Raw genomic sequence first — 252,036 nt, forward strand, 5'->3', positions numbered from 1 at the left:
TTTTCTAACTATTCCTTCTCATGATCTTTGAACTTTTATGGGATATTCATTTAAGTTTTTAAAATAATATTATCAGAGATAAAAATGGTGGTTCTGGTTCACTAATCAAATACATAAGTATACAAATGTGTCTATAATGGTGCCAAATAAATCCCATGCCGCAGAACAGACATAGTTTGTGACTTTGTAGGTCTGCTGCCATTCATGTAGTCTTTTTATGTCAGTGTGACACAAAGAGAAATCAAACAAAGTGAACAATACAGAATTGGCAAACTCTAATTAGTCCTTACAGGAGAGCAGGATCATTGTGTTATAAATGGCATCATAAGCATTGAAAACTTACATGGTTATGACGATGTATATACCATAAAGGCAGACTATGTGACTGCTCTGAGGCTCTTGGAGAGAGGGGGCATGGTCCTGGTTGATCCCATCCCCTTTGCATTTAGATATTCACAATCTATGCAGGACTATGCTCTCCATCGGAACTGCATTGTTGTCAGGCAAAGGGTCATAGGAAACACACACCAAGCCCTTCTGTCCTAGGTTTAAATGGTAACTAAAGTTTCCAAAAACTTTTAACATGTCATAGTGACATGTCTGAAGTTTTGATCAGTGTTTCTCAGAAAGTCTATGAGCCCGTACACCACTTGCTCGGCTTGCCTAGGAAAGTCGATCAGAAACTAAGCGGCACATCGCTCACCCGAGCACTTCTGCCACTTCGTTTTAGCAATCGGTGGGGGTCTCAGTGCTCGGACCCCCACCGATCAAAACTTTTGATATGTCACTATGACATGTCAAAAGTGTTTTGAAAGTTTAGTTACCATTTAATGCAGTTTTAAGGAGCCAGATTTACAAGGTCTTCATGAAATATTTAAAAAAAAATATTAAATTGAGTAAATTTCAAAAGTATTATCTAGTAACTAACTTGGTCCAATGCGAACTATGAATACAGAACACAACATTCTGTATTAGGTTGAAAATTTATTTGACCTCCAACATCCCAAATATTTTTTTCCTGAGGTCCACTTTGGTCAAGATAAAAAGCTGTCTTTTACCAAATGTACATGTCCACCGAAATTTAATTTTTGCATCTTGCTTTGGAATTTACATGAACAGTTGAGCTTATGGGCAGAATACCATAAAAAATGGCACTAACTTTTCAACAAACTTTGCATGAATCAATAGTACAAACAAATATGAGAAACTTTGTAACATACCTTATTAGAAAAAAAATAATTTTTCCACTTGCCTGGCTTCTGTGGCCCCTTCCCCCTCTAACTTTACTGCTAAATCCATCTCCTCAAGCCAGACTCAGCTCACTGAGGGATCAGGTTACAGCTGCCCATAGAAGTCTATGGAAAGGGGATGCGGAGGAGGGAGTAGGAGCAGAGTGAGAGAGGCAGAGAGACACATCAATACGCTGCTGCAGCTTCTAGTATCTCATCCCTAGTATGGATTCACAGCTACACAGCTCATTACTGCTGTATAATCTAATCCATGTTGCTGCTGTTTCTATACATGTGATAGATAGAGAAAGGAGAGCAAAATTCTTCAAAGCACCTCTTTCCCAAAATAATAAGCTCTGCATTTGCTCATGAATACTTCTCTCATTTTAGTTTGCATGGTGTTTCACTTCTCAGCACAGCATTTTATACCTCGGAGCTTCTCTTCCTAATGGAACCAGGAACAAAATTCTGGAACATCACTAGTCATTTTTGAGTTGTAGAACTAACTTTCTGGTCACCTGGTCAGCCAAGTACTTCAAGAGAACCTTTCACCTGCCCATACAATTCTTCTTCTTCGGTTCCATGGTGGCGGGAGTATCTTTGGCAGCGGTGCCGGAGCTGTTTGCGCGCATCGCTCACTCTTCAGCTCTCAGCAGACAAGGACAAGACTGTGTGATCTCTCGCGAGAGATCACACAGTCTTGTTCACCTTGTCTGCCGAGAGCTGAAGAGTGAGAGCGTGCGCGCGCATGCTCGCACAGTTCCGATGTGTAAAGTGCCCCAGGATTTGTGCAGCCCTGCCTATTACATGGTGCACTCAGCTGCACATGTATGGGCAGGTGAAAGGTTCTCTTTAAACATATGCTCAAACACTCTACTACCTCACTCCATATCTGTTATTCTTGAGTATGGTCCTTACAGAGTCACTCCACTGTTTTGTCTATTTGGATGAGTACATAACTACTAAGCTATGTTAGGAATATCCAGGTGTCAGATATTCCCTATGAGCTAGGACTGCAAAGTTTTCAAAGTTCAGTCTGGCAGAAATAACTAATAAAACATAATTTCTACATACAAAATATTGCATTTCAGTATTTTACTGTGTTGAACATCTCTACAGGTTGTATAACTAGAGCCAAAGTCACAGGTCTAATTTTACTTAACATATTTTAATTATTTTTAACAATCTAAAACAACAGACATTTTATATATGAATGTGGTAACTAAGAAAAAGTGACAGGTTTTTCTGCATTCCCTAAACCTCCTTCCAGAAAAGTGGCTTACTGGATAACATCTACGTCTCAAGCTTACAGCAAGGGCATGTGATTAATGTTCCCCCTAAGTCTTGGCAGCTCCTGAGCGGGGCAGTTAGGGAACAGGGCAAGTCTCCATCAATGGTGGGTGATCTAATGACCAAAAGTAATAACCCCAGTAAACGCTAATATAGCGTACTAAATAAGAAAATTTATTTTAAATTCGTTTTAATTACTTCTTTAAATACTATAATATTACAAGTAATCCAGTAAAATAGACAGTTATAAACACCAATTCTAGGCATCAATGATAGAATCCCTCATTACACCACTGTCCTTATAAATAGCGCCACACAAACCCCCTATAGATAGCGCCACACAGACCCCTGTAGATAGCATCACACACACTCCTACATATAAATAGCGCCACACAGCTCCCCTGTAGATAGCGCCACACACAGCCTCCCTATGGATAGCATCACACACAGCCCCCCTATATACCGCCACACACATCCCCATGTAGACAGCATCACACACGGCCCTACTTATAGATAGCACCACACAGCCCCCTGTAGATAGCGCCACACAGCCCCCCATAGATAGCACCACACAGCCCCCCTGTAGATAGTGCCACACACACAGCCCCTATAGGTAGCACCACACACAGCTCTCCTGTAGATAGCTCCACACAGAGCTCCCTATAGGTAGCATCACACACAGCCCCCTGTAGACAGCACCCCACAGATCACCTGTAGATAGCGCCACACACAGACCCTGTAGATAGCGCCACACACAGACCCCTGTAGCTAGCGCCACACACAGCCCTCCCCTCTTGTAAATACACAGCCCCCCTTGTATATAGTGCCACACAGCCCCCCTTGTATATAGCGCCACACATCCCCCCGTGTATATAGTGCCACACAGCTCCCCCCATGTATATAGTGCTACACAGCCCCCCTAGTATATAGTGCCACACAGCTCCCCGTGTAAATATTGCTACACAGCCCCCATTTGAATATAGTGCCACGCAGCCCCCCTTGTATATAGTGCCACACAGCGCCCCTTGCTTATAGTGCCTCACAGACCCCCTTGTATATAGTGCCACAAAGCTCCCCTCTCTTGTATATAGTGCCACACAGCCCCCTTCTCTTGTATATAGTTTCACACAGCTCCCCCAGTGTATATAGTGCTACACAACAATCCCCCAGTGTATATAGTGCCACACAGCCCCCATTGTATATAGTTCCACACAACTCCCCTCCCGTGTATATAGTGCCACGCAGCCCCCCTCTCTTTTATATAGTGCCATACAGCCCCTCCTGATACAAATGAATGTGGCTGTTGCTAGCAGCGGGGTATATGTAGTGCCAAACAGCTCCCCCCGTGTATATAGTGCCACACAGCTCCCCCCATGTAAATAGTGCCACACAGCCCCCCTAGTATATAGTGCCACACAGCCCCCCTTGAATATAGTGCCACACAGCCCCCTTGTATATTGTGCCACACAGCCCCCCCTTGTATATAGTGCCACACAGCCCCCCTTGTATATAGTGCCACATAGCTCCCCCTGTATATAGTGCTACACAGCAATCCCCCAGTGTATATAGAGCCACACAGCCCCCTTGTATATAGTGCCACACAGCTCCACTCCCGTGTATATAGTGCCACACAGCTCCCTCTCTTGTATATAGTGCCATACAGCTCCCCCCCCCCCCCGATACAAGTGACTGTGGCTGTCGCTAGCACCGGGGTCCCCTCCGGTGCTAGCCGCCCACCTTATAGGGAACATTGCATGTTACCCTGGCGCTTAGTATTTTGCGTACTTTCTATTATAGTGAATAGCTGCCAGAGAGCAATGCTGTGTGAGAATAGGCTATACTCACAGACTGATTCACAGCTAAAAAAAAAAATTGTTTGTTTTTCTGGAAATTGCAATCCTTAGTAAAATAACTTTTATAAGTATTCATGTGGAACCAGTACATTGACAATGTTTTTTTGATTATTTTGGCTAGAAGTAAAAACCTGATTCATTGTGCACCAGAGGAAACAAGAGACTTTATTTAAATATATTACTTTCCGCTTGTTTTTGCTGCCAACTTTCTACAAAATGTTACTATTTAATAGTTAACTGCTATCAAGTGCAGCTATTACAAGGTGAACACAAAGCAACCTCTCGGAGATTATATTTCATTAGTAGGTGATTTCCTTCCGAAATATAAAATTCTGTTCTGTTTACCACACGCCAGTGATAAGAAGGAGAGTGATCAGTATCAGAGTAATAAAGCATCGTATTATAACAAGAAAAGCACTTCCTTTATTGCTCTAGGAAACCTTTGGCAGCATGGTACAAAGGCTAGAGACATAGACTGATTTTCCATATTGATTGAAAGGAACTTAAATCAGTAGAGGGGATCTTAAGTCTAGAAGGAGGATGTCGGGTCTCCTCTGGCTCTTCTGCACATTGGCCCTTATTGGCCTCTCAACCCAAGATGTAACCAGTGATGCTCAGGCATTTTTACAGGAGTTTCAAGGAGCAGCAGAGCCGCTGTATCATCAAAGTGCTCTAGCACAATGGGAATACAATACCAATATCACTGATGAGAATGCCCAGAAAATGGTACGTAAATGTCTGTATAGTTGGCTGTGTTGTGGATAAGCAGCGATGAATTTCGTTATTGTACTTTATGTATACCTATGTTTATTTCCTTATTCATACATATGTGATACATGTATCTCGATATATACAGATCTTTTTATATATATCGTGGAATTATCTTCAGTTTAAGGCAAGCGCTCCTAGACACTAGGCAACTATATGATGCCTGATACATAGAGTAGCAGCAACACATTTAGTAATATTTTTCCTTTACAAGATTATTCTTACTGGTGATTCTTTAATCCTAATAATATTAATTACCAAAATAAAAAAAAAATGTAAAAAGACTGCCTACTGCAATGTGTGCAACATTATTATATCAAAGCATAAAATACAAGTTTGTAAATGTTTGCCTTTAATTAGATACAATCTACCACTACAGAGGTTGTATAATTGTCGCAATCCGTTGTCCAACGTCTACTTCCTGGCAGCCACTCTGCTCCAGCATGGCGTCGCTCTGGCCGTGGGTCGAGCGCATGCACTGGCTTCAGGTCTCTTAAAGGGCTTGTGCACAGTAATCGACCCTGACCCAGCCTATGCCCAAGTGCCCCAGGCTTCTTAAGCACCCATCCCTCATCGCTTTCTGTGCCTGTTCAATAAAATCCTTTTGGTTCTTGTGTCGGCAAAGGTGTGTTGATTCCGCTATATTTTATTACGATTCGGTTGTTGACCATATCTTCTTGTCTGCTGCCTGCCCTGACCTCTGCCTGTCTACTACTTAAGACCAAACTCTGTCTGCCTCAACTTATGCACCGCCTGACCACCATTCCTGCTCCTTGCCTTGCTCTTACCGCAACTTGTTGACTCCGGCCTAAGTTAACCCTTGGTTAAGAGTGAAGAATGCACAATCTCTTAGACTCTGCTCCCTCGTTTAGCCAGTCAAGGTAAATTCGTTAGTGTCCCAGTGGGTCCACATCTCCAGTAGACCTTGTTGCAATAAGATTAAAAATAAATGGCTTAGTACTTCAAGAAACAGTTCTATGGACTGTGTCAGGAATTACAGCTCTGCTCCTTTCACTTGGATAGGTCTGAACTGTAATACCTGGTACAGCCTATGGACAAAAGTGGTGCTGTTTCTGGAAAAAAGCAGCCATGTTTTTCTAATCCCATACAACCTCTTCAAAGAAAACCTCTCAGTAGGTTTTGAGTCACTAAACCACCAGCATGCCGTTATGCAGCTAGGACTTAGTGTTCAAAACCTGCCTACCTCCAAACCTGGACATTTAGGGAATAGTTATCAAAGTAAATTACAATTTACAGAGATGAGATTGAGAGTAGAAGTGAGTAGACATTCCTTCCAGCCAGGAAGGGATGTCTATTCACAATCCCGACACTTAACGTTTCTGTGGGACTTACAGCAGAGCAAGCGCAATCTCGCGAGATCACGCTGTAAATGACAGGTTACAGGGAGATTACGCTTTGCTCTGCTGTAAGAACCACAAAAACTATACCGAAGTGTCGGGTTTGTGAATAGACATCCCGTCCTGGCTGGAAGGAATGTCTATTCACTGTCTAAACACTTCAGTAACGTTAATATGTCAGTATAAGACTGCACATAGCGAACAACGCAGTGTCGCTATGCGCTGACTAAATGAATGGAGAGAAGTGCATGATGCTGATTGGTCAGCGTCATAAACTCCTCTGAACAACGCCCACTTGGTCTAAAAGTAGAAACACGCCCACTTGGGCATTAAGAAACTCATTAGCATAAAGCTAAAATCGCTACTAATGTGGTAAAAATAGATCGTTTTTCTAAAATAAAAAGCACTGCTGTCACCTACATTATAGCGCCGATCTCCTTATGTAGGAGATAGGCCACTTATAATGTGGTGACAGAGCCTCTTTAAACTGTGATCTAAGATGCTATTCTGCAAATTGGGGGGATGACCCTGATCCTTCAGAAATTGGAGAAGGAACGTGGTGGCCGGAGAATATTATTACATAACATAACATAATATTAAAAAACAGGAGGGTCCATTTTTACAGCCTTAGCCCTATAGTGAAGAGACAACCATGTTTCTTTAATGAAACGTCTGTGGAAACAGGATCAACCAAAGCAGATCCCCATGTAATTACCCCGGTAGAAGAGGTCAATCAAGAGATCTTAGCTTCCTCTGTACTTGTTATCATGATTTGGAATGCGAGATTGACTCTTCACACCTGAATGTTTAAGTTTGTCTACAATTGTACTTCAATGGAAAGGAAAAAGTAAAATACTTGTATACCTGAGACAATAATCAATGGCTGTAACCAATAACTAGGGGTCATGTAACAAAAGTGGTGTTCATTTGACTTACTTTAATTGTCATGGAAATAAGACTTCAACATATACACGTCAGAAACTATTCTTAAATTTACTGCATTGTGGACCAGAGGAAAGTCTACATCTCTAATAATTTCTATTTTTGCACCTTTTTGTTGGTAAAACATGTCAAAAATATGGTCATATACTTACATATAGCAGGTTCGACAAGGATTACAGGTGGGGGACACTCTGTGATCAGGTTATTTTCAGGGGACACTTCTAACAAAAAGGGATTCTGCAAAGTGGACAAGCCCTTTAAATCATCTCCATTATTCTATCATAGAAATGACAACTATGAGAAATGCAACAACAATATGTAATATATATATAAAACTCTATACTTTATAATCATCTGAGTAAATCATTGCTACAAATCTCCAAATAATGATATCATCATCTTATCAAAGACATAAAAGTACTTTGCCCTGAAGCCCAGCCAAGTCCATTACATGTTGTCTTAAAGGGCTAGCTCAAAATGTAAAAAAACAGCAACCCTTAATTATTCTAAATAATTATGCCCCAGATTGAATATTTACCTAGGTATGAATGCTATATAAACTCAAACAGATGTATATATGATGCCCAAATGGGCCAAACATGCATACTGTGTGTTCCTAAGGAAGTAGTTGAGTGGTGGCCGTACACCTCCAGTTGTGCTTACCTCAGGGGGAAACCAGAGGGTTGGACTGGAAAAAACAAAAATCTTTTTGTTTTTTTCACACAATGGTAACTGACACTCAAGGGTAGGGGAGGGCGTGCATACTGTAGATATTCGATATTTGGTAGATCCCTCCAAAAGTAGTTGACTTATATGTTAAACTAATGAGTGTAATAGGTGACATTGAGATTACATTGAGATTTTGGGCTTCTAAGCACTGTATTTAGTATTGAACCTAATTTATGTTTTGTAATGTGCTTTCAGAAATCCATACAGTCACCCAGGTGAAAATGTACCACTTTGCAACCACCTATACCTATGTTATAAGCAAGGAAAATACACGTCATTCTGTACATAAATGTGCAATATAGATCAATGGAGTTGTGTACCTAGAATATGTGGTATATTACTGGGGCACATACTCCACATAGAGGTACCCAAAAGTGGAAATTTCCTTTAATTAAATAGACATAATAAGGGATAATGTATCCCTTACTATGAAGACACCAAGGATTTCAGTGACCATATACAGTAAAATTATGGCATTTACACAGGTCATGGATCCTCGGGGTGACTTCTAATATTCTTTAGAATTTATGGTGGGGGATCCATTTTTCCTCACAACACACACCTCTGCAAAACCTTTTGAAGAGTTAGGGGAACTTCCTGTCCATGGATTGATTGGTTGATTGATTGATTGATTGATTGATTGATTGATTGATTGATTGATTGATATGAAACATTCACATCCTTTTCATATTTTTGCATAAAACTCACTGCAGCTGCTGTAGAACCTCTTTTTTAAATTTAAAAAAAAATTGAATATGAGTAAATCATATAAACACAATATGAACTCAACAAGAATAAGAGGCTCCAGAGAATAGCTTGGTTTGTTCCCTGCATAGATGTACCAATTCTTAGCATTTACTACACATTCGTGAATATTACTGTGTGCTACTATGGTTGGTGTCGATGAAGCGCATGCAATATTGCTAGGTTACCATGGATATATTTGTATTCCTTATTTCAAAGCCCTTAGTAACACTTTCGGACTATTTTGCACACTTGGGTGGAAGGACGGGTTGTGCGCTGTATGGTACATTTATATTGAGAAGTGTTTTAGTGCATGTTAACCATTTAGCTGCCTCAGATATAATTTTAGTTATAATCATGTCCAAGTTCATGTAGAAAATGGCCATAACGTTCAAGGAATAGTTGCTGCTTATATATACCTTCTATAAGAACAGAGCTACAATCCCTCTATAAAAAGACGGATTCCCAATTTCCCTTTTAAATTCAAGTTAACAATTCCATTCTCCCTTAAAAACGGTTTAATTTGGCCTCATATGTAGATTAAATTAATTAGGAGCAGGGGGTGGTATGAGGGTAAGTGGGCAACTGTTTAGGGCACCATGGGGGCACAATTTATGAGTTTACAAAAAAAAAATAATGTGCCTTAAAATTTTGTTCTACAACCAACTAAACACAGTAACCAAGCAGATAATAATACTGTAGGTGCCATTGTCTGTTTGGTTGCCTTGAGTACATTGGTTAGGAAGTGGCACTGTGACACATCTGTGGTAGGTTGGCCACCTGATCCACCATTGCAAAAATGCACATAGTGTATGCAAAGTATGGTGAAAAATGGGGGGTATGTATTGTGAATAAGAACAGTAGGTATTGGTGAAGAAGAATGGTGGCAATTTAAATGGATGATTTTGCATCCTACAACTAAAGAAACCCTAGGGGAAAACACACATTTAGAAAATACTCTGGGTTGGGTACCAAGGGAGCTTGTCCCACCCCTAATTAGGAGAGTAAATTCCTGGGTCATTTATGGCAAACAATACAATACATTACAGAGAAACACTCCCAGATGCCAGTCCCCACTCCTTTATTTCCTCATCATTTTAAATTTTTAATTATGAAAAAAACGCTTTTCTTTTGTAATTCACCTTAGTGCTTACTTAGGGATGTGGCTCCTTTAAGAAAACGTCTAAAGATTTTAAAGTGTGATATTAACCTGGTTGAATACTGAGACACTGAGACACACTGGCAATAACAACGTGAATTAGTTGTACCTGTAGTGCACTATACTAAAGATGACCTTTACAGTATAAACAAAATTTTCACCAAGTAAAGAGACTTTTTTTTAGAGAAGTTTATTTATAAGAAAAAAAATCTGACTAATAAAGCACCCTGAGATGGAGAATCACTTGACTACAGAGTTGCTATGTGAAACAGTTGGTTGCTAGGATACTTTGAATAATATCTGTAGCCCTCTAAATGGGGTTGTCAGGCAGAGATACCCTAATAACAAGTATGTCCCAGGTAAGAGTTTTAGCTCAAGGCTGAATTGGTAGGAAGTAGAGGGCAGATAAAGGACTGGGATCTTGGCAGTACTTAAACCCTGATTTTCTTAATCTCTACATGACATTGTAATTTGATTTTTGTACAAATAAATTTAGGCAAATTTTTTTTGGAAAGGTGGAGACATAAGTGTATACATCAACTCACGAGTCTGCCTGAGACTCCAGATTGACCATAATGTAGCTAGTGTTCTACAGCAATATATGGTCTCATTTGTGTGTGATTTTTAGATAAACTTTGTTTAAATGCAAATTGTAAGATAATAAAAAGTATTGAATGTAATTATAGATTGTGGTAGTTTTTGTTTGATTGTAAATGTTTTTTTTAATAACATACAATTAGAGCTGTTGTGATCATAAATCCCTTTAATAAAACCTCATTCATTATTTGAAAATGACAGAAAACCAACCCAAGAAAATATGATCGACTACAGCACAAATGTAGAGAAAAATACAAATGATTCTTTATTGGAATAAAAACATGAGACAGATAAAAATAGAACTAGGGGATGAGTCACACAGTAAAAAAGGACGTCTGATCAGTCAAACATGCCAGGTATGGATATTGTGTCCACGTATTGTGTAATAGCAAAATAGGAGTAAATGCATGTAGTCACATAAAGAGCCGTGTCTAATGGAAAACAGCACGGATATAATCAAGGTACATCAGATGACAACAGCACAAATCACAGAGAGGTAAAAAAGCAGATGCCGATAGCTGTGGTAATTACAAAATACGTATATACCATCAATAATAATTACAACTAGTTACCAATGTAATGTGCACCAAGTAGTGCCAGAAAGTGCTTGAGATCAGAAGATGACCATAAATGATGAACATAATGGAGCTATGCTTGCTACACAGGACAGAAAAGATAACACTACATACCAGTGGACATGATGGAAACAGGGATGAAACGTCCTGACCCAACGCGCGTTTCGGCGATTGCCTTCGTCCGGGGCAATCGCATTTACTCCTATTTTGCTATTACACAATACGTGGACACAATATCCATACCTGGCATGTTTGACTGATCAGACGTCCTTTTTTACTGTGTGACTCATCCCCTAGTTCCATTTTTATCTGTCTCATGTTTTTATTCCAATAAAGAATCATTTGTATTTTTCTCTACATTTGTGCTGTAGTCGATCATATTTTCTTGGGTTGGTTTTCTGTCAATTTCTGATCGACGCACCAAGTATATCTTGGTTACTTCGTAGGATTCAATATATAGTGCATCTATTATGGCCAGTAATGTTGTCTCATAGTTCATTTTGTTGATACTTTCTAGCACTATTTTCCATTGCATCCTATGTGTTGGTATTTTATCGGTCTTGTAATTATTTGAAAATGTTAAAGTCTGACAAATAATTAACTCCGTTGGCATCTTAGGTGTGTCTTGTCAAAGGGATGCAAATTAGCGCTCCGAGGGAAGGAAAATCATCTTTCTAGTGCCACCTATTGGATGTAGCTTCCCTGGCAATGTCCGACCCATAGAAAAGCCTTGAAACACGACTAGGACTTTTAGCCAAGCCAAAGTCTTCTTCAGAAGGAAGAGAAACCCATCTGTAGAGAGCTGTTTTGTTTTTGTTTTTTTGCCCGTCAGTTCAGAGCAGGGTGCTGACCGGCTGCTTGAGAGGCATTTGACATAGAGCTCCCAAGAGGAAGCTGTAATACTGTGCTCCGCCGCTACGAATGTGTCAGCATTGCACAGTATAGAGCTGTGTAAGAAATGAAGGGGAAGCCGGAGTAACGCAGCCTTTTCAAATAGCTGATTGGTGGGGGTGCCGAGAGTTGGACTCCCACGGATCAGATATTGATGGGTTTTTCTGAGGATAGGCCATCAATTTTATTTTACCGGACAACCCCTTTAACTGGTTAAGGTTTGCCTGCTGCATTTATAGGGTAGGCTTTCCAGGTGCTTACAAGGAATGTATCTCCTATATATTGATTTCATTAATGAAACCCGGATAATTAAACATAATCCTTTTTTTTAAATTCTGTTTAAAAAATAAAAAATAATTATTTTTTCTGTATGAGATTATGGGGGCAGCCAGGGGTGAACCTAGCCCCTCTGCTGCCTGAGGCGAACTATAAAAATGCGCCCCCCCCCCCCAATGTATCAGAGTTTTCTCATTACTACCTTTACACATCAAACACGCAATATATAAAAAAATAAATAAATAGGAAAACATTTGTTGTTTATTTGTAAAGTGCTGTTTAATGTATAGAGAAGATTTAAAGAACTCTTTTTACTGTATTACTTTAGTATTATAGATCAGCAACGCAGCATTAACGCTGAAAATGGTTTAACATCTTCTATGCCCCCTTTTTATTACCTAATTGACTTATGATTTTTAACCGAGTTCAGTGGCCCGGCGTGGTCGGCATGATGCAGTGACGTCATCGTGCCGGGCAGTTGACGTCATCAGCGTGCTCCCGATCTCTTGTAGGCCTCAGGCCTAAACCAGGCTGTGGCCTACAAGAGCAAACGGCGGAGCAGGGGTTTCTATTGTGGCAAATGATTTTTTTTTTTACATTTTATACTGCTAACTTTTTTTTGGTAGGTTCCGCTGGACCGTTTGCACTACGTCGTAGATTCATTGGACTACTTCAATGATCTACTTTAAAAAAAAAAAATTGTGAAAGAGGGTTGCATGGGGGAGTTTTGATTTCAATAAAAAAAAATTCTTATGTCTGTTTTTTTTAAATACTTTATTATGGCCTTAGTAATGGCAGCTGTCTGATTGACAGCGTTCAATTACTAAGGCTGGGGCTTAGCATTAGCCAGTAAAAAGGCTATCACTAACCCCTATTATTACCCCGGTTCCCACTGCCGCCAGGGATACCGGGAAGAGTCGAGTACGATTCAGTACCTGGCCATCTGAAACGACTGTTAGGCCCCAGGCTGGTATTATCAGGCTGGGAAGGGCCAAAAAAGTGGCCCTTCCCACCCTGGGGATGCTAGGCTGCAGCTGCTTTATTGTATCTGGCTGGTTATGAAAAATTGGGGAAACCCCTCGTCATTTTTTTAAAAAAAATTGAAAAAAAAATTACGTGAGATCCCCTCCATTTTTCATGGCCAGCCAGATACAATAAAGCAGCAGCAGCCTAGCATCACCAGGGTGGGAAGGGCCATGGTTTTTGGCCCTTCCTAGCCTGATAGTACCAGCCTGCGGCCACCCAAGTACCCTTCACTTCAGATGGTCGGGTGCTGGATCGTACCCAGCTCTTCCCGGTACTCCTGGTGGCGGTGGGTACCGGGGTAATAATAGGGGTTAGTGACGGCCTTATTACTGGCTAACACTAAGCCCCTTCTTAGTAATGGACGCTCTCGATCAGACAGCAGCCATTACTAAGGCGGTAATGAAGTATTAAAAAACAGACATAAAGTAATTTATTTTATTGAAATGACAACTCTTCCACACAATCCACTTTAACCATTTTATTATAAAAAAAAATGAAAAAAAGCTTACATCAGCGAAGTAGTCCAACGAATCTACGACGTAGTCCAAATGGTCCAGCGGAACCTGCAAAACAAAAATTAGCAGTATGAAAAATAAAAATAAAGTTGGCTGCCCCCACAGACATATGAATAAATAGCTACCTTCGGGAACATATTAAAATAATTAGAAAAATTAGGCCCATAAAATAAAACATATCAAATAAAAAAAAAAAAATTATAACACCTTTCTTTTAAAGAGAACCTTTCACCTCCCCATACATGTGCAGCTGAGTGCAGCATGTAATGGGGAGGGCTGCACAAACTCTGGGGCACTTTACATATTTTTCCTAGCCTCCTTCGTTATTTAGATATCGGTGCTGTAATATTTGGTGCCCGATATTTAAAAAACCCCCTGAACTGTCAATGGGGAGGTAATTGGCAAGGGGGCGTGTAACATCGCTGTGACACTGTCCAATCAGCTACAGACAGTTTCAGAGCAAGAGCTGGACAGACAGCGCGTGCGCGCGAGCGCGCAGCTCCGCCACCACTAAGGAACAGAAGAAGAGTGTGAATTCTTCTTCTTCTGTTTCATGGCATCGGAGCTGTGCGCGCACGCACGCTCTCACTCTTTAGCCCTCGGCAGACAAGGACGATAAGACTGATCTCTCACCTGAGATCACAGTCTTGTACTTGCCTGCCGAGAGCTGAAGAGTGAGAGCGTGCGTGCGCACATGCTCTCCTCTCTCCAGCTCTTGCTGTTGACATTGTCCGTAGCTGATTGGACAGTGTCACCGCGATGTTACACGCCCCCTTGCCAATTACCGCCCCATTGGCAGTTCATGGGGTTATTTAAATATTGGCGCCAAACATTACGGCACCGATATCTAAGTAAGGAAAGAGGGTAGGAAAAAAAAATGTAAAATGCTGCACTCAAATGCAAATCTGTGGGCAGGTGAAAGATTCTCTTTAAAGTGTAACAACTTTTTTAAAAACTTTTGACATGTCAGAAGTTTTGATCAGTGGGGTCCGAACACTGAGACCCCCACTAGTCGCTAAAACGAAGCAACAGAAGTGCTCGGGTGAGCGGTGTGCCGCTTCAATTCTGTTTGGCTTTCCTTGGAGCAGTGTACGGGCTCAATAGAAAGTCTAGGAGTCCGTACACCGCTCACTCGGCTGAAAGTCGATCATAAATGAAGCGGCATAGCGCTCACCCGAGCACTTCTGCTGCTTCGTTTTAGCGATCGGTGGGGGCCTCAGTGCTCGGTCCCCCACCGATGAAAACTTCGGACATGTCACTATGATATATAAAGATATCTATTAATGCGATTGGTGCAAGTTTTAATTACTTTTTATTGAAAATGATTTGTACTTTTTGAGATACAGCTGCTTTGTATCCTGTATACAGAGCAGCTGTATATAGAGCTGAGACCTGAATCCATTAGGTCGCCTATTACCGATCACATCTAAGTTATGAACTTAGATGTGATTGGTAACAGCTCGATCCTGCAGGACCCGCTGACCTGACGGATACAGGATACAGCGCTATATACATTATATAATATATTTATTTTAATTAGCGGGGGCAGGTTTATGGGGAAGGATTAGGGCCTGTTCACATCAGCGTTGGCTTTCCGTTCCGGGGTTCCGTGGGAGGTTTCCGTCGGGTGAACCCCGCAACGGAAAGTCAAACTGAAACCACAGCTTCCGTTTCAGTCACCATTGAAATCAATGGTGACGGAAACATTGCTAATGGTTTCCGTTCGTCACCATTCCGGCAGGTTTCCGTTTTTGTGATGGAATCAATAGCGCAGTCGACTGCGCTAATGGTGACGGAAACGGAAGCTGTGGTTTCAGTTTGACTTTCCGTTGCGGGGTTACCTCCGACGGAACCCCAGAACGGAAAGCCAACGCTGATGTGAACAGGCCCTAAGGCTTCTTTCACACTAGCATTAATATACGTTTACCTCTCTTCCGTCAGAGGAAGAGAGGATCGATACGTTAAACGGAAAGCAACGGTTCCATTAGAATTACCCCTTGAAAAAGCAATCTACGCGAAACGCGCGTTGGGGTTTTTCTCCATACTTGGGAGCTGTTACAACTGAGGAGCCACATGGGTTAGTACTTGCTGGTCTTTTCCACTAAAAACTACTACTTTTTTGTCATGCTGTTACCGGGTTACCTGTATACTTAGACAATGTCCTAAATAGGTTATCCTTACTATTGGTTCTTTTTTGAATTAGTTACTAAACTGGTACTGAGTGGACTAAATTTACTTACTATTATTAATAAATCACTACCTCGGTATCCCCTATTACTGTTCACAGAGACGTACTATACTGGGAATTTTCAGAAAATATTTTGGACACAAGTGTTCCGTTAGCCTTATTACATTGTTCTAGGGACTTGTTTTAGAGCATACTTTTTGGTAACCTGTTTTGGGAAACTTTCCCGATGAATGTGACATATACAAACTGTATTAATTAAAGTAGCTTTGTGGCTCCACATTGTCTCCTACTTTGGAGATATGCAGTTATTGGGTTTGTAGTCTGTTTTTTAACCATGTATTTTTGTATTGTCCAATAAAATTTGTAATTTTCTATATTTTGTGCTTCTTACTTAAATAGTTCTGACTCCTTTTCTCGTGTATTTAGTATATGATGTTTGGAGTTTCTATTTTTCATTATTGGGGAGCTGGGAATTGTTGCACTTGCTGGTAGCTCAACCCATATGACATTATAGTCCCATGAGACATTTGTTTATAATAATGAAATGTATATAGTAGGTGTGTTTTTAAAATCTATATATATATTATCATTTTATATTATTATCATAAAACCAGCAATGAATATAGTGAAGACCAATATTCTACAGTATACAGTACACATTCACATTAAACAGACAGACAAATAAATGACAAAAAAAATAAGAATGAAAAAGAAATGCATAAAAGAAAAAACAACAATATACTGTAGCTTGATCCAGCCAATTCTTATTTAATCACCATGTCACTATTCCACTTGTATGGGTTGAGTTCCCACCTATAGGAATAACGGTGCTTGTTTCCAATCTATGGTGTGATCACTGAGGGTATGTTCACACGCTAGACTAAAAACGTCTGAAAATACGGAGCTGTTTTCAGGCAAAAACAGCTCCTGATTTTCAGACGTTTTTGTAGCAACTCACATTTTTCGCGCCATATTTTACCTCCGTTTTTGGAGCTGTTTTTCAATGGAGTCAATGAAAAACGCCTCCAAAAAGGTCCCAAGAAAGGCCCTGCACTTCTTTTGACGCGCCGTCATTTTACGCGCCATATTTTGACAACGACGCATAAAATTACGCCTCGTGAGAACAGAACACCGTAAAACCCATTGCAAGCAATGGGCAGATATTTGTAGGCGTAATGGAGCCGTTTTTTCAGGCGTAATTCGAGGCGTAAAACACCCAAATTACGTCTGAAATCACTGTGTCTGAACATACCCTAAGGGTATGTTCACACGTAGTCAACAAAAACGTCTGAAAATCCAGAGCTGTTTTCAAGGGAAAACTGACCCTGCTTTTCAGACGTTTTTTGACCAACTCGCATTTTTCGCGGCGTTTTCACGCCGTTTTCGCAGCGTTTTTTACGTCCGTTTTTGGAGCTGTTTTCATTGGAGTCTATGAGAAAACAGCTCCAAAAACGTCCAAAGAAGTGTCCTGCACTTCTTTTGACGAGGCTGTATTTTTACGCATCGTCGTTTGACAGCTGTCAAACGACGACGCGTAAATAACAGGTCGTCTGCACAGTACGTCGGCAAACCCATTCAAATGAATGGGCAGATGTTTGCCGACGTATTGTAGCCCTATTTTCAGACGTAAAACGAGGCATAATACGCCTCGTATACGTCTGAAATTTGGCCGTGTGAACATACCCTAATAGTCAATGACTGGCTGCAATAAGAGTCCATTTTAAGCACCAGGGACCCGTGGTTAAGAAGCTTTTTTTAATATTCCTCTGCTTTTTTTCCTGGTTTTACGATAATAATAAATAAGGATAATAAATATTTTTGAGTAAGATGCCTATGGAGCTGGTTATTTCTATAGAAACCATTTTTGCTTTGATCTCTGTGCATTGGGTGATATACCAGTGCACTTGTCATCTTTGCATTGTTAAGATCTGAAGGTGAGCTGCCCATCCTTTTTTTAAGTGTATATTCTGGTGTAATTGATGTAGGAATTGCTATTTGTATCGAGTTGAATGTAAAAGTGGTAATTCCATATTGTATTTGGTAGAAATACTAGAATGTTTGGAGTTGCTTTTGCCAAATCAAGTTGCCTTGACTGAAAAAAATCCAGAGTCCAGCACCTATTCTTACCTCACTATTGTCACTTTTCAGACCAGGCAATATTGTTGAGAAGTACAGTACATGAGACTTGCCGCATAAAATGTTAAATATATCCAGACAAAGGCATAGTCCTTACTGCACAGCCAATGTATAACTGTTGCAGTCCTTACCCGTCTGCTAGACTCAACAAACCAATTTCTTGATGATGTCTCTACTTGGCTTACACACTTCCTATTCTGTGAAATACTTTACCAACACTCATCCACATTGAAAAACCATTGCCGCCTCAGTTTTAAAGCTACTGTCCTTAAAGGGGGGTTTCTAGTTGTTCACCGCCGCCGGATTTATGCATCCCCCCACCCCTCCTGCTGTTCCTCTACTGCTAAATTTAATCACTGTCGCCTGAATTTGTAGGAGCAGCAGGGGATGCACAATTCTCAATTTTTCTTCTTGGATCACCATTTATTTTCTTTCACAATATTATTCGAACTGACTCCACAGCTGTTTCTATAACTCCCATAGGAATCAATGGAAAAAGTCTCCATTCCGAGCCTGGATGTGCGACCAGTTCCTGCCTCCCCAGGTGGAGCGGGAATTGGGTGCAATTCCGAGTCTTGAGATAGATGTGAGCCCCAGAACTGGTACTCACATCTATCAGATGTTTATGCTGTCTAAGGTCAGAATATCTCTTTAACGTCTCAATTTCTAGGAGTAACACTGGCAAATAATTCCTCTCCACTTGCAAGATCCCATTTCTCTCACTGTGCCTAATTTTACCCTTAAAGCCGGTGTACGGTGCATCCTAGGCTGAGTTCACACTACCGTCAGTGGCTCCAGTTCCAATATATTTTTCCCGTCAAAATGACACGCCATAACGGTACCATTGATGTTCATCGTGTGACAGATCCAGCAATGCGGTCATGGTTTCAATTGTAAAGAAAACCATATCAGCAGTGGCAACAGAGCCTTAGTTTGGATTTTCTGGCGTTAAGACTTTTTCTGACTTTTGCTATGAAGCCTTTTAATTTCCATGTACATATGATCAAAATGAAACATTTTATTATCAACCTAAAATGAATGCTTTTGCCAATGCACTCGCTTGTCTCTTCTTTCTTAAATACGGTCCTGAAGAGAAAAAAACAGACAACATCGGCACTCTAGTAGAGCAGTCCGCCCTTTCCCTTTTTCATGTTCTAGAAGACATCAGAGGTTAGACACGAGTTCTCATGGCAATCGAAGCACTTGTGATTCACAGTGAATTTATCCGGACCCAAAATAAACGGACCCAAGACGAATTTTGTAAAATTTGCTCATCTCTATTCATGAAATCTATGGCGCGCTTTTTAGCAGGGGAGGAGCCCTGGCCACCACACAGATTGCACACCCCTAATGACTGCGCAGGATGCAAAACAAATTGATTTTATCAATATGATTATTATTCTTAATTTGCTGCCTAGATTTGATACCTTGGTAAAGAGAAGGGAATTGAGCTATACATAGCCCGGATACGTCGCCCTGTAACATGAGTAACAATAACAATTTAATATATATTACATTGCTTATTTTATACAGTACCGTTGTCTTATAATATTGTATTGCTCTTTGACGCATTACAGTCCATGATGTCTACTGTGTCATAGCCACATTCTGTATAGTACTACAGTTAATTACAATATACTATACCATACTATGCCATGTGTTGGCTAACATCAGTGTATTCAAAATAATGTTACAGAATTTATTCTGTTTTCTAGAATGAAGCTGCAGCAAAGTGGTCTGCATTTTACAAGAATGCCAGTGACTTCTCAGCAAGATATCCCATAGACCAAGTCACCGACAATTTGGTGAAATTACAGCTCATTTATCTTGGAAATAAAGGATCAGCTATTCTACCAACTGACAAATATGCAAGAGTAAGTACAGATTTAATTGATGTGGGTCTTTTAGAGGAAATGGCTCTGAGGGCTCAGCCTCCATCTATACAGAACATGTGCGCATCAACTTCTAATTGCATCATAAACTTTGTAGTTATCACTGTACTCACAGGACATATCACCAATAGGGTGTGATTCAATTTTCGCAAAGTCATGGCAATAACCGCCATATGACTCCAACTTGTGAATAGACCCTTATTGTGGCCCTACTGGACAATCTACTGGTACTCTGGTAAACCCTTCCAACCCTGTGTACACACAAACACATACATTTTACATTATTTGATTATTTGGTTTTTATTATTTCTATAACAGTTTGACCAAAAATGAATCATTATCTAAATTATTTCTCAGATATTATAAAAATTATTTATCTGCAGCTGAATACAATTTTAAATGAGATGAGCACAATTTACAGTACAGAAACTGTATGCAGACCAGATGGATCAAGCTGTCTGCCTTTTGAACCAGGTGTGTTATTTCATAGCAACTTTATTTTCTTTTCAGTAGATTACTTGGATATTAATAGAATGTGACAATAAAAAAAATACATGGCTCACAGCCAATTTAACCCCTTAAAGCGGTGGTTCCAGAATTGACAATTATCACCTACCCACAGGAAGATAATTGTCTGAACGCTGGTGGACTCAGCATTGGACCCCTACCGATCGCAAGAACAGGGGTCCCGATGGTGGGGCCCCCAGCGATCAGACAATTATCGCCTATTATGTGGATAGGCAATAATTGCTAATTCTGGAAATACCCCTTTAAGAACCAGGCCTGTTTTCGGTTTTTGGGGTTTTCCTCCCTGCCTTCCAAGAGCCATAACTTTTTTATTTTTCAGTCGACATAGTCTTATGAGGACTTGTTTTTGCAGGACGAGTTGTATTTTTTAATAGTACCATTTAATGTACCATATAATGTACTTCGTGTTTCTAGAATTCACCATTTGGTAAAAATGATATGTTACCTTTATTCTGTGGGTCAATACGATTACGGAGATACCAAAATGATATAGTTAATGTTTTACTACTTTTACGGAATAAAAAAACTATTTGTGAATTTTTTTGTATCGCCATATTCTAGTCCTTTTTGGGGTATATACGCCTTTTTATCACTTTTAATTCAATTTGTTTGTGAAGTTAGGTGACCAATAAACATGAATTCTGGTGGGATTTTTTTATGGCGTTTACAGCGCAGGATAAATAAAATTATATTTTAATAGTTCGGCATTTTACAAAAGCGGCGTTATCAAACGTGTTTATTTTTTTATTGTTTGCATCATTTTAGATAAAAATTGGGAAAAGGGGATTTTTTTAAACTTTTTTTGTATATTATATTTTTTGTATTTTGTATATTTATTTTCCTTTATTTTGTCCCACTAGGGTCTTGAACAATCAATTGTATGATTGCTGGTACAATAGGGGAGGGAGATACATTTAAACGCTATGTACACCTTTGAAAAAGTTGTTTTTTTTTAAAGAAAAATGTGTAACAGTAAGGGCAGATACAGACGGACGTTGCGTTTTTGCGCGCGCAAACAACGCTGCGTTTTGCGCGCGCAAAAAACATTTGACAGCTGCGTGTGTCATCCGTGTCTGATGCGCGGCTGCGTGATTTTCGCGCAGCCGCCATCATAGAGATGAGGCTAGTCGACGCCCGTCACTGTCCAAGGTGCTGAAAGAGCTAACTCTTTCAGCACCCTCGACAGTGAATACCAAACACAATATCGAAAAACCTGTTGAAAAAAAAGAAAAAGTTCGTACTTACCGAGAACTTCCCGGCCGTTGCCTTGGTGACGCGTCCTTGGTGACGCGTCCTTGGTGACGCGCCTCTCGACATCGGGCCCCACCTCCCTGGATGACGCGCCAGTCCATGTGACCGCTGCAGCCTGTGCTTGGCCTGTGATTGGCTGGAGCTGTCACTTGGACTGAATTGTCATCCCGGGAGGTCAGACTGGAGGAAGACGCCGGGAGTTATCGGTAAGTCAGAACTTCGGTTTTTTTTCGGTTCATGTATATTGGGATCGGAAGTCACTGTGCATGGTGCTGAAACAGTTTAACTCTTTCAGCACCATGGACAGTGACTATCTCCTGACGTCGCGTACCGATAATTTTTTTTGCCGGGTTCGGCCAAAACGAGTTCGGCCGAACCCGGTGAAGTTCGGTTCGCTTGTCCGGCTTCGCTCATCGCAAAGACACTCCGTTTGGATGTTCGGAAACAGAAAAGCACGTGGTGCTTTTCTGTTTACATTCATCCTTTTGACAGCTGGTGCGCTGTTTCAGTCGGTTCGCACGGAAGTGCTTCCGTGCAACCTGCGTGGTTTTCACGCACCCATTGACTTCAATGGGTGCGTGATGCGCGAAATACGCAGAGTTATTGAACCTGTCGCGCTTTTTGCGCAGCAGACACACGCTGCGCAAAAAGCACGGACTGTCTGTACTGCCCCATAGACTTGTATTGGTCCATGCGTGCCGCGTGAAAACCACGCGGCCCGCACGGACCGAATACACGCTCGTGTGAATCCCCCCTGAGATGGGTGCATCTTTGTAATGACTTTTTTTTTTCAATTATTTAAACTTTTTAAGATACAGTTGCTTTGTATCCTGTATACAGAGCAGCTGTATCTAGCGCTGAAACTTGAATCAGCAGTCCTTTGTGATTGAGCTGTTACCGATCACATCTAAGTTCATAACTTAGATGTGATCAATAACAGTTGGATCCTGCGTGTCAGAGACCATTCACCTTTAAGAATGCAGCATTCCAAAATGCAACATTTTGCGCTAGTCATGAAAGTCCAAAATACCCCCTTCTGAAAGGGCACGTTCAGACGTGGCGGAATATTTCCGCTGCAATTGTTGGTGCAGATTTGGGGCAATTACGCAACGAATCTGCACCAACATTTGCATATTTGACAGGTAATTCAGACGTTGCAGATATCACAGCGGACTTGCCACAGATTTTAGTTTTTGCATTGCAAAGGCTGAAATACGCTGTGAAATTCTGCTTCTTCTCCGCAATGGAAAGTGCATGCTGTGGAGGGAAAATTCTGCACCGCAGCCTAATTTCTGCAAAGTAATTTTCTGCAACCGTCTGAACTAACTTTCCTAAAAATGTATAGAAAGAAATAAAAAAAACGGCCGCAGTAGAACACCACTGTGGACTGTCCGCAGCGGAATTCCACAGCAATTCCGCCACGTCTGAATGTGCCCAAAGGGTTAACATGCCGCATGCTACTTTCAACCTCTTCTTGCAGTTTGCATGTTCTTATTAGTACATTTATGGATCTAACAATAATAATTCCGATGCTAAACATTTTTTTAGAAATAATTATATATGCAATATCCTAACATATTGTAAAAGGTGCCTTCAAAGGAGCAGATTAATTTCAACATCATACAAATGCAGTGAATGCAGGCCAATACTACTAAATTGTAATAACTTTCTTACAATGACAAACATAGGCTTGGACCGTATCATGTTAGAAAGCACAGACTATCACGAGAGGCTCTGGGCCTGGGAAGGATGGAGAGCAGAAGCTGGAAAAAAGATGAGAAAACTTTATGAAGAATATGTTGATCTGGAAAACGAGGCTGCTAAACTGAATAGTGAGTAATATTCCAGTACAGTAATACATGGTGAACTGTAGGATATATAGAAAGAGGTTAATATAAACTGTATAGAATTTTATGTTATCAGTTGTTCCTTTGTGGAACCTTAAAAGTGAATCTCTGCCTTTTATCATCATGTCATTTTTAGGTCCGAAATTCTGTGCTGATTAATTTATTAATATAACTTTATATAGCTGACTTATTCTGATACAAAAGTAAAAACTTCCTGGCTAATTTCCTGGCTACCTACAGCCACCACTAGAGGGAGCTTAGTAGCTTACTGCATACGGTCTTATTATTGAGTTCAATCTATAACGGTTTGCAGAAAGCTCCCTCTAGTGGCAGGTGCAGGCAGCCAAGCCAGCATGTTATCTTTTAAATCTATATCTGTGCTCTGACCACTATAAAGATATATTAAGAAATTAATCAGCACAAATTTATTTTAACCTATTTAGATTAAATATACCAACATGGTAGACAATAGGATATTTTTTTTCCAGCTGATTGCTGTGGTTCCGGCTCCTGACACCGCCCTGCTTTTGACACCCCCAACCACAGCTAGCCAGTCATTTTAACTGCAGTGGCCACAATATAGTATTTCATGGTGGCCATTCAGATTCTTCGACAACCGATTAGATTCTAAAGTCCTGCAATATAATCAGTTTTCAGTTTTCTTATATAACTCGCAGAAAACCAAAAAGGTGGGACCATTCGTTTTCCAAGCTTTTTTAAGGCCTCATGCACACAACATTTTCCTGAATTAAAAAAAAAAACTAGACACCTACTTTATACCAGGTTTAGGGTAACCATCACTTTACCAAAACCTTACTCACCGAGGGTTCTAAGATGTGGAGGTCCATTAGATCTTTTTTGCAGGGTACCTCGGAGTCTATAATCAGTGGTGTCATGGTCTCTGTATAAATAAATAATTCCTGATAGATTTTACAGGTTTCCAGCATGGATTATTATTTATTCTTGAGATGGATTATGACACCCCTCCATGCAGGCGAAGAGTGTCTTCTGTTTTCCTATGGAAGAAGCGGGCAGGGAGAGAAGACCCAAGATCTCAAACTTGCTAAAGCCGCAATCTGGCCCAAAAAAAAATAATTGTAATTTTCTGACTGAAATTATAATTTAATATTAAGGCTATGTTCACACGGAGTATTTTGGGGGAGGAATATCTGCCTCAAAATTCCGTTTGGAACTTTGAGGCAGATATTCCTCTCCCTGCACGCCGATTTTCGCGGCAATTATCGTGCCGTTTTTCGCCCGCGGCCATTGAGTGCCGCGGGCATAAAACAGCGAGAAATACGCTTTCTCCTTCCTCCCATTGAAGTCAATGGGAGGTCGGAGGCGGAAGCGCCCGAAGATAGGGCATGTCGCTTCTTTTTCCCGCGAGGCAGTTTTATCAATGGGAGGCGTTCTCGGGCCGTTTCTGCCGAGTTTTGCGACGCGGTTTCCGCGTCAAAAAACTCGGCAAAATACCCCGTGTGAACATAGCCTAAAGGAGTATTCCATTCCCATTCCCATGGGATATGCCATAAATGCCTAATAGGTACAGGTCCCACTTCTACGAACCTTACCTATCGGGGGAACAGGGATATATTCCCCTGCTCTCACAATAGGTAAGGGTCTCAGAAGTAGGACCGGCACTAATAAGGAATTTATGGCAAATCCTGTGGATGGAATTAAGATGGGAATATCCCTTTAAAAATGATGCCTGCCCTACAAACAGTTGAACATTTCCTATGTTGAGAAGCACCTTAAAGATTCAAGACAGGAATAAAGTTACAACTATCTACACAATGTGAACCATTCTGTACAATTCTTTGTTAATGATGTGAATTGAAATCCCTGTTTTCTATTCTGTGTGTGTGTGTGTTTTGTTTTTTTTTCATTATGCCCTCACTAGAATATGAAGATTATGGAGATTACTGGAGAGGAAACTATGAAACCGTGACTGACAATGCCAAATATAAATACGATGGAGTTGACTTGATGAGCGATGTGGAAATTACATTTAAACAGGTATCTTTCTATTATTCTGATTCTGTACAGGGCTACTTGATACCTGGTCAGGGGTTCCCCAGAAGACAGCAGCGGCTGATAGAGTTGTCATTTTGACAGCAGGGATGGAAAACTCATCCTGATCATAGATGTTTGTCATGCGTTCAAGCAAAGCAGTCAGCCAATATCTGTGCCCAAATATAAAATTATCGAATGCTTTACCCTCCCCTTCACCAAGTTTTTTTGAAATAGGAATAGGATTAGGGGTTCCAGGTGAGTGAAAACATTTTTTGCCTTGGTAATAAGGTTAGGCATCACTGTACTAGGCAATACATACTGGCAAAAATTAATATAGCACAAGTATAATTTTTATCGACCTGATTTGGCAAGATTAAAAAATTAGATTTGGAATGAGATTATTAATACTTGTTACAGAGGCTCTGTCACCAGATTCTGAAATCCCTATCTCCTATTGCATGTGATCGGCGCTGCAATGTAGATAACAGTAACGTTTTTTTTGTTTTTTTTAAAACGTTCATTTTTGGCCAAGTTATGAGCTATTTTATATATATGCAAATGAGGTTTGAAATGTACAACTGGGCGTTTTTTTTCCGTTATGTCCAACTGGGCGTGTATTGTGTTTTTAACTGGGCGTGTATACGTTTATGACGCTGACCAATCAGTGACCAGTCAGCATCATACACTCCTCTCCATTCATTTACACAGCAGCGATGTGTAGCCACATAAACAGAGATTAACGTTAATCTAGTGTCCTGTTAATGAATACACATGATCATCCAGCCTGGACGTCATGTGTATTCAGAATCCTGACACTTCTGACTCTTTTCTTTGAGATTTCTAGCACGGGAAACGAAATCTCGCGAGATTACGGAGGTAAACGAGATTTAGTTTCCCTTGCTGCAAATCTCACAGAAAAGATTCAGAAGTGTCAGGATTCTGAATACACATGACGTCCAGGCTGGATTTCATGTGTATTCATTATCAGGACACTGCAGTAACGTTAATCTCTGTTTATGTGGCTGCACATCGCACTGGTTGACTGGTCACTGATTGGTCAGCGTCATACAAGTAAACACGCCCAGTTAAAAACACAATACACGCTCAGTTGGACATAACGAAAAAAAAACGCCCAGTTGTCCATTTCAAAGCTCATTTGCATATATATAAAATAGCTCATAACTTGGCCAAAAATTAACGTTTTTTTAAAAAAAAAAACGTTACTGTTATCTACATTGCAGCGCCGATCACATGCAATAGGAGATAGGGATTTCAGAATCTGGTGACAGAGCCTCTTTAATCTGTTGGTAAACTGTGTCTGTGATTTGCGATATAGTATATAAGAAATGTTTATGTTATTTTTGATGATGTACCATAAAGTATATTGATCACCTGGCTTGACATTGCCTTGTGAGCCTGGGATGTAGACCAAAAAGGTTGTAAAATGAGCTAAAGGGATTATGGATTATGTAAAGTGACGCATGAGAGGTTTCAAGACTAAAGTGCAAAATTAAAGATTATAATACGGTTTGGGCACAAATTACTTTTGCATCAGTTTTAAGGTTCTGTTCACATTAGAGTTTTTATGTCTTTGTTGGGGGCTCCAGTATTTTTTATGGCAAGAATAGTGTACTCTTCAAAGTTATAGGACCTTTTTTATCTGTCAATAGGGATTTTTCGGAAAATGGATCCAGCAGTTAGTTTCTCCTCCCTATATTCCTTGTGTAAAGAAATATTGTACTCTCCTTAGTTTGAGCTGTAAAAGAAGAAAAATAGCTTTAAAGGCTATGTACACCTTTGAAATTCTTGTTTTTTTTTAATAAAAATGTTTATCAGTGTGATTGGTGCAACTTCCTAAATACTTTTTATTAAAAATTATTTTTACTTTTTGAGATACAGCTGCTTTGTATCCTGTATACAGAGAAGCTGTATCTAGTGCTAAAACCTGAATCCTTTAGGTTAGCGGGATTGATGGGTTCAGTAAGGGTATGTTCACACGCTTACTAAAAAACTTCTGAAAATACAGAGCTGTTTTCAGAGAAAACGGACTCTGATTTTCAGGCGTTTTTGAAGCTGAAAATGAAGCTTCTTTTAATTTGGAGCTTCTTTTGTTTGAGGCTTCTTTTCAGGCGTTTTTTAAGGCGTTTTTCATAGTGTTGAATGTAAAATCAGCTCCAAAAAATGCCTCAAGAAGTGACATGCTACTTCTTTTTACGGAGCGTCTTTCTACGCTCCGTGTTTTAAAACAGAGGCGTAAAAAGACGCCCCATATGAACTAAATGCTGTTTTTCCCATTGATTTCAATGGGCAGATGTTTGTAGGCGTTCAGCTTCCGTTTTTTCAGGCGTTTTTCGAGGCGTAAATGGCCCAAAATACGCCTGAAAACACTGTGTGTGAACATACCCTAACAGCGGGTTCTGCATGTCTCTGACACGCGGGATCCACCAGTTATCAATCACATCTAAATTATGAATTTATACGTGATCGGTAAGGGTATGGTCACACGCAGTGACCAAAATCGGCTGAAAACAGCTCCTGGTTTTCAGACGTTTTTGTAGCAACTCGTGTTTTTCGCGGCGTTTTTTACGGCCGTTTTTTGAGCTGTTTTTCAATGGAGTCAATGAAAAACGCCTCCAAAAACGTCCCAAGAAGTGACATGCACTTCTTTTGAGGAGCCGTCATTTTACGCGCCGTATTTTGACAGCGATGCGTAATATAAAGGCTCGTGGGAACAGAACATCGTAATTCCATTTGAAAGCAATGGGCTGATGTTTGTAGGCGTATTAGGGGTGTTTTTTCAGACGTAATACGCCCGGATTACATCTGAAAACACTGCGTGTGAACATACCCTAAGGCTGGGTTCACACGACCATGTTACGTCCGTAATGTACGGAACGTATTTCGGCCGGAAGACCTGGACCGAACACACTGCAGGGGGCCGGGCTCCTAGCATCATAGTGATGTACGAAGCTAGGAGTCCCTGCCTTTACGTGGAACTACTGTCCCGTACTGTAACCATGATTACAGTACGGGACAGTTGTCCTGCAGCAAGGCCGGGACTCCTAGCATCGTACATCACTATGATGCTAAGAGCCCGGCTCCCTGCACTGTGTTCGGTCCGGGTCTTCCGGCCGAAATACGTTCCGTACTTTACGGACGTAACATGGTCGTGTGAACCCAGCCTAACAGCTCGAACACACGCAGGATCCGCTGACACTAAGGGCATGCCCAGACGTGGCGGAATTCTTCCGCAACTGTCCGCATCAATGCCGCACATAATCCGCGTTGCGGATTACGCTGCGGATCTGCCCAAAATGTGCAGTAAATTGATGCGGACTAGCTGCTGCGGACTGCGGTAAAAGTGCTTCCCTTCTCCCTTATCAGTGCAGGATAGAGAGAAGGGACAGCACTTTCCCGAGCGAAAGTAAAAGAATTTCATACTTACCGGCCGTTGTCTTGGTGACGCGTTCCTCTTTCTGCATCCAGCCTGACCTCCCTGGATGACGCGGCAGTCCATGTGACCGCTGCAGCCTGTTATTGGCCTGTGATTGGCTGCAGCCGTCACTTAGACTGAAACGTCATCCTGGGAGGCCGGACTGGAGACAGAAGCAGGGAGTTCTCGGTAAGTATGAACTTCTATTTTTTTACAGGTTGCTGTATATTGGGATCGGTAGTCACTGTCCCGGGTGCAGAAACAGTTACTGCCGATCGCTTAACTCTTTCAGCACCCTGGACAGTGACTATTTACTGACGTCTCCTAGCAACGCTCCCGTCATTACGGGAGCCCCATTGACTTCGTCAGTCTGGCTGTAGACCTAGAAATACATAGGTCCAGCCAGAATGAAGAAATGTCAAGTGAAAAAAGCAAGACGCATCCGCACCACACATAACATGTGCATGACAGCTGCGGACTTCATTGCGGAATTTAGAATCTCCATTGAAGTCAATGGAGAAATTCCGCCATGAGTCCGCAACTTGTCCGCCACTGGTCCGCAACAGACAGAGCATGCTGCGGACACCAAATTCCGCTCCGCAGCCTATGCTCCGCAGCGGAATTTTCAGCATCGTCTAAACGAACACTTCTAAATAGAAGTGGAAGTCAATGGAGAAACGGCTCCGCTGCGGATTAACGCTGCGGAGTGTCCGCAGCGGAGTTCAAGTGAAATTCCGCCACGTGTGATCCCAGCCTAAACCTGTCAGTGCAGCTGACCTGACGGGTACAGGTTTCAACAAACGATACAGCTGCTCTGTATACAGGATACAAAGCAGCTGTATCTCAAAAAGTAAAAATCATTTTTAATAAAAACTATTTTTTGCACCAATCACACTAATACATTTTTATATATTAAAAAAGCACAATTTCATTTTTGAAGTTTCTTACCATAGTACAGGGTTTCCGAAACATGGTTCCATGGCCACACTGCCACTCTTTCACACCAATAGTGGTGTTTGCTGGTAATTCCCGGCTGCAGATCGCTAGCCACTTTAACAAAATTGTCTCCATGACGCATGGCGCGTGACATCACATTCAACTCCAGGCTCGCTTCTTTGGGCTGGGTTCACACGAGCACATTAACGTCCGTAATGGACGGACGTATTTCGGCCGGAAGTCCCGGACCGAACTCAGTGCAGGGAGCCGGGCTCCTAGCATTGTAGTTATGTACGACGCTAGGAGTCCCTGCCTCTCCGTGGAACTACTGTCCCGTACTGAAAACATGATTACAGTACGGGACAGTTGTCCTGCAGAGAGGCAGGGACTCCTAGCATCGTACATAACTATGATGCTAGGAGCCCGGCTCCCTGCACTGAGATCGGTCCGGGACTTCCGGCCGAAATACGTCCGTCCATTACGGACGTTAATGTGCTCGTGTGAACCCAGCCTTGCTGTGCTAGAGCCACTATAAATAGCAGGTGTGCAGCGTGCTGTTCTAAAAGACGCTGCAGCTGTTCACTGATATCTTTGCATTCACTAGAACCCCCTTTGAAGGCCATGTTATTTGCCCCTACTGTGTGAACATATCACTCCACCCCCCCCCCCCATTCCTAAAGATGTTTTTAATTTGACTTTTTCTGCATCAACTAATTTTGTGTACTCCTACCTAATTGCATTGTACATTAGGGGCTTGACCGTATTTAACCTCATCAGGGGTAGGGGTCCTCCTAAATGGGTCACATTTTGCCAGGGATGGCATCATAAAAAAGTTAGGAACCATTGCATTAGTAACAAGTTATAGTAATACAGGAAGATATACATATCAAATAATTCAAAGAGCATGTCTGATACACTAGATACGGCTGGATTCACACACACAGTTTTGCAGGGTTTTTAAAATGCAGTTTTTGAAGCATTTTTATCTTTTTAGCCGAACAGGAGTGGATCCAAAAGATAGAAAAAAAGTATAACGGAAAGTCTACAGTTGTATCCATTCCTGCGTTAGGTTACAAAAAACTGCAACAAAAACTGCAACAAAAACTGCATGCGTGAGTGCAGCCTATTAAGAGCTGATCTCTGGGAACATGACTAGGTGGGTGTCAGGGACCAGTGCTTAATTAAAAGCACAAAAACAATGGTATTTCAAACAGATTTTTGGGTGAAATAGTGGTGCAGCCTCCTCAGAATGGCTACTTTTAAGTTCCTCAGCCAAGTTTTTCATCTTATTTTCTTTTTTATGGAATTTGCCTGACAGTGGTATGCTGCTACTTTTATTAAAGTAATTAAAAAGTAATTAAACCCATCTTACCTTTAGATCCTACCACTCTACAAGGAACTGCATGCATATGTGAGAAGCAACTTGCAGAAAAAATATGGTTCAGATTATATTGATTCCAATGGATGTCTTCCTGCTCATTTACTTGGTAAACTTTTACAAAAACTAGAATATATTATAATCTTCATATAATACAATGTATTTTATATATGATTATGTTTATATTTATATTTAGCTAGTTGTGCTTTTTTTCCCCCTAGGTGACATGTGGGGCAGATTTTGGACAAATTTATACCCTCTTGTAGTCCCCTATCCAGATAGAGAAAGCATTGATGTTACACCGACAATGGTTATTCAGGTAAGACTTCAGATGATTTGATGCAAAAAGAAAAACAGAAAAAAAAATCTACATTATGGTAGGGGCAAGTTTTTGAATATTTGATATATTCATCATAATTCACATCAAATACATGTACCATCCTTAAAACCACATGTGGCTTCAAATATATTGTAAATGGTTACAAGCAAATCACAATAACTAAAATAAACATTTCCTATGATTTTAAATTTGTAGCAGGGGAAACGATTATCATTCAATAAAAATAATAATAATGATAATACGATTTTACCCATTAAAATAAGTAATGCTGCCAGCCTGGTCTGAGCCCCTTTATCCAGCAGCCTGGTAGTACATACCCACCTTCAGAGTAAGGCCTCATGAACATGGCCGTATTAAGGCACCATAATAGGGAATCATAAAGGTGCATATGCTCTAACTACCTTTGTATGCCTCCAATTTCAGTAATATCACAGTAAAGGGATAATTCACTTAATGACGTTAAAGCACTTAGTGACGTCACAGTATAGGGATAATGCACACAGTGATGTCACAGTGCAAGGATTAGCTACTAGTGAAGTGACAGCACAAGAATGATCAAAACAGTGATGTCACAATGCAGGAATAATATCACAGTACTTGGATAATGTACAAATAATGTCATGCACATAGTGACATCAGAGCATAAGAAATAAATAAACATAATGATGTCAACGTGTAAATATGATGTAGACAATGATGTCACTGTACAGAAATAATGCATAAAGTCATGCTACGGAGGGATAATGAACATAACGGGAATGCAACAATTAACCATAGGGCTTCATAGCAAAACCTTGAATTCAACCCCATTTAATTTCCCTCACTTTTTCTCCCTTTAATCATCTTTAGTAATCACTAACTGCACTGTACCTCTGTATGGAGATGGGCCCGATAGCAGCGGCTATGCCTGCTACCCTGGAAGTTATGCCTATAATTCTATGCCAGCCATAAGGTGGCATAAGTTAGAGAAATAGATCTAACATGGTCATGACATGTCCACCATCTTGGCAAATTTGGTGCAATATGCGCCATTTGCTAGTTTTTAGAAGGATGTCTGTCACATTTCCTGTTCTCAGAGCTGGTCCGAGAGGTAGGTGAGGGTTAAAATCAGTGGCTTGCCTAGCTGTCATTCTCAATCATTCAATTAAGCCTCCTATAACACACCCTGATTCTAGACCTCTTTGCCAGAGATTAACTTCCTGTGGCTCATTTGTGCCTTAGCTGCTGTGAGATCTGTTTGTTGTTACCTCCTTGTTGACCCCTGCTCCCCTGACCATTCTCTTGTATTCCGATTTTGTACCTCAATTGATTATAGTGTTTTGATGTCGGACTGCCTGACTTATCTTGTGCTTCACTTCATTGTAATACGTTACCTCTCTATTATTACCTCTGCTTGTATGATTACTCTACCTGTCCACTCCACCTACCAGCAGCTGCCAGACGAAAGCAAGTTTCCCTTTCCTGCAGGATTACTCAGTAACTTTACTTGTCCCTAGATTTCCCACTGCCAAAATTGCCACGTCTCATTTCGATTTTCCCCTGGTAGGCAGTGTGAGTTTGCCACTACTTTCTTAGTCTGACAGCTAGCGCTGTCTGGCTGTGGGTGCACTTTTGCTAGACTGGTATTCTGTCAGTATCATTACAATGTCTAAGAGTCAAAAAATAGGGTCTACATTTTTCCAGCTACAGCGCCACTTTTGTCCATGGGGGGGGGGGGGTGGTGTGTGTGTGTGTGTGTGTGTGTGTTACTGCAGCTCAACTCCATTCACTTCAATGGGGATGATCTGCAATACCAGACACACCACATGGACAAGAGTGGCGCAGATCCTGGAAAGGAAGCAAACTCTTCTTTTTTTGATCCTGGACAAGTCCTTTAATAAAAATCATGATTTTTTAACAAAATTCATGGCTTATATACTGTTTTCTAAATTACAGGGATGGACCGTGGAGAGATTATTCAAAGAAGCTGAGAAATTTTTTGTGTCTGTTAACCTATTTCCTCTGAATAAAAACTTTTGGAATAATTCTATGCTTGAGGAACCCAATGATGGGAGGAAAGCTGTCTGCCACCCCACAGCCTGGGATTTGGGAATGAATGATTTTAGGTAGTAAAACATTAAGACTTATTAATGGAAACAGCTAAAAAAAAAATTCAGTGACTGCTTAATCTCCATACAAATGGTAGGAAGGATCCATGTACCTGATCCGCAAAACTCAGGGCTGCTTGTGTCAGTTTTTGCAGATCTGTCTCGCCCATGCTAGTAAATGGTCCGTTAAAAAAAAATGGACCACACGCGGAAGCCATCAGTATGCGTTACGTGGTTTGCGGATCCGTTTTTTGTGGCCATATAAAAGGACAAGGATGTATTGATGAGCCCTAAGTTGATTAATGATGTATAGTCAGGGCAGGACAAGATCTCTTGGTGTCCAAGGCAGAGGTTACAGAATGCACCCTCCAACCCTTGGTCCCTGAAGTTCAGCATGATAGCCATTGGATTGACAATCATTAATTGCCCACTGTCCCCACCAATCCCAGGATAGATTTTTGCCCCCTAGAAGTAACCATAGAAGGTTCTCATTAAATGACTGCAATCAGTGATCTTGAAAACCGTGAGGAATTCATATAGAAAGTGTATTTAAAAATTTTATTACTTTTTATGGTACAATGAATACGCTTTATTTGCTAATACCATAATGCCACTTTAAAGCCTTTGTCCACTTTTGGACTCCATTTTACAGTTAACATATACATAATATTTATGCTCTACTTATAGGTAATCTACATAACAATTTGAATAATTTTGTAAATTGCTTATAGTGTATTGTATTGATCCTGAGTTACACCCTGTATTAATGTTCAACGGTGCGTTCACAATTCTGCAGGCTTCAGAGCGGAACTCTTATCTTTTCTTGCTAATTGAAAATCTACACAGAGCTAGGAAGCGTCATCTTTACACCACACACTGTACAGCAATCTGGTGTAGGAAAAACAATCTGCATTATAGAAACTCAGCTAAAATATAAGAGATCTGTCTGAAAACAAGATTATTGACGGATTCTAATGACAACCTACAGAATTGTGATTGTAGATCTAAACCATTCCTATGGCTGTAGCTAAAGATGTCGACAAACCCATTTAATATTAGTTTGGCTATATTGGTGAGAACATGAGGGGTCCTAGATGAGTTTTGATACATCTGTATGAATTTCGTAAGTTTACTTGATTTTTGGGTACATTTTCTATTAAATTGATACTTGATGCACATGTAGGACTGACAAGGGAGTTCCCTGTGAGCGGTGCTGTGGCCAGGAACTGATTTACTGATTTTGATGTCTTACACTATGGAACGTAACAGCATTATATATATATATATATATATATATATATATATATATATATATGTATATATATATATGTATATATATATATTGTAAACAGTCAGTAGAAAGACTGGTAGGGGGTAGGGGGAAGGAGAGTGGTTTTCCTCCAGGGAGACTCTGCTATCAACGAACACCTAACAAAGGGCACTCGCGCGGTCAGGTGGTGGCTGCTACAGGGTGAGGACTTTGAACATTGTTTTTCCAAAAGTTATTTTTGTTTCATTTGTTGCTTTACCCGGTGGAGACAAGCTCTGTGCAGGAGGATCTGTTTTACGAGCTCTTCCATAACAGTCTCTTTTTGCAATCCTGTTGCTGCTTTTGCCTAGGACATATGGGAAGTCCAATCAGATTAAGGAACTGTGCATTTGCCCTTAGTGCAATGCCCGCGTTCTCCACCATATGTGAGCCGGCATCCCACTTGGGCTGCTGTATTGGGCAGTCACGCACACGGAAACAGGTTAAACCTAAGCAGCGAGTACTTTTTATTTGCACTAAACAAACAGATCCTTCTGCACAGAGCTTGTCTCCACCGGGTAAAGCAACAAATGAAACAATATAACTTTTGGAAAAACAATGTTCAAAGTCCTCACCCTGTAGCAGCCACCACCTGACCGTGCGAGTGCCCTTTGTTAGGTGTTCGTTGATAGCAGAGTCTCCCTGGAGGAAAACCACTCTCCTTCCTCCTTAGGGTATGTTCACACGGCCTATTTTAGTAATAATTCTAGTAATAATCATACTGTTTTTTCCCTTAGAATAAAGATGTGCACCAAAATCAACATGGAAGACTTTCTCACAGTCCACCATGAGCTGGGACACATTCAGTATGACATGGCATACCACCATCTTCCCATGTTGTTAAGGGATGGCGCTAATGAAGGTTTCCATGAAGCGGTGGGGGAAATCATGTCTCTATCTGCAGCAACACCTAAACATCTAAAATCTCTCCAACTGCTGCCTGCTTCATTTGTAGAAGATGACCAAGGTGAACTACTACAGGAATTTATAAAACCGCATTAAATTAAACGCCATGTTAATGATTTGAACCAGTTTATTATATTAGATAATTGCATGAGTAACGATTCCTTCAAATATTCTTATTATATGAATCACTTCCTTTACAAGCAGTACACCCTTGGGGAATTCATGCTCATTGTAGCTATGTTGTCAGCTCAGTGTCTGCTGCAGGGCAGGATCAAGCTTTGTGGAGGCCCCTGGGAAAAAATATCTGGTCATGATCCCTTCCCGAATAAAGTTAAGCCAGCCATACATATGCAGGGCTGGCCTATGGGGTGTGTGACCTGTGCCATTGCACAGGGCGCATCACTTAAGCAGATGGAATGGGGGCGCTGCGCTGGCTCCTTTCCCCTGCTTGCGACGAACGGAGATGCCCGGGTGGAGAGGCAGCTGCAAAGTCACCGGGTCCGTGCGCTCCTTATCTGCTCAGTGCTATAACTACCACTGTAGCAGCCATAGCAGTTGCTGGCGGCGCCACTGTGCCGCCCGCCGGGACAAGCTCCCTCATGCCCGGGGGGGACGCTAGCAGCCGCTATGTCTGCTACAGTGGTAGCGATGCTACATTCAATAGTATCTGCTTCCTTAGGATGCAGATACTATTGAATCCTATGACAGACCAGGGAGGTATCTCCCTGCTCTGCCATAGGCTACAGGCCTGAGCCTATCAGGCACAGGGACAGGATTCCAGCACAGGCCAGCGTGATGATGCCACTTGATCACGCCGGCCTATGCAAGGATCCTGTCGGTGTTGAGGAGCATCTCCGATCGTCGCATAAATGGGGCCTAGGTGAGTAAAAAAATTTTGTTTTATTTGTCTACAAGGGGGAGGTGGGGGGCTGGATGGCACTATCTACAAAGGGGAGGTGGGGGGCTGTACCGCACTATCTATAAAGGGGAGGTGGGGGCTGTACGGCACTATCTACAAATTGGAGGTGGGGGGATGTATGGCAGAATCTACAGGGGTGCTGTATGGCACAATCTACAGTGGGTCACTATCTACAAGGGGGGCTGTGTGTGGCACCCAGGGAAGGGGAGGAGGGACATTGTAAAGTGGGGGGGGGGGGCACTAATGGGGCATTATACTGTGTAGGGACACTACAGGGGGCAATATACTGTGTGTGGCACTTAAAGAGGCTCTGTCACCACATTATAAGTGTCCTATCTCCTACATAAGGAGATTGGCGCTATAATGTAGGTGATAGTAATTCTTTTTATTTTAAAAAACGATCTATTTTCACCACGTTAGGAGCGATTTTGGTTTATGCTAATGAGTTGCTTAATGCCCAAGTGGGCGTATTTTTACTTTCGACCAAGTGGGCGTTGTACAGAGGAGTGTATGACGCTGACCAATCGGCATCATGCACTCCTCTCCATTCATTTAGACAGCAGAATCGCGTTCTTACTAGAACATGATCTGCAGCCACATACACAGCGATTCTGCTTGATTAACGTTAATCCAGTGTCCTGATAATTAATACACATGACCATCCAGCCTGGACGTCATGTGTATTCAGAATCCTGACACTTTTGAATCTTTTCTGTGAGATTTGCAGCAAGGGAAACGAAATCTCGTTTACCTCCGTAATCTCGCGAGATTTCGTTTCCCTTGCTAGAAATCTCAAAGAAAAGAGTCCGAAGTGTCAGGATTCTGAATACACATGACGTCCAGGCTGGATGATCATGTGTATTCATTATCAGGACACTTGATTAACGTTCATCTCTGTGTATGTGGCTACACATCGCTGCTGTGTAAATGAATGTAGAGGAGTGTATGATGCTGACTGGTCACTGATTGGTTTGCGTCATACACGTAAACACGCCCAGTTAAAAACACAATACACACCCAGTTGGACATAACGGAAAAAAAACGCCCAGTTGTCCATTTCAAACCTCATTTGCATATATATAAAATAGCTCATAACTTGGGCAAAAATGAACGTTTTAAAAACAAAAACAAAACGTTACTGTTATCTACATTGCAGCGCCGATCACATGCAATAGGAGTGTAAAGGATTTGCCAGACACAGGTTCTGTGTCGACGCCCGTGGGCAATCAGTCTGCACCTGCTCCTATGTCTGTGAGACTGACTCCATCTTCCACCACTCAGGATGGTAGGCTTAGGAGTGGGAGAGCCTTTCACAGCCTGGCCAGACGGAGCTAGTTCCCACCCACTGTCTATTTATACCTGCCTTTCCTGTTCCTCCTTTGCCTGTGATTCTTCTATGTTTGTTTCCTGGCTTGCTGCTGCTGCTGCTGCTTGTACTACTGATCCTCTGCTTGTTATTGACCTTGGCTTTCTGACCACTCTCCTGCTCAGCGTTTTGTACCTCGCTCTCTCCTGGTTTGACTCGGCTCGTTCACCACTCTTGTTGCTCACGGTGCTCCGTGGGCAGCTGCCCCGTTTCCCTAGCTTCTGTGTACCCCTGTCTGTTTTGTCTGTCTTGCACTACTGAGCATATGGACCGTCGCCCAGTTGTACCCCGTCGCTTAGGACGGGTCGTTGCAAGTAGGCAGGGACTGAGTGGCGGGTAGATTAGGGCTCACCTGTCTGTCTCGCTACCCTGTCATTACAAGGAGATAGGGATTTGAGAATCTGGTGACAGAGCCTCTTTAAAACAAGCCATTGACACAACATGGGAACTGAAATAGCGACATCTGCAGGCCAGTTATATCTACAGCAAAGTTACTGCACTATAAAATACAAAAATGGTATAATCCACACTGCGGAAGAACAAAATAAATTCCATCACAACTTTTAATAACAGAATTTCTACACAGGGAGATTTACTAAGCAAAATATGCATAATTCTACACTCGGCATGCAGCAGATTTATTATCTTGACCTTGACAGTTTTGAAAGTGTCAATAGAAAATAGAAAGTGTCATGGATAATATAATTAATTTATTCAAGATTTGAATCATTTTTTTGTGCAATTTATTGGTGTAAATGCACACCAGCCATGAAGAAGAGAAATGTTTTTTACATGCTTAACGTGTTCCCCTAGTTGTAAAAGTATTCTGATAATAACCTGTGAGTTACCTTTCCCTAACCTATTCATTATATGTAGTGGTTCCAAGATATTCCTGTTTACAGCTGGTCGAATGTTCATTCAGAGTCAAGATAAAGTTTTCTTAAAGAATGATCCATTTTCAATAACATTTTCAATAACATTTGCAGAGACGAAGATAAACTTCTTGCTCAGACAAGCACTGACTATTATCGGCACAATGCCTTTCACTTACATGTTGGAGCAATGGAGATGGAAGGTCTTCAAAGGTGTCATCCCAAGGGACCAGTGGATGAAGACTTGGTGGGAGATGAAGTAAGCAGTAATAAGTCATCCCTCTTAACCGGTTGTTCTGTTTTTACAATAATCCAAATATAGGACGTGACTTCATATCCAAACTTAGCCAAGATTGTCATGTTCCCCTCAGTTATAATGTTCAAGAAAAAATATTCAAAAGGTATTGCCAACCAAAAATCATCATTTACTATTGCTTTATTAGTTTAGCTTTTATCTCCCTATATACTGTAGAAGATCCAGGTTGATCGTTTTCTAGAGTAGGTTAGATCGACCTCCGATTCTGTACTAGATTGGTGGGGCCTTGACACCGGATAAGGAATCTTGCACTACATGTTTGGGAAATCTGCTCTCACATACTGTATGTCTTTTTAGATTAAAAGGAGGAGTGGATCTCAGGACAAAGGAAACGAGAAACTTTATTTAATGTTTCTCCTCTCCCCTATGTCAAGATCCAATGCTATTCATGATCTAAAAAGACATACAGTATGGGAGTGCGGCTCTCCCGAATAGGATATACAAGGAGGGAAGGAGCCCTATGTGATGGCAGGGTGTTGCGGGCAAAGACAGCAGAAGTATGTGCACAGCTCTGGCTGATAATAAAATATATAATTTATGTAATAGAATTCTCTTTGTAGTCAAACACAATGCAGGCAGACAAGATTAACTCCTTCCCGACATTTGATGTATGGCTACGTCATAGCCGGGTAGGGGAAGTAAGGAACGGGTTCATGGTCGATACTTCACAGTAACGAGCGGGATCTCGCTCGAGCGTGATACCGCTCGTTTAACCCGTTAACTGCCGCGGTCAGTAGCAACCGCGGCATTTAAATCGTTAGAAAGAGGGGGTGACCCTCTCTAGCAGCTCATCGCACCCCCCGCAATTAAATTGTGGGGTGGCGATTGTTGCTATGGCAGCCTGGGGGCCTAATGAAAAATATTTTAAAAAAAAAATATTAAAAGTTTAAAAAAAAAAAAACCTTTTCCCATTATCCCCCTAAGCATTGTAAAAAATGTAATAACTAAACATAATTGGTATCGCCGCATCCGTAAAAGTCTGAACTATTACAATATATCATTATTTAACCCACACGGTGTACGCTGTAAAAAAAAAAAAATGTAAATGCCAGAATCGCTATTTTTTGATCACCTCATCTCCCACATAAAATTAAAAATTACAGCTTATCCTGCAAAAAATAAGCCCTCATACCACTTAATTGACGGAAAAATAAAAAAGTTATGGCTCTCAGAATTTGGCGACACAAAATAAATGTTATTTTTTTACACTTATTTTTTTTCCTTGTAAAAGTAGTAAAACATAGAAAAAACTATATATATTTGGTATCGCCGTAATCGTTTTGACCCACAAAATAAAGTTAACATGTTGTTTTAATTGCACATTGAATGCCTTAAAAACTAAGCACAAAAAACAATGGAGGTTGCCTTACAGATATAGGATTGTGATCAAGAGCCGGGGAGAATGACTGATCTCCCGGGACACATGTAAAATAATTCTTTATGTATTTCTTACAGGTTTGAATGTAAGAGGTGGACATTAAGGGAGGAATTCTTTTGTTTTTTTTAGTATTTCTTTAAGGCCTGATTCACACGAATGTGTCCGGTTTGTGTCTGCAAAAAAAGCAGCGTTTTTTCTGCGTTGCAGCTCCGTGTGCCATCAGTGTGTGTTCCGTGTGCCATCAGTGTGTGTTCCGTGTGCCATCAGTGTGTGTTCCGTGTGCCATCAGTGTGTGTTCCGTGTGGCATCAGTGTGTGTTCCGTGTGGCATCAGTTTTTTATGTCAGTGTTGGTGCACATTTTCTTTTTTTATCTGCATTTCTTTAGCAACTGAAGACGTCCATGTGCTGTCCATGATTTTCACGCACCCATTGACTTCAATGGGTGCATGATCTGCAAAAACGCACCAAAATAGGACATGCAGTGAGTTTCACGCAACGGACACTCGCTGCGTAAAAACTCACGCATGTCTGAATAGCCCCATTTAGTTGCATAGGTCTGTGTGCTGTCCGTTGTTTTCACGCACACCGCACGGACGTATACAACGTTCGTGTGAATCAGGCCTAAGACCGTAGAAATATTAATTATGTAAAGGAGGTATCCAGACAAAATTATTTAATCATTTAAGTCAGCTAGGTTGATGAGTTATAGGGTGCAAATCTGGTACGAATAATGTACTTTATTGGAAGACCTTTTAAACCTATACAGTATATGGCCAAAAGTATGTGGACACCTGATAATCACAGCTACAGTGAAGGAAATAAGTATTTGATCCCTTGCTGATTTTGTAAGTTTGCCCACTGTCTAGAATTTTTAGGCTAGGTTAATTTTAGCCTAAAAATTATAGACTGTTCATGTCTTTGACAGTGGGCAAACTTACAAAATCAGCAAGGGATGAAATACTTATTTCCTTCACTGTATATGAGCGTATTGGACATTCCATCCCAAAACCATGGGTGTAAGTATGGAGTTGGGGTCCGCTTTCGCCAGCTTTTCACAATATTTTGTTGTATGCTGGTGGGAATTTGTGGCCATTCAGCCACAAAATGCTTTTTTGAAGTCGAGAAGGACGATGTTGTTGAACGAGAAGATCTGAACCGCAACTGATGTTCCAGTTTATCCAAAAGGCGTTCGGTGGGGATGATGTCATGGCTCTGTGCAGGCCACTCCAGTTCCTCCACACCAAACTTTTCACACCACATCTTTATGGACCTCGCTTTGTGTAGATGGGCACTGTCCTGTCAGAAGAGGAACGCGCCATTCCCAAACTTTTCCACAAAGTTGGAAGTATACAATTATCTAAATGTACTTGTATGCTGTAGCATTTACATTAACCTTTACTGAAAATAAGAGTCCTAACCCTGAAAAACAGCACCGGACCATGTCTCCTCCACCAAATGTTACCAAATGTACAATGAATTTAGGTAGATAGAATTCTCCTGGCATTGGCTAAACCCAGATTCTTCCATCAGACTGCCAGATAGTGAAATGTGATTCATCACTCCGGAGAACACGCTTCCAGTGCTCCAGTTGCGGGGTGTTTTATACCACTCCAGCCGATGCTTAGCATTGTACATTATTGACCATGGAAACTCAATTCTTCTATTTCACAATAACAGAACTTAAAATTGACTTGGAAAGATCTGTCAGATCAGAAATTTCACTAAGTAGCGTAAACTGGACAATCTGTAATAGAAAGTCTTGGCTTCTTGGTGATCCTATTGCTATAAGTTACAAACTATAAAGTGGAAGACTGAGGGAATATGAGCAGAGTCGTTACTTGAAACTCCTGGGACCCAAAGTAAAATCTGTAACAGGCCACCACCTACCATGTGCCATTATAATACTCATGTCTTTTTACGTGGCAGTGGGGCCTGTAGTCCCCCTTAGGCACCATGGCCCAGGAACAACTGCTTCCTCTACATTCCTTATAGCTATGGTCCTAAATCTGACTGAGTGACAGACTGGGAAAGCAGCAACAGTCTTTAACCTGTTAAAATGCAATGTGAATGCAAGTATTTTTTTATATTTACCTGAACTCTTTGTTTCCTCTAGACGAGAACTTGTTGGCGTAGTAGAGCCTGTTCCTCATGATGAATCATACTGTGACCCTGCAGCCCTTTTCCATGTAGCAAATGATTATTCTTTCATCAGGTACATAATCCATGGAATTACTATATGGATTTACACAGGTGCTCTTGAACACTGGGTCTGTCTTTGCAGACCAGAAAATATATATTGTGAAGATGCAACCTTAAAGGGTAAGTAAACGTTCAACAAACTTCTGACATGTCATAGTGACATGTCAGAAGTTTTGATTGGTGGGGTCCGAGCACTGAGACCCTCACCAATCACTAAAATGAACCGGCAGAAACGCTCGTGTGAGCGCTGGGCCACTTAGTTTCTATTTGGCTTTTTACGGAAATCGAAGTAGCGGTGTACGGACTCAATAGAAGTTTATGCACCGCTACACCGGTTTTCCGGAAAAAGCTGAACAGAAACGAATCAGCTCAGCTCTCACACTAGCGCTTCTGCTGTTTCGTTTTAGCTATTGGTGGGGGTCTCAGTGATCGAACCCCCACCAATCAAAATGTCTGACATGTCACTATAACACATCAGAAGTTTGTTGAACGTTTAGTTACCCTTTAAATATGAAGAGTATTTCACCATGAAATATATAATATATTAAATATAATCCACACTTCAGTTTTATTTGCAATACAGGATGGAATTGCCCTTCATTAGATAAATAATAAAGCAATGGTTACAATAGCATTAAAGTAAAAAATGATATAGCCACTGCATATCTGACTTTCCTGGGATAAAAGTGATTCTCCGGGCATAAGCTGAAAATACAACTATTGCTCAGAGAGGAGGCACCCAGCCCCAAAGTCTCTCCTATATGGTTACTGTCGATCAGGGGATCCATTAGGATCTCTAGCAGGACACTCCTGCAGCCTTTCTGTACACCTGAATCCCAGGCAGTGCTTGTCATGACCCACCCGGGAACCTGTATACGAACAACCGAACAAAATTAGGGGAGGCTCACTTTCTTCTGGCAATATTATAGGGCAACTTGACTTTTCATCCAATATGATACACTTACTTTCTATGAGTAATAGTCCTCCACCACTCATTAAGGCATTTCTCAGCTCATCTGATATGATCCCAGCCAGAACCAACTTAACTTTTTACGCCATATATACAATTTGAAAGTACAAAGAGTGTTTTAAACCAGTATAAGGGTATGTTCACACGGCCTATTTACGGACGTAATTCGGGCGTTTTTGCCCCGAATTACGTCTGAAAATAGCGCCTCAATAGCGCTGACAAACATCTGCCCATTGAAAGCAATGGGCAGACGTTTGTCTGTTCACACGAGGCGTATATTTACGCGCCGCTGTCAAATGACGGCGCGTAAATAGACGCCCGCGTAGAAGAAGTGACCTGTCACTTCTTTGGCCGTAATTGGAGCCGCTATTCATTGACTCCAATGAATAGCAGCGCTAATTACGGCCGTAATTGACGCGGCGTTCAAGCGCCTGCACATGCCGGTACGGCTGAAATTACGGGGATGTTTTCAGGCTGAAACATCCACGTAATTTCAGCCGTTACGGACCCCCGCCGTGTGAACATACCCATAGGCCTGATTTACACGAGCGTGTGCGTTTTGCGCGCGCAAAAAACGCTGCGTTTTGCGTGCGCAAAAGGCACTTGACAGCTCCGTGTGTCATCCGTGTATGATGCGCGGCTGCGTGATTTTCGCGCAGCCGCCATCATAGAGATGAGGCTAGTCGACGCCCGTCACTGTCCAAGGTGCTGAAAGAGCTAACTGATCGGCAGTAACTCTTTCAGCACCCTCGACAGTGAATGCCGATCACATTATACACCAACCTGTGAATAAAGAAAGACGTTCAAACTTACCATGAACTGCATGCTTCCTCCAGTCCGGTCTCCCGGCCGTTGCCTTGGTGACGCGTCCCTCTCTTGTCATCCGGCCCCACCTCCCAGGATGACGCGGCAGGCCATGAGACCGCTGCAGCCTGTGATTGGCTGCAGCCTGTGCTTGGCCTGTGATTGGCTGGAGCTGTCACTTGGACTGAACTGTCATCCCGGGAGGTCGGACTGGAGGAAGGAGCCGGGACTTATCTGTAAGTCCGAACTTCTGTTTTTTTTTACACGTATATGTATATTGTGATCGAAAGTCACTGTCCATGGTGCTGAAACAGTTTAAGTCTTTCAGCACCGTGGGCAGTGACTGTCTCCTGACGTCGCGTACCCGAACATTTTTTGACGGGTTCGGTCAAAACGAGTTCGGCCGAACCCGGTGAAGTTCGGTGCGCTCATCTCTAATTTGACACTCCGTTTGGATGTTTGTAAACAGAAAAGCACGTGGTGCTTTTCTGTTTACATTCATCCTTTTGACAGCTCTTGCGCGAATCACGCAGTTCGCATGGAAGTGCTTCCGTGCGGCATGCGTGGTTTTCACGCACCCATTGACTTCAATGGGTGCGTGGATGCGCGAAAAACGCACGATTATAGAACATGTCGTGAGTTTTACGCAACGCACTCACGCTGCGCAAAATTCACGCATCGTCTAAACTGCCCCACAGAGTAATATAGGTGCGTACGACACGCGTGAAAAGCACGCGCGTATATTACGCTCGTGTAAATGAGGCCTTAGGGTATGTTCACAGGCGGAGTCAGAAACATCTGAAAATACAGCGCTGTTTTCAAGGGTAAACAGCTCCTGATTTTCAGATGTTTTTTGAGCCACTCGCGATTTTCGCTGCGTTTTTCGCAGCGTTTTTCACGGCCATTTTTGGAGCTTTTTTCAATAGAGTCAATGAAAAACGGCTCCAAAAACGTCCCAAGAAGTGACCTGCACTTCTTTTTCGCTGCCGTTTTTTTATGCAGCCGTTTTTTTAAACGACCGCGTAAAAAAACGGCCCATCGGAATAGAATGACATTTTTCCCATTGAAATCAATGGGCAGATGTTTGGAGGCGTTCTGGTTCCGATTTTTTTGGCCGTTTTTGACATCTTTGAACCATCAAATCACACCGAGATCTTTTACTCACTTATGAGCTCTCCTCACATCCAGGAGCATTTTTTCAGTCAATTCACATCCGCCTTTAAAAGCTATGTACGCCTTTGAATGGTGTTTTCCTTTTATTAAAACAATGTATTTTGTGATTTTAAGCACTTTTAAAAAAAAATGTACCTACAGTTTGTATGTCTTTTTTATACATAGAAGCTGTATTGTTCTCTCAAAGCCGATTCCGTCAGTCCAGCTGCACTGACTGCTCGGCTGAGAGTGGGTCCCGTGTGTCTCTGACATACAGGATCCCCCTAATATTGGTCACATCTCAGATGTACCAACACACACATACACCACACACTTTATGGAAAGCCACTCCTTATACAGGTTCTTAAACAGGTTATGACAACTGCTGCTCGGTACCTGTACGTGCAGGCAGGCATCAGTAGCAGCCTCATCGAAGACACTCGTGGATCTGAGACTCAACAGCTCAATGCTCAAAGTTTGATAATGTCATATATATTGATGTGCAGTTTCTCTGTGCTTGTCCTGTAGATATTACACGCGGACTATTTATCAGTTCCAGTTCCAGGATGCGCTCTGTAAAGCTGCTAACCATGTTGGTCCTCTGTACTCTTGTGACATCACTAACTCTACAAATGCAGGGAATAAACTACGGTACATGAAATATGCGCCTTTTTACAAACATAATTAAAAGTTATGGCCTAAACTTGTCTTCCTATATTCACCGAGATAAATATTTCGCAGGTCCATGTTGGAACTGGGAAACTCAAAGCCTTGGACTGAAGCTCTGGAGAGCATAACAGGGGAAACCAAGATGAATGCCCAGCCCCTGCTAAGCTATTTCCAACCGTTGTATGAATGGTTACAACAAAATAATACAGACCGTAATAGGACAGTTGGCTGGAATACTGCGTGGAAGCCATGTAAATCCATTTTTATTTTTTAATTATTGTCCGATAAATCTTGTACATTGAGTTTGGGGCTATACACAGACTGTTTGCAGTGATACAGCCGTGAAAGCAATAGTCATGTTTCATTTCAAATGAAGCAATGTCTTCCATAGCAACTCGGGCACAACTTTTTTCACACACCATGGCAGATTTTTTAAATAAAGTTAGACACGATAAGACTAGACGAGACAGGCCGGAAGTGGCACCAAATTTATCAAAATGGCATGCGCATAATGAAAAATTTGCCACAACTCAATAGACATGTTAGACATTTTTCTCTTCTTTATGCTACCTCATCATTGGTACACCATTCATGCCACCAAACGTGATGGAAACCACGACGAAGGCCAACAATGGCCTTGTAAACACAACCTCAGAAAATGTTTTTTAGTTCTGCCTATAGCAACCAATCAGATCACTACTTTCAGTGTCAAGCCTAATTTGGGAAAACTTAAAGCTGGAATCTGATTGTCTGTAATAGGTAACGCCGACAGTTTATATACTTGAGGTCCAAGTTATGCAAGTCATACATGTATATTACATTTTCATGTCACTATCAAATATATCAATAAAAAAGACATGGTATGAGAAAAGTTTTGCCACAATTCGCACGACAGATTCTATTCAAGCCTTTCGAGTTTGTTAGGATAACTGAATGCAAAGTTACTAAAATAATCTTTTTTTACGTCTACATTTTTAGACTCCAACAATGCAATCAAAGTCAGAATCAGTATCAAAGCTGCTCTAGGAGGGAATGCGGTAAGATGAGAACATTATTTGGAACAATGTTCAACTGTAAGAACATTACAGATCTGGGACTTTTTGTGTTATAATGTATAAAGTATTTTAATGGTAATCTCTATAGGGTATATATGTCACTTAGGAAATTATATTGGCTTTTTATCTTGCAGTATTTCACTACCATTGCTGTACAATAGAGATGTGGGTTTTTACAGCATTATTTGATACCCAATTATAGTTGTCATAAACTTGTGCAAAAAAAAAAAGAACATAATACATATTTGGGTGTAATTAGAAGTGAATAATATAGATGATAACATTGCACAAATAACAGTGATTTATAATCAATATACGAATATATTTTCTGACCAAAGCGATCCTGGTCTCCAATGGAAACTCTGTAACAAGGCTCCTCCATCTACCAGGTGCTATTTTTAATACTGGTGCCTTTGTGGCAGAGGGTTCTTTGGTCTTCTTCATGCACCAGGGACCACATGCGGCTGCTCCCTCTGGAACCCCTATAGCTACATCCCGTAAAGCTTTGTCCAAACAAATCAGTGTTTCCTATTGTAACTTGTTTTTTTTTTCACTTGACAGTACACGTGGGACAGCAGTGAGATGAATTTGTTTAGGTCAACAATTGCTTACGCCATGTCAAAATACTTTAAAACTGTGAAGAATCAGGTGATAGAGTTTACGTAAGTATTAACTTATTTTTCATTTTTTGGTTAACCTCTAGCAAGTTGCATCCTATACATACTGGTAGTGCAGTGCCAAAAGTAAACAAATCAATAGTCCAAGGTCAATTTATGAATGCCACTTTCAGATGGCTGTAATGCAGCCGCATTTTAATGTCTGTAATAAGGCTGCAACACAACAGCTCGACTGAACAAAACACCATCTAAATATTTAACATAAACTAAATAAGATCCCCACAGTCCTCTGATGATCCTAGTTCTGTTTAGCTGGACCACAAGTGGTCCAGGTGTTGCGGCCGTGATATAGCCTTAACCCCATCGCGCACCTGGACGTGCCATCACGTCCCGGTGCGGGGGGTGATGTTTGGAGTGCGCTTACACATTGAGCGAGCTCCAAATGCAGCGGGTGTCAGCGCTGCTCCTGGCCATTTAATAACTCAAATGCTGCGGTCATTTGCGACCGCAGCATCTGAGATGCTAAAAAGAGTGGGACGTCCCCCTCCGACAGCTCATTGTCGCCCCCACAACGTGATCAGGGGTTCCGATGGTTGTCATGGCAGCCCAGGGGTCTGATGAAGGCCCCCAGGACACCTCTGCCTTTGTTAAGCCCTGCCTGTGGCCAGAATTATTACAATATAGGGTTATTTAACGCGCAGAGTGAACGCCGTAAAAAAGAAACATTTTAAAATGCCAAAATGATTGTTTTTTGGTCAACTTAGCTCTAAAATAAACAGTGATCAAAAAGTTGTATGTACCAAAAAATGGTACCGATAAAAACTACTGCTTGTCCCGCAAAAAATAAGCTCTCACACCGCTCAATCGACCAAAAAATAAAAAATGTATACATTTATTTTTTTTCATTTTAAAGTAGTAAAATAGAAAAAAAAAATAGAAATTTGGGTTCTCAATTTTACCGCACAGTGAAAGCCGTAAAAACGTATACCAAAAAACAATGGAGGAATCACACTTTTTTCCAATTTTCCAAAAATAAGCCCTCACACCACTGCATTGACGGAAAAATAAAAAAGTTGTGGCTCTTGGAATGCGGGGAGTGAGAAATGAAAATGAAAGATCCAAAAATTAACATTACCCGGGCCAATGATCGGGAAATGAGCCTTCATATGAATACTGGTTCCCGATCAGCCGAAGAACAAGCAAATGCTCGTTCATCAGCTGATCTGCTCGTTTATGCAGAAATAAAAATTATCATTGTCGGCAGCTCATCTACCTGTGTAATCTGGGAGATGCGCTGCCGACATGATGAAAAAGTATGTAGACAAGCGATCAGAGTAACGATCGCTTGTCCCTATACACAAGTAAACATTGCTCCGCGTGAAAGAGCAAACGAGCGCCGATCAACGAGCGGTCTCATTAATCGGCACTCATTTACACGGCCCACGTTGGGTAGTGTAATAGGACCCTTACTATTTTTCCATGAACATTGTACAGGATACTGCTATAATTATATGGGACCTACTGTATATCATATAATTTTAGCTGTATTACCTATTTAGAATAATGTTGGAGGTGGACATTATAATTTGAACTAAGTTCTTATCTTCCTTTGTTATCTACATAAAAATAATTATATAAGGGAAAGGAATCTAGTTTGGGACATATGAAATTTTTTTTAATGTGAGACAACATATCACCAGATAATCGCTTGTATGATCTAATCTTTAATTTGTTTATTTCCTATATAGAGCTAAGGATGTCCAAATTTACGATGAAACTGAAAGAGTATCCTTCTATTTCTATGTTACCATGCCTAAGGAAATTGGAAACATAATACTGAAATCTGATGTGGAAGCAGCTGTTCGGTAAAGGATATTTTTGTTAGCTTGTTTAATAGAATACTGTAACAATATCTTGGTGTCTGGATAATATATAAATCTGGGGAATAACTTTTTGAATGTGCCAAAAATAAAAAAATAAGCATTTGTCAAACCATTTATTCAAATGCAAAGTGTCAATGTAGTGGTAATGAATTTACAACCTTAGTACTGTATAGGGTGGACATATAGAACTAGACTGAGGCATTCCAGGCACACAAGTAAATTGAAGTCAATAGCTAGTCAAAAATGTAAAAATCAGTTTTGGATAGACACTAGACCTCCCAACTAAACTCTCTACCCTCCAGCTATCCTGCCGGGCTATTACACACACAGCTGATCATACATAATTGTTTAGCTCCATTGACCACAATTCATGCAGACAGAAACCTTTCGACCTTATCCAATTGTATTGGCAATTCATGGCCACCCCTGAGAAAAAATAAAAAGTAAAAATACTGTAGTGTTTATAATGTTTTACATCGAATAACTACGTTTTATATATATAATCTTATGTACCCTAATCTACTTTATGAACAGGTTGTCAAAAGAACGAATCAATAGTGCTTTCCTACTCAATGAAGACTCCTTGGAATTTTTGGGTATTCCACCAACATTATCGGCCCCTGCTGAACAGTCTGTCACAGTGTGGCTAGTAGTTTTCGGTGTATTGGCTGGGCTACTAGTTATTGCTCTGGTTGTTCTACTTGTGCTTGGCCAAAGAGACAGGAAAATGTAAGTTGTAGAAACGATATAAACAAAGTGTTCATATTGAAAGATCTATGGAGATGCACTATTCTGAACTCTTCGTCTTTGAACTAGAGGGATTCTGACATTTTCTGTCCCAACATTTCATGTAAGGAACCGTCTATTTAAAGATTTCAATTTAAAGATAAATTCCTGTTTAAATAGAGCAGTGTATATAGCTTGATGATCAACATTACACGTGCATTTCATGAATCTTTTGGATTGTATTTAAATCCCTGCTTACTGTGGGCTAAAGGGTCCAGTTGGCCGTTTCAACCATTGATTGACAGCCTTCCCTGCATAAGTGTGCATACAGAAATAGCTGCTAATCACTGAATAGAACCGCCACAGTGGGCAGGTATTTAATTAAATAAATTGAAGGCTATTCTGATCCTTTTTCTCACAAAACTATACATCAATCTGATCAGCTCCCCCTGCTCTATAATATGCTGTGATCAGATGGGACAACATGTTTGACATCACAGGTTCCCTTTAATGTGAGCTAGCAGGCTTGTAGAAACAGTGACCGTGACCGGGCCGCAGCTCCACTGTTTCTGTATTATGGCAGACAAAAATAATAAAGGCCTGTTAGCGGAAAGGTCGGTAGCACAAACGTATGAACTTTGAAGGGAAAGGGGTCACAAAGTTGCTGCACATTAGGACCCTTGAGCACTTTGAATTTTTTATTTTTTACTGGGAGTACACTTTAAAATAAATGTTTTAAAATAAAAAATATCAGTGCTATTACTACTGCTGCTACTACTACTACTACTACTACTACTACTACTACTACTACTAGTATTACCACAAATACCTCCAATAATTATACACACATGCTTATTTCTATCTCTTATTTGTACAAAGCCATAATATAGCACCTGTAGCCATCTATGAGGTCATACTTTACCTTAATATTCCTCTTATTTCATACGGAGACATACCGAGAATTTTTCTGCTGGATTATTGTGTACCAACAGATAAAACAAAATGGCATGACCTCTTGTGGAGCTATTCTTTGTCATGCAAAGGTACCATAGTATGGCACATGGAGTACTTAAAGCTCCGTAATTTGAAGGTGTAGGGAATCCGTGTGCCTCCAAACAAGTTCCATGAACACGACTCGGCCCATTGTGACTAATTTATGAGCTAATACCCCCCACAATGTGTGTGTGGCCAAATGTTTGACGTTAGACTTGCTGCAGTTGACTTCAACTGGCCTATGATGTAACTGGTGGAACAACCCAAATCAACAGGCTGGTTGTCCCACTACTTGTCTGTTACTGTGTAGCTTAATCTATGGTTTTAGTCAAACATATAATCTGCATTCGATGCATGTATTACAATACTGACATGTCTTTGTATTTCCTGAAAGGAAAAGAAAAGCTGATAGAGAGAAAGAGATCCAGTCTAAAGATGACAACGTTTCTGAGATTTTGGTTGGAACCATGGCTGAAACTGATAGAAGTTTACCAGTTGCAACATATGAAAGTGCGGGACTACAGAATAACGCCTATGAAGATCTAGATGACCCCCAAACAGCATTCTAAGCCATTTAGTTATTTGGAGACATTAAACCTTTCTATAGGAAGTTGTTTAGAGATTATGAAACAAACACCTGCTCATCTTTACCTGTATGTAACCAACTATGGTGGAGCATCTTAAGGTGACAAATTCTGAGATAGAGGAACCACTGGCAGAACATTGTCAGAAGATGCTTATCAGAAACGTGTGCATTGTCTTACCATGCTGCCAGGGTTGTTTGAGAACTTAAATCACATAATTATAACCCATCTCAGCTGATACACTGTGAAGAACACAATTTAATGGTGGCTTTCATGTAACGGCACTTTCCCTGTTCTATAATAACCCAACTTATCGAAGATTCAATGCTTACTTGTACATATAAAGATGCAATCTTAAACACAATGTTATTTAATTACAAATGTAACATTTTGTTACATTACTTGTATTCATGAATTATAATAAAACCTGTAATTCACTTATTCATTCTTTTTTTTTTAAGTTTTCATATAGTGGTCAAACTTTATATGCTACGAAAAACAAAGATAAATCAAATCCAGTAATGTACACAGTAGAGCAAAAATCTGCAGTCCTGACACAAAAAAGTCTGAATGGATAGCGCCCATTTTAGGGATCGCCAGAGTATCCTATATTAGGCAAGCAGTGGCTATAAACCCAAGAACTATGAGGCTTATTAGAGGGGTTCTCCGCTTTGATAACCCCTACTTGTTAAAAGGGTCTCCTGACAATAAACTGATCACTAAGTGTCCCCCTGCTGAGAGCCCCATATCTGCTGTAATTGGTGGGGAAACCTTGCAGTAAGTGTCCAAATTCCCTGCAGCGCCACCACAGGAGAAGGGCAAATTGTGCATTGTAAAAAAGAAACAAAACCTTGTCTGATGAATGATTCCCTTTACTTCAATTTAATGATTTTACGTTTGTCAGCTTTAATGCTGAACTTCAGTGACCAATGGTGGGGGACATATTCTGCAAACCCTGTCTTGGGCACTGGGGAAACTTTTCAAACCAATAATGATATTCTGATAAAAAAAATGTACACAAATTACCGCGACTCGGAAATTCTGTGAATATTATGCAATATGCAATAAATGGGGGTTTCCAGGTACTAGGAAATTGTACCTCTGCCTGTGGTGCAATAGTCTCAACTTGCCCATTCTGAAGGATCACTTCACTGCATGCTGCAATACTGACTGGAACTGTGACACAAAAGTATCTTTAGAATTTAATAATCTGCCGATGGACAATGCCTACATATCCTGTAGTACCATCTCTGTTTAGCCCTGTGCTTCCTGCTGTTTGTGTCTTCACCAATATGAGATCTACAAAAATCTCAGAGAAGCAGTGTGGTCTTAATGAGATACAGCAAACTGGTGAACTATTATAGCCAGCCAGCACGGCCAGTTTTATAGAAAATTATACTCTGGGCAACAAGCAAAGTAAGCCCTCCAGATTGCCATTTTAAACATAAATTTAAAAGCTGCATATATAAAATAATAACAATTTACAATGCCTAAATAACAAAATACTGTCATTCAATGCCCAAATAGGACTGCCATTCATTGTTCAAATAATACTGCCATACAATGCCTAAATAACACTGCCATACAATGCCTAAATAATACTGCCATACAATGCCTAAATAATACTGCCATACAATGCCTAAATAATACTGCCATACAATGCCTAAATAATACTGCCATACAATGCCTAAATAATACTGCCATACAATGTCCACATAATGCTGCCATACAATGTCCACATAATGCTGCATATACAGCCTGAAATATATATCACCATGTAGGTCAGTGCAGATCAGCAGACAGAGATAATTCAATTCTCTCTATTGTTGGACACCCTACTCGACCACTGGTACTCAGAGGTGTAGCTAAAGGCTCATGGGCTCTCAATGAACTTGCCCCTCCAGCCATCACCCATTACGACAAATACTGTGTGTGTGTGTGAGTGTGTGTGTGTGTGTGTGTGTGTGTGTGTGTGTGTGTGTGTATATATATATGTATATATATGACATAGATTTATATATATATATATATATATATATATATACACTACTGTTCAAAAGTTTGGGGTCACCCAGACAATTTTGTGTTTTCCAAGAAAACTCACACTTATATTTATCAAATGAGTTGCAAAATGACTAGAAAATATAGTCAAGACATTGACAAGGTTAGAAATAATGATTTTTATTTAAAATAATAATTTTCTCCTTCAAACTTTGCTTTCGTCAAAGAATGCTCCATTTGCAGCAATTACAGTATTGCAGACCTTTGGCATTCTAGCTGTTAATTTGCTGAGGTAATCGGGAGAAATTTCACCCCATGCTTCCAGAAGCCCCTCCCACAAGTTGGATTGGCTTGATAGGCACTTCTTGCGTACCATACGGTCAAGCTGCTCCCACAACAGCTCTATGGGGTTGAGATCTGGTGACTGCGCTGGCCACTCCATTACAGAGAGAATACCAGCTGCCTGCTTCTTCCCTAAATAGTTCTTGCATAATTTGGAGGTGTGCTTTGGGTCATTGTCCTGTCGTAGGATGAAATTGGCTCCAATCAAGCGCTGTCCACAGGGTATGGCATGGCGTTGCAAAATGGAGTGATAGCCTTCCTTATTCAAAATCCCTTTTACCTTGTACAAATCTCCCACTTTACCAGCACCAAAGCAACCCCAGACCATCACATTACCTCCACCATGCTTGACAGATGGCGTCAGGCACTCTTCCAGCATCTGTTCAGCTGTTCTGCGTCTCACAAATGTTCTTCTGTGTGATCCAAACACCTCAAATTTCGATTCGTCTGTCCATAACACTTTTTTCCAATCTTCCTCTGTCCAATGTCTGTGTGCTTTTGCCCATATTAATCTTTTCCTTTTATTAGCCAGTCTCAGATATGGCTTTTTCTTTGCCACTCTGCCCTGAAGGCCAGCATCCCGGAGTCGCCTCTTCACTGTAGACGTTGACAATGGCGTTTTGCGGGTACTTTTTAATGAAGCTGCCAGTTGAGGACCTGTGAGGCGTCTATTTCTCAAACTAGAGACTCTAATGTACTTGTCTTGTTGCTCAGTTGTGCAGCGGGGCCTCCCACTTCTCTTTCTACTCTGGTTAGATCCTGTTTGTGCTGTCCTCTGAAGGGAGTAGTACACACCGTTGTAGCAAATCTTCAGTTTCTTGGCAATTTCTCGCATGGAATAGCCTTCATTTCTAAGAACAAGAATAGACTGTCGAGTTTCACATGAAAGCTCTCTTTTTCTAGCCATTTTGGGAGTTTATTCGAACCCACAAATGTAATGCTCCAGATTCTCAACAAGCTCAAAGGAAGGTCAGTTTTATTGCTCCTCTAAACAGCAAAACTGTTTACAGCGGTGCTAACATAATTGCACAAGGATTTTAAAGTGTTTTCTAATCATCCATTAGCCTTCTAACACAGTTAGCAAACATAATGTACCATTAGAACACTGGAGTGATGGTTGCTGGAAATGGGCCTCTATACACCTATGTAGATATTGCATTAAAAACCAGACGTTTGCAGCTAGAATAGTCATTTAGCACATTAACAATGTATAGAGTGTATTTCTGATTAATTTAATGTTATCTTCATTGAAAAAAACTGTGCTTTTCTTTCAAAAATAAGGAAATTTCTAAGTCACCCTAAACTTTTGAACGGTAGTGTATATATATACTTATTATCTGTCGTGCTGAGCAGTTATTTATAAGTTTACTTATTTTTATGTATCTATTTTTTATTTATTTATGGTTTGTCATGCTAAGACCCTGTTCACACTGTTTTTTGGCACTGTTTTTGACATGGAAACCGCGCCAAAAAACGTCTGAAAACGCCTGCCATTGATTTCTTGGGAAAACGAAGTGTCATGCTCTTTCTTCAAGCGTTTCCATCTCTGAACCCCCCCCACCATTGACATTAATAATGTGCTCAATAGCCGTGGCCGAAAACGCGGCAAAAAATGTGGTAAAGAGAGTAAAGGCAGGTCAAAATCTGCCTCAAAATTCCTGAAGGAATTTTGAGGCAGATTTTTCCGCCTGCAAAACATTCTGTGTGAGCAGGGCCTGAGGGTCTATTTACACTGCGTTTGAAGGCTAACAAAGCGAGAGGTCAGGGCAGTTGGCAGACGATTGTTATGGTTAACAGGAAAAAGGTCAGGGCAGGCGGCAGACAGGGATGGTCAAGTTGTATCAGAATCAGTAACAGTAAATCCCTCCTAAATATTCCACAATCAACTATGAGTAGTATCATTGCAAAGTTCAAGTGTTTAGGAACCACAGCAACTCAGACATGAAGTGGCAGACCTCGTAAACTTATCGAGCGGGGTCAACGTGTGTTGAGGTGCATAGTGCATAAAAATCGCCAATGCTCTGCTGACTCAATAACTGCAGATTTCCAAACCTCCTCTGGAATTAACATCCACACAAAAACTTTGCTCCGGGAGTGTCTTGGCATGGGTTTCTATGGCCAAGCAGCTGCATGCAATCCTTACATCACCAAGCACGATGCCGATGGGGTGGTGTAAGGCACGCCACTACTGGTCTCTGGAGCATTGGAAATACATTTGTGCCAATGCCAATTTTCTACTTTAAGGCTGGCCATACACACAAGATACTTTAAGCAGAGGCGTAGCTAGGTTCTCCAGCATCCGGGGCAAAGATTCAGTTTGGCGCCCCCCCCCCAACCTCTTTTCCGACATCTCCTTCCCCCTCGCCGTGTTTGTTTTCTCTACCAATCGACGTGTCATTTCTTTTTATGTAACGCGAGCATAAAAATATTTGTACATTTCACAAGCAATATGGTTCTATACACAACACCAGAACCAAGCTCAGTACATATATACAACACCAGCACAAATACAGCTCAATTTAGTGCAACCCCTGCCGTATAGGTGTGTACGGCGTAAAACTACAGCTCCCAGCATGGCCCGAACAATGGTAAGGAGTTGCTGTTTCACAAAAAATAAATCCTATCATAATCATCTCGCTGCAGATCATACAGTGACTACATTACTGATTAGAGGCAGAATAAACATTTACATTAAGTGACTCACCGGTGATGTCTCAGATTCTAGTTCTTTTCTTCTCCCTCCGGTCCAGACATCTATGATGAATTATCCCGGTCACAGCCCATTTCTGCAGTTTGCCGCTCAGATGTCTTCAGCTTCTCACTTTTCCAACATTTCTGCACCTATAAATAAATATAAAGTTATCATTATACCACACACTACGCCCCTAAATATAATAGCGCCATACACTGCACCTCTAATTATGATAGCACCATACACCGTGTCCTACACACACTTTGCCCCCTGTAGATAGTGCCTGCCATAGAGCCCCTGTAGATAGTGCCCCCATATAGACCACCCCTGTATATAGTGTCCCACAAATAACTCCCCCTATAGTGCTCTACAGATAGCCCACCCCTGTATATAGCCCCCTGTAGATATAGCCCACCCCTGTATATAGAGCTCTACAGATAGCCCAACAATGTATGTAGCCCCCTGTAGATATAGTCCACCCCTGTATATAGTGCTCCACAGATAGCCCACCCCTGTATATACTATATACAAGGGTGGGCTATCTGTGGAGCACTATATACAGGGGTGGACTATATGTACAAGGGGGCTATATACAGGGGTGGGCTTTCTGTGGAGCACTATAGGGGGAGCTATTTGTGGGATACTATATACAGGGGTGGGCTATATCTACAGGGGGACTATATACAGGGGTGGGCTATATCTACAGGGGGGCTATATCTACAGGGGGGCCATATCTACAGGGGGACCATATCTACAGGGGGACCATATCTACAGGGCTGGGCTATACACAGGGCTGCTATATCTACAGGGTTGGGCTATACACAGGGGGGCTATATCTACAGGGGTGGGCTATACAAAGGGGGGCTATATCTACAGAGGGGGGCTATATACAGGGGGAATATATCTACAGGGCTGGGCTATATACAGGGCGACTATATCTACAGGGGGGCTATTTCTACAGGGGGGGCTATATCTACAGGGGGGGCTATACACAGGGCTGCTATATCTACAGGGCTGGGCTATACACAGGGCTGCTATATCTACAGGGGTGGGCTATACACGGGGGCTATATCTACAGGAGTGGGCTATATCTACAGAGGGGGGGCTATATACAGGGGGAATATATCTACAGGGGGGCTATATCTACAGGGCTGGGCTATATACAGGGCGACTATATCTACAGGGGGGCTATATCTACAGGGGGGCTATATCTACAGGGGGGCTATATACTGGAGTGTGCTGTCTATGGAGCACCATATACAGGGGTGGGCTATATCTACAGGGGTGGGCTATATACTATATAGCCCCCCTGTAGCTATAGCCCACCCCTGTATATGGTGCTCTATAGACAGCCCACTCCAGTATATAGCCCCCCTGTAGATATAGTTGCCCAGTATATAGCCCAGCCCTGAAAATATAGCCCCCCTGTAGATATATTCCCCCTGTATATAGCCCACCCCTGTATATAGCCCCCCCTCTTTAGATATAGCCCCCCCCTGTAGATATAGCCCCCCTCTGTAGATATAGCCCCCCTGTAGATATATTCCCATTCTGTAGATATAGCCCACCTGTAGATATATTCCCCCTGTATATAGCCCAGCCCTGTAGATATAGTTCCCCTGTAGATAGACACCCCCGTAGACAAAGTCCCCCCTCCCCCGCAGATACAGCCGCACAGTTCTATTACATTTAAAAAATAAAAATATTCAAACTCACCTTATTCCCGCTCCCACGCCGTCCGGCAGCCATGGAGACCTGCTCTCTTCTGAGCAGGTCTCCAGGGGGTTGAACACAGCGTCTATGAAAGGCGCTGATTGGCTGGGCAGGATGAATTTCCCTGCCAGTCAGTCAGCGCCTTTCATCGACGGAAGTGTCACTGGTACAAAAGGTACCAGTCGCTTCATTCGTGGAGATGCGCTGAATGGCCGGGCACGGAACGTGCCCGGTCATTAATTGCTTCTAATTGTACCTGTGTCCTTGCAACACAGGTACAATTATAGTGCAGGAGGAGGTGGCGCTGGCGCCCCCCTCTGAACTGCCCCCGGGGCACGTGCCCCGCTTGCCCCCCCCCTAGCTACGCCCCTGCTTTAAGGCTGGCCATACACACAAGATACTTTAAGGCTGGCCATACAAACAGATGTCAGTGCATGCTGGGAGTTTTAGTCTTGCAATAGCTGGCAAATGGCAGGTTGTAGATCCACATATATCTGTCAACAAGTTGCAACAAAGCAATTTATCCCATTTGAGCATTAAAGGGGTTTTCTCAGTAAGCACATTTATCACCTATCCACAGAATAGGTGATAAATGTGTGATCGCCAGGGGCCCCACCACTGGAACCCCCACGATCACTAGAAAGGAAGTCCTGAATAGCTGTTTCTGTTGTCCCCATAGAGATTGAATGGAGCAACAGTGCATATGCATGACAACTGGTCCATTCAAAATCCTCCTCAATGAGATCGTGCAGTGAGAACCCCCATTGTAGTGATCGTTGGGGGTCCTAGTGGTTTGGCCCCCAGCGATCACACATTTATCACCTATCCACAGGATAGGTGATAAATGTGCTTAGTAGGAAATGTACAACAGGTTAAGGCATTTGGACATCAAGGCTACCATGGACGCATTAGCAGAGCCCGCGGGAGCATTTAGACATTCCAGAGTCATAGGAACTCCATCGGCTTATATATAGCGCCTCCTTATGGCGCTTCATTACACATATACTCTTCTCTTGAAGCAATAATTATAGAGAATACATCAGTAACATGACATGTAACGAAGCAGGAGGCCATTTTTTTCTGTTAGAATCACAAAAAATTGTACAAAAGAAACTCCAAAATAAATCAGAGGTATAGAAAGGTACAGCACGGGTACCGGGTTATCATGGCTTCATACAACCTCTGAGTTATACACAACATGGCATCTATGGGCTGTATGAAGCCATAATATGTCATATACATGAGGCCTTACACACACACACACACACACACACACACACACACACACACACACACACACACACACACACACACACACACAGAGCAGTAGAGGAAAGGGGAAAAGGCGGCATGGGATATAACCCTGCATAACAATGTACCATGTACCATGCCTCCTAACTTCTTGGATGGTCAAAGAAGGAAACTTATTGTGTGATCCTTCTTTCTTGAATATTTATTTGCTTCAATAGCTTTTTATTTACACATTACCATAACAATCATCTGAATATAAACATTTGTATGGTCCAAATTGCATCAATGAAATAATCTGCACATTGTGCTCTAACGTGCTGCTAAGAAGCAGATATATGCTTTCTGCAGCAATATAGTCATTTTATTAATGCAAATGTATTCATCAGGTGGAAAAGTGGGACATTTAAATGTTTTGTCTCAAAAAAATAACCTCTGTGCATAAGTTTTATTATGACATATGTACAGATGTAGCAATCATTATCTTTATAACTGGCCCACCACGCTATAAGGTATTCTGTGAATAAGGCCTTCGGTGCAGACTATACTTTATTTTTCCCTCCTGACGAAGGGTGCAAAACGCGCGTTGAGGTGTTTTCTCCTAGGACTCTGTCAGCAGCCATTATGCCAGCCACAGGTAATTGAACCATTGGGTACAATGTTTTTTTAATGTGACCTTGTATTTACATTATTGACCCATCATATATGTATGTTTTGGGTTTTGCAAGGGGATTGGGACTGTGACGTTTTCCCTAAACATTTGTGAGCCTTTTACATATTGTACAATAGACTAACTTTAATTGCATTTTTGGTATACAGCTAATGGCCTCAGAGGATTCTATTTTAATTATGTCTTAATCTTTGTATATATATTTGTTTTCTTGGCGGTATCCATGTCTATGGACTGATAAAATATGGTTTTGGACATCATGTGGTCATATTGATGTGTATTACTACTTTTGAAGTGGAGACATATATTGGTTTATATATACTTTTTTTCCACTTTATCACAACATAAAACACAAGCTGCACATTTCATGTCAATAGTTTATTATGTAATAAAACATAATAATATGTATTTTTTTTTTTTACTGTAATTTCCTGTCACTACTAATGTCAATGTATAGAATTTTTGTTTATGGACCATCTGCAGTTTTTTAAATTGTTATTGCTTTATTGTTCCTCTCAACCAGAAGTCATTGATAGATGTTGTACAACATTCACAAGATAAGAGATTGCTTAAACCCTGGGGTATTGCCATAATCGGGAGAAATTGGTTTTAAAATGTTGGGTTGCTTTTACCCCTTTATTCCTTGTAAAAATGTAAAATGTCTTATGTTTTATCTGAAAAAAATGTAGCTTTTCAATTTCATGGCCTAATTCCACTAAATTCAGCAAAAAACCTGTGGGGTCAAAATGCTCACTATACCCATCGATAAATTACTTCACGGGTGTAGTTTCCCAAACGGGGTCAATTTTGGGGGGTTTCCACTGATTTAGTCCCGCAGGGGCTTTGCAAATGTGACATGACGCAAAAAACCATTCCAGCAAAATTATGAGCTCCAAACGCCAAATAGCGTTCTTTCCCTTCTAAGCCCTGCCGTGGGTCCAAACAGCAGTTTATTACCACATATGGGCTATTGCTGTGCTCAGAAGAGGTTGCTTTACAAATGTTGGGGTGCTTTTTCTCCTTTATTTATGGTGAAAATGGAAAAATGAGCTAAAACTACGTTTTATTAGAAAAAATTTAGATTTTCATTTTCATGGCCTCATTCCACAAAAGTCAGCAAAAAACCTGTGGCGTCAAAATGCTCACTATACCCCTCGATAAAATTCTTTGAGGGGTGTAGTTTCCAAAATGGTGTCACTTTTGGAAGGTTTCACTGATTTGGTCCCTCAGGGGTTTTGCAAATGCGACATGGCACCCGAAAACCATTGCAGCAAAACTTGAAATTAAAAAAGCCAAATGGTGCTCCTTCCCTTCTGAGACCTTTGGTGTGTCCAAACAGCAGTTTATTACCACATATGGGGTATTGCCATAATCTAGATAAATTGCTTTTCAAATGTTGGGGTGTTTTTTCTCCTTTATGCCTTGTAAAAATTGAAAACATCTGCGTTTTATTGGAAACAAATTTAGATTTTCATTTTCACGGCTTCATTCCACTAAATTCAGAAAAAAAACTGCGGGGTCAAAATACTCACTATACCCCTCGATAAATTCCTTGAGGGGTGTAGTTTACCAAATGGTGTCTTTTTGGGTGTCTTTTTGGGGTGTTTTCACTGTTTTGGAATCAAAAGGCCTCTTCAAATCGGACATGGTGCCTAAAATATATTCAAATAAAAAGAAGGCCCCAAAATCCTCTAGGTGCTCCTTTGCTTCTGAGGCCTGTGTTTCAGTCCATTAGCACACTAGGACCACATGTGGGATATTTAAAAAAAAAAAAAAGCATAATCTGGGCAACAAATATTGAGTTGCATTTCTCTTGTAAAACCGTCTGTGTTACAGAAAAAAAAAGGTTAAAAAATGAATTTCTGCAACAAAAAAAAATAATTTGTCAATTTCATCTCTGCTTTGCTGTAATTCTTGTATTCTTGTGAAACGCTTAAAGGGTTAATAAACTTTATAAATGCTCTTTTGAATACTTTGAGGGGTTTTGTTTTTAAAATGAGGCAATCTATGGGGGTTGGCATTGTACGGGCCCCTAAAAACCACTTCACAACTGAACTGGCCCCTGTAAAAATATTCTTTTGAAATTTTCTTGAAAATGTGAGAAATTTCTGCTAAAGTTCTAAGCCTTGTAACGTCCTAGAAAAATAAAAGAATGTTCTAAAAACGATGCCAATCTAAAGTAGACATATGGGTGATGTTAATTAGCATTTATTTTGTGTGGTAGAACTATCTGTCTAAGGGCTTATATACGTCCATGCTATGCGCGTCGCACGGACCTATGTAAGTGAATGGGGCCGTTCACACAGCGTATGTGCGCTGCGTAAAACTCACGACATGTCCTATATTTGCCCATGTTTCGCGCAGCACGCACCCATTGAAGTCAATGGGTGCGTGCAAATCGCGCTCGGCACTCGGAAGCACTTCCGCGTGATGCGCGCTACAGAAGTAAAGACTATGAATGAAAACAGAAATCCCCTCGTGTGTTTCTGTTTGCAAACATAAAAACAGTGTCATCATGATGCCGGCTGCGTGAAAAACACGCAGCCACACACCATATGCTGATGCCACATGGACATTTTGCGTGCAAATCTCAGCGTTTTTTGCGCGCGCAAAACGCACACGCTCGTGTGAATTTACATTTAGAAAAATGCTAATTTTTGCAATTTTTCTCTACATTTTGGTGCTTTTCACAATAAAATACTGAATGTATCGACCAAATTTTATCACTGTTTTGCAGGTGAATTGTGGCCACAAAAACACATTCGTGTGCATGGGGCCTCAGTGGGTCTTTTCCCAGGTTTGGGCAAGGTGGTTATAGTAGCAGCTATATTATTAGGAGAAATTTGATTATTGGAAATTTAAATATCATAAGACACGTAGGACGCACTGACACAGAACCCGGCAGTGCCACTGAACTGACGGATTCAGGTCTCAGCACTCGATACAGCGGCTCTGGATACTGGATGCCATGCAAATGTATCTCAAAAAGTAAAAATAATTACTAATAAAAAGTAAATGAAAAAGTTGCACAAAACACAATAATAGACATATATATATATACACACACATACATAAAGATTTCAAAGGTGTAGAAAGCCTTTATAGAATTGAATGTCTGCATTATAATACTGACTTCCCTATGACATTATACGGTTCTCTATTCCAATCTGAACGCCGTCTAGCAAGTAAATAGTTACAACACTTAGGGTATGTTCACACGGCCTATTTACGGACGTAATTCGGGCGTTTTTGCCCCGAATTACGCCCGAAAATAGCGCCTCAATAGCGCTGACAAACATCTGCCCATTGAAAGCAATGGGCAGACGTTTGTCTGTTCACACGAGGCGTATATTTACGCGCCGCTGTCAAATGACGGCGCGTAAATAGACGCCCGCGTCAAAGAAGTGACCTGTCACTTCTTTGGCCGTAATTGGAGCCGCTATTCATTGACTCCAATGAATAGCAGCGCTAATTACGGGCGTAATTGACGTGGCGTTCAAGCGCCTGCACCTGCCGGTACGGCTGAAATTACGGGGATGTTTTCAGGCTGAAACATCCCCGTAATTTCAGCCGTTACGGACCCCCGCCGTGTGAACATACCCTCAGGGTATGTGCACACACACTAATTACGTCCGTAATTGACGGACGTATTTCGGCCGCAAGTCCCGGACCGAACACAGTGCAGGGAGCCGGGCTCCTAGCATCATAGTTATATACGATGCTAGGAGTCCCTGCCTCGCTGCAGGACAACTGTCCCGTACTGTAATCATGTTTTCAGTACGTGACAGTTGTCCTGCAGCGAGGCAGGGACTCCTAGCATCGTATATAACTATGATGCTAGGAGCCCGGCTCCCTGCACTGTGTTCGGTCCGGGATTTGCGGTCGAAATACGTCCGTCAACTACGGACGTAATTAGTGTGTGTGCACATACCCTTATGTTTCAGTTCTGTGCTGGATACTTGGTTACCATAGCAACTTAGCCTCTCTCTGATTGGTTCCTTTGACCGGCAGTCAGCGAGAGGAGGGATTTCCTGTGTTCTGGGAGGGGGCTTCAGCTTCAGCTCATTGTGTATACTCTACCAGGTGTCAGGCTGATGACGTCACAGGTACTGCGTCCTTCTGATAATCGTGTGAATGGCAGCATGTCTGTTTTTTTATTTTTACGTCTCATATATAACAATGACATCATATATATGGGTCAGTCTTACCTACATATCTGTGCATATGAGCAATTTGGAAAGGCTAGTGTTAAAATCTTAGAATCCTGCAGAGTCACAGAATAGAATGTTCTTTTAACTCCTTCCATACCAGAACTCCTTGTAGAATCTAACAGTAATGAAACAGACGGAAACATTGTATCTGTTCTCCTACATTTTGTAGTGGGAGTTTCTCCTTTTAACTATTGAGTGACAGCTGCAGATCACAGGGGTGTACTGACTTGCATGCAACTCAATGTATTCCTCTGGACTGCAGCAGTAGCTCGATATAATGGGAACATCTCGCTTTAAAAAGTTTAGGTGTAGCCCTAGCCTTAGGGGCGGCGCTGTTTTATCCTGATATGACCCCCCTGACTACTTCCTGATGGTTTATACTATTTCATAGACCAATCACTTTAACCCCAACTATCCCACGCTCCTCCAGTAAACAGACACTCCTGAATTGTGCTGCCCAGAGACTGTCAGTAACAATATTCTTTGCGTTACTTGCTGTCACCCTCACTACTGTGCACAGTTTCTGCTGAATCATGGTGAGTAGGTTCCCACAGCCTTTATAGGGAGCTGCTGCACCCACTGCACAGTCACAAGCCTTCCCTGGGAAAGAGGAGAGCAGGTAGGATGGAGATTATACTTCTCGATTTATATTTTGTGTAAGGATCAGTTCATACGTTGTGTAAATACTGTGGATTTCGTTGCAGAAGATCCGCAGCTTGATACAGTAGCCGCAAAGTGGATGAGAGAACAAATCTCATCCACACGCTGCATAAATGCTGCGCGGAAAAAAACGCTAAGAAATTGATGTGCGTTTTTTTTTTAAACCGCAACGTGTCTATTGTATTTTCGTAAACACTGCTTATTTGTTGCTGGATTTCCCCATTGAATTTGATGGGGAGTTAAATCTTGCAAAAAATAGCAGATGTTGCGTTTTTTTGCGTAAGAATCGTAGAAAAAAAAAAAAAAGTTATACTTACCCAGAAGTCTGTGTTTCTTCCTCCAGGCCGGCCTCCTGAGATGTTTCATCCCATGTGACCACTGCAGCGGTCACATGTGATAAAACGCCATCCCTGGAGGACGGGCTGCAGGACGTTGGGGAGACGCGTCGCCATGGATAGGTAAGTATGATGTTTTTTTGGGGGGGGTTTCTTCAGGTGCAGTTTTCCGCAGCGGACATAATGGTCAAAAACTGCACCACAATTTGGACAGCCAGAATTCCCTGCGGCTCACATGGCGGATATGTTGCGTGCTTTTACACAGCGTATCCGCCCTGTGTGGACATACCTTTAATCTTAATGTTTCTTTAAATTTATTTTGTTTCTACAGATTTCATTTTGCACACGTAAACTTTCTTAGGTTAAAGGGGTTAGTCTGCATTTTGTAGTTGTTCTCCTATTAGTGAAAATACATAGGAGTCTCAATCTTTCAGTAACATCTCTGGGGTGATCAACAGTCCGTTGATTTGAACGATGGCTGCGATATGACTGATGATCTTTACATACTTGTACACCAGTCATGTTGTCACCTGTCATACAAAAACTTCTCTTCCATAACATAAACTTTACAAACATCAAGCCACGCCCCTGAATCCTTGACACACACCGTTTGTAAGACAAAATGCAAGGGTGTCTTTGGTGCAAGACGTCTCTACGGATGTAAAATGTTAGCTATATCAATAGAAAAACATTATCCCCCGCCCCCCACCTACATGGACGCACTGCTCCCATGCAGAAACTCAGTGTATGTGAAATGCTTAGTGATTTCCACCGTTCAGCCATAACATTAAAACCGCTAACATGTAAAGTCAATAACATTGATATCTCATTACAATAGCGTCTGGGATTTATTAGGCAGCAAGTGAACAGTCCGTTCTTGAAGTCCATATATTGAAAGCAGAAAAAGTGTAAAGATCTGGGCGACTTTAAAAAGGGCCAAATTGTGATGGCTAGACGACTCGGTCAGAGCATCTCCAAAACAGCAGGACTCCTGGGGTGTTCCCGGTATATAGTAGTTGGTACCTACCAAATGTGGTCCAAATGAGGACAGCCAGTGAATCCACAACAGGGTCATGGGTGCCCAAGGCTTATTGATGTTTGTGTGGAGTGAAGGTTACCCCACCTGGTCCGCTTCCACAGAAGAGCTACTATAACACAAATTGCTGAAAAAGTTACTGCTGGCTTTGATAGATAGGTGTCAGAAAACGCAGAGCATCGCAGTTTGCTGTGTTTGGGGCTGACCGGTCAGAATGCCCATACTGACCCTGTCCACCATGGTCTGATGAATCGCATTTTCTTTTACATCATGAGGACGGATGGGTGTATGTGTTCATCACTCACCTGGGGAAGAGAGTGCATCCTGGTGTCATATCGGAAGAAGGCAAGCCGACGGAGGCAGTGTGATGCTCTGGGCAATGTTTCATACCTCTCAACTTTCAAGAATCGCTGAGAGGGACAACTGATACGGCGCAGCAATATTTTTTCCATTTTAAACCACGCCTTTAACCCCACTCGTACACATCCAGTTCAGCCCACAAAGTATCATGCTCCCACGGTTACTTCCCACAGTATAATGCCGCCATACAGTATAATTCCCCAATAGCTGCCCCTATACAGCATAATGCCCACACAGATGCTCCCATACAGATGCCCTCATACAGTATAATGCCCACACAAATTTGCCCATATAATATCCCCACAGCTGCCCCATATAGTATAATGCCCCTATAGCTCCCCCGATACAGTATAATACCGCCTTAGCTACCCCATACTGTATGCCACCTTAGCTGCCCCTAGTGCCAGTACCCCCACACAGTGTCAGTGTCCATGTAGCTAGCGCCACAGTGTCCCCTGTAGATAGTGACACCGTGACTATGTAGATAGTGTCACGCCCCCTTGAAGATAGCTCCACCCCATGTAAATAGCGGTACACTCCCCTGTAGATGGAACCATTGGAGCTCCCTCTAGGAGTGGAATCGCCAGCCACAGAGTCAGCTACGCTGTGGCCGGGGATTCCGCTCGAGGAGGAGCCCCTGACATCACTGTTCATATATGGATAGTGATGCCAGGGGCTCTCCCAGGAGCTGAATCCCCGGCCAGAGCGTCAGCAACGCTGTGGCTGGGGATTCCGCTCCTGGAGTATCCCCTGACGTCACTGTCCATATATGGACAGTGATGTCAGGGACTCTATACAGGAGTGGAATCCCTGGACAGAGCGTCGGCAGCGCTCTGGCCAGGGATTCTGCTTCAGGAATAGCAGTGCGTCGGCAACACTACTGGAGGATCCACTGACGTCCCTGTCCATATAAGGGCTTTTCCAAGACAGAAGTCCCTGGCCAGAGAGCTTGCGTTGCTCTGGCCAGGAGTCCCTTTGTTGAAAGCCTGACATCACTGTCCTTATAAGCACAGCAACTTCAAGGTCGTCCCCGGGCTCAGCGCTTAAAGTAGCGCTCTACCCGGGGAGTCCTTGTCGAGTGGACAGTGAATGCTGAAGCAGGGAGCTGATTGTTCCTTGCTTCATTGGGATCAACTGTATCTGCGTCCTGGGAATATAGTTGACAGCGGGACATACCACCGGCCGCCCGGGACAGTGGGACTGCACCGCTGAATCCGGGACGGTTGGGAGGTATTTATGTGCTGCTGGGAAACCTTGGGTCTTGGCATTCGTACGGATGTTACTTTGACACATACCACCTACTTAAATGTTGCAGACCAAGTACATCCCTTCATGAAATCGGTATTTCCTAACGACAGAGCCCTCTTTCCGCAGGCCCCATACAATATAATGGCTCCAGTGCCAGTGCCCCCACACAAAGTGCCAGTGCCTACTTAGTGCCCATGTAGATAGTGCCACACATTTCATGACATCGGTATTCCCTAATGGAGGATAATGACCCGCAGCTCAGCAAGCTATGCTGTTTTCTTCTTCATGGTTGGGAATCACACAAGTTAGCTAGAGCATAGGGTGGTAGAACGGGGTTTAGGGGGCCCCGTTCTAGTGATAGGTGCGGGTCCCAGAAGTGGGACCCGCATCTATCTGACATTTATGGCATATCCTGTGGATATGTCATAAATGTCCCTGATGGTAAAACCCCTTTAATCATTGATTTCTCGGTCATGCAACTTGCGAGACTGAGACAAAATGTATCGTTACGGTGCCCTCCCCCACCCATATATAACACTGTCAGTAGTTTTGATGCATCTAAACTGCTGACAGATTCCCTTTAAACCATTGGGGGGGGCCTTTCTTTCTAACGTGTTTTTTTTTTTTTTGGTTGTTTTTTCCCATTTAGTTGAGAAAAAAGTGGATGACTGAATATCCTGCCTTATACTCTCATGTATGTTACAACGCTGTGCTTTCTGGTATTGTGTGTGCTGTTTGGAGACCATAAACTGAATCCTTCAGCTGAAAATTTTGGTGCATGTTACAGATCGCAGCATCCGGGACAAGATTCTGACTCGTGTATGCTGCCTCAAGTTGCAAGAATGGCCAGCAGAAAAGTGACGAAGGTTGTCCTCAGTATTGAGCAGTCAGAGGGAGTTGGTGCACGTGTCCGCAGGAGCATTGGCAGATCAGAGGTAGGCATATTATGTCTTTAAAATAACTCACCCAAACCAATGTGTCCTAACCAGGATTCCACAGAACCCTCTTGTTCCTTGTAACCTAGTCAGAGGTTTCATGGAAGATAGCAATGCAAACGTTTTTACTTTTAGGATGGCAAATTGATCTCAAAGAAGTCAACAAATCTGTCAGGGGTTCAATTGGAAATATTTTTCAGAGGTTCCCCATAGAGCATTGTAATAATTTCTTACCCGCCAGAGCAAAATATACTCTGTAAACTTATATGTTAAAAGAATAGACACCATAGTGCTACATCTTCGGTAGTTGGCACGGTTGCCTTGCAGCGCTGGGATCCTGGGTTCAAACCCGACCAAGGGCAACATCTGCATGGAGTAGGTATGGTCTACCTGTGTTTGCTTGGGTTTCCTCCAGGTTCTCCGGTTTCCCCCCCCCCCCGCACTCCAAAAAATCTACTGAGATTAATTTGGAATTTTGTTTGTGAACCCCAATGGGATCCGGGATCAGTGTGAGTGATGACAGTCTCAGCACAGAGCTGCGGAATATGTTGGTGCTATATGAATAAAATAAGTAATAAATAACTAAACTTTCACGTGTAACATTTCAACCTGTCTACAGACTACGGTTTTAGTGTCTTTTTAACAGCACATTTTATTTTAAATATTTTACAACTTCTCTATACATAAAGTGCTCAAAGTACTAACATTTAAATAGGTCACTGAATTTTCTTGAGCGAGACAACACCCATCTTTCAGGTTATTCAGGCAAGGTGAGGGGGAGGGTAACGTGTGTGTGTGTGTGTGTGTGTGTGTGTGTGTGTGTGTGTGTGTTATCCATGACCACTTATCAATACAATATATTGTATTTTACCCTTATTATCGGCAAAGTAAGTTGTTTTTCTGACATTCGACAATTCTTTTCTTTGTTATAACTATAAAGTAATTTCAGTTAAAAGGCAACTAAGGACAAGGACCGGCCTCTTGAATTTGTTAGTTGCTGTAATGACATATAGGTGTGGGTACATATTCACCCACTAAACATTCTCTAAAAGGTCTGATACACCTACTGTAATGATCCCAGCACGTGTGTCCATCACATGACCATGGACAGAGTTTTATTCAATGGAAGTAAATAATGAATGTTGCTACTGAATAACAACAAGCAGAGATCTTGAAAACCATGAGGAATTAATACAGAAAGTTTATTGGAAAATGATATAACTTTTCATTATAGAAAAAATAACATTATTTTGCTGAAAATGGACAGCCCCTTTAAGCTTAATCTTCTCTCCGACATCACACAGCAGACTGCAGTGACTGAAAAGAACTGTCTCATAAGCCGTGTAGAGATGGGGTGACCTGGGAGACACTACAGACCAGAAAAGGGATCGGTAGAAGTGGCTGGTAGGAGAGAACGATCTCACACAGCAGGAGGATAGTGAAGAGGTTGTAGTATTTGCCACAATGCAGTTTGCTGTGATGAGACGTGATTGGCTGACAGCAGGGGGAGGGGAGTGTTTGTGACTCATATCACTGAAAGTGAATGCCCACCAGACTCTAATTTTAGAATTTTTCTGAGGAGCCGTCCTGTAAATGGGCCTGTTCTAATCATACAACTTTGCTTTATGCCAGACTACACACATATACACCTTGGAATAGTTGGAATTCACTGTACTGTGATTTATTTATTTTGATTTATATGCTTGTATCCTATATTGATTTTATGGCAGGTTAGAGTAGATCTGTTGTCAGTACTACAATGAATGTTTAGTGGGGTGTACACAATGAATAAAAACGAGCGGCTTTTATAAGTAAACTTCTGATTCATGTGTTTGGAACGTTCCCCATGTTCACAATTAGATACAACAAGGACGAATGTTACGGGTAATTGTGTTTGAATTATTGGACATCCTGCCAAATTCGCCTACAATAGTTTGTTGATTCTAGAGCGAGATCAAGCCGGGGCACGGCAACTGGCAAATGAAATAAATCAACAACAGAAGAACAGAAATTGGAGATCAGAAGCCAACATTAGAAAAAAAAAATAAGACTATAAAGGGCAGTCACATGGGGCGTACTGGCCTTATATCTCCATAGCGTAAACATACGCTGTGGAAAACTTTATAATGTATGCCTATGACAAAAAAAATTCCGCATCACAAGAACTAGAGTTGCGGAATATATATATTTTTTTTCTATAGGCATTCATTCTAGACAAATAGGCGTTGTGTGAGAGCACCCTTACTATCCTTGTGTGGCTTACCTAATATGTGATTTAAAGGGCTGCAGCCAGGGGTGCAAGTAAAATTCATGGGGCCCCATAGTAAAGTCAGGAAAGGGCCCCACACACACTGTTGACCGTAAACTGAACTGCAGTAATCATAACAGCAGTATATGTACTTTAACTTGCGACTTGCAATCTCGAGGACACAGACACAGTGGGGCGAGAGGGCTTTTTTTGAGTTCCGTGTTGCGTACTGTTTGCAGGGCCGCCATCAGGAATTTCTGGGCCCCATACAGCCATGATGTCTGGGCCCCCCCCCCTCCATTACCGGGGGTGGGCAACGGAAAGTGTGGCGCTCACGTTTGTATGTTATTCGCATTAAATGATTTTGGTGCTGATGTCAATTACAGTGAAGGAAACCATGGAGCCGGCAGTGACCGGTTCATGCTCCGGATTTTGATCTATTTAGCTAAAAAGTATCCGACTGTATAGCATATAGTGGGATACGTCGCCTGGGGAATGGCCCAGGGGAAACTACTGAAGTCACTGTCCATGAACAGGGCTGGAGCCTTCTACTAGCGCTCTGCCCAGGGACTATGGCGCTGCTCCTGATGTCCATATACATAAAGTGACGTCCGAAGCTGCACAAAGCCTGAGTACACGGCCGGAGCGTCGGCAACATTCTGGCCAGGGATTCTGGCCCTGGAGAATCCCCTGACGTTACTCTACATATATGGACAGTGATGTCAGGAGCTCCCAGGGACAAAGTCCACAGGTAGAGCACTTGTGATGCTGCCTGGGGACTCCGGAATAACAAAGTTTACTACGCCATTTCATCCTTCAAAAAGAAGCTAAACCGACATCCTCCAGCCCGACGGAGGCTAAAAGGACATAATGGAGCCCTGTGAATTATCGTCTACGTTGTTTATATTGTAAGGTAGGAGATTTCCTGACTACACGATAAACTTAGGGCAACAATACGATGTGAAGGGGCCTTAAAGAGGCTCTGTCACCAGATTTTCAAACCCCTATCTCGTATTGCAGCAGATCGGCGCTGCAATGTAGATAACAGTAAGGTGTTTTTTTTTCAAAAACAAGCATTTTTGGCCAAGGTATGAGCATTTTTATATTTATGCAAATGAGCCTTTCTTAAGTACAACTGGACGTGTTTAAAGTTATGTCCAAGTGGGCGTGTATTGTGTGTGTACATCTGGGCGTTTTTACTTGTTTTACTAGCTGGGCGTGTATTATGTGTGTACATCTGGGCGTGTTTACTTCTTTTACTAGCTGGGCGTTGTGAATGGAAGTGTATGATGCTGACGAATCAGCATCATCCACTTCTCTTCGTTACCACCCAGCTTCTGGCAGTGCACAGACACACAGCGTGTCCTCGCTTATCCGACGCGATGAAGTTCCTGTGGGAGGAAGTGAGTGACGTCACAGCGTGATCTCGCGAGGACACGCTGTGTGTCTGTGCACTGCCAGAAGCTGGGTGGTAACGAAGAGAAGTGGATGAGCAAACACGAGTTTGCTTAAAAAACTTCTGAAAATCAGGAGCTGTATTTTCAGACTGTTTTTGCTAATTGTGTGAACATACCCTAAGGCCTTATTCACACGACAGGGTCCCGCCGTTTTTCCCGGCCGGTTTGCATCCGTTCCGGGCCAGGCATATCTGGACAGTGACATCAGGGGCAACTCCTGAAGGGGAATCCCCATGTGGCCGGTGATTCCACTTCAGGAAAAGCCCCTGTCGTTTGTGTCCATTTATGGACACTGAACGTTACTGGCTTCTCCTGGTGGGGAATCCCCGGTCACAGAGTGTTCGGGGATTCCGCTTCAGGAGTTTCCCCTGATGTCACTGCCCAGATATGGACAGAGACATCAAGCGCTCTGTCCAGGAGCGGAATCCCCGAACACACAGGGATTCCGCTCCTTCAGGGAGCTAAAGTGGGGCTAGCACATAGCAGAGCAGGGACGAAGCTACAGCAGTAGCAGCCGCAGCAGCTGCTAGCAGCGCCATCGGCCATGGTAGGCGTCGCCGCTAGCAGCCGCTATGGCTGCTATAGCTGCAGCGATGCCTGAAGAAGCGCCAGGGCGGAAAGGAGGCTGATTCGCCGGGCCAGGGCGATTTGGGAAGGGAGCCAGCGCCTCGCCCCCTTCCACCTGCTGTACACCCCAGCCCTGCCACACAGTACCCCTGCACATAGCAGAGCAGGGACGTCGCTACAGCAGTACCCCCACAGTGTTACCTCCAGCATAGAGCGCTTCTTCTGAATGAGATACACTCCTCCTCCTCACATGCACTCTGCGCTGTGAGGAGGAGAGAGCGAGCGACGGTAGACACGGCCATCACTCAGGACACATTCCGGTGATGGCCGTGTATTACCCGGCCCCATAGACTTCTATGGGAGCCGGGCGGCCGGGTAAACGGACGAAAATAGGGCATGTCCCATTTTTTGACGGCCGGTTTTCCCGGCCTATCAAAAAATTTGTCGTGTGAATAGCCCTTTAGGGGTCTATTGTTCCTACTGCAGCCGGGTGACGGCCGATTTATGAACGGCCGTCACCCGGCCGGGAAACCCTGTCGTGTGAATAAGGGCTAATAGGCATGCAGCTTATTTAACCCCTTCCCTCCTCAGCCATTTTTGGGATTTTAACTTTTGTTTTTTCCTCTCCACCTTCCAAAAGCTATAATTTTTTTTACTTGAGGGCTTGTTTTTTGCGGTACAAGTTGTAGTTTTCCATGGCACCATTTATTGTACCGCATAATGTACTGGGAAGCTGAAAAAAAAATATTTGTGGGGTGAAATGCTGGACGTGCATGACGTTCTGACAAATCCCATTCACATGAGTTGGGGCTTATTCAGACTAACGTGTTAATCGTCCGTGTGAAGGACGTTTTTTTAATGGCCGTCACAAGGCTGCATGTATTTCTATGGGGCTATTCACACGGTTGTTGTTCTAACGGATCGTGTGAAGGGCCTGTAAAAAAATAGGACATGTCCTATTTTTGTGCGTTTTCACGGATCCCTCAATAGACTCAAGTCTATGAGGGATGTGTGAAAACGGGTCCCGCACGGCTGCAAATCGGCCACAAAAAACGGCCGTTCTTCACGTCTGATTTCACACACGTTGGTCTGAATATCGCCTTAGGCTTTATTCACACGAACATGTCCGTTTTGCACGCGCAAAAAACGCTGCATTTTGCCCGAGCAAAAGTTCAGTGTGGCGTCAGCATATGGTGCCCGGATGCATGATTTTCGCGCAGCCGGCATCATTAGGACACTCTGTTTTGATGTTACAACACAGTAAAGAAGGGGGGGCTTTTATGTTTCCCTTCACTTCTTTACCTACTGTAGCGCGAATCACGCGCGTCACCTGGAAGTGCTGCCGTGTGCCGTGCACGATTTGCACGCACCCAATGACTTCAATGGGTGTGTGCTGCGCGAAACACGGGCAAGTATAGGACATGTCGCGAGTTTTACACAGCGCACACACGCTGCGTGAAATTCACTGACAGTCTGAATGGCCCCATTCACTAACATAAGTCCGTGCGACCTAATAAGTATCACGGACGTATAACACGTTCGTGTGAATAAGGCCTTATATTGTAATTTGTAGTGAATTTTCAGTGCGCAATCCGCACCAAAAATAGGAGGCAAGTAAGTGGCTTATTCAGACGTCCATGTTCGGTCTGTGATATAAGGACCGTGTATCGGCCATATTTCCCGGACCGACCACAGTTCAGGGAGCCGGGTTTCTAGCATCACAGTTATCTATGATCATAGTCCCTCGGTTCCCGTGGGAATACTGTCCCCGGTCCCGTACTGAAAGCATCATTACAGTATGGGACAGTATTCCCGCAGAGAGGCAGGGACTCCCAGCAACACTGATAACTATGATGCTAGGAGTCCGGTTCCATGAATTGTGGTCAGCCTGTGAGATACAGCCGATACACGCTCCGTATGTCACGGACCGAATGCGGCCGTCTGAATAAGGCCTTAGTCTAGTTACACAGTGCGGTGAAATCCCATTTTTTTGCCACAATTTGACCGCACTGTGAGAATATAGCCTAACAGCACTTTTCATGTTTTGTATCTTTTTTTAATGCAATTTTCGTAATTGCGGCACAAATCACGCGGTTTTGCCGCGATTTTTATATAATCGCGGCAAAACTGCGCCATTTTTGCCGCGATTACGAAAATCGCGGCAAAAAAACGCTAGGAAAACGAAAAAATACCAACAAACTTTTTAACCAGCTTTATACAATCTACAAATGGGGTCAGGGGGATGGGAAGCAGGATGGATAGGGGAACATACTCACCAGCCTGCAGGTCCGGTCGGCAGTGTAGAGGAGCTGGGGGGCGGGATCTCCACACGCAGCTTCAGCACATGCTGCATCTTCCCCTCCAGTGAAGCTACAACAGGTATGCAGGGGCTGCCGCGAGTGTCGCTAGGGGAGTGTCGCTAGGGGGGGGGTCGCTAGGGGGGTGCCGCGGGCGTTGCGAGGGGGGGCCCGTGAGCGTTGCGAGGGGGGGCCCGTGAGCGTTGCGAGGAGGGGGCAACAGTCCGAGGGGGGGGGGGGGCGACGGCAGCCCGGCGGGCCCCTTTTCTTCATCCATGTGGCCGGGCCCCTGACGGGAGTACCAGTAATACCCCCCTGATGGCGGCCCTGACTGTTTGTAAGAAAAAAAGGTGCAAAAGCGTTGCCTGATTGTAACCGTTCTTATAAATCAGGCTAATTGTAAAATGCAGGGCGATTCAAAAAAGATGGTGCAAAATTATAGCCTCGGTATTCATAACCAAGAGAACATTACACAAATGTATTGAAAAGACACATTATCTATCCAAGTTTTATCTATTCACTACAAATGTTCAAAGTGATTTCCATTGGTGACACTGAAGATGTCTAGGCGGTAATCCAGTTCTGTCCAGACGCGTACCAGCATATCCTCGTATATGGACTCCACTGTTTCAGTGATGCGTTGTCTCAGGTTGTTCAGATCCTGTGGCTGGGGAGCAGATACACTGAGTCCTTGATGTAGCCGCCCAGAAATAAATCGCAAGGTGTTGGATCTGGTGATCGTGGAGGCCAGCGCAACATTGGTGAATCTTTATTTACGGCACAGCCGATCCAACGTTCCGTTAGAGTTTCATTCCGGTATCAGTGAACACTCAAATAGACATGTGGTGGTGCACCATCCTGCTGGTTAGGGGAAGATCTGCCAAACGTAATCTGCCATTCCTTTAACGTGTCCAGGTAGAAGTGACCAGTGACGGTATCCTTGGCAAAAAAGAAGGGACGGTTGACTTGGCGCCTGCTCATTGCGCAGAACACGTTTGTGCTCGATAAGGGCACATGGTTTTTCGGAGTCCAAATTGTAATGTTGTGGCGATTGACCTTCCCACTGAGGTGAAAGGTCGCCTCATCGCTGAACACCAGCCTGTCGGCGAATTCATCCTCTTCTATTCAGCCCTATAAGCCAGGCCTTTACTTTTGCACCATCCTTTTTGAATCACCCAGTATATATTCGAAGTCACCAAGAAGTTCTTTGACCACATGAAAGCACAATCTTTTGTACAGGGCAGGACTTCCAAAGTCACAAGTCCTTAAAGGGATACTAGGCAATATGTTCACTGTTTCTACCTGTGCCTGAGATCAGCACTGGTACAGGAACTATAAGTCTCTGCTCACACAAAGTGGATTCTCTGTGGTTATTCTTTTCGAGATGTGAACGAATCTTACCCACATGCTATGGAAAATTTCCAAGCATCAGTTGACCTGCGGTGTGGATTTTTATATCCACAGAATGTCAATTTATGCAGCAGGAAGTGCACAGGTTGTTTGCAGATGTTGAAGAAATCCTTAAGAAAATCCTAGTGTTGTGAACTGTGCTGCGGCTCCACAGCAATATCCGCAAGTCCAGGTAGTTAAAATAAAAACACTATAATACCCTCCCCATGCGCTCTCTTGGCAGCGCTTTCCTGGTCCTACGCCAGTCTCTGTACTCTCCGGCCTCCAGAGATATCGACACACAACACACAACTACTGCAGCCAGTCACATGGAGGCCGGGTGTCCAGATACCAGAGGGGGGACCAGGGAAGCGCTGCAAGGGGAAGGGTTGTATAGTATTTGTTTTATTTTTTTTCGGTTTTTTTCTACACTAGCTGCAAGGAAAGCCACACCAAAACTCTTGACTGTCAGCAGATTTGGTGTTAACATTTTCTGCAGCAAATCTGCCACGTGTGAATGTAGCCTCTCAGATTGCTGCTGCCAGGAGACTAATCAGCAGAGTCTATGTCGCTCATGTCTGTACAATTGGTGTATTCCCAAGTCAGAACATTCTTATTATACAATAATCAATGTGAATGTGTATTATTCATTTATAAGGAGAGAAGTCCAAATCAGAATCCCATATTTAGAAATAAATCACAAAGTATTCAACAAATCCTTAATACTGAAGGGAACATTTTCTTCCTTCTGGAGGAGACCTTTTTTGCAGAGATATACCAGGGAGCATTTTCTTATTTCTCATTGGATCTCTGCAATACTGAACTATTAGGTATGACATCACTTAGATAGGCCCCTGCACACGGCCATAGCCGTAATCCCGGTTCGTGATTGCAGCTACGGCCGGCCGCGGACAGTCATCTGCATTTGCGGGCCGTGCTCCCATAATAAATTATGGGAACACTGTCTGTAAAATGCAAAAAATAGGACATGTCCTATCTTTTGCGGAGCCTTTCTACGGCACGGACACCTTCCCGTAAATATACGGGAAGGTGTCCGTGGGCAATAGAAATGAATGGGTCCGTAATTACGGATTAATTCTACGGTCGTGTGCATGAGGCCTTACTATGGAGTCTGCCTGGAGACAAACCGATTCAGTGCATTACAGACACTAATCGGTCCCTTCCTCAGGGAAACATTGCATAGTCTGTAGTTCCACCGCTTTTTTGAATAGTTTTGTTAAAGCGATATTTCTAAAAAATATTTTAACATGTTAAACTTGGTGAATTGTATTATATTAACATTACACTAATGGGTCTAATCTTTATTTTAGCTAAAAAATTTGGATCCATTCCTGATGCTGGATGAATTTAAAGGGGGCAGGCCAGCAGGCTTCCCAGACCACCCACATAGAGGATTTGAAACGGTAAGAAATACAGGGAGAAATAAAAATACTCGTTAAAGCTGACACCCTGAATATTTGTCATTACACTAAGCATTATGTCAGCAGCACTTCACCAGCCGTCTTCATGCCCATCTTTACTACTGACTGATGGAGAGAGAGAGGAGGGCAGAGGGCATGTCTGGTACAGATAGGTGTGTTTAACCCCTTAGTGACCAGCCCATTTTAGGCCCTAATGACCAAGCTATTTTATTTGTTTTTCTATAGTCGCATTCAAAGAGCTATAACTTTTTTTTATTTTTTCGTCTACATAGCTGTATAAGGACTTTGTTTTTTTGTGGGATTAGTTGTACTTTTTAATAGCACCATTTTTGGGTACATATAATTTTTTTATTAACTTTTATTAACTTTTTTTTGGGGGGATTATAAAAAAAAACCTGAAATTCCGCCATTGTTCTATGCGTTTTTAAATTGACGCCGTTCACTGTGCGACGTAAATAACATGTTACCTTTTATTCTATGGGTCGGTACGATTACGGCGATACCACATATGTAGAGGTTTTTTATGTTTTACGACTTTTGCACAATAAAAACACCTTTTGAACTAAAATAATTTGTTTTTGCATCGTCGCTTTCCAAGAGCCATAACTTTTTTATTTTTCCATCAATGTAGTGATGTTTTGGGCTTGTTTTCTGCGAGACAAGACGTAGTTTTGAATGGTACTGTTTTGGGGTGCATGGGATTCGTTTTTATTATGACTTTTTTGGGGGGCAATGGAAAAAAATAGCAATTTCGCCATTGTTTTTTGCGTTTTTTTTACGGTGTTCACCTTGCGGTTTAAATGTCATATTAACTTTATTAATGGAGTCATTACGGTCGCGGCGATACCATATATGTGGACTTTTATTTATTTTTTTACACCTTTACTAAATAAAACCACTTTTTATGGAAAAAAATGTTTTGTTTTTTTTACTGTAACTTTTATTATTAATCTTTATTTCACATTTATTATTTATTTCATTAGTCCCACTAGGGGACTTTACTGTGCGATCCTCAGATCCCTGCTATAATGCTCTGGTATACTTCGTATACCAGAGCATTATTGCCTGTCAGTGTAAATCTGACAGGCAATCTGTTAGGACGTGCCTCCGGCGCGTCCTAACAGGCATATGTCCAGGGCAGACCTGGGGGCTTTTATCAAGCCCCTGGCTGCCATGACACCCCATCGGAGACCCGCGATTGCATTCGCGGGCCGCCGATGGGTGACAGAGGGAGCTCACTCCCTTTGTAAACAAAGTTAAATGCCGCGGTCGCTATTGACGGCGGCATTTAACGGGTTAAACGGCCGCGATCGAAGTAAACTTTGATCGCGGGCGTTGGAGCAGGAGCTCAGCTGTCATCGGCTCCTACCTGCATGGGAGACCCGTGCAGGACTTCGACTAGGCGAAAGTTAAAAGGCGAAAGTTAAAAGGCGTCAGCCTAGCCTAATGCCCCTTAGTGACCGACATGAAAAGGCGTATTGGTGGTCACTAAGGGGTTAATGGACACCACCAAATGATTACGTTTATCTTAAGGGTCGATCGGAATATGTGGATTTAAAAGGGTTGTCTGCTTTGGATGAGCTCTTTTTGTTAGAAATCTTCCCCCAACGGCCATCTGATCACATGGTGTGCCCAACAATTTGTAGTGCCACCGCAGGAGATCCACCATAAATGTCTGATAGAGGCAGATCCCAACTCTGGCACCCAGGGGCAAACGCAGGATATTTAAAGGGAGTTTCCAAACACATACTTTTCAAACAAAGGTTTTTTTTTTTTTCCACGTTCCCGCTACCCACTGGTTTTTACGTTACGAGTATTGGTCTACACTTAGCCATCAGCTTAGCCCTTTAGATTACAAGCTCTAATTAAAAAACAAAAACAAAGGGCAAGAGTAGTGGATATGTACTGCCCACTGACTGCTAGTGTAAAAACCAGTGTAGATAGTGCCACACTCAGTTCCCCTTGCCCCACACAGCCCATGTAGATGCCACATGTAGATAGTGCCCTCCTGAACAAAAAAATTATACTCACCCAGCCCTGTCGTCCGTCCGTCCGTCCGTCCCCCCCCATAAACGGAGCTCTACAGCCTCCTCAGTCCTGCAGCCTGTGAGACGCTAAGACGGGATCCTTGCGTAGACCGGGGTGATCCAGTGACTTCGTCGAGCTGGCTGTGCAGGGACCCTGTCCCAGCGTCTTATAGGCTGCAGACCTAATGTGGCTGTAGCCTAGTAAAGGCAGAGCAGGGTGGTGATAGCTTCCTGCTCCGCCATGGTATTCAATTGTATTTGCGTCCTGAGGACACAGATACAGTTGAATGTGGCAGTCGCCAGGGGCACTGCGCCAATGCCCGGTGATAGCAACGCCACTAGTATGTAAGGGCCTTCCAGCCCTGGTCACGGAGGAGTTTCCAGGCAACTGGAAACCCCCCCTCCCTGTGTGCGCTCCTTGGACCCGCACCTGCAGTATCTCCAAAACAGGAGTCAACCGGCCGCCTCATCCAGGTGGGGAATCAATGGACAGATGGCCATGCCATTGATTCCTAGGGAAATTAGGGAATCAGCTGAGCAGGCATACTTGTCTGTTTCCGTAGCTACCATAGGCGTCAATGGAGAGAGTCTAGCTCTCTATTTATTCTCACCTGGATATGGCGACTGCCTCACCTGACGGATGGGTGTTGAGTGACCACCGTTCTGGAGATACAGTATGTGCGGATCCCAGAGATGGGACTCACATCTATCAGATATTTATGGAATATCCCGTGTTTTTTTTTTATGGGAATACTCCTTTAAACATAGGTTTGACAAACAAAATATATATATATATATATATTACACACACTAGTCCTTCTCAATGAATTAGAATATCATCAAAAAGTTAATTTGTCAGTAATTCAATTCAAAACGTCATATATTCTATAGATTCATTACACACAGACTGATCTATTTCCAGCATTTTTTCTTTTAATGTTGATGATTATGGTAACAGGTAATGAAAACCCAAAATGTAGTGTCTCAGAAAATTAGATTATATAAGCCCAATTTCAAAAATGATTTTTAATACCGAAATGTTGGCCTACTGAAAAGTATGTACATTATATGCCCTCAATACTTGGACGGGGCTCCTGTTGCATGAATTACTGCATCAATGCGGTGTGGCATGGGAGCGATCAGCCTGTGGCACTGCTGAGGTGTTATCAATGCGGCGTGGCATGGAGGTGATCAGCCTGTGGCACTGCCAAGGTGATATCACTGCGGCGTGGCATGGAGGTGATCAGCCTGTGGCACTGCTGAGGTGTTATCAATGCGGCGTGGCATGGAGGTGATCAGCCTGTGGCACTGCTGAGGTGTTATGGAACCCCAGGTTGCTTTGATAGCGGCCTTCAGCTCGTCTGCATTGTTGGGTCTGGTGTCTCATCTTCCTCTTGACAATACCCTATAGATTCTATATGGGGTTTAGGTCAGGCGAGTTTGCATGCCAATCAAGCGCAGTGTTACTGTGGTTATTACACCAGGTATTGGTACTTGTGGCAGTGTGGGCAGGTGCCAAGTCCTGCTGGAAAATGAAATCAGCATCTCCATAAAGCTTGTCAGCGGAGGGAAGCATGAAGAGCTGGAAAATGTCCTGGTAGACGCTGCGCTGACTCTGGACTTGATATAAAACGGCCCGTCAGAACAGAACACTGTTTTTTCCCATTGAAATCAATGGGCAGATGTTTGGAGGCATTCTGCTTTCGTTTTTTCGTCCGTTTACGACCCGAAAAAAGGCAGAGAATAAGACGTGTGAAAATACCATGAGCCATAATCTTCAACATTAAAAGAAAAAAATGCTGGAAATAGATCAGTCTGTGTGTAATGAATCTATAGAATGAGTTTCACTTTTTGAATTAAATTACTGAAAAAAAATTAACTTTTTCATGATATTCTAATTCATTGAGAAGGTTGCATGTGTGTGTGTGTATATATATATATATATACAGTGTGTGTGTGTGTGTGTGTGTGTATATATATATATATACACGGAATAATAAATATTGAAGTTGCAACTTGCATTTAATGGAAATTCAAGCAGTTACCTGTAAAACAGGAAGCTGAGAGTCTAAAATCTACCAGTGTTGGGGTATGTTCCCTTGAAAACCGCTCCGTATTTTCTGAAGTTTTCGGTTAAGCGTGTGAACATACCCTTAATAAGCACTTCAGAAATTTTGATGCAGTCAGCTTTTGGAGATGAAAGTGCAACAGTGCCACCTAGAAGGAACAATTCTACTACTTGCAAAAACGAACCTAAACCCTATTTTTTATAAGGGAAATAAGCGAACATATGCCGTCAATGTCTAAAGCTGGAAAATCGGTTTTAGTAAATAAGTTATTAATTTTTCCAATTAACTTTCCTTATCAAGTCCTCATGGCTTTCAAGATCTCTGCTTGCAGTCATTCATTAGAAACCTTTATTGTGTACATCGAGGGGATTCAAATCTGTCTTGGTCTTGTGATGGACACACAGGTGCACGGCTCATTGCAAGACACCGCTCTGATACACATACTGCAATTGTAACGAGCAGTGCTGCTGTGTGATCACAATATGACTAAGAAAGCTTGTAAACAATGGAGCTTCCTATTGAATGACAGCAAGCAGAGATCTTGCAAACTGAGGAAATTATACGAAAGTGTATTAGAAAATGTTATTACTTTTAATTATACGAAGAATTAAATCTATTTGCTGAAACCAGACAACCCCTTTAAACCATACGTATTTTACTGACATGTTTATCAGATTCTTGTCATATTAAATTAACACGGAGGACTTCTAATATTTTACCTTTTCATGAGTATCTTTAAAATAGTAAAAAAAAAAAAAAAGAAATTAAACCCACACAAATGTGACTTTAAAATCAGGCACACCACTACTAAAGAAGAAAATGGATAAATTACTAATTCAACTTATGTTCACACGATAGCAAGCATGCATTTACGGCTGAAATGACAGGCTGTTTTCAGAAGAAAACAGCTGCGTCGTTTCAGCCGTAAGGGTATGTTCACACGGCCAAATTTCAGACGTAAACGAGGCGTATTATGCCTAGTTTTACGTCTGAAAATAGGGCTACAATACGTCGGCAAACATCTGCCCATTCATTTGAATGGGTTTGCCGACGTACTGTGCAGACGACCTGTTATTTACGCATCGTCGTTTGACAGCTGTCAAACGACGACGCGTAAAAATACAGCCTCGGCAAAAGAAGTGCAGGACACTTCTTTGGACGTTTTTGGAGCTGTTTTCTCATAGACTCCAATGAAAAACAGCTCCAAAAACGGACGTAAAAAACGCTGCGAAAACGGCGTGAAAACGCCGCGAAAAATGAGTTGGTAAAAAAACTTCTGAAAAGCAGGGTCTGTTTTCCCTTGAAAACAGCTCTGGATTTTCAGACGTTTTTGTTGACTACGTGTGAACATACCCTTAGGGTATGTTCACACGGCCTATTTACGGACGTAATTCGGGCGTTTTTGCCCCGAATTACGTCTGAAAATAGCGCCTCAATAGCGCTGACAAACATCTGCCCATTGAAAGCAATGGGCAGACGTTTGTCTGTTCACACGAGGCGTATATTTACGCGCCGCTGTCAAATGACGGCGCGTAAATAGACGCCCGCGTAGAAGAAGTGACCTGTCACTTCTTTGGCCGTAATTGGAGCCGCTATTCATTGACTCCAATGAATAGCAGCGCTAATTACGGCCGTAATTGACGCGGCGTTCAAGCGCCTGCACTTGCCGGTACGGCTGAAATTACGGGGATGTTTTCAGGCTGAAACATCCCCGTAATTTCAGCCGTTACGGACCCCCGCCGTGTGAACATACCCTTAATGCTCCTCCTCGTAATATATGAGGCGTCTGTGACGCTCGTATATCTTGATCTGCTCTTCATTGAGTTCAATGAAGAACGGTTCAAATTACGTTGCAAAGAAGTGCCCTGCACTTCTTTGCCGAGGCAGTCAATTTACGCGTCGTCGTTTGACAGCTGTCAAACGACGACGCGTAAATTACAGGTCGTCTGCACAGTACGTCGGCAAACCCATTCAAATGAATGGGCAGATGTTTGCCGACGTATTGTAGCCGTATTTTCAGACGTAAAACGAGGCATAATACGCCTCGTTTACGTCTGAAAATAGGTCGTGTGAACCCAGCCTTTTACACCTATTCAGGAGTGCTTTGTATTTTACGTGCGTTTTGACATTGCAATCCCCACATTGACCACTAGAGGGCACTGTGCTACTACATACCTTTGTTTTTTGGATAAGGAATGAGCTGTGCTAATACCTTTTATTTCAAGAAGTCTTTGAGGTATTTTGCCGTGCCAGTGTTAAAGGGCTTTTTAGTTTTACTTAAAGATTTGTCCCCTAAGGGCTGATTCAGACGTGTGGTGTTTTTGCGCACGCAAAACACGTGGCGTTTTGCCTGAGCAAAAGCCACTTGCCTGCTCCGTGAGGCAGCATCATATGATGCGCGGCTGCGTGCTTTTCGCAGCCGCCATCATTATGACACGCCATTCGGATGTTTGTAAACAGAAAAGCACGTGGTGCTTTTCTGTTTACATTCATCCTTTTGACAGCTGGTGCGCGAAACAGGCAGTTCGCACGGAAGTGCTTCCGTGCGAACTGCGTGGTTTTCACGCACCCATTGACTTCAATGGGTGCGTGATGCGCAAAATACGCCGAGATATTGACCATGTCGCGCTTTTTGCGCAGCGGACGAACCTTGCGCAAAAAGCACGGACTGTCTGTACTGCCCCATAGACTTGTATTGGTCTGTGCGTGGCGCGTGAAAACCACGCGGCCCGCACGGACGTAATACACGTTCGTGTGAATCCAGCCTAACAACGAGATGAGGGTTCTTCTACTACCTTGACCCCTGGCAGGCCTCTTACTGATCATTGCCCCAGCTTCAATACTAAGAGGGGGAATTAGGGATTACACAGCACTCAATGGTGTTCAAATGCAAAATGTGAATGCAAATTTTGCAAATCTAATTCATGCTCATTTAACATCTGGTTGCTGAGTTTTTCCACAGCAGAAAACCTTCAGCGAATTGCCAACCTAAGGGTATGTTCACACGCAAACTCAAAAACGTCTGGAAATACGGAGCTGTTTTCATGGGAAAACCGCTCCTGATTTTCAGATTTTTTTTTTAAATCACTCGCGTTTTATGCAGCATTTTTTTACTGTCATTTTTGGAGCTGTTTTCTATAGGGTCTATGAAAAACGGCTCAAAAAAACGGCCCAAGAAGTAATCTGCAAAACGGCAGAGTAAAAGAACGGTCCGTCGGAACAGAACGTCGTTTTTCCCATTGAAATCTATGGGCAGATGTTTGGAGGCGTTCTGCTTCCAATTATTCGGTCATTTTTTGGCCGATTACGGCCTGAAAAACGGCCGAAAATAGGCCGTGTGAACATACCCTTAGAGATCATTGCGTGAACAATAGGGTATGACATAAGATTTTACCAAATAAATGTAGCCGTTTTATACAACTGAAAGGGTTTTGTTCTTATTATAATATTCATCATATACAAATCTAATTATTTATAAAGTACAACAAATAAAAAAAAATAAAATATATATATTATATACATACATCCATCTCTATTTTCTGGTCTGAACGGTAGTTACACAGTCTATGATACTAAGCAATGGCAACTATTTGGCGCACACAATTGGAACCACATGATATTCATCTGGAGACAGGCTGGTAAAGTTTAACATGATATACAGCGTTGTCTGACATTACATCATGTAAAGACTTTTCACTGGAATTGACCATCACACAGGGCTCTGACATGTAAAGAATGTCTGCTGGAATTCTCAGTCTACACAAGAAATTATGTTTTTAGTCATGGTATTGGTACAGTGAATTTTAAAATATACTCCGTTCTTCATAAGCGTCCATATGCATGAAGTCTGTACGTGGAGTCCATACACGTCTGTATATGTAACCTGTGCTGCTGTACAAGGGCCCGGTAGGTAAGGGGTGTCTAACAGCGCTGTCCTGTATATCCGTACCCAGAGAATTTCTGATATGATCCAGGTGATGGCTCGTAGACAAAGGCTTGAACAAACCAATGTATTCTTGGAGAAATGTGTTTATTTTAAAATTGCAGTATAGCTATAGCTAGGTGTTTTAAACAGCCTGAGGAAGAGGTCAGTCCGATCTTGAAACGCGTAGCTATACTGCAATTTTTATACATCCACAGATTTTTCCATTTGTGCAATATTTACCTACGGAGCCAGCGATGGCCCTGGAACGGATCAACAGCGGGAGTCCCGCAATTTACTGACACGCATCACAGGGTGTTGTGTTCCGAACAAAACACCGCCAGGTTAGCATAGCTACTTACCTTGTATTTTTCTGTCATTTGTTTCACATTCGATGCACTATGTGCGCCGGCCGTTTCCTTTTTTCTTTCCATTTTGTTTTCTTGCCAGTAGGTAAGGGGGGCACTGTCCCCTTTAAAAGCAGCTAGCCGCTTCCTACTGTCTATTTAATTGCATGTAAGAGACTGAGCTAACCCATAGCTCATAATTACTGGTCGGTTGTGAGAGGGACATAAGGGGGATACTTTTTAATAAGCTATTGAAGAGCCAGTGGCCCATATACTCTTCTTGCACAGGGGCCCTCTGCTGTCTGTGGCTGCCCCTGGTCTGTATTATGGACCTGTAAGCACTTTGTCGCCACGTTGTCTTTTCCATGAGACCCGTATTCTATTTTAGAAGCAATTCTTGATACAACGTGATTAGAAAAAAAACTTATTTTGTGCTACAGTATGTACGTCACATCCTACTACAATCACACATCTCTGGCTTCCTCAGGTCCCCTCTTTATTATACAAATGATTTGCCACATGAAGGCATCAAGAATCATATAAGACATGATGCAGCTCAGGACACTTAAAGGGGTTAACTGCTTTGGACAATCCCTTTTTGCTAAATGGGCCCTCCGACAATAAGCTGATCACAAGTTGTCCAACTGCTGGTCCCCTAGAGACCGGCTGTAGTTTGTCAGGGCACCCATCACAAAGTGCTCAATTCTACTGAAGAGCCACCACAGGTGGAGCATTACACAGTGTCCATTAAAATCAATGGGCTGTCCTTGTAATGCAGACTTTCCCAACCTTTTTAGGCTCGAGGCACCCAAGGGAAAAAAAAAAAATTCTCAGGGCACCCCTACCAAAAATTGTTTACAAAACGACAAACAATTGCTAAAAACAAGCACTACACTCTTAGGCCTCATTTACACGAGCGTAATATACGCGCGTGCTTTTCACGCGTGTCGTACGCACCTATATTACTCTATGGGGGCATGCAGACAGTCCGTGAGTTTTGCTCAGCGTGTGTGCGCTGAAAAAAACTCACGACATGTTTTAAAAATCTGCGTTTTTCGAGCATCACGAGCAAGCCCTTCCGTGCGAACTGCGTGATTCGCGCAAGAGCTGTCAAACTGAATGTAAACAGAAAAGCACCACGTGCTTTTCTGTTTACAAACATCCGAACGGAGTGTCTTAGAGATGACCGAACCGAACTTCACCGGGTTCGGCCGAACTCGTTTTGACCGAACCCGGCAGGAGACAGTCACTGTCCAGGGTGCTGAAATAGTTAAACTGGTTCAGCACCCTGCACAGTGACTTCCGATCCCAATATACGTGAACGTGTAAAAAAAAACTGACTTACCGATAAAACTCCCAGCTTCTTCCTCCAGTCTGACCTCCCGGGATGACAATTCAGTCCAAGTGACAGCTGCAGCCAAGCACAGGCTGCAGCGGTCACATGGACTGCCGCGTCATCCAGGGAGGTGGGGCCAGATGTCAAGAGAGGCGCGTCACCAAGGACGCGTCACCAAGGCAACGGCCGGGAAGTTCTCGGTAAGTACGAACCTCCTTTTTTTTTTTTTTTTTTTTTTTTTTTTTAAACCGGTTACTCGATATGGTGATCGGAATGGCTGTCCGTGAAATAAACGGATAAAAATAGGTGCTGGTGTAAATGCAAGATATAAAACAATTATAAACAGTATAAGAATATAATAAAATATGTAAAATATATAAATGGTCAGCATATTGGCACAATAATCAGGAATGTCAGAGAGACAAATAAAAATTTATCCTTATACACTCTAAAGAACGGAGTCGGCAAAAGCCGGTAAAACATAAATAACGGCTCAACGAATTTAGAAGAAAGAGATGTCATATGTATAAATTTAGAATGCAAAAACATAAATGTGAGCATTACTGAGAGAATAAGAGTAACAATAATGTATATGAATAATGTATATGAAATTGGTGAACAAATGAATCTGGTATGGTATAATGATACGCTATAAAGCCGATATTCAAGTCGGCAGCCGGTAAATGGTAATAAGTAAAGAACGAAATAATAAAGATGAAAAGTTCTTCCTTTTTAGACACTACTACTTCTTTTTTAGGACTTCCTTCCCAACTCACAATGCCACCTGTCACGCCGACCATCAACAGCAACGACCACCTCATCACTTACCTCATAAGTCCAAAAATTCAAACAATCACACATTTTTTTCCCTTAGTTCAAAAAATATCGACAAAAAGAAAATTAGATATAGAGGAAGAAGAGGAGGCCGTAAACGAAATGCAAACAAAGAGAACCTCACCAACCAATCTGAAGAAACATCGAACCAATTATTAAAAATCAAACTTTTCAATTTATCCTCTTATGAATTTAATACACATGAGATTAGTCTTCTTAGCAAAGGTTTCTCTTTTTGCCCTGTCTCCCCACCTAATACTTTTGATCTCTTTATGGACCTTAATCGTTTCATCCGTAAACTTACCCTTACTAGGCATTTCTCTATGTCAAAAATGACCCCTACCGTTCCATTACCGACTGCGATTTCTGAACCATCCACTTCAGCTAGTCCCCAAGTAATTATTGCCACCAATTTGAACCCTAAATCAAACTTTTACCCTTTGCACCACCAAGGTTCCTTTATAGAAACCTTTTCTGCTCTAGTTGGTAATGAACTCAGATCCCTTGATAAACCCATCAATACTCCTCACAATCTCACTTACCAGGAGAGAATTGCCCTGAAATCATTAGCCAAAAATAATACTATTGTGATCCGTTCTGCTGACAAAGGCGGTGGGATTGTTATCATGGACAAGGACAAATATTTGGATGAATCTTATAGAATTTTGGACGATAGCAGTTTCTATGTTAAATTAGCTATAAACCCGTTACCCATTCATATACCTAAATACGCCCTTCTTATAGATACAGCTTTCCATGAAGGGGTCATCACCAAAAAGGAAAGAGGCTTTCTCAATATGCCCTTCCCAAGCATACCCTTTTTATACCATCTCCCCAAGGTGCACAAATCCATAACTAACCCCCCAGGTCGTCCGATCATATCGGGGATTGGGTCCCTTACTAGTAACCTTTCACATTTCATTGATACTCACCTTCAACCTTTAGTAGTTAGCCTTCCATCATACCTTAGGGACTCTACCCAAGTAATCAGAGAACTTCACTCACTTAACATCACCAATTCTATGTACCCCATCAATTTCCTCACAGCTGATGTAACTGCCCTTTATAGTAATATTCCCCACTCCAAAGGTCTAAAGGTCATTAGTTCTGCATTATCTACCAAAACCTGTATGCCAGAGAATCAAATTGCATTTTTAAACAAATGTGTTGACTTTATTTTAAATCACAATTCTTTTACTTTTGATAATAAATTCTATAACCAAATCAAAGGATGCGCCATGGGCTCAAGGTTCGCACCGTCCTATGCTAATTTATATATGGGACAATTTGAAGATCAATATATATACCATGATCACCCCTTCAAAAGTAAAATTCTATTTTATAAACGTTACATCGACGACCTCCTCTTCGTTTGGTTGGGCAATGAGACCGAAGCTTCATCCTTCATTGAGCATCTAAATTTGAATAACTTAGGACTGTCTTTCACTTACACTTTTTCCACTCTGTCTATCGACTTTTTAGACCTGACCATTTCATTTGATACCAGAATTAATAAATTTATAACAAAGACACATTTCAAATCTGTTGATGTAAATAGCTACTTAAATTTCAACAGTGCCCACTACCCCCCATGGATTAAAAATGTTCCCTTTGGACAGTTTAGAAGAGTGAGAAAAAATTGCACAACTGACTCTGATTTTACAGAGGAATGTAACCTATTGGAAAAAAGGTTCAGGGAAAAGCATTTTCCTTTAAGTCTGATCAAAGGGGCACGTCAGAAAGCTTCTCTATTATCACAAGTTTCGTGCATTAAGCAAGATAGAGCAATTAAAAATAAACAGAAATTTAGCAATAATTTTATTACAACTTTTAATAGTGGAAACAAAAAAATCCGAGAGGTCCTTGATAAACATTGGTACATTTTGAGAAATGATCCTTTTTTAAAAACTGAATTACCGGATAGACCCACCATTACCTATAGACGATCAAAATCTCTTAAAAATATTTTAGCACCTAGCAAACTGAAAAATCCCATGGTACCTGTTTCCATTTTGCTTCCTAGAATTTTAGGCTCTTACAAATGTGGCCGACAGCGATGTATGTGCTGCACCAATATCACTCACAAGGCCTCCACTTACACATCCACAACGACTAAAGAATCCTTTAAGATCAATAGCTTTCTGAACTGTGGAAGCTCTTTCGTTATATATTTGTTGGAATGTCCGTGTCATCTCCAATACATTGGCCGTACTACGCAATGTTTGCGGACCAGGATTAACAACCATAGATTCAACATAAATACTGGTTTTTTAAAACATAGTGTCTCTCGACACTTCTCCACTACACACAATAGTCAGTTTAGTAGTTTGCTCATTACACCTATAGAGCATATTCCGCTCAATATCACTAATCGATTCAGCAAACTTAAACAACGTGAAAATTACTGGATTTTTAAAATGAAAACTCTCCAACCTGATGGCCTCAATGATGTCTCTGAGTCCACTCTGGATTAGTAAATGTCTCAATTACTAATACAGTATATTCTTATTCTTTTCATTTATTGATTTATGTTTCAGTTCATTATATGACATTACATTATATTATATCATGGCTATACTGTTTTCTGACCCGTATTGTTGGTTCAATATATTTGTGCAATTTTGTGTTATGTATCATTAGTGTTTCATCTTCATATCTTTGCTTATTTTAAGTTTCTCTCGCATCATTAGTGGTTTTTCCGTTATAGGCACATTCATGTTTTCTTTGGAATATATTCATGACATATGTCCTTGGCCATCATTAGTATTAATAGTACATACTGTTAATTACTACTTACCGTCCTTTACAATTGTACATTTCATCATTTAGCCTCTTGTCTCTTCATCATTTTTCATCTTTATTATTTAGTTCTTTACTTATTACCATTTACCGGCTGCCGACTTGAATATCTGCTTTATAGCGTATCATTATACCATACCAGATTCATTTGTTCACCAATTTCATATACATTATTCATATACATTATTGTTACTCTTATTCTCTCAGTAATGCTCACATTTATGTTTTTGCATTCTAAATTTATACATATGACATCTCTTTCTTCTAAATTCGTTGAGCCGTTATTTATGTTTTACCGGCTTTTGCCGACTCCGTTCTTTAGAGTGTATAAGGATACATTTTTATTTGTCTCTCTGACATTCCTGATTATTGTGCCAATATGCTGACCATTTATATATTTTACATATTTTATTATATTCTTATACTGTTTATAATTGTTTTATATCTTGCATTTACACCAGCACCTATTTTTATCCGTTTATTTCACGGACAGCCCCTCATTTTAGTTCTGCATTCCTTGCGATTCATTCTGTGCCACTAGTTTCATTGTTCTTATATCGTTTCCTAGTATATGGATTTTATCTTTCCTTTTTTATCATTTTGATTATGTTTATTATGTGTTGTTCATTGTTATCTGTCATGTTTTAACCTTTGAACTCTGACGTCACTAGAACGCCCTGCCCTCGTTCACATTGGCGGGTTTTTTCCAACTTTAAGATTCTATTTAAACAGTGATTTTTGTGCTCTCTTTCATGACCTGATGAAGATGCCGGTACGGCATTGAAACGCGTAGTCATAATACCAATAAATTTTATTCAATTATCATCATTTTATCATTGATTTATCATCATCATTCCGAAGTTGTCACTTCGGTCTCATCCGTGTGCAGCAGCGCCCTTGCAGACTCTTTTTTTCCAGCTCACCCAGCATAGCATTTGCGGTCGTTCATCTTGAATCACCGGCCTCGAGTCCCGGCAGCAGCAGCACCTTTCTCTCCATCGCTTATTTTTCATTGCTTCAAGGTAAGCATCACTCTTCTCAATTATCCATTATCATTTGGGTAACCTGCACTATGTGGCGCCGTGTTCCGTTTTCTCTCATTGGGTGATCTTAGAATCTTTTTGTCATGCCCCGCCCTCTCAGCCCGGCACCAGTCATAACCCAGTGTATCCGTATTGGCTGGAGTGCTCCTTTTTAATTTGATAAAATGGATAAAAGTGATATCTCTAAAATGGTATTAAAAATAACCAAGTTTAAATGTATTTTTATTAAAGGTATCTTATTTACTAGAAGGAGGGTCAATGGCACATGAAGACTTTTGTGGACATGTTGGCAGATTGGACCCTGGAGACTTGCAGGTAATTATCGAACTACGTTCTGGATTTAGATGTATTTCAGCCTATAAAGGACTATGCATAACCTATAAAAGAACAGAGCTCGAAAAATTCTCATATTCAATAAACATAAACATACATAAATAAGATGGATAATACTAAGAATTACTGAGCAATTCATATCCTATCTTGGTAACTAGCGTACTAGCTGGCGTAGATTTCACTCTTTGGAGCGCTGCAAGATAGAAGCCTGTATTGGGCCCCCGCCTTGCCAACCTCCAACCAAACTACCCAGCAACCCTTCCATTGAACAGTTAGATAAATAGAAAAAAAAAATCATACTCACCTCTTCGCTCGTCTTCTCCCCTCCGGCTACCTCATCACTCTAGCGCTGTTCATAGGCAGCGTCAGTACATGGAATTTGACGCAGCACTGATGACGTTGAAGTGCTGCGTCTCATATAAGGTCCTGGCGCTACTCGGCGTCAGATCCTTGTATGAGCGGCGCTGCAGTGAGGAAGGGAGAAAAGGAGCACTGGGGTGAGTATATTTGTTTTTTATTTTTTGGCCGAAGGGGGGGGGGGGGGAGGAATGTATGGTGTATGGCCGACAGATGCGACATCTCCTTCTTTTTATTTATTTTTTTATTTTTTTAAAACTTGTTTTATTGAAAGTAAAACAGTCAATTGCACATAAACATCAGAATAAGATGTACCAGATAATCCAGAAGACATTAAGGAGTATTAGTCATTATCCATACAAATTGACGCAATGTAAAACAAATGCACACCATACATACAGTTGTACAGAGTAAAAATAAAGAAATGCATCAGAGTTATTTGAGCAAAAAGATGAGGGGGAATGAATCTTGTTACCCACACAGGCATGTGGTGAACTACCCATGAGAGTACGTTACCTCCAACAATTATGCTTTAACCAAGCCCAATCATAGCATTTGTCAAAGAATCATTTAATCCTTGAACTGCACAGTCAGTGAGATTAGAGGAGCACCAAACACCCCAAATTAAAGTAAATTTAGCAGGACAACCACAATTCTTATATACAATTTTCTCATATGGTAGAATATCATTTATCAATTTACGCCATTGAGCAATCGTCCGCGTCCTATCAGCCATCCATCGTATAGCCACCGCCTTCCTTGCCATGAAGATTGACTCCCTAAGAAAAAGCCTCTCATGCGCCGACCACCCTTCCTCAGACAGCAACCCCAGCAAACACAATTACAGCTTGAGTTGAACCTCTTTCCCCATCACTTCGGTTAGTAAAGATTGCTGGAATATAGTGATGAGATCCACTGACCCTGCCATATGAGATGTATAAAGTCTGCCCTATCCTCACCACATCTATGACAACTAGAGGAATCCATCCTTCTCATGTGTCTTAATCTGATCAGAGTTAAGTAACATTGATGTATGATATATAATTGCACCAATTTATTGTTAGCAGCTGGAGAGACTAATAAATGGGATCAATTCCCTCCACTTACTTTCTGCTGCAATTGTTTCTAGCTGTATTTTGGCATCCAACAGATGAGAGTAAATAAGAGAAACATACCCTTTTTGGCGTTCGGGTGCCTAAAAGTGTCACTAGAGGACAACTGGATAACATGGTGTAGGCTGGCGGAAACTGGATAACATGGTGTAGGCTGGCGGAAACTGGCTAGACACTGCATGGTGAAGTTGCATACAATTTAATGTATCCCCTTGAGGTATTTTAAAGGACTCCCGAATCTCACCCACCGACATAACTGTATTGTCCACTTTTAGCAATTGTGACACGACACGAAAGTTCCTAGAAACCCAGTAAGATTTCCCAGGTAAACCCAGGAGATGAGAAATGCTCGGATTATCCCATAGCGGGACATCAGCCACTACCCCAGCGAATCCAGTTACAGATTTAGCTTGTTGAAATACCCGTCTCGCCAATTTGTGTAAAGGGTAGCAGATTCCGATGGCTACAATCATGCGGCTCGAACACCGGCCACAAAGTTTTCAAGCCCTGCACATGAGCTAAATGAAGTTCAGCAGTTGAGGTCAAGGTGGGGGAGACCCAATCTACCAGGTATCGAAGCTGGCCCGCTAGATAGTACATGTACAAATCCGGCAGCGCGGCTTCAGCCTCATCTTTGGGTCTGTGAAGAATTGAAAGTTTGAGCTTAGACCCCCCCCCCCCACACACACACACACACACACACAAACGGCGCAAACAGTGAGTTGACTAATCTGAAAAATTGTTCAGTACAATCACATCTATATGTTCCAATATATACAAGAGCTTGGGTAAGATAATGATTTTCAAGAGATTTATTTGCCCTGCCACTGACCGAGGTAAAAGCTTCCGCCTGGAATTTGTCCCTGAGATATTGTTTTAAAGGTGTGACATTTAAATTATTGGATCGAGTGCTGTCCCTGGTAATACATATCCACAGATATTTAAAGTCAGGAGTTACTTTTAAACCACAGAATTCTGAATTCCAACCACAATCGTCTCTTCTCAGAGGCATTAAGAAAGATTTCTGCCAATTTATCACTAGACCGGACTACTTCCCAAAGGTGTTAATAATGAATCTAGCTCTAGGAAGAGCAACATTTGGATTTGCCATAAAAAGTGCCATGTCGTCTGCATAGAGACCTATACGATCCTCACAAGAACCTATTCTAATGCCTAAATTTGCAGCATCTTGCCTAATCTGGAGATCCAATGGTTCAATAGCGAGTGCAAAGAGCAGTGGCGAAAGGGGGCACCCTTGCCTCGTGCCTCTATGGAGGCCAAAGGAAGGGGACAGCATCCCATTCACCAACACCAGCGCCCTGGGGACTGATACAACAGAGACATGAATGAAACGTTCCCCCAAAACCAAATTTGCGACACACTGACATTAAATAAGGCCATACGACCGAATCGAGTGCCTTGGCTGCATCCAAGGAGGCCGAGGCCCAGTCCTGCTGCTCCCCCCCCCCCCCCCCCCAATCCGAACTGTGATGCAACCTGCACCCATCTTACATTGTCAGAAGTGGATTTACCTGCCATAAACCTGCATTGGTCTGGGTGAATGACATCCTGTATCGCTTTACATAAACGATTAGCTAGCAATTTAGTCAATATTTTATAGTCTACCATTAACCGCGTTATTGGTCTGTAGGACCCACAATACTCAGGATTTTTCTCAGGTTTTAATAAAACCACTATGGTACATCGAGTCCGGGAGAGTAGATTCCTGAAAAATATAATTATAATTAAAAAGAGTCAACAGTTGAGGAGCTAGCAATTCCCCATACTGTAAATAAACCTCAAATGGGATCCCATCTGGTCCAGATGCCTTCCCTTTGGACATTGAAGCCATCCCTCCCAATATCTCTTCCAATGTAAAAGGGGCATCCAATATTTGTACATTATCTGGTGTCAAAGCTGGGAAAGATACACCACCCAAATATGACTCCAACTCATCCATCTCATAGTCAACCTGAGAGGAGTATAATTGACCATAAAATAATGCAAATTGATTGATAATGTCTACCGGGGATGTGACTGACCTGTTATCCTGTCGCACTATGCAAAGCACAGGAGGAGAGGTAGAGTTGTTCCTAACTACTTGAGCAAGCAGTTTACCAGATTGGTTTCCGAACTCAAATTGTGATTGCTTGGTGAAAAACAATTTACACAAGGATTTATCTTTCGGAACCTGAAGATACTGTCTGCCCAAATCATAACCACTCATGTCTATTCGACGGCGCTATTGATTCCGTCGGAAAATCGGAAACCAGCCGGACTGATGACGAACGGAAAGCATTAGCGATGTTTCCGTCACCATTGAGATCAATGGTGACTGAAACGTAAGCTGTGCTGTCCGTTTCACTTTCCGTTGCGGGGTTCACCCGATGGAACCCTCCGACGGAACCCCGGAACGGAAATGAACGGTGATGTGAACAGGCCCTAAGACGTGCCCTCAGTTAGGCTTTGAGAGTATAGATGTGACATCTTTATTAAGAGGCATTTGTGTCTTAATAAATGTGTATTAGATTTCAGTCCAACTTTTCAGTCCATTAAAACTGGTGGAAGACATGCCCCCCTATGTTTTAGTTTTGAATTGGGTTACATCTGCACAGGGTTGGACCAAAGGATTCTCTAATGGGCGCAAACTCTGACACATTAATGGGCCCCAAAAGTCCAACAGAAGACAACTTAATTTGCCATTTGGAGCTGACTTTGGAGCCATTCACTTGCCACTAGGCTCCGTTTCTTATTGGTAGATTCACAAATAACTTATTAGACCTTATTAAGGATGTTACCTGTGTATGCAATGACGGCGACAACAAATTTACAATGAAGTGGCCTAGAAAATTTTTGCTCTGATAGATGAAGGGTGGGCCAAATTTATTTCCTCTAGTGGGCCCAAGAAACCCAATACGCCACTGCTTATGCATGATGTTTGTATGTTTTAACTAAGTTCACGTAGGTTTGATCGGATGTTTCGTTTTTTAAAACAGTACTTCTCCATCTGTGATGCGGGCCTCAGCAGTGAAGTGCCCCCTAGCTGTTGGTGAGGTGCAGAAGGGGAGGCAATTTTTACAAAAGTGATCATGTGTTGCACGGGACTTTCTCTGGCTGCAGTAATCTCTGATTTAGCAACATATTTGACTCCTTTTGTGCTTATTTTAATGTGATTAAGTGTTCAGTAAACAAATAAAACCTAAAATAAGAAATATTTTTGAGGCCCAGGAATCACCAAGTTCTGGCTGATGAGGCCCCAATAGAAAAAATTTCAGAAGCCCTGGTCTAAAAGACAGATCAAAAGTCCAATGTTAGCCTCCATGCAATAAGCTTGCAAGAACAATGGGGCAGATTTACTATTCAAAATAGATCAAAATTCTGGCTCATCTGGCATGGTCTTGCAGAAACTAAGCCGAACAAGAGGTGGTATAAGGAAGAGAAAAGTGTGTATCATGTCTAGCAAGATGCACCAAATTTATCATACACTATCATGAATTTGGCGCATCTTCTGACTGCCGGGTTAAAGACACTCTGTCGCCACATTATAAGTGGCCTATCTTGTACATGATGTGATCGGCGCTGTAATGTAGATTACAGCAGTGTTTTTTATTTAGAAAAACTATCATTTTTAATGGAGTTATGACCTATATTAGCTTTATGCTAATGACTTTCTTAATGGACAACTGGGTGTGTTTTTTACTTTTTGACCAAGTGGGCGTTCTGGAGAGAAGTGTATGACGCTGACCAATCCGCTTCATACACTTCTTTCCAGTCAGTTAGTCCGCACATAGTGATCTTACTAGATCACTATATGCAGCCACATACACACACATTAACGTTACTCAAGTGTCCTAATAATGACCTGTGCTGTGCTGTAAATCTCACACAAACGTTACCGAAGTGTCAGGATTCTAAATAGACCACGTCCTGGCTGGAAGTGATGCCTATTCATTGTCAGGACACTTGAGTAACGTTAATGTGTGTGTATGTGGCTGCACATAGTGATCCAGTAAGATTACTATGTGCTGTGTAAATGAATGGAGAGAAGTGTATGACGCTGATTGGTCACTTATAATGTGGTGACCGAGCCTCTTTCAAGTTTACGCTTTCTAAATCTTAGATTAGTAAATGTGCCCAAATACTTTTTTTATAGTGTTCGTCTACTTTTAACAAGTGAGAAGGCCTTGGTAAAATGAACGGGCTGTTATTGGGATCGCTGTGGACAGCTCATTATTGATGTTATAGAAAGTACAGGATAAATTACGGTTTCCTTCTAGATTTTTAGTTTGGTTTTCCTTTTGAATGACTTTTGCTATAATTTTTGATTTAGTGGATGACAGCTGGCCGCGGTATTGTCCATGCAGAGATGCCTTGTACAGATGAACCAGCACATGGATTACAACTGTGGGTTAATTTGAGAAGTTCTGAGAAAATGATTGCACCAGAATACCAAGAGCTGAAATGTGCTGACATTCCCAAACCATCGAAAGATGGAGTAACCGTCACTGTTATTTCTGGAGAGTCAATGGGAATCAAGGTCCGTTATTTATCACTTGGTTATATTTTAGAAATAACATTACATATAATATTATTTTGTGATTTTGTAAAATTATTTTAATTTGAATGGAAGTTAAATTTGTGTACCTATAACTGGTCCATCTCGAGCAAAAACTCACATGATACTACATTATGTACGTGACTGTTTTGGGCTAAAATACCAAAGCAAAATAATAGAGGCCTTTTAACCATATGTAGTGTCCCAGAAATGGTACTTCTGTTCCACTACATTGTGCATTAAGAGGATATAATAATTTGAAGGTTTTACTATGTTATAACCTTATTTTATTGTCCTGTGCAATGTATTAATTATGTACTATCACTTTAAACCACAGTAGAAGCTGTGGAGGTCTTCTAATTAGGTATCCACTTGAAGGCGCATCACATCTGTGGATGTTGCTGGAAGGTGGGTTTAGCCTGGTTTAGAGATCGTAGAGCTGAGTCTTGGTCTGGATGTGGTACGCATCAGACGCTACATCCAGTAGTGCTTTAGGCACCAGTGTAACTAGCTGGGCCTACTTCAGCCACCGATGCCTGAGAGGAAGGAAGGTGGAGTAGAGACTGATTCCTACTAGAAGCATACCTGATAGACCGCTCTGTAGCAGCATCCAAGAAACCTTGCGGTCATCTCTGAAGGAGAGGTATTTGTGGGCCTCAGAGGCTTTGTTGGGAAACACCAAGACACGTCCTCCCCAGCATCAGGAGGAAGTAGCTTACCTGCTATTGCCACTATTCGCGAAGATTTAGAACCTAGATTATGTAGTGGATCTATAGAAATTAAGGGAGCTGTCTACTAAATAGCTATCAAGCCAAAAGGTATTGCTGAAAGGAAGAAAGATTGGAAACCTACTTTAAAGACCTACCACCAGCTTGTCTACCTAAGTACTGATTAATTACTACTACCTCCATCATTGTGCAGGGACTGTTTATCGTTGTGCAAGTAAGGCTGGGTTCACACGAGCACATTACGTCCCATACTGACAACATGATTACAGTATGGGACAGATGTCCTGCAGTGAGGCAGGGACTCCTATCATCGTACATAACTATGATGCTAGGAGCCCGGCTCCCTGCAGTGTGTTCGGTCCGGGATTAGCGGCCGAAATACGTTCCGTCCATTACGGACGTAACATGCTCGTGTGAATCCAGCCTTACAAGTAAATCATGAGTTATTTGCACAAAGAACTGTTGTTTCTGGTTTATCTGCATGTTACATCAAGGGCACCCGAACCGCCATCAGCCAGAGATGCACTACACTGTGTGCCCCGGGGGAACAACTACCACCATCATCCACAATAGTGACACCCCCCCCCCCTTTCACTGTACCAGTCCAGGAGGAGTGGGGGAGTTACATTTATCCACCGGCTACACCGTTGACACTAAGGAGGCCAGATACTACAACTCCCATCCTCTCCAGCACAGTGCACATTACCCGCAAGGGTTGGCGTCACAAATTACATTTTACATCTACCGTGTGCTGGTGCTGCGCTAGGTCCTGGGGTGCTACGCATTGAATGAGCAGTACTGTTATGTTGAGATATTTATAAAAAAAATGGAAATCGGTTTTCCATCAGAACTACATTTATCACTGCAGTTTGTGCAGAGCATGTCCTGTGAATACCACCCACACTGCTTTATGATGTCATAGGTATAGGGCAAAAGAGTCAAAATGGCTCAATGAATCATTTAGCGGTTCTGAGCCGGGTTGTTGCTGCCCCTTTTCCACATAGGGACTACATAAGGAATATTATGTTCTAGCCTAGAAATTGCTTAATGTTCCCAGTTTTGAGCTAATCTAGGACCATAAGAAAAGAAAAATTGGGATGAGATGCAGCTAGATTATTGAATCGACAAGTCAGTTTGGAAATTAAAGAAAATATACTAACTTTCAGATTTATGTATTCACATTGGGCCATATAGATCCTTATTTTTTTAACCCAATGTTATGGTCCGGTTGATACAGCTTTAGGGCTAATATGAATTAGGCCTTATTTACACGAGCGTGTTAAACATCCGTGGGGCGGCCGTTAAAACAAGGGCCGTCCCACGGACCTATGAAATTCAATGTGGCCGTCCACACAGCCGTTGTTTCAACGGACCGTGTGAAGGGTCCGTAGGAAAATAGGACTTGTCCTATCTTTTCACACATCACGCATCCCTCTATAGTCTCTCATCTATGGGGCATGCGGGACATCGCATACCGCAGCGCCGAGCACGGATGCACCTCGGCCGTGAAAAACTGTCGTTTTTCACGTCCGAGGTGCGCAACGCTCGTGTAAATAAGGCCTTACTCAATAGCATACAAGGAAGGAGGTTCACCAACATATTGGAAAATATCCTTGTGATGACGTGATCCTTCACTCTTACTGAAATCCCCACTCCAGCGACAGAAGTGCAGTGACAGAGAAACACCTCATAGATCTGTATAGTTACATTTTTAAATACCCTATTAGGGCTTTCTCAGTTAATACATGGATGTCCCTTGTTTGGGACCTGCCATCAATTACCTGGAGCAGACAGTGGTCTATCTCTCAAGAACACGGCATGTCTGCGCATTACACAGACAGCCCGTTGATTTAATATGGCGCCATGCAATTCTTTATTTTACCTGTACAATTGCACTTGCTGCCGTATTCCCCTGTAGATTACAGCTCATTGCATCAGGACAACCTGTGAGCAAGCTTATTTTCACGGAACCCTTCCAACAAAATGAAATTGTGAAAAGTGGACAGTTCCTTTTTAATATAGCTGCTTTATATTAACCTTAAAACACTTAATAGAAGAAAACATTTAGTTTATAAAATAATTAATCCACCATTTTACAGCAGCAACCTTTCATCTCCCCGTCTTCAAAAGATCCTCTCCTATCAATTTCATTTTTATGTAAAATCAAAAGTGATTCAGACAAAGTATGTAAATTGGTAACATGTATAGTAAGTGAAAACTGATGTTGATTTGCCTGTTCTTGTTCCAATTATTCATGGTGAAATAGTCAATGAATGTTTGTTTGAGTGGTGAATTATTGCTGTATGGAATACCCAATAAATAATTACGGCAGATCTGCTGCAAACATCTTCCAGCATTTATAGCTTTAGTGGAGAATGTCAGACATGTCTATTTTTTTAATTTATGCTTAACTATTTTGCCTTTTTATTTTCTTTGTGTGTGGGGGGGGGGGGGGGCTTTCCTTTTTCTCCTCCAATAGTATCTCACCATGCTCTTTACTTGGGGTCCCTTGTTTTCTGAGATTGAGAGTTGGTCTGCATCATGCAACAATAAGTACCTAACAATGTCCTCTTTTGTGTCCGAGCTGAAGGAGTATTATATTATGCATGGAACAATGGTAGAAGAAGTATGTGTATTTTTGGAACATTGTAGAGAAAGTATGTGTATTCTAATTTTTGGACTGATCAACATTGAAGTACTGGGGTTTATTGGGTCCAACAGAGGAAATGGTTCTGAGGACCCACCCCACCTAAGAACAAGCGCACATCCACTTTCAATTGCATCATAAACTTTATTGTTATCACACACAGGAAATATCATCATTAAGGTAAATAGGTTATTTGTGATGATCCCATAAGAAATAGATCCTAGTGGCAAGTAATTGGCTCCAAATGAAGTTGTCTTCAGCTGGACCTTTTTGGAGCCCATTATTGTGTCAAAGCCTGACCCCACCGGAGGATCCTTTTGGTTCAGTCCGATCCAGCTGACCAACTGCTAACAATCTCTGAAATGAGAGATCCCTGGTAAAGAACACATAGGAAGAAGGTGTTTGATGGCCAAATGTGCCAGAATCCGTTCTGTTTTTTTCCTTGTATCTTCTTATTCCTAACATATATCTGTACCATGGAATTGTCTAACGTATTGTTATTTTATTGCAGTCAAAAGTCTATACAAGAACACCTACCCTGTACCTGGACTTCAAACTAGAAAAAGGTGCAAAGTTTACCCAGGCAGTACCTAAAGGTAAGCAAGATTTTTGCAATATGTAATGGATTTCCCATATATTTTGAGAATATTGCTCAGCTAGTAGGTGTTTTTACTAACCACTATAAATCACTTTGATTTCTAATCGTCTATATACCTTAATATTGCAGCATAGGCAATTTCACTGTTACTCAATCACTGGCTACATATTCATGTCCACAAAATGGATTTGTCCTGAAGTAATATCTGGACATAGCAAGCCCGGCCTTCTAGAATGTTTTTGTACAGTACATTGTAATTTTAGTCCAGGGTGGAAAACAAAGGGAGTAATGGAAGTTTACATAATGGTATTTTGCTGGAATAACTAAAAATGCTTTCATTTAAACTATAACTGAGATACTTTAATTTGGTAAACAAAAAGGCAAACTAAAGTTTGTGCATTAAACCATTGTTATCTCCTGACACGTTTGTTTTACTAAATACTTCTATTCCCACTCTATAACATTAACCAATCACTGCTGACCGTATTAAACTATGTGGGCGTGTATCTCATTAAAGGGTTTTCCAGCCGATAAAAATTGATGGCCTACCCTCACTCGTACGAGTGCTGCGGCCCCTTCAAAACAGCTGATCCGCAGGGGTCCCGGGAGTCAGACCCCAACCTACCCACCACTAATGGCCTATTCTGAGGATTGGCCATCAATTTTTTTATCGGGTGGGACCCCCTTTAATGAGGGAAATTTTAACACCTAATTGAACTGTCAGCGGCGATGACAGGTCTTCTTTAAAGTCATGCTTGCTGACTGACAAAAGTACCAAAGTGACCAAATAGTATTAATCTTCACGCTAACTGTCTAGCTGTGAGTATATAGCATTTCTTGTTTTTTTCTGTTTCATCATCTCCACAACATAGTTCTCTATCTGCATGTTAGATCGCTATGTTTTCCATGTGCTGGGGCAACACGTCATCCAACATAGGAAACATCGACAAGCCAAACAGCTGCTTAGACTCCGCTTCACTTCCACCTGCTGTCTGACACAGATGCTTGCCTATTTACTTGAGACTTGGGTAATGTCTTTATGACAGACTGTATCCACAGAACAGTAAATTAGCTTGTTGACTCTCCGGTGAATGTGAGATTTGTCTTGCTGGCTTTGAAAAGGAAGTTGAGATCTTTGCTGGTTATTCCTGGCCAAACAGATCTGGTTTTGTCATCTGTAATCTAGTACAATGTGTACAAAGAAGGTCCCAAGTGAGAACATAACACAGTAAATCTAAAGTTATTAGTAACAAGTAAATCACAGCCGCAAACCGCAGTTTTGCTGATATCTGCAAAGACCACTAAGTACTTTGAGTCATAGACTACTTTGCAGTCAAAACATTATATGTATAGATATACTGTATGGTTTTGGCATGAGACTTCGTAACCAGTAAACTAAATTCTGGCATCAACGGGTGATTAATTGAAATTGTACCTTTTTAAAGAAGAATTCTACACTCCTCAAGGCAGTACAAAGTCCTCAATATGCTACATTAGGCATGTCCCCACTGATAATGTATAGTATACATTACTTAGTTTATTTACCTCTTCAGCACTTTTCTGTAGCTTTTTATAGTCCCCTTGATCGTGTAAGTTGTAGCTGCTTTTCTCAGTCTATGGGACGGTCAGCTTTTTGTCTGCCTGTTTCTAACCTTACAAAATCTCTTTGATTTATTATCTGTCTAATGGGTTAATGAAGCTCTGTCTTAGTGAGGATATAGCCCCTGCGGGTCCTGTAACAGTCATTTCGCTCATGTGCTGAAAGGAGAGAAAGTATAATGTTATATACAGTATTTGGAGATGGACCACGACCAAATATTCAAAGAGTAGAGCTGAGCATTTATTAGTTGTGCCCAGAATTAATACCTACCTCTGCAGAAAGAATTCTATATTTTTATTTTTTAAATTTTAAGTTCTATTCGCACTATGTGGTTAAAGAGTACCTATTGCAAAAAAACAAACAAACAAAAAAAGACTCCTTAAAGGGGAATTCCCAACTGAGCAAGTAAGCTCTGCTGTTTCTGTAACTGAAAAGGCATTAGAATTACAAGTAGTGCTTATGACCCCTCATCACACCCCAAAATTAATACAGATCCAAAATTCAACTAAATACAGACGCCAGACCAGGCCCCCTAAACAAATACAGATGCTGGGCTAGACTCTATATACTCACGAGGAAAGGTGAGTAACTGCAGTCAGGACACCGGGCGCCCAGGAGGTCTCCACACATTTCTGGGATATTTGGTAAGTATGATTTCAGGTAAACATGAAGGTGACTTCTATTACCTTACAGCTTAGAGGGCACATTCTTGTAGACTAGGCATGCTATTGATGAACCTAAACTTTAAGGAATAATGTTGTGATGAGTATTTAGAAATAACATTTAAGTAGGGCAGACACAGTTTTGTAAGGGAGGACAGAAATTCAGACTGGGGCTGTGTACAAATTACCATGCAGAAAGTTCTCTTGAATTTTACTGGAATAGATACTTTCCTCCTTCTCTCCAAATATGTCTCTGCACACAAAACACAAAGACAAGTTTATTATAAACAAACGTGAGACAGAACAGATAACTTTTTTTTGGGAAGAAAAGGAGCTTTGCTGGAGTCTAGAAGTAGATTTTGAGTTACGATTGTGGCATGAACAGCATGTAACAGCCAAATTTGATAAAGGGCACTAGTTTGAAGCTTAAAGGCGAGACCAAACTCATTATATAGAGTTTTAGAAACATTCCAGACTCTTAAAGGGAATGTGTCCTCAGAAAATACCTATTGTTTAATTCAAGTTTTTATGTTAAACACATTTAAGAATTTTTAATGATGTGTTTTTTTTTAATTATTTTCCATGTCATTTTCTATATAAAAAAAAATAATCCTAAACGCAATTTAACTGCAATTTTCGCTCTGGCCACTGAGCCTCATAATAGTCTGACCCTTCCTGTTCTGTAGAGATCACTTATCAGCAGTCATCTCATTATCACAGGCAGGATTATAATGACAGGTAACACCTCCATATATAAATAACACCAAATCCACCATTGATAATAGGTATTGGACACAGTTCCCCACCTCCTCCTCTTTCCTGCACAATGACCTCTGCACAAGTCACAAAGCATACCTAGGACACTCTCCCATAGAAGTCCATGGGTACCAGTTTCCTATGGTCCATGTGACTGCTGTAGGGGATATCTTAAAATGCTGGTAACAATGGATCAAGCAGGATGGATGCCCACATAATCCTGTACAGAAAACTGAATTTAAAAAAATGTACAATCAAAAAATCAATTAGAAAAATAATTACGTTTCACGATCTGGTTTTATATAGTATAAAAAATATAATAAATTTTCTTTAAAGGGTTTGTATGAGATTAAAAAACACGTCTACTTTTTTCTGTGAATGCCGCATGAACTCTCTGCACCGGACATGTGAAAGAAACTATACTTGCGCCTGTGATCAGTTGACTGTGCATAATTTGCTCAAAGATGTCCATGTTCATGGCTGCGTCCACATTTTCATAAAATAATATTGGACCCATATTCCGTGTACCCATAACCGCGCACTAAATGCTGGTTTTTGCATCATGAAGTGTCTGTTGGTGCAGCTCAAGTGATTTTCTGTGTGGCAGTGCCTATTGTTTTACAAATTAACAGACCCGGTTAGACAGAACCACGCTCCATCAGATTGCAATACGTCACACGCTTCTATTTATCTCCCTTCTTTAACTGTTGCACAACGGACACTCTGTGTGAATTCAGGTGAAGCGATTTCGGTAAATGTCGACATATTTTTATGCTGAGATTTTTGCTTCGATTTCCTTGTGCTTCTCATAATACTCTCTTGGATGTCTACAACATTTTTATTAATTTTTTTGCATTGTCCACACGGATGTCGTCCGTGTGCTTTCCGTGGTTTTCACGCACACATAGACTTCAATGGGCGACAACGCCGCAACATTGTACCAATGTCGGACACTCACTGCATGAAAACTCACGCATGTCTCAATAGTCCTATTGAAATGAATAGGTCCATGTGCTCTATCAGTTATTTCAACAGACAACACACGGACGAAGAACACTCTCATCTGATTGAGCCCTAACACACAATTTAGGCCCCCCCGAAGAACAGTGCTTTATAAAATGTCCTATTGAAACATAAGACACAGATTTTTAAAAAACCCTTGACAAATTTTAGGTCAGTTTATTCAACATTTGGTTTACACTCCCAATATAGATATATGGACATTACTTAAAGCAATATGTAAAGAGCACATAATTCTTTACAAAAGTCTGGAACCGTTTAAAAAAAAAAAAAAAAAAAGCTGGAGTTCTGTCTAATATATCCACATAATATAATATGTTTGTATGTCTGAGGAGATGTTATCCTGCCGTATACACTATGAAGCACATTCAGATGTAATACTTGTAGGCTTTGTTCATAGTATTTGTTATAGTTTTGGATTCATAGTGACTTAAAGGGATTTTCTGGGTTACTAATCTTTATTAGTTAGACCTCTTATTCATGAAAAATAAAAGGAATTTTCACAAACTGTTTAAAAAATAATAAAAATAAAAAACACCCATATTTTGCATTGAGAGGCTTTTTGCTGCAGCCAGGGAAAGCCTCTCTGTGTAATGTACAGGCAGTGGCGGATTAAGTAGACCATGGGCCCTGGGCTGTTACCCAAACTTGGGCCCCCCTTCCTCACCGCCGCCCTGCCGCGCCGTAACGATTTTTAACACTACCTTTTTGGGCAAGCATTAACAGTGTTACGATTTCCCTTGTCACAGCGCGGTGTCCCTACATACTGACAGTATCACACTGTGCAGGGACACATCCTCCTGACAAGGGGAATTGTCTATCAGTCCTGGACTGCAGAAAGACTTTTTGTGAAATACAAGGATTTCCTATAATAAACATGTCAGGAGAGGTGACAGATTCTCTATAAATCTAGTGACTCACAGGTGACGACGTCTCAGATTCTAGTAGTTTTTTTTCCTCTTTTCTTCTCCATCCGGTCCAGCGCTCATGACGACTTCTCCCAGCCATGACTCATTTCTGCAGAATTTGCCACTCGGTCGTCTCCTCACTTTTCCAACATTTCCACACCTATAAACGAAAATAAAGTTATCATGGTGCCACATACTGTACCCCTAAATATAATCGCACCAAACACTGCGCGCCTGAATATAATAATACCACACACTGTAAAACACCACATACACACAGCCCCTGTAGATATTACACACCCCCATAGATATCGCCATACACAGCCCCCTCTATATATCGCACATCCCCCCCGTAGAGAGCGTTACACACAGCCCCTATAGATAGTGCCATACAGCCCCCCTGTAGAGAGCGCCACACAGCCCTCACCCTCTTATAAATAGCACCAAAAAGCCCCCCCTATAAAGAGCGCCACACACATACCACTGTGGATAGCACTACACAGCCCCCCCTTGTATATAGTGCCACGCAGCTCTCCCCCTTGTATATAGTGCCACACAGCGCTCCCCCTTGTATATAGTGCCTCACAGCGCTCCCCCTTGTATATAGTGCCACAAGGTTATGTACACATTTAAAAACGTTATATTATAATTATTTATATATAGTATGTGTGTATCAGTGTGATTGATTGATTTTATTAAAAAATATTTTTACTTTTTGAGATACAGCTGCTTTGTATCCTGTATCCGTCAGGTCAGCAGGACTGACAGGATCAGTGACACGCAGGATCCACCTCAAATCTATCACGTCTAAGATTATAATTTAGCGCAGGGCCCGTTTCACTGATCCTGTCAGTCCTGCTGACCTGACGGATACAGGATACAAAGCAGCTGTATCTCAAAAAGTAAAAATATTTTTTAATAAAACGTAATTACAAAGTTGCACCAAACACACTTTTATTAAAAATAAATAAAACCGACGTGATTTTTGCGATGTTTTTTCCGTAGACAATGCAGGTTTTGTTTTTTTATTGTTTTTATGCACACCTTTTTTGCTATTTTAGAATTTTTAATCATAAAGTTTGAAAATAATAGTAAAAAAATAAGCTTTTTTACGTTTCAGCTATTTTTTTTGGGTAATAACATAGTTTTACCCTAAAATAGACCTTTTATTTGTAATTGTCATTGTTTACCGTAAATTTTAATATATTGCATGTCTATATTAGGGTAATTGGGTCAGCGCTAGCGTTACAACAATGATTGGCAGGGGGAACGTTTTTTTTGGGGGTGGGTATTTTCTGTGTGTTTATTATTTAATTTTTTTTTTGGACTTTACTTTACTATTTTTTTTATTACTATGGTCTGTTCCTCAAAGGTCAAAAAAGACCTTTGGGGAACTTTATATATTTTTTTCTTTCTTTTACACCATGTTTTTCCACTGTAACTGGGGCTGCACAGCAGCCCCAGTTACAGGAGAAATCAGCCCTCTCATAGTGACGATTGTCACTAATAGGGCTGTGCTGGGTCTAGTAAGACCCAGCAGCAGCCTGCCACTAACGGCACCCGGCGTAAAAATACAGCCAGCGGTCGGGAACCAGTTGGGCAGGAGGATAAGCCTGTACTAACCTCAGCGCCGGTGACCGCCCGCCTGGCTCTTCTATTCCAGCTTTGGAGTAACAGAACAGCCGTCCGTCGCTGTTCTGTTACTCAATGGCGGTGCCCGCACTTGTCAGGGAGGCGTGTCCTAAGCCGGCCAATTCCCTGCTCCTCCCCATCTTCGTAGCGGCAGTTAGCAGCGCTAGCGCGCTGAATAGTTTTGACAGACGATGTGCGGTTCGGGCTGCCATGGGCCCCCTGGGAGCCTCGGGCCCCGGGCGGCCGCCCGAACCGTTCATATGATAATCCGCCACTGTGTACAGGGGTCTGCTATGAGGGGGGAATATACAGGCTTGAGCACCGCTGGGAGCCATAGGGACAGAGGAAAAGCATTTTCTATTTAATAACATCTAATTGAAAAGTCCATTAATAACATGGCTAAGAAAAAAAAAAAAAGAAAACATTACAATTTGGAAACCCCATTTTAACACTCCCTAATTTCCCAATTTACAATTTTTTTTTATCAAATAACAATTTTTACAAATTTAAAGTGTAATTTAGGGTAGACGTTGCTTCTCCCAGCAGTCTCGTCACTTAGGCCACCATAGGATAACAGAAGCCTCTTCTGCAAATTGTGTATATGTGTGTGTGCATATGTATGCCTACAACGTGCACAAATACCTCCGAGGCTTCTACAGCTAATGTGACCTGTCATGGAGGCACATTTTTTTTTTTTTTTGCATTCTTCCATAGAGGATGAAAATAAGGTTAGAAACTGCGGGCTAGGTTTGTATCCCCAACGGGAGCAGTCTCCACCGAGTCACCGGTGCAAACATACTTTTATAAACCGTAACATTTAAAAATATTGTCACCAGCTCTCCTTGATTGGTTACTACTTTTTTAATGTGTTTAAGATAAAATATGTTATACAGGCCTAAAAAAGCAAGATGGTATTCAGGTATATAGGGGAATCTATGTTTTTCTTTGTTTGGGTTATATTTGGATTTGTTCATGTTACTGAAATGGATGGATAGATAGAAGACACCACTCTTGGGCCCCATGCACACGAACGTGCTTTTGCAGCCGCAATTCCCCCGAAAATCCACGGGAGAATTGCGGCCCCATTCATTTCTAAGGGGCCATGCACACGACCGTAGTTCGGCTCGCGGCTGACAGTCCGCAGCCGGCCGACCCGAAAATCACGGCCGTGCACATGGCTACGGTCATGTGCATGAGGCCTTATAAATGGAAAATGGTGAGACCCTATTACAGATTTTGCATTGGGGCCCAGGAGCTACAAGTGAGGCGACGTGCACACGCCCGCTTGTATTTTTCAGTCTGTAAACAGCGAAACCGCAAAACATGGACACTACGCGGGTCGTGTGCATGGGGCCATAGAAAGGAACAGGTCAGTGTGCTATCCGTTCAAATAACGGATAGCACACTAACTAAAACAACGGTCGTGCGCGTGTAGCCTTACGCCTCTCAGACAGAGTAAGGCTGGATGGACAGACAGACATATAAACGAATGAGAGGGCTGGCAAATAGATATATGAGAGGAAGATTTATGGATGAAAGGGCAGATAGATTGACAAATGGGAGGGCAGGTAAATATATAAATTTAGATATATAAAGGCAGATTTAGAAGTACATTCATTATAAGTAAACGGTCCCTTTGGTTATGATTTGCTCTTCTCTGATAGTTGCTGAATCGTACACTTGATGCTCATTGGTTTCCGATCAGAGCAGAACATTTCATCCATGTTGAATTAATAGAACTTTATGGAGCTCCGTTGCTTACAGTTGACACTGTTTTGGCTCTTGGCTTCTGCCCTAAAAGGGCCTTTCAGAAGGGCTTATCTGAATGTCTGGAAGTAGAGAACACAGTTCATTTGTCGACAGACGAGCTTGATTTTCCATGACCAAAAAAAACATAATTTTTCATTTCTCTATTGATCTAGTAATATTTTACTTTTATAGTTGTGCTGTTTGCCATGTCTACTTTCCTAAACCATTCAACTTCAGACACCCTCTCTTAAAATGTTCTCATATGTAATTTTATGTTGTAATAAAAATGTGACAAAATCCATATAACATATCTGCTGCTTAAAGAATAGCTTAACCACCAAAATATATTTTTGAACATATGGCTGCTGTCTGCATAGAGTTTGTATGTTCTCCTCGTGCTTGTGAGGATCTTCTCCGTGTGTTCCAGTTTCCCTTGTGGTCCAAAATGATTGTAATACACTAATAGTCTATTAAAAGGGAAGTTCCACAAAGGCAACCCCTTCCAATATACCCTATAAGGGCATATCGATGGCATAAAGTGGGGTCCCCTGCTTGGAGCAGGTGTGCAATACCACAAACAAACCGGTTTTCGCTCTGGCGGAGTCAAGCCATCCGTGTATTACACAGACAGTCATTTATTGAATGTAATACTATATTTACTTTGCAGCGGCAATGGCCAGCTGATGGCAACTTTTTATAGCGCTACTGATTGATTTGCACTATTGAGCTACAACTGCAGTCCAAATGAATAAGTACATTGAGTTGCAATCATGTGGACTGCAGATGTAATTCAAGAGTTAGGCTGGATTCAAACGAGCATGTTCGGTCCGTAAAGGACGGAACGTATTTCGGCTGCAAGTCCCGGACCGAACACACTGCAGGGAGTCGGGCTCCTAGCATCATAGTTATGTACGACGCTAGGAGTCCCTGCCTCGCTGACTTCAATGTGCGCGTAGTTGCGTGAAAACGCAGCAATATAGGATATGCAGTGAGTTTCACGCAATGGACACTCGCTGCTGAAAACTCCTGCATGTGTGAATAGCCCCATTGAAATCAACGGGGCCGTGTGCTGTGTGTAGTTTCAACACACAGCACATGGACGAGATTCACGCTCATCTGAATGAGCCCTTAGGAGGTTGAACATCTGTTTCATGCATCGGAGAGAGGGTTGGACTAACCTTTTAGAAGATCCTCAAACACTGTCGTTTTTTTAACCCACAACCTAGTAGTCCTTATTTATAGGTTTACAACAAAATTAAGCCTCATGTACACAGCAATTATGCCATATTGTGGCACACGCAGGCATGGCGTGTGCCACAGTATGGTGCAGCCCTGTATTGTTCTAAGGGTATGTTCACACGGCCAAATTTCAGACGTATACGAGGCGTATTATGCCTCGTTTTACGTCTGAAAATATGGCTACAATACGTCGGCAAACATCTGCCCATTCATTTGAATGGGTTTGCCGACGTACTGTGCAGACGACCTGTTATTTACGCGTCGTCGTTTGACAGCTGTCAAACGACGACTCGTAAAAATACAGCCTCGTCAAAAGAAGTGCAGGACACTTCTTTCAGACGTTTTTGGAGCTGTTTTCTCATAGACTCCAATGAAAACAGCTCCAAAAACGAGTTGGTAAAAATGCGAGTTGGTAAAAAAACGTCTGAAAAGCAGGGTCTGTTTTCCCTTGAAAACAGCTCTGGATTTTCAGATGTTTTGGTTGACTACGTGTGAACATACCCTCATAGTGAAATATGGCATGAGATGGAGCATGCTACAATTTTTTTTTTTTCTGTGGGTAAAAAGCCTTTATTCATTTTCTCTGATGGGTCCAAGGTCTCTTAGTCTGAGGTTTGTTTTTTTCCTATATCAGATGTACTGTACTAACATATATATATATATATATATATATATATCTCTTTTGTAAACCATCTTGAAAAATATTTCTGTAATTTTTTTTCCCCAATATGAAATAAAGATAGGAAAGTGTACGAATTCTCCAGATATTACCCCTTCTCATTTAAGAAACTTTTGTATAGGGAGATTGGAAGCCAGAAATCTTCCATGTTGCCAATATGATTTATGCTTGAATGCATCCCAGGCCGAGCCACGTATTTCTCTACTTGTGAGACTCTACAGCTTTTTAGCCAATTACATGAGTAGCCGTTTTTCTGACCTAAAATATAGCACATTTTATGCACGCCTTTACGCTATTTACTTTTCGAAAGTGGTGAGAAAATGGGCCGCGTTTAGCCAAAGAGGGCGTGGCCCCAGCCAGAATGACAGATTTATTATCATTTACGCCAGAAACTGGCGTAAGTTATGCAGAAATCTACACTTGCTCAAAGCAGGTATAGATTTGCATTTCTGTCGCACGGACAGCCAAAGATTCACCAATTATATAATGAGATGTGCGCCTCTTAATGTATTTGCCGCATTTTCCGTTGACCTAAATTCGTTTTAGCCTGGCATTTAAAACGCCAGGCTTACTATATTCTACTGGATGGAATTGATCAAACTTGCTACACCAGTATTCTGACGTAGAAAATTCACAATTTGCGTTCTAAATTGCGACTTTTGGACATTTTACGGCATGAGGTTTAACTAGAGGGGCATTGTAAATTTATAGCTGAAACCTGTGCCTCCCCCCTCCCCCGATCAGACTGCCTCTCCCCTTCCCCATTGGACAATAAGAATAAAAAAATATATATGTATGCTCTCCTCACTGCTCTTCTTTGCCTCTCCCCTCTGGGAGAGGCAACAACCTCCAGGGTAGCAGGGTGCAGGCCTCCAGGAATCCAACTTCGAAATCCCCAGGTTTCAGACAAAAAAATAGAGATCGAGGCAGCACTCCAATGATCATATCAAAAGATTTTTTTATTCAGCCATCAGTGCAGTAGGATGCAACGTTTCAGCTGCTCAATGCAGCCTATTATTATTATTATTTTATGTCCAATGAGGTGGAATGGATGACGTAGAGCCAGCCAAGAGATGGCCTCTTACTAAATTTTGTTGCATCCTACTCCAACTAATTGTTTATTAAGACTGTATAAAAAGCTATGTAGTCTTAATAAATCTGCCCACTGTATATATTTTTAATTTTGAGAAAAAGGATTCTGGATTGTATGATCATTGATGGTGAAACTAATCCGATAAGTATGCTAGTGATGCTTGTCTGCATGAACCATTTTTAGCATATTTCTCTTTCATGATTGCAAATTTTGGGCATTTTACAGTGTAGGGCAGTGTATGTATAACAGCACTTCCTAATGTTCATTCATGTTAAATTACAGGATGGACTTCCTTCCTCTACACGCTGCAAGGAGCGACACATGTTGGTAAGTCTCCAATAAATAGTTAAGAAAGTTAACACTATGTAAGAACACTGTTGGTTAATCTGAGTGAAAACAGAGATCATTTATCAAATAAGCTTCAATATATCCAAGTAACGGAGCAGGAAGGCTTTATGGCTAAATGGAGAAAACCAGATATACAGAACTTAAAGGGAATCTCCCACCGAAGATAGGGCTAAATAAAGTAGTGTCAGGGACCCTGATTCCAGCACTGGGTCACCTTTTCTTTATAATATTCAGTCGTTTTCATGAAATTCCTGTTTAGCTCCTACAGCGCGAGCCGAGCGTATTCATGAGCTGCAGAATACCCTGCCCTCCTGCCTCTGATTTGACACTGTGCATATGAAGAAAGCTGTCAATCAGCCGGGGGGAGGGAGCCACAGCACACACATATCAAGAACTCCTGAGCGCAGGCACATATATGAGAGGACTCGGCTCCCTCTGCAGGAGATAAACAGGGATTTTCAGAAAACTACTGAACGTTACAAAGTGATACATTGCTATAATCGGGGCCTCTGGCAGATAGGGCAGCATACGCCCGGTGACCGATTTGCCTTTAGGTATATATGTTTTTCTCCATTTAGCCAGAGTAACATTCTCTTTTTAAGGTTTCATTTTTACAAAGCCCCTGTCTGGATCATTTTAATGTTCTGCATAAACCCATTGGCAATAACAAAGACAACAAAAATAAATTCTGTATTTTGCCAGAAATTGAAACTCTTCAGAAAAAATAAGCATAATTTCTGTTTTAACAAACCAATATTGGGGAACCTGGCGAGATCATAGAGATCCCTTTAAAGTCTATTGCCAGCCCAGAGGCATGGCCCAAAGGCCTCTCTGACACATAAGAAAATACCAGTATTCTAAATGGCACATGGTAAGTGGGGGCCATGTTACAGATTTTGCATTGGGGCCCAGAAGCTCTAAGTAATGCCTCTGTGCCAGCTCATCAGCTTGGAGATACATAGATCTTTGAGCTAAAAGCTGAAGTTATGAGGTGCTTGGTGGGTGTCCTAGCCCATAGAGAAGTTCTCTTTGGCATCAAAAGTTTAGTAAAATCACAGCATTGCTGCTCCAGTATTCCCAGCTGTTTCCACCACAATTCACTAAATCCCAGGATTGGTGGATCCAAGAAGCCAATTTCTAAACGGGCATAGCAACATTTCTAAAAATAAAATAAGGATTAAAACAATTTTAAGAATATGCAATTTGAAGACCTAAATCTCCAAGTCTGTACAATGCCTTCATACAATGGACTGTTTTATTGTGTGCGCTTAGTGTATCTGTGGCGGGTGCAGATGTTGCAGTCGCCCCCAAGCCTTGGTGCTTGAGAGAAGCCAAAGACCCATCACAGAGTACAGAAGGATTATACAGTCAAACCTCTTTGAGACAACCACCCAAAATTGCATTGAAAATTTGTCTTCTAGAGCGGTGATCCTCTCTAAACAGATGGCTAGTATACATAATATATAATGGTACTGAAAATTCGTCACCGGAAATCCTGGTCCTCTCAAAGCGGTCCTCTTTTGGAGAGGTTTCACTGTATATGGAAACAATTGGTGGGACCATTCTCTAGGAATTGGCTTCAAGGAAAATTGGCAACAAGGTCTCAGATTTTTCTCCTACTAAAAAGATAGTCTGTCTTTTCAAGTGGCTGTTTTTACTCTTTATTTGTAGACTACTTCATTTTGGGCAGGACCCATGCTGCAAAATTGTTGTACCCTCATTCAGTGACTATTTCTAATAACTTTCTGTTTTTAATACCCCTCACCTTTTATCTTCTAAGGTCCATCTGATGCCCAACAAAAAATTGAGGCTCACCATACGGCAGTGCTAGATGATGGTGACAATGTACAATTTGAAAACAAGGTAGGGACCTTGTTTTAACGGTAATGTGTTTTGTTTGTTTTTTTGTGTTTTTAAAAATTCTTATTCTTAAGTGGACCAACCCTTCTTTTTTTTTTTGTAACAACAAATTGGAAAATACTTTTTATAATACACAAGAAATAATATAAAGGATCAATAGAAATCAAGTTTCCTTTTATAACAGCAGCCTGGATGGATTTTCCATGTTCAAGATTTATATTTTGGAGAATCCATTTTAAAGAAAATTTTTGCTTATATTCAATGGTATGTGAAAGTTGGGAGGTCCCCTGTTATAGATTTTGCACTGGGACCCAGGAGTTTCAAGCTACACCTCTGTGTTGCTTAGACGTTATCCAAAATGGCAAGGCCACACGGAGCGATTGTGGTTTAACTGAAAATAGCGGAATCGGCTTGGATTTTATAATGCTTCTTTTTGGTCGCATGGTTTTTGCAGGGGTTTAGGATGCTTTGCCTGCAAATACTGCACATCAAAAAGTGAGCATTGCAAAACTGAACCGATTTTATGATAAGAAAAATGGCAGCCAGTCATGGTTTTTAGCCTCACATCGCCAAGACCACAGCTTCTGCATGTGACTTTTACCTTAAGTACTGTCAGATTTTTTTTTTTTGTGCGGCTCAGTTTAAATTTTTATTTTTTTGCTATAGGATGTATGATGGGAATTGCAAACCAGTAATTGTGATAAGATGGGATATAAAAACTGTTGTGCAGACGAGTAATATATCTGTGTTTTATAATGTAGGGTGATGAACTGGCCCACTTGGTTTTGGTTGCTGGAGAACCAATAAATGAACCCGTCGTGCAGCATGGTAAGTTGACTCTTTTATTTCGTCCTTGTCGACTATATATAATACGTCTGGTATCATTAATTCCATGGTTATCAGGGACGTTTTACTGTTTGAGTTACAAGCCTACATTCAGTCAATGATGTCTCTGCACAGTTGGGGTCATGTATAAAGATTGGCCTACCTGCTGTGTGATAACCATTCAGAGAAGCCGTATTTACATGTTGGTGAATATTTCCTTTACTACTGAATAACGTACATTCTACTGACTGAGAATGTATAGCAAATCCAGTGTATTTCTGCATCTGGAAGGCCATGTCTCCTTTTTCAAATATAAAAAAATTGTTTCAGAAGGTAAAAGTATTGGGCTGCCTTCATACATATGACCTACTGGCACAAATGCATTGTTACATGATCCCCAGTGAGAGGGATGTGAGGAGGGGTTGTCTCAGATTGACTGCTTGTTAGAGTGACTTACAAAATGAGATATTAGCCCTATGATAATTGATATGGCTGACAGGTAGTATCATATAGCGACATTCGGTCTGCCAGAACGAGAGCAGCTGAATGGTCATAGAACGGTGTAAAAAACAAAACTTATCTCTGAAGCATATAGAACTCTGGGTAGACAAGTACTTTATTTACCCGTTGGGGCACAATGACTATATGTCATGAATGCCTTTATTTTAGGTACCATGAAGCACATGTGATTGCATGGGCACAGCATCATGTACAAGTGATTGACAGCCGGACTCCCGTTTGATCAAAAAGTCGTATGTACTCCACCAATACAAACTACAAGTCATCCCGCAAAAAAAACAAAAACATCATACGGGTTTGTCATTAGAAAAAATAAAAAGTTATGGCTATTAAAATATTGCGACACAAAAACAAATAATTTAGAAAAAAAGTGTTTTTACTGTGTAAAAGTAGTAAAACATTAAAAAAAACTAGATAAATTTGGTGTCGCCGTTATAGTAATGACTCGCTGAATAAAGTTATGCTATTTATACCACACGGTAAATGGCGTAAATTTAAGCCACAAAAAAGTGGCAAAATTTCAGGTTTTTTTCCTATTACCCCACCAAAAATTGTAAAAGTTAATCAATAAATTAGAAGTAACCAAAATGGTGCTTTAAAAAAAAATACAACTTGTCCTGCAAAAAACAAGTCCTTATACAGCTATGTAGACGGAAAAATAAAGTTATAGCTCTTTGAATGTGTCGACGGAAAAAATTGCTTGGTTATTAAGGTTTAAAATACCTTCGGTATTATGGGGTTAAATGAGTTTTCCCACGCTAAAACATTTACTACATATCCAAAGGATTGTTGATAAATGTTAGCGCACTGGGAGCCCGAGTCCAGCACTCCGCTATTTCCGTAACTCCGGTAGAGTTAGTATTGAGTGGCACCACACATACTTGACTACTTCTCCATACATACTACTCCTCTCCACAGTTGTGCTGCTAAGAAGAAACAGGGGAATTGGGAACCCGGTAATAGGTGAAGGCCCAAATGGATGGGTAATAAATGTGTTGTTTTTTTTTTTATGGGGAAAACCACTTCGATAATTAGGCTAGGACTCCATTTTTTCCTACTGGGGAGATCACGCAGCTATTGCAAGAATTCCGACTTCTAGGGAAGCATTGAGGTCACATGACAATCGCCCAGATATTTACCACAAGCCGTGCTCAACTGAAAGTCTCTGTGGATCCTAGCCTAAAAGATAAAAATATCCTTCTTATGTTTTACTTGGCGGGATAAAACATGCAACATAATGGGAGTAGCAGGTAGACCGTAGAAACCAATGGGGTAAGTAGAAGCGGTACAAGAAGGCAACCATGAATTTTAAGATTTTGATGACCAGGAAGTTATGATTAGGTGGTCCCTTGACAAGTGAGGCAAGGACAGAGGTTCTTTATATATTGTCTTTCTAGTTCATACATATATAACTACTGGTGGTAACCTAGGAGCGTGGGATCCCAGTCATTGTTCAGCCTCTTCTGTTATTAAACAAAAAATCTACAATTTTCTGAATATATTTTCCATTTTTAAGGTCCATTCGTGATGAACACTAGAGAAGAAATTTCCAAAACCATTGAGGATTACAAGAATTTCAAAAATGGATTTGAAAAAGCCAAAACATGGAAATCTAAGATTGGGAACAGATAAACTGAGAAGATTTTTGTTTTCTAAGAATTCAATCACTGACTGGACACGTGAAACTTTGCATAGAGTATATAATCTTATTATGGATGCTTAGGAATTGGGGTAGGGGGGATGTTACAGTCTCAATAGTAGCATATTTGTATATTTCTATATGTGATCCAAGAATGTGTCTGTAAATGTTGGAGAAGAGACCAGGCAAGGACAAATATTTTTCTATTTGCACTGCAATATAAAATTGCTGTTACACATTTTTTACTTCTAAAACAATCATCCCCTAAACTAAAGAAATCTTATCTGTAGCGGTGCAAAGGAAGCTTACACAATCACTGGGGCCCTGGGGCTCTAAGCGATGGGGCTCTGGGCCTGGATCCAACCATGGCAACATCTGCATGAAATTTGTATGTTCTGCTTGTGAATGTGAGGAGAGTCCGAGGCAGGAAAATGTCACTATGACGCTTGCAAATATATTCTACGCACAGCTATATATGTTGGGTACTGGTTCTAGTCCTTGAACAATTATCAATGGTTACAATGTGCAGATTGTGTCGTGGCTAGAATAGCTCAGCGTAAGACAACTCCTATCCATCCACATGCCCTATTAGAGCACATGGATATAATCGAGATAAGTCTCAAACTCAGGACTCCTCTTAGCCAAAGCAGAGAGCTGCTATAAAAAGTGCCTCACCTTCTTGAGACCCCGGTCCTCAATCAAAGGACACACCATTGATTTCAATAGGCACGATAAAATGCTTCATTTTAGTCAGATGAACACTTGATTGCAGTTACCCCCAGCGATGACAGAGGGGTCCTGGACACAACCCACTCCCAGTGATCATTGCCATTCCCATTTTTTTTTTTTTGAAAACCATGATGCTTGTGAGAACTGAATATTACCATTCAACTGAAATGTTACACACAAGTGACCATATCCTTCCATCCCTTCCTATTGTCATTAAATGTTTTCTTCTATTTGCATTCTTTGTACTTTATTGGCCCAACAAAATAATAGAAAAATTGGAATTCCTGGTAAACCACAGTATTTAATATAAAGCTTGTGAGAGGTGGAAAGTATCTAGCTGGTGCATTAGCTGTGTGCCAGTGGGACACATTGATCTGCAAATGCAGGACCTAAAGCCAGAAAAGAAAGCGGTAATTTTCCAATTATTCATAATTTGAAATAATTATGCAGGTCCTCCTTGTTCTGTCTTCAGACCCTGCATTAAAGGCTATGGACACCTTTGAAAATGTTTATTTAATTTTTTTATTATAAAAATGTGCATCAGTGTCATTGGTGCAACTTTGTAATTACATTTTATTAAAAAATTATTTTTACTTTTTGAGATACAGCTGCTTTGTATCCTGTATACAGGTCAGCAGCACTGACGGGTTCAGTTTCAGCTGAGCTGAGGATCGAGCTGTTACCGATCACATCTAAGTTCATTACTTAGATGTGATGGATAAACGGTGGATCCTGCGTGTCAGAGACTTGCTGAAACTGAACCCGTCAGTGCCGCTGACCTGACGGATACAGGTTTCAGCACTAGATACAGCTGCTCTGTATACAGGATACAAAGCAGCTGTATCTCAAAAAGTAAAAATATTATTTTTTAATAAAATGTAATCACAAAGTTGCACCAAACAGATTATTAAAAAAAAGGTGTTCGTAGCCTTTAAAGTCCAACACCCCCCACCAGAGTAGTAGCTACAGTAGGCCTTCCTTTAAATGGGGCAAATATACAGGTTGCTGCCCTAGCCCTGTATCTAAATACCCTGGCCACCAGATTGACTTGTTGTGGCCTACTTAATACCCAGCAACATGCCCTGTCAGCCCCCCAAAAGAAAGGCCATGCTCCCCAGTGCTATATTCCCAATGCACAAGGCACCTTGGTGGCCCAAAATTGTTGTATTAAAAATGTACTGTGTATTTTTTTAATTTTTGTTATTGCAAGAAAATATGTTTACACTTGCTTTGTTTGTGTCCTCATTATAAAAATAAAAAATAACTGGAAACTGTCCATCTGTGTTATTTTGAGCTGCTCGTCCAGGACTCTCTATTTCAGGTATCCTGGTTTGATATAATGGGGATCAGCAGTAAGTAATTTAGAAGAGTCCTGAAAGGCTATTGGCTATTGTGATCTGCTAAACCTCAGAATGGGAGAGGAGCCAACGTTTGTCTGCTTTTACTGCCAAGTCCTGTATCAGATTTAACACACATGCTTCCTTGGACGCTGTGAAGAAAGTTTCAATGCAGACTTTGGATTACTGCTCCTCTCCTTCATTCTCCCCTGAATTACCGAGACCATGATGAAGCTTCTGGTGCATCCAATAATTCAAGAACACATTTCTGAGTAGAATATTTAGAAAACTTTGTCTATTTCAGTTCATTATGTTTCAAAAGAAAGGAAATGGCGCACATCTACTAAGGTCATCCGGCTGCTGCTCCATTTTTGGCCACTAATTACCTTTTCTGACAATTACTGGTGGTTTTTAAGTGGCTTTTAGCAATTTGTTTTTTTTATTGGACATTTTAACACCATGTACATTATAAGTGACTCCTGCAGTTGTACCTTATCCAGGGCTTAATTTCTGGAAAAACTGCACACCAATATGATCAGTGTTTGGGGCATTGCAAGTTTTCTTGTGGGATTTTTGCACCTCCTTCAAGCATTTGCCTATGATGGTGGGAGTGTTAAGGTAAGGGCATTTACAGAATTTCTTTTCATTGTGTGTACTTTAAGGGATAGTAAAGTTTAATTGAAACAGGGTCTTTTTTTTTATTAAGAATTAAGTGGCCAACATTTTTCAAAGTCTATTTTGTAAAGTTTTGGACCCTGAGAGCTGATCTAGGTAGCAGAGCTGTGTTTTTGGCGCATGCGTCCTTTTTGTGTATGTGTTACCGGCAATGTATGAAACTATAAAACATTGTACAGAACGCATGGGTATTCTGGAGAACAGCTAAAACTCCTAGAAAATGTATAAAATCCGTCTACTAATTTCCTAGATATTCTGCAGATAACAGAGTTTCTTTCAAGCAATGTGTGAAACTGCTAGACCTTCTATAGAAGAACTAGTTAATAAAATGTCCCCCCTGTTGTCTATTTTATTATACTTTGTCCAAAAAATGACTAGGCATTGGATAGAATATCTATTTGTTTATTAGAAGTCTCCCGTCTTTTGTCCCTTTATAAAGTGCCAATAACTAAGCATTTCAAATAAAATCCCTGGGTAAATTATATTCGTTCAGAATCAAATCTTATTGATACTTGTCTTCGTTTCACACTTTGCCGGTAACACGTGCATAGAGTACAATGTAAGCACATCCATATACATTATTATGTGGCTTTATTTACAAGGAAAGCAGTTCCAAAACTGTAGCCACTATACCCTAGATCAGCTGTCCAGGTCTGTATTATTATATAATGCAAACCTAGAGCCCATTTAGTGGCTATTATATAAGCCGTGTGTGTGTGCGTGTATGTATGTATGTATGTATGTATGTATGTATGTGTGTGTGTGTGTGTGTATATATATATATATATATATATAAAACTTTCGTCCATGATGCTTTGCTTGCTAGGTAAACTTGAATTTCTACAACAGGTCACTTTCTATAGGTTATATACCAGGTATACAGGTGCCAGTTTAGTTTTGTTTTTTTATCTCTGGTATTACCCCAGCTTAGTAGATGATCTTACTACATCTTTAATGCCTAGTATGAGGTGAGTTTATCAGTGATTGGGTGTAGTATTTTATTGGGACTCCTGGTACTCATTTTACACCAGTTAAGTGGTATGTAAATGTTGGCTCTACCAATGACTATAAGGAAACTATATATAACACTATTGGTAGAGACTTTGAAAGAAATGAAATACTGTTTAAAAAAATAAATAATTGGAAATGTAACATTCTTCCACAGTATTTCTTTCTCTTTTTCCAAACTAGTAAAGAGGGTCATAAGCGTCCAAGGTCTGAAAACTTTTACCATCATTAACAATAACCATGATTCCTATGGTACTAAATAAGATCGGTTGGAGCAGTTATCTTTCATTTTTTACAATGTTTATAAGCCATAGGTGGTAGACTCTACAATCATAGTGTTTACCTGTCTGAGCCCAGTACATGTGGAAACAATAAAAAATAGATTTTCCCCACAGCCTACAAATGTTGGAGTTCACTTAGTAATCTCTACAACTACCTTTAAAGGGATTGTCCAGTTTATATAACCCATTTTCATATACCCTTTTAGAGAATTCTGCATTATTAGAGGGGGGTAATCCTTTCAGAATCCTCATCTCTTGGCCAGAGTGGAGAGCGGTTACAAAGAGGTAGTCTCTTGCTTTGGAGGACTTGTCCTGTCCTGCATTTTATAGACAACCCAATGATTTAAATAGACACTGTGTTATGCCTAATTTCCCTAGTGGTGGCGCTGCAGGGAAATTGAACACTTACTGCCAGGTTTCCTCACAGATAACAGTTGATTGCTGGGGGTCGCAGTTGGGGGACTTTTTGTGATCAGTTTATTGTCAAGGGACCCTTCTAAGTTTTCTCTATTACTGTGTGTACCAGATTCAAAGACCGCAATAATCAGGCATAATAATTGGCTTTAGAATCTTTACTTTGTTGGATTTGGTGGTAGATTTATTCTACCGTAAATAGGTGCTATAAAGATTCTATACAACAGGTCCTTAAGTATTTTTTATTTTGATTTCAGATGTACATATTGATACCAAGGACTTGATTAAACATATTATGAATAGATCTTTTTTTTTTCTATGTCGTCCCATCTTTGATTATAATATACAGTCATTTTAAAGAATGAACATCATGTTGGGAAAGTCCTCAAATACTTTGAACAGTTTTTTTCCTTCATTTTATATTTATGTATCATTCAAATGCTTGGTGTGGTCACTTGTCACTACAGTTCTTTGAATATCTCAGACATTAGCGTCTCTGATCCGAATGGCTGGAGAAGCTTCAGCTACTCACATGAGCAGGGCTGCCCGGTACAAGATTAGCCTATAGTACAAGCATAAAATTGTCCAGAACAGTAGATTACCCTTATTCAATCTGTCTAGATTAGGTACTGTAGGTAATTACTTTGCAGCTTCACCCCAACATGAAAAGTTGAATGTAATAATTTTTTTAACATTCTGTAATAAAGATTCGGTGGATATCTGTAACATCATCAATGCTTACATTACCTCTCCATCTTAAACCCTGTTTCTCTGATCTCCAGGATGTCGGAGATCTGCTCTAATTTCAGTAACCGGCTAAAGGGTTGTTATGGTACCCAAATCTTGATTTATTTTTTTCTGTTTTACTGAATCTGAGGTATTTCTACCCAAAACTATAGCTTTAGGCCAACTGAGATTTAAAGGGGTTATCCGGGATATTAAAATGGATAGCCTATTCTTGGGATAGGTAATCCATATTAGATTGCTGGTGGTCCGACTCAGCACCCCACCAATAAAGTTATTTAAAGGGGCCATGCCGCTTGTAGGAGCGCCGTAGCCTCTTCATTGTTTTACATGGATTTAATTTATATTCGTACTTGCGCGCACCGCTACTTTCGTAGTGGCTGTGAAAGTTATTGCAGCGTTGTCCCATTCAAGTGAATGGGACAATGCTGCAATACCTTGCACAGCTGTTATGAATGGATAGGCTATCAATTTTAAAATCCCAAATAACTCTGTTAAAGAGTAACTACACATTCATCAAACTTTTGATGTGTCATAGAGACATTAAAAAGTTGGCTCACTGGGGGTCTGGGTGCTGAGACCCCCACTGTTGAAAATGAAGGTGCAGAAGTGCTCAGCTGAGCGCCCTGCACCTATGGGTGCGATCTGCACTCATCAGGCTGAAGACGGCTCACATAAATATTCTACCTCAGTCATCTTCAGCCTGACGATGAGCGCTGATTTACAGCTGAAGGAGCAAACCGCTAAGGTGAGCGCTTCTGCACCTTAGTTTTAGTAATGGTGGGGGTCTCCGCCAATTCAAACTTTTGATATGTCTCTGACATATCAAAAGTTTGATGAAAGTGTATTTCCTATTTAACTGTGAGCGATTATAAGCCCTTCCCAATTTAAATGTAATCAATAATTAAAATAGGAAAAAATTTGCAGTGATATGGTCACGGCACCAGGCTTGTAAGTAAGGTAGTAAAACTTGTTTTCTTTGGTTTAGATATTAGTTTATCCAGACAACGCATTCCTGGACTGAACCTGTCCCTTCATCAGGTCAGTATCATCAGATACCAACCTGATGAAGGCACCAGTTTGGTCCAGAAATGCGTTGTCTGGATAAATTAATATCTAAACCAAAGAATAGAAGTTCTACTCCCTTAGGCTTCGTTCAAATGTGCGCTAGTGTCCCATTCCGCCGTTCCGCCGGAGCTTTCCTTCGGAACGGCACCCTGACTGACACAAACGTAAACCAAAGGTTTCCGTTTCCATCACCATTGATTTCAATGGTGACAGATCTGGTGCCAATGGTTTTCCGTTTGTCTCAGTTGTGCAGGTGTTCCGTTGTTTTGATGGAATCAATAGTGTAGTCGACTACGGAACGACAAAAGCTCAAAGGACAAAGTTCTGACGGGACGGGACCCTAGTGCATATGTGAACGAAGCCTTACATACAAGCCTTGTGCGTTCACATGATCACTGGAAATGCTTTCCTATTTTAGTTATAGACTATCCTTCCTCACTGGAACAAGGATTTACCCTCCTAGGGATAGCAGTGTGTGTCAGTCGGCAGTCAAACAGACAAAGTCACATATGCTAAGAAAGTGATGTGCCTACGATAGCACAACCACAATAGGGGAGTCTAAGACCATTAGCGTTTTTTATGTATGATGAATGTCTAAAACAATATTACCTTAGCCACTTCCTCTCTTTTTTTTCTCTACTACATTTCTTCAATTTAAATGTACGGCACACTGTAGAGTCATGTGCACAGAGCCTAATGGTCCTTACTATAGAGCTGTAGGCACTCCGTGTGCCACCATATAGTGCTTTAGTTTGGCAATGCTTCTAGGGGACAATATCTTCACATAACGGAATCCAATTGGAAATGTCACTTTTTTTGGTGGGATTCTGTACACAGAGAAAATAAATTGGTTTTACAGTATGGGCCTATAGATTCCGATGGGTACCGTTTAACGGATCTGTACTACTCCGAACTTGTACAGGGCTGTGATGCAGACGTTTGCATTAGGCCTAAGTTTGATACTAGATCTGATGCTGAAAATCACCTCCAAGAGGAGTCCAGTTTTATCTCGTGGTTCAACTCCTGTTTTTTACATTTAGTAAATATTTGTCTGTTACCAGAGCAAATCCATAAGTCTACATTTTTTATCTACTTGTAGTTGTCATTGAGATGTCACAACTACAGAAGAACGTTCAGCTATTATAGTGTTACGAATCAGTAGTGATGTTGTGTATAACCTCCGCGTGTGTCCTCTACATTTGTGTATGAACTTTCAAGACTTTACAAGTCTTTTAGACAAGTGAAACGCGAGGTTTTATTGGGCAGGCGGTGCTGCTATCCTCACAACATCTGCAATAGTAAACATACCAGACGTGTATCTGAAATCACCCCTCACATTACTAGACAATGGTTCAGATAATCAAAAACATTTGTGTTTCATCATAGTTTGGGACTTTAAGACCATTTTTGGATGTTTAGCATATTATACTATGCATAACAAAGAAATAGAAACCCCCATATGCAGTGCACATTATAGATGAAGATATTACATTTCTGATATGTTTGGCGTCATGATGGAAATTTACAGGGTTGTCTCAGCTAAAGGCAGATTTCTTGTATTTTCTGTAATAAAAAATAAAAAGAAATTAAAACTCGTGAATTAGTGGCTTGCATGAATTATTGGCTTCAGCAATAATATTTGTGTCTAAAGTGAAGATCTGATTGTTCAGGACCATTTGAAATCTCTTCTATCCAGCTCCGTATTTACCTATCGGAACAGTGGGCCTGTGCTTATAGCTGGCCTTGTAGAAAAGGACGAATGCTAAAGGGAAAATTTACATATAAATACACTGAATAGCTTGTATTATAAGTTGCACCCACAAAGCTGTGGGTGTAGATGAGGACACCCTGAACACAGGGTGCTAGATGTAGAGAGATGTTCTGCTTTATTTTGTAAGAGCAGACAAACATACATGATTTAGGCTGGCCATACACATAGGATGCATTGTATATGTATATTGCGCTGTATCTCAAGGTTATGTACTTGTGGCAAATGTAATATCAAACCAGGAACTGCTATGAGAAATAATTATAGCCTATATGGCCTAAGCATGATCATGGTATCATAGTTACTGGTCATCAGAATTTTCTAAGTTCTAGGCTCGCACTTCAGTTTGGAATACATGCTACATTTCTCAGTCATAACCATGATAGCATGTCCACAAAGCCGTAGCTAGGTTTTCCTGCACGAGGGGCAAAGATTTAGTTTACCCCCCCCCCCCCCCCCCATCTAAGGCTCTGTCACCACATTATATGTGGCCTATCTTCTACATAATGTGATCAGCACTGTAAGGCTGGCTTCACGCGACCTATTTTCAGGCGTAAACGAGGTGTATTATGCCTCGATTTACGCCTGAAAATAGGGCTACAATACGTCGGCAAACATCTGCCCATTCATTTGAATGGGTTTGCCGACGTACTGTGCAGACGACCTGTCATTTACGCGTCGTTTGACAGCTGTCAAACGACGACGCGTAAATTGACTGCCTCGGCAAAGAAGTGCAGGGCACTTCTTTGCAACGTAGTTTGAGCCGTTCTTCATTGAAAACAATGAAGAGCAGCTCAAGATTTACGAGCGTCACACGGGTATGTGCACACGGTAGCAGGAAACCTCAAGGCCACGGGATATCTGAAATTGCTACATGATGAGTTTCCCTCTTTATGCACTGAAGCTGGCACGTTCCCTGAGTTTTTCCAGCAAGATGGTGCACCACCACATTATGGGTGTCAGGTCCAAGCATTCCTAGATGAACAGTTTCCTGGAAAGTGGATTCGTCGTCGTGGACCAGTTGAATGGCCCACTAGGTCTCCCGATCTGACCCCCTTAGACTTTTATCTTTGGGGTCATCTGAAGGCAATTGTCTATGCTGTGAAGATACGAGATGTGCAGCAACTGAAACTACGGATACTGGAAGCCTGTGCTAGCATTTCTTCTGCGGTGTTGCTATCAGTGTGTGAAGAGTGGGAGAAGAGGGTTGCATTGACAATCCAACACAATGGGCAGCACTTTGAACACATTTTATAAGTGGTCAGAAACTTGTAAATAACTCATGAAAGAATAAAGTAACGTTAAAACCAAGCACACCATTGTCTTTCTTGTGAAATTCTCGATAAGTTTGATGTGTCACATGACCCTCTTCCCATTGAAAAAACTAAAGTTGGATACAAAATGGCCGACTTCAAAATGGCCGCCATGGTCAACACCCAGCTTGAAAATATTTCCCCCCTCCCATATACTAATGTGCCACAAACAGGAACATAATATCACCAACCATTCCCATTTTATTTAGGTGTATCCATATAAATGGCCCACCCTGTAGTATTATACTCTATACACAGGGAAGACAAGAGGGTTACATTGTGGATCTGTCTTCTCAACCTCTGGAAATGAAGAACTTCTAAATGTTACATTCTTTATACAGGCGGTATCATTTGTCACATTTTATATTAGCTTCCTCATCATCTATGTCATGCATTAAAGTACAATGTAAAAGGTCAGTTACTTTAAAGCCTAATGGACACAAGCATATTTATGTGCGGCCAGAAAACTCCCTCCACTCTGGGACGGTCTGCTCCCGCACAGACGCACTGAGCTCTCCCCTTAGAGGTTGTGCAAAGTGCTCTGTGTGATAACACGTGGCTGTTCAAATATAGTGCACAGTCCTCTCCATCACTGTCCTGATCTCTATGATCAATTCAGGGAGGGAACAGGAAGCTGACCGATCACTGTCCAGCTTCCTGGAGCCTGGAAAGATGAATAACCCCTAGACACCACCGGGTATGAAATCTTACCAATTTCTCTGTCCTAGATCACCAGAAATCCTTGCAGTAGCTCATTCTTTGGCCTGGACCACCAAGGATACAGACATTAACCCCGTTTCTGTTAAGCCAACCATTAACCCCTTCTCTGTCTTAGACTACCCGGAATGGTGACATCAACCCTTCTCTGCCTTAGACCCCAGGGATGTTACCAAAAACTCCTTAAATGCCCTAGATCACCAGGGATGTTGGCATTGACACTTTAAACCTCTAGACCACCAGGGATTTTGGCATAGACGCTATAAAACTAGACACTATATAATTTGGATGCTATGTGTTACTATGTAACTGGCTGCTGTATGACTAATTACTTGGGCGCTATGCAGCAATAGTTATTCGCTGCTATTTGGATTACCAGGTTTAGAGGGAATGGTTTATTATTGCTCTGAAACTCTCGTCTGGACTACTGTAACTCATTACTAGTTGGTCTTCCCCTCACTAAACTCTCCTCTCTCCAATCTACTGTATACTAAATGCAGCAGCCAGACTCATCTTTCTAACCAACCGCTACACCAATGTCTCTACCCTGTGCCAGTCACTGCACTGGTTGCCCATTCACTTTACAATTCAATTTAAACTTATTACTCTCACCCACAGAGCTCTCCACAGTGCTGCACCTTCTTACATCTCACTCATCTCTGTCTACCACCCTACCCGTGCTCTACATTCTGCCAACGATCTAAGATTAACATCCTCCATAATCTGAACTTTTCTCGTGCTGCACCAATCCAAGGAATGCGCAACCTCCGACAATCAGATTAGATCCCAACATTTACAGTTTTAAGTGTGCCCTGAAAACACATATTGTTTTTAATAGTTTGGAATACGCTTAGGAGAATAAAGAGTTTTCATATCTTTTTTTAACATAAATCTTAGAGCAAGTGTACAATAAACTGGCAAATTAGCCACTCCACTTAATATATTTATGGCCTCCCTATACCTTCCTCATACATTGGATTTCCTACTCTTATTCATAGAGGTTTACTCATGAAGACAACTCCTTTTAAAATAGAAGCCAGCCCTGCAGGGGGGTCCGGCTTCAGAAACCCCCGGTGAAGATTTAGGGGAAGCTGTGTCTGGTCCTACAGTTCAGAATACTGCAAAAATTTTGTATTTCATGCCAGACAGTCCAAGGAATTGTCGATTTTGTAATACATGGACGTGACTCGTCCATCAGAGCTACTCCATGTTAGCATCTTTCCACCCTGGCTCATCGAAAGGATCCCAATCTATAACGTCCATATAGAAAGGAATTGTCTTCTAGAAACAGCTCTTTTAATACATGTTCATCTCCCCCTCCCTGGCTCTGTAATACGTTAAATACATATAATGACGACTTTTGTGTAAGGCTATTTCTGTTGTTTATCAGTCTACATGTTTTTGCAAGCATCAGAAAAAGCATCAGACTCACTAGAATTTAAAGTGGACCAGATGCCCTGTATATTTTGGAATGTGTTCCTGGAAGTATGCTATGAAGAAGGGATTCATGGAAAGAATTCACAGTTAAATAACAAATAATAATAATAATAAAATTATATTTCTGTATTTTTGGAATGTTGTGATCCAATCTGACTTCAGTGAATAATATGCGTGGACTTCTACAACTTTTATAGCATATCAATTGACCACTATTACTGAGTACCAGTACCTGACGGTTAACCATGTTGTTCTTTGTAGGGAGTGACGCAGAGCGAGTTAGAACAGAGGATCAGATCCGCAGCAAACCTTGAAGAGCTGCTACGTATCACCCACCCCAGAGAGTTGAAATTATGGAGATGCCGGTCAAAACTCAAGTCCTTCATCAGCACTGACACCAGGTCAGGGCCCCACCGCTCAACCAGATTTGCTGCAGCCTTCTATGACATTGAAATACTAAAAGGTACATCATACAGTGTATTATATATCACTAATAGCAATAATACTTTATTTTTTTTATTTTTTTCCATAATGAAAAATTATACAATTAATAAATAATCTTTTTATTCAATTCATCACAACTTGAAAAATCTCTACTTGGAATGAAAAAATTACTGTTTGCATTCAGAGGCTGAAAACCAATGCTGACATATGTCACAATAGGGCAGATTTATTATTGTCTTTGCACCTCGGTTCTGGGGTTTCATGTGTCTATTTTCTTGGCACATAAATTGTTGGCGCCAGAAAGAACCTTGATTTGCGACATGCTTGCCCCATCGCGTTGCATACTTAGAATATGGCCAGGATTTGTCGAGTTGTGAAATGCGCCAGATATATCACTGGCGTGCGCAAGTTTTTTTTGCACAGGAAGCTTGTCTAAAGTATACCAACCAATAGATGGTGTAAAGAAGGGAAAACAGTCTAACATGCGCCAAGATGCGCAAAATTTATCAAACAACGTGCACGCCATTGAAAAATTTGGCGCATCGTCAGCCTAACACCTCTAGCTTTAGTCTATCTTTAAGCCATTATTAATAAATCTGTCCCAATGGGTCTGTGTAGATAAGACCAATCCATTTGTAGTCTATTTATCGCATTAAGTACCAAGCCATTTTAATTTTTTTCATTTTTGTTGTTTCCTCCCAGTCTTCAAAATGATTACTATAGCTCCTAATTACTTACGGGTTGCAATCCACTAGAGAATTTGGCACACCATTGAAGGCGTACTACTGAGAGAAAACTTCACATTTGATAAATTAGCTGTAGGGCAGCCAGGGGTCTACAAACTTTTATTGTACAAGGGTCTTCTGATTTCTATATTTGTCTCTAAATACAACCTATCTGCCCTGATTGCTGGAGATGGAGTTGACCCAGGAATTCATTCTGGAATTAAAAATGACTTATTTTTTTTCCACCTAAATTGAGAACAATTTCCAAGTATCTTATCGGGGTTTATTTATGTCTTCCTCTGGAACAACAAGTTTTGTGTTTTGAATAACAAACCATTACCCAAAATGGAATTAGTAAGTCACCATTGCAGTGTCGTGAATAAGAGCACACCAATACTCAAGCATAACATTTGAATTTTAGACAGAGTCTGCCACCACTGAGATCATAATGTTAACCACCCAAACCCATCTTTAATCCTAATTCTGTAATTATGACTTCAGATTGGTGCAAGGAGACACTGGACAACCCTTACAGCACCCCTCACTGGTAACACCCAGTTTTTAATGTATTCAAACATTTTTAGGAGGAATAACAAAGGAATGGCATAACGTAGAGTTTTAGGAAAAGATGCTCCAGAATTGTTATTTCATGGGGTTATTTACTAAAACATGTCAGGAGAGGTGACAGGTCATCTTTAATACAGAGCAAATGTACCATCCGTATGTACATAAATCCGTTATTCCATCCGGAGATTGTATAATTCTTTACACAGCTTCTCCTTTGGATACCATATGACAGCCCAAATCTCCCCATTGAAATTAATGGAGCCTGAGAAAGATCTGTAAAGAATTCATATTTTACAATCTTATGATATCCATGTTACTGATCATTATTTGCATCTTCGATATGGGTAAAATATACAGTAGATGAAAATAGACAAAATGATACAAATGAAAAGGATGGATACAATAATTAACTCAATATTGACATGTATACTGAGCTAAATGTAGGTATATCTCTTCATGTCCTATGTAGATTTGTATTTTAGTGTTTATTTCCCTATAGTCATGTGTATAAGACTTTTCTTACTCCTGCGGAAGTTTGCAGCTATTAAAAAGGTTGTAACTCAAACCAAAAATTACCATTCAGTTGTTTTCCCCGAGACAGGTTTATCAATGAAGTATCCAGGTCTTCCCCGTCTAGCACTGTCATGGTAGAACAAGCAATTTATCTCTCTTGAAGAGGACCTTTTACAAGGTCATATAAGTTGAACTGATTTACTGACCTGAATAGCGCTGTCTCCCTTATTCCAGCGGTTTTTCTTCCTGGACCAACTTCCCCGTTTCCAGAGATATGACCCACAGTTGTGTTGGCACCCTCTATGCTAATTTGCTGTAATTAGCCAATAGGGCGTTAACTAACCTCAAGCTGCCTCGTGCTGATTGGTCAGCATCAGAGACAGGGAAACTAGCTCCACACCGGTAGCTAGCTCCATCAAATTAGCATTTAGGGGGGCCGTATCTCTGGAAGAGAGAGGGGGTTCCAGAAAAAAAAAAAACAGCGCTAGAAACAGAGAGACAGCGCTATTAAGGTCAGTTACCCAGTTCAACTTATAAGACCCAGTGACAGGTCCTCTTTAAACACATTAGAAATTATATATACATAAATAAATTATAATCACTAATCCATGTTTGAAGGCATCCATGTTTAATATAATTCCCCTATACAGAATGTCTGAAGTAAATGTATGCAGACATCTGAGGTCATACCCTTTCATGCAGATTATTATGTCTAAGTTATATTTAGGAATAGTCACGTCAAAGGGAAATGTTAATGATCTGACCAGAAGAATGTCCTTAGACTGATAAGTGGTGTTCGCTGATGGTTGACACAAAAAATGCAATCTACTAAAATGTGCAAGAAACTAGATCAGATCACGTCTTAGATGAGAACCACTAAGTGTCTATAAACAGCATGAGAACCACAATGTGTATGAGCTCCATGGCCATGGGAACGATTCTAACTGAAGATAGTAGAGGGTCATAATCTGATATAAATAGTGCACCCTGTATAAGGTATGTTAGTCTGTGTGAACTACAAAAGTCAATGTGATATAAATATAGAACAGTCTAGTTTTTTTTATCCGTTACATGACTGTATTAGGCTTCGTTCACATCTGCATTGGGACTCCGTTCATGGGTTCAGTCTGAGTTTTCCGTCAGGGCAACCCATGAACGGAACTCTGACTGAAACAAACGGAAACCATAGGTTTCCATTTGCATCACCATTGAAAGGGAAAGATCACCAGGAGGACTTTTAGTCCAAACTCTTAAAGACCATATTGCCAAAGTATTTCCCGTGCTGTACCTAGAGGAAAACTAGCCTGAAATATTAAAAATCTCTTTCAAGAATCAGTCCCTCACTGCACTAGTGGTATCTAGAATAGGGAAGATGTCCCACCAGACATGGACAACTAAAGAATAATCATTTTAACACTTTGGGTGCTACATGAGATTTCTTTGTCTGAAATTAGTTGCAGCGTCTCTTAGTTTTGTAGACGTTTCAGGCAAAAGAGGAAAATGCCTAGATCTAAACACAGAAATAAATAATGTTTCACAAGAGATCATCTGACCGTTTTAATGTCCACTGATCTTGTGCTACATAATGGCTTGTACCTTTGTTCCCCCAATGAAATTATGGTCTCATTAAAATGTGACCACAATGTGACATTTAATATTCCAGTTCTGCAATGTTTCCTGACTCTTGGCTGTTGTAGCAAGTTGTCCCATGTGACTTGAGTTGCATAAGTCTCTTCATAGTCCCTGGTTATCTTCTGTTGAAGGAGTGGTAGGAAAAGTCAGCTTTTTTTTTCTTGGAACAGTGCCACACTTGACCATGGGTAGTGTCTGGTATTGCAGATCTATTTGTAGTTTGCTGAAGTCTCCCCAGGCACGCACCTTCCGCAAACATTCCTATGGATGGTAGAGAAATTTAGGAAAGAGACTTTCTTTAGCAGAGGGTCTCAAAAACTTCCTTATACACGTTATCTAAGGAGAGCCAATATAAAATTTGCACGCACTGGTATAAAACTCCTGGATTGCAGCATATCATATTGGTACTGATATAATATCTTATCTTTGATTTGTTATGGTTTAGACATTCCCATAACTCTTGGCAAAACTTCTTAATATACTTTTTGACATCTTCAAAGTGTCTTATTGCCCTGAAGTACAGAAAGTGCACCACCAATAACTTCTATTGAAATATGCACTAACACTAAAGATTTTCGAGCAATAGAATATATGGTTGCAAGCTTGAATACTTATTTAGAAAAATGGTTCCCCTGCATTATGTTTTTGGGTCTGTTAGTCACCTATGACTATTGATGTTATTATGCTTCACCATTCTGATTATGACCTGTGTTTTTCCTTTGTCCTGAGGACCACTCCTCCTACCATTTTTGATCCTTCGTTATTCCAACCATATCCAGAAAGTGTTCCTATGGTGTTGTCCATACACACTGATTATACTATATACACATATCCACTGAATAAACTATATATACCTATACCCGGCTTGTACTATACCTTTACCCCAGCTGTGACTCTCATAAGAAGTTTGTTCTTGACTCCTCCGGTTGATTGTACTGTAGCTACAGCATTATGTATTATTAGAGTACTTTACAATCTATCATCACAGTATTGACACATTGTTGCCATGCAATATGTTATTGTCACAATAAAATTGTTTATTCATATGTTTAATATTTTTCTTTTTACCTAATAAAAATACATATGAAGAAAAATCCTATAGGGTTTACACTGTATCCTACAAAGTGATGAAAATGTTTGCTATTTAATACCTGACGTTCTGTGACCTTCTGTTTGTCTGTTTATGTCTACTTTGGTGTTTTTGAGATTTATGTTTTGTGAACAGTTTCTCAGTATCTGTGACCTTGCAGATGTTCAGTGGAAGTTTTAGAACAAGATGCTGATAGTAAGTTAATGAGGAGAGCTAACAATATGGACAAACTAATTGTCTGATCGCTGGGGCCCCCTTCTAGATAGGTGCGGGTACCAGTGATCAGACACTTGTATATAGGTTCTAATGTCAATTCTGGGAATACCCCTTTAATATATAAATAGAATTTCTATTATATACTTTTCTTAAATACTAATTCTAGAATGTTTTCTTTCTTATCAATATATATGGTAACCCTTTGGATAACATCTAAAAACTGGTAAAATATCAGCTACAAAAGAAATAAATACATTTGCTGCTTCAGCATTTAGCTGGAACAGTGATGCAATAAGTTAACACATATCAATCTGTAAGTACTGTTATTCAAGAAAACAAATACAATAAATTACTGCTCAAAATATTTCTACCATTGGCTGATGATTATAGTGTTGTTCTACACAGTACTTTGTGCTAAGTGTTGTTCATAAAAGTGTTTCCCTGTAACAGCACTCCATGTGGCTAGACATGGTATTACAAGTGAGTAGTGTAATGTGAAACATTATCACTGCTTGCAAGTTATTATAAGGTATATACTAAATAAAGTGACATAATGCAACATATTTAAAGTGGTTCCCCACCATTAGAAGTGATAGCATATTGCTAGGGTATTCTATAGTTTCCTAATGATGGAGGGTCAACTGCCAGGACCCCATAACCATTAGAATGAAAAGGCCACAGCGGTGCTTGAGCACTACGCTTCCTTCACAGATTCTCTCTGCATAGGAACATCAACATTCATTTAAAAGGGTTGTCTCATCAGGGACAACCCCTTTTGATCTCTCCGTGGGTCCACCACCCCCTGATTTTGCCAGGGGCGGCCTTCTCTGGCAGGACATTATATTACATGGATGGCTCGAGTCCATTAGAAATCTCTGTTCTGGCTCATAGAGAGGAATATCAAGCAGGGGACCCAACTCTATGACTTCCAGGTGCCCTATTAGGGTAAATGGACAAGAGTTATCATGAGAGAACTCCTTTAAATGGAGTTGTGTTGCAGTTACCTATACAGTAGATGTGAGAACCATTAAGCTGCTTGACGGGAGTCCTAGAGGTCAGACAAACCGATTATTAAGTGATATTATAGATAAAGAATATGCCATCACTTATAGTGGGAATACCTCTTTAAATTTCAATCTATGCTAGTAGATGTCATAAAGATGGTATTATGTAATGGTGGGTGTATAAACTTTGCAATAGTCATCTACCCCTGGCGTTACCTTAACATTTCATCAATTAGCATTAATATGGAGATTGATGGTACATTGACATGAGATGATGAACTGTATATTAGGTACTGGCATGGCGAGATGATCTCACAGTAAGGAGAATTATCAGAGCCAGGCTCTAGCGAAGTCTATCATTCCACACTTCATAAAACTGTAGTCCCTATCAGCGGGGACGCTCATTACGCTTCTCCTTCATCTTTGTATGTTGATGTTGGCGCTTTCAGATTTATTCAGTCATTTATTTTACATCTGCTTTATTTGCTTTAACTTTAAATGGCCTTTCTAGCTGGGATGACTTCCATGTTTGAAGAACACAACCAGCGCAAAACAGACCAGCTCTTCCAACTGTTTCCTTGTGTTCTCTGTTTGTTTTCAGTGCGTTGCTAATGATTGTGTTTTATACTGTGAGGTTGCCATGTGTTTTACAATGTCGGCTTACACACATTGCATTTTAAAGCATGATCTGTTCCCGAATAAGGAACATTTCGTCTATGTTGTGTCACCTGGTGACGTCTTTATTACGTAATATTTTCTTCAGATAGCTGCTCTACTACACAGGTAACGGATGCTGTATGGTAACCACTAATGGCAGCCATTACAGTGCTCATTTGTGTTACCACCCACGTTTCCACAGATCGCAAATAGCATATAAATCTGCATTGCAGAAGCAGTAGGTTCTGCCTTCTGGATTATTATATACTTAATTCTCAGAATCACAATCTACATAACACAGTGAATCACGTAATTACTGGGAGGCCCTCACAGAATCTGAGCTCCAGAGTCTAAGAGGTCACACAGATGGAAGAGCCATGTGCCCAGAGCCTTAGGGCAGTGCATGGAGGCTGTACAGCTCCGTAGTACAGGCCTGGTCAGACTCAATGATTCTAGAGAAAAATACCTCTATACATACAGAGTTTGATGGAGCTTGCCACAGTTGAAATCAAAGGCATATGGGGGTTCAGTAGAGGCTTCATGCACCTCTACAGCAGCCCTACTACGGCTCAGTGCAAAACTGAACCATAATATGGACGTGTGAATGAGTCCTAAAGCTGACCACACGCATAAGATAAAAGTTGGCAGAACAAGTCGATTTCAGTGGAAATGCACAACGATTGAAGGCTATCTTTACATCCGCTCTAGCTATCCCTTTAGGGTAAGTTCACACGTAGCATAAATACTGCGGATTTTCCGCAACGGATTTAGTTGCAGAAAATCCGCAGCATAATTCAGAAGCAGCAAAGTAGATGAGAATTAAAAAAAATCTCATCCACACGCTGCGTGAATGCCTAGTGGAAAAAACACTCTGAAATTGACTTACGGTGCAGTTTTTTAATCCGCAGCATGTAAATTGTATTTGCGTAAATTGCTGCAGGTTTTCTGAAATGAATTCAATGGGAGGTGAAACCCACAACAACCTGCAGATGTTGCGATTTTAGTGGCGGCAAACCAGCAATTCCGTTGCAAAAAACGCAACTCATGGGATGACGTTGGAGGGACGCGCTGCCATGGTAAGTATCCAGTTTGGTTTTTTTTCAGTGCAGGATTTCTGCAGTGGATATTCCGACCGAAAAACCGCACTAAAATTTGGTGCAGTTTTTCGAACGGAATTCCCTACGGTGCCCAGGGCGGATACACTGTGTGCTACACTGTGTGACACTAGCGTATCCGCCCTGTGGAAAATACCGTAATTCTGTTCCGTCAGCGGAACTGAATGGCATGAAAAACGGAAGCACCAGATCCGTCAAATGACCAAAACCAACGCTGCCCAACGGTATCCTTTGAACCCATTTCATCATGGGTTCCTTAATTTTGCCAGATAAAATGGTGCAGCATGGTGCACTATTTTTTCCAGCAAAAATGACAATCTGCGACAGAGGCTCCTAATGGAATGTGAACAGAGCCTAATGTGTTTGGGGCCCTCCTAACTGTGGCAGCATTTCAACATGCCAGATAATTTATTCCCGCGGGAGATAAGCAGCTACCAGAGCTGTCTCGCGGCGCCATATTCCTTATTGCTTATCTCATATCATGTCTATGAGCTCTGATTGTAAGGGTATGTTCACACGATTAACAAAATACGTCTGAAAATACGGAGCTGTTTCCAAGGGAAAACAGCTCCTGATTTTCAGGCGTTTTTTGAGCAACTCGCGTTTTTCGCAGCGTTTTTACAGCTGTTTTTGGAGCTGTTTGCAATAGAGTCTATGAGAAAACGGCTCCAAAAACGTCCCAAGAAGTGTCCTGCACTTCTTTTGACAAGCTGTCATTTTACACACCGTATTTTGACAGCGATGCGTAAAATGACAGCTCGTCTGCACAGAACATCGTAAGACCCATTGCAAGGAATGGGCAGATGTTTGCCGACGTATTGGAGCCGTCTTTTCAGGCGTAATTTGAGACGTAAAACGCCTCCATTACGTCTGAAAAGAGGTCGTGTGCACATACCCTAACATGTCACAATGCAGGGCTGTTGTCACTGCAGCTCGAACTACTATGATATCTACAGCATTATAGAGTTAAATTTAGGCTGGGTTCACACGACCTATTTTCAGACGTAAAGGAGGCGTATTATGCCTCGTTTTACGTCTGAAAATAGGGCTACAATACGTCAGCAAACATCTGCCCATTCATTTGAATGGGTTTGCCGACGTACTGTGCAGACGACCTGTAATTTACGCGTCGTCGTTTGACTGCCTCGGCAAAGAAGTGCAGGACACTTCTTTGCAACGTAATTTGAGCCGTTCTTCATTGAAGTCAATGAAGAGCAGCTCAAGATCACAGGCGTCAAAGACGCCTCGCATAATACGAGGAGCAGCATTTACGTCTGAAACGAGGCAGCTGTTTTCTCCTGAAAACAGTCTGTCTTTTCAGACATAAAAGCCTCTCATCGTGTGCACATACCCTTACAGAGTAAAGAAATAAATATAAACTCATAATGTCTCCCAAAAGACTTGTAACATATTTTGTGTTTTGAAATTCAAATAAAATATTAAAAATAAATATATATAAATATAAGACAATGGCAATCGTATTAAAACTCAATAAAATCAATTAATATTAAAAGTTAAATTGTGAAAAACTGCCTTTTTTTTATTTAGCCCTAATAACTTTATAAAAGAAGGAACTACTTCTATAAAAATTTAACTTAAAAAGTCCAATTTTTTTTATAGAAATAAAAACACAAAAATGCCAAAATATAAATGTTATAGCCACTAAAGCAGCATATACGAAGATTCTCTAAACTGTGTTGTCATTAAAGAGGATCTGTTCAATCTTCTGACATGTCTGTTTTAGAAAGGCACCAATTTTATAAATGTCCTGATTGCTTCCACTTTTCACTGTATTCTCCATATGGAGTTGTAACACACATTGCTGAATACAACTATTTAAGCATGGCTTGGTGATGAATTTAGAGCAGGCTAAAAATAACACCAGGTTATATCTGAAATTGTTAGTAAATGAGTCAAACTCCATGCAATTCCGAATCTACATGTAACTTGGATAAAAATGGCGCATGGACTTCAAACGCTATATTTTTCAATTTATTACAGAAAAATGGCATAAATACATGGATAAATCTGCCTTATTGTTTACATATAAATGCACAATGCACAGGTATGTTTCCATATGCAGGGATGTAGCTAGATGAATTCTGGCGAGCATGTGCCCAGGGTGCTAGGTGCCGAGGGGGGGCGCCAACAAGTCGCTCTGCCTTGGCAAGGGCTAGTGCAGCAAACCAAATCTGTGCCCTGAGTGAAGGAAAGCTTACCTACGGCTCTGCCATATGTACTAACTGTGCCTATAGGTAAACCAGCCCTGATGAGATGTATGTAGACAAACAATCCCATTACCCTAAGGCGCCATGCACACGAATGTATTTTTGTGGCCGCGGGTGAATTGCGGCCTCATTCATTTCAATGGACCCATGCACACGACCGTGCATTGCCCAGGAGCTTGGACCGCATAAAGAACGGACATGTCTTATTACGGCCGTGTTTTATGGTCCAGGCTCATAGAAATGAATGCACGTGGCCATGTGTCCGGTCCGCGATTTGCGGGCGGCTCGAGGGTGACACTCCGCGGCCGTCCGAGCCGCAAATCACGGCCGTGCACACCACTACGGTCATGTGCATGAGACATTACTCAGAGTACAGTATATTATCAATCCAGAAATAAATAAAAAAACATAAAATCCCTAAACTATACCTGAAGACCCCATCTCCTCATCCTTTTATATGTCATTATCATACAATGTTAATAGCTAAAGAAATAGATGCAGATGAATATACATTACAAGGAATAATACTACGTTAATCAAATGCATGCCCTACATAAAGTTACTCCCAGCAGCATGTCCATATGTTGTATGAAGTTGTATTATTTTGCATTATGTACTTTTTTGGCTCAAGAAGCAAGTTACATGGTAAACATACTAAAATATATATTAATTCTTTAATCTCATGTGTTGGCTTGTTTTCTAAAGTTTTAGCTATAAGCATATCAATAAATGTTAATATGGTCTTAAACATTATCTTATATTTCTGTGTAGTGATTCCAAATGCATGGAAAAGAATATAAATTGGGTAAAACTGCCAGACCTTTACATCATATTTGGCCTAAATTTAGTTATAACTGAACTTGGAAAAAATCCTTTAAATCTGCTTTCCCCATTGTTAGGGCACGTTCAGATGTGGCGGAATTGCTATGGAATTGCGCTGCGGACAGTCCGCAGGGTACTTCTGCTGCGGCCGTTTTTTTCATTTCTTTCTATACATTTTTAGGAAAGTTAGTTCAGACGTTGCAGAAAATTACTTTGCGGAAATCAGGCTGCGGTGCAGATTTTTCGCTCCGCAGCATGCTCATGATGTTGCGGAGAAGAAACAGAATTTCACTGCGGATTTCAGCCTTTGCAATGCAAAAACTGAAATCTGTGGCAAGTCTGCTGTGATATCTGCAACGTCTTTATTACCTGTCAAATATGCAAATGTTGGCGCAGATTCGTTGCGTAATTGCCCCAAATCTGCACCAACATTTGCAGCGGTAAAATTCTGCCAAGTCTTAACGTGCCCTTAAGATATATGAGCAAAAGCACTTATACACACAGACGCAGCTAGCAAATGACTGACTGGACAAGGGGAGGTCAAATATATGTATGAGTATACATTTAATAAAATTATATATACAGCTTTTCCCATTTCGAAGGCCCTGTTCACACAGAGATTTTTGCAGGCAGAAAATTTTGATCTGACTGCACGCCGTTTGCCACGTTTTGTGCGCCATTTTTCGCCCGCAGCCATTGAGCACCACGGGCAAAAACACAGCGAAAAACGCTTTCTCTGCCGCCCATTGATGTCAATGGGAGGTCAGAGACGTAAACGCCCATACATAGGGCACGTTACTTCTTCTTCCCGCAAGCCGGTTTTACTGCTCGTGGGAAAAAAACGCCTCCGCCTCCCATTGAAATCAATGGGAGGCATTTTTTGGCCGTTTTTTGGCGCATTTTCCAGACGCGGTTTCTGCATCTAAAAACATGTAAATAAACCATCCGTGTGAACTGGGCCTTAGACTCCCACATACAGAAGAACGAACGGGGGTCATGTGACCCATGTTTTGCCTTACAATTCTGGGCAGTGAAGGCCATAATAAGGAAGAGAAGAAGGGGATAACTCCACTTATCAGACATACTGTATCCTATGTACACTATATATCTACTGAATAACATTTTTGTTTCATTTGTTACATGTACTATAAGTCTGTAAAAGAGAAATCATGTGTTTTATTTTTTTATGTTGTAGCTATGAAATTTGTTTCTAATTATGGTCTGTACAGACAGTGCAGGAGGATGTGTGTGCTTTATGGCAGACCAGAGTGTGGCAGGGGAGCTGAATATATATCTATGTGTAGACTGTTCCCATCCTGTCACATCTGGGCCTCTAGCAGTGCAATAGAGCTGTCAGCTGTCATTAAATCCTTCCTCTAATGATGAGATAACTCTGTTCCAGTCCACACAGCAAAGCTGAAAAGTGAGCTTAAAAAAAAACCAGGAAATATCAGCTTACTGTGTGTGCTTCAGTGGTCAGTGTGAAAACTGCAACTTTTTGGTGTCTTTCAGTGCAAACTAGTCTATCCAAGAGCATATGGGAGTGTCTCAGACTACCAAAATACAGTGTGCTTTAAACGGTTATTCCCATCTTATGAAGTGATTGCATATCGCTAGAATATGCCATCCCTTTATGATCCTGGGGGTCTGACCAATGGGACCCCCACCGATACTGAGAATGAATAGGGCCGGTTGCAGTCGGGTGGCTGGGATTGCAGGGAAAACATACGAGGATACACAGTACAAAATCAGTGCTGCGACGCCTTGACTCTTAGGATTGGTGGGGGGTCCCAGAGATTGGATACCCACTGATTATAAAGTGATGGCATTTCTTAGCGATATGCCATCACTTTTATAGAATGTGAATAACCCTTTAAATGCTATGGAAACCTTTGGTGAGATTTTTTTTTTAATGTAATGTATATATTTGGTTCTAATCAGCAGTTTTCTAAGATATATTTATTAAAAATTAGCCCTTACGGATAACTGAGTATAACTATTTATTTTTCTGATGTCCCGTAACTTTTTGAATAGAAGTATTATTCGAAGCATAGCCTCTATTTTAGCTTCCATGTATAACATTATCTATCTATATACAGTTATTGATGAGGAGTGGCAGAAGACACAGTGCATGCCCAGAGAAACCTGTGTGGATGTTGGAAAGGACCTTGGCACAGTTACCAGCACATTCTTCAAGCCACCCTGTGTTTCAGTGTACAGATGCGGAGGTTGCTGCAATGAAGAGGGTGTCACCTGCTTGAATACCAGCACTTCTTATGTTTTGAAATCGGTAAATACAATTTCCTTAAACCTGCCGCCAGCATGCATGCCACCAGCCAAAAATTAAAAGGTGACTACTTAATCTTTATGTGCACCAAATGAGTGTAAAACATGGTATCATGTTTTTTTTTTACACCGGCAATATTGTCCGAAAAAACAAGCGCCGATCAATGAGACAGCTCGTTCATTGGCGCTCATTTGCACCTTTCACAAGGATCTTTGTATGGGGACAAGCGATTGTCACCACAGGGCAATGATCAAGAACGAGCGTTCATATGAATGCTCGTTTGCCCAATAATTTACCTGTGTAAAAGGCCAACGATCCACCGATAAACAAGCAAACACTAGATTAAATGACCTTTTGTCATGAACAAATACACAGTAAACAGTGAGGTCCCTGTTCTTTCCAAACCTCTGTCCCTACCTACTTGTACGACCCGACCTAAACGACAAGGCACGACTGGGCGGCGTTCCCTATACTGGTACCACTGAAACTGACAAACAGATAAGACAGAGACAGTACGAAATAACAAAGGGTCACCTGGGAAGTACACGGAGGGAGAGGCAGGGCAATTGCGCCGCGGACAAGTCCGGGCGCAAAAGGCGGAGTCAGGTAGGCAGGGTCAAATCGGGAGAGTGCGGAAAAAACAAAAGTCAGAAGGCAAAGAAAATTCAGGAGTCCAGCCGAGGCCAGGTCACAAGAAGTCAAAAAGCATGTCACTCAGGGGAGTCTGAAACAAGGGAAAGCACCAGGCAAGGAAACTCTAATTACAGACAAAGACCAATTATCCCAGGCTGAACTAAATAAGGAGAGGGCGGGAGATCAGGAACACCAGCCAGGCTTTGATTGGCCTGAGCTCCTATTGGCTGCAGTCTGCTAGACCGGGCGACGCCCGAGTGAGTAACTCTCGATGTCCTGGACACCGAGGGAGCCGCAGGCAGAGAGTATGTGACACCTGTATGCATGTTTCAGATAGATCAGAGTATAACTTATAGGACTATAACAGTGGTGCTCAACCTGACATATTGTGGGGACCTAAATTGCGAAACTGGATTCCATCACAGTCAGAAACACAGAACAGTTTAAAGGCCCTTTTACTCAGCCAATTATCAGGCAAATGAGCATTCATATGAACACTCGTTCCCAATCATTGAAATTTCTATATTAACACAACATGCCCTCCTCTAAACCAAGGTGGAATAGAAAATCTTGGGGTGATTTATATGTAATTGCCGCACATGATATAGCGGATTACTATACATTCTTTAATTTTGTTAGCTAGCAGCACACAATAGCAGTGTTTTATTCATGAATACTGTATCCTAAGAAATTGTCTTTGCCCTATTTTTATCTTGGAAATTTGGCAACACATAAAAGTTAACATATTACAGTCTCATTTCCTACGAGAGGTCACAAGATTAAGTACAGACCTCTAAAGCTTCTTCCAAATCCAAAATGTGTAATAGGGGAAATGTGTTTTATGTATACAAATTTTTTTATATCACGTTCCAAGGTACAGATGTATATTCTCTTTTAAACACTGACAATGAGAACTATTCAAATGTACCTAAAACACTGACCTCAAAAATAATTCATTCTTGGGAATTCAGTCTTCAGTCCTGTGGACTTTTCAGGCATGAAAGATTTGGTGCGAAGCAGTCTGTTGTGTTACTCTGTATGCAGGAAATTAGACAACTAAGTCATTTATAAATATTCTTTTAACTAAAAAGTCAAATTCGTTATTTTAGAAATATCTTGACATATCTTCATTTAAATGTTTATATAAGTATTGGTCAGTTTTCAGGTTCCCCCCATAAGAGATCCATCAGAAAATGTTTTTGGAAGTGAGTAATATGTGTTATTTTAGTATGTTTACCCAATCATTGGGTAACGGGCCGATTATCAGTCAAACGCTCGTTCTCGATCATTGCTCTGTGTAAACATGGCAACGATCAGCCGATGAATGAGCAAACTCTCCTTCATCGGCTGATTGAATAGTTTCTACAGCTGAAAATATTATCATTGTCGGCAGCACATCTCCCTGTGTAAACAGGGAGACGTGCATCCAACATGATAGAAATGTATGGGGACGAGTGTTCGTAGTAACGGGCGCTCCTCCACATACATTACTGATAACAGCTCCTTGTCAAAAGAGCAAACGAGCGCCGATCAACGAGCTGTCTGGTTGATCGGCGCTTGTTGTTACGGCCAAAATTGCCCAGTGTAAAAGGAACCTTAAACTTTGGTGTTGCTAAAGATCTCTGAAAATGCAACGGACAGTAAGTAAATCAAACAAGTAAATCTGTGATAAAGAGGTTGTATGAGATTAGAAAATAGGATCTGCGTTATTTTGCCAGCGGCAGCGTCACTCTTGTCCATGGGCAGATTAGGCAGTTGCCTAGGATACCATTGAGGAGGGGTGCAATTTATGAATTTTATTTTTTCTACAAGCAATTTATTTTTATTTATTTTTTACCAATCAGTGTATAAGAACACTAGGAATTGGTGGGGAAAAGTATAACAGCCATCCTTCTGAACTTCAGGGACCTAGAATGGGGGAGGGGCTTTCTAAAACCACAACCTTAGGGACTGAGGGAGCTTGTCCTGCCACTGCTCTGTGGTACTATTTTGCTGAATAATCTTAAAAACTTCCCCCCGCTCAGAGAAAACCTGCTCCCACCCACACTCCTCTATGTGAGCCATTATTTCACTGTCCACTGGGTATACAGTGAGCTGAAAGGCAGAAATGGTAAAAAAAACAAACATGCCCGATCCTCTATGCAGCCACTATATCAGAATGCCCAGTTTTTATGGCGCTGTGGAATAAAATCCTTTAACATTTGTCTTAAAAAGGGGTTGTTAGGCTCTGAAAAGATATGGTACAATGGCCAGACAAAACCTTGCATCATTTTCAAGTAGAATTATGTTTTTGTTTTTTTGGGTACTCTAATAAAGGTTGTGACCATGTCTTAATGTACAGTGAAACCTCTCCAAAAGACCACCTCTTTGAGAAGACCACCGCTTTATCTAGACCAGATTTCCTGTAAAAGATTTCAGTTACTTCATATACTATGCATACTGGACATGTTCTTTGAGAGGACAACCCCTCTAGAAGACCAATTTTTAGCTCAATTTCAGTGGTTATCTAATAGAGGTTTCACTGTATCTCTTCCTATATGTTTGTATTTTTAAACTAATTGAATAATAGAGTGCTTGGTTAAGGTTTACTGGTCATTTAATGAAAGCCTCGGACATCTAATTACTTTGCACTCTACAGTTAAAGAGGTTGTCCCATCACTGATAACCGCTTGAATATGAGTCTCTCCCGCCTCCGGAAGCTCATTCTCCCTGCAGCGGCGTGTACTGGGGACATGTAGTATTACATGCAGCCATTAAAATTAATGGAGATCCATGTTAGACATGTGCATCCCACGTCAACTAGAGCAAAAGCTGCTGCTTGGTTCATAGAGGAACCCTCACCGATGACCTCTATATGCCCTAATCGCTCATATGGACAGGGGTTGTACTAATGCAACAACACTTTTAAGCACAGCTTTTTTTTATGTTCAGAGTAACGACAGTAGTATATTTTTACCCTCTCATACTGCACCCTTGATAACTCTTCTATAATTTTTCCATTAGGTTTTTCAAATTTCTGTGCCTTTGACTCAAGCACCAGAGCCCATAACGATCAAAGTTGCTAATCACACAAGCTGCAAATGTTCGTCCACTGGCTCTCGTCATCCACCTACCATTATTCGTAGATCAGTGCGCTATACAGAATATGGGTAATTATTACTTGATATATTCAGTTTCTTGTCTATTTCTAACTATTAATAGTGCGTAAAAAACTCAGGAAACACTTTATCAAACCCATTTTAAAGGGTGACTGAGTCAGTGTCTGGCATTCATTATGCTTCGTACGGAACATTTATTTTAAGAGCTGATAAAATGCTGCCATTATATTTTCCACTTCAATAACATTCTTGTAGATAAGAGCTGTTACATTTTTTGAAAATGGAGTATGGGGGACTGTCCTTGTATTTGTTGTTGATACTTTTTGATATGTTTTTTTATATTGCATTTACCCATTAACATATAGAATACATAGACAAAGGTATGATTACTTCTGATTGTTCATTGTTCTCTACTGGAACATCACTAAATATGGAGTAGAATGGCAGGAATGAACTGATCTACCGAAAGATATTCAATAACTATATCACGTCATGTACCATTAATTACCTGTGACATTTTTTTGCAGCACATATAGGCACTTCTGATAGTACTGGCATTGTAGAGTGGAAAAGTTAAATAAACTAGTTTAAAAGGAGCAGTAAACTTTTGACAATTCTTTTTTATTTTTTTAGAAAGGATTGTCAGTGTTAAGTGCAATGTGTGAGGAAACCTGGCAGGAACTGTTCAATTCCACTGTAGTGCCGTCACGTGTAACAAAATGGCGCCAAGCGCCTTCCTACCAACTCTGATAGTTCCAGCTCTTGGGCAGACTCTCTTGCTCTCCCCAGCCTCATCTTTCAACCGTTTCCAGAGCTGCCTCTAGCTGTCAGGATGCGGTGCCACATACCAGAGCTCTTTCTGGTGGCCAGCGTGAGTAACTACCTTCAAATTAGAAGACCTCCCTCTGATTTCACATGATTCAATTGGACTGCCTATATGAGCCTCTTTCTGAGCACCAAGAGGTGCCAGAGGATTAGGTCCCATCCTGACTTCAGCAATCTTGTTTTTGTACCTCTGATTTTCTATTTGTGTACCTGACCTTGACTTGTGACTCCATCTCGGAAACATTGACTGTGACCTTGAACTCAGCTTATTTTTACCTATTTTCTTAAATCTTGATTCGGCATTGCAGACTCATACACCATCTGCCCGTCTGCAACTAGCCACATTAAGGGGGCAGTTAGAGGGCCACGACATGCAGGTTCCCGGCAGCTAAGTCCATACCGCTAAAGGTGTTCCCTGGCGAACAATAGGGAGACTGTTAGACTCCGTGATTCAACAATGCCAGAACTAACCCTAAACTGGCCAAAAGGAAACCAGTACGTCCTGCTAGGTTCGTGATAATTCAGGAGATGTGCTCATTGAATTAAATGGGCTTTCTCTGTAATGCATGGACAAGCAGGGTCCTGCACAGTTTGAGAAGCTCTTTGTGGACGCTCTCGATTCTAACTAAAAGATGTGGGTTTTCTAAACCTGACAACCCCATTAAAACCTACGATATACTGTGTATTTCTAAAAAAGACAACTGATCACTGTCGATGTCAACAGTACATAGAGATTGAACTAGGCTTATCTAGTTAGCTCGGATCAATATGACATTAACAGAAGAAAATATGAAACAAAAACAGCTTCAGGCTTTGTTCACACTTGCGTAATGGTTTCTGTCTATTATGGAAACCACAATAAATAGCTAAATCCGTCAGGCAATGGATACTACCAGCGCCGATGGACCCCATTGACGTACAATGGGGTCCACCTGGTTCCGCCTAGGTGTCCGTCATTTTGTATCGCTGTTTTGCCCCTTAAATATGATGGAATTTGCAAGTGGGGCTACGAATGGAGCCTCTAATGCAGATATGAACATAGCCTTACTTTGCTCAGCCTGTCTTTAGAAAAACAAATAGTCGGAGCTCCACCTACAACCTAATCTAGAGATCCCTGTATCCAATACTTGTCCCACGGGTCCCACACCACTTTGAACCTGTCCAGTTCATTGTCAATAGAGGCCGTCATATGTTCCATTGTACGTATTTCCCTAATTCTAGTTACTAAGTCGATTTGAGAGGGTGGGGTTGTCTGTCTCCATTTCCAAGCTATCAACGTCTTAGCGGCAGTGAGAAAGTGTCGAAAAAGTCGAGCTGGTGATTTCCCCAAAGACCTAGGGGGAACATTCAGGAGGTAATGAAGAGGATCTAAGGGAATATCCTGCTGCAACACCGCCAATGCCAGGTTCTTAACTTCCAACCAATACTGTTGTACCAGTGAACAGCTCCAGAAAATATGGAACAGATCCCCTCTCTGACTTCTACAACGCCAGCAATCCGACGGAATACCCGGATTGAAGCTATGCAGAAAGGCAGGGGTATGGTACCAAAACATAAGGATTTTATATTGGTTTTCCTTATATGCAGTGCAGATGGAGGTTTTAGCTGCTTGCGACCAAATAATCTGCCACAATGAGAGAGGGATGGATTTATTCAGTAAGGCCTCCCACTTCAACATGTATCTATGCCCAGGCAGAGGGGAACCCTCCGGGGATAGCAGTATTGCATAAATGGCTGAAATAAGCCCCCTAGTGGTGGTAGCATACCGACATAACCTTTCGAAGCTTGTAGGTGCAGTGACCCTCGTGGATCTGAAAGTTTGCTGCATGTAATGTCTGATCTGAAGATAGTGAAAAAATGCAGAGGAGGGAACATTATGATGTCTTTGAAAGTATGAAAATGGGTGAAGCTCTTGCGTGTGGGGATGAACCATATCAGCCAGGTGAAATACCTCAATTCCCGTCCACAATCGGACTATTCGGGGGGTAGTGCCCCCCGGAATAGTGGGAGTGTAGAGTATCGAAGTCAAGGGCGGGCAACCCGACGCCAAATGAAAGCGGTTTTTACAGGTTTCCCACACCTCCCTTTGAAATCTCATGGGACCCAATAAAGATGCAGTCGGCATTACCAGTGGGTCGCCCCATAACAGGGAGTTTGGGTGAACCGGGGCCATCCATAGCTTCTCTATTTCGGTTCATTTATTGTACGCCCTTATAGACACCCAACTGGGTATGCGACGGAGGTGTGCCGCCCAGTAGTACTTCAGCACATCAGGGACCGATAGCCCACCTGCAGATCGACCCGATAATAAAACTGATTTCGGAATTCGATGTCTGCCGGAGTGCCATATGAACCTGAGGATAGAAGACTGCATGGCCCGCAATTCCTTCATAGGTACTGCTACCGGCAAAGTCTCAAAATAGTACAGTAATTTAGGGAGCAAGGTCATTTTGACCGCTGCTATGCGCCCAAAAAATGACATGGGAAGAGGATCCCACCTGGCCAACAGCTGACGTAGTTCTACAAACAAAGAGGGGAAATTAGCCTTGTAAACCGACATATAGGAGGGGGTGAGTTGAACTCCTAAGTAGGTCAAGGAGGTTTCCTTCCAGTTGTAGGTGTAGTTATGTTTGAGGAGCAGGAGCTCCTGGTGTGGGACATTAAGAGGGAGCGCTTCTGTTTTAGATGTATTAGTTTTATACCCGGACAGCCTCCCATACCTACGGAGAACTGTAGTAAGGTTAGGAAGGGAGGTATGAGGTTTAGTGATAGTCAAGAGGACGTCATCTGCAAACAGGGAAACCTTGAACTCTTTATCTTGTATCTGGACCCCCGCTATATCGCTGGATTTCCGTATTTGAGCTGCTAAGGGTTCGATGCATAGCACAAATAAAAGTGGGGATAGGGGACACCCCTGATGTGTACCATTCCAGATTTGAAACGGAGGGGAGGTGGAGTGTGGGAGTTTAATTGCCGCCGTCGGTTTGGAGTAGAGACCACGCAGCGCTGTCAAATAAGGGCCCGAAATCCCAAATGAATTTAGAGTTTCGAACATAAATGGCCATCCCAAGTGGTCAAACGCCTTCTCTGCATCTAGACTAAGAAGGATCGCCGATTCCTTTTGCTTTTGGAGGGCATCAATGAGATCAAGGGTCCTTCGTGTGTTGTCTCCTCCTTGCCTAAGAGGCACAAAGCCCACTTGGTCTTTGTGAATCAAAGAAGGGAGCCAAACATTGAGTCTATTAGCTAAAAGACGGGAGAAATTTTTTAGATCCGAATTCAGAAGAGCTATGGGTCTGTAATTGGAGCACTCTGCATGGTCTTTACCCGGTTTAGGGATCAGCGTGATGTGAGAATGCAGAAATGTTTGAGGGATGGGAGAACCCTGTAGGAATTCATTAAATAACGAAGCCATCCGTGGAACCAAGATCTCCGCAAAGGTCTTATAGTACCCATATGTAAAGCCATCTGGTCCAGGGGCCTTACCACTAGGGAGGTCCTTCAATATATCAAACAATTCCTCCGCAGAGATCGGGGCATTCAGGGATGAAAGCTCCTCATCTTTCAGTCTAGGGAGAGATAGGCTTGCAGCGTTTCCCTCCGGCGAGCCGGATCAGGTGGTAAGGTATTCGGCAGCTGGTATAAGGATTTATAATAGTCATGAAAAAGTGTGGCTATCGTGTCTGGGGGATGCTGGAGTATGCCCGCCTTATCCCGAACCGCCTGTGGAGTTCGAGCAGTCGCCTGATCTCGCAATAGTCTGGCCAGAAGCGAGTGCGCCTTATTACCTTTGTCATAATATTTCCTTTTCGTGTATAGTAATGACTTTTCTACCCCCTTCATAGCTAAGTCCTTGAGTCGTGCTCTAGCCTCTATCAATTTCCGTAGTGTCGGGACCGCCGGTTTAATCCCCATTTCTCTCTCCAACTTAGCAATTGTCCGATGGAGAGCCAACCGCTTGGCCCTAGAGTCTCTTTTCAATCTAGATCCCATTACTATGCATTGCCCCCTCATCACCGCCTTATGCGCCTCCCAAAGAGTGGATACAGAAGGAACCGATCCCTCATTAAGTGCATAAAATTCCCGCATATGTCCGGCCACGCTGTCCCTAAGCTCAAAAAAGATTTGTGTAGGGGCAGGTGAACAAAGTACTCTTTGTAATTTAATATTTTTGTAATGTAAAGAACCGAAATGATAGAAATATCTTTTGAAGTTTTTTTCTTCTTTAAAACGGTCATTCCATCTTGGAATTTATGGCATATCCACATGATATGCCATAAATGTTCTGATAGATCTGGTTCCCACCTCTGTGACCTGGATCTACCTTTACAATGGGGCCCCCTGACCTCCCATCCACCTTCTCTTGTTCTAGCTGCTTTCCGGACCCTGACTGACATGGAAGTCAGAAGTACGGAAAAAGCCGACCTCTCTTAGCTACGCTGTTTCTGTAGCTTGCGAGTTATGAAAAGTGCATAGCTCGCCGTGATAAGTTCTTTCAGCAACTTCAACTCACCTATATGGGAGTTATGAAACAGCGTAGCTCAGCAAACTAGGAGGGATCCGCGTCTATCAGACTTTTATCACATATCCTGTGGATTTGCCCTAAATGTCCAAGATGGGAAATCTCCTTTAATTATAAACAAATTAAAGAATGGGAGCAATATATTGCTTTGTACAAACCCAAAAAATGACATTAAAAAAAATTAACAAACCTACTTTCCTGTGCAGAATCTGAAATCTGGCCAGAGTCCAGCTGTAGATATGCAAAATATCTAACATGATATATACAGATAACAGCACGACACGCTAAGAATTTAGACAAGGACCAAATATTGATATTGAAAAGTAATAAACAATGTTTCTAAAAATACAAGACAAAACCAAAAGCGAGCAACAAATATGAAAGATATTACAACGTTGTATAAAGTAGGTGACTATCCAAAAGTTTTATTTGAAAATTTCAAAAATTCTTTTGCTTATTGCCATAGCGTGATCTAAAATCTACGAGACGTCTGCAAAATGTAACAAAATGTGACAGAGAGATGCGTGTCTAATGAAACTGCTTACACAATAAGCAAAAATTCCTGACAAAATAAAGCAGGGGCATTATTGTCTGCATTCCTCAACACATGTGTTACCGTGATTCACCAAGGGGGGTCTGCAGTCTTTTTTCTTTCCCTCCTTCAGTTAAGGGTTTTATGAGGTAAATAAAAATTAATTCAATATGAGGAGTAGTTAAAATAGTTATGTATGACGACATGAGGTTATGGTTCTGTCAGGTGTGTCACCACATTGTTCTCATTTTGTCCCCGGGCAGGCAAATGTGTGGAGCCATGGTTAGACCATGATTTCTGCACGTGTGAGCAGTGGGGACAAAGGAATGATAAACATGAATATTTCCAAGCCGTCTGTTTCCTATTAACTTATTCTGTTTTACTCTGATCTCCTGCAATGTAAAATTACACAAGACTGGGTCCAAATAAAATGAGATCCGTCTCGGAGGTGAATTAACGCTGACAATAAAATATATGTAGTAAAATCATGCACAAAATGCAATAATATGAGGTCTGTTGTGCTATAATATGTAATATAAGGCATAGCTCATGTCTGGTAGTGGTTTGGGTAGAATCCATTGTTATTTTTACCTATCATAATAAAAAAAAACCTCAATGTTTGTGCAAAGTTGCTTTAACCTCTTAATACCGAAGGTATTTTAAACCTTGACCCTTTTGTGACCAAGAGTCATTGATGCTCCTGTGTCCAGGTGAAATTTTCGATTTCTGATAAGCACTTCTTTAAATGATAATATCTTTGCAACCGCTCTGAATATCACAACTATTTTTACTTTATTTTTTTACAAGACTTATGAGGCTTTCATTTTTTAGATTAGTTTAATCAATTCCACGTTTTTATTTTTATTATGAGAAGACAAATCACTAAAAATGTGAGAAAAAAACACTTTTTGTATTTTTTTCTATATATTTATCTATATTATGTATATATATATATATATATATATATATATATATATATATATATATACATATACACAGGGTGGGATTCAAATTTTCAACTACAGGTTCCCTGTTTATTCGGAAGAATGCTGTATATATGTACTGAGCTTGGTTGTGGGGCTGTATTTATGTACTGAGATTTGTTCTGGTGCTGTATATATGTACTAAGCTTTGTTGTGGAGCTGTATATATCTACTGGGCGTTACCCTGTAGATCGGGCCCCCTGTGGCGTTCCCTGTAGATAAGGGCTCCTATACAGTCCCCTGTAGTTAGTTCCCTATATAGTATGCTGTAGTTCTCGTTCCCTGTATAGTCCCCTATGTAGTGCCCTATAGTGCCCACAGTAGAAGGAAAAAAAAATCATGTGCCTCGCCAGGGCAGCGCTAGTCAACTCTATTGTATCCGCGTCCTAAGGACGTGGATACAATTGAGTGCAGGGGACCGGACCGGTTCCGGCTTCCCGCTTCACCCGGTTCTGCGAACCGGCTGTCATTTTAACAACTGGTTTGGGAGAACCGGGGCGAACCGGTCGGATCCCACCCCTGTATATATATATATATATATATATATATATATATACACACTGTTGCAGCTCTGTAACAATTAGTCTTCTCTCTCCGTCACCCCGGATCGCTGTCAGCGGAGAGTGAAAGAAAGGGCAGTTAACAACGGATCAATTGTCAGTTTTTCATGGCTGTTTGCATCAATGTGTCTCAATCTTTGAATCCATTTCCCAGCCATCTGGCCAGTTTAAACCGCCATTTGCCATCCATTTTTCATGGCCATTAAAAAAAAATGGATGAATTTTATTAGTTAGGGTTTCTTGTCCTAGCCACCTGAAAACACTGTGCCCATGCAGATAGTGATGCAATACCACTGTAGATAGTGCCACATTGACCACCTTAGATAGTGCCAGTGCCCACATAGATAGTGCCCACTGCAAATAGTGCCACAGTGCCCACATAGTGCCACAGTTCCCACATAGTGCCACACACAGTGTTGATAGCGCCACAGTGTCCTCTGTAGGTAGTGCCCATATAATGCCACAGTGCCCGAGTAGATAGAGCCACACCCCCTGCAGATAGCACCACACCCCCTGTAGATAGTGCCACCCCCTGTAGATATCTCCATCCCCATATAGATAGCAACAGCCCCCTGTAGATAGCAACATCCCCCCTGTAGATAGCAACATCCCGCCTGTAGATAGCAACATCCCGCCTGCAGATAGCACCATCCCCCTGTAGATAGCAGCATTCCCCCTATAGATAACAACATCCTTCCTGTAGATAGCACCACCCCCCTGCAGATAGCGCCACACCCGATGTAGATTTCACTATTCCCCTTGAAGATAGCAACATCCCCCATGCAGATAGCACCCCCCCCCCCCCCACCACTGGCCGTAAATAGCTTTCCTTTCTTGTAGATAGCAACACTGTAGCTCCCTGTAGGAGTGGAATCCCTCTGGCCGGGTTTTCCGCTCCTAGAGGGAGCCCCTAATGTCTCGGCCCATTTCTAGACAGTGACGTCAGGGGTTAACTCTAAAAGCAGAATCCCTTGCCACAGCGGGGATTCCGCTCCAGGAGTTGCCCCTGACGTCACTGTCCATATATGGATAGTGACGCTAGGGGCTTCTCCAGTAGCGGAATCCCCAGCCATGTTGTTGGCCGCGGATTTCGCTCCTAGAGAGAGCCCCTAACATCACTGTCCAAATGGACAGTGACGTCAGGGGCTCTCCCTAGAAGTGCATTCCCCGGCCAGTGCAATTTGACACAGGGAATTCCGCTCCTAGAGGGAGCACCTGATTTCCCTGTCCATATATATACAGTGACATCAGGGGTTAACTCTAAAAGCGGAATCCATTGCCAGAGCGGGGATTCCGCTCCAGGAGTTGCCCCTGACGTCACTGTCCATATATGGATAGTGACGCCAGGGGCTTTTCCAGTAGCGGAATCTCCAGCCAGATTGTTGGCCGGGGATTTTGCTCCTAGAGAGGGCCCCTAACATCACTGTCCAACTCTCTAGAAGTGGAATCCCCGGCCACTGCAATTTGACACTGGAGATTCCGCTCCTAGATGGAGCCCCTGATGTCTCTGTCCATATATAGACAGTGACGTCGTGGGTTATGTAACGGCGCGGGGTGTGGACCCACTGGGCCGTGCCGGTTAGTGGGATAGCAGCTGGCCAAACAGGTACAGTACAAAGTCTATAGCCCAGAAAGGGTACCTGAGGCAATGTAGACAGTAGCGGTGATTCAGGCTGAAGATAAGGCTGCGGCAGTAGACGGACACCTGGCGGGGTGTGACACAGTAGATGCAGCGGAAGACACAACTCGACTTCAACTCTAGATGGCACAGAGGCATGGTAGTACGGGATACAGGGTTCAGGCAGCAGAAACGGGTAACACTGGGAACTGGAAAACACTAGGAGACCATTTGCAAGACAAACTTTAGGTACACAACAACGCTCAGGCAATGATCAAGAGGGCAGAGCTCTTTTTATAGTCCAGCAGCATTCTAGACTGATTGCAGACTTCCTGCAAATGTGCACGCACCGGCCCTTCAAGGCCGTGCACGCGCGCGCGTGCGCCATGCAGCAGACCGTCTCAAATCCAGGAAGTGAGTGCCGGCGTCTCACAGGAGGGAGACTCCGCATAGAACTCACTTGTCCATGGCCGTGGCCGTCGGAGGGTAAGTCAGAACGAGTCAGCAGGTCTCTAAACAGTAGTAAGAACTTCAGAGATAAGGTCATGTGACCTTATGTCTTAAGGTCCTTTTGCAGGGCATACACAATGCAATTTTGTTACGGTTTTTGCCGCGATTCGTGGGAAAATCGTGACAAAAACGCTACAAAACTGCATTGTACTTTGGGCGGCCATGGGTCCCCCGGCCACCCAAAACGCCCTAATGATGATACGCCATTGGTCTACAGGGGGTTGTGTTTGGCGCTATCTACAGAGGGGCTGTATTCTGGGGCTTTCAGAGCCCTGGCAGAAATGAGAGTGCAGCGCTGCTCACACTGAAGCAGCACTGAACTCATTAAACCCTGTTCCAGGGTGCCAACGTTTATATACGTGACAACTGCACAGGGCATCGGCAGTGAAGGAGTTAATGACTAAGCAATTTTTTACGTTTTTTCCATCAACGCATTCAAAGTGCCAATTCTTTTTTATTTTTCAGTTGACATAGCTGTATAAGAACTTGTTTTTTGCGGGAAAAGTTGTAATTTTTAATAGCACCATTTTGGGGTACATATAATTTATTGATTAACTTTTTACACATTTTTATAGTCTTTTATGTTTTACTACTTTTACACAGTAAAAGCACATATTTTTCAAAATTATTTGTTTTTGTGTTGCCATATTTTAAGAGCCGTAACTTTTCTATTTTTCAACCGATACAGCTGTATGAGGGTTTTTATTTTTATGGGAAGACTTGTAGTTTTTATTGGTACCATTTTGGAGTACATGCGACTTTTTGATCACTTCTTATCAAATTTTTTTGAAGGCAGGATGAACAGAAAACAGCAATTCTGGCATTGTTTTCTATTTTATTTTTTACGGTGTTCACCGTGCGGTTTGAATAACATAATTGGTTTTATAGTTGGGGTCGTTACCGACGCAGCGATACCAAATATGTGTAACTTTTTTACTTTTTTTTTTATAATAAAGCATTTTGTAAGAGGGAAAAGTGTTTTTTTTCATTTTCTTGACTTGGGATTTTTATTTATTTATTATAAACTTTATTAAACTTTTTTATTTTAGTCCCACTAGGGGACTTCACTATGTGATCATTTGAATGCTTTTGTAATACACTGCAATACTTCTGTATTGCAGTGTATTATGCCTGTCAGTATAAAACTGACAGCAAATGTTAGGCCATGCCTTTGGCAGGCATCTGAGAGGCATTTACTAAAGGCAGACCTGGGGGCATTTGTTGGGCCCCCGGCTGCCTTAGAAAGCATCGGCACCCCGCTATTGCATCGCTATTGACCATGGCATCTGAGGGGTTAAACATGATCAGATACCTCTGCTGTTGGTCTTGAATCCCGAGGCTGTTGGTAACAGCCTGGGCTTCATGAACAGAGCGCCCAATTCGGGTGCTACATCTTCTGAAGTGCCACTGTGAAAAGGCGACGCTTCAGAAGAGCTACCCTGAACAGCTGCGGTAAAAACACTATAAGGCGGTTGTTAAGGGGTTAACCACTGAAAATATCATTAAAGCGATCAAAATATTAACAGAATGACTGTGACACACGTAGGGTCAAGTATGAAAAGTTAGCATTAGTAAAAACCATGGGGCGGCCTACAATAATCAACCTAATTTAATCGGGTTCACTAAAAGTATAGGTAACAAAGTGTATGCAATCCCTAGTTCAGTTAAGCCTAACAGGAGACCTGGAGCCGCATGTAGCCATCATGTGCCTGGTTTGTGGCTCCCAGAGGGAGGAAAATTCATATGGTGCAGCAGCCTTCCTAAAGGATAATAATCAAGCAGGAGCTCTCTTGTACACTCAGTTCTCTAGAATTACTCCAGTGCTACCCTGTTTTTTTCCTCTGTTATGGGGCATTGTGGTATTTTTCCCATCTACAAAAGTTGTGTCATATGTATGTTTATTTATGTATGGGTTTTTGTATATGCCTATAGTCCGTGTTCCCTCCATATGTATTTTGCCAGATAATCTGTTTTGGAAGTTTTTTTTTTCTTCGAAACCTTTTTCTTAGCTTTATAAAATATATGCAAAAAATGCTGGCCACAAATATATCTGTGTAAAACAGTCATATATGTATGTGTGCCTACCCTTTGACCCAGCCTTGACTGAATGTGATGCCCCCACAATCTGTTGAGTTGACCAACAATGACCTTGGTTGTCATCAGCGTCGGACTGGCCCACCGGAGGATCCTCTGGTGTGCTCAGGCAGCGAACGTCTTTTATCTGACAGCGGAGCAGAGAGACATATTCTCTCTGCCCCGCTGCTTACTCCTGGCGGCACAGGCCCACTCATGCCCGGTGGCGTCACTAGCAACGGGGGCCCTGGTGCTAGCGACTGCAACATTCATCTGTATCTGCATCCTCAGGACGCAGATACAATTGAATACTATAGGCTACAGGCCACTTTAGGCCTGCAGCCTATATGGTGCTAGGAAGAATCCCTGCACAGGCCGGCGTGATGACATCATTGCATCACGCTGGCCTATGCAAGGGTCCCGTCTCGGCATCTTGACGCTGTGGAGCAGCTCTGTCCGTCGTGGGAACGGGGCTAGGTAAGTACAATTTTTTCGGTGTTTGTGGGGCTGTGTGGCACTATATACAGTGGGAGGCTGTTTAGCACTGTCTACAGGGGGGCTGAGTGGCACTGCCTACAGGGGACTGAGTGGCACTCTCTACACGGGGGGCTGTGTGGCACTGTCTACAGTTGGAGGGGGCTGTGTGGCACTATACAGTGGAGGGCTGTGTAGCACTATATACAAGGGGGGGGTCTGTGTGGTACTATGTACAAGGGGGGACTGAGTGGCACAGTCTACAGTGGGGGCTGTGTTGCACTGTCTACACTGGGGGCTGTGTGGCACTATCTACAGTGGGGGCTGTGTGGCACTATCTACAGTGGGGAGCTGTGTGGCACAATCTACAGTGTGGGGCTGTGTGGCACTATATACATTTGGGCTGTGTGGCACTATCTACAAGAGGGGGGCTGTTTAGCACTATGTACAAGGGGTGGCTGAGTTGCACTGTCTACGGGGGGCTGTGTGGCACTATATACAGGGGGGGCTGTGTGGCTCTATATACAGTGGGAGGGTGTGTAGAACGACGTACAAGGGGGGACTGTGGGCACTGTCTACAGGTGGACTGTGTGACACTGTCTACAGTTGGGGACTTCGTGGCACTATATACAGTGGGGGGCTGTGTAGCACTATGTACAAGGGGTCTGTGTGGTACTGTGTAGAAGGGGGGACTGAGTAGCACTGTCTACAGGGGGGAATTGGTGGCACTGTCTACAGGGGGGGCTGTGTGGCACTGTCTACAGTGGGGGCTGAGTGGCACTGTTTATAGTGGGGGCTGTGTGGCACTATCTACAGTGGGGGCTGTGTGGCACTATCTACAGTGGGGGCTGTGTGGCACTATCTACAGTGGGGGCTGTGTGGCACTATCTACAAGAGGGGAGGCTGTGTGGCACTATCTGCAAGAAGGGGCTGTGTGGCACTATCTACAAAAGGCGGCTGTGTGTGGCACTATCTACCAGAGGCGGCTGTGTGTGGCACTATCTACCAGAGGGGGCTGTTTTTGGCACCATCTACCAGTGGGGGCTGTGTGTGACACTATCTACCAGAGGGCACTGTGTGTCGCATTATTACTGTGTGGGGCCTAAAGGGGGGTACTATTATGTTGTGTGGCACCGAGGGGGCATTATTTCCATCTGGGACATAAATGCTGAGGTTTTTATAGGGGGTGGGGAGGTGCTAGAAAAGCGAGAAGCCAAAGATGTTTGTGTTGCAAATTCTGCAGAGGCGATTCATAGTCGGGAGAATGTGTCAGGGCAATCTGGGCTGGATGAAGAAGAAAAGGAGAAGTGAGCAACTCCAAATTGAGAAGACGTCACCGGTGAGTCACTGAATTTCTTTGTATTGTATTAAAAAAGTTTTCCCATATTAGACATTTATCGCATGTCCACAGGAAATGCCCAAAAAAATTAATCTATTTTTTTAGTATGGTTGTTATGGAAACAGCCGAGCTGCTCTTGTTTCCATAACTCCTATTGAACAGAATAGAGAGAGCTGGATTCTGCGGCCAGTTCTAAATATAGGTGCGGGTCCCAGAGCTGGAATCTGCATATATCAGACATTTTGGGCATTTCCTGTGGTTATGCCATAATTGTCTAAGATGGGAAAACTCCTTCAAGTTACAGTGAAGGAAATAAGTATTTGATCCCTTGCTGATTTTGTAAGTTTGCCCACTGTCAAAGACATGAACAGTCTAGAATTTTTAGGCTAGGTTAGTGAGAGATAGATTATCTAAAAAAAAAAAATAAGAAAATCACATAGTCAAAATTATATATATTTATTTGCATTGTGCACAGAGAAATAAGTATTTGATCCCTTTGGCAAACAAGACTTAATACTTGGTGGCAAAACCCTTGTTGGCAAGCACAGCAGTCAGACGTTTTTTGTAGTTGATGATGAGGTTTGCACACATGTTAGACTCCTCTTTGCAGATCATCTGTAAATCATTAAGATTTCGAGGCTGTCGCTTGGCAACTCGGATCTTCAGCTCCCTCCATAAGTTTTCGATGGGATTAAGGTCTGGAGACTGGCTAGGCCACTCCATGACCTTAATGTGCTTCTTTTTGAGCCACTTCTTTGTTGCCTTGGCTGAATGTTTCGGGTCATTGTCGTGCTGGAAGACCCAGCCACGAGCCATTTTTAATGTCCTGGTGGAGGGAAGGAGGTTGTCACTCAGGATTTGACGGTACATGGCTCCATCCATTCTCCCATTGATGCGGTGAAGTAGTCCTGTGCCCTTAGCAGAGAAACACCCCCAAAACATAATGTTTGCACCTCCATGCTTGACAGTGGGGACGGTGTTCTTTGGGTCATAGGCAACATTTCTCTTCCTCCAAACATGGCGAGTTGAGTTAATGCCAAAGAGCTCAATTTTAGTCTCATCTGACCACAGCACCTTCTCCCAATCACTCTCAGAATCATCCAGATGTTCATTTGCAAACTTCAGACGGGCCTATACATGTGCCTTCTTGAGCAGGGGGACCTTGCGGGCACTGCAGGATTTTAATCCATTACGGCGTAATGTGTTACCAATGGTTTTCTTGGTGACTGTGGTCCCAGCTGCCTTGAGATCATTAACAAGTTCCCCCCGTGTAGTTTTCGGCTGAGCTCTCACCTTCCTCAGGATCAAGGATACCCCACGAGGTGAGATTTTGCATGGAGCCCCAGATCGATGTCGATTGACAGTCATTTTGTATGTCTTCCATTTTCTTACTATTGCACCAACAGTTGTCTCCTTCTCACCCAGCGTCTTACTTATGGTTTTGTAGCCCATTCCAGCCTTGTGCAGGTCTATGATCTTGTCCCTGACATCCTTAGAAAGCTCTTTGGTCTTGCCCATGTTGTAGAGGTTAGAGTCAGACTGATTAATTGAGTCTGTGGACAGGAGTCTTTTATACAGGTGACCATTTAAGACAGCTGTCTTTAATGCAGGCACCAAGTTGATTTGGAGCGTGTAACTGGTCTGGAGGAGGCTGAACTCTTAATGGTTGGTAGGGGATCAAATACTTATTTCTCTGTGCACAATGCAAATAAATATATGTAATTGACTATGTGATTTTCTTTTTTTTTTTTCTTTCTATAATCTATCTCTCACTGGTAAAATTAACCTAGCCTAAAAATTCTAGACTGTTCATGACTTTGACAGTGGGCAAACTTACAAAATCAGCAAGGGATCAAATACTTATTTCCTTCACTGTATATGGTCTGCAGAGCGTTTGTGTAGGACTGGTGTCTACCACTATATGGTCACTAGGTAGTGGTAATATTGGTCTTTGGTTTACTACACACGTTTTACTACACAATTACGAGTGGTTGCATTAGATCTATATAGCTGACGGGTGGGAACCAAGAATTATTTCCTCTGGCGGGCCCATTGTACTCCAGTCCGACACTGGTTGTCATGTTCAACATCACTAACCATCACGGCTAAATTGAAAAGTGACCGGGAGACGTGGACAACTTTACAAAATTTTAGAAAGTATTACAAATTACAAGATGGTGATATTTAAAATATATTTTAATAAAAAGATGTAAACTGGGTGTAGCAGGTAGCAGGAGCACCCAGCCACTTGTGTCTGAGGGCCACAAATGCCACTCTGCCAAATAAGACGACACCAGTATTTTGAATGGAACAAGGCAGGTGAGGTCCTTGTTATGGATTTGAATTGGAACCCAGAAGCTGCAGGTTTTATATCACTGTGGACTTTAGCTTGGACATCACTATTACACCTGTTCTGTTACATTATGACTGTTCTGCATCCAGGGCCGGGCAGTAATCTCTTACCTCACATGTAGATTCTCCTCCAACACAGGATGTTGAAAGAAGGGCCCTACTTTCATTCTCTGAGGATCCCTCTCTAAATTGAATATTTTTTTTTACCCTTTTCCACCAGGTCTCTGCCAGGTTTGGAATTAAACACCTGCTGTATGGCAGGCAGAAACATTAATGGTGAGCCACAGGCTGCACTGTCGTCCATGAGAGGATTTTCTCTGTCTAAATACTGTACCTCAATAGTATTCTCCTTCACAGTCATAATATAGCCTATCAATGGCGGATCATCATAGGGCATTTTGGGTGGCCGCCCGAGGATTCCGGGGGGCCCATGGCCACCCAAAGTATAATGTAGTTTTGCCGTGATTTTGCTGCGAATCGCGGCAAAAACCACAACAAAACGGCATTGTATATGTCCTGCAAAAGGACCTTTAGACATAAGGCCTCATCTCTGAAGTTCTTACTACTGTTTAGAGACCTGCTGGTCACATGACCGCAGCTCCATGAGCAGCAGCAAGACTCCACAGAGAAGACTGAGGTGAGCTGCTATGTAAGTATAAGGGGATGGATTTGTTTAAGGGGTCTGTATTTAGGGGGTCTGGTGTGGGGACTGTATTTAGGGGGTCTGGTTTGGGGACTGTATTTAGGGGGTTTGGTGTGTATTTAGGAAATTTGATGTCTGTATTAGTTTAAGGGGTCTGGGGTCTGTATTTAGGTGGTCTGAGGTCTGTATCAGTTTAAGGGGTTTAGGGTCTGTATATTTAGGGGTCTGTTTTAGTTTAAGGGGTCTGTATTTAGGGGTCTGTATTAGTTTGACGTCTGGGGTCTGTATTAGTTTGTGGGGTCTATTTAGGGGGCCTGTTCTAGGGCCTGTATTAGTTTAGGGGTCTTTACTAAGGGGTCTGTATTTGGGGGTCTGGTCTGGGATGTGTATTAGATGAGGGATTCTGGTCTGGGGTCTGTATTACTTAAGGGAGTCAAGTCTGTGGTCATTATTAGTGTAGGGGGTCAGGTCAGGGGTCTGTATTTAGGATGTCTGTATTAATTTGAGGTCTGGGATCTGTATTTAGGGGGTCTGTATTTAGGGGTCTGTATTAGTTTATGGGCTCTGTATTTAGGGGGCCTGGTCTAGGGTCTGTATTAGTTTATGGGTCTTTATTAAGGGGTCTGTATTAGTTTAGGGGGTCTGGTCTTGGGTCTGTATTAAGGGAGTCAGGTCTGGGGTCATTATTAGTGTAGAGGGTCGGGTCTGGGGTCTGAATTTAGGGGTCCTGTCTGAGGTCTGTATTTATTTAGGGTGCTTGTTCTGGGGGTCTGTATTTGTTTAGGGGTGTCTGATCTGGGTTCTGTTCTTAGTCATGGCAAGAAAGATAATGATGGGAGTAGTTTTCTTTTCTTCTCCATCTGACGCAGACCGTTATGGTGACTTCTCTTGAATCGCTTCTGCAGCCATTTCCAGCCTCTATAGAAACACACAAATTTATACACCAAGGCCCAGGATCATACATTAAAGGGGTTGTCTGGGCACAGACCGGTTTTTATACTGATGACCTATCGATGTGCCCGGACAACCCCTTTAACTCAGACTAATAAATTTGGAACCCAGACTAGATCATAGAATAAATACAGACCCAGACCTTCTAAACTATTGCAGTCCCCAGAGGGTGTTTGAGACTCCATTATATGCTCGAAAATCAGCTGTTAAGGCCGCTATGCAAATACCAGTGATTGGAAAGGTTCAGCAAATAAGGAGTGGCTAACAAAGAGCGAATAGGTAAGATGGGATTACGTGGATTAAACATGATATCATTATGTATTTATTTTGCACGTAATAATTCTATATTAATTTAGTTGAATCGAAATTGGATATTAATATGAACATATAGGGAGGGGAAAACTGAAACACACAGCCATAATGATACTCGTACATACATGAGAAACATAACACGGTATAATATCAAACAGTTAGAAACATTAACATGGAGAAGAATGAAAATGTTAAAAAAAGAATTGAAGGAAAAAAGTTTATTCGTGTAAATGTATAACAGAGTTACAAAATGTTGGTTATTTGGGAAAAGTACCTATCAGATTTGTGTATTTAAGTAGACCGATCAATTAATCATGGACTACAGATCGTGGCGATATAGCGTGTTAGACCAATCCATTGTCCGACATCTAGAGCAAGTTAGTATATCACTTGATTTTACTGATATTTATTTTTCTACTGATACGGCACATTCCTGTACATGAGTGCGAGTTTTATTATTTGGTTATTGTATCATTATATTTTTGGGGATTTATAATCTGCGTTCATAAAAATGTGGTGCACCTGTTGTATACATGAATAAATAAATAATAAATCAGATCTCCAAACGGAAGGAGTATTTTATCTTATTTAATTCATTTGGAAACCGTTGCTTGTAACTAAGCTTAAAAGAAATATATATAACAGAGTCTTATTATGTTCATGTATTTGATATATATGAATTCAGTGTTAGGTAAATATTTTAGGAGTATAGATACTGATTGTCATGTCTTTAATAACATCGAGAGTCAGATATGATATTTTAGAAGACCTTAAATCCATGTATAGCAAAAATTATAAGCAGAAAAGAACAATAACGCAACCCATTCCCATTGTCAGGAGGATGTGTCCCTACACAGTGTTATAATGTCAGCGATGGTTGGAGACTGTCACTATGTAGGGACACAGCCCTTTGACAAGGGGAATCGTAACAACCATTTGTCAATACTCACACAAAAACGTGGTGTTCACTATAGACATGGCGGTGGGGAAGGGGGGCCCAAGTTTGTGGAACAGCCCATGGCCTATGGTCTACTTAATCCGCTACTGATGCCTGTACATTCTAAGTAGAAAAAAAAATTGAAAAGGTTGAATTTTTTTCCCAGTAGTTACTTGAAAATGGTGTAAAAACAATGACAATAAGCAAATGTTTTTTAAATACACATTATTAAATAAACTCCACTAAACGATACATAACTTGAACATATTTGGTATCCTCGTATCTGTAACAAACCATACAACACAGTGAATTATAAAATAATACGCTTCCTTATGTATAGGTCAAAATGTCATCTTAAAGAACTACAGCTCGGTTTGTAAGAGACAAGACCTCATACAGCTATGTTGATGAAAAATTTAAAAAAAGTAATAGCTGCGATGTCTATGAATGTAGGAAGGGGAAAACAAAATAACTCTTCTAGCTATCTAAACAACAGCACCTACATTTGCATCAGTATAAGGATTATATTCTTTGGTAGAAATGACAAAAATATATTGATGCCATTAAACCTCTTAATGACCGGGCCTGAAAGGGTATTAATGACCAGCTAAATTTTTCAGTTTTTACCTCTCTGCATTTCAGCAGCCATAACTTTTTTATTTTTTCATTGACGTGGCCATATGTTTTATGCGGGAGAAATGGTATTATTTTTTTTCATAGTTTGGGGATAGAAAAAAAATATTTTTATGGTGTGAATATAAGAAAAAGCGATACTCAGCATAGTTTTTCTTGTTTATTTTTTATCTTGTTTCACACTAAATAACCCGTGTGATTAATTCTTCCGGTTATTACGGTCGTTTAGATACCTAATATGTGTAGGTTTTTGGTTTTATTTAGTGTAGGAGCAATAAAATATATTTTATGCAAAATAAAGACTTTTTTTCGGACTTCATATTTTTATTTAATTTCTTTTTTTTGTTACTTTTTTTTTAAATCCCATTAAGGGATAAATTTATTTATAGCTTTATTTTTTACTTGTACTGTATTAGCATATTCCTGTATGCTAATACATCATACTCTGTCGCTATGACACAGGCTGCTGTTAGGGCAGCACATAGTGTGCCCGAACAGCAGGCTCACTGAACAGACAGCCCTGGGGTCCTTTCTAGGTCCCCAGCGCTGACTGCAGAGGGATTCCCCGGTATTTGATCACGTCACCGGGTTTCCGATGACGAGATCAAAGCGGGGAGTTACCTTTGATCTTGCCGCGGTCGCGGACTGCGGCAATCAAAGGGTTAAACAGCTGGGGTCCGAATGTTTTCCGACCCCAGCTGTATTCAGCAGGCTCCTCTAAGTTCAAGAACTGTTCGTTACAGCTCTCACAGGAGCGCTCATCAGCCTAATCTACAACGACACCAAAAGACGTCGCTGTAGACTTAGCACATGCACTGCCTGTCAAAAGACGGTGGGCGGTCGTTAAGGAGTTAAAAAATAAAATGCACAGAAAGCTGGAAAAACAGTAACAAAAACATCACTGGCGACATGAATGATCTATAATATACTGGGTGGATTGAAAAGAAGTTGAGCTATAAGAGGCTCAGTGATTCTATTGCCGAAAATCCCCCGTAAACCTGGAGCCTTCTCTGTCTGCAACATCACTGGGTGCATTATTCCTATACTGTAACATCACTGCATGCATTATTTCTGTACGATGACATCACTGCATGCATTATTCTTGTACTGTGACATCACTGCTATACTTTTCTTTGATTTTACAGTGCTTATTATCCATGACCTGTGACATTACTTTATCCTTGCACTGTGACATCATGGTCACTATCATTCCTCTGTTGTTATATCACTTTGGTCATCACCTCTGTGCTATGGCATCACTATCTTTATTATTCCTGTGACATCACCATAATATATATAGCTGTATTATCACGTCATTTTGTTTATTATTTCTGTACTGTGACATCGCTGGGTTTATGGTGGGATATCATTGCATGCATTATCTGGGTTCTCTAACATAACTGTAAGAATTATTCCTCTACAGAGGTTTCAGTTGCATCTGGGATTTGGTGTCTGAGTTGCTCACTGGTTCCTCTGCCACATAAGGGGATACCATTACTATAAACTGTATGTGAAGTTAGAGGGGTGTTATTCCAGATTTTGCATTGGGGCTTTTGTGTATTATAGATGCTCACATCTGCTTATTCACGTCCACATCGTAAAGGAATCTATTGCAATTCAGTGGTATGACCATAAGGAGTACTATCAGGGTGGTAATATCTCAGCCTTGTTCATTGCCCCCTGTTATAATGCTGGTTTGTAAATAAATTAAACTGGACAAATGTCCAACCAACATATTGTCCATTCCTCATATTAATTTTTTTTTTCCAGTTGTTTTCAAGAAAATATATATTGTCCTCCTGGTTTCCAGTGGAACAGTACAAAGTGTGAGTGTGTATTTGAAAAGGATACCCCACTTATCAGAAGAAGGGAAGGTACTGTTCTCACCAGCTGATACAGTAGACATGTATGTTTCTACAGATGTACATTATTTTCTGTCTGGTTGTCCATTACAGTTTTGATAATATATTGCTAAATATGAATTTGTTCATTTTTTAATTACCTTCATTAAATTATTTTCTAATTCTTTGTAAGATCTTAAAAAAATTTCAGGCTAGATTTACCCATGCCGTTTTTGGTGTAGAACCTCTTTATGACATCCATATACCCTAATACGACATATGGACAGGGTTTGTCTTGATGCGGAGCTGGATAGCTTTGCTCCTTAAATAATTTAGGTACTAAATAACTTTGCTATGCCTTTACTCCGGTTCCAGATATCATATAGAACATAACGGACACAGAAAGGAGACAATACTTTTGCACAGGAATATGGTGTAGAGCAATGCTGTGAAAATATCACTTTATGGTAGACTACAATCTTTAAATTGTGCTATAAGTCGCTGTGAGCACTGATCGAATATTGTCAGACGGTGTAGAGACATGGGACATGGCAACACTTAGTTATGAATTCATAACTTGAAAGGGTATTCCCAACTCAGGTGTTTTTGGCATATCCAGGGGATATGGATGCAGGTCCCAGTTTTGGGAGACGCACCTATCTTCAGAACGGGGGACACCTGATCTTAGTCCTGCACGGTGAGGCGACCACCGCATCTAGACGGGTATATCCCATACGCGGCCACCTCTCCATTCTTTCTCCATCTGGATGTCGCCTCACAAGGGGGGACATGGGGTTGAGTGACTGTAAGGTAGTGGAGGGGTGGGGCAATATAGTTGTAAATACCCCACAGGGATTTCGCGGAGGAAGATGAAACGAAGCTGCTTTGTAAATTGGACCTATAAGCCTCCACATGGACCGACTCGCTCTCCTTAGACTTGCACTACTGCTGGCTACTGCCGGTACACCGCTTACTGTCTTGTATTACATCTCTATTACCTACCCTTTATTGCCCAGTCAAATTATCCGTACAGTGGGGCCTCATACACCACCCCTCCTCGCTCTTCAGGATCTGTCACCACCCCAAGCCCAACGATGGATACTGACTAAAATGGTCCTCGCCAGTCCAAGTCATGCTCCTTAGTTCAAGCTCGAAAGCAGTCGGTCTTTCTCTCTCTTTCTCTACCTCCACAGCAGCTTTTACCACTTTCTCCTGCTTGCAGCAACACCTCCCCTGTATAGTACACAGAGCTCAAGTGCTGACGATTTCGTCCCAACACTGGACACTACTTGGCAGGCTAACCGCTATTTTATACTCTAAGCGCCGTCCCCAACCGTGATCACACTCATGCGTCCACCATCACCCTGTTACAAAATGGAAAATGCAGCCTTCTTTAACCCCTTCCCGCAGATGGACGTGACTGTACGTGCTGATTAACAATACATTCCCGAAATGGGGCGTACAGTCACGTGCTGTAGATGAAGTGGGCACAGGAGCTGTGCTCGCTTCATCTTCAGCGGCTGTCAGCTGTAATATACAGCTGACATTATGCTTCAATGGCGGCGATTGCAGTAACCACCGATCACCCCGTTTAACCCCTTAAATGTGGCAGTCAATAGCTACTGCCGCATCTAAGTGGTTGACAGAGGGAGGGAGCTTCCTCCGTACCCCACCGGAACCACCCCCGCAAGAGATTGCGGTTGCCGATGGTTGCTATGGCAACCAGGAAGCCTAGCAATGGCTTACTCGTCGGCCAGGTACGGAAGCCTATTAGGTCCTGCCCAAGGCAAGACCTAATAGGCTAACTGTCAGATGAGGATTGCAAAATGGGAAGGAGAAGTTGGATCCAGCGCTGTGAGGGGTTAAAAGAAAATATTTCCAATTTTTAATGAAGTCAATTTAAAACAGGATCAAAGAAGAAAAATGAAGATGTCCTGGAGTGCAGAGAGGTTTCAATGAGGTAGGTAGCCTATGCGTTTCGAACGCCTTCTGCGTCCTTATTCATGGCTTGTGTTCACAGCTGGAAATAGTTTCCTTTTAACCCCTCACAGCGCTGGATCCAACTTCTCCTTCCCATTTTGCAACTGTCTGTTCGTGTGCCGACACGAGGACCCGTGCGCGGTGACAACAATTTACAAGTCCATATACAAGGTGAGCTGGAGGCTTCCTCCCCTTCTTTCCTGTCAGATGAGGAATTACAGTTACAATACACTGCGCTACATACCTAGTGCAGTGTATTGTACCGGGGATCAGAAGATCAGATCTCCAAGCCCCCAGGTAAATGTAAAAAAAAGTGAAAAAATGTTTAAGAAAAATAAATAAATAGAAAGTTTGAACTAATAAAAACAATAATCCCCCTGTTTCCCTGATCAAGTTCTTTATAATTTGTTAAAAAAAAAACAAAAAAAAAAACTATACATAATAGGTATCGCCGCATTCGGGACGGCCTGAACTATAAAAATATCACATTACTTTTAACGCGCGGTGAACACCGTACAAAAATGTAATAAGAAACTATGGCAGCATTTCTTTTTTTGGTCATCTTGCCTCAAAAAAAATGTAATAAAAAGTGATCAAAAAGTTTACAGTTCGACACACAAAAAACAAGCCCTCCCACAGCGATATAAACTGATAAAAAAAAAAGTTATTGCTGTCAGTATATTGCGACACTAAAACATGATTTTTGTAGAAAAGAGTATTTTTATTGTGGGAAAGTAGTAAAACGTAAAAAAAAAAACATATCAATTTGGTGTCACTGTAATCGTATTGACCCACAGAATAAAGTTAACATGTTGTTTATACTGGACGGCGAACACTGTAAAAAAGAAAAAACAAACCATGCTAGAATTGCTGTTTTTTGGTTTCCTCGTCTCCGAAAAAATGAAATAAATAGTGATAAACAAAAAAATCGTATGTACGCTAAAATGAAACCAATAAAAATGACAGCTCTTTCCACAAATATAAGCCCTCACACAGCTCTGTCAACGGGAAAAAAAAACGTTATGACTCTCAAAACGCAATGCTGCAAAATGATGCTGAATAACGGCCCAGACTAACTTTTTTAGGTCCAGTGGTTTTTCACTAAAAACCCCACATCATCTTTTGCTAGACCCCACAGGTGGACCCTGAGGATGCAGCGGAGATGAGGACACTTTAGGGCTTCATGCTGCTTATGGGGCTAGTGAAGAAGTCAAAGATTAGGCAGTACTGGAGTGCAGTTTTGTATAATACCCTAAAAACCCGTATGGTTCAAAGCGTACCACACCAATCCATGGATTATTAATTTTATTATTCATTCACCCCATTATTAAATCATCCTATTATGCCCTGATGTACTCCACCCAGCTTACATATACCCTGATGTACTCTGTCCAGCTTACATATACCCTGATGTACTCCACCCAGCTTACATATACCCAAATGTACTCCGCACAGATTACATATGCCCCCACATTATAAACTGAAATACCCGTAAAATCCCAAGCAATACTACTACCAAGCAAAATCTGTGCTCCAAAAGCAAAATGGCTGTTCTTCTGAGCCTGGCAGTGTGCCCAAACAGCAATTTATGACCACATATGGGGTATTACTGTATTCTGGAGAACCCGTTTAACAGTTTGTGGGGTGTGTGTCTCCATTGGAACAAGCTGGGTACAACACATTGGACACTGAAATGGCCTATCTGTGGAAATGGCAATTTTCAATCTGCAACATCTATTGTGTACTAATTTTTGCAAAACACTTGTGGGGTCAAAATGCTCACTACACTTCTAGATAAATGCCTTGAGAGATGTCGTTTCCAAAATGGGGTAATTTTTGAGGGTTTCCACTGCCCAATTCAACACGGTGTCAGAAAACAAATCTTGTAAAATCTCCACTCCAAAAACGAAATGGCGCTGCTTCACTTTAGAGCCTTGCTGAAATTGCGTGACAAATTTTGGGGTGTCTTTTCTCCTGTATTCCTTGTAAAAATTAAAATTGTTGAGCTAAAACGATATTGTAATGACAGGGATAGGGAAACGGACAAGTGAGCCCTAATCTACCCGCCACTCAGTCCCTGCCTACTTGCAACGACCCGCTCTAGGCGACGGGGTACAACTGGGCGACGGTCCCTACACTCAGTAAGTGCACGACAGACAACCAGACAAGGAAACACAGAACAAAGGGAAACGGGGCATTTGCCCACACCAACACCGTGAGCAACAAGAGTAGTAAACGAGCCGAGTCAAACCAGGAGAGTACGAGGTGCCAAACGCAGAGCAGGAGAGTAGTGAACAAGCCGAGTCAAACCAGGAGTGTACGAGGTACCAAACGCAGAGCAGAAGAGTAGTCAGTAAGCCAGGGTCAATACGAAGCAGGGACAAGTAGTTCAAGAAGCTGCAGCAGGGCCAGGAAACCAACAGAGAAGATTCACAAGCAAGGAGGAACAGGAAAGGCAGGTATAAATAGACAGAGGGCGGGAGCTAGCTCCGTCTGGCCAGGCTGTGATAGGCTCTCCCACTCCTAAGCCTGCCATCCTGAGTGGTGGAAGATGGAGTCAGTCTCACAGACATAGAAGCAGGTGCAGACTGATTACCTATGGGCGTGGATACAGAAGCTGTGCCTGGCAGATCCTTAACAGATATATTATTAGAAAAAATAAAGATTAAAATTTTCATGGCCCAATTCTAATAAAATCTATAAAACACTTGTGGGCTCAAAATATTCACTACAACCCTAATTTAATTCCTTCATGGGGTCTCATTGAGGAATTTCTACTCTACTAGTACTGCAGGAAGCTTTGCACATGCGACATGCCTAGAAACCAATTCAGCAAAATATGTGATCAAAAATTCAAATGACGCTTCTTCCCTTCTGAGTCCTGCCGTGTGTCCAAACAGCAGTTTGCGATCGCATATTGGGTATTGCTGTACTCGGGAGAAAATGCTTTACAAACGTTGAGGTGATTTTCTCCTATAGTTCTTGTGAAAATGCAAAATTTGGAGCTAGAACTACATCTTACTGGAAAAAAATTATATTTTTTTTATTTTCACATCCCAATGCTAATAAATTCAGCAAAAACCTGTGGGGACAAAATGCTCACTTCACACCTAGATTAATTCCTCAAGGGGTGTAGTTTACCAAGTGGAGTCACAGGGGGTTTTTATTGTTCTGGTACCTCAGGGGCTCTGTAAATGCAACATGGCACCCAGGAATCAATCCAACAAAATCTGCGCTTCAAATGCCAAATGGTGCTCCTACCACATATGGGGTATTTCCCTACTCTGAAGAAGTTGCTTTACAAATCTTTTTCTCCTTTATTTGTTGGTAAAATTAAAACGTTTGAACTGTCTTATTGGAAAAAAAATATTTCATTTTCACTGCCCATTTCTAATAAAATCTATCAGTCAAAATGCTCACTACACCACTAGATGAATTCCACAATGGGTGTAGTTTGCCAAATGGAGTCACTTTTGGGGAGTTTCTACTGTACTGGCAGCTTAGGGGCTTTGCAAAAGCGACACGGTGTCAAGAAACCAATCCAGCAAAATCTGTGCTCCAAAAGCCAAATGGCGCGCCTTCCCTTCTGAGCCCTGAAGTGTATTTATACAGCAGTTTATTAGCATATATCGGGTATTTCCGTACTCTGGAGAAGTTTCTTTACAGATGTTGGAGTGCTTTTTCTCCTTTATTTGATGAGAAAATGAAGCATTTTGAGCTAAAGAAATATCTTAGTGGAAAAAAAAAAAAAATTTTTTATTTTCACTGCCCGATTCGAATAAAACCTATGGAACACCTGTGGGGTCAAAATGCTCACTACACCCCTAGATAAATTCCTTGATTGGTGTAGTTTTCAAAATGGGGTCTAATATTGAGGTGTTTCCATTGTTTTGGCACCACAAGACCTCTTCTAACCTGACATGGTGCCTAAAATATAATTTAATAAAAAGAAAGCCGCAAAATCCACTAAGTGCTCCTTTGCTTCTGATGCCTGTGCTTCAGTCCTTTATCACACTAGGGCCACATGTGGGATATTTCTAGAAACTGCAGAATCTGGGCAATAAATATTGAGTTGCGTTTCTCAGGTTAAACCTTCTGTGTTACAGAAAAAATTGATTCAAATTGAATTTCTGCAAAAAAAAAATGAAATTTGTAAATTTTGCCTTCACGTATCTTCAATTCCTGTGAAATGCCTAAGGGGTTAAGGAACTTTCTAAATGCTGTTTTGAATACTTTGAGGGGTGCAGTTTTTAAAATGGGGTGATTTATGGGGGTTTCCCAAAATATAGGCCCCTCAAAGCTACTTCAGAACTAAACTGGATCCTATAGAAATAGGCTTTTGAAATGTTCTTGAAAATGTTCTAAGCCTTGTAACGTCCTAGAAAAATAAAATGATGTTCATAAAATGATGCCAACATAAAGTAGACATATGGGAAATGTAAACTAGAAACTATTTTGTGTGGTATTACTATCTGTCTTACAAGCAGATACATTCACATTTAGAAAAAGACAAACATTTGCAATTTTTCTCAAAATGTTGGTGTTTTGCACAAATAAGCAATGAATTTATCAACCAAATTTTACCCCTGACATAAAGTACAATTTCTTATGAGAAAACAATCTCAGAATCGCTTGGTTAGGTGAAAGCATACCAAAGTTATTACCACATAAAGTGACACGTCAGATTTTGAAAATGGGGCTCTGTCATTTAGTCCAAAAGTGCCTGCGATTGGAAGGGGTTAAATGGTCTCCTGGCAAATATAGATGTGAACAAGCCAAACATCTTGCCTTAACGTATGAAAAACTGTCAATAAACGCAGCAGGATGCAATATGTATACGATATGGCCGGATCAACCACCCTTTTCTCTAATGTAGAATATCATAGCATGTAATAGCATATCTTCTCCCATGCATTACCAGACAGTTACCGATTTCACCACTGCACAAGTGCCAACTAATGGAGTAATAAAGAAGACAGCAACAACACAACATAGTAGAATCAACACACATCAAGTATGACACATTTACAATGCCACGAGGGGCCTGAAATACAATAACAATAAGTGTGCAGTTTAGCCTTTAAATTATGGGATGCATTTTCCCATATATTACATGACCACCGTTTTTCAGATACGTGGATCCTGTGGATATGCCATACATTTCTGAGTTGGGAATAACCCTTTAATTAAGTTTTTTGTCTGTGATGTGACCAACTTTTATATCTTTAGCTATTGAATATAGATATTAATATATTATACATTGCTTTTGGCTCAGAGTTGGCCTTATGTGGCGCACACATGGAGTTTGAAGAGAGTTGTGAATGTGTCTGCAAGCTCAAATGCCCCGGAAACCTAGTGCTGAATAAAGAGAACTGTACATGTAATGAATGCAGTGAAAGTCTGGATAGCTGCTGTGAAAAGAAGAAAATATTTCACCCAGAAAACTGCAGGTGAGGATCACGAATGATAAACATATACATGGAACCTAAACTACTGATAATATAGTCTATACATTTTTAAGCATTGCTTTTCTCTTCAAGCTAGTGGTCCATGAATGCTACCTCTGGTTTGGAAGTACCTGGGCTAATAATTATTAAATATTAGGGATCTGCATTTTCAGAGGATCCTTAAAGGAGTTTTCCAAGATCCAGGTGGCTATTGGACACCCCTTTACTGTGCTAGATGTCAGGACATAAAACAAATTCAAATATACTTACAGCTTATTACTTCCCCAGCCGCCTGTCCTGAGTAGTAGTGATGCCACGTCCATTATGACAATGGCAACCAACCAAGACTATGTGATTGGCTGCCATTTATTAGGGATCCTTCATTTAAAACATATTGAAGATTTACTAAGTCAAATGTACAGAGTTCTATTTAAAATGTCCGCCTACTGTAACAGTTTTAAAAAGAGTTGAGAGACAGATGCATGGCACCTTTGGTGAACCAAATGCCTCCATGTGCCGGACGATATGCAGGTTCGGTGCCGGAAGCAGATGGCTCCATAGTGGCCGTGCAGGGTTACTGCAACTCTGCTACTATTCACTTAAATATGAGCAGTGCTGCAGTACAGCATCACGACCGTTATACGGTGGTTGTGGCTATCTGCTTCCGGCACCGAGCCAGTGTAGCTTTATGCACATGGAAGCAGCCGGTACAGCTGATCTGTGTGGGGTCTGGGTGTTGGACCCCCACCAATCATATACTGATGACCTATCCTGTGGATAGATCATCAGTATAAATAACATCCCCCAGCCTGGACAACCCCTTTTAAATATGTTTTTCACACTTTAATGTACATTAAAGCTTTGGTTTTGAGTTCTGGTAGAGCTCCTTTAAGTAAATGACTGACCCTGTATGGATTTAGTACTAACTTTCTGCTCTACTTCCTCTGTCCAACAGCTGTAGAGATGATTGTCCATTCCAAGCCAAAGTGTGTCCGGGTGGTAGAAGAGTGTGTGCGAAGCAGTTCCCCTGTCTGAGAAGAGGACTTTTTCTACACCAAAACAGAGAAAACCCATAAGTAGAAGTCTCCAGAACTTTAACACGAGAGAGCACGATTATATATCTATTGATATTTTTTCTTTTAATACCACGTATCGTTAATAAAGTGGACTATGATGACTAAAGAGAAATATTAGCAGTATACGAAAGTTTTCAATGTTTTTCTATTGTGAAGAAAGTGCATGATCAACCAAATCCTGAACACATGGGCCTCTGAAGCTAGGTACAGTCAGGCAATCCTAGCTGATCAGTTTCATCCGAACCGAACTTCATGTCCATCCCCAAAACACCTATTGAGACCCATTGACCTATTTAGACTGACTAGCGGGACAGTGTGGACTGCAGTGTTGATCAGCTCTACAACTTGCTCATGATCTTGGTTTTGGCCTGAAGACCGAATCAAGAATAATTTGGTTACTCTTTCCTGCAAACATGTTGGACACAAGATGCCAGTCTGGGAACTTTAAACTATCTGTTTATTGAATGCAATATGGAACAAGATGTCTCAAGATAACTCAAACCACAGAATACCTTTGACATATTATGCCATTTGTATGAACAATTTGGATGGAAGTTACCAAAGGTCACAACGTGAAATTACAAAGAGGACACTTTATTTAGTGAAAGTAGAAAATTAGAACCTTGTCCAAGTCCTGTCATCAAAATCCCATTGCAGATATTATTTTGTTGGTTAACATTTTCATATGGTTATGCGAAGGGTTATGGGCACTGTATATACAAGGAATGGCAACAACAAAAAATGACACAGGTTGTAAGGACATATTCATAAAGAATGGTTAATGAATGGGTCAAATATAGAACTGGCTAGTTAATGGGTTTATTGTTTGTGCATTTCTTTTGTTTTATATGATTATTCCGAGTATTTTAAAAGCTTTACATTAATCTGGTTTGACTGCAAATGCTTCAAATAGTTGAGCTGTTCTGACTCCAACATCACTGTGTGGCGTAAAGATGCGCTGAAATATTCACACTTTTTATATGTAAAGCTGCTGTAATATCACACAATAAAACACATTTATATGTATTTCTATACACTTGTGGATGTAATAAACTGTATTCTTAAAATATTTATTTCATCATTCTGTTTAGGTTGTATATCATGAATTTAGTTGTAGGGGACCTGTCACCGGCAGCACAGGTTACAATACTCTTCATTCCCATTTGTTTTCATGTGTTCTAATATGCGAGTAAAGTTTACTGCTACAATGGTGGGGTGTCTTACTTTGTGGTCTGCAGAAGGCGGCTACATTTGTTAGTTGGCGGCATTGTGGATGGCACTGTCATTGGTGGCACATGGAAAGACTGCTGCAACATTCTGTCTACATAGTATTGGATTAAACAAACCGCAGCTGTTGCAGAACAACTTTTTCAAAAAGAAAGGGAAAGATTCAAGTCAGTCTATAATTGCCTGACATGAGGGTCCACATCTCTCTCCACAGGAGATGCATTATGTATAATATAGCTGCTGCAGAACCTCATAATATATTCCTCAACTGCTGAACACCCTCTTATTGAAGGAGAATAAGGTGCTTCATAAGTGTCAGATAGAAGCAAATCCCACTTCTGGGACCCGCACCTATCTCTAGAACGGGGTCCCCTAAACCCCGTTCTACCTTTCTCAGCTCCCGCTGCCTCCCGGCCACTTCCTGATTATATGGTCGGGAATTACGTAAACAGCGTAGCTCGCTGTGCTATGCTGTTTCCATAACTCCCATAGAAGTGAATGGCAGTTACGGAAACAATGTAGCTCACGTGCTACGCTGCCTCCATAACATTCACTTCAATTGGTGTTACCTGCATCTATCTGACATTTATGGCATATCCTGTGGTATTATAATTCATTATGCCTCTGAAATGTCCCTTTAAACAAGATGGTCCTTGCTGGAACTCATACCCATATTACCGGGAGGCACCATATTTTCCCCTAGAGGAGAATACCTCTATAATATTGCATGCTACAATGCCAAATGCCATCTATTAAAAGAGTTAGAACCTGCACGTAACGCCGGCAGCGGGTCTCGTACCATACGCGCCGACGGCCTGGTACTGCTGTCCGGCCTGGCCATCGGCATCTTCTGGGTTCATCTACTCCTGCTCGCGGCAGTATGGTCCCTAATGCGCGCACGCGCTCTGGCCGCCTCTTAAAGGTCTAGCGCACGTTGCAAAGCTGCACAAATTAATCCCTGTTTGCTCCTGGGCTATTTAGGCCACCTCCTCAGTTCACCTGCTGCCTCAGCAACTTTGAAGCAACCTAGTTGTGTCCTGCAAAGGTTCCTGTTTGCATCCTGATTCCAGTCCGCACCTGCTCTCTGTTATCAGCCTGTGTCCAGCTATCCGCTACTAGCCTGCATCCGGCTATGCGCTACAAGCCTATTTTCAGCTACCACCAGCCTGTATCCAGCTATCCGCTTCCAGCCTGCATCCGGCAATCCGCTATCTGCCTGTATCCAGCTATCCGCCACCAGCCTGCATCCAGTTACTTACTGTCGGTCTGCATCCTGCTACCGGCTACCAGTTTGTATCTTGTTACCTGCCATCAGCCTGCATCGCGCTGTCTACTGCCAGTCTGTATCCTACTACCTGAGACGAGCCTGAGGCTTCCTGCCTATTACGAACTGTGTCTTCTGATGCGCACCCATCTGCCAAGGTACCATCTGCCAGTGCTTGTCCCCTCGGTGTGCTACACCATTGTATCATGGTCTGCTGGGCCAGCCACTACTCACACTGAGACCACCTCAAGAGGTAGTGACCTGGTAGTCTTCCCGCAGCGAAGTCCAGATCCCCGTACAGGGGTTAAAGTATGAAGACCGGGGAGGTTACTTAGATAATGCCCTTAGAGGTGGCCCTAAGTCAAACCGGTGGAGTAGCCCAGTGGGTCCACAACCTGCTGATCAAAACGCTGTGATTGATAATTATTGCATATATTTTTTTTAAATTTTTATATAAAGCAATGGCTTTCATCCCATGGCTCTCAAAACTACAGCTCCCACCATGCTCTGACAGCCGCAGGCAGTTTTGCAGCCGCTGGGGAGCCACAGGTTGAAATCCACTGATATAAAGCAACACATTTTTTATTTTAATGTCTATTAAATATGTATTAGGGTATGTGCACACACACTAATTACGTCCGTAATTGACGGACGTATTTCGGCCGCAAGTACCGGACCGAACACAGTGCAGGAAGCCGGGCTCCTAGCATCATAGTTATGTACGATGCTAGGAGTCCCTGCCTCGCTGCAGGATAACTGTCACGTACTGAAAACATGATCACAGTACGGGACAGTTGTCCGGCAGAGAGGCAGGGACTCCTAGCGTCGTACATAACTATGATGCTAGGAGCCCGGCTCCCTGCACTGTGTTCGGTCCGGTACTTGCGGCCGAAATACGTCCGTCAATTACGGACGTACTTAGTGTGTGTGCACATACCCTTATTGTGACTGTTAGAATATTAGGACGGTTTTTAGACTTCAGGCTAACTTGTGATTATTTTCAAAATAAATCTCCAGTGCAGAAATTGTACATCTGGAAATCTCATTGATGATGTAACTAAAATGGAATAGAAAAAATGTAACATATTCAGATTGTCTTAGCAGGCACAATGTACACAGGATGAATTGCTGTGTGGGGAGTTAGAGAATGTAGACTTGTACTACAATATGTGTGACATAACAAATTACCAGCGAGGATAAGTATCGCTTAATAACCAGCCGCACGGACAGATATACATAGCTCACATGGCAAACATACAGACCTGCTGATTCAAGTTAAACCAGCATAGAGGAATTCTCCTGACATCTGTAGTCTGCCAAAATTTAATATTCCTACATGTGGTTTAATAGAAATACTGTCAGTCAGAGGTAGGGCTTATAATAACGGATATTTTAGGCAGTTGATATCACTTCTACCATGCATTATATACATCCTTTAAAAATAAGCTGATAAAGGGGTGCTGGGACACCTAGTGATCAGCTGTGATATGAGGGGAAACCCGTCAGCAAATGTTACATTTCCTCTTGCAACATCACCCCAGGGGAATGAAGCATTACACCCTTCTCAAAGAGGTAAATGGGCTGTATATGTAATGCGCTGATGTGCCGGATCCTCCAGGGCAGTGGCGTAACTACCGCTGTAGCAACCGTAGCAGCTGCTACAGGGCCCGCTGCTTGAGGGGGCCAGTGCTGCAGGCCGACACGCCTCCCCCATATACCCGGTAGCGCCGCTAGCACCAGAGGGGGGCCCCGATGCTAGCGACAGCCAACCCCGGTACACGCAGGTACAAATATATGCATTAGCGCTGAATGGCCGGGCACGTTCCGTGTCCGACTATTCAGCACCTTAAAATGACGCTGATTGGCGGGGCAAAATGACTTGCCACGCCAATCAGCGCTTTTCAACGATGCTAGCGCCGCTTCCGTGCTTGAAAGGCGCTGATTGACTTGCCCCGCCAATCAGCGCCTTTCATCGACGCGCCGCTTGTGTCGTTCTGCTCCAGCAGACTTGCTCAGAAGAGAGCAGATCTGCATTGCCATCGGATGGCGCGGGAACGGGATCAGGGTGAATATGTAAATTCTTTTTTTTCACCTAAATCTGTGAGTGGCATTATCTACAGTGGGGGCTCTATCTAAAGGGCGAGTCTATATGTGGGATGTGGGGCACAATATACAGGGGGAGCTATATGTAGGGCATTATCTACATGTGTGGGCTATATGTGGGACACTATATATGGGGTGGGCTATATGTGGAGCACTAGCTATAGGGGGAGCTTTTTATAGGGCACTATCTATAGGGGTGGGCTATATGTTGGACACGATATACAGGGGTGGGTTACCTGAGGGTCACTATCTACAAGGGGGCTATATGTAGAGCACTGTCTACAGGGGTTGACTATGTGTGGGACAATATATACAGAGGGCGCTATATGTGAGGTTCTATCTACAGAGGTGGGCTATATGTGGAGCACTATCTATAGGGGGAGCTATTTGTAGGGCACTATCTACAGGGGTGGGCTGTATGTGGGACATTATATACAGGGGTGGATTACCTGTGGAGCACTATCTAAAGGAGGTCTATATGTAGGATACTGTCTACAGCGGTGGCCGATATGTGAGGCACTATCTTGAGAGGTGGGCTATATGTGGAGCACTATCTATAGGGGAATCTATATGTAGGGCAGCTCAGTGGTTAGCACTATTGCCTTGCAGCTCTGGAGTCCATATGTGGGCACTATCTACAGAGGGCTGTATGTGGGGCACTATCTGCAGAGGCTCTATGAGTGTCACTATCTACAGGGGGCTATGGGGGCACTATCTACAGGGGGTACAGTGTGTGTACGACACAGTGTATGGTACTATTATAATCACGGACACAGTGTATGGTGCTATTATAGTTAGAGGTGCAGTGTATAGCGCTTTATTATATTTAGAGTTGTTGAGAATTTTATCTTCGTTTATATGTGCAGAAATGTTTTAAAAGTGAGATGCTGAAGACATCTGAGCGGAAAACTGTAGAAATGGGTTGTGGCCGGGAGAATCATAGAGGTCTGGACCGGAGGGAGAAGAAGGGAACTAGAATCTGAGACGTCACCGGTGAGTCACTTAATATAAATGTTTATTCTGCCTCTAATCAGTACTGTAGTCACTGTATGATCTGCAGCGAGATGATGGGTGGAATGTTTTTTTTTTTTTGTGAAACAGCATCTCCCAGCATATCCTTACCATTGTTCGGGCCATGCTGGGGGCTGTAGTTTTATGCCCTACAAACCTATACGGCAGGGGTTGCACTAAATTGAGCTGTGTTTGTTCTGGTGTTGTATATAAGTACTGAGCTTGGTTCTGGGGCTGTATATATGTATGTGCTTGGTTCTAATGCTGTATTTAAGTACTGAAATTTGTTCTAGCACTGTATGTATGTATGTATTAGCTTTGTTCTGGTGCTGTATTTATGTATTGAGCTTTGTTCTGGTGCTATATTCATGTACTGAGCTTGGTACTGGTGCTGTAAATATGTACTGAGATTGGTTCTGGTGCTGTAAATATGTACTGAGCTTGGTTCTGGGGATGTATAAATGTACGGAGCTTGGTTATGGTGCTGTATTTATGTACTGAGCTTTGTCGGGTGCTGTATTTATGTACTGATCTTGGTTCTGGTATTGTATATATGTACTGACCTTGCTTCTGGTATTGTATATATTTATTGAGCTTGGGTCTAGTGCTGTATTTATGTACTGAGGTTTGTTCTGGTGCTGTATATATGTATTAAGCTTGGCTCTCGTGCCGTATATATGTATGAGCTTGGTTGTGGTACTGTATGTATGTCAGAGCTTGGTTCTAGTGCTGTATATATGTACTGAGCTTGGCTGTGGTACTGTATATATGTATGAGCTTGGTTCCGGAGCCGTATATGTCAGAGCTTGGTTCTGGAGCTGTAACTATATAGGATATATTTATAATAACAAAATTGCAGGGCAGATGGAATTGTTTTTCAGTTCATTGTATATTTAATGGGAACCTGTCTGGTAGTTTTAACCACTTGAACCGCCACCATGCGGTAATACATGAACTAACAATATTTCCAAATGTATGTTTTTTTCAAATACAGCAAAATCTTAAAAATCAACTTTTAAAACGGTGCAAACTATATGCTAATTACTCATTAAAGGGTCATGGGGCGGTGCCGCTATCCTGAAGAGTCACATAGTCCTGCCTCCAAACCCACCATGTTTGATTGACATCCCCCTGGCTGATACAACTTTCTCGGATGCGCCATTGCCTTGTACTACTTGGGGGGCTTTGTGGCACTATATATAAGGGGGGGCTGTTTGGCACTATCTACTAGGGGGGGCTGTATGGCACTATTTACAAGGGGGAGGGCTGTGGCTCTATCTACATGGGCTGTGTGTGGCGCAATCTACAGGGGTCTGTGTGTGGCACTATCTACCAAGGGGGGGGGGGGGGCTGTGGCACTATCTACTTAGGGGGGCTGTGTGGCACTATATACAGTGGTAGCTGTATAGTGCTATATACAGGTGGGGCTTTATGCCGATATCTACAGGGGGGCTGTATGGCACTATCTACTAGGGGAAGGTGGGGGGCGCTATCTACAAGTGGGGTGTGACAATGTCTACGGGGGGGGGGCTGTATAGAACAATCTACAGGGGGCACTATCTATAAGGGGGGCTGCATGTGGCAACTGGGGGGGGGCCCAGTCAAGAGTTTACTATGGGGCCCAGTATTTCCTAGTTACACCCCTGCTCCAGGGTAAAAGATACTCTTTTTAGCACCTCTCAGCTCTAGACTGTAGAGACCATAAACCCATAATGTGAGTTGCCCTTTCGCTCCCACAATAACAACATAACACATATTTAACTTTTCATGGACGGTGGTCGGTCACAGATTTTATGAAATCTCCAATTTATAGAATCTCCACATAACCATTCTTTCTCATAATGTAAACAAGGAGATCCAAAATGGTATGCCTGCCACCAGGCTCTTAGATCCGCCTTCAGCTCCACCATCATCATCTCAGACTGCCATGGAGGAGGCCGTAAAATCATATATAGAGCTCCGACCCACATCCAGCAAAAGCAAAGCTTGCTTCACACGATCCTATAGACGTGAAAAAAAAAATATCAAGGCCAATATCATGGTTGGCACCATCTGGCCGCATGAGGCGCTGGTTATCCCCCTCAAGCTGTCGATGACATACCACCACACCTGAACGGGAGAGGACAAAACGAGAAAGCTGGGCGTTAACCGTTCTCCGCGTCCTCTCGACTGCCTGTGCATCGCGCACACCTTGCCATGTAACCCGTGGAATGATCTCAGACCATACCAATATAATTTCTGAGAAACAACCAGGTATGCGTTCCAAGTCGACCCGCATCGGGGTGATCAATTCGGCCATTCTCAAAAAACTGAGATAATTTCCCCAGCATCAATAACAAGAATAACCGGGCATGAAACACCTCTACAAATAGCAACTGCTTCCTGTAATACTTGCGACCATCTCAACCCACGAATTCCTCGCCAACAGGGTTCAATATTCCGGAAACCCAGGCTGTGACCGCCCGTTCTGCACTCAGCCCTTTGGGCTGCCCAAAATATATATGGAGTGGCCCAGAAACCAGACAACAGGGTGAAGAACACCTGAAAAAAAATATTGTAAAGGATCTGCCAGACACAGCTTCTGTGTCGACGCCCGTGGGTAATCAGTCTGCACCTGCTCCTATGTCTGTGAGACTGACTCCATCTTCCACCACTCAGGATGGCAGGCTTAGGAGTGGGAGAGCCTATCACAGCCTGGCCAGATGGAGCTAGCTCCCGCCCACTGTCTATTTATACCTGCCTTTCCTGTTCCTCCTTTGCCTGTGATTCTGCTCTGCTTGTTTCCTGGCTCTGCTGCTGCTGCTTGAACTACTGATCCTCTGCTTGTTATTGACCTTGGCTTACTGACCACTCTCCTGCTCAGCGTTTTGCACCTCGTGCACTCCTGGTTTGACTCGCCTCGTTCACTACTCTCGTTGCTCACGGTGTCTCCGTGGGCAGCTGCCCCGTTTCCCTAGCTTCTGTGTACCCTTGTCTGTTTGTCTGTCGTGCACTTACTGAGCGTAGGGACCGTCGCCCAGTTGTACCCCGTCACCTAGGACGGGTCGTTGCAAGTAGGCAGGGACTGAGTGGCGGGTAGATTAGGGCTCACCTGTCTGTCTCCCTACCCCGTCATTACAAATATATAGTTAGTAGATCTGGTCGTATATATCCAACATAACACGAAGATTTCCAACGACCAATACGCTGAATCTCTCATTGGGAAGGCCCACTCTGGCCGCCTCAGTTGCCACTCCTATACGGAATTAATGTGTGCCAAGGTCAGATGGCTGCTGGCCAGACACCAATAAGCAACGTTTAAAATCAGATTGAAATTGGAAACGGGTTAGAGGCGATCCATAAGCGTGGGACAAAAATCAGTTCCCACTCTGATGGAGAGCTAAAACTTCAGTCACAGCACGGACAGGGCAAGCTGCCCATAAACCCCTTTTAACTGGAATCCAGACACCCTGACCAAAAAAGTCGGTTTTAGAGCGACTAATTTTATTTCGCAATACGCCATTAGCAAACAGGATGTCTTCCAACAACAAACCCCCCTGGGTGAAATTTAGATGGGGGAACTAGTTTGCCAATTCGTAACGCTCCAAAGAACGCAAGGCAAAACGAAACCTGAAATAAAGTGGCTTCAAAAGGGGATGAACATCCATTTTAATATCAGAAAGTTCTTTCAACACTGGTGACAAGGCTTGCGACAAACATTTCTTAAGAAAAGCTCTAGAGATATGGCAGGCATCAGAGTCAGCAGATGAAGCAGCCTGGGCTGTACTGCTCTCTCGGGCGGAATACCCATCTTGGGACAGATCAGCATCATCTTCATGCGCATAAGATTGACTCCCAGCAAAGGAGGAGGCAGCATGTTTTTTATAAAAGAAACGGTCCATATCATGCTGGTTTTTGTGCTTTTTAGGTGTGTTTTGCAGGCCTTTAAGCTTATCTTTACCCGTTTTCACCACCTTTAATTAGCTTATGGTACCAAAGAAAGTGTGTATCTTCACAGTAGTAGTTAACAGTGCATTATGTAGAACCGCGCTTACAGCTTTCCAGCAACCTCCCTACACAGTGCAGAAGAGCAGAGGGTCACCTAGAAAAAATAGATTATGGAAGTCCAGAAATTGCAGTATATAGCAAAAGGGTGTTGGCACTTACTTACTAGGTGCGGGCCCAGCGATAAAACATTAGAGCTGTGCTCTGTAAGGTTAGAAGGAAGATAGGGGGGTATATGTGGCACTTACTCCAAAGTCCTTGGACGCTAGTCTGCAAGGTCTCCTGGGTTGCAGGCCCAGATTCATCTTCCCCAGACGGCACAGTAACGCTCCCTTCTCCAGTAAAACCGGAGCAGAAGATGTCTCTCTGGGCTTAATGTAGATGTAGCAGGCCAGCTTCTCTCATCCACTTATCCCTGCAGATATCATAGGTCCCAGCGGTACCTGTATCAGTGCAGCTGCCGCCGACCATCCGTCTCGCCGGAAATCTAGGCACCGGTCTGACACGAGGAGAAGGCCCCACTCGCCACACTGCAGAAAAACCTCTGAAACTGCACCGGACCTGTTCCCTCGCCCCTCCGGAGCAGCAAGGAAGAAGATCTGTACTGATGGTAAGGATTTTACCCCACTCCGGCAGTCAGATGGAGCAGGATATTCGGTGTTCTAGCAGAGCTCACTAGAGTTGCGTCCGGTCACTGCAGCGTCCAAGCCCTCCTTGGACATTTTTTCTCTCAACACACAGGGATTGTCCATAGCGGACTTCAAATTCATTGAAAGGGCTGGTGCACTTGAATAATAAAATGGGATAAAAAAGCCATATGAGAAACCAAAGCGCAGCTGAGCGGCATCAATTCTATTAGGATACAGGTCTAGCCACGGGGACATCTCGTCTATGCTCATGGGTGTCTTTTCCATAAGCTGCACCAGGGGTCTTGCCAGTGGGTTTTGCTGGTTGGGAACAACGCACTGCTGAGTGCGGCCCACCGCATGCGGAGCATTCATGTTTGTATTTACACAAACCAAAGAATTTGCAGTGGCCCTCATTACAGAGCCAACATGCGCCTGGTCTGCGCACGGCCACTGGTCCCTCCGTCGTGGGAGCAGTGGTCGTGGTTGTAAAGGGCAAGCTCTTTTGAGCCATCATCAATCTTAACCATACATCCGTAGCTTTAACGCCCCATCCGATGTCTGGTTGCAGCACTAGCCGCCTACAGAATTCTTCATCGTACTTCCACCAAGCGCTACCACCATGGGACCTATATGCATTGTAAACTGTATCCACATAAATAAAAAGGTCAGAGCATCGCTGAGGGTGCTTATGACCCATCACACATCCCAGGACCGAAAATGCTTGAAGCCAATTATTCATATTACCAGCTACACGGGGCTTTCTATCTGCAGGTTTGTCGGAATAAAAACGTCTCTCCCTGTCAACAGTAATCAAAGACCAAATGTCTATATATTGAAGAGCAACTAAGCTAATTAGGGGCATGGAGAATTTAAGTTATGAGGAAAGATTGAAAGAATTAAACCCATTTAGCCTTGAAAAAAGACGACTAAGGGGGGACATGATTAACTTATATAAATATATTAATGGCACATACAAAAAATATGGTGAAATCCTGTTCCTTGTAAAACCCCCTCAAAAAACAAGGGGGCACTCCCTCCGTCTGGAGAAAAAAAGGTTCAAGCTGCAGAGGCGACAAGCCTTCTTTACTGTGAGAACTGTGAATCTATGGAATAGTCACCGCAGGAGCCGTCACAGCAGGGACAGTAGATGGCTTTAAAAAAGGGTTAGATAATTTCCTAGAATAAAAAAATATTAGCTCCTATGTGTAGAAATGTTTCCTTCCCTTTTCCCGTCCCTTGGTTGAACTTGATGGACATGAGTCTTTTTTCAGCCGTACTAACTATGTAACTATGTAACTATGATTACTACATATTTTATTATCCATCTCATCATCTAAGTGTGCACCCAAAGGACTTATACCGCAAAAGAAAGCCTCTTTATGTATACCCACTCTTAATAAAGCGGTAGAAGATTCTGCTCCCACGGCACTAACTGGTGCAGCGGGTGCAGAGGGGGCCCCCGAGGAGCAGCGATAGCGGCCCTGGGACCTCCTAGGAATATCAAGCAGGGGCATAGATAGCGGCATGTGCTCCGCTGCGGAGGGCTGCGATTCCATTAATGCCAGCCCTGACTCTGGGGCATCCAGAAATGGCAGTTCAGGTTCAGGTTCCTGAGCCTGAACAAGAACTGGTTCAGACACCGGTAAAACTAAACTCAGCTGGAGAAGGAGGGAGGGGATACTCAGATGTAGAGGAAGCAGGATTATTCCCCCATAATAGTAACGCTTTGCATTGAGGAGGTAACAGCAACAGGAGGGAGAGTAAGCGCTGTAGCAGGAGAGGTTACCGTTTGGCGCGAAACGGCCGAACCGGAAGTGGGAGGAGCTAACTGACCCACGACAGGAAGTCGGCACATGGAAACAGCCGGCGGGATCCGAACAAAAAAAATTAGAGGTATGCTTATTGCCTTGCCGCATGTTAGAAACGGGGACTATGGCCCAGCCTAACAGGTGGACGGGTACGCTGAGTGATCCGTCTGCCACCCGCTCTGAGCATCACCACCCGCAGTAGGAGGTTCCCGGAGCTCAGCTACGAGCTGGGACAAAAAACTCTCTCCCTGAGTCTCAAATTGAGATCTCAGAACAGAAATAATGTGTCTCTCGTCGGCCATACCTGCTGGGATGCAACTCCTGGAAAAGGCAGCCGGAAATAGGAGGAACAACTCATCTCCTTTGCCTATGTGACAACGGGAGGAACCATTATCAGCATACCCAGAGGGGGAGGAGGGATCACCCTTGATTAACAAAGGCAGGGCATATACATAAACCCCCCTATAACTTGGTACTTTCCCTTTTGGGAGTATAACACAGGGTGAATTTAAATCAACAAGAGCTGCAGAGAATTTTACATATTTTACATAAGAGAAGTATATATATATATATATATATATATATATATATATATATATATATATATATATATAAATGTGCTCGAAGGCTTACACGAGCCTTTAAACTGATTTTCGTTTCCATGTGCATCCCATTAGGATACATTAATTGAATTAGTTAGGCACACTACAAATTAACTTGTGAGAAATTAGAGAAGAGGGTCAGCTTTTTTTTTTAGAGTTAGCACCACCCTTGTCGATGGCCTGTGTCTGGTATTGCCAGTCAACCCCATTCTAGGTGAGAGAAAGGATTTAAAATATCCCATGTTTACCCTGCAGACATGATCAGCAGAATATAGGAGCTATTTATGTGAATGTATAGGTTAGAGGATTATGATGCCATCAGCACATAGCCGCTGCTTCTCTGAAAATTCCATTCAAGGAATGTGGGCTGCCAGAAATCACATCTACATTCTATTGACTGTACCTGAAGGGGAGAGGCTGGGAATTTACAGATGTGTCCTTCATTATCTTTCATAATATCTCAACATATCCTGTGATGTGTGGCGCGAGATGACCAGCTTTGAAAAAAACACATGATTTTGTGATACTCTGTCATGAGATGTTTTGCTATGTGTGGCCATCCAGTGGTTGTGATGTGCATTACAGCCTGTCAAGGGTTTTGCTAGCATGTCGCGGTATTGTACTGAATTGGTTTCATGAGAAATTGGAGTCCTTAGGGTATGTTCACACGGCCTATTTACGGACGTAATTCGGGCGTTTTTGCCCCAAATTACGTCCGAAAATAGCGCCTCAATAGCGCTGACAAACATCTGCCCATTGAAAGCATTGGGCAGACGTTTGTCTGCTCACACGAGGCGTAATTTACGCGCCGCTGTCAAATGACGGCGCGTAAATAGACGCCCGCATCAAAGAAGTGACCTGTCACTTCTTTGGCCGTAATTGGAGCCGTTATTCATTGACTCCAATGAATAGCAGCGCCAATTACGTCCGTAATTGACGCGGCGTTCAAGCGCCTGCACATGCCGTTACGGCTGAAATTACGGGGATGTTTTCAGGCTGAAACATCCCCGTAATTTCAGCCGTTACGGACGCCCTCGTGTGAACATACCCTTAACCAAATTCAAGCAAAGGTAAGAATGTAACTGTAACCTGTTGTTTTACTGACCCATCTCTTTTATCAGCATCAGCATTGCAATAATAACATTATATTTTTTTTCAATTTAACAGCTGTTATTGCCACTGGCCATTAATTTCCCCTGCAGAAATATGTCATTACATGCTGGACAGTCAAATGCCAGGCTGACCATGTAATAAGTGGAAAGTGAAGTCAGGGGTCTCTCTATGAGTGGAAATCCCGGCCAGGGCGTCAGCAATGCTTTGGCCGGAGATTCCGGCACCCAGGGAGTAGCCCATGATTTCACTGTCCATATAAGGGCAGTGATTTCAGGGGCACCTCCCGAAGCGGAATCCCCAGCCAGGGCTTCAGCAACACTTTGTGTTGGGGGCTATCTACAGGGGGAGTAGGTGGCACTATCTGCAGGGGGAGTATGTTGCACTATATATAGGGGGAGTATGTGGCACTATCTACAGGGAGGCTGCGTGTGGCATCATCTACAGGGGGTGTGTGTGGCATCATATACAGGGGGAGTGTGGAGCATCATCTACAGGGGGAGTGTGGCATCATCTTCATCTACAGGGGGTCTGTGAGGAATCATCTATAGGGATCTGTGTGACATAATCTACAAGGCTCTGTGTGGCAGCTACGGGGTGCTGCGTGGCACTATCTACAGAGGGCACTGGTATTATCTACAGAAGTCACTGTGGCAATATCTACAGGGGGCCACGTGGAACTATCTACAGGGAGCAGTGTGTGGCAATATCTACTGGGGGCGGTATGGGGCACCATCTACAAGGGGCTCTGAGTGTGGCACAATCTACCGTGGTTTTTACACTACCAGTAGTGATAGGAACATATCGCCACGCCCTAGTGATAAAGTGAGACATCACCTGCCTGTAAACAACCAGATAACCAGAGAGAGATACCGGCCTCCATACTAGTTGTCAGCATTACTAGTAGAGAAATTTTGTTAGTTTTTTTGTATGCAGTAATTCTGGAAAACCACGCCCACTGGCCACACCCACCAGATAAACCACACCCCATAAGACACACTTACCAAAGACGCCACATCTTAAGTGTCCCTGGAAAAAAAAATCTAATCTTGGCAACTATGAGTATGATGCCGGAGGCAGCAACAAAAGAGGCAACCCCCTAAACTGATGACTGTGATATGAGCCGCTGGGGAGAGGATGGCAGCAGCTGCCAGTCTTGTAGCTGCATCTTAGTCAGTGGCTTGGCTTCAGTAACAAATGCAGCAGATCTTGCTTCTAAGGGTATGTGCACACACACTAATTACGTCCGTAATTGACGGACGTATTTCGGCCGCAAGTCCCGGACCGAACACAGTGCAAGGAGCCGGGCTCCTAGCATCATACTTATGTACGATGCTAGGAGTCCCTGCCTCGCTGCAGGACAACTGTCCCGTACTGTAATCATGTTTACAGTACGGGACAGTTGTCCTGCAGCGAGGCAGGGACTTCTAGCATCGTACATAAGTATGATGCTAGGAGCCCGGCTCCTTGCACTGTGTTCTGTCCGGGACTTGCGGCCGAAATACGTCCGTCAATTACGGACGTAATTAGTGTGTGTACACATACTCTTACTGTTATGTTTATACTGCCACCTGCTGTCCAGGAAGGGTATACACATCCCATTATTCTTTAGCTTTATGATACAAAGATTAGAAGAAGCTATAGGTCCCCCTGCCCCTAGATCCATAACGCACAAGTGTCCCTGTTTTGGAGTGACATTTCTACATCCCTCTGTCCGTGTTTCTTCTGAAATGTCCTTTTAGCATACATTTAATTTACCCTATTGCTCCCAAAAAGGGGATGTTCCTAACTGTATATAAAACACCTTATACATTATTTCAGGATTTATTGGTATTTTGTTCTTTAGGCCATGTGCACATGATGCGTATTACGTGCGGATCTTCCTGCAGCAAATCTGCAGCATAACTCAGTAACAGCAAAGTAAATAGGAATACAAGTAATCTCATCTGTTGAGGAATTTCCCGCACATAAATTGACCTGCGATGTGGATTTACAAAATCTGTAGCAAACAGTCTGTAATCAGACCAGGAAGAAAGCATCGGGATACATATATGGACTGTGGCACATCGTGGGATATTTATACCTATTTATCTTGACACTGAATTATTAAACAAATGAAAATACACATTCTGCAGCATGTGAATTTATCTTGTGTTTTCGTATCAGAATTTATATCTGTCATGTTTTTAGAAAAAAAGCACCAAAATCTGCAGAATAGAAACCGGACCTGTTTCCGTATCAAAATGTAAAATCTGCATCTAAAAATGCATCAATAAATGCAATATTAAGTGCAGATATTACCTGCGGAGTTACCTGCATTGGTCTGCGGTTTTGATGCGGATTTTCCGCATTAAATTACGCAATTTGTGCATGTAGCCTAAAAGTTTGTTCATTCTGCTTATTTTTTTCGTTGCGTTTAAATGTGAAAAAGAAAACGATTGAAGAATAACTGTCTTTCTCACAGTGAACCTATAGTGTGCCTATTTCACCAAGTGCAATGTCGAGAGATAAGTAAAGGGGGCAACTCATGTCCCCCCCCCCCTTACAGTATTTGTGTGTATGTGGTTGCCCATTTGATGGGTTTCCCCACTGTTGCCAGTTAGTCTTAGGTGTCTGGTGGGTCGCTGTGTGCAGCGTCGCTGCCAAGCCCTGCCAGTGTTGCTGTTCACCGGCGGCTAGCTTGCAGGAGACGGCGTCCAAAGCCTTTATGGACCTTGATTTGTGCACTGGGGCACAGTCATGCTGGAACAGGAAAGAGAATTCCGCAGACCGTATCTACAGAGTTGGAAGCTACAATTGTCTAAAATGGCTTTGTATGCTGAAGGATTAACATTACACTGGAATTAAGGGGCCAAACCCTGAAAACAGCCCCAGACCATTATGCCTCCTCTGCCAAATTTGACAGTAGTTACTAAGTATTCTAGTAGATACAGTTCTGGCATCTGCCAACCCAGAATGGTCCATCAGACTGCCTGATAGAGAAGGATGATTCATCACTGCACAGAACACGTTTCCACTGAAAAGCGCCTATTAGATTAGTTAGGAGATAGGTTATTGATAAACTGGTGACAGAGTCCCTTTAAAGGGGTATTTCCACCTTAGCCATAAATGCTATCCACAGGTTATGACATAAATGTCTGATAGTTGGCAGCTTTACACCACTCCATTCAGCGCTTGGCATTGTGCGTGGTGATGTAAGACTTGTGTGCCGCTGCTCGGCCATGGCACTGCAGTGAGTGATGTCCCGCGCTGTGGGTTTGCGTGATCTACCGCTTCGTAGCTGAACAGTTCTTACTCCTAGATGCTTCCAATTCACAATAATGGCTCTGACAGGTGACCGGGGAAGATCTAGCAGATCAAACTGACTGTAGCAAAGTAGGCATCCTATGACAGTGCCACCTTTAAAGGGGTATTTCCACTTTATTTATTTATTATTTATTTCAGTTACTTCTATAGCGCCCATCAACCCAGCGCTGCAAGGCAATAGTGCTAACCACTGAGCCACTGTGCTGCCCTAGACATTTATGGAATATTCACAGGATTTTCACCAGGCAAAATGGGTGTCGGATCTAAATATAGGTGCGAGTCCCGAAGCTGGGACCCACATCTATCAGACATTTATGTCATAACCTGTGGATAGCATTTATGTCTAAGTTGGAAATACCCCTTAAAGGGACTCTGTCACCAGTTTATCAATTCCCGATCTCCTAACTAATCCAATAGGCGCTTTGCTGCTGATAACTACAGTGTGATTTGTTTTAAAAAACGTTTATTATTTGCAAAGTTATGAGCATTTTTCTAAATATGCTAATGTCGCTGAGTTCGTCACTACAACCCATACTACTACCAATGTTATGGAGCTTGCATGGCTGTGTGCTTGATTTTATGCACCTTTTTGTAATGGGTGTGGCTGGAACACCGAAACTCAACAATTAGGAGGGTTTCCACATACTTTAGGCTATATAGTGTAAGGCTGGGTTCACACGACCACATTAACGTCCGTAATGGACGGACGTATTTCGGCCGGAAGTCCCAGACCGAACTCAGTGCAGGGAGCCGGGCTCCTAGCATCATAGTTATGTACGATGCTAGGAGTCCCTGCCTCTCTGCAGGACAACTGTCCCGTACTGTAATCATGTTTTCAGTACGGGACAGTAGTTCCACGGAGAGGCAGGGACTCCTAGCATCATACATAACTATGATGCTAGGAGCCCGGCTCCCTGCACTGAGTTCGGTCCGGGACTTCCGGCCGCAATACGTCCGTCCATTACGGACGTTAATGTGGTCGTGTGAACCCAGCCTAAGTGTTAGGGTATGTGCACACGTAGTGACCAAAAACGTCTGAAAATACAGAGCTGTTTTCAAGGGAAAACAGCCCCTGATTTTCAGACGTTTTTTGAGCAACTCGCGTTTTTCGCGCCGTTTTCGCAGCGTTTTTTACGTCCGTTTTTGGAGCTGTTTTCATTGGAGTCTATGAGAAAACAGCTCCAAAAACGTCCAAAGAAGTGTCCTGCACTTCTTTTGACGAGGCTGTATTTTTACGCGTCGTCGTTTGACAGCTATCAAACGACGACGCGTAAATGACAGGTTCTCTGCACAGTACGTCGGCAAACCCATTCAAATGAATGGGCAGATGTTTGCCGACGTATTGTAGCCCTATTTTCAGACGTAAAACGAGGCATAATACGCCTCGTTTACGTCTGAAAATAGGTCATGTGAACCCAGCCTAAAGGATCTGCCAGGCACAGCTTCTGTGTATACGCCCATAGGTAATCAGTCTGCACCTGAGTCTATGTCTGTGAGACTGACTCCATCTTCCACCACTCAGGATGGCAGGCTTAGGAGTGGGAGAGCCTATCACAGCCTGGCCAGACGGAGCTAGCTCCCGCCCTCTGTCTATTTATACCTGCCTTTCCTGTTCCTCCTTTGCTTGTGATTCTTCTCGTGTGGTTTCCTGGCCCAGCTACAGCTTCTACTATTTGATCCTGCTCCATACTGACCCTGGCTTACTGACTACTCTCCTGCTCTGCGTTTGGTACCTCGTTCTCTCCTGGTTTGACTCGGCTCGTTCACCACTCTTGTTGCTCACGGTGTTGCCGTGGGCAACTGCCCCTTTTCCCTTAACTTTGTGTGCCCTTGTCTGTTTGTCTCGTGCACTTACTGAGCGTAGGGACCGCCGCCCAGTTGTACCCCGTCGCCTAGGGTGGGTCGTTGCAAGTAGGCAGGGACAGAGTGGCGGGTAGATTAGGGCTCACTTGTCCGTTTCCCTACCCCCATCATTACAGTAAGTGGCGATTTTGTATTGAAGACCAGGAACTTAAAATTAAACTGACAATACACTTAGATAGTGTTCAACTGTGCACTACCGAGTCACAAACTGGTGCTGTCAGATCCCCTAGAATACAGTACAACAAATCCACTGTGAATGGGAAGAAAACACTACGGGTGCCCGCAATGATCTATTCATACTTTTAGAATTATTACTTTTTATTTGTATTTTTATTATAACACTCCCAAACATAAAAACTTTTAAAAACACACCATAAATACAAGGTTTGCCCAATAATACAGGTATAATCTATCACCCATGGCAAAATATGCAGGAACGTTTATATAAACACAGTCATATATATAGCAAAGAATAACAAATTCATGAGTAATAAATACATGAATAAAAAATAAGTCAGAAGGGTCATAAATGAACGGACCGGTTGAAATCTAACAAGCTCAATCCTTCTTTTCCCCCGTCATCTGAATGTTTCATGCGTTTATTGCATTTTGTACATGCGTTTCAGACATTTTTGAAGTTCTATGGAAAAACGTCCGAAAAAATGTCCTGGAGCATGCTGCGTTTAAAAAAAGCATGGTGCGATATAAAAGCCACTGACCCCAAAAACGCAAAAAAACAACAAAAACGGCTGTGTTTGTAGACAATCTCATTTTTCACTATAGACTTTAAACTAACATCAGGTCGCAGTGGTTGTGGGCAAAATAGTTATACGCAAAAAGACGGAGTGAAAAACGCCACTGAATACGCAGTGTGATGCCGGCCTTAGTAAACCAAAAATAAAAAGTGTCGAACACTAATGAAAAAAAAGAGTAGAAAGTTATAAAATAAATAACAAAATAAACATTTTAATATGAATTTAAAAAATAAAATAAAATGTATATATATATACTTCACATCGTTCTTCCCACACATAGAGACGCAGGTGAACGCTCAGCTGTTCATACAACCATTTAGCCCTGCCCCTTTTATTTCTGAGCCAATAGTATCTGATAATGCGGTAATTACAGCCAATCAGAATCGAGACGGTGTAAAGCCAATGAAGTCCCTCGTACATAGCAATTAGTGTGTATTGTGCTCTACGATTGGCTCACGTTTTGTATGGGGCGGGTAACCAGGAAGCGCACGGTGCATGTTGAGGCTCAGTGCCTGAGGATGTAGGGAGCTGTTTTCCTGTGGATCTGGTAAGGAAGCGCTGCTGTCATAGGACGGGGATGGTCTGGTCAGTGGTGTTGATGGCACGGAGTAGTATATACAGTATTATGCAATGACGGGGGAGTTCCTTCTGTAGCGCACCGTATTACTCGAGGAGGCTCAAACATGTCTGCGGTTTGTGCTGCTGTTTCCTTGTTTCACAGAATATGTGATCGGTCGGAGCTCGATAGAGGTGTATTGTGATTCCTATTGATATTGAGGGACTCCGCTTTATGAAAGGAGAATCAGCTAATCATAATATCCGGGGGGATTTCTCATAGTAACTAATGCAAAGGAAATGTGGAGCAGGTACCCATATCAACCAATCAGATTGTGGCTTTCATTTCTCAGACGCTCTTTAGAAAAAGTAAGCAGAGACCTAATTGGTTGCTATGGGAAACTTCTTTATTTAATGCCAATTTTGATAAACTTGTCCTATTCTCGTCTCTGAAAATGTAACACTTATAATTTGGTCTTATTTCATATTGGTTTGACTTTAGTCTCTTCATATGAGTACAATGTTGCATGCAACTCAAGGGCGGAGATTGGTCAAAACTGGTGCAAAGGAAAAATGGAGTTGTTTCCCATGGCAACCAGTCAGGTTTCTGGTTTCATTTTCTAAAGGACCTTTGGTGGAAGGTGGAATCTGGTTGGGCAACAACTCCACTTTTCCTTTGCAATCGTTCTGATACATTTCCCCAATATATTCTTTTGGAATCCCATCATAGATATTTACTGCATATCCATGGGAAATGCCATAAATGTATGATCGGTGTGGGTCCCACCTCTAGGACCTGTACCTATCTCCAGAATGGGGGTCCTGGCTCTCTCCATTTATTTCAATGGGAGTTCCGAAAACAACCGAGCACGCGGTCACCTCTCCATTCGTTCCCTATTTGGATGTGGTGACTGTTCGCCGCCTCAGCGGGCAGGACGGGAGACCCCCTTTCTGGGGATAGGTAAGTGTATCAGAGGTGGGTCCTGCACTTATGGGACATATATGGCATATCCTGTGGAAATGCCATAAATGTCAATGATGGGATAACCCTTTAGAATTGGATGTGTCCGGTGTATTCTCTGCTCCTATCAGCCAAATTGCAAAATCTAAATCAGGACATCTCTGTGTATGGGGCCTATAAGTGATCAAATGTATTATTGGAAAGTTTATGGAAAAGGTTTAACTATTAACAGAAGTGCAAATAAAGCAAATCCTGAGATGTCATAATTCTCTACTATAATCAGTAAGAAAACTGCATTGTAATATAAAGTTTGCATACCTAGCTATAACCTCTGCAGTGTTATTATGGGAATGGTTCCTTCGTTCATTCTTAGTCTCCGCACTTTCTTATTCCCATCTATTTCCTTATCAAGCTATTATCAGATTTCTGATTGAGTCGTGATCATGCTGGACTTGTAGTACGACATCGAGGAACTTGACAGTGTTGCCGTCCCTGCTGTTGTAGGATAGATCACACTGTTATAAAGTGACCTGTCACCAGGAATCTCCACGTTAACTTAGGCATCTTAGGCTCTGTTCATATGTGCGCTATGAATTCCGTTTTTCTGTTCCGTCTCCGTCATAGGAGCAGAAAAATGGTCTTCAATGCTGTGATGGATCTGTCACATGACCAACACCGGCAGTGTCCGATGGGTTTCTGTCATGGGTGTCCTTAATTTTACCGGAAAAAATATATTTTTAACGGGAACTGTGATGAATCCTCCAACGCACAGCCTAATAGATTTCACCACCCCAAAATATAAACCAGGCACCTCATCATGGGTTGTTTTCCTTGGATGTCCTAAATGAAAGAGGTCTGTCCTAGTGACAGAATCCATTTAAAGAGATAAGAAAATATGAAGTAATTTCTATTTAAGCAGTTTCCCAGTATTAATGCGTATGTAAATCAGTTTTATAAATGGCAGTTGCTGTGGCATGTTTGCGCCCACTATCACTGGCACAATCCAGCACCATCTGTTCTGCCAGAAACAGTCACAGACCTCTCCTGCAAGGCAGAGCGAACACATACGGAAACTGTAAAAAAAAACGGCAGAACTGTCTTTCCTTCTGACATTGCTCTCTGTTAGCAGCACAGCAGAACAGGACTCCGCAGGCACCGGCTTCTCCTGCTGAAGGTGCAGGACACGAGCATGGTTCTGGTGAGTTACTGGCCGCTGTGATGTGCCAACCTTTTCTAAGTTACTTCGTCTATTGATCATTTCAAAGGTAGAAACCACGTGAAGGCCATAATAATGCCCACATACGCTGTCACCGGCCTCGCCCTGAATGTCGGCATTCTTTCGAGTTACACCCAACTTTACCTGTGTATGCTGCAACAGCTCCAGAGATCTTGCATTGTATTCATGAACCAGTATGTTCAGGATTCTCAAAGCTCTAGGTCTAGCCCCATTCACAGCCTCAGGAAAATATCAGCGTAACATAATAAATCTGCTGCAGATTGTCAGATTTGCTCCAGGAATCCACTGACGAGCTGCTCCATTGAACTGCAATGAATTACAGTCTTCTGCAGATTTTCTAAGAAATCCACAGTAGATTTGACTATAGCAAATCTGTTACCGCAGTGTTTAATTTTGTAAGCATTGCTAATCTATGTTTTTCTGCAGTGGAAACCTGCATTTCACAGCTAGACAGCACTGGTATGGCTAGGGTGCAAAGCTACAGTACTATACAAAAGACACATGTAACTTCTGTGTGGATGGGTGGTAGTTTGTCCCAATCCCTCTTCTCCATATGAGGTGTACCCGTGCAGGGCACCTCCTCCGTACACAATGTTAGGAGCTAGGGGAGAAAAGGAACAAACACAAGTATCCTACTTTTCTCCTACAGGCGTTGTGAATGGGAAGGAACCTAAAAAGTGTTGGGTTCTCTTGGTCCAAGAATCAGTAGGGAGTTAAAGGGAATGTGTCCCTAGAAATTTTTTTTTTTTCAGTTTAACAATTAGTATTTAAGTGATTACACATTGTTTTAATTTTTTTAACTTTTTTTCACAAGTCAGGAAATATTATAAATTTAGATTCTAATTTATTACATTTCCATGTGCTGGCCACTAGAGGGAGCACTTCCCAAACTTGCAGCATGGTCACTGTGGTAAAGCAATCTCATTGATGTATGCTGCAAATTTGGGGTGGACACACTCTCCTCTAGTGTCCTCACACCATCCCCCCTCCCTTCTTCTGGCTAGTACCAGGAGAAGGAAGGGTTTGAATGTCTTGAAACCTCCTACACTGTGTGCCGCCATTTTCTGAGCGACTGCACAGTGTAGGAGGATTAGATACAGGGCTCAGCAGACAGCATCACGCGAACATAATACACACGAACATAATACACCTGATCCTGCTGCCGCCTACGCTCCTCTTCCTTGCGCCTTCGCTTCGTTGAACATATGGCCGGAAGCCGCGGCCGGATGTCGTCTTCTTCCTGTGCGTAAGCGGCTTCCTGTCCACATGAAAATGGCGCCGCATTTCTCTCTACGAACGAGCTTTGTTTTGGTCTGTGTGGGAGCGGCGCATGCGCCGTTCCCACACAAACGGCGCTTGCAACTGAGAATGGAATGGCTCCCGTTTGCATTCTCTATGGGGCTGTATGTGCCATATTCCATCTCTGTATGTGTCGTTAATCGACACATACAGAGATTTAAAAAAAATGGCAACCCCCATAGAGAAGTAAAAGTCAGAAAACCTTAAAAAGTAAAACATGAGAACACAATTTAAATAAAAATTTTGAAAACATTCTTAAGATCAATATGATAAAAAAAGAAAGATTAAAAAAAAAAAATTCATGACACCTTCCCTTTAATGTTGTGAACAGAGGTGGAGCCCATTGTGATCTTCTTTGCACACCTCTGTATATACAGTATAAAAGATAACAAATATAACTGTCTTGTTACTTGGCAGCTTGTGACAATCATTGTGCTCTGCTGTAATTTAAAACCACCTGCCTAATATCGTGTAGGTCACCCTCATGTCGCCAAAACGGCTCTGACCGTCGAGGCATGGACTCCACTAGATCTCTCATGGTGTCCTGTGTTATCTGGCACCAAGACGTTTGCAGCAGATGCTTTATGTCCTGTAAGTTGCGAGGTGGGACCTCCCATGGATCGTACTTGTTTTTCCAGCACATCCCACAGATGATCGATCGGATTGAGATCTGAGGAATTTGGTGGCCAAGTCAACACCTTGAACTCTGTCATGTTACTCAAACAACTGCTAAACAAGTTTTGCAGTGTCAGAGCGCATTATCCTGCTGAAGGAGGCCACTGCCATTAGAGAGAACCTCCAGTGGAAACACAACTTCCATGTCTGCACCCCCCCACACCTGACTGTATACCACACTCTACACTTTTATGTATACTCTACTTACTTTTTCAAACTGCTGCCTTGTCTGTGCTTTAAAAAAAACAAAACCTCAATCTTGATTCTAAGCCTGGACTCACACGAGCATGTTCGGTCCGTAAAGGACGGAACGTATTTTTGCTGCAAGTCCCGGACCGAACACACTGCAGGGAGCCGGGCTCCTAGCATCATAGTTATGTACGATGCTAGGAGTCCCTGCCTCCTCGCGAAACTACTGTCCCATACTGAAAACATGATTACGACCCGAACATGCTCGTGTGAATCCAGCCTTAGATTTCCCGAGCTTTCTCTTCCTCTGTGCTTTGTTATGAATCACATGATGTTTCACCACAGCATCACATGAGCAGCTAAATACCATATCTACATGCTGAGGGACACTGATTATAATTCTCTCTATATTCTCCTAAACAAGCTGAGAAACCATAAGTATACAGACAGGGAGGCTGCACTATATTCTTCTACATTATATCTGTAAGATTAAAAACACAAAAAATGGCCATATTTACAAATTGGGCAGGTATAATCCCAACAGGACGCAGCCAGGTCAAAAATGCTGCTGAAGGGAAGTGCACAGGTGCTTTTAAATAATAATAGCCACTCCCGCTAGCCTTGAGGGGAGTGGCGTGTGGTGCATGGGATATGTAGTAAAAAGTAAATGAATAGTGTATAATGTGCAAGTAGTAATAATATGTGTGAAATATAGGGGGCAGTACTAAAAGGGTCAGGAACGTGAGTGATGCATGAAGTGTGGGTGCAGTGTGTAAAACATGGAGGGTTAATGCGTAAATCATGAGGCACAGCCTATATAGCCTGGCAGCAGCCTATTTGTAACGCCATGATAGTACATAGAGCGGGCTGCCCTGCTTGCTATGCCAAACCGCAACACACCATGCTCTCCCAGCATTGAAGACCTGGCTGCGTCCAAAAAGTACTAAATATAATACAAGTAAACATGGAAAATACATGGGGTATTGGTTGTAATTTTGCCCAAAAGAACGCAAGCTCGCATATTATTACTACTTGCACATTATACACTATTCATTTACTTTTTACTACATATCCCATGCACCACACGCCACTCCCCTCAAGGCTAGTGGGAGTGGCTATTATTATTTAAACGCACCTGTGCACTTTCCTTCAGCAGCATTTTTGACCTGGCTGCGTCCTGTTGGGATTATACCTGCCCAATTTGTGAGTATGGCCATTTTTTGTGTTTTTACATTATATCTGTGTGACAGGAACCGGTCTAAGTATCAGTGGGAGCTGATGATAGAAGTTTCTGCCCCCCTGTGCAAAACTAGTGTGGTACAGGAAGTGCTGAAGCCTGTGATGGGTGACCCATCGATCTCCATAGACTCATGTAGAGAAAGCGTGTCACCGAGCCGGAGTCACACTGCTGCTAAGCAACCATCCCAGTCTGATATATAGAAATAAAAGCAGCAAGAAAAAAAAAACAGATGAGAGGCTGACACATGGAATATCCTAATGGTACACATGGGAAAGTTTTTCGTTTTGGCCGGAGTGTCCCGTTAAGGAAATATCTATGCCATAAAGGGGCGTACTAGGTCTTCAACAATGTTAACCTAGGTGGTATGTGTCAAAGTAACATCCACATGAATGGCAGGACCCAAGGTTTACCAGCAGAACATTGGCATTGACTTGCCTTCTTCCCATAGTGCAGCCTGCTGCCATGTCCTTCCTAGGTAAGTGACGCACCCAGCCATCTGCATGATGTAAAAGAAAACTGACCAGGCCACCTTCTACTGCTTCATGGTCCAGTTTTGATGCTCGCGTGCCCATTGTGCAGAAGGTGCTTTCGGCAATGGATAGGGGTCAGCATGGGTACTCTGACTTGTCTGCACCTATGTAGCCTCACATGCAGCAAGCTGTTATGCTCTGTGTGTTCGGACACCTTTCTGTCAAAGCAGCATTAACTTCTTCAGCATTTTGTGCTACTGTAGCTCTTCTGCGGGATCAGATGAGACGAATTAGCCTTAGCTCCCTACACGCATCAATAAGCCTTAGGCACCCATGACCCTTTCACTGGTTTACCGGTTATCCTTCCAAGGACCACTTTTGGTAGGTACTAACCACTGCATAACAGGAACACTCCATGAGTCCTGCCATTTTGGGGATATTCTAACCCAGTCGTGTAGCCATCACAATTTTGGCCCCTATCAAAGTCGCTCAGATTCTTAAACTTGCCCATTTTTATTTTTTTTATTTAGCTTCCAACACATCAACTTCAAGAACTGACTGTTCACTTGCTGCTAATATATCCTATGCTTGACAGGTACCATAGTAACCAGATAATCCATGTTATTCACTTTACCTGCTAGTAAATTATGGAAGTGGGGGACATTATTCCTTATACACACCTCAGCTGCTGTAAAAGAGGAACCAGGAGCTTCTTGTAAATTATTGATTAAAAACATAAACCACTTCTTCAAAATGAAGGGTACAGTAAGTGTGCTCCCCCATGCAGTGCCAGCCAAAGTGTGCCCCACTTGCTAATCACAACGCCCCCACTTCCAGCTGTAATACACCCCGATTTCCAGCCGCATACCCCCCCAAAAAAAAATAACTACTTGTGTGTTTCTTTGTGGCTATGGTCCTTGTTGAATGCGAGCGGCCCATCTGTTTGCATGTAGCCACTTTCTCGGGTGCTGTCGGCATAGGAGGAGTAACATCTTTTGCCTCTACAGACAGTATTTATAATCGGTTGCTTCTGCCTAAAGAGAGTTGAGGGGCGTATAATTCAGAGTATACATGATTTGCAGACAACTCCATGTGGGAGCCCCGATACAAAAATATACTTTTCAATATTATAATTGAAACGGATCAGAAGAGAAGGTTGGGGCAAAATGATTTTATTTCTAATTTTTCTCTTTTTGCTTTATGTGCATATCTTGTTTCACATTATTTGCAGGATATTACTACATAAACAGCTTGACGCGGGTATAGTTTGTTTTCTGAATGACCAGTACTAGGTGATTTATATTCTTTTGCTTTATAGATCCACGCAGTGAGTGGAGATCTCTCTACCATGGTTCACAGCAGAAGGGAAAGAAGCAAGCCCTGCTCTCATAGTAACGCTTTAAGGACTACAGAAGCTGCGCACGCTCCTCGTAGGACTCACATCATATGTATGGTCTCCGACTTTTTTTACCCAAATATGGGTGGGGTGGAAAGTCACATTTATCAGCTTTCACAGTGCCTGATTGAACGAGGACACAAGGTTATAATTGTCACCCATGCTTATGGGGACAGGAAAGGAATCCGCTACCTCACCAATGGTCTGAAAGTGTATTATTTACCTTTAAAAGTCATGTATAACCAGTCTACGGCCACTACGTTATTGCACAGCCTACCTCTCCTCAGGTATATATTTGTAAGGGAAAAAGTCTCTGTTGTACATTCACACAGTTCTTTTTCTGCTATGGCCCATGACGCCCTCTTTCATGCCAAGACTTTAGGACTCCACACGGTCTTCACCGACCATTCTCTGTTTGGATTTGCGGATGTTAGCTCGGTACTCACCAACAAACTTCTTACAGTGTCTCTATGTGATACAAACCACATCATCTGCGTTTCTTACACCAGCAAAGAAAACACTGTGCTCCGAGCAGCTCTGGATCCTGAAATTGTCTCTGTGATTCCAAATGCTGTCGACCCTACAGACTTCACTCCAGATCTACAGAAAGAGAAAAGTAATAAAATCACCATTGTTGTGGTCAGCAGACTTGTTTACAGAAAAGGTAAAAAAGCGACAAGATTTTACACTATTTGGCCTCATTCACATTTGCATTGGATGCTTTGTTAGGGGCCTCCGTCACAGATCCTGCCAAGATTACCAGAGACAATAGCGCAGCATTCTGCGCTATCGTTTCCGGAAAAACTACTGAAAAGCTGACGGAACTCATTAAAGTCAATGGGTTCTGTCGGCCGCCGGTGGTGTCCATTATGCAACAGAATCGTTGCTTCCGTAATTCCCTTGTTATGCCCCTCTGATGGAGCAGCCAACGAAACGACACAAGCTGGATGTGAACATAGCCATAGATGTTTCTTAGAACAAAAAAATGATTACATGAAAGGGGGTTTTCCCATCTTGAATTATTATGGCATACTGCTAGGATATGCCATAACATTCTGATCGGGGTAAGTGTGATCTTCGGGTCCCCCACCAATCCTGAGAATGAAGGGACTGAGTTCTCCCCATCTTTTCTCCTTCACAGCGGTGTTCACGTCCGCCCATGTAACATAGCCCCATTCAAGTGAATAGGGATTTTATGTTGCATTTCTCGGCACATCAGAAGAAGTTTCAGCGGTTAGCTAGCGCTGCAGCCCGTTCGTTATAAGGAACTATGGGGTCCCAGCAGTCGGATCCCCAGCGATCAGTAAGTGATGGCATATCCTAGTAATGTACTATCATTCACTGTGTTCGGAAAACCTGTTTAAAGCCGCAATCCAGACAAAAACATTTGTCAGCTCACTGGATTGGTTGTAAAGGTTCGATAGGTTGGGGTCCAATTTCCAGGATCTTCTACTCCGTAAAACTGTGATAAGACTATGTTTGAATGGAGCAGTGGTTGAGCGTCCATGCTCCCTCCTATGAGTGAAGGAAAAAGCCAAGCGGAGCGTGCTTTTGGCTGGAATACCTCTAAGTGTAGCTAAAACTTTTCAAAAAAATCTAAATATTGGTCTTGTGTTTTATTTTGTCTTCTCTTCTCAAACCTAGAATAACATTGAAAGTTCCGCTGTCTTTCTGCATCCTGAGAGCTCTCTGCTGCCCCCTGCTGTCTGTACAGAGAATTCTCTGCTGTGGTGTATTGTGGCAGATGAGTGAATACACCGTTGTTCTAGGGTCTGAGCGGAGTACAGACACATTACAAGTCATCCCGTGTTATATGTCAATTGACCCTCTGGTTATAGAACAGTTGCAGTTAGATTTAATGAAATTTACCCCTAAAATAAAATCGCTTGTAAATATTTGGTGATTGAGCCTAATTGATGGACTAGGTGTGGAGGAGGCGTCAACTCTCTGCATAACCAGGCAGAATTGATATTTAGGAATCCAGGGAAGCTGGATGACCAAGCCATTGTGCACTGAAACAGAACTAAACGTTAGAAAAAAAAAAAAAAACAACACCGTCAGGGCCAGTTTACACAGAGTTTTTTTGACGCGGAAACCGCGTCGAAAAACTGTCAAATGCCTCCCATTGATTTCAATGGGAGGTGGAGGAAAAACCGGCTCGTGGAAAAAAAAAAACCATGCCCAATCTTCGGGCGTTTACACCTCTGACCTCCCATTGACATCAATGGGAGGCAGAGAGAGTATCTCGCAGCGTTTTATGCCTGTGATGCTCAATGGCCGCAGGCGAAAAATGCCACGAAAATCGGCGTGCAGGCAGAAGAAAATCTGTCTCAAAATTCCAAACGAAATTTTGAGGCGGATTTTCCTCCTGCAAAAAACTCAGTGTGAACCCGGCCTCAAACATAGTTTTTTTTTTTTTTAGTTCTCCATCATAGATAGCAATGCTGTCTATGAAATATTGTAGATTTGAAAGAAAACAGTGAGTGCCGAGATTTATTTCCATATTGATTGAGCGCCATTGTCTTGCCTTGCACTGTGAACCACGGAGTGCTGACCTTTCTACATATGTTCTTATCACTGTTCAGGTGTGTGAGACTTTTCACATTTACAATTATTATTTTCATTTGTTATTTTTTAGGTGTAGACTTGCTCGGCGGTATCATCCCCGAAATGTGTCAGAAATACCCTGAACTTCACTTTCTTATTGGAGGAGAAGGACCTAAGCGAATCATTTTAGAAGAAGTTAGGGAAAGATACCAGCTCCATGACAGGTAAAGCAAAATGCATCTCTAAACTATGTAAAAATGTGTCCTGGGGGGAATAAACACACCACTTTTTTCAATTTCCAGCTGCAATGCTGCCTCTATTTCTTTGCCTTGTATCCATGGCCTCATAGCCTGAGCCTGGGAGGAATTGGCACCCAACTACTGAAGCAGTGCTGCTTTTGTTTTGTATGTGTATATAAAATAAATATATGTGTGTTTACCAGAATATCGAACCTAATAGAGAAATTGTTCTTTGCCATCATCGGAAACCCATTTATTGACATTGTTACAAGGAGACCCTAGTTAAATTCTGAATCTCCTCATCGTACGGCCCTGTTCACATTGAAACCGCGTTGGAAACCATGCCAAGAAACAGCCAATAACTCCTCCCATTGTGTTCAATGGGAGGCGGAAGCGTTTTTGCGACTGGAAAAAAACTCTTGCAGGAAAAAAGTGTTCTGCCCTTTCTTCGGGCGTTTCCACCTCTGACCTCCCATTGACCTCAATCGGAGGCAGAGAGTGGTTTTCGCAGCGCTTTTTGCCCGCAGCGCTCAATGGCCGAAAAACGAGGCAAAGACTGCAGGCAGGTCAAAATCTGCCCTAAAATTCCTGAAGGAATTTTGAGGCAGATTTTTCCGCCTGCAAAAAACTCTGTGTGAACAGAGCCTAACTGTTCAGCAGGGCGTACATATTTCTGCCTAATATATCTTTATGCAGTGTTTGCTAGATAGTGGGTAAAATGTTCAGCAATAGCCGAGCAACCGGCTAAGTAGGAAGTGGGTGACCAGGGCAGAGAGTGCGACCAGCGTGGTTACCTGCTAGTTTGTAGAAGTGCCGTGTCGCATATTATTGATGCTGCACAAACCGTTTCACATCTAGGTTTTGCTGTGGAAATATATGGATCACCAGATATAGGTGATTTATTGATTATTATTATTTTTTTCTGGTCAGGGGGTCGGTGTGGTTAGAGGTGATGCCAGCAGAACACAGGGGGAATTTACTAAGCTTAATATTCCAGAATTTTGACCCCATTTGTTCCAAAAAGCTGGCATATGTGCCTTACTGCAGATTTATTATGTGGTTTACATGCTTTTTGCACCTCCCCTAAACTGTTCTGAAAAGTCTCTAGAAAAGCCACGTGACATAGCGAAAATGTGGCATGGCCTGAAATATTGGTGTAAAGTAAACCAACCAAGATCTAGCAAGATGCACCAAATTTGTCATACAGAATTCACCACTGTAATAAATTTGGTGAATCTTCTGCCTACCTCGTCTAGATTTATCTTAAGTTTAATAAATCTGCTCCACGTGTTTTTCTTTAAAAAGACGTCTGAGAAAAAGAGGAGGTTGAACAGAGAGAATTCTGGGGCCATTGATAGACTCCCGGCTGCCATAACATCTCATCGGAACTCTGCGATCACTCGGGGGGGAGGTGGGTGCGTGCCCTAGGGTGACAGAGGGAGCCCTCTCACTCTGTCTAACCTAGATGCCACGGTCTGCATTGGTTGTGGCATCTAAGGGGTAAAACGGCTAGGATCGGAGTCACAACTTAAATGTACAGCAAGATGTTCAATCATCTTTGCTCCAGTGCTATATATATATCTCTATCAGATGCCGCAAGGGGTTAAAATGGGACTTGCAGCATTACCACAATATCCGCAGCCGTAACATGATGTTCTAGACTGCTGCCTGCTTAAGAGCACTTTGTATCCAAGATCGAGGTCTAACAGATGGAGAATTTTGGAACATTGTGATCTGTTCTCCATGCTTAATGAAGAAAACAATATAATGCGAAACAGCGTTCAGAACTGCAAACATCCTGGAGACATTTACTTATCACACACGAATACCAAGTTTTCCTTCCTCAATATTCGATAGGGTGATGCTAGACATTGTATGTCCCCCTCAAAATTACTTTCTGCATGAATGTAACCTAAATTGCAGTCTTTATCGAAGTCCTAAAAATAGAGGTCCCAGAAAATAAAAGATCACTCCAAAGTTTATACCAGTTTATTTATGAATCATGTGAACCTATAATTTCACGAGCTGCTTTGACTTTAACCAACGTTTACTGAACCAACCATGTCAGGTTACCATGCTTGACTGCTTCCATATCTCCCATCAAGAATTGACCTTCTAGTATTTCTTCTCCTTCCTTCTCACTGGATCATTTGTAGTGAACGAGGAACACACCGATGAAAAATGGATCATGTATCTTATGTTCAGATGCATGAAATCTATATAAAGTAAAAAAAATAAAAATATTGTTCTTGTTTAGTCCAGCCGGTCTCACTCTTATTCCAGATGTAGACGTGGGTCACTATTACACTAGTGGAATTTCACTGTAATTAGTTATTGAACTGATGGTTTTTCATATATATTTTGGCAGTATAAATTATTTTTTTCCTTAATCTTTTTTAGAGTTCGACTCTTAGGGGCTCTAGAACATCACCAGGTGAGGAATGTCCTAGTTGAAGGAGAGATATTCCTAAATACATCCCTTACTGAGGCGTTCTGCATGGCAATTGTGGAAGCCGCTAGCTGTGGACTACAGGTATCCTACTGGAAGCTTTCAGGATCTCAAAGGGTTGTCTTGAAATAGAAAGAGTTTATTTTTTCTATAAATAGTACAAATTGTTCCGACTGGTTTGGCAGCCCGAGCACATTCTCTTGCATGGTGTTTAGCTTCAATACCAGGCACAGCCTATACATGGATCAGAGCGACACTTTATATTGAGAAAGCATATATATATTTTTCTAATCTCGGATAACCTGGTGAAATTTTTGTTTTTCTAATCCCCAAACTATCACGTATGTCATGATGTTGTTTGGATAGGATATTCAAGTGGTAGCCATTTAAACCTAAAATGTAGATGTAGGGGAAATTGTCATTTGGAACAACACGTTATCTTATCTGTTATTTTTGCACTATCCTGATATACCTTACGCGGACCAATTATCGGGCAAACGATTGTTCATAGAAAGCTCGTTGCCGATAATTGCTCTGCGTAAACAGGCCAGCGATCAGCAGGCTAACGAGAACGTTCGCTCATCTGCTGATCGTATAATTTAAGAAAAGTTAAATATTATTTGTCGGCAGCACGTCTCCCTGTGTAAACAGGGAGACGTGCTGCCGACGTGATGTATGGGGACGAGCAATCGGAGTAACGAGCACTCGTCACCATACATAGTTCCTTGTGACAGGAGCAAACGATCGCCGATCAACGAGCTGTCAAGTTGATCGGCGCTTGTTTACACGGCCCAGGATGGGCTGTGTAAACGAGCGTCGATCAATGAGCTATCTCGTTGATCGGCACTCGTTTTTACGGCCCGTGTCATAAGACCCTTAGGGCGGCTTTACAGACTTTCATTATGCTTACGATTTGAACTTTTTCAACTAAATTGGATAATCGATTACAATAGTCTCAACGTGTAAAAACTCACAGCCAATTACTTTAAATATTTAAAATAGCAAATCTTCAGGGGTGCTAAAAATTTAGATCGTAAGATCAGCAAATTGCTCGGTGTATAGGCAATTGTTCAATAGTCTTGCAATTAAAAAGGGTGTTGCCATGCAAAAAACCGTCTATTAGCCCGCACTAAGATGATTGAGTACAATGTCAACTTCATTGCAATAACAAATAATCGTCACGTGTAAAGACACTTCCTTTGCGATCAGGAGCTATAATTGAACATGCAGTCAAATTGCTGAATCGGATGCCACCCTAAGGGTATGTTCACACGAGGGCGTCCGTTACGGCTGAAATTACGGGGATGTTTCAGCCTGAAAACATCCCCGTAATTTCAGCCGTACCGGCATGTGCAGGCGCTTGAACGCCGCGTCAATTACGGCCGTAATTGGCGCTGCTATTCATTGGAGTGAATGAATAACGGCTCCAATTACGACCAAAGAAGTGACAGGTCACTTCTTTGACGCGGGCGTCTATTTACGCGCCGTCATTTGACAGCGGCGCGTAAATATACGCCTCGTGTGAACAGACAAACGTCTGCCCATTGCTTCTAATGGGCAGATGTTTGTCAGCGCTATGGAGGCGCTATTTTCGGGCGTAATTCGGGGCAAAAACGCCCGATTTACGTCCGTAAATAGGCCGTGTGAACATACCCACAACCCCAAAAGACAGCGTAATGGGGACAATCGAATGTGTATGGTGCGACTCCCAACTTAACGGCGGGTAGAAAACGACGATCAGACATGTCACGGCCCTTTTGTTCTGCCATAGATAAGTCATTGGCAGAAGTGTCTGCAAGCTGCTTATACGACTCTCCCTATTGAAGTAAACGTGTTTGGCCGAACTGAGCATATATGTTTATGGGAGCGTTGGGGGAGATACCTATTTGCCGTGCTATCTTATGGATACAGCCAACCTAAGGAAGGCTTAAGGAAAGTAACTGGGACCTTTCAGAGAGAGCCACATTTTCTCTATCTACCTCTGTATATTGGTCACTGTTATTCACAGATACTTTGTTCGTATGACAGGTGGTGACCACAAGAGTGGGAGGAATCCCGGAGGTCCTGCCGGACGATTTCATTCTCCTGTGTGAACCCTCCGTGAAGTCTCTGTGCTCTGGTTTAGAGAAAGCCATTGACAAGTTACGGACAGGAACGTTACCAAGTCCTGAAACGATTCACAACACTGTTAAAACGTTTTATACATGGAGGGATGTTGCTGAGAGAACTGAAAAGGTGAGTTTATTTTGGAGCAGGTTTTGATCAACACGCCTGACGTGCTATTAAAAGTTCTTAGTGATTATTTTATTATATTTTTTTTGTAAGCTCCAGGGGTGCTTTTACCAGTTGCGTCTATTGAAAGAATAATGATCAGTCCTGTTACTCCGCTAACGCTAGAGGAGCCGCTCCGCACTAGGTTATTTCCCCTGCTGCGACGCATTACACAGCGCTCATTGTAACTTAAATATTACACCAGAAGTCCTCCAGCGTGAGAGCGTCTTGATATAGTATAGTAAAAGGGGAGTCCCGATATCCATAGAGAAGGGCATAAGGAATGAGGGCATCCTTTTACCGTTTGGGAGTTTCCGTCAGGCCAGGATAGCACAGTTTACATCACTATTATTGATGTGAAAAATACTGGATCCCCCCCGACTGACCCCATTAAAGTCTTTGGGGTTTATTTCCATCTGTTTGGAAATGGATCCATAAAAGCAGTGAAAGTTCTGTTATAAGCACAACCCATAACGCTAGTGTGAACAGAAACGTATTCATTCTGAAGCCTTATTCACTTAAATGGATCTCCGTTACAGTTCTCTGCCAACAGTTGGATGGGAGCGTCGCCTATGTCCCTTCAGTCAGATGATTAGCGGAGTCCCAGACGTTAAACCCCCAGTGATGATGAAGTAATGGCAAATCTTAGCAATATACAATCCCATCCTATGATGGGAATATCTCAGTATTTTTATCAATATATCTAAGCTTGTATGAGATGAGGAAGAGAAATACAATAACAATGGGGGGCTCTTAGTTGAAATGCTGTCCCCGGTGAGACTTTTATGTGTGTTTTGAGATGCTCAATGTCAGTGAAGTCATTTTATGGAAAGATCCCAAAATCCTATAATGTATTAAGATGGATGTGTTTGGTTCGCACGATGTCCACCACCTATTTTATTCACCAAAGCTTATACTTGATGGTTCTCTTTTCCTAGGTGTATGATCGCGTTGTTAAGGAGACTGTTTTACCTATGAATGAAAGACTGGAGCGGCTGGTAAACCATTGTGGCGTTGTCACCGGCTCAATCTTTGCCCTCTTTGTAGTAATTAGTTTTTTATTTCTAGTTTTCCTACGATGGACAGCCCCCGACTACTTGATTGACATTGCTGTCGATGCTACAGGCTCTAGAGCAGCTTGGTCACAACAATACTGTACTAAAAAAGACAGAAAAAAATAACCGTTACAAAAACTGAAAAGGATATCCTGCTCATGGAAACGGTCCTGATAGTCTTCGGGGGTCTCCTGGGAGGTGTTGCTGTATTACTCTTCTCTTCTTATATCAGATGCAGACTTTTGACCTGTCAAGTATTTTTCAAGAATCCACGCTGCTTACATGTTGCTAGTTTGTCGTTTCCTCCATTACGCATTTCACTTCAGACACTCCACGGTAACTGTATGGTAAAGCTGAATGTCTCGTACATCTCTTGCACTATTACCTTCTGCCTAGAAGTGCAATGTCTTCTCCATGTCCTATTCCACCCATTTCATACTGGAGTATTGAATAATGTGCAAAAGTTTGCAAATGATATATATATTTGATGCTGATCTTTTTCCCTATAATATATACACCCCCCCCCCCCCTCCCTTATTTAGTTTCAGGACAGAAATGTAATACCATATTTCTGTTATCTGTGATTGTCGCAGGCTGGTTATGAGAAGCACCTCTGGATCGGTGTCCCCATGATAACACTTCTTCCACTGTGATGTAAAGATTTTCTATTTGGGAAAATTTACTAAGCAAAATGTGCCAGAATTCTGTCATGATTGCACAATGGTTTACATAGAGTGCACCATTTTATGTTTTAAACACAACCCCCCCCCCCCCCCCCCCCCAGCTTGTTTTGAAAAGGGTCTGGAAAAATGTATGTATGTGTGTGTGTGTAAGACAATATGTGCTATGTTTTTTTTTAAAGGTTTGCACTATTTTTTTGGCACAAAATATTCAATTGTATTTATGCCAGCTGTGAAGTGGCATAGGGACTAGTGTCTTACATGACTATAGAGTAAGTTTATCATGCCATGAATGCCATTTTGATAAATATGGCACCATGCATCCTACAACAGTATTGATCCCCCTATCTCCATGCTGCTTTTCAGTATAGGATATAGACATTGATGTGGGTAGTGATATTTTTAATGCCATGTCCTCATGACAACTCACCAGAGCACAGGGGAGGGGGAGTGTTGTCATGGGGCAAAGGCAGAGAATCTATTCTAAGGCCCTGTTTACACAGTTTTTTGGGTTTTTTTTTGTTTGCAGGCAGAATAAATCTGCCTCAAAATTTCTACAGGTATTTTGAGGCAGATTTTGACCTGCCTGCAATTTCTGGCCACAATCTTTGCGGCGTCTTACACCCACGGTTATTGAGCCCTGCGGGCAAAAAGAAAATGCTCTCTCTGCCTCCCATTGACTTCAATAGGTCAGAAGTGGAACTGCAGAAAGAAAGAGCCTGCCGGTTTGTTTTATTTACCGGAAGCAGCTTAAAGCCGCAGCGAAAAAAAAAATCAATGGGAGACCGTTTCAGATATTTTTTTGGCACTGATTCCGATGTGGTTTCCGCGTCAAAATCAGAGTAAAAAAACCTCTGTGTGAACTGGGCCTGATATTCCTCCTCTAGGTTTAGCTGTTGATAATATGGCCTAGTAAAATAGTATTTGGTATGTACGGTTTACAACTCCCAAGTTATACAGAGTCCTAACACAGCTGCCATAGAAATGTAGAGGCTTACTGTACATCTGTATAGTATTGTCCTCTAAGGCCCCATTCACACGAACGTGTTTTTGCGGCCGCAATTCCCCCGAAAATCCACGGGAGAATTGCGGCCCTATTCATTTTTATGGGGCCATGCACACGACCGTAGTTTTTACGGTCCGTGCATGGCCCGGGAGCCCGCACCGCAGAAAGAACGGACCTGTCTTATTACGGCCGTGTTCTGCCGTCCGGGCTCATTGAAAATAATGGCCTCGGCCATGTACATTGCCCGTGATTTGCGGGCGGCTCGCGGCTGACCGTCCGCAGCCGGCCGACCCGAAAATCACGGCCGTGCACACGGCTACGGTCGTGTGCATGAGGCCTAAAAGCATTGGCATTTGGCTGCTGCCAATCACTCTATAATACAGAGATGCAGGGCCTCCGAGTGCCATTATACAGCCTCCTGTACACCGCTTTGCTGTGTGCATTAAGCCAAAAGATCTATTTCTATCCCTCTTATATTGTATGAAGAAGCTGTGTCTACTCCCTAGTTTTTGCGGTTAGCCATGATTTTGAACATACTGTAACAGTATACATATATTACTCGTCCCCAAGGAGGGGATCTTGGGGTCTGCTGCATGCAGGGATGTTTTATTTACATATACTCGCTGCACTCTCATCTGATTGTTTCTAAAGACCGGAAACGCACATTAAAATAGGCAGGTATAGCGTCCTCCTAGACAAGCGATGTGGACATTCGACTAAATCCAATCCCGTTCTTGGCCCCAAATGTTATGGCTGCCCCATGATATGTGCCCCTCCCCAGTGATGTCTGGAGTTGGGGTAATTTTAGATTGTCTAAGGAAAATGGCCCACTTGCACTGAATTACAATGGTTTGGATGACCACCTACTCAATGGGCTGCTTCACAGAAACGCGTGTTTACTAATGGAGGTCTTCAAAGGGTTCAAGCTTCTTACACTCCTATTACTTACACTAAAACCAAAAGCCTGTGTATGTGTTACCTTTTATATAATGTACTGATCTTACTAGTGATCATTGAAGTGATAAAAGCCATGTTTATACAAAGAGGTTTATACATGCCATGTATATTATATTACATTTTGCACTGTTACTCTTCAAGGGATCTATACCAGTGATATAATAATATTCAGGATACATAGATATTTATTGATAAATTGCATCGACATGTTTTTTTAAATTTAGCTATAGGGTTAAAAAATATCAGACCATGGTGACTGTGGAATCCAGGTATTAAAATAAGATATTGTTTTCTGACATGATGGGATTTTATTATGTAAACGCACTGTAATACTTCTAGATATGGTACCATTATCATGTCAAAATATTTATCCTGTTTTTTCCCCCATTTACCTTTTTATTCCATCATTACACGGGATGCATTCGCTCTCCTGACATGTCTGTTAGTAAATTCTTGTGTTTCCCATTAAATAACTCTGTAGTATCTTTTCTTAGAAATCTGCTCTGGGGTTCGTGTTTCTTTCGGAAATCATTTTATTTCCTGCATAAGAATATTAAATTCTAGTTCTCACGAAGGCTCTGTTCACATCTGCCACCTGATTTTCTGTTTGTAATGGATACAAGGACGCAGTGCTGGATCGGTCGTATGAAGTATAACACTGGCACCCAATGGACACCAATGGCATTTAAAACCTTATTGAGCCTCCTACCCAGATATGAACAGAGGAATACATTATATATTCTAAGCTACTACATAGAGAGTCATTAATTTTGATTTTCTATCTAGCACCCTATGCAATTTAAACAAAGTGCCACATATGTAAATCTGCCGATGTGAAAAGTCCTTTTGAACCAGATTTAATATTCGTATTTTCCAATGTTTAGCTACATAGTTGGAGGCTCTGTCCATTCTCCAGAACCAGGCGGCTTATTTGTTGTAATAATGGTTTGCTAATCTTATCTCCTGAATCAGTGTGATACCCAACCCATTCATAATTTTTTTGTCTATTGGATTTTTTTTAGTTTTAAATTTGTTTAAACAATTCTGTTTTGTTAGGCTATATGAGCAGTGTAATAAAACAATATAAGAATTCCTGTTTGTTATTAATGTGTTAATTCTGTGGGCTTTAATTAGACTTTTCCATAATCTACACACCGTGCCAAATCATGCAGTCTATTTAGGTATTAAAAACATACGGCTTTACAGAACACAGTTGGCATTGTGTATCAAAAACTGAGAAGTGCAAAGTGGTTTAGTTGCCCATTGAAATTTTCATCTATCGGATTGAAGGAATGTGACCAGTTAATAAGTTAGTCAAAGTCATTGGTATTAGGCTGTGTTCACATCAACGTCTGGTTCCGTTCGAACTTTCCGTCGGAGGAACCGATGAACGGAAACCATAGCTTCCTTTTGCATTACCGTTAATTTCAATGGTAATTCTTCAGTTGCAGTTGGTTTCCGTTTTCCGTAAAGTTTTTTTGGCGGAAACATTAGTGTAGTTGACTATGCTGTTCCTCTGACGGAAAGGTCGAACGCAAGCCCAACACTGAGGTGAACATGCCCATAGCTGACATTTATCTATGGTTATGGCCATCGTGTATACATATGTATCATGTGGGGCAAAGCCTGCTAAATTGCTACAACGGATGCATATGCATTGCCAATCCTTCTCATCTATCGTGATGTTCAAACCAATGATATGTCCCATCTGATAGGAACATTGCATGACATTACAATAATATCAGTTTCTTAAGACAGGAACTGAGCCTGACCACCTAAGAGAACTAAGTAGTTGTACAGGTCATGACAAATTATGTGATACATTTTATTGTAACTGTGTAAAAAGTACAAATATACCTGTTCAGAGGTGCATTGTCTAAAATCAAACAGAACTGTAATATGAGTATTTCCCTGATTATAATGTTTGCAAAATCACTCCCTGGAAGCGGGATGAAATGGAAGATTGATTTGAAGCTGCTGAGGAATTCCCATCACCCACTGTTCCTCTTAGATCTTGTCTGCCATTTACAACAGCCCGCAGCTAGCCTATGGGGCACAAGTTAGTTATAGCATAATCAAGTAGAGCATATGAATGTGTCCTTGCAATGGAAATTTAAACTCTATTTGAGGTTTCTCTACTGGAAGCTCTAAGTAGTGCAGGTTAAATTTTAATATTGATAAAATGATCTCCAAAGGGGTATACCAGATGACGACATTTTTCACCTATCCACTCTATAGGTAAGTGCTAGATCAAAGGTCTTACCACCCAGGGTCCCACCACCCAGGGTCTCTCCCCCCCAGTCGGAAAAGGGTGTCTGGGAGGAGTTTGAATGGAGCGTTGCCGCTCCATTCAAAGTCTATGTGGCTACTGAAAAACAGCTGACCCAACCGATCAAGTACTGTATTTATCACCTATCCAGTGGATGCGGGAAAAATGCTGTAGGCTGGAATACCCCTTTTATTATTAAAGGGGTTTTGCCACCAGAAGTGATGACATATTCCCTAGGATATACACCATCGCTTCCTTATCAGTGGGGAGTGTGACGGCCGGGACCCTTAGGGTATGTTCACACGGCCTATTTACGGACGTAATTCGGGCGTTTTTGCCCCGAATTACATCTGAAAATAGCGCCTCAATAGCGCTGACAAACATCTGCCCATTGAAAGCAATGGGCAGACGTTTGTCTGTTCACACGAGGCGTATATTTACGCGCCGCTGTCAAATGACGGCGCGTAAATAGACGCCCGCGTAGAAGAAGTGACCTGTCACTTCTTTGGCCGTAATTGGAGCCGCTATTCATTGACTCCAATGAATAGCAGTGCTAATTACGGCCGTAATTGACGCGGCGTTCAAGCGCCTGCACATGCCGGTACGGCTGAAATTACGGGGATGTTTTCAGGCTGAAACATCCCCGTAATTTCAGCCGTTACGGACCCCCGCCGTGTGAACATACCCTTACTGAGCCTCATAAATGAAGATTTGAACTACTACTTAAGCGCTGCAGCGCCTTGTCAGAGTAATTCGTATAAATAAAATGACTGCATTATATTGTTTGAGATATGTATTAGATATGTTTTTAATCTCTTCAATTAATGTATTCCCTATCATCTAAGATTGGGTAAAGATGACATCATCTGGCATTCCAAACTAATGGATTATTAGGAAGAAAGCCATTACCTTATATGGAAGTATTCTTGGGTGTATACCTATATGTACTTGGCATCATCTATTAATTGGTGTTAAGTGAGAGCATGAAACTATAAATAAAGGCTCCGTCCACAGCCATTTTAGATTTTCGTGACATCAAACCATTGTATGTGCAATTTTTCCTGCTCGGTCATATTTACAAAAATGACCGATCGGGAGAGTTTGAACATACAATGGTTTGATGTACAGAAATTCTAAAATGGCTGTGGACGGAGCCTTTATTTATAGGTTCATGCTCTCACTTAAAACACGTTAACCAATCAGATGATGCCAAGTACATATAGGTATACCCCCAAAAATACTTCCATATAAGGTAATGACTTTCTTCCTAGTATGAATCCTGGTATCCATTAGTTTGGAATGCCAGATGATGTGCTATTTACAGTATATTAAATGAATGTATTCCCTATCATCTAAGAGAAGATTAAAAACGTATCTCAAACAATATAATGCAGTCATTTTATTTATATGAATTACTCCTGACAGCGCCCCTCTTTTTTTTTTTTTTTTTACAAAATACTGCATCCAACTATTCTTTATGGGACCTGATGCTCCCTGAAGGTAAAAACTTGGATCCTCCTCTCCCTTCCTAACCTAGTATAGTGGCCATTAGATTGGGGAATCTACCTATCATGAGTTAGAGCTGAAACTGGTATATCACGGATAGCCATATAAACAGAGGGATCATCAAACTTTTCTTGAGATCCTTTCCCACAGATCATCTATAAATCCATTTACCTAAGAGTGGGGTGTTCCTGGCCACACAAATCTATCCCTAATTATCTGATTCTTTCCGAATAACACCACGATGGACACATATATCGACTTGAGAAGGGTTTCAGCCATCACAGTAGGCGCATATCCATCATCCTTGATGAATTAGGTCATGTGAACTGTTACTAGAAGAAAGGATGTAGAAGTTATTTTATGTCCCATTTTTCCATGTACTACACAGGTCCCATCCACCTGCTGTGCAAGGAAATGCAACATAGCCCAATTCACTTTAATGGAGCGGTGTTGCAGTTCTCTGCACTGTGCAGAGAGAAAAACACCTTTGTTCGGCAAGGGTCCCAGAGGTCAGTACCCCCATTGGTCATGAAGTAATGACATATCCCAGCATTACTACTTCTGGTGAAAAAAAAACTTTTAAATGGTTTACCGAAAACATCTCTCAGACTAATCTCTAAAGCAAGTTTCAGGTAGGTGCTGGAATACTGGAGCCTTTTAGCATCCATATAATGGATATTACCTGGATTTCTTAAGGGTCTACTGAACCTCTAGTAGAGTTTCTGTATCGTTCTCTTATAACACACAAATCTTTCACCCAAATAACTCGAAGAGAACGATAACATCCTAAGTGACCTTCAAATATCAAACCTGTCTCAAAAAAGGTGATCCCATAGAACCAGTCCGGGTTCAGCTTTCACTTTCTAATCTGCTCTAGAAAAATGAAACAAGGCCACTTTCTCTCTCAGTTTTGATACATGGAGCCCACTTGTTGGTTGTGCTCTAATACGTTCTTGACAAAACCCCCGTGAAATTTATTACTGTTTGATCTTCTAGAAGATGTTCACAGCGATCCTTTAATTTAATGGATCAGGCAAAATAAAAAGAAATGGTCTTCCTGCAGTCAAGTAATTCCATGGACCAAATTGTGAACATATCTTTCCTTCTCTGACTGTTGGAAGACCCAGCTACAGGAGTTTTTCGAAATTATTTTTAAATTTTCGATGGCCCATGGTATTTCGGCTGTATATATGCCACCCATAATAAAAATTACATGTGGTAACTAATTGGTAACTACTTTTCACAATAGGAAATGGATGGTGTCCTGCCAATTGCCCTCAAAACAATCTGCCATGGGTCACAGCTAGGAAAGGGGGTAGAAAATAATTGTAACTTGCCAAGGTCGTAGGTAGTTGTGCCAAGTGAGATACAACAACATGCCAGGAAGGAGTAAGTAAAACTAGCTGGAGTTGGAACCCGAGAGGGATGATCCATAGAGTCACCAAAACAGAATTTCGGGATAAAGCCAAGGTTTGGGAGTTCAGCAAGATCCGATGAATCCACAAGTTCTGGATGACACAGACAGGAATGTGAATAGAATTCTGGAGCAGGAACAACCATTGGGTTGGGGCATTTTTCGTCATTTTTTTTAATTTGCAAAACAAAAGCAAGATGCTAGTGAAAAATAATTGTTCACCTTTTCATGTGATGCATTTTTGTGTAATGTGGACACTTCTGTTGTTTTCTTCTTTCAAATTGGCACGTGCTCTGTTTGTGGCATTTTTTGGGGCATTTTGCTCCCACAGACCACTATTTTGCTAAAAATGCATCGTAAACCAGAGCCATAGCTTCATTTGCTTTGTGGTTTGTGAAGTATATAGAAGGAAATGAACACGCTTATGCAACTTGTGAAGTCATACATGTCAAGCAGAGAGAAATGGATGTTCAACAGAACACTGGTGCAATGTGAGACTGGTAAGTAAAGCCATGACTCGATTTTTCTACAGTCCGTTGATGCACCCATGGGTCAGGAAGGTTTTGGTGGTCTAGAAAGAAGGGTCTGCTTTTTTTCCAGAAACAGCGCCACTTTTGTCTATGGGCTGTGACTGGTATTGCAGTACAGCCTTATTGAAAGGAATGGGGCTGAACTGCAATACCAGGCTCAGCCTGTAAACAGTGGTGATGTTTCTGGAAAAAGCAGACCCTTCTTTCCAACCTCATAGCCTTTATAAGATTTCTTACCTGAGCTTCTTGGTTTAAGGGCTGATTCAGACGAACGTGCCGTTTTTGCGCACGCAAAACAGCAGCGTTTTGCGTACGCAAAAGGCACTTGACCGCACCGTGTGCCCTGTTCATATGGATGCACGGCTGCGTGCTTTTCGCGCAGCCGCCATCTTTATGACACTCCGTTTGGATGTTTGTAAACGTGGTGCTTTTCTGTTTACATTCATTCTTTTACTGTTATTGCGCGAATAACGCGCGTCCCACGGAAGTGCTTCCGTGGGGGATGCGTGATTTTCACGCATCCATTGACTTCAATGGGTGCGTGATGCGTGAAAAACGCCGACACATAGAACATGTCGCGAGTTTTACGCAGCGCACTAATGCTGTGCAAAACTCACGGACTCTCTGCACTGCCCCATAGACTTCTCTAGGTCCGCGCGAGCGTCTGAATCCGCCCTTACTCTAAACAAAGTAAGTAGTGCAGTATTTTCTCTTCATGTGTAGATATACGTGTATATTAATATATTGTAGAGTGTATGTGTCTGTGTGTATATATGTATGTGTGCGTGTGCGTGTGTGTGTATATATATATATATATATATATATATATATATGTGTGTGTATATGTAGGTGTGTGTTTGCCGTCCTGGGTTCCCTGAAGTCAACCAGCAGTGGAAAGTTCTAAAATAGATTTTTAGGGATGCCAAAAATAGACTGCTACAGTGAAAGCTTTTCAGCTGGAGAGTTTGCTACAATGGAGAGTAGTTCTATCCTTCTGGCCTTTAGTAATATTTATGTGGCAATATTTGCCCTCTTCTGCTTTAAACTTTTGATCAAAGTCTCACTGGCTCTGCTCACTCATTTTTACATTGTTCGGGGGAATCGAAAAGAAGCTGCCCGCATAGCAGAGGAGATCTATGGGGTATCACAAGGTACGTAAGTTATGTGTATTGTATGTATTAGCTGGTGATTCTTTATTGTATACATTTACATACATCAGATAATTTTGATAATTTTATGTACTGTACATTAGACTTGCTTTTGCTAATAGACTGATAACTTCTGTATACAATAATATTCAATATAATAATTTATTACAGTGGCGGATGCTGTATGATAAATTTGGCGCATCTTGATAGACATGTTAGATATTTTTCTCTTCCTTATACCAATTTTGGTGCATTTTAAGTCATGCCCCCTTTCCACCCAGCCATATTTTTTAGATGTTTTTGGAAAGTGTCCAGTGAAGCACAAACATCTGTTCTTGGCACATTTGCTTCAAAATGGATCTAAAATTTGATTCTACATCGTGCACCAGAAATGTGCCACATTTTAGCGTGTATTCTGTCAATGCCTATGCACGATCAGATTAATAAACCGGCCCCTCTGTCTGTATTTATCGTGATTCAGTCTCGTCTTCGCAACAATATCTTTAGTAGTATTGGCCTATGACCGTTTTTGGTTTGCCACATCCTGTGTGATTTTGTTGTAAGTGCCAAGAAATGTGATATGAAACTAGTTGCCTTGTTGAGAGTGAGACCAGTACACAAAAATATACTAAACCAAAACACATTTTCAAAGGTGAATGAAAAACGATGTGACTTATTAAGGACTATGTACACCTTTGTAACCATTAGTTTTATTGCACCAATACGTCTAAAATGATAAAGCAACTTTGCAAATAGTGTTCATTAAAATGTTCAACCATTTTGTGTGTCAAGCTCCTATGCGGACCTGTACGTCTCCATAGTAACAGACTACAAACAAACTTTGTCGTCTGATGCCCCACTTCTTGCTAATCTAGAGAACATATGTTACGAAGAAGTAGGGGATAGATTCAAAGGATCAGACTACCATGGGTTTGTTTGTAGTCTGTTACCATGGAGTCTGCATAGAAGCTTTATACACAAAATGGTTAGAAGTTGCTTCACTTTATTTTTATGCATACGTAATTATAGAACAATCACATAACAACGTGGATATCTTTAATAGTTCCAGAAAAATCCCTGCTCCCATGTTAACGACATTATTTTTCATATAGCGTATCTCGAGTTCTGGGAACCTTCAGAATCATTTACTTATATACGTAAATATATTTTTCTAAGTATATATTAATGATAATAGCAGCAGTTTATATAAGAGGTACTATTATAAGCTGCAGGCTTTATGTTTAGTGGCCCTTTAGTAGACAGATGGTCATAGATGAGATTTGATACTGGTGCTGCTGAGAGGCGTCCACTACTCAGTCACGTGGTGTTGTTTTGCTGTCATTGAGACTCCAGCAGCTTCAGCAATGTTATGTCTGTACGCTCCAAATGGCTCTCTATATAACCACAGAGGTCTCAAAAAGACGTGAATTATCTGGAATAACTTCTTTATCCTGGGAACTAAGAAATGCCCTTTATGGTAATCACATCTGCCACACGTTCCAGGGAGGTATGTTTATATATGCATCTAAATGAAGGCTGTATATATGTGAATATATGTAGAGAGATATAATAAAAGTCGGCCAGCCGAACAGATGTTATAACTGTTATTCCGAACAAAACTGATATAACAGTTGATCTATTTGTCAAATCCGCTGTCCACTGACGTTAATAAAAAGAGGAACAAAAAGTGTACTGTGCATGTGTTTTCTGTAAAGAATAGAGCCGTTTGCTGTGCAACTGATACCATTTTACTAATCTCGAAGGCCAAAACAGTGCAAAGCATTCATCAGGCCAGTGATTTTCATTCATGGGGGAACGCCTGAAAAATGTTTTTACTACTGCGGAACCCCCGCTTCCATTTCCACCTCAAAGAGCTTGCTGTAGGCCGGATTCCAAAATAGCGGAAACGCTGCGGAATTTCCGCTATTCAGTTTGTCAGGAAATTCCGCATCACTTACATTAGCAGCAAAGTGAATGAGTTTTGAAGAAATCGACAGCGAAAACTTTCAGAAATTGACCTGCGGTGCGGAATTTAAATCAGTTTATACTGCATATTCGTTTATTTTCTGTTGTAGGTTTTCTCCATTGAATTCAGTGGGGATGTAAAATCCGCATCAAATAGTCAAGTGTTTCAACTTCTGCGGTGGAAACGCTGCGATTCCGCCGCAAAAAAAAATAATCAAAAAGGCCTGTTTTTGTGTAAAATGTATTAAAAAATAAGTCTATGCTTACCCTGGTCGTTGCCATAGCGACGCTTTCTTATGTTGTTCGTCCAGGCCAGCCTAATGGGATCAGGTTTTATCCCATATGACTGCTGCAGCCAATCACAGGCTGCAGCGGTCACATGAGCTGCAGAGTCATCCCAGGAAGCCGGGTTGCACAGACAACAGAGGGACAAGAACGCCATGACAACGGCCATGGGTAAGTATAGACTTTTTTTCCAGGAGCTTGTTTCCACAGCGGACATTCAGCCCGAAAACCTGCACCACAATTTGATGCGTTTTTTTTTGGACTGAATTCCCTGTAGGTTCTTGGTCGGATACGCTGCATAATTTTACGCAGCGTATCCGACCCGTGGGAACATACCGGTAGGGGAGAGTAAAACCTTCTATAATTCTTGATCAGAGCTATATTTTGAGATTTGTTGACTGCTTTGTCTGCCCCAATGCTAGCATCTTTGCGCAGGCTGAAAATACATTGCCACCTTTTCTGTAGAAGTGACAGGTTTCCCTCTAATGGAGCCTTCAGTTTTCCTTTTTTTATATAGTGCTTTTAACTACACTATTTTTGCCATCAATACGGAATGATATGTGCAGATCCAATCAGTTTTGCTAAATGTATATGTGGGTGTAGTTTATATAGTTGTAGTTCTGTCAAAAAAGTCGGAGATCACCCTTTTATTTAGTCAAACAAAAAGCAGTATGTTCACACGGGGTATTTTGCCGAGTTTTTTGACGCGGAAACCGCGTCGCAAAACTCGGCAAAAACAGCCCGAAAATGCCTCCTATTGATTTCAATGGGAGGCGTCGGCGTCTTTTTCCCGCGAGCAGTAAAACTGCCTCGCGGGAAAAAGAAGCGACATGCCCTATCTTCGGGCGCTTCCGCCTCTGACCTCCCATTGACTTCAATGGGAGGCAGAGAAAGCGTATTTCGCGCTGTTTTATGCCCGCGGCGCTCAATGGCCGCGGGCGAAAAACGGCGCGAAAATCGCCGTGAAAATCGGCGTGCAGGGAGAGGAATATCTGCCTCAAAGTTCCAAACGGAATTTTGAGGCAGATATTCCTCCCCCAAAATACTCGGTGTGAACATATCAGAAAATATAACAAAAGCCCCAACCACAAAGTTATACCATTGAAAAAAAATAGTCTACCCTCCATATATACAGGATATGTACATGTCCACTTTTAATTGTATTGTAATTTTTTTTTATCATTACACATATAGGACATGTCATTTATAAGATCAAATAGGTTTAATGATCATACGACGCTTTGTCACATGACCAGCCCTGCTGTACTCTATGTAATCGATGTACTACTGCTTATACATAGAGTACAGCGGGGTCGGTCACATGACGAAGAGTCGTATCGTCCTCAAAGAAGGCTGTGCAACTAGACTTCCGGTCCCCCGGCAGTGCTATAAATATCTATTAAAATCTCAATCAGCGCGACGGGGACCAGAATGTATATTAGCGAGTGTACCCACATACTGCAGTGAGTGCACTGCTAATAATTTTTCGTCCCCACATAACCCTTTTAAGAAATAGACCATATTGGAAAGTCATTGACTTCAAAGTCACCTTCAAATGGGGTAGTCTTCTGCTAAATCTTTGGGGTCCCATTATTGTTTCAGAGCCAGGGGGTGTACTAGTACACTAGTGGGCCAGTCTGACCCTGCACAGCAGCCCTATGATCTGCGGGTGTTCCAGTGATCACATCTCTAGGAATGCCATCAATAATTATTAGCACACAATGCAATGAGGGTATGTTGACACGGCATATTTTCGTCCATTTTTCGGGCCGTAAACGCCAAAAAATTGGAAGTAGACCGCCTCCAAACATCTGCCCATTGATTGCAATGAGAAAAACAGCGCTCTGTTCCGACAGGTAGTTTTTTTACGTGGCCGTTTTGATAAACGGACGCAAAAAAGAAGTGCAGGTCACTTCTTGGGATGTTTTTGGAGCCGTTTTTCATAGACTCTATTGAAAACAGCTCCAAAAACGGCCATAAAAAAAACGCAGTGAAAATCGCGAGTGTCTTAAAAAACGTCTGAAAATCAGGAGCTGTTTTCCCTTGAAAACCGCTCCGTATTTTCAGACGTTTTTGAGTTTGCGTGTGAACATACCCTTACATTGGAAAAACATTTGATTGTGAAAAAAATCCTTTTACAGCAAGATGAGCCCAAGCACACTGTTGTGACGCTCAAGTACTTGTCAACAAAGAAGCTGCCAAGGATCTCATAAAATAGACAATTTTTTATGCATTTAGCCATTGGGAAAAATTCATAAAAATAAAAGATTTACTAATGTGTACCCCTGAAGCTGAAAAAATCTATAAGGGGAGTTCACACTGAGTTTTTTGACACGGAAACCGCGCTGTAAACCGCGCCAAAAAACGTCCGAAAATGACTCCCATTGATTTCAATGGGTGGCTGAGGCGTTTTTTTCCCAAGAGTGGAAAAACCGGCTCGCTGGAAAAAGAAGGGACATGCGCTATCGTCGGGCATTTACGCCTCGGACCTCCAATTGAGGTCAATGGAAGGCAGTGAAAGCATATTTCGCTGCGTTTTATGCCCGCGGAGCTCAATGGTTGCGGGTGAAAAACGCAGCAAAAAACGCTGTGTGAACCCAGCCTAACTTGTCCCACTAGAAAATAAGGGATCAAATATCTACTCAGATGTAAAAATGTAATAAAGGGTATGTGCACACAGGCTATTTTCAGCCGTTTTTCGGGCCGTAAACGTCCTGAAAAATGGCTGAAAAATTTGAAGCAGAACGCCTCCAAACATCGGCCCATCAATTTCAATGGGAAAAACGGCATTCTGTTCCGACTGGGCGTTTTTTTTACGTGGCCGTTTTGAAAAACGGCCATGTAAAAAAAATGGCCGTGTAAAAGAAGTGCATGTCACTTCTTGAGACGATTTTGGAGCCGTTTTTCATTGACTCCATAGAAAAACAAATGGGCTTAAAGGGGTTAAAAAGTGGTGTCTGACTTTAGTACAGTATTGTAAATACAGATGTGTCCTTCCTTACCTTTTCTCTTAGATCAGCATATACTGAGATGTGTAGCGCGAGATGACCAGCTTTGTAAAAAAAAACATGATTTTGAAATACTCTGTCACAAGATGTCTATGCTATATTTGTGTGTGACCTAGTGGTTGTTATATGAATTGCAGCCTGTCAAGGGTTTTTCTAGCATGTCACGATATTGTGTTGAATTTGTTTCATGAGAAATTGGAGTCCTTAACCAAATTCAAGCAAAGGTTAGAGTGGACACATCTGTATATTGTTATCACAATGTTAATAAAATCGTCTGTACATGCCATATGTGACTTGTAATCTTCTTTCTGTGTGGCTTCTGATACCTTTACCTCACACCTCCCAAGTATCCTGCATTATTAGTTCCCTATTATGTTCATCAACCTTTGTTAACCCCTTCCCAACATTTGACGTATCCATACGCCAAAGTCGGGTAGGGGAAGTATGGAGCGGGCTCACGGAGTGATCCCGCTCCATACGATGCTGGTGTCGGCTGTTATAGCTTAATAGATGCCTGTCAGAATCACAATATACTGCAATACATGAGTATTGTAGTATATCGTGCAACCGATCTAACGATCGCTGGTTGAAGTCCCCTAGGGGGACTAATAAAAAAAGTAAAAAATGAGTTAAATAAGGTTGTTTTTTTTATGTAAAAAAAATTAAAAGTTAAAAAAAAAACCCTTTTCCCATTTTTCCCCTTAGAGCATAGTAAAAAAATAAATAAACATAATTGGTATCGCCGCGTCCGTAAAAGTCTGAACTATTACAATATATCATTATTTAACCCGCACGGTGAACGCCGTAAAAAAAAAAATTGTAAACGGCAGAATCTCTATTTTTTGGTCACCTAATCTCCCACAAAAAATGAAATAAAAAGAGATCAAAATGTTGCATGTACACCAAAATAATATTATTAAAAACTACAGCTTATCCCGCAGAAAATAAGCCCTCATACCACTTAATCGACGGAAAAATAAAAAAGTTACGGCTCTCGGAATTTGGCGACACAAAATAAATTTTCTTTTATTACACTTCGGTTTTTACTTGGAAAAGTAGTAAAATATAGAAAAAACTATATATATTTTGTATCGCCGTAGTTGTATTGACCCACAGAATAAAGTTAACATGTTGTTTTAATTGCACAGTGAATTCCGTTAAAACGGCGCGCAAAAAAAACATGGAGGAATCGCTATTTTTTTTAAATTTCTACCCTACAAATAATTTTTTTCCCGTTTCCTAGTACATTATATGGCAAAATAAATGGTGCTACAAAAAACTACAACTCGTCCCGAAAAAATCAAGAACTCATAGGACTATATCGACCGAAAAAGTTATGGCTTTTGGAAGGTGGGGAGGAAAAAACGAAGATTAAAATCTGAAAAAGGGCTTAATATTGTTATTTTTTTTATATTGTGTACATTTGTTGGGCACCTAAAGAAGACTGTAACACTACTTCTCAAGTGCAGTCACAGCTGATTTTTAAATTAAGGGGAATAATATGATCTTTATACAGTCTCTAAAGGTCCATACCTTATATTTAATGGGTCCATGGCGGAGGGGTAATTGGAGCCTGTGCAGTTACTGAAGGTCTGCACATCATCATTGCCTATTAAATATGGTTCTGTACTTAGTCATAATTTATAAGTGAAACCTCATAGCGCCCATGCATGAACTGGTGGGTAATGGCCCCTGATAGCAGTTCCACCTGTTCTGCCCCGATGGCCCTGATCAGTTGCGTCACTAGGGCCTGGCATGCAGTTAAAGGGTAACCAAAGATTCAACAAACTTCTGACATGTTAGAAGTTTTGATCGGTTGGGGTCCGAGCACTGAGACCCCCACCTATCGCTAAAACGAATAAGCAATAACACTTGTGTGAGCGCTGCGCCGCTTCGTTTCTGTTTGGCTTTTTCCGGAAAGCCGATGTAGCAGTGTACGGACTCATAGACTTTCGATTGAGCTCGTACTCCGCTACATTGAGTTCCGGAAAAAGCCAAACAGAAACTAAGCGGCTCAGTGCTCACACAAGCGCTTCTGTCGCTTTGTTTTAGCGATTGGTGGGGGTTTCAGTGCTCGGACCCCCACCAATCAAAACTTCTGACATGTCACTATGATATGTCAGAAGTTTGTTGAACATTTAGTTACCCTCTAAAAACACAGCACTTCCTTGAGTTTCTGACCAGGGGTTGTTTTTGGTTAGGGCCAGGAGAGAATTACGGTTGGTCTTATATTTGATAAATTTGCCCCTGAGCATGTTTTCACGATTGAAGCTCCTGAATGGTAGCTTGTCGTTATAGTGGGTCCCAAAATACGTTTGCTGACCACCCCTAGTGGTGTAATTTGATTTGTAGCCTTCAACCTAGACCTTCTTGTTTTAGTTCCACAACTAGGACTGCCACGACCTATAATAATAATAACTATCGTAGTGAAGCACCTTTTATCACCTGTGTATAAAAATCTATCATGCTTTTTTTTTTTTGGACGTTTGTATTTTGCAGGTTCTTGGGCAGACAGATCTCCTCTACATGATGCGGCATTTCATGGAAGACTTCTGACTGTGAAAACACTGATTGCTCAGGTATAGCTCGACCATACACCTACACTGAATTGTTAGGTGGGGATAGAGCCAGCGTTGGCCCACCAGAACACTCGTGGATCCGCCAGAGGGTCCAGGTTCTGACACAATAATGGACTCCAACAGTCCAACGGACAACATCCCCATTTGAAACTTAGTCCTCAGAATAATTTCCTCTTGTTGGTCCAATGTAGTCCAAGGCTGGATAGAGTTACAACCTATAATATCTCTATACTTGGGGTCCAGAGTGCTGTTAATCTGTGTGAAGGGTGCTCCTACTAAATTGTGCTACTCAATTTCCTAACAGTATATTTCTTTTTTGTTTGCAGGGATTTAATGTGAACATTTTGACAATAGACAGGATTGCTCCTCTTCATGAAGCATGTCTAGGAGGTCATGTGTCTTGTGCAAAGGTTTTACTTGAGAATGGGGCTCGTGTGAGTGTGATCTTCCGGACAACTCAGTGTGCAATACTAAAAGTGCTCACTAGATGGCAGTAATGCACATTTACTACTACTTTTGGACAGTCAGCGCATGACTTCTCATAATAAAACCAATTCTATTTATTGCCTCAGAATACAGTCCCAGATCCCGGATCCCACGTTATTAATCACACAGCCCAGATCCATGGTTCAGGATGCTTTTAGGGTATGTGCACACACACTAATTACGTCCGTAGTTGACGGACGTATTTCGGCCGCAAGTACCGGACCGAACACAGTGCAGGGAGCCGGGCTCCTAGCATCATACTTATGTACGATGCTAGGAGTCCCTGCCTCTCTGCAGCACAACTGTCCCGTACTGTAATCGTGTTTTCAGTACGGGACAGTAGTTCCACGGAGAGGCAGGGACTCCTAGCATCGTACATAACTATGATGCTAGGAGCCCGGCTCCCTGCACTGAGTTCGGTCCACTACTTGCGGCCGAAATACGTCCGTCAATTACGGACATAATTAGTGTGTGTGCACATACCCTTACTATTAGCTGCACCCATAAGGGTATGTTCACACGAGGGCGTCCGTTACGGCTGAAATTACGGGGATGTTTCAGCCTGAAAACATCCCCGTAATTTCAGCCGTACCGGCATGTGCAGGCGCTTGAACGCCGCGTCAATTACGGCCGTAATTGGCGCTGCTATTCATTGGAGTGAATGAATAACGGCTCCAATTACGGCCAAAGAAGTGACAGGTCACTTCTTTGACGCGGGCGTCTATTTACGCGCCGTCATTTGACAGCGGTGCGTAAATATACGCCTCGTGTGAACAGACAAACATCTGCCCATTGCTTACAATGGGCAGATGTTTGTCAGCGCTATTGAGGCGCTATTTTCGGGCGTAATTCGGGGCAAAAACGCCCGATTTACGTCCGTAAATAGGCCGTGTGAACATACCCTAACACATAACTCTAATTCCATGTTGGTTCCTCTCCAGATAAATATTGTGACGGTTGATGGGATCACTCCTCTGTATAATGCCTGTAGCAGTGGAAGTGTTGCTTGTGTTAGCATGTTATTGGAACATGGCGCCCAGCCAGAGCTGGAAACTCAACTTGCCTTTCCCCTTCATGAAGCAGTTGTAAGAGGTAACACATTACACTCTCTTCTATTGATAAAGGTCAAATCCAGTCAGATATTAAAACTATAACCATCCCATAACTGCACATACTCTCTGCTGCAAACATGTATGACGTATATAGGTGATGTGCTTTAGGCCCCATGCACATAAACGTGCTTTTGCAGCCGCAATTCCCTTGAAAATCCACGGGAGAATTGTGGCCCCATTCATTCCTATGGGCCCATGCACATGACCGTGGTTTCCACGGTCCGTGCATGGCCCAGGAAGGAACGGACATGTCTTATTACGGCCGTGTTCTGCGGTCCAGGTTCATAGGAAATAATAGACGTGGCCACGTGCATGGCCCGCGATTTGCGGGTGGCTCGCGCGTGACACTCCGCAGCCGGCCGGCCGACCTGAAAATCACGGCCGTGCACATGGCTACGGTCGTGTGCATGGGGCCTAAATCTTATGTAGTAGAAAATGTCAATGCTCCATACAGATTGGTAGTGATGGGAGAAAAGTGATGTTACTATTAGGCCTCATTTACACGAGCGTGTGCGTTTTGCGCGCGCAAAAAACGCTGCGTTTTGCGCGCGCAAAAAACGCTGCGTTTTGCGCGCGCAAAAGGCACTTGGCAGCTCCGTGTGTCATCCGTGTATGATGCGCGGCTGCGTGATTTTCGCGCAGCCGCCATCATAGAGATGAGGCTAGTCGACGCCCGTCACTGTCCAAGGTGCTGAAAGAGCTAACTGATCGGCAGTAACTCTTTCAGCACCCTCGACAGTGAATGCCGATCACAATATACACCAACCTGTGAATAAAAAAAGATGTTCAAACTTACCATGAACTGCCTGCTTCCTCCAGTCCGGTCTCCCGGCCGTTGCCTTGGTGACGCGTCCCTCTCTCGTCATCCGGCCCCACCTCCCAGGATGACGCCGCAGTCCATGAGACCGCTGCAGCCTGTGATTGGCTGCAGCCTGTGCTTGGCCTGTGATTGGCTGCAGCCTGTGCTTGGCCTGTGATTGGCTGCAGCTGTCACTTGGACTTAACTGTCATCCCGGGAGGTCGGACCGGAGTTATCGGTAAGTCAGAACGTCTTTTTTTTTTTACAGGTTCATGGATTTTCGGAGCGGAAGTCACTGTCCATGGTGCTGAACCAGTTTAACGCTTTCAGCACCGTGGACAGAGACTGTCTCCTGACGTCGCGTACCCGAACATTTTTTACCGGTTTCGGTCAAAACGAGTTTTGCCGAACCCGGTGAAGTTCGGTGCGCTCATCTCGAATTTGACACTCCGTTTGGATGTTTGTAAACAGAAAAGCACGTGGTGCTTTTCTGTTTACATTCAGGAGTTTGACAGCTCTTGCGCGAATCACGCAGTTCGCACGGAAGTGCTTCCGTGCGGCATGCGTGGTTTTCACGCACCCATTGACTTCAATGGGTGCGTGATGCGCGAAAAACGCACGATTTTAGAACATGTCGTGAGTTTTACGCAACGCACGCGCACTGCGCAAAATTCACGCATCGTCTAAACAGCCCCATAGACTATTATAGGTGCGTACGACACGCGTGAAAAGCACGCGCGTCGCACGCGCGTATAATACGCTCGTGTAAATGAGGCCTTAGTTTGAAGTTCTATATTTATTAGCAACCTTTTATACATAAATTTGCAGAATGAGTTGGCCACAGTATTGCTTATATGAATAGAGAATAATATAGAATTTCTCTTCAATCCGTTTTTCCCTCCACACTTTTTGTACATGTTTTTGCCCCTCAGGAGCACATGTTGTGGTGATTTGATTTGTTCTTGCACGGTGCAGTAAGGGTATGTTCACACGCAGTTTTCAGACGTAATTCGGCCATTTTACGCCTCAAATTACGCCTGAAAAAATGGCTCCATTACGCCTACAAACATCTGGCCATTGCTTTCAATGGGTTTTATGATGTTCTGTTCCCACGAGGTGTTATTTTACGCGTAGCTGTCAAAATACGGCGCGTAAAAAGACGCCCGCGAAAAAGAAGCACGCGAAAACAGCTCCAATAACGTCCGTAAAATACGCAGAGAAAAAGCGCGAGTAGTTACAAAAACGTCTGAAAATCAGGAGCTGTTTTTGCCTGAAAACAGCTCCATATTTTCAGATGTTTTTGGTCACTGCGTGTGAACATACTGTAATAGTGCGGGTCAGTGAGCGTGCACTCTACATCTGCAAGATTTTTTTTTTTAACCCCTTGCTGCATATGGACATACCTGTACATCCAAATGTTTCCATGGTAACCGCTGCAGCGCCTGCGGGATTTCCTACGAGAGCATGGCTGTGAAAATAGCTGCACTCCTGAGGTAACAGCGGGGCATCCCTATTATTACTACAAAACAAAAAAGGTAACGTTTGTTAAAGTCGATGAAGTATATCAAAAAGAATAAACCGTTTTTTACACATATTTAGTATTCCAGTAATGATGACAATAAAGAACATATAGTTTATAATGCATTGTGAAGAATGTAAAAAAATAAAACAATGGCGTAATTACAATTTATATTTTTTGCCCAAAAAAATAAGTCTAAGGGTATGTTCACACGTCTTAACAAAATACGTCTGACAGTATGGAGCTGTTTTCAGGCGAAAACAGCTCCTGAATTTCAGACATTTTTACAAGTGCACGCTTTTTTCGCGGCGTCCATTACGTCTGCACAGAACATCGTAAAACCCATTGAAAGCAATGGGCAGATGTTTGCATACGTATTGGAGCCGTTTTTTTCAGGTGTAATTCGAGGCGTAAAATGCCCAAATTACGTCTGAAAATAGGCCGTGTGAACATACCCTTAGGCTTCGTTCACATCTGCCTCAGGGCTCTGTTCAGGTGTTTTGTCTGAGCTTTCCGTCGGAACGAAACCATGACTGAAACAAAGGGAAACCATAGGTTTCCGTTTGCATCACCCTTGATTTCAATAGTGACGGATCCGGTGCAAATGGTTTCCGTTTGTCACCGTTGTTGAAGGGTTCCGTCGTTTTGACGGAATGAATAGCGCAGTCGACTACGGTATTGATTCCATAAAAATGATGCAACCCTTCAACAACGGTGACAAACGGAAACCATTTGCAACGGATCCGTCACTATTGAAATCAATGGTAATGCAAACGGAAACCTATGGTTTCCGTTTGTTTCAATCCGGGTTCCGTTCTGATGGAAAGCTCAGACGAAACGCCAGAACGGAACCCTGACGCAGATGTGAACGAAGCCTAAAGGTCAGTTCACACGTTGTGATGATACTGCGTTTTTTTTACCCAACGGTATTCTGTTGCGGAGAATCCACAGCAAATACAGTAGCAGCAAAGTGGATGAGATAAAACAAATCTCATCCTCACACTGCGTAGATACTGAGCAGAAAAAAACGCTCTGAAATTGACCTGCAGTGCGGAATTTTATTCCAAGGCATGTCAATTCCACTGTGGAAAAACGGCACCATTTCCAGCGTTTTTTTACTGCAGAATGATGCAGAGTTTGCTGCAGTTTTCTCCTTGTTGGGAGATGGTGACATCTCCTCTGAAAAACGCAGCAATTGAGTCCACTTTCCGCAGCAGGAATTTACATGATGTGGAACAAAAAAAACGCACCGCAGGTGTATTTCGGGATGGAAATTTTATGCAGTGTGTGGATGAGATTCATTAAAACTCACCCACTTTGCTGCTACTGTATTCCACTGCGTATTTTCCGTCCACAATTCTGGACAGAAAATATGCAGCAATTCCGTTACGTTTGAACAAGCCCTAAGAATGAAAATAACACAGCCGTACGTTAGTATCAATATTTTAAGTTATATAATGCAACAGGTATAACAACCATAAGTCACATATTTATAGTAAAGGGTGTCTCGCATGTAGCAGAACAGATGGTATGTATAGAATGTGGGGGAACGAAATAGCGTAAGAAGAAGGAACACCATGCACCCCATTACTTCTGAAATTTATTTGGGTAGGCATGATTTTTATATCCAACCCGCTCAAAACCAAGGGTAGTGTTAACTATATTATACCAAATTGTCAGTGAAGGTGGTTGGGGACCTATCCACCTCAATGCTATCACCTTCCGCACTAAGAACTTTTTAGGAAAATGTGATTGTGATGCGTCCCCTTCTCCTCATCTATCAGACCCAATAAACAAAATAAACAGCTGGGATAAGCGGTATCTGGCGCCTATAATTTCAGCCAAAACTTCAACCCCCTCCTATTAAATCACTGAAATGATTGAGCAGTGCAATATAAGGTAGAAGAATTCTGCTCCCCTGGAGAAACATCTGGGGCAATCTTTGCTAGGGATTCTAGTCTTCATGGATGTGGACTGGAGTCAGGTAGCGTAGGTGTATAATAAACAGCTGAACCATTTTATTATTTGCTGCTGGTGACACATACATCATACATGTGTGACTCTATTGCTTTTGCCCATTCTGCAGTTGCCAGTGTAGAGATGGGGGTTTTACCATCACAAGGCTACTGGGAGCTCCATGACAGTTAGTTTAGCTAAAATCCAGTGCATATGGGCTAGAAATCAGAACTTTAAAGCCCTCTAAGTACACCAAATAGTGAGTAAAATGATACAATGGTGTTTTAGTGGGACTGGCCGACCATCTAAGGTGTTTGGTGGTGTCCGACTCTCCCCCAATGGAAAATCTCAGTGGGGAGAAGGGTAGGACCTGTTGAATTTTAACATTTCCGATCCGATACCGATCTCAAGTGTATGGCCAGTTAAAGGGCATAGTGTAAACAAAGATATCTGTAGATGCAGGTAGTTGAAATTGTGTCTGCAGTTCCTGAGAAGATTTAAAAATATTGGTAGAATAAGGTTGACTTAAATGAGTGGCTCTATAGAGAGTCCAAAGCTGAGAGTTCTAAAAAGAGGGAATAACTGGATTATGCTATAGAGGCAATTCAGCTATCGGGTCATGGAAGCTCTAATCTGCATTTTTACATTTAGTTTAGAGCAGGTGTCTCAAACTCGGCCGGGTAAATGGACCACATATTGAAAAAATGTGAAGTTGACGGGCCGCATTACTTTCAAATTTGATACCATACAAAATTATTGTTAATCAATTAGTTATTTGAACTACTATAACAATACTACATTACTGTAACAATACTACATTACTATAACAATACTACATTACTATAATAATACTATATTACTATAACAATACTACATTACTATAATAATACCGCTAGGTTTAAAATTTGAGAGAATTCTCCACGTGCTTATTTCAACAGTCTAGTTTTCCAGTTTAAGTGTCGCTAAATGCAGTCCGGCGGCTCAGTTAGCAGCGTTTGGCAGACACACATGTCAAGATTGGGCAGCCCCTTTTTAGATAGTACTGCAGTGCCCTCTGTGGATGCTGCCGCATTGTCCTCTGTAGATGCTGCCACAGTGGCCTCTGTAGATGCTGCCACAGTGCCCTCTGTAAATGCTGCCACAATGCCCTCTGTAGATGCTGCCACAGTGCCCTCTGTAGATGCTGCCACAGTGCCCTCCGTAGATGCTGCCACAGTGCCCTCCGTAGATGCTGCCACAGTGCCCTCCGCAGATGCTGCCACAGTGCCCTTCTCAGATGCTGCCACAGTGCCCTCCACAGATGCTGCCACAGTGATCTCAGGGGCTTGCCCAGAGCTGAGAGCTCTGCTCCTGACATCACTGTCCATATATGGACAGAGATGTCAGGGGCAACCCCAAAGCTGGAGTCCCGGGCAAAGTGCTAGTAGGCTCTTCCTGGGACTCCAGCTGTGCTCCCGACATCACTGGGACTCATTCTCTGGGGAAGCCCCTGACATTATTGTCGATGTATGGACAGCGATGTCAGAGGCTTCCCCAGAGTCCCAGGGCAGAGCCTATACTAGTGCTCTGCCCGGGACTCCAGCTCTAGGGAAGCCCCAGACATCGTGTGTCCAAACATGGACACCGTTGTCAGGGAATTCCACAGAGTCCCGGAGCAGAGCCGATACAAGCGCTCTGCCCGGGTCCCTGCTCTGGGGAAGAGCCTGACACACTGTCCATATATGGACAACGATGTCAGGGAATTCCACAGAGTCCCAGAGCAGAGCCTATACTAGCGCTCTGCACGGGACTCCGGCTCTGGGCAAGCCCCAGACATCGCTGTTCATATGTGTACAGCGATGTCAGGGAATTCCAGAGTCTTGGAGCAGAGTCTGTACTAGCGGCTCTGTGTCCCGCGGGCCGCAGATGACATCCCCAGGGGCCGCATGCGGCCCGCGTGCTTGAGACCCCTGGTTTAGAGTAACACAAAGAAATTAGTGCAGAATATATCCGATGCTTCATTTTTTTAATTATGTTGTATTATTTATTTTACATGTGACCATTCTTGTTCTATTTGCAATTTCTTCTCATAACCTCACCGACGGACCTGAAATGATCTGGGTCAAGTGGCTAACTGTCCCATCTAGTTGCCTCATTTTGTGTCCATACTAGAGAGCCATTTGGTCATTGGCAGTGGGAATAAATTGCATTGTTGGCGGCGGGCCAGCTTACATAGATCATTTATTTGCTAGTTATTTATTCCAATTTTCTATTATGGACAGAATCGATATGACACGATCATCTGGCCAACTATCTTTTGTCTCCATAGGTCACAGAGAATGTACAGAAATGTTAATAGCATATGGAGCAGACATTGAGAAAGAACTTCAAAACAAGGGTACCCCTCTTTATTTAGCCTGTGCCCATCAGAAAACAGACTGTGTCAAGAGACTCCTTGAATTAGGTAACAATGTCTTGTAAGACAATGCATGAGAGAATAGTACATCTACCATATTAGTAATGTATAGTTAGTACCTTATTTCACCATGGTGTTCTTAGTACTGTGGCAAACATAGAAGCATATATTTTGAGGTAACAGAGGTGAAATGAAAACTGTGAGAACACAGGCATGTATACCATCCGTTATCCCAGTACTATGTAGGGGATTTTATCACTATAGCTGTGTTGTGATAGTGTCACGTAGGGTCTGTGGACCCACTGGGCCGTACTGCCTTGGCGGTAAGGCAGCTGGCCAACAGGGAGCAGGTGAGAGTCTATAGTTCTACAGGTACCTGTGGCAGCTCAGACAGCAGCAGGGCAGGCTCGGCTGGGACTAGGTAGCAGGCGGACGTCAGGTGAGGTGAAGCAGGACAGACGTGGATGCAGCGCAGCACGACTTTGGCACAGCTCAGTGCTAGACCAGGAATGTATGGACTGCTAGGAACAGGAACTGGAAACAGGTATAGGTACAGGGACAGGGACTGGAACAGGGACTGGAACAGGAAACACACTAGGAGGCCATCACATAAACAAACTAGGGAACACAACAATGCTCCGGCATAGAACTAGGGGGCTGGACAGTGAGGGTACTCACGAGTCAAAGTTCATCCACGAGGTCAGGTGCGCGCGCTGCCCCTTTAAGAGCAGGCACGAGCGTGCGCGCGCATCCTACTGGATCCGGCTGAGGTGAGTGGACGCGAGCGCTGGCGTCTCCTGAGGAGGAAACTGGGGCCAGCACTTGCCGACTCGTGGCTGCGGCTGTCAGAGGGAGGTTGGAGCTTACAGCCCACAGCCACGTACATTACAGATAGTTACATATTAAGGTTGGGTAAGTCCATCAAATTGAGCCTATTATCTTGCAGTTTTGATCCAAGTGCAGGAAAAACAACCCCCATAAGAGAAAGAAAATTGTCCTCATTAAAGGTGCAAAATCCCTCCAGCCTCTAATATGCAATCAGAATAAATCCCTGTATCGGTGACTTATCTCAAATACTCTATTAGAGAAAGACATCCAGACCCCTTTTAAAATCATAGAATCAAGCATAACCTCATCCTGTAGCAAAGTGCTTCATAGTCTCACTGTTCTTACAGCAAAGAAACCTATCTATGATGATGATGATGATGATGAAACCTAATTCATGGGTATTGGATGGCCCTTAGTCATTTTTACAGTCCTGGGTATGAACAGATCACTTGATCATCGGTTCCCGTTCAGCGAAGGCTTATATATATATATATATATATATATATATATGTGTATATATATATATATAGGCACACAAAATTGTATACAGTATTTCATGTGTGACTGACTATAAATTTGTTTAAAGGTAAGACTATGTACTTATCTTGCATATCTAGGCCTCCTTTAATGGATCACATGATTTTATTTGCCTTGGCAGCAGCTTCCTGGCACAAGTTGCTACAGTTCAGTTTGCTGTCCGCCTACTCTTCTGTATGTGATGGGTGGAAGTCAACACTACTTATTGCACACACTATATACATGGCAAAACACACAATAATATATATATTTGGTAGAATGAAGTCTTATCATCATGCATTTACTAATATAAATGAAACATCATTGTATATCCACCAATGTATGCAATCGTTAGAAAGTACAACTCGTTCCCAAAAAACAATGCATTGTAGAACTTTGTTGATCTAAAATTAAAAACAGTATGACCTCTGAAATGCAAAAGGCGGAATTATAAAATGAAGTATAACATTGGCTTGTATCTTAAGGGGTTAAAATTCTGTGAAGGTATTTCCTAAAGCATTTATGATGTTACAATCTGAGTGAGGACAACCCAAAACACTTTCTAGTCTACTTTAGACTTTCATCTGAAGTATGATCAAATAAGTCGACTCTGATTTGGTCATACTTCAGCATAAATCAACGTTCAGGACATCACAGAAGAGGTTGAGCCCGTCACACTGATCATCTGTCGTATTTCACTGTGAACGGAATTCTGCAGCATGCTATATATTGTAATACATGCAGGCTCCGGACCGAAAATGTTACACAAATTTTAATAAAAACTAATTCCAAAAATTTATTTTAGCACAAAATACATGCAATAAAATAGAAAAAACGTTGCAGCAGTGATGTCCATTGCCTTTAGATATACTAAACGTTGTTATTATTATTCTAGGTGCGAATGTAAACCATGGCAAACAGCGGGACACTCCATTGCATGCTGCAGCTAGAAGAACAAGTCAGGAGATTGTCAAACTGCTTATTGATTATGGAGCCAATGTCAAGTATAAAAACATGGAAGGCAAATACCCCATTGAACTATCAGTACCTAGGAGTCCAGTCGAGCGAACCCTTATGGTCGCAGAAGGTAATGATTCCGATTAATTTCATGTTCATGTCCCAATTGTACAAACTCTTATTGACGCTATAGAGGGATTTTCCCACTCAGGACCCCCGTCTATGAGTGAGAGAGGCAAGTCACTAACAAGCAGAGGCTCTGATGGATTGGTCCATCCATGTATGGACATATAAATGACCTCGTATAATACTACATATTCCCTGTAGCGGCCGCTCTTATTTAAAATGGGTTGTCTGTGATGGGACAACCCCTTCAAGGGAGCTTTTTTTTTTAAATATAAATTTTACCTGCTGATACAGGGTTAAATTTGTGATGATTTAAGCATACTGTGCCCCACATTCAGCTGCCTTCGGCCACATCTCGGCATGACTTGGGGACAATCTGGGAACTGGATAGAGTGGTGCACTGTGTGCCTACAGTTTTTTAACCCCTTAGGGGAATTTTATAGATACCCTTGTTCATAGTGTTTGTGTTTTATCAAAGGCAGTTTAAAGGATCACAGTCTTTTAAAAAAACGTTGACATATCTTAGGCTTTGTTCAAATCTGCGTCAGGGTCCCGTTCTGACATTCCGTCGGAGCCTCCTGTCAGAACGGAACCCTGACACAGACCTAAATGAAGCCTTAGGGCCTGTTCACATGATCGTTCATTTCCGTTCCGTTTGAGGTTTCCGTTCGGTGAACCCCGCAACGGAAAGTGAATGTGAAAGCACAGCTTCCGTTTCAGTCACCATTGATCTCAATGGTGACGGAAACATCGCTAATGGTTTCCGTTCATCACCATTCCGGCAGGTTTCCGGTTTTCCGACGGAATCAATAGCGCAGTCGACTCGGCTATTGATTCCGTCGGAAAACCGGAAACCTGCCGGAATGGTGACGAACGGAAACAATTAGCGATGTTTCCGTCACCATTGCTATCAATGGTGACTGAAACGGAAGCTGTGGTTTCAGTTTCACTTCCGACGGAACCCCGGAACGGAAAGCGAACGGTGATGTGAACAGGCCCTAAGAGACATGCAAAGAGTTTGATTGATGTGGGGCCACACAATTAGACACCTACTGATTGCCAGAACGAAGGGTACAAGCGCTCTGATATTTTGATTGCATGTTGTAAAGCATATTATTGACAAGTACATTTTAGTAGCAGAACCGTTTTGTGTTATTTAATCATCCATTATTAACTATTTAAATTCAAGACATTTTCTTATATAATTGCATTATGAAAAAATTCTAAATAGAATAAAATTAGCAGAATCAATTGTCAAATAAAACTATGGGGGCTTTTAGGTGTAAACTATCAGTTAGTGGTAACATCAATGCTGACAACCTGCATATTTTTATCAGTCGACCACAGCAAGTAAATTCAGGCTGCAATAATGTGGTTATACTTTACATCGATAGTCCATTGATTTTGATGGAATTTATGTAATACTTTATTTGCCCTGTGATGGCGCTGCAGGGAAATTGAACACTTTCTGTCTAGTTCTGCCACAGATTGCAGCTGGTTACTGGGGAGGCACCCTGTGAGCAACTTATTGTTGGAGGACACTTTCTCACAAAACAGACAACACTTTTAACTTGCAAATGTGTTTCATTGTGTGAGTTTATCATAAAACAAGGCTAAGTGCATTAAATCACATATATTTTGTTATATTGTTGTGAAGATTAACCGTAGGGATTGTTGATTCCTCTGATCAGTGTTCCCTGCTGCTGAGGAGAATACACCTGCTTTAGTATGTGTATATAACCTGTATTGAGAATAGCATATAAGTTTACATTTACAGAGGATATAGTATAATGGAGGTTGTACTGAATAATGAGACACTATAAGCATAGGAATAAAGTTTCATAATCCTTATAGTAATACTATAGTCCTGAGAAAACAGATTTGCTGAACTTTACATTATTTTCTTCTATAGGTCCTGCTACTTTGGCTCAATTATGTCGTCTAAGTATTCGAAAAACATTGGGGTCGTCTTGTCTTCAAGTGGTTCCCAGGCTTCAGTTACCTAATAGATTAATACAATTTCTATTATATCGATAGACGTTCCAGTGACTACACCAGTGTTTTCCAAGCTCATTTATGATCGAGATACAAACCAATGGTTTACCAGTGCAACAAACCCAAAATTGAATGGCATATTCTGAAAAGGTGCTTCCGTTTGCTATTTTATGAGAACGTTGTGGCAACAAAAAAAGCACAAGTTCAAAGGGTTTATACAGATTTTCTGCTTTAATAATCATGCCTGCTTGCAAAACTGGAATATAAGGAGGGCAAAAGGGGCAATTGTCGAGGTACCTCCACCACCTCGCTCTTCGCAGACACTCCTAGCAGTTAGACACCTCTAACTATAATAAATACAGCAGTCAAACATGTTTATTGCCATAGGAAGAGGAGGATAAGCAGCTGCCCCATGCCTCTGGCACCGCTTATCTCCTGGTTGAACAAAGGATCAGGCATATTAAAATCCAACATTTTGAATCTTGTATACCCCATCAGCAGACAATGGAGGTCAGTTGAGTTGTCCTCATAAAGATTGTCAGAGCCTGCTAGTAAAGCAAGTGTTATCCATGAATTATATGATATTGCTACTGGGAATTTTTTTTTGCCAGGGCCTACATCAACCTTAATCCAGTCTTGTCTGCTTAGTGAATGTCAATAATATCTACTTTGCTAGGTTGGGGGCTACACAGTGGTCCAAGCCATGGACAATGGCTAGCCAAGGACTAGTAAGGCTGAAACACGTCAGACAAATTTGTGTTGCCAGGGCCTACATCAACCTTAATCCAGTCTTGTCTGCTTAGTGAATGTCAATAATACCTACTTTGCCACGTTGGGGGCTACACAGTGGTCCAAGCCATGGACAATGGCTAGCCAAGGACTAGTGAGGCTGAAACACGTCAGACAAACTTGTGTTGCCATTTTATCCTGAAATTAATAAATAAAGGAGAAGATTTCTATCTGAATACTGTGCCGGTCATCGTGGCCACACACAACATTTTCAATGCAACAATTTCAATAGCCACTATCATGCAATTTTTTGACAGCCCATGTCTTTCTTATTGATCAGTATTCATGCTACGCAAAAAGTCACACATATGTACAACTCTTCCACAATTCCATTGAAGCTATTGTGCTACAAAAAGTCTATGTAGCCCCAGCCCTAAAGGGTATGTTCACCTTTGAACACTATTTTATAGTTTATAAAAAATGTTGAGTAACTTTGTAAATATATTGAGAATTTATATAAACCTCTTCTCACTTAAAACTAAACTCCAGACAAACCTGAAAATTGATTGGAGAAATTCGCAATCTATTACTCCGTTTCAATACTCACACAGGTCCAAGCTGATGGTCTGGAATTCCCTTCTGATGGATCCTTATCATCAAGGTCTGCTTTAGTTGATCATACATGTGTTCCAACATGGATGAACGAAGATGGTCATTGGGCTCTACAGGGTTTTTATACAGAGATACAATTTTGTTAGAAATTGAAGGTCACTGGTTACCTTGGTGCTTTCATGCCAATACCTGGACCATGTGAGTATACTTGAGGGAATGGTACATTAGAAATGGATACACTCAAACCTGCATTCCGATTTTTGCTGAAGTTGCAGTCGACTGCGCTATTGATTCTGTCAATAAAACGGAAACGTTACGGAACGGAGGAAATCGGAAACCATTAGCAGCGGAAGCATTACCATTGAAATCAATGGTAATGCAAATGGAAGCTATAGTTTCCATTTGCCTTTCAGTTGATGGGTTCCTCCGACGGAAAGGTCTGACGGAACCCATCAACAGAAACCGAACGATGATGTGAACACAGCCTCACTGTAGCAATGAAATTCTTCTAAATGACATTTTAACAATAAACGTTTTATATTTTCATGAAGTTTTCCTTCTAAGGCTTCGTTCACATCTGCGTCAGGGCTCCGTTCTGGCAATCCGTCTGAGCTTTCTGTCAGAACGGAACCCTGACTGAAACAAACGGAAACCATAGGTTTCGTTTGCATCACCATTGATTTCAATAGTGACGGATCCGGTGCAAATGTTTTCCGTTTGTCTCCGTTGTGTAAGGGTTCTGTCGTTTTGGCAGTATAAATACCATAGTCGACTGCGCTATTTATTCCATCAAAATGACAGAACTCTTGCACAACGGAGACAAACGGAAACCATTGAACTCAATCGTGATGCAAACGGAAAACTTATGGTTTCCGTTTGTCATAGTCAGGCGTCTGTTCTGACGGAAAGTTCTGACGGAAGCAAGAACGATGCCATAACTGATGCAAGACTCATAATTGTCAGGTGAACAATCATTCAGCCAACAATTGTCATGCCAATATATGTCTATGGTGGAGCTCATATTTCCTTAGGTCATCCACTACCTTACTTGGATGATGAGATATGAAGAGAACATATAACAAGCAGTCAAGACTCTTTAAAGAGGCTCTGTCACCACATTATAAGTGCCCTATCTCCTACATAATCTGATTAGAGCTGTAATGTAGATAACAAAAGTGGTTTTTATTTTGAAAAACGATCATTTTTGAGCAAGTTATGAGCAATTTAATATTTATGCTAATTAGTTTCTTAATGACCAACTGGGCGTGTTTTTACTTTTTACCAACTGGGCGTTCTCTTCATTCATGTACATTTGTACTCAGCACAGCGTGATCACGCTGTGCTGTCACATATACCCACATTAACTTTACTGAAGTGTCTTGAGAGTGAATAGACATCGCCTCCAGCCAGGACGCGATGTCTATTCACACTCCCGACACTTCGGTAAAGTTTCTGTGAATGACAGCACAGCGTGATCTCACGAGATCACGCTGTGCTGTGTGAGTAAGTCCCACAGTAACTTTACCAAAGTGTCGGGAGTGTGAATAGACATCGCGTCCTGGCTGGAGGCAATGTCTATTCACTCTCAAGACACTTCAGTAAATTAATGTGGGTATATGTGACAGCACAGCGAGATCTTGCGAGATCACACTGTGTAGTGAATACAAATGGATATGAATGGAGAGAAGTGTATGATGCTGATTGGTCAGCATCATACACTTCTCTTCACAACACCCACTTGGTGAAAAGGTAAAAAACGCCCAGTTGTCTTTTAAGAACCTAATTAGCATAAATCTAAAATTGCTCATAACTTGCTCAAAAATGATCGTTTTTCAAAATAAAAACCACTTTTGTTATCTACATTACAGCTCTAATCAGATTATGTAGGAGATAGGGCACTTATAATGTGGTGACAGAGCCTCTTTAAGGATATGTTCACACATGGCAGACATGTTGCACAAATTTCTGAAAATTTCTTACAAGTCCCATTAGAATGACTGGAAAAGTCACAGAAATGTCTGCAATAAATTGACTTACCTTAACCACTTCCCAACATCTGCCGTATATATACGGCGCACGCCGGGTGGGGGAATATGGAGCGGGCTCACGGGCTGAGACCGCTCCATAGAGCGAGTGTGTCGGCTGTGTGTTACAGCCGACACTTCCGGGTAACGAGCGGGATCCCGTTCGAGCGCGATCCTGCTTGTTTAACCCGTTAAATTCCGCTTTCATTTGCGATCGCGGCATTTAAATTACTAAAAACAGGGGGGCGACCCCCTGTAATGTCCCAACGTCCCCCCCCCCCGAGGCAAGATCGGGGAAGTCGTTGGTTGGCACGGCTGCCTGGGGGCCTGACGAAGTCCGCCAGCTAGTTCCGCCATCTTATCTTAGTACTCCTATGAACCGCTTCATAGGAAACTGTCAGAATCGCGATATACTGCAATACATTAGTATTGCAGTATATCGTGCAAGCGATCGAACGATCGCTGGTTAAAGTCCCCTAGGGGGACAAGTAAAAAAACAGTAAAATAAAGTTTTTTTAACAAATAAAAAAAAAGAACAAAATTAAAAGCTAAAAAAAACAACCTTTTCCCATTTTCCCTCAAGCACAATGTAAAAAAAATAAAAAGCTAACATAACTGGTATCAATGCGTCCGTAAAAGTCTGAACTATTACAATATATCATTATTTAGTCCGCACGGTGAACGACGTAAAAAATAAAACATTAAAAACATCAGAATGGCTGTTTTTTGGTCCCTTCTTCTCCGACAAAAAATGAAATAAAAGCTGATCAAAAAGTCTCACATACCCCAAAATGGTACCAATATAAACTGCAGCTCACCCCGCAAAAAATAAGCCCTCACACGGCTAAATCAACAGAAAAATAAAAACGTTATGGCTCTCAGAATGTGGCGACAAAACAAAAATTTTATTTTTAACAATCAGTTTTTTCCTTGTAAAAGTAGTAAAACATAAAGAAAATTATATTAATTTGGTATCGCTGTAATCATTTTTTCACCCTTAGAACGCCGTAAAAACAAAACCACCCAAAAGGTTGAGGAATCGCTGTTTTTTTCCTATTCCACCCCACATATATTTTTTTTCTCGTTACCCACTCCATTATATGGTACAAAAAATGGTGCTGTAAAAATCTACAATTCGTCCTGCAAAAAAGAAGCCCTCATACGGCAATATTGATGGAAAAATAAAAGAGTTATGGCTTTTGGAAGGTGGGGAGGAAAAAACAAAAGTGAAAATCCGAAAAATGGCTGCGGAGGGAAGGGGTTAAATATGTTAACCAGTGATAATAGTATTTTTTTGCCAGAAATATGCTGTTTACTATAGACTCCAATACCTATGACAGTATTGTGAAAAATACCATATCTCAGACTACAATAGACTATACATTTGCTGCATGATACAATACAAATTTGTAACATAGTGTCATCTGTTATAGCTCATTCACAAGTTTTATATTGAACCCCTATGTAATGGAGTGCCAAGTAATGCAACCACAACACCATGCCAGCAGGGTGGCAGAGCAAAGCAGTAATACAACTATTAGTCCCTGGCAAGAAAGTTGTCTAAATCAAGAGAACATCATTTTTTCCAAATTGATTCCCCATCTAGATTAGAACATACAAACTATTATGTATAAATTGTTGTATAGCACTGGGGTAGGGACATGTTTTGAGACATGAAAAAGTGTAATTGGGCACTTTGGGCAAAAAAAAAAGTAAAATGATATATTTAATAGAAAAACACTGTCAACTTATCAAGCGAGGGAACAGCAGGGACCGCGTTCCTGGCTGTATAACAGAACAGCCCATACACGGCACGTCACTAGTGACGTGCCGTCTACCAGGCAGATACTTTTAACAGTTTGACCACGTGATCGGTATATGGCTCGTAAACAGAGGGGGCAAAAGAGAGTGATGTCACCAGTCATGTGCCCATTGGCAGCACTGGGAAACGGGGCCAATTTTCATACATTAAGCACATAACAAATGTAATCACATTCAGAGGTTAAAAGCACTGACACATAAAATTGTTCACTCAGAAAACCCCTTTAATGAGATTAGGGAACAGACAAAAACCACGTGCATGTAACAGGTCATGTTGACAGGGTGACATCTGTGCATTAAATAGCGCGGTCATCTGTATGTGTAACACAACAATACCTTCTCCAATACTGAGAATCCTTGGAAATAAGACTTATCACCTGTGCAAGGAGAACTTTATCAACTGCTCAATAATGTAACCAAAAACGCGCATTTCACAATCCGTCAGCTTTAGCGCTACCTAACACTAGTACATAGATGTGATGTTAATACCACCGGGTGCGTGCTGCTGTAGAAGTCATGGTGATATCATCTATACGTTAACATGTGTCTGTGCTTATCTGCTGCTGCAGGGCAAGGACGAGGGATGGGAACGCCACTCAACTGTTGCACTCGTAACAGGTTTTATAGTGTTATCCTATGAATATTATTATGTCACATATATATATTTACAGAGCTCTTGTGTATTCATTGTCCCTCTGGGAGGCAATTATTGACAGAATGAGCTTGCAGGGTAATACCTTGTCACCTGTCTGCCTCCTCTCTTGTTTGTTTTTATATTGCATTTTAACCGTTAAAATTCAGCTCACGATTCATTGAATTTAATGTTTTGTAGACACACAGACCATAGAGTATATATGCACAAAAAGTGCAGACAAAAATAAAATAGGTGGAATCAACCATATCGCCGGCACTGGAAAAATGAAATCTTTTTGGTTGCATTGTTCTTACCCCAATAATGACGATCACACGGATGGCGCCATGTTCCTATAGCTTAGGGTCTTGACATTGTACCAATTAACAAGCACAAATTGCACTTTATGTTTGTACTACTATGCCATCCTTTGCAATTTATTTACACTGTATTAACTTGACTTAGGCACGTCCCTGTGATGTGCCCAACAATATTTTGAGTGTGACTCTTCATTGTTTTTCATTTATGATATATTGAATAAGGATGAATTGTACTAAGTGGCGTTTTCTTTAAAAATTTTAGCATGTTCTGGGTGTGACGTTTTTTCTAGTGTTTTTCTAGTGCTTCTCTATAGGACTTCAAAAACACCAGAAAAAAAGCATGTACAAAAGGACACTAAGGGCATGGCCCCACGTGGTGGTTTTCTTCCGCAGCTGTCCGCATCAATGCCGCACAGAATCTGCGTTGCAGATTCTGTGGCGGATCTGCCCAAAATGGGCATTATATTGATGCGGACTAGCTGCTGCGTATTGCGGTGAAAGTACTTCCCTTCTCTCTATCAGTGCAGGATAGAGAGAAGGGACAGCACTTTCCCTAGTGAAAGTAAAAGAATTTCATACTTACCGGCCGTTGTCTTGGTGACGTGTCCCTCTTTCGGCATCCAGCCCGACCTCCCTGGATGACGCGGCAGTCCATGTGACCTCTGCAGCCTGTGATTGGCTGCAGCCGTCACTTAGACTGA

The 252,036-nt window shown here is 42.0% G+C and overlaps 5 protein-coding genes across 12 annotated transcripts; all 5 read left to right on the top strand.

The window, feature by feature from the left end:
• Positions 1-4,912: 4,912 nt before the first annotated feature.
• ACE2 (angiotensin converting enzyme 2) lies at positions 4,913-53,044 on the top strand. The gene is made up of 18 exons (XM_075850883.1): positions 4,913-5,098; positions 19,992-20,150; positions 20,552-20,642; positions 23,636-23,779; positions 25,695-25,810; positions 31,555-31,663; positions 31,776-31,873; positions 33,830-33,999; positions 36,028-36,257; positions 39,468-39,612; positions 43,162-43,260; positions 46,702-46,824; positions 46,915-47,093; positions 47,821-47,879; positions 48,459-48,559; positions 50,263-50,379; positions 50,932-51,126; positions 52,511-53,044. The coding sequence occupies exons 1-18, from the start codon at positions 4,913-4,915 to the stop codon at positions 52,683-52,685; spliced, it is 2,496 nt and encodes an 831-aa protein (XP_075706998.1). The 3' UTR covers positions 52,686-53,044.
• Positions 53,045-65,387: 12,343 nt separating this feature from the next.
• PIR (pirin) lies at positions 65,388-122,792 on the top strand. 3 transcript variants are annotated; one of them, XM_075850885.1, is made up of 10 exons: positions 65,388-65,472; positions 70,004-70,151; positions 79,441-79,533; positions 94,160-94,243; positions 100,061-100,267; positions 104,172-104,256; positions 115,879-115,923; positions 117,725-117,807; positions 118,566-118,632; positions 120,665-122,792. In XM_075850885.1, the coding sequence occupies exons 2-10, from the start codon at positions 70,038-70,040 to the stop codon at positions 120,778-120,780; spliced, it is 894 nt and encodes a 297-aa protein (XP_075707000.1). In that variant the 5' UTR covers positions 65,388-65,472; positions 70,004-70,037; the 3' UTR covers positions 120,781-122,792. The 3 variants fall into 3 exon arrangements, with proteins under 3 accessions (XP_075707000.1, XP_075706999.1, XP_075707001.1); XM_075850884.1 differs by lacking the exon at positions 65,388-65,472 and adding an exon at positions 65,805-66,196; XM_075850886.1 differs by lacking the exon at positions 65,388-65,472 and adding an exon at positions 69,843-69,910.
• Positions 122,793-123,016: 224 nt separating this feature from the next.
• Positions 123,017-179,983, top strand: VEGFD (vascular endothelial growth factor D). Its single transcript, XM_075850887.1, has 7 exons — positions 123,017-123,471; positions 132,540-132,741; positions 145,391-145,581; positions 149,215-149,360; positions 170,344-170,447; positions 177,670-177,844; positions 178,797-179,983. Exons 1-7 carry the CDS (start codon positions 123,385-123,387, stop codon positions 178,915-178,917), a joined length of 1,026 nt encoding a protein of 341 aa, XP_075707002.1. The 5' UTR covers positions 123,017-123,384; the 3' UTR covers positions 178,918-179,983.
• Positions 179,984-199,053: 19,070 nt separating this feature from the next.
• Positions 199,054-218,897, top strand: PIGA (phosphatidylinositol glycan anchor biosynthesis class A). 3 transcript variants are annotated; one of them, XM_075854419.1, is made up of 8 exons: positions 199,054-199,126; positions 201,225-201,293; positions 205,736-205,800; positions 206,524-207,265; positions 209,240-209,372; positions 211,788-211,920; positions 213,865-214,071; positions 215,046-218,897. In XM_075854419.1, exons 4-8 carry the CDS (start codon positions 206,554-206,556, stop codon positions 215,286-215,288), a joined length of 1,428 nt encoding a protein of 475 aa, XP_075710534.1. In that variant the 5' UTR covers positions 199,054-199,126; positions 201,225-201,293; positions 205,736-205,800; positions 206,524-206,553; the 3' UTR covers positions 215,289-218,897. The 3 variants fall into 3 exon arrangements, with proteins under 3 accessions (XP_075710534.1, XP_075710532.1, XP_075710533.1); XM_075854417.1 differs by lacking the exon at positions 205,736-205,800; XM_075854418.1 differs by lacking the exons at positions 201,225-201,293; positions 205,736-205,800.
• A 5,600-nt stretch (positions 218,898-224,497) lies between these two features.
• Positions 224,498-246,163, top strand: ASB11 (ankyrin repeat and SOCS box containing 11). Of its 4 annotated transcripts, none has more exons than XM_075854420.1 (7): positions 224,498-224,675; positions 232,430-232,509; positions 232,836-232,943; positions 233,937-234,087; positions 240,690-240,824; positions 243,016-243,207; positions 245,116-246,163. In XM_075854420.1, the coding sequence occupies exons 1-7, from the start codon at positions 224,498-224,500 to the stop codon at positions 245,238-245,240; spliced, it is 969 nt and encodes a 322-aa protein (XP_075710535.1). In that variant the 3' UTR covers positions 245,241-246,163. The 4 variants fall into 4 exon arrangements, with proteins under 4 accessions (XP_075710535.1, XP_075710536.1, XP_075710538.1 ...); XM_075854421.1 differs by lacking the exon at positions 224,498-224,675 and adding an exon at positions 226,034-226,179; XM_075854422.1 differs by lacking the exon at positions 224,498-224,675 and adding an exon at positions 227,006-227,093.
• The last annotated feature ends 5,873 nt before the right edge of the window (positions 246,164-252,036 follow it).

The sequence above is a fragment of the Rhinoderma darwinii genome, chromosome 2 (genome assembly GCF_050947455.1).
Source record: "Rhinoderma darwinii isolate aRhiDar2 chromosome 2, aRhiDar2.hap1, whole genome shotgun sequence".
Lineage (NCBI taxonomy): Eukaryota > Metazoa > Chordata > Amphibia > Anura > Rhinodermatidae > Rhinoderma > Rhinoderma darwinii.

Coding starts and splice junctions, on each gene's coding strand:
- ACE2 (XM_075850883.1), top strand. CDS start 4,913: ATGTCGGGTCTCCTCTGGCTCTTCTGCACATTGGCCCTTATTGGCCTC. Junction 20,151..20,551: donor CAACTGACAAATATGCAAGA/GTAAGTACAGAT, acceptor ATTTATCTGCAG/CTGAATACAATTTTAAATGA. Junction 47,880..48,458: donor CTGCTCTAGGAGGGAATGCG/GTAAGATGAGAA, acceptor TTCACTTGACAG/TACACGTGGGACAGCAGTGA.
- PIR (XM_075850885.1), top strand. CDS start 70,038: ATGCTGCCTCAAGTTGCAAGAATGGCCAGCAGAAAAGTGACGAAGGTT. Junction 79,534..94,159: donor CACATAGAGGATTTGAAACG/GTAAGAAATACA, acceptor TTTTTATTAAAG/GTATCTTATTTACTAGAAGG. Junction 94,244..100,060: donor TGGACCCTGGAGACTTGCAG/GTAATTATCGAA, acceptor TTTTTGATTTAG/TGGATGACAGCTGGCCGCGG.
- VEGFD (XM_075850887.1), top strand. CDS start 123,385: ATGATCAGTGTTTGGGGCATTGCAAGTTTTCTTGTGGGATTTTTGCAC. Junction 123,472..132,539: donor ATGATGGTGGGAGTGTTAAG/GTAAGGGCATTT, acceptor TGTTCTTTGTAG/GGAGTGACGCAGAGCGAGTT. Junction 149,361..170,343: donor GTGCGCTATACAGAATATGG/GTAATTATTACT, acceptor TTTTTTTTCCAG/TTGTTTTCAAGAAAATATAT.
- PIGA (XM_075854417.1), top strand. Junction 209,373..211,787: donor AGATACCAGCTCCATGACAG/GTAAAGCAAAAT, acceptor AATCTTTTTTAG/AGTTCGACTCTTAGGGGCTC. Junction 214,072..215,045: donor TTGCTGAGAGAACTGAAAAG/GTGAGTTTATTT, acceptor CTCTTTTCCTAG/GTGTATGATCGCGTTGTTAA.
- ASB11 (XM_075854420.1), top strand. CDS start 224,498: ATGGAGAGTAGTTCTATCCTTCTGGCCTTTAGTAATATTTATGTGGCA. Junction 232,944..233,936: donor TACTTGAGAATGGGGCTCGT/GTGAGTGTGATC, acceptor GTTCCTCTCCAG/ATAAATATTGTGACGGTTGA. Junction 234,088..240,689: donor TCATGAAGCAGTTGTAAGAG/GTAACACATTAC, acceptor TTGTCTCCATAG/GTCACAGAGAATGTACAGAA.